This window comes from Ictidomys tridecemlineatus, chromosome 12, assembly GCF_052094955.1.
Source record: "Ictidomys tridecemlineatus isolate mIctTri1 chromosome 12, mIctTri1.hap1, whole genome shotgun sequence".
NCBI lineage: Eukaryota > Metazoa > Chordata > Mammalia > Rodentia > Sciuridae > Ictidomys > Ictidomys tridecemlineatus.
Genome location: NC_135488.1, coordinates 107,927,035 through 108,141,585, shown reverse-complemented (window position 1 = coordinate 108,141,585; position 214,551 = coordinate 107,927,035). Strand labels below are relative to the sequence as shown.

Genomic DNA, 214,551 nt, shown 5'->3' with positions numbered 1-214,551 from the left:
TTATAGAATCGGTCTAGGTGTCTGTCAACAGATGAATGAATAAAGAAAATGTGGTACATATGCGCAGGGTAGTTCTACTCAGCAATAAGGAAAATTGAAATTATGTCACTGTGGCTAAATGGATCATAATTTTAAAAAAAGGGTGGGATAATAATTTAAAAAGGATGGAGATTTCATGAAAATAGAATGTGTTTCAGTAGAGGAGAAGTTCAGGGTCAAGGAGGAAGGCAGAAGGGAGGGATAGGAGAAGAACTGGGAAATAAAGTCAACTGAATTATGCTAAATACATGCATGAATATACCACAATGTATCCCCCTTTTATGCATAATTTAAACACACAATGGAATTTTTTAATTGTAGGGCCAAACCGTGAACACCTGTTACTTTAGAATTATTCTCTATGATGACTTTTATTTTTGCTTTTTGGTACTGAAATATGTATTCTGTTTTCCCAGAGATTTCCAAGTACAGACTTGTAATTGTTTTCCTCCAGCATCCAATACTCCCTTTGCAGAGCGTCATCTACCTGTGTCAGTTTTCTTCCTAGTGATTATGTTGCTCCTTGCTCAACCTCTGCAGTGGCTCCCTACTACTTACAAACAAAACCTCACCCCCTGTATAAACTCACCGGTGACTCAGACCCATGTGCTTTTACATCCTCATCTTCTCACCTCACATCACTCCTTGCACATTGCCCTCCACCCCAGTGTTCTCAAATCTAAGTGTGCTTTAGAGTCACCTGTGTGGCTTGCTCAAGGCCACCCTTCTGGCCCCGTGCAGTGCCCCATGCTCTGAGTCTATGAGACTGCCGTGAGTCCTGGATAATTTGCATTTCTAACAAAGGTCCTGTTGACCCCGATGCTGCTTGTCTGGGGATAACACTTTAAGAACCATTGCTGTGATCACACAGACCTCTAGTTCTTTAGGGATATATCTGGTGTCCTTGGACACCTGGGCATTTTCTCATGCTCTTTCCTGGGGCTCCTACTGTTGGTAGAGGTTCTCTGTTCTTTAGAAAGCTCCTGTTGACCTCTCAGGCACATCAGGAGCAAGCACTGACTCCTGTTTACATCCTCAGCATGGTGCTTATCTTCTAGTTTGGTATTTGTACCATTATGTGTCATGCTGGAGCTAATTGTGCGTTTGCCCTCTCATTCAAATGCTAAACCCATGAGGGCAGGGCCATATTTCAATAATCTCTGAATTCTCAAAAGGATTGAGTTTCATCCTGGCAGCCCCAGTAATTACACATCCTTTTATTTATTTTTTTTCCCTTTCTCTGATTATTGTAGCTCCCAGGGGAGACAGCAACCTTGTGGGTAGTTTCCACCCCTCCTTCAGTAATAGAAGGATTTTCACCATTTAAGTGCCTGAACTAATGGATTCCACAGGCCAAGTTACAGAGAGACTCACAAAGGTTAGAGAGAGATCAGCCTACATGCTCAGGTTGTAGGTTTCCAAGCAGCCTGGATCAGAAAGAGGCTGAACCCCATTGCAGTAAGTCAAGTTGTCGCAGGGAACACTCCAAAGTCAACTCCAGTGTAATGAGGTGTTTGAATTATTTTTAAAAGAAATAGTGCCAGAAGCTATTTCTTCTCTATGGATAGTCCCTTCTTATACTAAATGTGCAGGAAAGAACCAAGGGAATTAGTAATGAAGCCAGAGTAAGTACACAGTCTGGAGAAAGTTTTGTTGAAAGTAAATTTTGGAGAATGTAATACAATCAATCTCCTTAAATACCCTGTCAGTTTCCAAAGAGCACAGAGTGAACCCGGTTCTCCCACATGACTCCCTGCTCCCTGTGAGCTAAGAAGGTGCTTCTTAGTCTCTCTCCTGACCTGGCGTCTCTGTCCCTGCCTCCCTCTTGAACCCCAAGTCTTGTTGCTGGTCTTCCTTACTCTTTATGCCTCACACTCTCCGTAAATGATCCCAGCGGACCCCTTGACTCCCTCTGTCATCTTGCTACTGATGGGTGCATCCAGGTTAGGTCTTCCTCCAGAGCCTCAGGTCCTTGGAGTCAACCATTTTTATAAAATTTCCCTTTGCTGTCACACAGGTATCTCAGTGTGCACTCATATTAACACATCATTTTCCTGGTTCTGGGGCCATTTGCAGGGTGTCTAAGTATGAAGAACATGGAATTGGGATAGCCACTTTGTGAAGAGTTCAATCACTTCTACCAAAACTGAACTGTATATGACCCCAAAATTCTACTCCTTGGTAGCCAGCCGACAGAAAGGCGGACATGTATTCACCAAAGAATATTACAAGAAAATGTGTATATCCACGTTATTGGTAATATTCCCAAGTTGAATGCTAGCCCTAGGGTGTACTAACTATAGAATGCATACATAAATCGGTTTATTTATATGATAAAATTCCATACAGCAACAATGATATGCAAACTATGTGGAATCACACAAACAGAACACTGGGGAAAAAAAAAACATGAGCTAGATAAAGAAGAATACACATAGTTTCCATTTATACAAAGTTCAGATGTAGGGCTGGGGATGTGGCTCAAGCGGTAGCGCGCTCGCCTGGCATGCGTGCGGCCCGGGTTCGATCCTCAGCACCACATACAGACAAAGATGTTGTGTCCGCTGAAAACTAAGAAAATAAATAAATATTAAAATTAAAAAAAAAAACAACACAAAGTTCAGATGCAAATAAGATGAAGCTCGTGTCAGGAGAGAGAATCCCACCCAGATGTTGTGATGGGAAGGAAGCCCAGGGACTGCTGGGGCAGGAATACTCTTTTCCTCCATCCAATTGCTGATGCACGTAATAGTGTTCAGTTTGAGCTGCACATTTCAGAGCTTGGCACTTTTCTCCATGTAGCTTATACTTCAATAAAAATGATCAGGGCTGGGGATGTGGCTCAAGCGGTAGCGCGCTCGCCTGGCATGCGTGCGGCCCGGTTCGATCCTCAGCACCACATACCAACAAAGATGTTGTGTCTGCCGAGAACTAAAAAATAAATATTAAAAAAATTCTCTCTCTCTCTCCTCTCTCACTCTCTCTTTAAAAAAAAAAAAAAGATGCTGTGTCCGCCAAAAATTAAAAAATAAATATTAAAAAAGTTCTCTCTCTCTCCCTCTTTCTCATTCTCTCTCACTCTTTCTTTAAAAAAAAAAAAATGATCAGAAATAGAAAATGAACACGAGCCAGACTCTTTCTCCAGCCATTGTTCAAGCATTTCAATGACTCCCTGCTGCTTATCAAATTAAATAAATACTTCTTAGTTGGAAATATGTATAATTTCACAATCTAGTCCTCAAATGGCCTTTTCACCCTTATCTCAAAATTAAAAAGCATACAAGCTCAATCGAACTCCCTGTCACTCTCTGTACCATCCTAAAGTCCATTTCGCAGGTTTACAGGCGTGCTCTTCCTGGGCTCTTGGTGATGACCTCCTAATCAAGAATAATACCCGATTCCAATGTCACCTCTTCCTAGAGACTTCCAAGGCTCCTCCAGGGAAAATAAATTCCAACAGGATGTGTTCCTACGGTGACCTTCACCACATAGCATTGCATTTCCTTGTTATCCACCTCCCTCGCTGGGAAGCAGTGTAGTACAGTGGAAAAAGCAAGAATTCAGGAGTCTTGGATTCGATTTTCCCCTCCATGCATTTCTATCAGTGAAGCCTTAAAGTAGGTAAGCTCTCTGAGTTGCAGGCTCTTCTGTGAAATGGGGAGAGTAATATTTACCAAATGAAGTTGTTGCAAGGATGAGAAATGTGCACACTCTCTAGTACTGGACAGGCACCATATGCTTAAATTATTTATCCCCTCTTCTTGTATCCTGCCCCATAGAGAAGGCCTCCCTCAGTGAAGGCACTCAGTAGAAATTTGTTTAGTGAGTAAATGAAAAAATCAGGAGCCCGGGGCTCTTCAGGGCATACCTTCCTCATAGCTCCTTCTCGCGTTCACCCTCTTGCAAGGGGGAAATGTGCAAGGTAAATCATCCTTAATGTCCACATTCAGAAAAGCTCAGCTTACGCTTTTAGTTCTCTTTTTTTTTTTTTTAAAGAGAGTGAGAGAGGAGAGAGAGATATATATAGAGAATTTTTTTTAATATTTATTTTTTAGTTCTCGGCGGACACAACATCTTTGTTGGTATGTGGTGCTGAGGATCGAACCCGGGCCGCACGCATGCCAGGCGAGCGCACTACCGCTTGAGCCACATCCCCAGCCCCTTAGTTCTCTTTTTCTAATGCAGAGGAAAAGTTTTCATCAAGGGCCGTTAAAGTCAGAAGACTTCTCATTTTGATGATTTTAGTTTTATAGTTGGTTATATAATCAGGTCCTATAAATTCTATGGCTATGTTCTTTGACTTTCAAGGTTACATTGGCTATTCTGGTGTTTTGTTTCATAAAAATCTTTAATCATCTTATCGATTTCTACTAAAAATCTTCTTGAATCTTCATAGGGATTATATTGACCATGTAGTCCAATTGAGAGAGAATTTAGTTTTTAAGTGTATGAACATTATCCATTTATTTAGGTCTTTTTTTATTTCTTTGAGCAACATTTTTGTAGTTTTCAATATAAGAGTCTCCCATAATTTCACTGGATTTAGTCCAGGTTCTTGAATTTTTAAAAATGTTGTGGTAAATTAAATTCTATAGCTTTAATTTCTGGTTATTGCTGGTGCTTAGACATTTTTACTAAAACCTTGCTATGCGAACTTATTAGTTTTATTATATTATGATAAATATAAATATATACAAGACTGTGATATTTTCTATTAACAAAGTGACATTACCTGTGAATATGGCTTTATTTCTTCTGTTCTAAATAATGTATCTTTTATACTTTTTTTTTCTTGTCTCATTTCAGGAACTAGGACTCCTTGTACAATGTTGATTAGAAGTGGTGAGTGGACATTTTGCCTCCTTTAACTTAGAGGTATAGTGGCACCCCTCCTCCACAGGGAAAAAATACACACACACACACACATTTTAGTATAATAGGAAACATTTACTCCGTGTTTATTGTATGCTGTTTCACCTTCAGAACCTTCTTCTGATCATTACCATCTCACTATTGCAGATGAGATGATGGCTCAGGCCAAGGCTGTTTTAAAGGCTGCCAGCATCTGGGAGACAGCCAAGTCCAGGGCCTGCGTTCCTGCTGATGGGCTGCATTGCTTTCCTGCGACTGTTTGCTTTGAGGTGATCAGGAATGAAATCCAGAGCACAAACAAAAGTACTTTTTTTTTTCCTGAGATGATTAAGGAAAATGTTTCTAAGATATTAATAGTTAAATTGAAGGAAAAACATCTCTTCTTTGACATCATAGACGCATTTATCTACATCTGGTATTCGGTTTTCCTCCCCAAAATTATCATGCATATTAGTTCTTACTTTTAAAGATATTTCAAAAAATTAATAAAGCCTAAGCTCTGGGATCCCTCATCTGAACAGACTCCTTGCAAAATCCTGTGTACATGGGAGATCTTTCCATCTTCTTTAGGTTTTCTATTTCTCTCTTTAATGTTCTGTAGTTTTTATTGTAGAGATCTTTCACCTCTTTTGTTAGGTTGATTCCCAAGTATTTTATTTTTCTGAGGCTATTGTGAATAAGGTAGTTTTCCTAATTTCTCCACAGAAAACCTTACTTCAGCTTTTCCAGAAATCCAGACCATAATTGATCTTAGGACCATCAGCAAAAAAATCTCTACAAAAGAGTTCCATGTAGTTAAGCTTCCCATTTCTTGTCGCTCAATCCTACTTGACCACGGAAAGAGTGCTGACCTGGAGTGCTGGTCACCGTCTTTACTAGTTTTCACAATTATTATGGTGTTTGAAAGTGCTCTGTTTTTCTTAACTGGCAATTGTAGAGCTGAGGCAGGAGCCATTCCAAAGAGTCCACTCTGTGACAAGAGTCCAGGCGATCATAGCAAACGTGCTATATTATCCTGACAGGACCTACCATGCACCCTAGGGTGTACCTAGCAGAATGTGAGTGAAACAGGCTCAGAGCAGATTGTACCCAGGGGAACTCAAGTCAGAAAAACACAAGAGAGTGCAACGTAGTTCCCCTGAGTTTGATGGTTCACATGACCAGCTGAAGAGGGTTGGGAAACTTAACAGGCCTGCGTGAATACACTCAGGGACTAAGCCTTGGCAGTGGAACCTGTGAGACCTGTGGAGGGTTGACTCTCTTGCCCTGTGGGTAGAACTCTTGGGAATCTCCTGAGCTCTCTGACTCCCAGCATAGATTGGTGCCTGCCTGGCCCTAGCATGTGTTGATCTAATGGGTATGTTGATCTACTCTCCCCAGAGCAATAAGCATCCAGCCAGTTCTTTAAGGCCTGTTGAGACCTAAGCCTCGGTTTCAAAACTTCCCTCATAGAACTCTGCTGCAGCCCTGTGCTGGGAGTGCATCCACGAAATTCTAGCCCTTCCCAGTCCATTCTATCTCATGCTGGTGAGAAGGGAAGCTGAGAACTGTTTCAATAAGCTTCACTTTTAGGCCACTCCAGCAGGCAGCTTGTTGAGCAACACAAAAAAGAGGGAGGGGTTCACAACTCCCAGCCCTTGAGTGCTTTTTTTCTCTCAACCCTAGAAGAAATAGAAAGACGGACAGTTGGGCATCGGCAGCGACCATACATCCTCATCCACTCTTTTGATCATCTCAGTGGAGTCAACTCTTTCTTTTTTCATTAAGAATATTTTAAAATTTATTTATATGTTCTTACTATGCTGATTGGTGCATGGAAATATATACATATTCACATTTTTTTTTCATTTTTAGCACACTTATGATAGTTACTTTTTTCTTGCCTTTTGAGAATTAGAGTTTTTGATTTATTTTTGTTTTGTTTTAGTTTTGTTTGTTGGTTGGTTTCTCTTATTTCTCCTGCTCTCATTTATTTTCCTGCTAACAGCCAAATTTTCTTATTTCTTTTTTCTCCCTCTTTAGTTTTTTCTATTTTCTCTCCTCTCCTTATTTATAACCATCACTTGTTACACCTCTTTGGCATGCTCTGTTCAGATTTTGAACATTATAAACACATCATTCCACTTCCCTGTCACATTTTTCTTTTCTCTTAAGTGTACTTTTACAATATTTTAGAATTGTTTGGTTTTTATAACTCCTGCCCCCACCAGTCATGTTGTTGTAGTTATTAGTACTGTGGATGACATCGTGGACACCTTCTGTTTACTTGGAAACCAGATCTAGTTCATGACTATTGTTTTTGCTGCTGGCAATAGCTGACCCCCCTTATTCTTATTTCTGCGTTAATTACTGTTGTGGATGTCACAGTAGGCACTGGGTATTTACTTTAACTTTGTGTGTTGTTTGCTTTGGTTGTTGCTATTGTTTATTTCCTTCTTTTCTGTGAGGTGCTGGGAATTTACAGGTACACTACAAGTCTATGGGTGGAGACTCTCGCTGAACTAATCCCAGCCAAATGACAGTTCAGCTTGCTTCATAGACAAACTCACCATGCTCAAACATTAGTTATACTTTAATACAAAGAACAGAAGAAACAAAACCCCCAAACTAATGACAAGGCCCAAGTAGGAAGAGTTGGTTGGGAGGAACCTCAGGTCTTACTCATGGACATTCACTCCTATAGCAAAACAGAATTAGCATAAAGGTGGTGGATACTATATCTATGTGGAGTTTCAATCTAGAAAAATCTAGGACACTTTTGCAAGAGAGGGTTGTGCCTTTAAAAGACCCACATGTAAGAGTGGAAGAGAAATCTTTCAAAACAGATGCATCAAAATTAATGTAAGAATATAATAAACATGAAAAAAACAAGGTGACACAGTATCTCCTAAAGCTCATAATTTATTAGCAACTGACTCCAAAGATCTTTAAGTGGATGAAATATCAGATAAAGAATTCAAAAGAATAATTATAAAAATGATCAATGAATTTCAAGATAACACAGAAAAATAACTGAATAAATTAAGGAAGTCAGTATAGGTTACGAATGAGAAACTTAGTAAGGAGATAGATTGAAAAAAACCAAACAAAAATCTTGGAAATGAATTTGACACAATAAATCAAATAAAATATTCAGTTGTAAGTCTCTCTATTAGAATAGACCATGCTGAAGACAGAATCTCATGATTGGAAAATGAAGTGGTCAGCCTTAAACATTCAGACAGTATTAAAAAAAATAAAATAGGGGCTGGGGATGTGGCTCAAGTGGTAGCGTGCTCGCCTGGCATGCGTGCGGCCCGGGTTTGATCCTCAGCACCACATACCAACAAAGATGTTGTGTCCGCCGAGAACTAAAAAATAAATATTAAAAAAACCGTAGGTGAGTTTATCTCATTGCCTTTAAAAAAATAAAATAAAATAAAATAAAATAAATAACTATGAGCAGAATATACAAGAACTATGGGATAACATCAAGAGACTAATTTAAGAATCATTGGATTTGAAGTGGGTTGTAAGATGCAGGCTCATGGCATGGATAATTTCATCAGGGAAATAATAATAGAAAAATTTCCAAACTTTAGGAATGAGATGAACATCTAGATACAGGATTTATTCAGAACCCCAGATAGACAAGATAAAAAAAAAAAAAGAACCACCCCACCGCACATAATTAAAATGTCTAACATACAGAAGAGGATAGAATTTTAAAGCTTTAAGAGAAAATTATTAATTCACACTTAGAGGCCAGCCAATCAGAATTACATCCAATTTCTAAACACAAACTCTAAAATTTAGGAGAGCTTGGAATGATGTGTTCCAAGCCCATTTTGAGACTTGAAAGAAAATAATTGTCAACCAAGATTGGTATATCCAGCAAAGCTATCCTTCAGAAAAAGAGGAAATAAAAACTTTCCAAGATAAGTAGAAAACAAAAGGATTCATGAGCACTAGCCTGGTACTGAAGAAAATATTTAAAGAAATACTGGACTCAAAAAAAATTATGATTATATTTATATTTAAATTTATACAAACTTGTGTTATTTGATCTTTTTTTCCCAATACCTGTTCACTTTTTCTACCATCTTTTGGAATAATTGAGCATACCATATGACTCCATTTTTCTTTCTTTTCTTGCACTATTTGCAGTATTTTCTCCCTCTCTCCATCCCTTTTCCTCCTCCCCTGGGCCCCTTCCTCCTCCATTTCTTCTGTCTCTTTTTTTCTTCTTTATTTCTATTGTTTCTTAGGAGTCCTACGTCTTTTACTTTTCACAGTCTATAAGCAATGCTATAGTTCAGGTGGAGCACAAGATCCTTAAAAGCTACACGGGCATGCCCTCTCTTGAACATGACATTTTAATTTTAGGTAAATTCCATATTACATTATTGTTACTTTTATTTTAAATACTTTATTATATTTGAAAGAGTTTCAAGAAAGAATAGGTTGCATTTTCTCACATATTTCCCATTTCTACCACTTTCCTTTTCTTTTTGTTCACAAACATTTTCTTGTTTCATTTTTCTTATGTGCTCATCTCTGATTTCTTGAAAATATGGAATACATTTGTAATAGCTTCTACAGTTAATCCCACTGACATTATTTACTGATGCTACACTATTGCCTTCTTAATTTAAAGAAAGGAGGTTGGCATTTAAATGACAGGTCCTACTGTAGTGTGTTTTGCGTCTCCAGCTTCCCTATCTCCCTTCTGCATTCTCCAGCTCTGAGTTCTGCATTCCTTCCACTTCATCTGGGAGGTGAGAGGTAAATCACAAGTTTATGGTGACTGTGTTGTCCTACTTACATGCTACCATTTTTAAAGTTAGATCAGAAATTTAATGCATGTTTAAGATCCATTTAGTTTTCTACATATTCATGACAACAACATTTAAACAGATACAGAATTGGTTTGCTGTCCATATGATTGAATCTCATTCATTGTCCATTAGATCTCAGTGTGAATTCCCGAACTGGATGATTTAATTACTGCTGGCTGAATACTGTGATGGTGCAGCCTTATTTTAAACTATTTGCAAGTGATTCATTTTCCAATACAAAGTTGAGTTTTAAAAGGAAGGTTATTTACTCGCCTCAGGGACTCACTTTGGACATGATTTTAAATATTTAAATAAGTTGAGGTAAAATCGACAATGCAAAATTCACCTTAGGGAAGTGTAGTTCAGTGGTTTTTAATATGATCACAAGTTTATTCAACCGCCATCATTGTCTAATTCTAGAATATTTTCATTACCCACCAAAGAAATTGTGTACCCATTAGTGATTTACACACTACCCCTTATTTATCATCTAGCAACCATTACTTATTTTCTGTCTCCATATTTTGGACATATTTTGGGGTGGGATTTATATTTTGGGGTATTTGCATATTTTGGGAATTTCATATAGATAAAATTATACAAAACATTTTATCTTGTATGTTGCTACTTTCCCCTGGCATAATGTTTTCAAGGTTCATCCATATTATAGCACATATCCGTATTTCATTCCTTTGAATGACCATGTAATATTCCTTTGAATGAATATACACATTTTGTTTACCCATTCATTAGCAGATGATCAGTTATTCCTACTTTTTGGCTAGTATGAATAATGATGCTATGAACATTCCAAATATTTGTGTGGACATGTGCTTTGCATTTCTCTTGATTATATACACCGACATAGTTACCACATACAACAACTCTAAGGTTAACTTATGAGGGAATACTGAATGGTTTTGCAGAATGTCTGCACTATTTTACATTTCTACCATTGGTGTGTGAATGTTTGAAATCCCCACACTTGTTTATTATCTGCCATATTTTCCCCAAGATTATGACCATCTTAATGATTGTGAATTGATTCTTGTTGCATATTCATTGTCATTTTGATGGCCATTTCCTTAATGACTAATCACATTGAACATCTTTTCATGGCTTGTTGGTCATTTGTATACCTATATGCAGATATGTATTTTAATATATGTATTTATGTATGCATAAATGTGTATTTCAGTGTGTAATATTCATGTGTGTGTGGATGTAGGGCAGTGCTTGGCATACTGGTAAGCTCTCTGTATAAATTGCTAGTGAAGAATCAAAGAGTCAAAGCAAAGATGAAGCATGTTAAATTGTACAACTTTTATTATGTGAGTGGAGAAAGCTGATTAGCACCTTGGTAGAAACAAAATACTTCTCAGTAGTAATATATAAAAGGTATTTCTCACATTATGTTATACGGATTGAGTCTCCCGCAGCATCTTCAGTCCACAAATAAGAACCTCTTGATATTTTGGTTATGGAACTCTTTTGTAAGGGTCCCCAAAAGATGTACTTTGGAAAACAGTGCCCTGCAACTGAGTGTTGATTCCACATCTCCCTTTCATCTCTTAGAGATTCAAACTCTTTCAGCATCTCTTGATATCATCATTTTCTGGTACCTCTGAAGATGTGGGTAAACTACTATGCAAAATAAGAACACTCAAATGAAAATCAATTTACTCAAATTTAAAGTATTTGAAAGAAAAATCAGCAATCAGGAGACTTGAATTTAAGACTTCCAAAAAATAAATTTAAAAAGTTATAATACTATATTAATTTGAAAATGCATTCATTTAGAGAAAATGAGGAATTCTATAGTTATTTAACACTTTATTAAATATCACTTTTTTCAATAAGTTATTTTCTACAAATTTAGCAAAGTTTAACTTTTTAACATTATGTTAATGCAAACTCATTATTGGTCTACACAAAAGTCAAGAAAAATTAGTAAATTTGGGAACTAATGATTTAAATTCACTTCTAGAGCAAAAGATACTTCTTGGTTGATTTAATAAAACCAAAAGCTTCTATTAAATATAGTAAAACTACACATGGGTGTGTGGGCTGATCTCAGAACTTATTCAAATGCCTAAAGTGCTTCAAAAAACACATGGTATTGAAATTTTAGTAATGTTTTCATTTACTCAAGGGCATTAATGTTCTTACAGAGGCAGAATGTGTTATTGAAAAAAATATATTATTATCTTAGATGCTAAACAAATTAAAAGAATACACATGTGTACATGTGTCTCTTTTCTTTCCCGATGCAGATGTTTGAACTTTGGTTATAATTGAGAATGTCTCAACTATATAGGGGGAAGGATTTCTGGAGACCCTGGGTCCCTCACTTTCTCAAACAGGGAAAGCCATTTTCTGAGAGACAAGGTGATAGAACATGGAAAAGTTAAGAACCAAGAGTCAATTTGGGTCTTAGTGAGCTGACCTCCCAATGGTAAGCTTGAAATTTTAGTTTTCTGGTCTTCAAAACTTTTTATTAAAATGCATAACAGGGCTATCTTAAGGATTAAGTGAAAAAAATATGAGTGGAAAGCATGTGTAGCAGTTACACAAAGCAGACTTTTATTTTATTTAAGTAAATTTTTCCCTTTCTGGTCTATCCATAAAAGTAATTTAAGGATTCGAGTCATTTTGAAAAAGGTTTGTTGAATGTTTGCTTTCTGCCACATATTGTTCTAGGATTGAGGACACAGCAGTAAATACAATTGGATCTTTATAGACATACCACATGAGTGTGGTTTAAAAAATTAGGAGGATTTATAGAGAAATCAGTACTATAGGACTTTACCTGTCCTCGAGCTGGTTAAAGTTAGGAGCCAGAGAAAATCCAGAATGGAATAAAGAAATGAACTTAGAGAAGCAAAAAAAAAAAAAAAAGTTCTTTTTAATCTAGAAAAACTATATGAGAAATATCCTTTTTAGAATTTTTCGATGATATTGTAACTGCTAAAATTGCAAGCATGCTGAGTAAATCAGGAACAAAAACCCAAACCAAACCAAATCAAGTATATAAGGCTCTACATCTTAGGATATAGAAAGCCACAGGAAAGTGCTGTTCTCATTTTAATAAAACAAATTAGGGAAGTGTGTAACAACATTTAATATATCTATATCTATCCCCCATATGTATATATATCAGTTGAAGACACAAAGAAATCTAAATAAATTAAATTCCAGAACAAGTCCTTCCTAAGAGAGAATAGACCCTCAACTGTCCACAGTCCTGAAAGAGTTCTGAGAAGATTAAAAATGAGGATGAACTGGGGGTTAATATCGAATTATGTTATATTCTTATATTGATAAATCACAAAAAATACAATATAATTTGTGTATAATTATAATGAACCAATGAAAAATACTGTACATAAATAGAAGGAAGAACAGAAAAGTAAAAGAAGAATAGGTAGAGGGAGGAGGGGAAGGAAAGGGGTAGAATTGAGGAATGAATGGAACCAGTTATACTAGGTACATGTATGAATATGTCACAATGAACTCTATTATGTATAATAACAATGCACTAATAAAAACATTAAAAATACATTTTCTTGCAGGGTTAAGGATAACCCATCTCAAATTTTAACAAAATTTTAGTCTATTGGCAGACATGAGAGATTAATAACCAAAGGAACTGCAGGCATGGAATGACATTGAATTCACCTGCCAAGTATTTCCAATGCGTCTTCACTGAGTGCTCAGAAGCACTGTGCCAATAGTTTGGGGCAGGTGGGAACACTGAGAGAGATCACCCATGAGGTACACAATGTCTCCTTGAGGTACAACAGAGTGCTCTCCAGGGGGAAGGACCACAAGAAAAGCTAAGAGAAGCTTATCAGAGGCACCAAAGGCTGGAGAAAGTACATGACATCTAAAAGAAACACAGGACACTTCCAGCCTTCCTAGAGTGCAGTGAAGCTGCCCTCAAAAGGCTTGGGCAGGCCTTCAGGGCAAAATAAACTCCTAAGCCACAAAACCCAAGAGGCTAGATTGGAGAGCAAAGAGAACCCCCCAAAAGCTCATAAATCTGGCAGACAAGCTATAAAACAAAGAGTTTTCTCAGTTTGGAAACTGTCAACTCAGTAGTAACTCATAAGGAATTCCAGAATTGTACAGTTTCAGAGCATAAATCTTGCTGAAGGGAGAGTTCTAAGCCACTAGAATTCAACTTAAGCCTGTAGGGAGTGAACTAAATAAAGCTAAAGCTGCAACAAAGCTTAGATTTTCACTTTAAAAGATTGTTAGAAGGAAATATGTGCTCTTTTCTGGAGGCAAATTCCTTTGTTTCAGTCTTTACTATAAAAAAAAATGCCTGTCATATAATGAAAAATTACAAGACACGTGAAGAAGCAATAAAATGTGGCCCATTGACAAGAGAAGAAACAGTCAATTAAAGCAAAATCAGCAATTACCCAGATGATTAAATGTTAGGCTGTCTTGAAGGTATTTGGTATAAAAATACTAAAGGGTCCAGTACAGCTCCTTCAGTGCTAAGTGACTAAGAGCTAAATAACTACAGAATAATCAAACAAACAAATAAACGAATAAAACACTTTTAAAACCAAATGGAACTCTCAGGAATGAGAAATATTATAATATTATATATAAATATTATAAACAAAAGATTCATTAGGTGACTTCAAGAGCAAAATCGACACAGCAGAGTAAAGAAACCAATGAATCTGAAGACAGATTAATGTAAACAAAACAAAATAAGAGTCAAAGATAAAAATTAAACAAACAGCCAACCAATGCCCCCAAACAAACAAAAGAACACAACATCTGAAATCTGTGAGGCAATACGAAAGGTTCTAGCACCATGCCATGGAGTTTCGGGAGCAGAGGGAAAAGAATAGTACAGAAGACATATTGAAAAACAAAGTGACAAAGATCATCTCAAAACTGATGAAGGACATTGATCCACAGATTCAAAACGTCAACCCCAACCCTGATAAATACAAAGAAAAGTATACCAAGACATCGTATGAAAACATGTGAAATCAAAAGTAAAGAAAAAAAATCCCCAATGAAGACAAAGCTATAAAAAAAGAACCATGAGATGAACAATATCAGAAACAGCAGAGAAAAAGATCAAAGGAACAATAATTTTGTCAGAAGAAAAAGTTGTCAATTTAGAAATCTTTTTTTTACCCCCGGGGGGGTACCAGGGATTGAACTCAGGGATACTCCACCACTGAACCACAATCCCGACCCTATTTTAAATTTTATTTAGAGACAGGGTCTCAGTCTCACTGATTTCCTTACCACCCCACTGTTGCTGAGGCAGGCTTTGGACTCTTGATCCTCCTGCCTCAGGCTCCTGAGCTGCTGGGATTACAGGAGCACACCACTGTGCCTAGCTTCAATTTAGAATTCTATATATAATGAAAATATCCTTCAAAAGTAAAGACGCGTGAGCTTTTTTATTTATACAAGGTCTAAAAGAATTAACCTTAAATAAAAAAAAAAAAGGTAAAAATTTTCTCAGACTGATGGATAAACAAACCAGGTAAAACTCTAGATCTAAAGGAAAGAATAAATAGTATGGAAAAGGCAAATATCTAAGCAAATATGAAAGTCGTCTTTTTTGCTAGCATTTTGAAATGCTTTAATGGCTATCGGCATTTAAGATATTAATAGTAATATGTTAGAGCCTAGCATATGCAGAGAAAATATGTAAGACAATAAGAACACAAAACAAAGGCTGAGTGGAAGCACATAGTTGTAAGGTTCATTTGAAAGTATGATTTTACTTGAAGGTTAACCGCAAAGCTTAAGTATCTATGTTGTAATATCTAAAGCAACTGATGAAATAAATCAACAAGACATGTACCTAAAAAAAATCAATAAAGACTTGTGCTTCTGGCCAAAATGGAGTAATGAGATAGGATTTCCTTGCACATTTGAAGCAACAAAAAAGAAAAAAAATCTGGGAAAGTGTATAGAACAACAGTAAGCCTACAATGAGCATCAGGCCATGCAGGAGAGTGATCACTAAGACCCAGCAAACAAACAATGGAGCCCCACAATTGCTCAGCTTGAAAAACAGAGAGAAGTTCAGTCTGTGGTGTGGGAGGATGGTCTCTGGAGGGCATTTATCTCCCTGAGGAGGCAGGACAGTTCTGGGGGTCTGGAGACACCTATGCAGCTGGTAGACCTCCAAAAAGGAAAAGATCTAAATAGACACAGTGCTCTGGAGGACTTCAGAGGTGCAGGCAGATTATTAGGTGCCTGTGAGGAAACTATGAGTGGCAAAAGAAGAATCAACCAAAAAAAAAAAAAAAAAAAAGGCAAGGAGAATTATCCTAAGAATTTGCAAAGGGATGGAAAGAGTTCTTGTTCCCACCAGCCAGAGTAGAAAACCTCAGGGTTTCCAGAGCATTGGGGAGAATATCAGATGTGTGTGTCTTAGTCATGGGACCAAATTGGCCCTAGACAGAATGCTGCTCTGTCTCTGACTAACAAAGTTAAAAGCAAGACTTGATAGATCAAATTGTTGCCAGATAATTACATCTCAAAATGAAGCTCAAGAATATTTTTAAAATTAATGAATAGCCAGTACCAAACAAGGTCAAATTCCCAATGTTTTTCACCCAATTAAAATTTGCCAAACTTTGAAAGATGTGAGAAGCTGTGACACATAATGTTGGGAAAAAGCGATCGATAGAAGTAAGACCTTGAAATAACATATGTAATAAAATCTGTAGTCAATGAACTTTAAAAAGTTAGTGTGAAAGCAAATAACCTGATTAAAACAGTGGGCTAAGGATTTGAATAGACATTTCTCCAAAGCAGAAACACATGTATGTATTATGAAAGGAGAGGTGCTTCATTGGATCAAAGCAATTTATGATTAGCATATTTGCTTCATCCTAATTTCTTTCTTCCATACTGATGTTATTGGGCATCTTTATTTTCTTATTGTGGAAAGGCCTCTTCAACCTTCTAGAAAAGAAGTGGGACGTAAATAAATAGAGAACACTGTGTGACATGTTTATCAACTAATAATTTAGTAATGCTTGAAAAATTTAAAGAGGTAGAAAACTGAATCTATTTTAGGATTAGGGGACAGAGGAGAGAATAGAGAGGAGAGACTAATGACTCAGAAGAGAGTGTAGTTGATGGAGGCAGGCTGAGAAGCTGGGGTCATGTCTGGTTCTACTAATAGTTACGTGAATTATGGCAAACCATTTAATTTTTCTGAGCTTCATGTTTACTAATGATACCCACCTCACAGGCCCGTCAGAATCAAATGAGATAATGAAGGGAAAGTGCTTCACTGTCTACAAATACCACTGGCATGCAATTGACTAATGTATTTTGCTTGTAGCTCAGGGAGGGGTACAGCAGGAAGATCAGCAGCTCCTCCAGCCCTGTTTCTACCTTCTTGGCTGTGATTTCAAGATTCCAGGCCTGTTCCTAGGACTGAGTGTTAAATTCATAGGGTTCGAGAATGGCCTTTAGTGGAGGCAGCAAGTCTCTGGTCTCCACCCAGCCAGAGCCCCAGGGTTGAGCTTCCACAGGCTAAGTGTACCTTTTGCCTTAAGAGGGGATCCCGCCATTTGCTTTTGCCATCTTGCTCCCAAGTAAAATTTTGGTCAAAGATTTCATGACCCAGAATTCCTGCTTGAGTTCCCCATCCTCAGAATAGTTTTTCTTGTAGAGTCAATCAGTTGATGGCCATCTGTCTTTATTTCTAAACTCCTACCTGCCAGTCCTCACTAGTCTACCCATGTGAAGGTAGGAGATGAAGGATCTTGAGTGAATGACCCTAAAATAAAAGAAATCTGAATTGAAGTCTATTTTTAAAAGATATTCAGTTTTGTTTTCTTCAAATATGCAAACTACCTGGAGTAAGATGAATAGCAATGTCCTTAAGGACCTTGCTTTGGTGAATAGACAAGGAAAATCCATAATTAGCATACCGATTGTGGTTAAAAACAATTAAGTGGCTTAAGTGCCTGCTCCCCCTCCTTCATTTTGTTTACATTATTAATTTAACTGACACTTCAAAGAATACAAGGTGAGCATCAAACCTTTAATTTAAATTACGTTGTTCAGCGTTCACAAATTAAACTTTAAGATGTATCCTTTATTCTAATAGTGTCCCATACTTTTATTCTAGCAAGTGAAAAGTTGCTTTAGTATATAATGATCCCAGTTTGTCCTTCCAATAACCTTAGGAGGTGAACTGGAAAGTTTTCTTATCTCTATTTTACAAATGAGGAAATGCAGCCTGAAGATTTAGGTTACTTATCTAAGGCCACACGAAATTGAGAGAAAGACAAAGGGCTGGGGCCTGAGAAGGCGGAGAAGGAGGAGATGAAATGAAAGGAGATGGAGAGTTGGAGCTCAGGCATTTCATCTGTTGTTTTCTGCTTCGTCAGAGATTTTTTTCCTTGTCCACAACGCACAATGGAACCAAAGCAAAACCAATATTGGGTATGGAAGGTGAGTAATTTTGTTCATTCTTTTATTTTTATTCCCAAAGACTGCTTTCATGCCTGGACCATAATAAATCTCAGTAGAGTGCTTACCACAGGGATGAAAAGGGGGAGTGGAGGGAAGCTATCTTGCCTTTCTCGCATTGTCCCTGCGGATGGTCGTTTCTCTGCACCCCATAAACCCTCACCATCTTCTTCTTCTGACGACTTGGGTTCTTATGTTAATGCCCTGGTCCTCTCTCTCACTCTCCACGATTTCTCCTCCTCCTCCTTTACCATTCCCCCACATTTTCTCTTTCATTTTTGTACAGTGAGAAACCAAAGATTGAGCAGCATGACGGAGATACAGAGGTGCAGCGTCCTGCAGAACAACGGCCCAGGCCTGGCTCCAGTGGAGATGAGACACATCAGGTGTATTTCAGGCTGGAATCCATTTTCCATATAAAAAGTCTACTGCTATAAGCATATTTGGGGGCTTAAACTTTCCAGATTATTAATTTCATTCTATGCTTCATAGTTTGTATTACTCTTCTGTATAAGGACCTGTCCAAAGAGTATCAGGTTATAACCCAACAACATGTTAGATTTCTTTTTTTGCTGACTAAATAAAATTTCTTTAAAAGACCTTCATTAAAGTTATCAAGAGGCAGCTTTGGACTCAAGGTAAGAATTCTGTAACAGTCCCTGCTGAATTTCAGGTCTTGGCTTTATGCTTTGTAACTGGCTTTTATGCTTCTAATTCTTCAGTCTGCACTTCCCTCCATCCCTAGCCCAAGAATGATTCCCCCCCCCCCCACAAATTGGATTTTGTGAATCTTTTACTTAAAAATCAATTGGTCCTTTGTCAACAATTGGTTGAAACTCTTTTTCTTGCTGTTCAAGGTCTTCTGTGACTTAACCAGGCTGATGTCTTTAGGCCTGACTACAACTCCTCCCCTCACTCCACATCCCATCTTTCTTGGACCTTCCTCTGACCTTGCCATTTTCCCTTTCTGTACCTTACCTGTTGGTGGGGATGAGACAGAGATAATTGAGGAATGTTTCCCAAGTCCTAAATCCATCTTCTCATGAATCTGCCACGTATTTCACCAGTTAAAATTAATTCCTGTTTCTTTAGTGTGTTACCAAATTATGGCTTGGCATATCCTGTCTCCTATTGTAATTATTTTTTTATGGGTTTATCTCCCTCCTGGCCCTTGTCTTTATATCTTATTTACTACCCTTTCAGGAAGCTGAGCTCAGTGCTTGGCACATACTTGCTCTTATAGTCAGGAGACTTTGGTTTGAGGCATATGACCTTGGGTGTCTTTCACCCTCTGCAAAGTTTATTTTCATTTGAAGAATTGAGAATAGGGATGTGCTTACTTTATAGGGCTGTCAGAGAATTGAGGTAGTTGGTTGTGAATAGACTTTCTAGCCTGCAGAATAGGCTGTGGAGGAATTCCTGCTCTGGAGATGAGGAGGTTGGGAGGCTAAAAAGAACAATAGAACCTTCCCATACTTTACAACAATGAATTGAAGGATTTATTGTTTCCCACATTTTCTCTTTGTTTGACCAAAATTAAATTTTGTGTTTGGTACATATGTACGTCTGTGATACTCCATCTTGGACTCTTAATTTTTCTCACAATATGAATCTTTTTGATACTCTTGTGAAGGAAATGAATTCCTTTTACAAAATTATATTTTTGAATGCATAAAACAAAGCAATAAGATGACCAAGAATAATCATGTTGAAATATAGTTCTACCTATAGATGCCCTGAGGACTTATAACTGCAGTTAAAAATTCTGAGAATGCCTTAAAAGCTTAAAATCTGAAAGTAAACTTGAGAGTCCCAAATTCCTACATTCTTATTTTATAGATGGGGAAAATGCAATCTCAGTGGCAGTTCCTCCAACACATAGATAGTTTGCATTCTGTAGAAATTCACAAGAACTTAATACTTCTGTTTACTATAATTCTAGCCACACACACACACACACACACACACACAAATAAACCTTGGAATTATTTGTACTTTGCCTCTCTTTTCTAGCTGGGGTGAATGCTCTTTGGAGAGAAATTTACTGACTGGTCATTTCAATTCAAGATGGATATCAAAATGGAGACTTCCTAAATATCTAGTACTCCCCTCCAAAGTACATTTGCCCCATCAAGGTTATCCTAGTATTAATTATTCATAGGAGAGCACTGACAAATTCTAATTGCAAATAAGTGCCATTGCTTTCGATTGCATAATTTATGATTCCATTTGTTAAACTAAGACAATGGGAGTTGATGAAAGGCATTAAGTGACCCTAAATTAAAGGTAATTTGAGTTCAAAGTCTTGTCTTCATGTGAGTGGACTTGAACTTGTCAGCTTTCCCAAGACCCTCTCCCACTCTGGGGATGTAGGCACCCAGGTGAGCTGTGTTCCATCCAGTCTTGTGTCTGGCTGGAGATGCTTCAGTTTGGGCTTCCTGGAGATGTGCTGTGCAGCCCATGGTGAGATGGCCTCTTGCCCATCTCTCTCCAGGGCTCCGGGCCCAGATTCCGGGACTTGGCCGAATATGGTCTGGCTGGACAGCTTTTTCTGCATTGTGCTCTGACAGTTTGCTGAAGGGATTTGGACAAGATGGCAAAACTGGCACTGGGGAAATTCACTGGAAATGATTTTCTTGAAAATGAGGCAAATGTTTTACTTTCCATGGGTCAGATACTCCCACAGGTCAGCTTCTCACAGAGGTTAAGTGCAGCCTCTGAAAATGCTCACTGCTCTTGTTGTTCTTACTCTGTAACTCAAGACAAAGATTGAACTAAAGATGAATTTTTGCATAATAAATTTTAAGATCAATATGTTAAATAAAGAGTGGGTTTGGGGGAAGGTAATTTATGGTGTATTTGGTGATTCAAGATAGACATTGTGAGAATTCATTGCAAGAGTTTGACTTCCCTTTCTTTGAAGAAACAGAGTGGTTACTAGGAAATCTTTGGACCTTGAATATTGGAGATTTGTTCTCCAAAGATGAAATTTCATCCATGCAAAAGGAAATAGTCCAGAAGTAATGGACTTTGAGATAACTGCATTTGTATAATGTTCTATGATTAATTGATGAGCAAGATGATAGGTTCATTGACTTCTGATTGTATGTTGTGTACTGGTCACTTGTGGGACAAACAGCCAACCCAGACTGTCCACCATCTTGCCAGGCGTCAGGGAACTGATAGCTATGCAGGGAGTCTGTTTTCTGCTAGGTCAGGGGCTGGGTTTAGCTGTTGTCTGACACCCAGACCAGGCCAGGAAGCATCATCTACCAGGAAGCTGGGAGATACCAGTAAGGCCAGCACACCCAGAATTCTCTACATCAGAGGAACCAGAGGAGGCGGCAGACCCTGGCAAAGGGAAGGTTTTCTGCAAAGGAGCACCCAAGGTCTGGCCCTCTCTGTGCAACTGCAGGGATACCTTCTTCTCTGCTGCCTAGTGAGAGCAAATGGACTCACGAGAAAGGTACTCTTGTGAGAAGAATTTCTTGAGACAGATTTATGAAGGCGGAGCATCTCTCTCCAGATCTGAGGGCAGTGTCCTGGGGTCAGGCTGGGCTGGCCTCTCTCTGGCCTGATGCCCACAATGCTGGTCTGAAACCCATGTCTACACCTGCTGCTCAAAAGTCTTGTTTCAGTCTTATTACTTGGTGTGAATCTCTGGGGGTGCTGACATGAGCTAGTAGGGTCCCAGTTTCCATCTGCTCAATTTCAGTGCAGCATAAATCTGACTGTTCTTTGAAATGGTGGGCTGGAGAGTCTCCACTCATGGCTGGTCAGGGTGCAGCTTGGTCTCATGTCTTCTGACTTTCAAATTTAGAGCTTTAAAAGGAGAAGGTGGGAGAGCATGGAGTGGATGGAGCCTGAGCTGTTTGGGAGTGGGGGCTTCACAAGGATAGGGCATGGACTGAGATTGGCAGGAAGAGAAGATGGCATACGTGCTTGAGAGGGTGTAAGTGAGACAGTGTCTCAGCTCTACCGCTGCTAGCTTGACAGGCAAAAATGAGCTGCCTGTCCTCTCTGAGCGTTTGTTTCCTCATCAGAGCAAGGGACCCCAGGGAATGCATGTGTAGGGGAGCTGTGGTAGACATCAGGTAAGTGCTGATTTGGTGAGTGGCCAAAATTGACTCTTCAGTGGGTGTTTGGTCCCATTCCTTTTCTATGAAGAACTGTTCCTCTGGAAGTTTTAGTAGCTCCTGGCATTTGGAAGGCATGCAAGAGGGATGCTAAAGATGGCAGTGAGATTTGTTTGCATGGGCTTGGGATCCAGGATGTGGCCTTGTGACCTTGATTCCTTCCTGTCACGTGTCTCGGCTTTGGCTCTGTGGCTGAGGATTGAGTGTAATGTTTTCTGAGCCTGCACATTATGATGGTTGCTGTCCCAGCCCTTCCACTGGGTTACTTTATCTGTGATGCCTACCCCACTTTTGTTCTGTTTTCTCTCATTGTGTCTTTCCTCTCTAATGAGGGTCACAACTGAGAAATATCTGAAGTTCTTTAAGATTAAGCCTGCACTGGCCAGTCGGTAGATTTTAGAGCCTTGCAAGAGGCCTCCAATTCTGGCTTTAGGTATCAGGGAATAATAGGAAAATACATTAGGAGGCAGGTGGGGAAAGAAGGGAGCACTGGAACTATTCTCAGGTTTGTAATGTTAGTAAGGTGGCCTTCAGCATTAACTTTTGAACCAGTTGGTATAGAAAGAGAGATATTGGCTCTGCTCTGTAATTTTTTTTTTAGGTTATTTGGGGCCAAAGGGATCAGTAGATAAGTCCTCCTGCTTGTTTGAGAATGGGGAAAAGATGCAGATGGTCAGAGTCTAAGGTACAGTGATAGAACAAGAAGAGGGAGACTGGAGAATTAGATGCTGGGAAGGCTTGTGGAGAGTATGCTTGGACTTGATTCTGTAGTTAATAGTTATTCATATGGTGCTTATAAGCAGAAAAATTATATATAATTAAATTACTGTTCTAGAAATATTCCTCTGGATGCTTAGATAGAGAATGGATTGAGTGAGTGAGCCTGGAGGCGGAAAGGCCAATTAAGAGACTGTGGATTATGGACATGATGATGGTTTGGAGATGGAGAGGAAGGGCAGATGGAGAGACATATCTGCTATCGAAATGACAGGAAGGTTGGCTTGGTGTGCCATTAGTTTTATCAAATTTTTGAGTAAGATAATGGAGTGTGGCCCTTAAACAGAGGCCAGAGTTGGAATCCTAGAGGAGGTTTAATTTGGCTGGAGGGACAGCTACTAATGAAGTGGGTGGTGGCCTGTGGGACTGGGCGAACCCTGTGCCATCACAGGTGGAAGGCTTACACCTTCTACTCTAACTCCATGAGCCCAGAAAGGGGAATAACTTGTTCAAGGTGATTTGGAAAGTTCATTAGAAATAATTAACAATTAGTAAAATTAATTTTTAAAAAGTAAAAAAATTAAAGATAATTATGGCTATCCTGGGAGACACTCCTGACAACCTTCTCAGCAGAATGGGAAACACTTTGAAGATGTGCAGATTCTCAGTGGGGCTTCCCAAAAGTCCCCTTCACTATCTCTGGGCTAGGGTTTGTCTCACTGCTCCATCTTTGAAGTATCCCTGCTTTTTACCTCCAGACTAGCAGTGGCCAAGGTGGCCCAGGGGATGGAGCTGAGGAGGTAATCCTGTCAGGGAGTGAATGGCACTGTAACACTGTAATGTGTGTGTGTGTGTGTGTGTGTGTGTGTGTTTGTGTGTGTTTGTGTGTGTTTGTGGTGTGTGTGTGTGTGTTTGTAGTGTGTGTATATGTGTGTGTGTTTGTGGTGTATGTGTGTGTGTGTGTGTGTGGTGTGTGGTGTGTGGTGTGTTTGTATGTGTGTTTGTGGTGTGTGTGTATTTGTGGTGTGTGTGTGTGTGTGTGTTTATGGTATGTGTGTGTTTGTGGTATGCGTGTATATGTGTGTGTGTGTATGTGTTGTTGCTGACACTAGATAGCCCTCCTTATCTGAGCATTACTTTGCCATCCTGCTATAAACTTGATGAGAAATTAGAATAAAGTAAAGCCAACATTAGTAGAAGGGAAGAAATAATGAAGATCAGAGTAGAAACAAACAAAATAGATAATAAAAATATTCAAAAGATCAATGAAACAAAATTTTGGCTAGATTAAGGACAAAGACTCAAATAAAATCAGAGGTAATCATAGGTAGACAAAGAGAAATAACAACCAATGTCACAGAAGCACAAAGGATTATGTGTCTATTATATGAACAACTATGTGCTAACAAATTGCAAAACCTGGAAGAAGTAGATAAAATTCCTGGACACATATAGCCTATCCAAAGTGAGTCATGAGGAGGTTGGGTTCCTTTTCCAAAGCCACAGGTATGATTCTCAAAGGCTAATGCTTAGGAAAACAAAGACTATTTTTTAAATTTCTTTTTGAAGCTTGCAGTCATGAATTGGGTTAATTCTAGTTTGTCCTGCTCAACTCTGGCGTGAAATGAGTGAGTCATCTTCATGACAAGTGATTTTCTCTCTTAGGAGGGGATCTTTGTGGAAGATTCATAGCCCTGGCTCCCAGTGCCCTCTCCTGGGTCTTGGAGCGCTACAGGCCCACCTCTTCTTTCCTACACTGCCCAGAAGTCCTTGGGAATACTAGCTGGCGAATATCCAGGCCCTTCATCTGGAGGCAGTTCAAGGGGAGACTGCACTAGCAGTACGGGCTCTCAAACTTTCACTGTGGCCTTGACTGAGGCTCTTCCTTCCTATCACTTGGACCTTTTCTGTCTTGTCCTCCCGCTCTGGGACCCACCAACCCTGCTGCTCTCTTGTTTCACCATTTTCTCCCTTTTTCCTGCCCACCCCATTGATTGGCCCAGTGGGGCTCATCCGATTTGGGCGGTGGATGCAGAGGGCCCCATTCTTCATGACGATGTTTCTGTGGATTTTGCCTTGCCCAAAGTCCTCAGAGGCTTGTGGAAAGCAGTCAGGAGAGTTCTTCTTTGGGTCTCTGCTACAGCTCTTCCAGAGCTGCTTCATGGGTTTCTGCAGCACCATACAAGCAAGTCATCAATAAGGAGGACAGCTGCCATCTAGTGAGTGCCCAGTGTGTGACTTCACTGAAGCAGCTTTCTGCACGTGATCTACTTTAACCATCACAGTAGCCAAGTGAGATGAATATCTCTAACCCCACCTGACAAGAGAGGAAGCTGCAGCTTCGAGAGGTGAAATGACCCTACGTCTCACAGCTAGTGTGGTGGAGGTGAGACTCGAACTAAGAGTATGAAAGTCTGGCTCTTTCTACTGTGCCAAAATAGCCATCTGATTGAATAAGAGAGAGGGGTTTACGACACTGGGGCAACACTAGCCTGATTCAAATTCCTCCAGGCTGCTCTGTCTTTGTACAGGAAATCTGTGTGCTTAGGGGACGGACACTGGGTCAATTCACAGAATGGACAGGACTTAACCTGGCAACGTTGTTGTAACGTATGAGCAGCTTGAGTAATATAATCAGGGATGTGCAGGTCCTAGAACTGGGAAGGCTCAGGTTTTCGACTATTGGAAGCTACTAAAATAAAATGCCTACAGCCTCTCCATGAGGAGATAAAAAGAAGTAATATCAAAACTGCTTTCAGATTCTGTCTTTCCCAAATTCCAAACCCTTCAGACACCTAGGATTACATGCAATTTTAATTAAGAAGGTATCAAAGTCTAATGAGCGTCTAAGAACAATGTGGAGTAAAATCGAGGCGGGGTGATGCGAAAGGGGGAGAGAAGCATCAACCACAGTTAAGTGTGGGATAAACAAATTTCAGTTGTTTTGTTCGAAAAGAAGTGGTGTGAGCTCAATGGGAGGAGACCCAAGTCTGAACCTGTGGACACAATCACAAAGGGAAGGTTATTACAACTGACGAAACTTTTCTGGGATCAGATTGAGAAGAACTAATGGGATCTTGATTTTTTTTTAAGCACATATAAGAAGCATCCTCCTTTTCCGGAGCAGCTGACAATTTTTTTCCCCCCTAGGGATGTCAGAGAGGTAGCCAAGATATGGGAGGCCTGGTATTCCTGGTAGCAATGCATAAAGTGAGAGCCCTGTCCTGAAGAACAGCAGTGGCAGGTGGGCTGGACTGCAAAAATGTCCTTCTACTTCATAAACACTGCACTCCAGACCCCACCAGGGCATCCAGGCAGGGTTCAGTTTAAGGGATTCCCTGGATATTTTTCTTTAAGACTTTGGCCTTACTGGAGCTCAGGGATTTATGTACCAAGCAGATTCCTACATAATATTTGAACTGATCCAACAAAATATTTTAAGGTATAGAAAAGCAAAAGAGTGATGGTGTGGGGCTGGGGATGTGGCTCAAGCGGTAGTGCGCTCGCCTGGCATGCGTGCGGCCTGGGTTCGATCCTCAGCACCACATACAAAACAAAGATGTTGTGTCTGCCGAGAACTAAAAAAAAAAAAAAAAAAAAAAATTAACAACAACAAAAAAAGAGTGATGGTGTCAGGAGAGAATGGTGCTGCACAGCAGGTATAAATATCTACTGCTTTCAAAAGAGGCAAAATAAAACAAGCGAAAGTCAACTACCCCAGGAACAATACAATAAATTCCAGCTTTCGTTAAGCTTAAAATGACTCTCATGCTAAGTTCCAGTTTCTTCTGCTTTCTCTGTAATGGCAAATGCACACTTAGGAACCAGTACATTCCCTGCTACCCATTTAAAAACAAGGGACCCCGCTCATAGGGCGGAACCTGGAACCTGTGACTATGTTATTTATTTGTCAAAAAAGACTCTAAAGATGTGATTATAGTTAAGGACTGAAGAGGGGGACATTATCCAGGATTGTCCACGTGTGCCCAGTATAATCACTTGAGTCCTAAACAATGAGGAACATTTTCAAGTTTCTGAGAACCAGAGAGATAGAAGTAGAAGAGAGACCCTATTTGCCATTGCTGGCTTTGAAGATGGAACCAAGGAACAGGCAGACGCTAGAAAAAGCAAATAAGCTTTTAGAAAAAATGTAAGCCCGCCAATGCCTTGGTATTAGCCTAGTGAGACCCATGTCAGACTACTCAGCTACACAATGGTAAGATAATAAATTTGCATTTTTCTATCTACTGAAGGGGTTGAAATTTGTTGTAATATGTGAATAAACTATGTCTGATTTATCTTTCCAGTCTCAATTTTCTGCAGAGTGATGGGTACATGTATGAGTTCAGTAAAGGTTTTATGAATGGAGGGAGAAGAAAGGAAGGAAAAGAAAGAAATGAAGTAAGGAAGGAAGGAAGAAAGGAGAATTTGAGATTTTGGTCAAGTACATCTCTTAGAAGACTCAATGGCATTCATTTTTTTTTTTTTTTCATCTTAAGGCTTTAAGACGAGCCGAGCACAGTGCCAAGTACTGACGAGGTACAGAGGGATACAAGTCAAGGTCACTTCTTGAGGAGCTTCCAACCCAGTACATGGAGGAAAAGAGAAATAATGAGCCCGAAGCTGTGAGTGCCACACACCTCAAGAGGAAGCTGGAGTGAGGCAAGAGGTCCTTCTTGGAGGGTGGAGGCATTGATCTGGGTCTTGAAGACCAATCAGGGTGATGATGGTGGTGCAAGGACTTTTCAAGCAAGGGACAAAACAGATTTAGGTGGTTAGAAAGGACAGAGATAGATGAAAACAGTGACTTGGGTGGAGTTTAAATGTGGAATGGGAATGAAGCAGGCCACTAATGTGGAATCAATGTAGTGGTTTATGCGCCGTGTCATGGTTACCAGCGCCGGGAATTGAGAAGGAAAGGGCATTTTCCCTACTCTGAAGGAACCAATAGCTTAGTGGGAACATATGAAAGCCAAGGACTTGTCCAGTATCTAGTTCATGTTAGTAGATTTCGGTAAATATTGGTTTGCAGTTAATTAAACACATACAAATTAAACACATACAAATATGTCATCAGGAATATTACTCACAGATGAGGGCACAAATTGCTTTTTTCGGCTGCTGTATTGGTTATTCATTGCTGCGAAGCAAATGGTCTCCAAACTTAGCAACTTAAAACAAAAACCATCTACTGTCTGTTTCTGTGAGGAGGAATCCAAGCATGGCTTAGCTGATGCTCCTGGGTCAGTTCTTTTCCCTTTTTTTTTTTTTTTTTTTCGTGTGTGTGTGTGTGTGTGTGTATATTGGGGATCGAGCCCGGAGGTGCTTTATCATTAAGCTACACCTCAGTCTTTTTTATTTTTTTATTTTGAGATATTTGCTAAGCTGCCGAGGGCCTTGTTAAATTGCAGAGACTGGCTTCAAATTTTTGGTGATCCTTCCCCATCCTTTCAAATTGCTGGGGTTACAGGTGTGCACCACTATGGCCAGCTGAGTCCCATCTTTTCGGAGGCTGCTCAGGGCATTAGCTGAAGATATCATTATTTCCAGGCTCATTGGGGCAGGGGAATCTGCTTGAAGGTCACCCATGCAGCTGGTGGCAGGACTCACTTTCTCAAGGACAGTTTTACTGAAGCCTCCACCCCTTACTGGGGATGGACTAGAGGTTGCCCTCAGCTCCTGTCCACATCAGTTTGTCCAGAGGGCAATGTAGCAGTTGGATTCTCTTAGAGAGTTTGAGAGGAAGCCAGAGGGAAAGAACAAGGTAGAAACCACAGTCTTTTGTATCTTAAATCTTGGAAGTGACACTCCTTCACCTTTGCTATATCCTGTTAGGTATAAGCCACCAGGTCCAGCCCACATTAGAGAGAAGGACAGTACAAAGGCGTGCATACCAGAGGAAGCAGAGGCTGCCTATCACAGTTGGGGGATCAGTTGGTCCCTTTTCCCTCCATACTGCAGAGGGAAGGACTACTATGAAGACCCCCACGCAAAGGACATAGACATAGCCCACCCACATTCCTCCAGAGACGACCAGCTCTACCACAGTTTGTGTGACCTACCTCACATTTAGGGAGGTACCAACCAGAGTCCATTTTGCCCTGGCAGAAAAAAATGTTTCTAACATTTCAGATTAGGGACTTCCTAGGAATCAGTAATCAAGACCAGAAATAAAAGGAGAGGTAGACACAATAAGGGTGAGGCCTAGGGAAGAATAGAGGTGCCTTGGAATAGGCAGAGGGGAGTGAAAGGAGGGGAGGGGGCATGGGGGTAGAAAATATACTAGAATGAATCGGACATTATTACCCTAGGTGCATACGTGACTACACAACCGGTGTGATTCAAGTACAACCAGATGAATGAGAAGTTATACTCCATTTAGGTATGAGGTGTCAAAATGCATTCTACCGTCATATATAACTAATTAGAACAAATTTAAAAAGGGAAGGTAGAAATCTTTCATTTAAATGTGAAAGAATATTGCTAAAGAATAGGGGAAACTTGTGTTTCAATTCAATATGGTAGATATTGCTTTAAGAGGTTAAACTCTGAGTCCATTTCCTCATCTATGAAATGGGTAGTGTGGTCATTTAATATGCTTTGTGGTTCATCCAGGAGATTCTGAACACACTTCCCACGACAGAGAAATTTCCCTAATTTCCAGGAAACCATTATCAGCTTCCTCTGTAGTTCTGGTAGGGACCTTTGATGTAGGTCTGCCAGTCAGAGGGCTGGTGAGAAATGTTTGAGTTTATTTATTTATTTTGCCAAATATATATTTTTATTGTGGTATAGTATGCACAGCCTAAAGGTTACCATCTAAACCACTCGAAGTGTACAGTTTAATGAAGTGCACTGGCATTGCTGTGTAGCCATCATCACTCTCCACCAACAGAACTAAATAATAACACTTTTTAAACAACAGCTTGGTGATTTTGAGGCAGAGAATTCCCAGCTTATTTGTGAAACACTGATGTCGTGCGAGCATTGAGTGTTTGCTACCATGATGGGAAAAATAGGACACGTGAAATGCGATTCCTGGATTCATGCAGTTTCTCTTTGATAGAGAACCAAATAATAATACATGTGGAATAAAGAATAAGCTCAGACAGAATAAAAATAATTGATACACATAAGTAGATGAATCATTCTACCTATATGCACACCCATTGTATGGACAGGGAGCTTCCAGTAGAAGACAAGAGAATAAATATGATTGAGAATAAAGGCTGTGGTCTTGAATTGGACTGGACAGAAGTATATGGTATTTCTAGGCATAAAGATAATGAAGGCAGGATTCCAGGCAAAGGAAATACTACAATTAGGTAAGAACCACTAACTCATTTCTTCAGAGATTGTAAACTAGTTGATGTAAGTCGGACTTTATGCTTACTTCAAATGTATTCCCCATGTGGAAGTAAGGAGGAATTAAAATCCATTAGTCTTTTGGCAAGGAGCAAATGTATAAATAGGCACAATAGAATCAAAGAGATTTTGGCCACATGGTTGTAGTGAAACCTCCGATCACTTCATTTAAATAACGACTAGGAGAGTTCTCATTTGCTCAGTGTTCTTCCTTGCAGCGAAACATCACAATTTCTTCTGCTAGAGTTCAAATTACCTGCATCTGGTGTTCTCAAGATCACAGACCACAGTTTAGAGTTTAAACCTTCAGTCCTCCTCCAGGTGTGGGACGGTCTCAAGTAGCTTCTCTGTAATTCCCCCCGTGGCTCTCTCCCCTCTTGCCTCTTCACAGACAGAGCCTTTTGAAAAAGCTGTCACGCAAATCAGTTTGTTTTCCCATCTATTGCCTTAGGATTCAGATTTCACAATTCTGTAAATCATCATCTCCTTCCTCTTTTTCTGCGTTCTTGTGGTTGACATTGTTTTACAAATCTATTTACTTCTGAGATTGTTATCTTGGAGCTGGGGGTCCACCTGTGGTTTGAGTGGGGCCCTCTAAAATTCGGGTGTTGCCCATGTGGTAGTTTCACGAGCTGAACGGGCCACGAGGTCTTGCTCAGGTGGAAAGGATAGAGGACGCGAGGGCCACGAGGTCTTGCTCTATGGAAAGGATTGAGGGCCCGAGGGCCACGAGGTCTTGCTCTGGTGGAAAGGATAGAGGACGTGAGGGCCACGAGGTCTTGCTCAGGTGGAAAGGATAGAGGACCTGAGGGCCATGAGGCTTGCTCTATGGAAAGGATTGAGGGCCCGAGGGCCACGAGGTCTTGCTCAGGTGGAAAGGATAGAGGACCTGAGGGCCACGAGGCTTGCTCTATGGAAAGGATTGAGGGCCCCAGGGCCACGAGGTCTTGCTCAGGTGGAAAGGATTGAGGACCCGAGGGCCACGAGGCTTGCTCTGTGGAAAGGATTGAGGCTCTGATAAAAGGGGCCAGATGGAGCGTTGGCTTCTTTGCTGTTCCACCCTTGTGCTGTCTTCGCTGGAGAGTGTGGCAACAGGTGCCATCTTGGGAGCAGAGCAGCCCTCCCCCGTCAACTGAGCCGGTAAGAGTTTTAACCCTGGACTTAGCCTCCAGATCTGTGAAAAATGCATTTGTCATGTATAAATTACTCGGCCTCCAGTATTCTGTTACGCTGTAGACTTTCTTATTTATCAGGTCCCGACTGTGGATCGGCTCTCCCCTGCAGGCTCACACCAGGTGAGTGGCACCCTGTTGGCACTGTGCTCCTGCCCAACTGAGGGCTGTTCTTGTGTTGGGGGGCCACTGTGCCAAGTTAATGCCTGTTGGGGGAGGAGGTAGGGTTGGGAAATCGGGTACTGCTCCAATGGTGATCTGATCCGATAGCCATGCTCACCAAAGAAATGGCGAGGAAGGTTTTCCAAGATGGAGTTGGTCTGCTTCCAGTGCCAGAGTGTCTGGTGATGTGGGGGGAGCTGGGCCATGGCCTTGTGCTGTGGATAGGTAGCGGCTGAGTGACCTGCGTGGGAGCGGCGCAGTCTGGAGCTCTGCAGAAGTGCTGGTGCTGGGAGGTGTTTGTTAAGCCGCTTGTGAGCCGCTAGAACTGCGGGCTTTGGGTCCGGAGTCTGGAGACTTACTCAGCCCAGGGGCTCTGATTTCTGTGCTGATAGACGCAGCGCTGGTGATTTCTGCGAAAATCCGCTGTATAGGGGGCTTCTCACACTCTGAGATGTTGTATTCCGTCTAGGTGAGACCTTGTGGAGGAGCTGCCTGTCTGCTTTTTTGGTTTCATGCCACAGAGCAGCCAGAAACGGGACTTCTCTATTCCTCCATCTTCCTGCCGTGTCACCACCATTTCTAGAACATTATCTGAGATGTTTGAATTTAAAGTGCACTCATGAGCAACAAGACGGGAGGAGCAGTGGATTTTCTGGGGATTGTGGTGGCAGAGGCTTTGGCTGGGGGAGACTCCTCCTTCTGACCCCAGCCCAGCATGAACAATGTAGTTCATATGTATTATGACGTGTTTGTGTGCCTGTGGCCAGGGTTGCCACTGGAGTGCGGTTTGGGTTTTGTTCCTAGGTGCCAAACTCTGACCTGACATTCTGGCCTGGAGGCTCAGTGAGCTACCTTACCTTGTCTATCATAAATTGAATTTCACTTCTGCTTAAACTGCCTAAAATATATAATGTTTTAGCCACTGACAACGTTGACTAAACTACTGCCTCAGAATATTACGAGGATAAAAAATCACGTGTATATAGTATCTAATACAGTGCTTTATATGTAGTTAGCTCTAACCAAGTAGTAGCTCATAATAGTTACTGGTCCCTTGTGTCAATGTCTCTTGGGTACATGATGAACAGAAGTCAAATCTCAACTGCATGTTTTCAGACCAGAGATCTCAGTCCTGGATGATTTGCCCCACAAGGAGGCATTGGGTAATGTTAGGGAGGATTTTGGGTTGTCACAACTAGGGGAAGGGTGCTGTTGGCGTCTTGGGGACCGGATGCACAGGACAGTCTGCACAGCAAAGAATTATCCAGTCCCCTATCAACAGTGCTGACGCCGAGAAACCCTGCTGTAGACTCAGAAGTCAGATGACATCTGGCCACTATTCTCCACCCTGTCAATCAGAACCTACTAGGTTCTTCCAGAATGGTTTCCAACATGGAAAACCCTGAGACGAGAATGCCAGAGTGCACGTTCAACTGCACAAATCCATGTCCATGGAGAGCTCTTCCAGGGCTATATGACAACAGGATAGGGAATGGTCCAAGTTTTCATAAATGTCTTCCTAAGGTCCAGGATTAAGCAATTAGGAAAAAAAAATAGAAGGAAGAAATATCTCAACTTCTGATAGGTCGGACTTCTTTTTCTTTGATTTTGATGGTGCTCTTTCAGTTTGTGGATTTTTTCTGTCGGGGAATCTTGGTATTTCTCTCATAGACCATAAATCTTATTTCCACGTATAGCAATAGAAAGTCTCTGCAGTTATGCACTTTTATTAGTACACAAAAAATTGAAACATAAAACACTGAATAGGCTATTTTTTTTTTAACCATAGATTGCAACTGAAAGCATTGCCGTGTAGTTCAACTTTACAATGACTATCTCATTGCAAATAGAAAATGTGTCCGAGAGGAGACGATGGTAATATAGTACCAGTAGTGACTGTGGGATCCTCATTAAGGTTCTTTACTTCCCTGGGCTTCAGCTTCCCTTCTGTAAGCTGGAGGGGGGGACCTAGATAAAACCCTCGAAGTCTTCCAAAGTTCTGGGATTCTCAGGGGCAGCCTAGCTCCAGGAATCTCGGGGCCCTCCAAGTGGGAGGCAGTCTCCTGAGTTTGTTGGGGCATGCCAGGTACAGATCCAACTTCAGGGCCTTGTCTAAACAGAAGCCAAGATCACTTCCACCTGGCAGGGTGCTCCTGTGAAGGTCATGTGGAAAAAGGTCGTTTTTTAGTTCAAGTGATCAGCTGTGATGAAGAGTTTCTGGGAAATAGAGCTTGGCCCTGCACCCAGGTTTGACCTTCCCAGGTTCTGCCTTCAACTAAGGCTCTCGCTTCCCAGCCTTGTTCTTAAGGTTATAGGTTACAACCTCCTTGGGAGGAGGAACAGTGTCTGATTCGTATCTGTGTGCTCTGTGTAAGGTCCTGTGTAGGTGTGTTATATACACAAATATTTTTACTTTCCTGAGTAACATGTACATTCTATATATCTGCATTTTTCTTTTAATAAAAATTAATTGAAGCATAAAAGTGCACACAAATCAGTGGATGATCAAAGGCAGTGTTGACAATCCTCTTCAGGAGGAGCAGCTTCTGCACCAGAGAAGTGAAGTTTCCCAGGACTCTTTCCCATGATTCTTCTGTAAGACACCCACCTCCACTCTGACTTTCAACACTGTGGTTAATTTTGCTTGTTTCTTGAATCTTATGTAAATGAAATAAAACTGTGTGTTCTATTTGCACAACTTTTTTGTGAGTTTTGTTAATGCATCTAACAATAGGTTCCATTTTTCATTGTTGATGACTTTTATATTATGCATACAGCCAACATTTCTGTTGAGCATTTGGGTTTTTCAGTTTTGTACTGTATGCTGCTGTGAACGCTCTTGTATATACACTTTCATGAACATAAATTTCTATTGGGCATGTGCCTAGACATATTAACTATGTCATAGGATCTGATAAGTTTTCACCTTTAGTACACCTAAAACAGATGATTGACTTTTACTCAGCTGTGCACGGTATTGGTATTGTCTCTTTAAACATTTTATTTTAAATTAATTCATAATAATTGCACACATTCATGGGGTACAGATGTTTTGATACTTGTATACATGGTGTAATGATCAAATCGGGGTAATCAGTGTATCCATTACCTCAAACACTTACCATTTCTCTGATCATATTCAAAAATCCTTCAAGTTATGTTGAAATATACAAAGCATTATTAACAATAGTTACCTTATTGTGCAACAGAACATCAGAACTTATTCCTATCTAAATCAACTTTTTTCGATACCACATATGGGATTATACATGTGGTGTTTCTCTTTATCTGTCCTATTTCACAACACAAATATCCTCCAGGTTCATCTATATTGTCACAAATGACAGGATTTCATTTTTCATGGCTAAATAGTATAACATTGTGTGTGTTCATGTATGCACCAGGGTGTGTGCATATATGCGCGCACATGCTCAGGCTAGCCTTGACTTGCTGTTCTGTTTCCCAAGTATGTTTATTTTTTGAGAAATTTCACACTTGTAGTCTCTGGTATAGTGGTATATAGACTTCTTTCCTTTTTTTTTTTTTTAATTTATGGGGGTTGTTGGTCTCTATAATCACTTTAATAACTGCAGTGGGGTGTCTTACTGCAGTCTTCATTTGCATTTTCCTACTAATTAATAATGTTGAATACCATTTGCTATTCTAATTACTTGAATATATTTCAAAGTAAAATGTCTGGCTAAAACCATTTTGATTTTGAAAAAACTATTAACTTTGTCTTTTTGATAAGGGATCTTTATATATCTTGAATATATCTCCTAGGTTAACTCACTATATATTGCAAACATTTTCTACTCTTGGACTTAATGACTTTAAGTTTAATTAAAGTCCAAATCATCTGTTTTACTTCCAAGTTTTATTGATTTTTATGTCCTTTTAAGGAAAGCTTTGCCCAAATCATCTATAAAGGTATCATCCCATGTAGTGTTTCAATACATTATTATTTTGTCTTTCAAATATCAACCTACAATCATAGAAATATCAATTTTCACAAAACTTCTGGGATTTTTATTTGAATTAGTTGAAGTCTACTTATTATCCTAGGGAGAATTGGTATCTTCACAACATTGGATCTTCCAATGTTACTTTTCTTTAGCTAGTCTTTATACCATAGTCTCAGTGTAGATACATCCTTGGGTATTTAAAATTTTATTATAATTTTTAAGTGAATTTTATAATTGTTAACATACAGAAATACATAACATATCTAATATTTTTAATAGTTTGATTCTTTTAGATTTTTCACGTAGAAAATCAGACGGTGAACAGTGACAGACTTGTATCATCCTGACTCTTACGCCTTTTATGTCTTTTGCTTGCCTGGTTGCTGATGCTAGGATTATCAAATACACTGCTGAATGGAAGTGATAAAAGTGGAGTTCTTATCATTCCTAATCTCCGGAGAAAACCTTCAGTACTCTCTACTCAAAATCATAATGTCGATAGTTTTTTGAAAATGTTTTTGACTAATTTAAGAAAGTGCTCTTTGTTTTCTAGTTTTCAGAGTCTTTATAATTATTTGCTATAACTTAGTTTCCCTTTATTTCAATTTCTTATTAGTTTTTTTTATAACAAGGTTATTCTGGTCTCCATGAAATCAGTTTGGAACTATTTATTCCCTCTTGCTAGTCTCTGAAAGAATGTGAGATTGTTTTCATTTAGTTCATTGCTCATCCTTAAATGTTTGGGAAAAAAAGCAAATCACCAGCAAAACCCACTTGTCTTGAAATTTTCTTTGAGGACTTTTAAAAGAAATGGTTTTAATTATAGATTCAATTTTAAGTAGGTATATATCACTGATCTATTTTTATATCCATGTATTCGAGGAAAACACTCTACCAACTGAGCTATATCCTCAGCCCCCAGTAAGCTGTGTTTTTAAAAGAATTTCCAAATTTATTTTTATATAACTTTTTGATCTTCTTATTCTCTTACTATATCCTACAAACTGTAATTTGTGTCCTTATTTATTTCCTTTCTGTTAATTTGTATTTTTTTATTGATAATTTTTGCTGAGAGTTTGTCAATTGTATTAGTATTTTGGAGAAAATCATCTTTGGGTTTTATAAGTTATATATATTTTGGTATTATATCTTACTAATTTCTGTTATTTTTTTATTCTATGATCTTTTGATTTTAAGTGCTTAAATCATTTTTTTAGTTTAGTGTCAATATATACAATTAAAACTATAAATTTTGGCACACCCTCAACCTTCATGTATTCCGATTTTCATTATAACTCAAGGTAATTTTTGTATTTTTTGTGATTTCTTTTTGACCCATGAGTTGCTTAGAAGTGTTAAATTTTTCAAAACTTAGAAATTTTCTTTCTACATTCTCTTTTTGATTTCTACCTCAATTTAATTGTAGGAACAAAACACACTGAAAGATTTTAATCTTGGAAATTATTGGTGGTGCTTTCGTGACTTAACATGGTTGGTTTTTAGTTAATGTTCCATCAACATTTGAAACTGAACTGCAGGTACTGGGGACAGAGCTCTAAATATGTGAATTAGTTATATTTATTAGTTACATTGCTCAGATGGTCTATTTTCTTTTATTCTTTGCCTGCCAAAGTTCTTAACCACCAGTTCTTAAAACCCATTTTTTTATTTGAATCACTATCATTTTGTTTAAAACATTATTGCTTCATTTGTTTAAACCACTATCATATTGGGGATGTGTGTGTGTTTCTTTTTTGTGCAGTTGCACCTAATCTCACTTGATGCTAGAATGAAGAGCACAGAAAATGTGGTCCCTGGTGTTACCAGCGTTTGGGACTTTGTCTTTGATACCAGGGTGAGATCTTCCCAGGTTCCATGTGATCCCAGCCTCTATTAAGCCACCGTAGAAGCTGAAATGTACATTACTGTCACCTTTCCTTTGGAAACCTTGGTTTTCACAGAATTTTTTTCCCATCTATTTTGAGAATATAATTATTTGTAAAGGGAAGGTTAAATTGAAGGGAGAAGAGAAAAAATGGTGAAAGTTGTTATTGATTATTTTTCTCCAGATCACAGGCTAGAGCTCACTGTCTAGTAAAGGATAATGTTCCTGATTTGTGAATTGGCTTATTTGAACAGTCCTAGGGAGCTACAAACCTAAATCCACTTAGCTATCATTTTAACACATCACTGTTATTGACAGAAAATAGTTACAGGTATGTGATGTCTATTTCCAAGTATTTTACATCTAAGTACAGGAGATAATAATGTTCCCCCAAATTGAGACCATCTGGCTGTTAATGTAAAATTTATACAAAATGTTGGTATATTCCCTGTTTCACCACAGTATTTTATTAGATATTAATATGTAATCTGGAAGACAAGGACATGAGGAAGTTTATAGGAAAAATAGTAATAACTGAAGGAGCTGGCCGAAGATTATTTATGTCTTGTAATAATGGAAACCATTATTGCTATTAAATTACTTGGGAGGAAAAAACTGTTCTGCAGAGCTGAGTCCTTCATTCCCCTCCAGTGGTATCATACTGTGGTGGACAGAGCAGTGCACTGTCTGCCACCCACCTGCTCTGTGACCTTGGGCAGAGCAGTCCCCCAACTTGGTGCCACTCTGCGCTTATCTGTAAAAAGCCAGTGGCTGCTGTAACCCAAAGATCAGGGCAGATTAGCCGAGATAGGAAAGATGTGGAGAGCCCCTGGGATTTAAATGTGTGGGCATTTGGAAAACATTTCCCCAGCTTTCTGTCTCATCTCTGGTTTAGTTATCAGACACTTAAAAATGTCTCACCGTTTTTTCTCCCTACACTGAGGATTGAACCCAGGGTCTTGTGAATCCGATGACATTTTTAACCTACTTTACCATATTTCAATCAAATTGTAGACTCCCAGAAAAGAGATTTGTTTGCTCCCATGTCAAAGTGAAGGATGTTGGGCTGCTCTCAAGTGGTCACTGGAATGGTCCCCACTCAAATTCTTGTGGCCCTGGCCTAGCGCGACTCTCTGCAGAGCCAACTATGCACTCTGCTATTTTCTGATGTAACTGGTACCACACATGCCCTTGTTCCCACGCCGCCCCCTTCTGCTGGGTAAGTGCCTGGGATCCAGGGGTCCAAGAAGGTGCTCGAATGGCACAAGAGCACATGGGTGCCAATCTGACATGGCACGAGAGCGTGATTGTCCACGGCTGGAAGTGACAGAGGAATTCTGAAGGCCATGGTGGGTGTTAACAGCTTCCCAAGAACAGTGAAGGAGCCCTTGTCGCAGGAAGAATGGTCTGGGGAGGTGACTTTCAGGAGAGAAGGGATTCTAAGAATGTATGGTAGGAAACCCATGTAGCTCCTGAGGGTGAGGACCAGGGAAGCAGGGCTTTTGGGAAGGGAATTGGAGGACTCTGACTCCCTGCTTGTACCCTCATGGGAACCGGTACTTACACAGAAGTAGGTACCGCCTTTATAGATCTAGCGCCTGAATCGGTGCTTCCTCTCCATGCTGAGTCCTGTGATCATCCTGGGGGACCTCTCCGTCCATGTGAGTAAGGCAATTTGTACCTTGTCTTTACACTTCCTCCACCTCCTGCACTCGGCGACCTCATCTCTCTTTTGTACACATTCCTCAGTGTCACTTGGAACCACTCCATGTTAGGGATCCACTCAGTCTCCTGTCCTCCCGGGGATCTGACCAGCTCTTTCTCTCAGCACCTATTTTTCTGATTCTCGGAGGCTTCCAGCTCCTTGATCCTCTCATTTCATCCCAGTCCATCAGCTTCCTGTTGTCTTGTTATCTGTGCAGTCTGTCCTGAACTGTTGAATTCTATCGCCAGGATCCTCAATTTGTGATGTCTTATTTTATTGCCCCATCTGAAAAACCCCTTTAGTGTCTACAGAATTTCCCTCTATTTACATCAAAAGTGGTATCCCTCAGATATCTATTTCCTACCCACAATCTTTATCAAGATTGTCAATCTATTTCTTCCTCCTCTCATCTCATTCTGCCTAAGAGGATGACTCTGTAGTCTTGAGTGGAAAATGTCTACTCTTATTTTTTGCTTTATCAGTTTAAAGAAAAAAAGGAAGTGGAGGAACATTCTTGATTCCAAATGCACCTGTAGCTACCACCTTGTTCATTTGAATTTGAAATTGAACTTTGCTCACTGGTAGCACTTCCACGATGATTTATGCCAGGCTCTGGGCAAGGTGTTGGGAGTGAGAGCTGAGGATGACACAGCACTGTTCCCCAAGTAGCTTGTAGCTTCAGGAGTGCAGCAGGGTAGAGCGGAGCCTTGCAACGGGAACCAGTTCAGTGTGCCAGAGTAGGATGCAGATGTTGACCCTTGGGGACAGTTCAGTGCTGCAGGGCAATCGGGGCAATGGAGGGAATGTGTACAGCCTTGACTAAGGCTGAGTAAGGTTCTGTAGGCCAAGCAAGCGTATTCACATTTTATGTCCTTACCTGAAAGAGGTGGGCATCCTGTGCACACACTTCCTAGACATAGGGAAGAGTGTGGTTTCGGCTCTTCATAGAATCCTTCCCTCCAGCTCAGGTAAACTTCCCATTGGGCTCCACAGGTTGGGAGGGAGGGATGTGCACATGCCTGGGAGTGGAGAAGAGAAAGGTGGGGGAAGGAGCACCAGCTGACTGGCAGGGCTTGGACACTGACGCCAGAGCAGCTGCATCCTTTCAGCCTCTGGTTGGAGAGAATACAACTCTGCAGTCTGGCTTTCTAGATGGAGATAGGATATTCCTGGAAACTAACCAGGGTGGGCTGCATATGGCTGGCCCTGACCTCCATTAAATTTGAAGAAAAAGCATTCTTCTGCTCCCGAGGAGCCTTACCTTCCTTTCCTCTTGTGTTCCTCATCTTCTGTCTGGAAGGACTGATCAGAGCAGTGGCTGAGCGGGGCAAGGAATGTCGGGCAGGGAGCCTGGGGGGCCTCACAACCTGTCGGGTGCACTGCCTGCATCCTCAGTGAGGTCCTCTGGGCATCCCTCTGGACGTAAGTCCAGAAAAGTCTGTGGGTGAATTTTAAGAGACCATTCTTGAGCTTAAAGTGAGAATCCTGGTCTGATTCTGGCACTTCCCACTTGGTTGTGCTCTAAGGTGTCTATCAAGTCACTGCTGCACCCTGGTCCTCTGGGCTTGGTTTCCCTTTGAAACATTCAGAGATCCCGTTGGGAAAAGCCCCTCCCTGCTCCCACCGCATCCCAGGGCTTCTCCCTCTATCATTGCTGGAGCGCTCACTTTCTTCCAGGCTCTGAGAATTTGCAGCTGGGACCCACAGACTGTTTACACAGACCTGCAACGAAAGGATAAGGAGTTGGCTAATTCAGGGCATTGTTTTGTTTATTTGCTTGTTTAGGGCAGGAGTAAGGACTGGCATTTTTTTCTTGGCGATAAATGAAATTTTGTAAAACTCTATCTTGCAGGATACTGGTTGGTTGGGGAAACAGTACTTAAACTGTGTAGGAAAAATTTCTACAGACTATTAAGATTATACCTCTGGAAGAAAATTAAAAGTTTGCTGCATTCTGTGTTTAAAATATGACACATTAGAGATAATTTTATGGCTGTTCCTAAGACCCAACCAGAAGAATGTTTTCCTTTGTAATTCTCACTGAAAGCAAACTGCCTCCTTAGGTAAGAAAAAGCAATTGGGCCATTTCTGATTAGATTCTCCTCTTCTGCCAGAGCCTTGAAAAAGAATCCAGTGGCAGATAGATGCAGTAGGAGCAGGTGGTGTTGTGGGGAAGATTTAAGTCTCCATCTGCATGTGTGACATGAGGGGCGCAAGTGGACCTCTGATGGCTTCACTTGGGAAATCGGCAGCCTGACATATGGCAGTGCAGAAGCCACCTTGTTGCCATCCAGGGAGTCGTTACTGCCTCCACCTTCTGTACATGGAGAGTGCTGAGATCATCCAGGTGCCCCCAATGTGGGGACCAGGCTTGCAGGACAAAAAGGTGGCCCACTGATGTCTCTTCTGACCTTTCCCTTTTGTACATATTATCCAATTACTTTGACTCCCAAGAACATCTTTTTTTTGTTATTAAATTGAGCATCTAGTGCTGAGATTACTAATCTATAAGGATAGGCAGGAGGATTTGCACTAGCTGGTCCTTAGATCCTCAAACTAATAGCAAAGTCATATTGCTAGATAAACTGCAGGGTACACCAAAGCCACTTTTGGTTTTTTTTTGCTCCCTGGTGAGAGGAATATGTAAGCTGGCCATGCCAATGAAAGCCTATCTCAGTACTATGCCAGTGATGAATAGTGATGGTGACAATGTGGCTTGAAGCGGATATAAAAAGTTGATTAAACTTTAGATTTGTGTGGTATTTAGATTCCTTGTTTAAGCCTTTTGAAACTTGACAGATACCCTGCTGGACTAAGTCCAGCTCATCAGATACCTGTGACAATGTCATAGGTATCTGCCTGATATCACAGGAATCATAGGATCCTGGTAAAGTATAAAGACTAATTCTCACTACTCTGAGAAACATTCTAATTACTTCTAGAGATAAAATAGTATATTGCTGTCACTGTTTCTGTTGTGGCCATATCTTGGTTGTTGGAAAGAATGAGGAAATCATTTGACATTCAGTCATTACCTGAGCTTGGAAAGCATATGGTAGACCTACATATAGACAGTCAATGTTTTTATTTTTTTTCTCTCAAAAATAACATTATTTTGAAATTAATTACATGTGTAATTATTGGTTAACTGCTTCAACCTATCAAAGTTTCAGCTTAGTTTTGTTTACTAAAGACTTCTGGAAAATGATGGTGATAAGGGAGACATAATGATATGTATTTACATACCTAATGCTCTACAGCTTATGCACATATTCCTTTACCTGACCTAACTTGCCAATATCCTGTGAAATAGTTGATAGCCACTCTATTTTTTATATGAGGCTATCGGGGAGGCAAAGGGTTAACACAGCCAGCAGAATCTGGACAAAAATTTAAATTTCTTATGCTCTTTCAGCCTCATTGCCATTAGGAGACTTTGGCTGCAGTTCAAGAGAAGCCACTCTGTAGCTGGGAGGCTGTAAGAAAATTGCTTTGCCTCATTGGTCTTGGTTTCCTAATCTATGGAATCCAGTAATCAATACTTGTCTGAACAGATTTGGATTCACAGAAGACTAAGAAAGTATAAAGTGGAAAAAGCAGTAGGTATTCTCTAGTCTTCCTCTTTCCTAGCCAGAAGTGTGTGAAGTACAGAGCCCTCCCATGGCAAAGGTTCTTATATCTGCTGCCATTTTCTATAGTCATCAATAATCACTGTTTTCAGCAATCTCTGACCTTGATTCCTGAGACAGAATAGTGTTTAGACTCTTTGGCATTTGGGATAGCTTTATTAAAATGACCTCTTTTCCCTAAGGGTTGATTTCTGTGTTTTAGATCTACCTCTGAACTCATTTCTCTGCACCATGACCTCACTCTTCAGGCAGATTCCTGACTTTTGTATGATCATAAGTTTTTGCCTGGGTATTTGATCCTACACCCCACCAGTAGGCCTGTTATCACTATTCCCACCCTCACAAACACCTGGTTATGCAGACGGATTTTGGCAGCATAGCCTATGGTATTCATAAATTTCAGACTTTGTACTTAATAAGTGCAAAGAGATGGGGTTTTCTCAAATTGTTCTTTCTGCTTGGGGAAAACCCAGGAATCCCAAATATAAGAGTTTTCAGTTGGGTCCTTTTTGAATAGCTCCATCTATCCACTGTCTCCAGTGGTCCCAGCACGCAGTCAGAACACATGGAGCAAATGACTTCCCTTCCTAGAGGTGAATGAGGGAGTCCATGGGAGGTGCCACAGAGAGCAGGAGAAGGCCAATAAATGAATTGTGGGGAAACTGACTCATAAACCGTGTTAGTCAGCTTTCTGAGATTGACAAATACCTGAGACTATCAACTTATAAGGTTTATTTTGGCTCAAAGTTTTGGGTTTCAGTCCATAATTACCTGACCCTGCTGCATAGCACAGCAAGATCAAGTGGTAGAACAAAATTGCTCACCTCATGATCAAGAAGCATAAAAGAAGAGGAAGGGGCTTGAGTCCCTTTCAAGGGCATGCCTCCAGTGACTAGAAGATCTCCCACCCAGCCTGACCTCTTGAACTTTCTACCACCTGCAAAAGCACCTCACTGGGGACCAAATCTGAATCACATGGACTCTTGGGAACATTCTAGATCCAAAACGGCATAAACCTCCCAGTGAGAATGGCTTTCCTTCCCAATGGCTATTTTGGAATCTGTTTCTATGTAATGAGAAGATAGTCCAATAAGTGTCATCTTAAGTCACAGAATGACATCTACTTGTAGAGTAAACAAGTTGACTAAGTGTTTTCAAGAAAGGGGCCAGGCTGGAGCTGAGACACTCGTACTTATGTGTAGAAATCCAGAAGAAAGCTCTATTGGTGACTTTGCAATAAACTTGACTTTTCTTGGTGTAATGAAAAGTTGTGTCCTGGGTAACTTGCTCTGAAGAAATGCTAACGTTATGCCCATGCTAAAACGTGAACTGAACTAAGGTGGAATCCTTTCCAACCTTGAACCTTTGTACCTGCAAGAGCCCAAGTACCTGTTAATCGTTCAGATTAGTGGAGCAGAGAATTGGATGTGATTCTGGCAATTTAGCCTGTCTAGACAGGAGCATTCTGGGAATACAGAGACCTGAATTCTAGTATTTGTGAAAGGATGGGAGTTCTTAATTCTTTTGAGACCAGTTTTTTTTTTATCTATAAAATGGCAGGTGGAGGAGGTTCACATGGAGGATATTTATGGCTTCCCTCTGCTCTAAATGTTTAATTCTGTGTTTCCTTCTTTCCTCTTCCAACAAGAAGCTCTGCTTCTGTATCCCTTCCCCTCTCTCTGCCAAGTAGGCTGGGCAGAATATCTCCCCACTGGGTAAATATTAAATAAACAGATGGTTGGCCAAGTTCACCTGGCATCAAATGTTTTCAGATACAAAAATGTTGCTTCTTTGGGTTCTAAAAAAGATTTTGATACCAGCCAGAGAGTTTGAGAAGAATTTACTCACGATGCTACAGATCATAACTAGATTTGCTGTACATCTAAATTATTTCACTAATCATGGATGTCTGACATTTCGCCTGTAGGTGAAGTTTGCAAGGTTGAGTTGAGATTAGTTTCTTTTCATCCTTAGGGTGAGATGAACTTGAACACTTCATTTCTTTGATCTGCTTAGTTGACCACCTCTGGTCTCCAGTGATCTCTCAGTATGAGGGAGTTCTCGCCTCCTGCAGAGTCTCTGCCCCTGCTAACAAGCAGACGGGACATACAGACTCTTCTGGTAGGTAAGGTCGCAACATGGTTTTGAGAGCTTTACTCCTGATTCTTTTAAACTTCCCACATCTCTCCCATTCTACCTACTTTGCTTCCTCCTGATTTCCTCACACTGGATACATCTCCCTTCCTCCCCACAAGTGCTTCCACAGAGCCGCCTCGCCCCTGCACTCCCTGTCTTTCATTATTCATAATCATGCACACCATCATTTTGATTTATGCACAACAAGGTTTTTCCCTCCGATTTCAGAAAAGGGCACATCCTGGGGCACAGTCCTGGTACTTTCTCCCAGGCCCAACTCTGTTAATGAGAGCAAAGCACTTTGTTGTAGATTGAATTTTGTGTTCCCCAAATGTGTGTATTGAAACTTCATCCCTGATGTGATGGTACTAGGAGGTGGGATCTTTTGCAGAGGATTCAGTCATGAATGCAAAAATCCTTGTGAATGGGACTATTCTTGCTGGAGAGCCCGAGAACCCCCTTGCTCTTCCCATGAGTGAGCGCACAGGGTGAAGTCATGAACCAGGAGTGGGCCCACAGCAGACACTGAATCTACCTGTGCCCTGATCTTAGACTTCTAGCCTCCAGAACTGTGAGAAATGTCTCTGTGGCTTATACACCATCCAGTTTATGGGATTCCTTTATATTAACTCAAACAGAAACTTGGATTCTTTTTGAGTAACTCAAACCCAAAAATCTGAAGAAAGTCCCAAGTTTTTTTTTTTTTCCTTCAAGAAAATCTCTCATGGTGTCTTATATAATGAGTCTCACTCAATAGTCTCAAAATTTAAAAAGGGATTTGTTTGAGAAATTGAGGAAAGGGAACTATATAGCTATTTCCAAAGGTTTCAATCTCTGCCTACTGAGAGTAGTCTCTATTAGCGATATTTTCATTTTGCTCACTGTAGGGATTATTTAGGTTAGACTTTATAGAACCCCTTGAGCTTCTCAGGACTGATTCTCCTTGAATGCAGAGCTCTATGTATGCAAGTGAAATGCTAACATTGGTATCTCTAACTGCAGAACACATGCGAGCCGCCACAATTACCTACCTTAACCATACCTATCCTAGAATTATTTCTGGCCAAAAAGATGGGAAAATCATTCTTGATTCTTATCCACATGAGTAAAACAACCAGCCAGCAAGGTGAAAGCGGCTGAGTCTCTAGTATGTCTGTCTCCCCAAGCTTTTCCCTCTCCCCACATCCCATTTTCCACACCTCCTACCTGGATCCTTCTTTCTTCCTCTCCTTTCTGGCTCAAGTGTGAACTTTTGCTAACAGACATTTGTGTGAGCTAAAACATCGTAGTTAAATGTATTTTAATATCTTGAGACTGTTGCATAACTTTGTAGTGAATTCATCTTCTGAATTGTTTTTGACATCCTCGCGATGTTGGATTCCTTCATTTTTATGGCGGGAGTGATGGTTTGTTGTTAACTTGAGCTTGTTTGACTTGGCTTTCTCTATTTCCTTTCCTCTTTCCATGACCGTCTTTCCTTATTTGGCATTTCTGTGTTTGCTTCATGTTGGTTCCCAGTCCTCCAGCTCTCAGGGCAAAACCGGGTCTAAAAATGAAATTTTGAGTATCTCACAGAAACATTGAGGATATTTCAGACTAAATTACAAAGCCAGTGGCTACCCCAAACCAAAGAAGGATCAGAATTTGGGATCGAAAATACAAAGGTAGTTTTTATAACGAAGAGGGTTGATGCCAATCTGTGTGCTGGCACCAGCAGTGCGGCAGGTGCTGGATTTGCCATGTCCCCCATAAGCAGGTGACAGTCTTCAATTTCAACACGGATATAAACTAAGACACTTTAGTTAAGGTTGTTCTAAGATCAAATTGAGGGTAAGTTGAAGGAAATCAGAGCAATGAGATGGTGTAACATAAACCAGAGAAAGCTGATAATCTACGTCCCTACCTTTTTCACACCCAAAGAAAGTACACCTGTGCGCTGTAAAATGAACTGCATTTGATTTTTTTTCTAGATTTTTCATGAGATCTTAAAGTCTATGAACTTACCAAAGCCAAAATATCTAAGAATTTTGCCTTCTAAACTATAGGAATTTAATGGAGGAAGTCTCTGTTACCTTAAGTCGTTTTTATCTCTGACCAATACCCTGAAATTGTCTGGAATTTTGAGTCAGTAAAACAGTCTCAAGTTATGATACCGAGGATATATGGTAATACATACGGCCACCGAGTCTCTTGGTGGGAAGTAATAGATATTTTTATTCCCCAGTTATAAAACATCCCAACTGTTTGATCGTTGAACATTACTGTTTTCCAAACCCATTATATCACAATGGTAGAATACATACCATTCTTTACTTCTGAGTAACGACTGAGCTACTGGTGTTGAGGAGCTATAAACCATATTTGTCCCTACCTGTCCCCGGAGCTGAGAACTCATCAGCCTAACAGTGGGGAGTTTGGATGAGAAGGGAACAGTGAGAGTGGAGACTTTGTGGCCAAGGGCATGGAATTAAAAATTCTACAGTTTATTTATCTACCGACATAAAATCCTTTCTAGCTACTTATTAGTGTTTTTTAAATCTCATTTATACTTCCTACCCACAACCACCCCCTCTAACATCTCTCTCATACCTAAACAGTTTCCGTTTATAGGGATAAAAGAAAAGTGCTGTTCCTATTGCTTTAGTTCAGTTGTGAATACTGAAACACATTCAACAAGCACCATTTTCCTGTATTTCGTATTTTAACCCAAGGTCCATTTGTGTGTGTGTTCTTGTTTGACAAGCTGGAGTGCTTTCTCCCTGTATCTTATCAATGGTATCGCTTAGACTCTGGAACCAGTGTGCTTTCTTTTAAAAGTGTTACAGGTGCATTTGGGGGGTTGTAAAGGTAGGCCCAAAGGTTTCTCAAAGAATGCTGGAAGAAACAAACTCAAATGAAACTGCACAGGATCACTTGTAGCTGAATCTAAACTCCTAACCGTGTGTGTGTGTGTGTGTGTGTGTGTGTGTGTGTGTGTGTTTCTCTCCTTATCCTGGGTATGTTGCACAGATCCTCTTGAAGTTTCCCTGTGGAGCTATGTCAGTACCAGTGTGGCATCCCCATGGTGACATCCCAGTGTCCTGCCCTGGATCCTAATGGGTGCAGTGCCTTTGTCCTTGTTGAACAACCTGAATTGCCAAATCCAGGGCAGCTCGGCCTTTTCATACAACTCGGTTTGGGGAGTTTTCATTTGATTTCTGTTTCCCTTTCAATCTTCTGTATAGAGATGGGAAGTTTTGTACTAGATCTTTTATATTTCCTTGGATAGACTTCTTTTAGAATTACGACCTGATTTCATAACCAGGTGGACATTGTCATGCTTCTTATCCACCATTTGTTGATTCACAACTCTAGATTTCATTGATCTCCTGGCATAAAATCATTTTTGTGTTAGCTTTCTGTCACTCTAACAAAATACCTGATAAGAAAAAGTTTATTTTGGCTCATGGTTTTAGAAGTTCTGGTCCATAATTGGGTGGATCCATTGTTTTCAGGCTGTTGATAGGGGTGCTGGATGGCAATAAATAAGAACAAGGTAATAAATAATAAACAAGAACAACTTGGAGGGGGAGACATTTATTTTGACTCGAGGTTTCAGAGGATGGTCAGCCAACTCCATTGCTCTGGGTGTGGGTGAGACGGAACATGGCCCCAGGGCCTGGCAGAGGAAAGCTGCTCACTTCTTGGCAGCCAGGAAGGAGAGTGTGGAGCAGGTGAGGAACCAGGGATGGATACTAATACCAAAGGACTTGCTGTTATGTGCTTTTGGGGACACCTCATATCTAAACCATGTGTTAACAATACAAGAAGTTTCCAAGGTGAAATGATTAGATGATGAGAACTTTAACCTAATCCACTGATAGAGTAACTGAGTTGTAAATGTAGACAAGTAGGGTGTGGCTGGAGAAAGTGGGTCACTGGGAGGGGTATGCCTTTGGGGTTTGTATTTTGTCCCTGGTCAACAGAGTACTCCCACTGTTTCCCGATTGTCATGTCTGAGCTACTTTCACCCTCCAAACCCTTTCACCATGATGTCCCACCTCACTTTGGGCCTAGAGATATAAAGTCGGCCATCTATGGAGCGCAACCTCTGAAACCATGAGCCAAATACTTTTCCTCCTCCAGTTCTTGTCAGGACTTGGGGTCATTGTGACAAAAGCTGACTCAAACACACTCCAGTAATCTATTTCCTCCAGCCACATCCCACCTGCCCATAGTTACCACCCACTAATGGGCTAGCAAACAGTAAGGTTCTAAGTCTCTTGCTCTAGGCCTTCCTCACTCAAAACGTGTGTGTTCCTTGTTTAGGGAGAGGTGGGGATCGTACATGCTTCTTGATCAGATAGAGAAGGTTCATCACAAGTTCTTAAGTGGAATCTACTCCCTTCTCTCTTCCCCTCCAGAAGTGTGTGGCTGGGATCTTAAGTAGACATGATCTGTTGGCTCAACGTTTCCCTCCAGGGTGCTGGCCCAAGGTCCAACTTGGGGACAGCAAGAGTTAGAATTCATTTTTTGCCACATAAGTTACATCACCTGAGACAGCTTTTCTCACTAATAAATGGTATTTTGATCTTCATAGACATGGTTCCTTTTCCTTCTCCTAATTCTGAACTTGGGCAAGAAACAGGTATTTCATTTCTTGGGCTACATAAAAGCCAGTGTCTGCTATGCATGGAAAGAATCAATGTTGACGCACTCTAAGGGTGAAAAGTTTCAGATGCAAGTCAGAGCAAGTAACTCATTAGATTCTCAAAAAAAAAAAAAAAAATCTTTGAGCATGATGTTTAAGGAGCTCCGCACAGATCTTGAAACTGGACACTTGGTTCCATTTTCTCATCTTCTTGCCTTGAAATGATCTTGCAGTTCCACTGATGGGGCTCTTCAAAGTCTTGCTGGAGCCACTGCCCATTTCCCCCAGCTAGCTGGCCCTGCCTTTCCAAGCTCAGCCGCCTTTGGCCTCCTGACCCCCTTTAAAGACTGCATCTTCTGAACTTATCAGCTGGAGTGCGAGCTCCTGAGAGCAGTGTAAAATTGCTTAATAATTGCTGTGTGTCCCCTAAACTGCCTAGCATGTAACAATCATGACTGGATCACACATATTTGCACTGTGATTTAGTTTAGCTTAGTCATTCTCCCTCTTGCTCCAGTAAGAGTCCTGTGAGGGATTCATTAGATACATATTTCTGTAGAATAGACAAGTCTCAAGGAAATTGATGTTTTTCTTGATGTCAAAAAACTAGGAGAAAATAGACCCAGTATTCAAATAGATCTTGATTCCTAGTTCACAACTTCTTCCAACTCACAGTGCCATTTCCCTTAGCGTTGCTCAGCTTCCTACATTATAATTCTCTACAGGAGAAATATATTTATTTAGAAACGCAGATTGCCAACTCTGCCAAGCGACCAGCACTGGCTTCATTAAAGAAGGTTCGAATCGTGAGAAAAACGCTAGGGAGTTTTAAAGAGACGACTCTAATTACCTTTAAAACCAGCTCCAGGATGGCTTCTCCTAGCTCCAGCCTCCAGCCACCTAATGCAGTAGCGAGGTTACTGAAGAGGCTAGTGACAGAGAACACACCAGGGAGTGGAAATTTATTGGGGAACAAAATTCCAGGGAAAATCCCATCCAATGAAGGTTAAGGGGGGCAGCATCCCAAGGTCAGGGGCGACGACTGGGTCTTTGGGGCAGTGGCCAGACACGCCTCTGCACAGACAAGCCCTAGGACCTGGAGAAGGGTGGGAAAAGCTCTGACACAGCTGTGCCTAAGTGCCTCTCACCCAGCCAGGGAGGTAACAAATCACGTGCGAGAATGGCCTCCCACATATTCCTTTTTTTGTTTTAAAAAATGGGCAATGATTTACTCTCTCGAGTCTCTGCACTCTCGCTCTGAAGACTCGCCATCCTACAATTACAACACAAAAAAGAATTAACAGCAAAGGTAACGATCCAATAATGTACCAGGCCAAGCATTTTAAGAATATTCCAGGGTTAAATCCATTTAATTCCTTCAATATTTGATTAGCTAAAGAAGGGTCTGAAAAATCGGCTCTTATTTTGAATATCTTGGATATGATGATGGAGTTCCAAAAGATCCAAGCTACTAGTATTCTGCCAAATACTCAACAAATGGTTTTTAATCTCCAAATCCCAGAGAGAAGCACTGTACTTGGCAGCTATAACACACACACATTTATAACTTGCATAGCATTTAAGCCTTTCTTTAAACTTTAAAACCGAAAGTTCATTACCTATATTTATAAGTTGCCTCTAAGGCGTTTAACTTGGTCTCAATCCTTTCATCAGTATTTGATTGCACAGAGCCTTGGAAGTATTTTGGGCTAAATTAAGAAATCTTGCATGTTGAATATTTTGAGACAGTTATCGAAGCTGTGACTGTGGATGCAATGAAAGAAACCAAGGCCATAACTCCCACAATTATAATTCCAATGGTGGCAGAAGACATTTCTGTCCTCTTTGAGCACACTGGCACAAGGTCTCACTAGCTGGGTATGAATTTGCTGTAAGACTTGAAAACCAGCATTAGCGTACTATGGCTCTGAAATATTAGCAGGCAATAAAACAAAGGGCTGATGAAGTACCAGCACTCCTTTTCTCTATTATATCTAGTAATACAATTGGTTAGGTTACATTTGTTACATGTTACATTTGTCATCTATCCATTTAACTTTTACATTTCCAATAATTAAAAACGTGAAGAGATTGAACATAGGCTTGTAAGCCATAGCAAGATCCTTCTTTGAAGCTCTTGCCAACAAATTTTGGTAAAGGCCTGTCTGTAAAATGTAAGAATTGTGAGGCAGCAATTAAGCGCCAAACATCTTTTTGAATACCCCCTCACTAAGTCAAAATATTGCTAACCTGCAGGTGTCGCAGCAGAACTTTTTTATAACTATCTTATCAATTTTTGGAGACCAGTCTAAAATATACCCACTATTTTAGACACCTTATGTTGTACCGGAAAAGTACAACATATCCACCTAGGAAAGGTGCCAATCTCAATTGTAGACTATTAGGACAATGAGGTATTTGTGGAGGTTTTGCAGAAATGACTGGTTTGTTATGGGAAAGTCCCATTTTGATAAGGTTTTAAGTCTCCATAAATAGTAATGATTAATCAGTCTAGGTCTCCCAATCGCTGTCTTCTCAAATAATACTCTGAGCATGTTTATTGTGGGACCAACACAAAGGTAATTTGGCACTGTGGCCAGAATAATTAAATCTAGTCACATGATTGGGAGTAATGAGTATCTGTAAATCCTCCCATCATGAATGAGTCATTAGTAAGAACTGGAATAGATTCTCCAGTCCACACAGCTGGATGTACCAGGGGTGGATCTGGGAAATATGTCCAGTAAGTATGTGCTCTACTCCCTTTTACCTGACATCCCAGCAGGGCAATCACTGTAGCTATCATCATCAATAGGGTCTTATTCCCTCCTAGGAGTCGAATTATTCGAGAAGTGTGTTGTCGGCTGCTTCATGTCTTCCCATGAGATTGGCTTTTTAGCTGGGTCATGCTGGTTCCTCTTCATTCTTCTTCGATATCTCTTCCTTTTGAGTGGAGGCTTCTCTCGGTCGATTTTCAGTCGCTCAAATCTTGGATCTCTCTTCCATGTCTGCTTGCATGTTCAGGCACCTAGATAGGATGGAAAGCACCATCTGGAAAAATACAAGCATGACCTCTGCCCCACATAATCACTGGATCTGGGCCTTTCCATTGACCAGTCTGTCTTTCCACATAACTCTGCCTAAAGGGCCAGTTGTTGCAGAAGACATGTCTCTCAGCTGCAGTGTGACTTTCTGCATCACAATTTTAAAAACTTAAAACAAACAAGGCATCGTTGAGGCTATTTTGGGGAGTCATAAACCTATTCCCCCTTTTAATTTTTGTAACTGCAGCTTAATACATAAATGAACTCGTTCCACAATAGCTTGACCTTGGGGGGTTATAAGGAATTCCTGTTTTATGGTCAATTTGAAACTCTTGGCAAAACTGTTGAAAAGAAGTGCACCAGCTTACGTAAGCTCTGTTTTAATCTGTAAAGGGCATCCTAATACAGAAAAAGCTGCTAGGCAGTGAGAAACTACATGTTGAGTATTTTCCTTTGTACATACATGGCAAAAATAAATCTGGAATGTGTATCAACTATTACATGTACATAACATTGCTTACCAAATTGAGGAATGAGTTACATCAATTTGCCATATTTGATTTGGTTTTAATCCATGGGGATTTACCCCTGATAGCAGAGATGGAGTGTGAATAACATACTTAGGGCAATGACTTACAATTTGATGAGCTTGTTCTCTGGTAATACTAATTTTTTTACATAAGCTAGAAGCATTTTGATGATGCAAGGAATGATTGTGCACAAGCTTCACATATGGAGACATCTGTTGACAAACAGCTACCAATTTATCAATTTTGTCATTTCCTGAAGTTAAAGGTCCTGGAAGATTAGTGTGAGCTCGTATGTGTCCTATGAAAAATGGGTATTTTCACATTTGCACTGCCTTTTGTAGATTATGAAATAATTTAAATAGCTCTTGTGATGAGGTATATCTAATAACTGAAGTTCCAATAATTTTTTTTAACTCTGATTGCATACAAGCTGTCAGAATAAATATTGATAGGCTCACTTGTAAAGTAATTTGACACAATTGAGAGCATGTAACTCTGCTCTTTGGGCAGAAGTATATGAGGTTTTTATTATCTCTGAACATGGCTATAAAAACCTGCTTTACCTGAGCTTGAACCATCTAAACACTGTTAGGGCTTCATCTATGGGCTGGGCATGTACAATCTTTGGAAAAATAAGCAGTGTTATTGATGCAAATTGAATAATTTTATCACAAGGGTAATGACTTTCTGACCAGGAAAATCAGCAAAAGCTATTTGCCATAAACTAGAAGCTTGAAAAAGCCAATTTTGTTGAACAGAAAATGGAATAATTATCAGGTTCAGATCCAATTAATTGTAAAACTTTCATACTACTTTTAATTACTAATTGAGCAATAGTCATGAAAAGGAATTAATGTCTTTTGGGGAATGGGCTAAATGAATCCACTCAATAACTCCCAATCTTTGCTATATGGGTTCTATAGGGGCATGAGCAGTTGGAAATATTAATAAATACACCAGCTCTTGAGGATTAATTCTGTAAGCTGTGCATTTTTAAATTGCACTTTCAACCTTTTTTAAAGCTGCTCTAGCCTCTATTATCAGCTGACGAGAAGTTGAAGGATCTCCTTGTAATATCTGGAATAAAGAACTTAAATCAGAAGTAGTTAGTTTTAAGGATGGCCTCAGCCAACTGATTTCTCCTAGTATTTGAAAATCATTAAGATTATGTAACTCTGACTTTTATTGTAGATTTTGAGGACGGATTATATGTCCTTGAATTATTTAACCCAAATATTGAAAGGGAGGCATCTTTTGTATCTTTTGAGGAGCAATGCACAAACCCATTGCTGTAAGTGAAGCCTCTGAGTAAAAATTTTTGAAAGTACTTCTGGATTAGTATGAGCCAATAATATATCATCCATGAAATGAATAATATATGCATTAGCTCCTATAAGAAATAACTTTCCTATCACTTGACCCACAAATTTTTGACATAAAGTAGGGCTATTATGCATCCTTTGAGGCAAAAACTTCCAGCAATATCTTTTAACAGTTTCTTAAAAATTAATTGGTGGGACACTGAAAGCAAATTTTTCACAATCCTCAGGATGTAAACTTATTGAGAAAAACGATCTTTTAGATCTATTACCATTAAGCTATAATTTAAAAGAATTGCTGTAGGAGAAGGAAGTCTAGGCTGCAATGATCCTATAGGCTGAATTGCATGGCTTATTGCCCTTAAATCCTGTAGTAACCTCCAATTACCTTTTTCTTAATAACAAAAATGAGGGTGTTCCAAGGACTAAGCGTTGATTCTATATGACCAGCCTGAAGTTGTTCCTCAACTAACATGAATTATCTTTAAGTTTTTCCCCTGAGATGGGCCACTGAGAAATCCACGTAAGCTCTTCTGAGAGCCAGATGATCTTTTCTGCTTTTTTTGGATCTGGAAGACACTAAGGGCCCCTAATTAAAAAAAAAAAAAAAAAAAAAAAAAAAATCTGGATTGGAGTATTTACTAATCTCTGTCAAGGAGACTGGTTTGTAAGAAGATACTTTTCCCTGATAATTTTCCTCATTATCTCCAGGAAGAAGCCCTTGATTAATTTCCTCAAATGACCTCACAGAATTTGGAGTTACTTGTAATAATCCTTAGTATGTCTCTTCCCCATAGGTTTACTGGTAAGGACTCTAACACATAAGGTTTAAAAAAATCACTGTTCCCATCAGGATTCTCCCAACGGAGATAATTAGCACTTTGAGCAGGCCGTGAGATTTGTCCAATTCCCTCTAAGTTAGCTGATGGCTATGTGTAAGGGCCAATTTTTAGGCCAGAAGTGACTGGACAGGACCGATATATCTGCTCCAGTGTCCACTAGGCCTTTGAACTTTTTATGATTAATTCTAAGTTCCAGTAGGGGATGCTTCTGCCACACTAATTGAGACCAGTACACTCTGTCTGGCAGTTTGGAAACTGAATTTACTTGTGGGTGTACATCCAAATTACAGGGTAATAAAATCAATTGAGCAATAGTATTCTTTTGGAGTAAGCCGAAGGGCAAAATTTGACTTTAGGGTAACATTTAATTCTCCCTCTAAACAAGAATCTACCACTCCAGGTATCACCTCAATGGCCTCTTTTAAATTGTTATATCCCAAAATTAACCCTATACTTTTTCTAGGGAGTGGCCAGAAAATCCCAGTAGGGATTTGTTGTGGCCCTAATTGAGGATTTAATTCAATTATCATTGATGTTAGTAAAGAAACTGAGATCCAATCTGGTAGAAATGGCGGCTCTCCATGGTTGGCTGTGATGTTAAATTGTGTGACCTTTCTTTGGTTCCCCTGCTTTTCTGGCCCGGGAATGGGCCGACCAGAAGTTTTTTGACTCCCTACTAGGCGGAAGTGAAGGCCAGAATGCGGGCTGATCAGCACCATCTTGGCCTGCCACGTGGCCTTCAACTCGGTAATATCGATTACCAGCAGCAGAGGGAGCCCTGGGCTTAAAATTGCAGACATCACAATTTCCCGCGTAATGGCCATTCTTCCCACAATGAAAACACCTCCCGTGGGGTCTACGTACTAATTTTTAGGGCTGGAGAGTTTGTTTCAAAGCCACTGTGAGTGTAATGGCTTGTAAATGAGCTGGGTCGATATCAGAACACAAACGAATAAACTCTAAAACCATACCCTTCTTTCTATGGGGTCTGAGAACATCTTGACAATATTTATTTGCATTTTCAAATGCCAATTGTTTAACAATAAATTCACAAGCACCTGGATCTCCAATGGAGTGGTTTCTGGTCTGGTAGAGCTGTGCTACAAAATCGGAATAAAGTTCATTGGCACCTTGCTTTAGTCAGAACTAAGCTAGATTGGTCTCTTGGAGGCAATTTGTCGCCAGGCACGCTTACCACATGGGTAATCTGATCATACACCGCAAATTCATAACTTGGCTGTCTTTCCAAATCAATAAATTCACCCGTTCCTAAAAAAAAAAAAAAAAAAAAAAAAACATGTCCATGGGTGTTTGAAGGTACAGCCTCCAATTTTTTTTTTTCCTGCTTGCTCCAAACAAGTCTGTCCAATATGACTGCCAGAGTAAAAAATCCCCCCACTCGGCAAACTCTAGTGATGAAATCCAGTCACTTGGTGGGAGTGGCCAAGAGCAGCTCTGCACAAAAGGTGATTTTGGACCGTAGACCTCGCCAGCGTTTTTTAACTCTTTAATAGTTTTAAATGGAATTACCACATGGACGTGAACACCCTGGTCTTGATCATTAACCTGCTCAAAAACCAGAAAGAGTTGAAAGTCGCTAGTGTCTTCCCCAGCTTCCTGGGCCTTCCTGACTCCCCGCTGGAACAGAGTAAGGAAAGTCGTCGCCAGTCCAGAATATCTGTTAAAATTCGTCCTTTTAACAGAGAGCAGCCGAATTCGAATGGCTGGAGAGGTGCCGTTAAGCACAATCTGCTAAAATTCCCTGGCAAATCCTAGACTTCATTGTCCGACTCCTCTCCCTCAGACTGCGACTTCTCCGTGAACTCTTCCCTGTCGCCATCTTGAATTGGAGCTTGTAAATCTCGTGGAGGGAGAACTCCTTGTCTATGAATCTCCTCTGGATTCTCCTCTCCAGGAGAAGGACCTTCTATCCCCCTGGAGGCCGCCTCTGATTCTCTTCTCTATGGTTTTCCTCCAGATTATTTAGATTTGGTTCAGGCAAGGCTAAGTTTTTTACTTTCGGTCTTGCGCGGAGGTTTTTTGTTGGAATATAATTTTTTAGTTTCTAACTATCTTAGAGGAAAAGAGATTTCCTTAGCCTCAGGCAATTTTTCCATTTGAATAGACTTAATGACTCTCTGAATAGATCTTCAGGGGGCTACAGACTTTGGCCCAGGTAATGAAAAAGACAGATCTCTAATTCAGACCAAACTTCTTGAATATTGTCAATGTTTCCAGGTAACTCATTAGAAAGGCAAATTTTATGTAATTTCCTTTCTAATTTGTCCCATGTATGTAAATTTGGTGAATCTTGATCACAAAACCAAGGGCAAAATTTACCTACAATCTTTAAGAATTGTAGCAGCTGGGTCTTCTTGACCTGCTTTCTTTTCTGATTAATTGTCTCTAAAATAGTCAAATACATGTCTTTATTGGTAGAAGTTGAATTTCCCATCATTATAGTTTTTTTAACTTTGCTCCAAAAACTGCCTGGTACTTCCGTGACCCTAAAAAATTGTCACAAATTCTGCATTTCTATAGCGCGCTTTCTAACTCGACCTAGTCAATTTAACTCTCACCCCACGTTGGGTGCCACTTCTGCCAAGCAACCAGTGCTGGCTTAAAGAAGGTTCGAATTGTCGGCAAAATGCTAGGAGGTTTTAAATTAAAGAGACAAGCCTCTAATTACCTTTAAAATCAGCTCCAGGATGGCTCCTCCTAGCTCCAGCCTCTAGCCACCTAATGCGGTAACGAGGTTTACTGAAGAGGCTAGCATGCGAGAGAACACACCAGGGAGTGGACTTTTATTGGGGAACAAAAACTTCTGGGGAAAATTCCATACAATGAAGGTTAAAGGGGGGGCAGCATCCCAAGGTCAGGGGCGAAGATTGGGTCTTTGGGGCAGTGGCCAGACACGCCTCTGCACAGACAAGCCCTAGGACCTGGAGAAGGGTGGGGAAAGCTCTGACATACCTGTGCCTAAGTGCCTCTCACCCAGCCAGGGAGGTAACACAAATCATGTGCGAGGATGGTCTCCCACAGCCAACGCTTTTTTTTTTTTTTGGATCCCACTCTTTAGGGAGGTGGGAGAAGGCAAGAACAAGAGAGAACTTAATTTTTTTGTGTGTGTAAGGCATTGATGACAATTTCGGTTATGTGTGCTTCCAGAAAAAGGGTGACGAGATTTTGCAGGAGATAGGGAGGCATTAGACATAAATATGGCTAATGAAAAATTCCCTATGGAAAGTTTGGCAGAAGGATGTTTTAAGAAAAACTTGAGATAGAAAAATTAGTCTCTTTATCATTCATTTAGCACATGATCTATTCCCAGCCCCGTGGTTTAGGAAAATCTCCCTATGAACACCTGTCTCAAGAGTTCTATGTCAAGGAAACGAGAGAAAAGTGGTGATGCTCCATTTTGGGTCAGTGAGAAAGAAAAGTTGGAGTGGGGAGGAGCAGAGACACTCAAGAGGTCAAAGGCTCAGATAGACAGGAAAGGGAAACGGACAGCATGGGAATTTTAGCCCTAGGGAATTCAACAGGTATCTTGGGGATGGCATGGAACATCCCCAGGAGGAAGACTGGAGGTTAAAGGTAACTTTATTTAGATCTCCAAAGTCAGGGTGTCTCCAATAGGTGTTTGGATGGACTTTCTGAATGTGTTAGTCATCTCCCCATAACTACACCAGTTCCTGAGATAACCTATAAATAGAAGAGTTTGTGGTGGCTCACTGATTTCACTGTCCACTCCATGATTAATTGGCCCTGTCACTTAGCCAGACATCATGACTGCAATGCTCATGGCCAGGAAGCAAAGAGAATGAGGAAGAGGCTGAAGTACTACAATCCTCTTCAAGAGCAGACCCTTACTGACTCAAAGATGATACTAGGCCCCACCTCCTAAAGGGTCCCAAAAGTACCATTCTGGAGATGAACCTTTTAGCACATTGGCCTTTGGAAGACACTTACGATGTAAAGTATTTAACTGTATGAGGAGCTGTCAGTGACAATAAAGGGAACATGGTGCTTTAGGAAATTAATGTGATCCTTTTAATTCTCTCTTCAAAGCCCTTGTGTATTTTAGGGGAAGGAAAGTGTTAAATGGTTGAAAGCTTTCCTGATGATGCCAGTTGAATCAAACTTGATGGCATTTAAAATGCATGGGCTGCAACTCCAGAGCAGACCTATGGGAGCGGTATGTGCCTCTTAGCACATACCAGGCTTTGATCTACTGTTAAATGTTTCTGGGTCTAAAGGCAATGCGACAATTGCACATTGCAAATGTTTGAAACATCAATGCCTTACACAAAAAACATGCTCTAAGGAGCATGAATGGAAAGGTGGCAGGAGGTAAGTAGATGAGGGCCAGCACACATCTGTGGGATCCAGTGATGGCCAACAGAGCCCAAAATGCATCAATTCTGCAAGAGATTCCACATTTGTCTGTCAATCAGGAGCATTGAATATAGATCCTGCAGCTGCTGGTAAAGGCTTAAGACAGACAGAGATGCAGATCTGTTAATAGCAGTAAGGGTGCTTCTTGGTGCTTCTCTCCTCATCCTCAGAAGTTAATGTGTGGATCCTAGTTATTTATAGGCAAAACAGCTGTATTGAAGGACAGTGTAGTGGAGGCAGAATCATAGATCTGTCAGGGCTGAAGCATGATTCTTTGTCATCACTTAGTGTAACCAGCCCAGAAAGGTCTCACTCCTCTTGAGACTAATGCTGCTGCTGGTTGCATCACTATCATGTGTGTCCACTGTTACACTAACTAGTCACCACTAACTGCCTGGGATAGGTCAGGCCCTGAGCCTAAGCTTTTACACTATTATAGTTTGTCTCATAAATCTTCTACCCTATGAGATAAGCAGTAATTATTCCAATTTTATATGAGAAAACTAAGATTCAAATGATTAAGTGACTCCTTTTCCATCTGAGTAGAGTGTTCAAGAAAACAAATTTGTGTACTATTTCATCAGACATTGTATAATAGCTGAGGGAAAAAGGCCTTTAGCATTAGGCAAACCTGAGTGTGAAGACTGGATCTGCAATTTGCTGGCTGTATGGATGTGAGCAGGTTCCAACTACCCTGAGACTGTTGATCCGTTTGTAAAGATGCTTATTCTAGTCATACTACAGTGCAAGTGATCAAGAAATGCAATCCAAATGAATGGAGTCGGAGAAGATAATGCTAAGTGAAATTAGCCAATCCCAAAACGCCAAATGCCGAATGTTTTCTCTGATATAAGGAGACTGATTCACAGTGGTGTAGGGAGGGGGAGCATGGGAGAAATAGATGAATTCTAGATGGGGCAGAGGGGTGAGATGGGAAGGGAGGGGGTATGGGGTTAAAACTGATGGTGGACTGAGATGGACGTCATTATCCAAAGTACATGTATGAAGACACAATGTGTGAATATACTTTGTATACAACCGAAGATATGAAATTGTGCTCTATATGTGTAATATGAATTGTAATGCATTCTGCTGTCATATATAACAAATTAGAATAAAAAATTGAAAACGTTATCCCTTTTTTAATGAGAATTTTTTTTTCTTTGCTCATGGATCAAAAAGCTTAGCCTATGACTCTATAGGGGTAAAATGATCTTTAAAGTAACGATTTCTTTGAAAGACTCTTGAAGATTTGAGCACAAAGGAGCTCTGGAAGAGCATTCTTTTTCCAAGTTTGATAACTTATCAAGTTGTACCACTGTTTCACCCTTTTAATATTGGCTTTTCTGACCAGTGTTGTTCTATAGCACAGCTGGTTCTGAGTAAAGTTTACAAGAACAACATTAATAGCTACTCTTCCAATTATCTATGGCTGACTAACAAGATACTCCAAATTTAAAGCTTAAAACACAAGTTATTCATTACTTCTCCAGACTGAGTGGTTCTGGTGGTGTCTCCCGGGCTCACTCCTCTAATTCTGGGCACTGAAGGGAATGGATGCATAATCCGAGGTGACCTCACTCACATGTCATTCCACAGTGCTAGCTGTCAGTTTTGTTGCCCTGGGCCTTGTTGGCATGGCCTTTCCTCCTCCAGCATGTCAACAGCTTTCTCACAGCATGGCTTCCTCAAAGCAGAGCTCCAGAGGATGAGCCCCAATCACAGGACTAGTGAGTCTCTAAGTTCATGTATGTTATGGTCCATGGGCCACAGCAAGTCACAGGGCCAAGATTAGTGTACCTGGGAGGGACTTAGACTCTCCTCCTTGATGGTAGACATGGCAAAGAATTGTAGTCATGTTTAATTCATCACATACTTATTCAAAATATGAAGGTATCTGGACAATATAAGAATAAGAATTGAATTTGCAAATTATGGATTTTTTCAAGAGCTTTCAGGCCTTTTCTCATCCTTATTTTGTGCAGGTAAAGCAGCACCGAGTAGCTCCTGGGCTGGTAGACTTGGTCAGCACCTGTCTCCTTCCTCCATCTTCTGGCAGGTTGCTAAGGCATATTACACATCCTCTTTGGAAACTGGCTACTGAACCTCTTTAGTTGGCCATGTTCAGGAGATAACTTTAATACTATAGTTCCCCTTTCCATTCCTCACCTGTGCCCACTAGCCTACTGACCACTGACTAGGACCTGCTTCTAGGGATAGGAAACATCATGGAACTGACTGACTGGCAAATATTACAATAGTAATAATAAATCAAAATTGCAACACATGTAACACATATAATTACTATTTTTCGTTGACCTCATTATGATTTTGGAGACTACCTTTTAACTTTATTTGAATTAATAGAGAAATAAAAGTATCTCTTATAGAAATAACATTATGTTTACTATCATTTAAATGCTTTTTACACTGAAATTATAAACTAGACATCTTTATTTTTGTCAGCTTTTTCACTGCTGCAACTAAAATACCTGACAAGAACAATTAGAGGAGGAAGTTTATTTGGAAGCTCACGTTTTAGAGGTCTCAGTTCATAGAAGCTAGCTCCATTCCTTTGGGCACTAGGTGGGGCAGAACATCATGGAAGAAGAGTGCTGTGGAGGGAAGTAGCTCAGGACACGATCAGGAAGCAGAAGGAGAGACTCCACCCATCAGATATAAAATATGTACCCCAAGGGCACGCCCCCAATGCCCACATCCTCCAGCCATATCCCACCTGCCTTCAGTTACCACTCAAGTTAATTTCCATCAGGGGATTAATTCACTGATTGGGTTAAGAAAGCCTTAACCCAATCACTTCATTTTTAAATTTTCTTGCATTGTCTCACTCTGAGGTTTTGGGGGAATACTTAATGTAAAAACCATAACATCTGTCTATATATTTATATATTGATATACTTAACACATAGTGTATAGCACAAATATCTCAACATTCCATTTGTGTGGTTATGCTAAAACACAGTTAACTAATCTAAAAGTGGTGTCTACTTGTTGCCATATTTTTATTGGAAAAAAAATGTCATAATGAATACTTTTCCACATATAACTTAATATTATTATCTTTCTTGGGATACATTTCTGAAGTAGACTTGCTGGGCTATCGGTTGCACATAACTTATAAAACTAATTTCATCAGCTTGTCCATCAAATCTTTATGAATTGATATTTCTAAGAATTATGTGTAAGAATGAAAAGCACTCCTTCCCTCTGAGATTTCATGTGGTTTTCTTTAAAAACTCAATTATTTCTTTTCTTAGCTTTTAGTTCTCTTGCCTTGGAAAAATTAAGTATTTTCAACTCGGGGGAATCAGCAGAACTCAAACTAAACATCTGAATTGCAAAGAGAAGCTCTCATGAAAATATCCCAGCCCAGGATTCCTTAGAGATAAAAAGGGACAGAAAAGTCAGAAAAGCCACAGAAGCCCAGCATCCAGTGCCCTGTGTTCCAGCAGCCCATTCATGGCAGGTCAGCCATCCCATCCGTACTAGGTCTGCTACAGGATCCTCCCACCCCCATAGAGGCTGGGACATTTTCCAAAGCCCTCCCCCTTTCAAGATGTGCTGGTGAACTAAAGTTTCCCAGCGCAGCCTGTCGTGGGGAAGTTATTTATACTCAGACCTGATCATTGCATTGGACTTCAGGATTGATAGGGCCCTTTTCCTTGGAATTATCTATTTATTCTTTGATAAGATGGACAGAAATATCCATTCCCGGGACTCGCCAAGAACACAAGTTTTCCTTCAACTCAAAATCCCAGACTCCCTCTCCTTTCGTCATTGCTTTCTCCAATGACGTTCCTCCAGGGACACTTTGAACTCTGCAATAGAAAATAGTCCAAGGTATTTTGCCACTTGGCAGTTGCTTCCAAATAGGGTCTCTTATATCTTTGTTATGGTGTCAGTGTCTGATTAATGTCTCAAGTAACTCCACAGAGTATTATTGGAAGGCCTTCCTAGGGCTTTGCACAGGGCCTTATTTCCAGGGATTCTAATACTCTGGGGCTTGGGAGTCTGCAGACTTCTGGGAGTGGAGAACACAGAGCTTCACCTACTTTCCTTCTAGAGCAGGGGTAGCTGCCCTAGTAGCAACCATTGCCGCCTTCCCCCTTCTCAGAGAGCCTTTTAAATTCTGAATGTTGAATTGAATCCTTGTTATAATAATACCTTACTTTTTCATACTAGAATGCAAAAGTTTTATGGCTTTTCATTTATATTATTCACTCATGTCAGAGCAAGAGGTGCCCTTAGAAATAAATCTTCTAGTTCCAATCCCTCATTTGGAAAGGCTGCAGCCCAGAGAAGGGACACGAGTTGCTTCAGCTCGCATATCTTGTTGGTACCAGGCCGTGGAATGAAGCCTAAGCTTTCTTCTGCCTTGGGGTGAGAAGTATTTCTCCACCACCATTTAAAAACTCTCTAGAGAATCAATTTTTTTTGTTCTCCTGAGTTGTCATTGAGCAATCACCACGTCCAACACTTTATAGTCATCATCACATCTGGTCCTCATGACAATTTTATCAATATCATTATCCTTATTTCAAAGGCAAGGAAAATTGATTTGGGAGATGTTAATTGCCTGATATGATGTATTAGTTTTCTGTGGCTGCCATGACAAAGTACTATAAACTTAGCTAATAAATTTGTTTAAGCTTCTAACAATTTTGTAGCTCCTGAGTCTAAAATGGATCTGATGAGGCTAAAGGCAAGGTGTTCACCGCACTGTGCTCCCTCGCTGGAGGTTGCCAACACCATGCCTGTAACTCTGCAGACCTGTTGATGGGATAATAGGTTTCCTGCCTTTTTCACTTCCCACAGTCTGCCAGATTCCTTGCCTTGTGATCTCTTCCTCCAGCTTCAAAGCCAGCAACAACTTTGTAATCCTTATGTGGCATCTCTTGGTCCCTTTGTCTATCATCTGGTCTCTCTCTGGCCATAGCTGGGAAAGGTTCTCTGCTATTAAGAACTCACATAACTAGATAATCTAGGATAATCTGGGATAATCTCCCCATTCTCAAGGTTTGTGATCTTTACTACATTTCCATGTTCCCTTTTGCATGTAAGGTAACGTACACAGGTTAGAGCATTGGGTTTTTTTTGATAATATTGCTATTCTGCCCATCACATCCCACCTTCTGGTCCCCAAATATCTACACCTGTACTTCATGCAAAATTCATTCTTATCCTCAAGTCTCCAAAAGTCTCTTTCCAAAATATGAAAGAAGCTATTAGATCAATGAAATGTAGACCTGTTAACTGTGGCGACAACATAGCTGCCATTTTCCTTTAACTTGGACTGTGTGATTCTCTTACTGATTTGCCTGAGTACCTCAAATCAGATATTGAACTGTGAGCTCTAAAGTCAGGACACAGTTTTGTTGTTCACTTTACTCCAGTGCGTATCACACAGTAAGCATTCAAAAATTTGCTAAATGAGTTGAAGAAAAAGAGCATCTAACGTGTATGAAATCATAAAAATATTTTTCCTGTTCCAACGTCTATGTTCTTAAGGATTTTTAGAGGCCCTAGAAACAGATTATAAACTTTACCAGAGCCCAGATTACCCTTCCACATAACCTACAGGATCTTAATTACTAATAAATGTCTTTTCAGGCATTGCTGCCAGGATTGGATCCTGGCCTGTGAACTCTAAGTGTATATAAAACCATTAAACTTACAGATTTCCTAATATTTGTTTCATTCCACATATTAAGATATATTCTGTGTGTATCATGATTATTCTTGTGGACAGAATGCTTCCTGCATTTTTTTTCTTATGATAACTGAGCCAGGGCAACCTGATGTTTTATTCTTATAAAGGTGTTTTTTTTTTTTTTTTTTTTTTTAAATAGCTTGCTTTAGACTAGCAATAGCCAGGAATGGGATTGGGAATAGGATTAACTCTTGATAGGCACAAGGGATTATATTAGAGATATGCAAATATTCTTTTTTATGGAGGAAATTTTTTAATGTTTATCTCTTAGTTTTATGTGGATACAATCTTTTTTATTTTATGTGGTGATGAGGCTCGAACCCAGTGCCTCACATGTGCTAGGCAAGCCCTCGACCACTGAGCCACAACTCTAGACATGCAAATATTTTAAAGCATCATTTTGGTGATGGTTGCACAACTGAGTTTCTCCCCCCAAAATTATCAAATTGTACCCATGGAAAAGGTACATTTTAATAAGTAAATTATACTTCAATAATTGTAGTAAAATAATTTGCCTATTATCCATTTAGTCTGCATGTCTTCCTTTAAATATTTTCTGCAAAGACATCCTCTGACTGCATCCCTTAAAATAATAAAGCCTGAACTTCTATAGCTTCATCTTGGCCTGTTAATAAGTAGAGCTGAGCAGTCACACTGAATTACTCCAGAACTAAGCATGATTACCCTGTGTGCCTCATACTTTCCAAACAGTTTAAGAACAAGCAGATACTCATTCATAATCCTTACAGAATCCTAATATTTGGTCTTAATTTATCTGAGTAATTATCTTGATATGATTCAAGTCATGCATTTGTTTATGTCCTACAAATCATTTAGATGTGGTAATTCAACCCCCAATCCATCAGTGTACTGCTGAAGAGACAAGTCGGCTCCCCATGACACATAAAATTTAATATGCTGATATATACACAATAGTGAGGAAAACATAGTGCGAAAATGAAATACTTATCAGCTTTTTAGTGTTTGTGGACTTAAATATCAATTACATAAATGCCTTTCTGTACAAATATACACAGCATCAAATACAGATAAGTGTAGGCTTGCAAATATAAACATTCTTTAAAAGGTTATTTGGATTAAAACAACAAAACTTTGTTTTGAGATTGTATAAATAATTCATCTGTGTCAAGAAGGGTTTTATTCCACAGTCAAAGATTTGGACTGGCCATCTTACCCTGAGAGTATTTGGTACAAGTTGAGAATCTGAACTGAGGAGACTTTGACCTTTGACTTCTTATTATTTGGCTCAGTGTTCTGTCCCATGAGAATCATTGGTCTACCTGGTATAGTTGTAAAAGTGCAGATTCCAAATCTGAATTAGCCTATCCAAGGTGACTTTACAGATGCTGAATTAATTTTCTGTGTGTGTGTGTTTGTAATGGCATCTTGCTATGTTGGCCAGTTGGGGCAAACACATTTTGCTAGGAATCTGCATTTTAAATGAATTCTAGAGAGGGCAGAGAGGTGGGAGGGAAAGGGAGGGGGCAGAGGATTAGCAATGATAGACATCATCATCCAAAGTACGTGTATGAAGACACGAATTGGTGTCAACATACTTTATAAACAACCAGAGATATGAAAAATGGTGCTGTGTATGTGTAATAAGAATTGTATTGCATTCCACTGCCATTTAATTTTTTAAAAATCAATAAAAGCTACAAGAGATTACAATGCACAGTGATAACTAAAATACTTGATTTCTGGTCAGAATGCTTCCCTGCAGTTTTTCACTTCGTTTTCTTGTGATAACTGAGCCAGGTGTATCTCAGAAAAAACGCTATCATTTTTTAAAGGTATTTTAAAAATAGTTTGCTTTAGACTATCAACAGCCAATCATGGAGTTGGGAATAGGATTAACTGCTAGTACTTGGAATATTTAGCCTGAACTGTTCAGATTCATTAATAGTCCAAAGAAAAGTGTTTCACGGCAGCTTTCCTCAAGCCTTAACGTGTGTGTGGATCCCCTGGAGTTGTGTTAAGGGGCAGATTCTGACTTTGTGGGTATGGATGGGCTGCTCAAGCTTCCAGCAAGCTCCAATGAGGCTGGTGCTGGACAACACTGTGACTCACTGATGAGGCTTTGAATCACGTCCATGCTATGGTACAGGATCAAGCACCTCCTAGAGAGCAGAGCAGGATGTCTCCGTCAAAACCGTCCCGTGAGTGAAAACGCCTTTTTTAGTTGAGGTGTGAAGAGTAAGTGTACTTCTGGAAACCTGAGCTCTAGGGGTCTGATGGGGAGACCTCTTGGGCTGCAGAGTGGAGTGAAGGAAGGGCTGAGTGTCCCTGTAGAAAAGGCAGTAGAAGGAGAAGCTGAGAACAGTCATCTAGGAGAACTACCTGGTCAGAAATAAGGGACAGAGAAGAGAGAATACTTAGTCATGCTCAGAAAAGAAGTCAAGAGACAGAACTCGGAAGATACCCTGAAAGTTGAGGGTTGGAGTCATGAGATGTCTACAAAACACCTGCAACTTCCCCATGAGTGGAAAGGAAGCCTTAATGGATTCAGTGTGCTCAGTTCAATCCAGATACACAATATTTGTATAACTTTGGCATCATACCTCAGAGTGGTTTTTAAATGATTCATCCTAATTATATAAGCAATAATTCCTTAACTAAAATGTGCTGAAGAATCACCTGGGAATTTGGTAGAACTAAATTCCTATGTCCCACCATCTAAGATTCTGACCCTAGTAATGGTACCTAGGAGTCTATATTCTCATAGTTTTAAAAAAACACAATTTGTTTACATTCACACATTTAGTTCTAAGTTATCTTGATTACAAGATGCTAATCCATTAAATCAAATATGCCTGTAAGCTAATTTGGGAGATAGTCTTCCTTACCATATGAAGTTACACAAAGTTTTGAGTCCCCAAATTGATTAGAACTTGTTGAGGGGAAAAAAACCCAGTACTAGAATCTACTTCTAGATGTATGGAGACCTCCATAATTCAAGGGAGTCGGTCACAGCCCTCATTCATCACAATGTATAGTGCAATTAATTCTGGACACTGAAATAAATTTTCATCTCAGGTAAGGTTTTGTAGTTTATTATTTAAAATTTGTTCTAATAGTTATACCTTACAGTAAAATGCATTTTGACACATTGAACACAAATGGAGCACAACTTCTCATTCCTCTGGCTGTACGTGGTGCAGAGTCACTCCAGTAGTATAATCATACATGTATACAGGGTACCAATGTCCGTCTCATTCCACAGTCCTTCCTACCCCCACAACGTCTCCTCTCCACTCACTCTCCTCTGACCAATCCAAAGTTTCTTCATTCTTTCCTACTGCCTCCCGCCCTCCATGATGGATCAGCATCTGCTTATCAGAAAATATTCAGCCTTTGGGTTTTTGGGGTTTGGCTTATTTAGGTTTTGTACTTTTGACTGACATTTAAGCATCTTCTAATTTAATTCAAAAATTCATCTATTATGACCCAATTCTAAATACTTACATTTTTCTTTCTTAGTTATCAGGACCAATTTATTTCTGAATAAATTGAATTTTAATATTTTTCATTGAATTTTAATACTTTAATAATCTTTCTTTCCATTGTCTGACTAGCAATTTTGATTTTCAAGGTTATTGTCTTTGGCATTGGATGATAATCAAGAAAAAAGACAAACTGGATGGGTGGAGGCATGAATAAGTTCTGTCACCGGGGAAGATGTTATCAACCGTCTTCCAAATGGCTTTCCCCATTCAAGACTCAGACACCCATCAAAGGCATAGATGGACAAGAAGAGGTTACTTGAGTAACTAGTGATGGATTTGGGTTTCAGAACCTGCAAACCAGCAACGGGTTTAGGACCCAAACCAGATTTTTTTATTAAATACTTACTCCGGTCAGGCAAGAACTATGGCATTCACGAGAGGGACACATGGTTCCCCAGAAACTTTGCTTCAAGAATTCCACTTTGAGGAACGGGGCATGGGACATTATGAGTCCCTCTAAAACTTCTGAGCAGCAAGGAGAAATGGTTGTTAAACTGCTTTGAAAATTAGAAATTTCCACTCAACTGCAAGTTATGCTGATTATTATGTCTAAAGGACTCTTCATGTTGGAATTTGACAGGATTATTCACATAGAATTATTTATTGTAAAGAGATATTTACTGTACCCTAAATGTGAGGGGACAATTTTAATGCACTGACATACATAAAATAGGTCGAGAGAAATACATTGAATGGATGAGGAAACCCGTTTAAGGCTAAAGAAACAAATATGAGGTATTTGAATTATCTGCAAATTTTCTGCTCCAGTAGTGTGGCTAATTAAGAGTTGACTGTGGAAGTATTTATTCAGCTCCGCCTTTGAATCTCAAAGATTGTCATAAATCAAGGCTGGCACAGGCTCCTTATGTGAATTACCATTAACTGAGTGAGGCTGATGAGTGTCTTAGTTTGGGCTGCTATAACAAAAAATACTCGCCTGGATCTTTTGAATAATAAACATTCATTCTCGCCATTCCAGAGGCTGGTAAGTTCAAGTTCAAGGTGCTGGCAGATCTTTGGGGAGATCCCTGTTCGTGGTTTACTGTATCCTCATATTAAGGAGAGGGAAAGAGGAGGGGAGACAATATCGCCTTGTATCATATCTCTTATAGCTGCATGGCTTAATCCATAATGACCTGCACATCTGTTCAAATGCCCTTTCATCACAAAGACCTCCTGGAATATTACCTCTTCTTTGAGCTCATGTACTGAATGACGTTCAAACCCCCAGTGCCTCTGAATGAGACTGTTTGGAGAGAGCACCTTTAAGGAGGTAATCGGTTGAAACCATGCTGTTGAGGTGGGTCTAGGCAAGGGGCAATGAGGACACACAGAAAAGACCCCAGGAATGTGGCCACATGGAAAGGACCATGTGAGGGCACAATGAGAAGCCAGCTCTCCATAAGGCAAGGAGCAAAGCATTAGAACAAGCCTTCCCCATTGATAACCAGCCTCCTGAACAGTGAGAAAATTTTCTATTGGCTAAGTCGCCAGTTGGTGGCATTTTGTTATGGCATCCTAAGAGACTAACATGTACATGCTGACCACTGAATCAACAGTATGCCTCCATTCTTTTCCTTCACAGAACTTATTATGTGACATTATATTATAAAATTATTTCTTTTCATTTACTTTATGTCTCCCTACTTCTTTGTAAGTACTATGAAGATGAAGAATATGCCATGTTTATTATAGTGCCCAGGATAGTATCCTGAACACAGCAAGTGTTCAACAAATATTCATTAATAAACTAATGCATGGACTAGGTGGTTAAGATTTCTTAGCTTCCTGGTCTTTCTTAACCTGTCTGTCATCCATTTCTGTGCACCCTTCTTTGACTCCCACAGACCTTCCTGATTTTCTGGGACTCTCTACCCCTAGGTCTTCCCTGAAGAACACTGACATGGGCTTACCCTCTTTGTCCTGGGCACTCATCCTTTCTTGGCTGCTCTGTGAAGCTAATTCGTCTCCTGTGTATTATTTTTCTCCAGCAAAGGAAAGTTGGCCTGAAAAGGAGTTATGCACTTGGTCCTAAGTGCCATGCATCTCTACTCTTGAGACTAAAATCTATCTTTTCAACATTTCTCTGGCACTTGAATTGCCTAGTCTGCCTGATCTTTATCCTGCTGAGAGAGGCTGAGGTGAAGGTTCTCTGACAAATGCAGCTAACATTTGTGCAGTGTAGGAGATACAAGGCACAAAAGAAAGCATTCATTAATAATGTAGCCTGCTTGGCTGAAAACTTGCAATTTTGATGCTTTAAAGACTGCATTCATTTTAGTAGTTGAGGGTCGATGCCATCCTCAGAACAGGTTCATCTTGCAAGACTTGCCAGATTGAGTGTATCTGGATGACTAGGTTTTTACTTACAATGGAAACTTGGGTAGAGATCATGAATTTCTTTCGACTATCCAGGTTGGCATTCAAGGTCCTCCCCAAATTAGTTTTATACCTCATCTACCACTGTTATATGTGAAATTTTGGTTTTGCTTCCAACAGAATAATTCCTGTTTCCTAGGCACTCCCTTGACTTGCCTCTCTGATACCCTTCTCCTGTGAAGTCGGACATTACCTTTTGTTTGATTATAAATTGTACTTCTCCATTCCTCATTTCCATTTTTTATTTTTAATGTATATCCTTTGTGTATTTTAGCACATTTTATCTTTAAAACAAATTTTGTACATTATGTTAATGTATCTGAGTAGTTGAACAGTGTTTTTTTTTTTTTTTTTTTTTTTTTTTTTTTTTTTTTTTAAAAAAGCTGAGTATATACCTAAGTCGTAAGACTTAGGTTATTGTAATTCAGGTCTTTTTTTCTTCAGTAGTTTCATGCCATTATCATCTAACTATCTCAGCAAAATTTTCCAATTCAAATTAGAAGGGCTTCAATTTACAAATCTTTTGAAAGGGTAACATTAATGGAATTCACATCAGAACATCCAGTTAATACAATTAACAAACCAACCACAATTTTGCTATATGGTAGAACTTTCTACTGGTTCTACTGGTTTCAATTCCTTCAGCCTTCTGATTGCAGACTCGACTGACAGCAGAAGTGGTGTTGTAGGTCCACAGTTTTCATGCAGGAACCTCAGTGCCAGATCCCCACAGCCCATCTATTCACCTTGGTTTGGCCACAGAAGGAACATGTATACTTGGCATGCTGACTGATCTCAATTTTCTTCACCATTTTCCGGAGGAAGGCACTGTAGCTACCGACGATTCCGACTTTCTTAGTGCGTTTAAGCCATGTTGCTGTGTCTTAGGCCCAGACCAAAGAGGGTCATTTCTATTTATAAAACACTCCCAAACCTTCAAGGTCATTCTCAGTAGGAAAAAGTAGCAAACACTTAATGATCACTTACCAGGTGCTGGGAACTCTCCTTTGTTTTGTAACATACAATAACTTATTTGGTGCTTATAATGAAGCTGCAAGATAGATATGACCATTATCTCCATTCTATAGATGAGGAAGTAGAAACAGACACCATCTCCACTTCTACAAGAAACTTCTGATCTCTTTTATACAAAATTGCTTCCTTCACTGAGCTTCAGTAGCACATGCTTCTTCCCTTATGCCATATCTTTTTTTTTTTTTTTTTAATTTAGGTATTGTCTGACTCATGCTGCTGGTCTATGAGCTCCTTAAGAGCAAAACTCCTGTCTTAATCTTTCTGCCCATCAAGCACTTGCTGAACATAAGTACTTAAGAAATTTCTACTGCATTGACCTGGATGGACTTCTTGGCCCTGGAAACCCTTGATTTGCTGCTAAGTGTGCTCCCAGGACTTGGATGTTGGTCCATGGAAGTACTGACCTGATTCCAAATAAGCTTTTCGAATGTGATTTCTGGAGGGTGAGGAGTTGGATGTATATTGGGCCAGAAGAGGGCTCTTAAGAACAGACTTATCCAGCAGCTCATGTGTCATTGTCCTTTTTTAGTGATGAAGGAGGCTTGGGATGGTTTTTAGACACGCAGTGAACATGTTAGGGGAATTGGCTCCTCCTGTCTGCTGGGTTCTAGGCTGGACATATAAATACATTATTTCATTTTCTCTTCCAGTATAAGAAAGAGTGTAATTTGAGTTCTTTCCACCTTTTCAAGACTCGCCTTCCTTTCTAGGAAGTGTCTTCTCTTGTCTTTCCTAGCACCAGTATGCTGAGAGGCATTGCCAAGTAGGAATGGCGCATGGTAATTTCTTTGTCAGCCTACCCCATGTTGCTTAGAGGAAGGACTCTCCATTGTGGACCCAGGTCATTTGCAGTGACTTTGCATGAAAGGTGACCTTGTTCAAGGACCAGGGCGTTTCCAGGTTTAGGGTGTATCCTGCTGGGAATAGGGAGGATCCTGCTGCCTCAGGCGTGCCAGCTCCTTGAGTTCCTGTTGAGTTCTTATGGGATTCAGAGTATTTTGGGATACAGAGCCCAGTGGAGGTGTGGATTTTCCCCAGAATGTTCATGTAGAGTGCAGGTGACAGTTCGAGAATATAAAGAGTTGCTGTTTGAATCTACAAGGTGTGTGGTGGCTTGTGATTTTGTGCCTAGCCAGACTGCAGCACCAGTATGTGTGCCATTGACAGCACATGAGGTGCAGATGGCTGTGTGTGGCATTGCACAGTGTTCATACCTTGAACACTGCTGGAAACTCTGGAAGACCAGAGATGGAACCTTATCCTTCATTCACTTGGGTGCACAGTCTGGACAAACAGGCAGTTTTGTGATGGGTGGCTGGTCCTTCCTCACACTCTAGTAGGCATTTGTACAGGCATTATGGTATCGGAACTTGGAACAGTTAAAGAAGCCAGGGTGCACCACAAATTTCTGGATGATGAGTGAAGAGAATTTCAGGGAAGAGTTTTGGAGAGCCTAATATCTCATCATAGTGGCCACACTGAATATCTTCCATAAATACAGACCAAGGCTTTAGAATGTCAAGGAACTTGCTCAAGTTGCCTAAGGAATTGGAGAGTCAAGGTTAAAGAGTCTCTTAAAAGCACCTCTGCTCTTCATGCTTATCACACTTAATTGTTAAGCAATTATGGAACTAAAAACCATTCCTGGGCTCACCGACAGTGCTAGCTAGTTGAGCACTGAGTTCTACCTTCTAAATGGTTCTTTCTACAGCATACCTTTGAATCAGGCTCCTAGTTTCTTCAGTCCTTGGTTTTGTCAATATGCAAAGTGATGTAAAATTAAACCGATTCTTATCTCGAACTGGTCCTGGGTAATGTTTTTGTAGCTGCCAGAGGAGCTTCCCCAAAGGCATTTTTAATGTTATATTAGTTTATCATTGTTCTTTTTCTTCGGTCCCATATTCTAGGCTTTCCATTCCCAAGAACAATCACTGTGGCTGTTATTATTCTGATGTAGAAGGTAGCAGAATGTTCCATCCTCTCAGAGATGGAATTCCCATTAGGCTCTGGGAACAGCGATCATGGGTTTTGCCCTTCTCTGAGAGCTTCTCTGAGGCAAATATGAGATCTTGGTTTTTGGACGGGCTGTGTTTATAGTCAGACGTTGTGGCTATTGAGACACAATGTTCCATGGTGATTGATAGGAACCTGGGTAACTGCAATTATGCTAAATGAAAAGGAAATGAAAATCCTGAAAAGCTCGTGAGCACAATTTGATATTGTATTTTGTTTCAAAGTGCCTTCATATCATTACGTGAAACAATAAAACCTGTTGTATGGCCTAGTTTGAACCCCCCCCTCGTTTTTATTATAACCATCCTCGGAGGTATTTCAGAGCTGCTTTTGATGTTCCTGATCCATGTGTCACCTTGTTTAATTCTTCCATCTGTAAAATGAGACTGGAGATTTTATGATGTGCAAATAAGAGCTATGAAGCATGGAAATATAAAAGCATGGTGGTTGGAGGACTTTTCTATCTACACTAAAATACCAGCAAGCACAACTCTGAAATAATTCCTTTGTGTGCTAGAAGCAGAGTATTATTTGTAATCGTAGATGGTAATACATTAACAGAGAAGCCTGAATTGGCTGTTATTACCCAACAAAGGAGTGGAGAAATAAAGAGAACTTGGGCTTCCAGGCTAGTTGACTAATTTCTCATGGTGGTAAACCCATTAAAGGAAAGGAGTTCTGTGGTCCTGATCCTGTGGGGTTCCAGAATTCCTCTAAGTCACTGTAGAAACTTACTGAACTCGGCAGAGACGGAGGACCTTCTGCAGAGAAAATCAGAAGTGGCTTAGTCCATTTCTTCCTGAATTCGGGGAGAAGTGCCCTGGGAAGGGCCAGAGCTAGTCTAGGAACTGGCCGGCAGGTTTCCTCTGTCAACATCTCACTTCAGTAAGCTCTTGGTGGCCTGAAATGGCTCCTTAGTTTCTGAGGGGCTGGTGTCCAGTGTGTTCTGAGGGTTGGGAGACAGTATTATTAATCTCGGTTCCGCAGCCCATAATTGGTGGGTTGTCGCACATCTGGTGTGCATTTTTCTACTTGTACAGCCAGGGTATTGGACTAGGAAATCTCCGAAGGCCCCTTTGACTACTATAGGTTATGATCTTTTGACCTAAATCTCCTTTGTGACACCCCGAACAGTTCAACATTTAATAACAGAATTGTCACTTCCATCAGATCTGAAAATCCACCTGCTTGTGTTCCATCTTTCCCCCTGTGTTCCTGTTGCAGTAAAAATCTCCCTTATACACTCTAATTTTAGTCTACTTTCCACACTCCAGAATCAATGCCTCCACTTCTGTTCCATAGCCGAAACCCCCACATTTTTGTAAAACTTAGATTATACAGAAGATGTATATTCTCCAGCTCTTTCTCCTTCAGTGAATCCTTTTGTTATGGTTTGGATATGAGGTGTTCCCCGAGAGCTCACTCCACCTGTTTACAGTGACTGCCCAGGTAATCCACGAGAGGATGAACTCACTGATAGGATATATCTCCCCAGATCTAATCATCTCACCTCTGAAAACTCCTGCATGGTGTCACCCATGAGCTTCAGAAGGATCCCTTGTATCTAAGCCATACAGTCCACGCTGGGTGCCCCAAAGCTCATACTCATTTCACAATTCAAAGTACATTTAATAAATTTCCAAAAGTCTCCATACCCTAACAGTTCCAGAACTTCCCAAAGGTCTGAATCTAAAGTCTCTAAGACGCCAGGAAAATTCATAGATGTCTTCCCTTGGAAAGAATAAAAGTCACATATATCCGGTATAAAATGGCAGAGTGAACATTTCATTCCACAAGGGAGAAATGGAAGCATAGAAAAAAGGGATGGAACCAAAACAAAACCAAAATCCAGCTGGGCAAACAAGTACAGCTTCTGGGGTACAAGGCGACTTGATGTTCTCTCCAAAGGGCTTTGCTTCTCTCCAAAGCTCTGCCCCATGGCCTTGCAGTCCACATGACCTCTCCTGGTTTGGGATCTATTCGTCTTTCCTCAGCATACATTCCTTGTTACTGGCACCTCTAAATCCCGGGGGTCTCCACTGCATCTTTGGCTTCTTTCTTTTCCATGAAATCATCACCAAGGGGCAGCCCACGGGAACTCTGATTCCGCTGTACTTACCTGGCCTCCCAGGCCTTCCTTTGAAATCTTGGGGGGGGGGTTCCTGGAAACTTCCAAGTCCAGTATCCTGTTTTTCTGAGGAGCCAGCACCACGTGCTTGACGCCAAGGCCTGCTGCCATCTGAAATGGTAGTCAGAGGCTGCTGCAGCAGTCTCAGAAGGCCTAAGTGCTGTGCAGCTTCAGAGTAAAACAACTTCCCAGCCTTGACCTCCACCTTGGCCACCTCCCATCCCCACACTCCCTGCAGTCAGGGTGCCCCAGTGATGTCGTCTTAAAGGAATTTTTACTTTTACACTTTTAGCCTGGGATGAGTGTGGTTTACTAATTCCTGAGAAGCCCTCAAGGCATCCTCCCTGTTTTTTCTCAAAGTATGTATTGTCCCTTTTTTTTTTTTTTTTTTTTTTTTTTTTTAGAGAGTGAGAGAGAGAGAGAGAATTTTTAATATTTATTTTTTAGTTCTCGGCGGTTTGAGGCTGTAATCCCTTTAACAACCACTCCTCGAAACTTCCTTAGCCTCAGGTTTCATAATTTTCTGGCCAAACTGCAAGTTTTTTTTTTTAAATCTCTTTTCTGCTCCTGATGATCACAATAAACTTGGCTAAAAATTGCTAGCAGCGTCCATGCCACTGCCTGAATTTTGAGGCTGTTTCCTTAAAATTTCCTCTGAAAGCTTAGTCCATTACCTTTAAATTCAGCCTCATAGAAGTCTCAGAATGTGGACAAAATGTAGATGACTTCTTGCCAGAACATGATGTGAATGGCCTCTAGTCCAATTTCCAACCTCTGAAAACTCATGAGCTCAGTCTTTACTATCCACATCCCCATTTGACATTCTGGCCTTCTCAACTCCCCCCAGAATTGCTTATTGAGTGCCACTTAACTCTAAAGTTTTTCCAACTTGCATCTCCAATTGTTTTTCAAACTTTCTTTCCCCACAAATTGGTCCTAAAGATTTGAGGCACATGGTCAGGTTGGTCAAAATGACCCCACCTCTCAGTAACAATTTCTGTTTGAGTCAGTTTCTGCACTGCGGTGACCAATATAACAGACAAGAACACATATAGGAAGAAATTTTACTTTAGCTCATGGTTTCAGAGGTTCAGTATGTGGCCGGACATCTCTAGCTCTGGGTTCAAGATGCAGTAGAACATTATGGCAGGGGTATGGCAGGGGAAAGAAGCTCAGGACATGGCAAGCAGGAAGCAAAGAGAAAGCTCTGTTAAACAGGAGCAGAATATAAACCCCAAAGTAGTACCCTCAGTGACCTACTTCCTTCAGCCATACTTGTCTACAGTTCTCAGTTTAGCCATCAATGGAAACTTCCACCAAGATTTCAAAGGGTTAATCCCCTGAATTTTGATTCAATTTCACACCTCTCATAATCTAATCATTTCTCCTCTAAAAATTTTGGCATTGTCGCACACATGAGCTTTTGGGAAATACCTCATATCTAAACCACAACAACCCTTGAAGTAGAAATATTGGAACCTCCAGTCCCTTCTATCTTTGCTTCTGAGTCAGAATCGGCCTCTCTGTCACCTGGTCTGCCACCATGATGTACTTTCTCACCATGGAGACAAAGGCAACAGGATCAAGCTACCATGGACTAAAACCTCTCAAATCCAGAGCCAAAATAATCTTTACCCCCTTTAAATGTGCTGAGACACTTTGTTACAGGGATGGAAATCTGGCTAAGCACCACTGACGGTGAATGGCCTCTAGTCCAATTTCCAACCTCTGAAAACTCATGAGCTCTAGTCCATCAGCTAAACCCTCATTGAGGGCCCCCTCCCACCACCTCATCTCAATTTCTGTGAAGTATCTTAGTAGTCAGAAGGGCTTATGAGGTGACCATCTCCAACTTGGTCTCATTTCTGCAGCCAGAGTTCGGAGGATGCCTGTGCGGCAAGGCTGAGTGAAGAGAGCAGGGACGTGCTGTGTGGGTGGCAACCTCGAGTAGACTGCTGCAGATTCCCTTCCTCCCAGAGCAGGTGCAGGCTCCTCTCTTCCTGAGTGCTTATTTGGCAAGGGGGTTTTAATTAGTGCAAAGAGACAGGACCTCATTAACCCCGGGCAAGGACTCTGTTCCAGAATGAGGAGAGAGCCAGCATGTGTGCCCAGAAAATGCTAGACCTATCGGGGAACTGCCAAGTTTTAGGACTGAAAGGCACCTAGCCACTTACCAAATCCAAACAAAAGTGGGTCACATCATTCTGATTAGTATGAAAACAGTATTTTTATTATTTGTGAAAACTGCTTATGTAGCCAGGCCCATATGTTGGAATGTGTGTCCCTGTTTTCCTGGTGCTATTACAAGACATACTGCAGAACAGCAGCCTCACATCTTAGTGTACAGAAGAGTCGCACACAGAACCTGTTAAAACAGTCCTGGGTCTGCCGAGAAATCCTACCTTTGATAATCCAGGGTGGGTTGAGGAAATCTTCATTTTTTTTAAAGTTGTAATTATTATTTTAAGCTGTAATATAATACACAAAAAATAAAATTTACCATCCTAAGCACCTTTAAGTGTGCCATTCCATGGCATGAAGTACATTTTCATTGTTATGAAACCACGACCACTATTCCTTCTTCAGAATCCCTTTAATCTTGCAGAACTGAACCTTTGACACTAACTTCCCGTCTCCTTCTCCCTAACTCCTGGGGACCACTACTTTATTTATCTTTAAACTTGTTTTATTAAGTTCATTTTTAATTGGTGCATTATAATTGTACATAATAGTAACCTTGGTTGTTACATATTCTTACGTGTGCCAAACATGACTTGTTCAATTTCATTCTATATCTGTATCTATAAATTTGACTAGTCTAGGTACCTCATGTAAGTGCTGTTATACAGTATTTGCCTTTTGTCTTATTTCCCTGAATGTCTTCAAGGATCACCTCTATTGTAGCATTTTCTTTTATAAGCTGAGTAATATTCCCTTCTATGCATAGTCCACATTTTGTTTATCTTTTCACCTGTCAGTGGTTCTTGAGTTACTTCTCTTTGGTTATTGTAAATAACACGGCTATGAACATAGGTGTACAGATGCTTCTTATTTACAACTCAATAAACCCATAAACTGAAAATACTGCAAGTTGAAAATCCATTTAATACACAACCTAGCAAACATCATAGCTTAGTCTGTGCTACTTTAACCATGCTTAGAACACTGACATTTAGCCCACAGACAACATCATAGAATAGTATTTTATAACAGGTTGACTGTCTCATGCAAGTTATTGAATCCTGTACAGAAAGTGAAAATGTAATGGGTTTATGAGTAGTTCTCACACCATATTAAAGTTGAAAAATTGTAAGTCAAGCTATCTTGAGTTGGGAAGCATTTGTATATGAATTTCTTGGAATATGAACATAAATCTGAATATATATATATATATACACATGTGTATGTGTGTGTATGTATATATTAAAAATATGTATATATGTATATATATATATATTTTAAAAATCTTAAAAACAAGGTTCCCAGATGACTCTGGTGCTGATGATTCTTGGCCCACACTTGGAGATTCTGGCATGGTGGGAAGGGCCAGCTAAATGTGCATGCAAATTCTGGCCCTTGTCCTACTTCCTGCTCTGAGTCCCCAGGCAGTGGTCTCAGTAGGCATTCTTCAAAGAACCTGTTTGAACCAGAGCATTTAATATTACTTCTCAAAGAGAAGGTGCCAGGACCTAAATTGCAACTGGGGGCTAAGCTTTCCAAGGCAATATTTGTCAGAGTTGTGAAAAGGACATTGCTTGCAGAATCAAGGCTGTTCCCCTAAGGAAACAAATATGATATTACCAATCAAAGGTGCTCTTAGTCTGTGCCTGACATAGGTAGCCACTTTCACATATATTCTCTTACTGATCCCTACGACAGCCCTGTAAGTAGGACATTTATTACTAATTCTTTCATGTTCTAGAGGGAAAATTGAAACCTGAAGGTGTATGACTTACATCATGTTACAAAACTGGCCTGGACCAGACTCCTGACTCGGCTTTCCCTCCCCTGCATCAGAACGTAATTGAAATTGGAAACAATGCACCTTTGAACCTTCCTGCTCAGGAATTCTGGAGCTGGAGAAAGTATGTGAACTGGCTCTTTTGTGGGAGGTCCTGCAGGTGAAGAAAGTGTGGCATTGGGCAGACCTGGTCAAGGCAGAGCTGAGGGCTGCTGATGGCCACATAACTCGGGTAGGAAGACTCTGGGGCTGCTCAAAGCAGAAACTGGGGGCAAGACGAGAAACATAACAGCTCGTCCTACCCAAGGGAGAGAGTGAAGGCTGTCCTGGGTGGGCAGGATCTCTCTGGTTCAGCCGAAGAGTCTTAGCCAGTATGTGTTTGGCCAGGGGTCTACACTGCCTGCCATAGGCTGGTTCAAGGCAGGGGTACTGGTGGTAGAGGATATGAAGGTTGCAAGCTGCAGCTACTACGGCATTTGTTCTAATTTGGTGCCTTTCTCCAGCCACCTAGTTTTCTGACTTCTGTCCTGTCTAGACAGAGGGAAGACATTCTGCTTATATGCTCTGGTTGGGAGATAGCAGCCTGTTCTGGGGCAACCAGAGAATAGCAGGAAGAATTGATGGCCGAAAGGCCCCTCTTACATCAATGAAAAACCCCTCTGCTTTAGTGGGAGCATCTTTTAGCCTGGGTGTCTAAGCATGAAGACCTCAAACCCCTTGTGAAGTATGAGGACACAGGTGAACAAAGTCCATAGAACCACCACATGACCCAGCCACACCACTCTTTGGCATTTATCCTAAAGCATTTAAGCCAGCACACTATAGTGATAGCTACGAACCCATAAAACAGCACAATTCACAGTAGCCAAGTCATGGAACCAGACTACCTAGGCATCCATGAGTCTATGAATGGATGAAGAAAGTGTGGTGTATATGCACAATGGGATTTGCCTCAGCCATAAAGAATGAAATTATGCCATTTGAAGGAAAATAGATAGAATGGGAGCATTATGTAAAGTGAAATAAGCCAAGTTCAGAAACTTGAGGGTCCTGTGTTTTTGATCATATGTGGAAGCTAGAATGAAAAAATGTGGGAAGACCTTAGAGTTCCTACTAAGGACCAGGGGAAGAGGGAAGGGTAGGGAAAGGAGTTCTTGGGAATGAAATTCACCAAATTATGTTCTATGCATGAAGTAGCAACAAATCTCACCATGATGTATAAATATAATACACCAGTTTTTTTTAAAGCAAAAGAGCAAATAAAACCAAACAAGATGAGCTAAATGTAAATGACCAGAGTTCATGGGCTGAAGGTAGGAGGCAGGTCTTGCCAACCTCCCCTGCACACAAGCTACACTGGTAATTTGGCAAAGGAAGAGAAAGCAGCTGTTCTCAACAAGAACCCTCTTCCAGGTCTCATAGCTTGTGGCTAAGAGGAGGTGGGACAGCCCTGGGGGGAAGGACCCTGTTGGTGGGGGAGCTTTTCTGTCTTCCCAGAGGTGCCTTCCTTCCACGAGTGCTTCTCAGGGCTGCCAGATGCAGGGAGGGAGTCTTCTCTGACCAGTCACCCTCCAACAGCATGTAAAGAAGTCTTGGCTATATTTTTAGAAGTTATCTTAAAAAAAAAAATTGGGATTCAGAAACTGGGGCTTACTCTACTCATAAGATGTGCAAGCTTAGTTAGGGGCCCACCTTCCTAAATAAAATTCCATGAAGAACTTCAAAGCTCAGACCCTCCCTAAGGACCTAAGTGTTGCTCTGACTCCTACGGCCCCTTCAGGGACCATATAGAAGACAGAGGACCCGTGCAGGCAGAAGGCCCTCCCTCTGGTCCTTGCTAGCACTTTGCGGTGGGTTAGGACTCTCAAAAGACCACACTGAAGCAAAAGGACAACGTCAGTGAGACAGATAAAATTGGCAAAATACATACAGCAAAATAAATCTCACAGGGCCTTGAACCAGCCTAGGGCAGGCAGGTGTAGGCCCTGGCCAAACACATCTCTCATATCCTACCATCTTTCTGAGCCAGATAGGTTCCAGGCTCCTGCTCAGAACAGCTGGCCTCTCTCCCAGAACTCAAAAGGCCACAGATGGCCCTCTCAAGGGCCTTGATGCATCCTGGTTGTGGATGGAGGGAACAGAAGGTTCTAGACTCTGTGGCCTTCATTCCCACCCCTGTCCTCACTGGCCTTGACCTCAGCTATTGTCAGATGCTTTAGCTGTGTTGCCTCATCCCTGAGGCAACGTATGCAGAGTCAACGTGTCCTATCCCTACAGTGACCGCGAGGCTAGCTACACTATCAGTACACACGGACTGTGAGGGCGAGGTCTTTCAGACAGTGTCCCCACACGAGGACATTTTATCAATGCAGACTAAGAACAGACCAGGCTGACTTCACCTGAAAGTGTTTCTTGTTGCCTTAAAACACTAGGTAAACACATTATGTAATGTGTAAACACACTATAACGAGTGACCTAGTTAGAGCTGTTTAAAACGGGCTTTGCGTAAGTATGGGTTACAATAATACTCTTATTTTTAGTAGGAATGGGAGATGAATGCCTTCTTGCAGATCAGGGTCACATTCTCTTGCCTTCATCAAGGAGGGCAGAACAATTAGTCAGTTCCCGGGGCAGGAGACTCCAGGTTCTCAGCATACAGCCGACCTGCGTCCCTGTGCACAGCCCAGCCAGGGCAAGGGCCTTGATAAACACTTCATTAGGTTCGCTCCCAATAGTGCACTGGTGCTTAATGCTAAATAGAAGTGCGGGGGCTGGAAAATGAGCCAAGTGCAGTCAGAAGTCTAGGTTCTATTTCTTTCTCTTCAGGTAACCTTGAGGAAAACATTCATCCCTTTGAGCCCCAAATCTGCCGATGGTGTTTTTAAAAAAAGTCTCCTGAATCACACTGTTTTGTAGGTACAAATATTTCCTAGGAAATACTTTAAAAATCTTTCACACCAAAATGTTAGTGACTCATCGATTCTCCACTCCTGTTTCTAAAGGAATCAGAAGTACCATGATCTCCCAGAGTTTCTGAATTTGGGTGCCAGGCTTGGCATTTTATAGGCACAACCTCATTGAATGCTCGAAATAAAGCTGTATAGCGGTAGTTCTCAGCCTTTAGTGTGCATAACAATTACCTTCAGGGCCTGTGACTACAGATTGTTGGGACCCAGGCCCAGAGTTTCTTATTCAGAAGGTCTGGGTGGGGCCGAGAGTTTGCATTTCCAACAAGTTACCAAGTGTTTCTGCTCCTGCTGCTGGCGACTTGGGAACCACACCTGGAGAACCAGGGCTATGAGGTCTGCATACTTTTATCTCAATCTTAGAAACGAGAACTCTGGGACATTGAGAAATTAATAACCTTGTTGGAAATCACTAAATGGCAGAATAAGGATTGGTAGCTAGGTTTAACTGGGCTCCAGAGATCTTCCTTAACCAGTGAGCAACATGGCCTCAGAAAAGGCTGAATTGCAAGAGCAGAGCCAGGAGGTTAAATAGACCTTGCCCATTTGTGCTACTAAGTTCTATGGAAACTTCCAGAGATCTATGGAATCTTCCAGAGAGAGATCACTGCCCTCTTCCAGCACTCACCCAGGGACCCTTGGCTTCATTTGAGTCTATCCAACAACAAAAAATCAGTTTGTGGGGTAAGTTTTATTTAAAGGGAAACAGTGCCAGAGACTGGAGCTGAGAATTCCTGACCTTAAATGATCGTCGGGCCATTTATTAACTGACTGGGGACTAGTTACTTTATGTGATCATGCTTCAGTTTCCCCATCTATAAAACTGGCTTAGTGAGGGTTGTCGGAGGATTAAATTGGACTATAGGCAGAGCGTGAAGGGTCGGTATGTCCTGATGTGCTGATGGTAGGGACAGCAATGAATTTTAATAGAGACGAGAGTTTGCAGGATTGATCTGGACAGATGGCTGATCAGGGGGATGAGTAAGGAATGTGAAGGGGAGGAAAGCTGACTGATGGGGATGGGATAGAGAAGGAAGACCAGGAAAATGTAACTAAATGAAATTTAGGTGAGAGGAGGTTAATGGCAGAGAACCTGACACTGATAATGAACTGAGACCAGGGCATTTGTCGAACCAAGTCTTTTGCGGTCCTTGGTGGATGCAATGTCTAACAAGATTGAAATGCTACCATTGGTTTCCAGGAACCTGATTCTAAGATAGTTGGCAACATGGTGTGGCTGAAGACCAAATCCAGCAGCTCTATCCCTCACTGATCACTGGGTGAAGGTGCAGGGCACTTGGCTCTCTCATTTCTTGGACATGTGGTCAGAGTTGACATATCCAGGAAAAGGGTCCACCTTTAAGTGAGAGGTTAAATCTTTTTAAAAAACTTTTTTTTGTTGTTGATGGACCTTTATTTTTATGTGGTGCTGAGAATCAAACCCAGTGCCTCACATATGCCAGGCAAGTACTCTGCCAAAGAGTCACAACCCCAGCCTGAGAGATTAAATTTTTGCTCTGCTTTTGACTAGCTGATACTTCCAAAAGTTCCTTAACATCTTTTTTTTTCCATTTTAAAAAATCTTTTTATATATACATGAAAGTAGAGTGTATTTGGACCTATTATACATATGTGGAGTATAACTTATTCTAACTAGGATCCCATTCTTGTGGTTGTACATGATGTGGAGTTACACTGGTCCTGTATTCATATATAAGGATAGGACATTTATGTCCAATTCATTCTACCGTATTTCCTATTCCTATCCCCAATCCATTCCCTTCATTCCCCTTTGTCTAACCCAGAGAACTTCTATTTTTCCCTTGTACCCTCCCTTGTTGAGGGTTAGTATCCACATATCAGAAAGAACATTTGGTTTCTTTAATGTCTTTGAGCTACAGGCTGCTGCTCCTCATTATATAGTCACAGCAATACCTGTCCTACAAGGTTGGTGAGAGGCTTCCAATAAAGAATGAATGTGGAGAATGTTACAGTCCCTGGGTGTCTCGGGCCTCTAGACATAGTCCTTAGTCTGTCTTCTTCATGATTTTTCACACAGTTCTGTGCAGAAGGTTGAGGCAAATAATGTATCTTCATTGGTCAGGGGAGGAAGCTGAGGCTTGGTAAATGTTACAGGATTTGTTCCATGACACACAGACACAAGATGACATTTCTCAAATTCTCTGTGGCTTTGTCCTTTACCTGTGGTGAGCCCTAAGTAGAAATAATATTTCACTTCCTAGACCAGTGCTAATTCACTGGCACTTATTTGTGGAGTAAAGAATTCGAGGGTGCATGGGATTACAGAATACATTCTGGATTGATGAGTCATGTTGTCCAGGGATTGGAACAGGGCAGTAGTGACTCCTGTCATCTTTGCCCTACGTAAATACTTTCCTCTAAGCCTGTGGGTTAGGCAGAGGTATCCTCCCAAATCCTTGCAGTCTATGAATGTTTTGTTAAACAGCAAAAGTAATTTTGCACATGTAATTAAGGTTGCAGACATCAAAAACGGGAGATTATTCTAGGTTTTTCATGTGGACTCGGTCGAATCACTTGAGCCTTTAAATGCAAGTTTTCTCAGGCTGGAGTCGGAGATAAGGCAAAAGGAGGAGTTGGAAAAATTGAAGCATGTCCTTGATGGCTTTGAAGATGAAAGGGGTCAATGAAACTTTTCTGTCAAAACCAGGTAATAAATAGTTCTTGGCTTTGCAAGACACACAGTCTCTGTGATGACTCCTCTGCTGTGCATTGCAGGGCAGCCACAGATAGGAAGCAAATGAATGAGTTTGCCTGGATTCCAGTAAAATCGTATCTACAAAACAGATGGCAGACTGGATTTGGCCTGCAGGCTGTAGTTTCCAGACCTTGACACTTCTCAGAGAAGTGTGTTAATTTGTAGACTGGCCCTTTCTTGCCATTTGTCTGTTCTCGTGATTGGAGTTAGAGGTCCTTGGCGGGAAAATCAGAGTTTTAAAGTGCCATTTTTTGGAGCACCTTACATTGAGTATGTATCAACGTGATTTATGAATGCTGATCTTGACTTCAGCCACCTGTCTGCACGAGTGTTTTCAGGTTTCTCCATGGTAAAGGATTCTTCTCTTTTCCAAATGTGTGCTTTGGAAGGAAGCCCCCAGACTCGACATGCACTTAGAGTAACAAGTTATGCTTTCCTCCCTTTATGATTATTACTTACATAGTTTATTTGGAGTTCTTTAGGATATATGACTTGTCTTTTCTCCTCTTTCATTAATTTATTCAATCATGTGTTTTATCAGTATGGAATCATGGGTATTTATTTGACACTAGGAGACATAATTCAATAGTATTTATTTTATTCAAATTGTTCTCTTTTTGATCAGCGTTTAGACTTTGTAAATATACTAGATCTGAAATGGTTTTTATTTTCTTTTGCTCAATTAGTAGAGACTAAAGGTCTCCACATTTTCTTGAGCAATTTGTGTTTATGCTTGTTCATGTCTTTTTTCATGTTTTTTTCTTACTTGAAGCAGTTATTTCTATAACCTGAATATTAACTAGGTTCTATCTTCTAGTTCGATGCTTGTATAACGAATTCCTTTGCAGTATTGTGTGAGTACAAGTTAATATTTTTAATTTTGGGTAAGTTTATTGAATATATTTCCTTCATATGTAGTTTAAAAAGATCCTTTCCCATCGTAAGATTATGACACAATTCTCTGGCATTGTCTTCTCAATATTTTACATTTAGGAATTTAGTTTGTAATTGACTTGAGGTACAGTGAAAGAATGATCAGATTTCAATTATTCCGGGTAGATAACCAAACACTGCAGAATGTATTATTGAACTAATTCTCATATATCCACTGATCTGGAATCCGGTCATGAAACAAACTTGTGGCCGTTTATTTTATTCCTGAACTTGTACCAGTTCTCTAGCCTCGCTACCTGGTACATCAAGGCAGGTCACCTGAGATCTGCAGGTCCTCTTAGTTATCAGTCTTCACTCCTCCATTCATTTTATAGTTGTTTTTTTCAACATAAGATCTGTGTGTCCACAAAGATCACATGTGGATTTTCATTGCTAGTATCTTGAATCCTTACATATAATTGGGAAGAATGAGCAAACTTACAATACTGAATCATCTTTTCTAAGTCCACTATGGATCCTTTCTAATTATCTGTTCTAGTTTTTTTTTTATCCCCAACAGTCTTTCAAATAACCTTTTATAATATGTTCTCCATCAGCATCTTCCATATTTTTTATTAGATTTATTCCTAGATTCTCAGGGTTTTCTTGTCTTTTTTAAAGAATGCTTTTTTTTTTAAAAAAAAGTTACAGGTTCTAGATGTTTATTACTGGCATGTAATAATGTAACTAATTTTAGACTGATTTTATATTCAGCAAGCTTCCTAAAGTCTCTAAGTGATTCTAATAATGAATCCATAGATTATCTCGTGTTTTCCACCTAGAAAATCTTATTACCTACAAATGTTTTGTCTCTTTTCTCCAATTTTTACTTTTTTCTTTCGTTGACTTTGGGCCTAAGACGTCGGTGCAATGTTGAATAGAAGAGTTCAGAGTTTTTTCCTTGACTTGCTCCTGTTAATTCCATCCGAGTTCTGAAGGGAAAGAGTTTTTTCCTTTAAGGCCCCTGCTAATGGAGTCCCTCCTTGTTAGATCTTAGGAAATGTGATTTGGAAATGTGGACTTAGGAAAGGTGGGTTTACAAAGTAACTGGTAGAGCACAGTAACCAAGAATGCATTTGCTTCTGAAGTCATGGCAGGTTTATCCTATTGAATTAAAATATGGGTTTAAATTTGAATAACTGGAAAATGTCTTTAAAGAGAATAATATTGAAAATAGCAATTCTACTGTACAGGGCATAATACTTCATAATACATACATAGCAAAACCCTCAAGGTCCCTAAAATGGAAACATTGCATGTTCCCCCCTCACAGGACTCCTGGGAGTAGCTGTGATGCAACTGTGGTGTGGTTCAAAGCCCAGCACATCTGCTTAGTTTCTTAAATTATTGGGAGAAGACTGAGTCAAGAGAATGCCGGTGTTAAAGGTCTCGCCTAATCCCTCGTTCTGTGGTGGACCCACTTTCTCCATAAAATTCACAGTTAAAACTACAGGCATAGAGGGTTCCAAAGTGCCCTTTGCAGGTGAGCATCCAGGTCTATGATGCTGAGCCTGGCCGCTCCTTATGTGCACCTCTGCAATATGACAAATGTCAAATGTCCCCATGTTTCCTAATGACACAGCATTTCCTAATGCTGCCCACTTCTTGGATGTTATCAATTTACACCTAGAGCAGTGCATCTGAGTTATCGCTAGTCACAACGAGGTAAGATCAGGAAGTGACAGCAAGTATCTAGCTGACATTGTCTTTACATTTGTACTCTATTTACCAAAAGTATCAGTCCACAATGAAAATTAGATATTTAAAATAAAACAAGAAACAACAAAAAAGGCCAAAAACCCTACTCCTATACTTCAGAGAGTGCCCCTGACATTCAGCTTGTTCGTTCAGAGGAAGGGGAAAGAGAAAGACAATCGATTGATCTCACTGTGCACTCTGCCTGACGTACTCTTTGAAGTCTCGACTTCAACTCACTTTCATAGATTCTTTCTCTGACTACCTCCCTTTGACTTTTCCTTTCATTTCTGCTCCTCTGTATCTACACTTTTAGTTGCTATGTTTCATTCCACTTTGTATTATGCACCTGTGCCTTCACCTAAACTAACCATCACGGAGCCTAAATTACTGGTCATCAACTTAAACTATATTCTGTCTTTTCAGATTCCCTGTATGACATATGACAACTAATATTTGTAGAATCTATATCTATTTATCACCCAACTAATTTTGAGTTCTGAATCTGCCAGGCACTATTTAAAGAGCTTGCAAACCAGCGGTGATCAGGACCCATTTGGTTTCTGTTTTCCTGCAGCTTGCATTCTAGTGTGTAGGAATGAATGAATTAGAAAATCAGGAGCATTTGGGTGGGGGGGAAGTCTCCAGGAGTAGCTAATGCATCCCTGTAGCTTTATCATCTCAAAACAGCTTTCCCTTGGCTTTGGCAGGATGAATCAACCAAGGACTGCCAGTCTGGCTTCTAAATAATCAGACTGTGCCTCAAAGTGCTTCACAAATAGGCACCTGCCCCAGGATCATTCACTTCAGGCCCCTCATTCTATGAGTCCAGTCCTGATGCAAGAAATACCACCTCATCATCTTGTCACGTTGACAATGCTGCTTGGGGAAGCCCTTATCATTGCGTCTCAGCTCTGCTGTGGGAACTTTGAGATTGCGCTGTAGAAAACAATCATTTAAAAACTGAAGTGTGAAAATCGAGAGAAACAATGGCTTACTCCTGGAATCGGGGCCTCTGTTTGGAATTGAGTCCTGTCACTGCCTAGGTTAAAGCCCAGGATGCCTAAAATAGTTATTATTTCAAAATGTTTTGAAATGGTGGACTGAATTTGTCCAAGTAATAGCTTCTGTGGTTTTTAGATATTATTTTGAGGAGTTTCACTCTTAACTGGAATGAAATCTTCTGGGAAAGCCAAATCTGCAAGCCAGACTAGTTATATTAGTTCAAAAATGTCACTCAAGCACCTACCAAATGCCAGGCACGGTGCAAGGTACTTTGTCAACAATAGGGGGAAAAAAAAGTTTACATCCAAATATGAGATAACAACAATGACAGCAAAAGCCACGTGCTATGCAGAAAAACCCAGGTGGGAAATGGGGGTGGACACAACACCAAGTGTGATGTGATGTTGAGTGGGTAGGAAAGGCCTCTGTAATAAGTTAACGTTAAAAATGGCCTTGAGTGAGAGACTTTCTGGGTGTCGGGGAGATGAGTAAGTGCAAAGTGCCAGGCAGGTGTGTGCATGCGGAGTTTCAGGAATGGCAGCCATCCATGGGGATGCAGCAGAGTGAGCCAGGCCACGGGAGTCTGTACAGGTCATGAGGAGTAGGAAGGATGGTGAATCGAGGATTTTAGGGTTTTTAAAAGCTATTAAAGAACTTTGAGTGCAGGAGTGGTACGATTTGACCTACATTTTAAGTTGTGCCTCAGGAAATGCTCAGACTGTGTGTCTGTAGTCCCTGAAAGGAAATGCAGGGAAGCTGGGACCTGTGATGATAAAAGTATCTATTCTGCATTGCTGTTCCTTCTTCAGTGAATTAAGAAGCAGAGTAATCACAGCCGAGTTCTACAAGACTGTAAAAGAATTAATACCAATACTCCTCAAATTATTCCATGAAATGGAAAAGGAGGGTACACTTCTAAACTCACTCTTGAAGCTAGAATCATCTTAATACCATAGCCAGATAAAGACTCATCAAGGAAAGAAAACCTCAGACCAATATCCCTGATAAACATACATACAAAATTTCTCAATAAAATTCTGACAAATCACATACAAAAACATACTAAAAGATTGTGCACCATGATTGAGTGGGGTTCATCTCGGGGATGCCAGGTTAGTTTAACACATGGAAATCAATAAATGTAATTCACCACATCAATAGACACAAAGATAAGAATCATATGATCATATCAATAGATGCAGAGAAAGCATTTGACAAAACATAGCACCCTTTCATGTTCAAAACACTAGAAAATCTAGGGATAATAGCTTTTATAATGAGATTATATATTCCTATCTATGCTAAACCCAAGACCCATATCATTCTAAATGGAGGAAAATTGGAAGCATTCCCTCTAAGAAATGGAACAAGACAGGCATACCCTCTTTCACCACTTCTATATAACATAGTCCTTGAAACTTTAGCGGGGGCAATCAGATAGATGAAAGAAATTAAAGGGATACAAATAGGAAAAGAAGAACTCAAACTATCATTACTGGCCAATGGCATGATCCTCTACTTCGAGGGTCCAAGAAATTCCAACAAAAACTTCTAGAATTAATAAATGAATTCAGCAAAGTAGCAGGCTATAAAATCAAATCCATTTCTACACATCACTGATGAACCCTCTGAAGGAGAAATTGGGAAAACCACCTTATTTGTGCTCAATTTGTGTACAATGAATCGAAGAGCATTCTGCTATCATGATTACTTTTTTTTTCCTAATCAGTTAATCAGGCAAAATGAGAATGGGATAGTTGAGAGGTGTGAGAAGAGGGCAAGGTACTGAATTGCTTTTGAGCAGTGAGGGAGAGTGAGTGGACTTGGAATATGGGAGGCATTGCCAGGGAGCACAAACTGCTGGTCGTAAGTTGATCGTTTGTGAAACTGAAGCTCAAGGGAGACTGGTCAGAGTTGTGCATTTTTCTCCAGTTACAGTTCAGGTGGGTTGACACATTTCCCCTCCATCAATCATAGTATGGAAGAATGCCTTGTCTCCCCCCCCCCCTCAACCCCAGTAGGAGTCCAGTGGAGTTGAAAAGGAGAAGGGAAGGGAGAGATGACAGTAATGTACCCTGGGGTCCAAACTAGGTGCAGATGGGAAGGAGATCTGAGCAAGGGGAAAGGACAAAAGACCTGAGGTCCTGATGGGGGTCACAGAATTGAGATGATAGTCTGTAGAGAGTACTAGAGAAAGTGAGGGACAAAGACCTGCAGATGAGCCAGAGAGAAACGGTCCAAAATTAAATGTGGGAAGGAGTTCCTTGATTTCAGAGCTAACAAGGATGAGCATACAGCCACAGGGAGGGCGGAGGGAGTACAAGACTCCAGCACTCCATCAGACGATATGAGTGGCATGCTTGGAAGAGACTGTGGCATAAACTCTGGATTTATTTCTGCCACTGTTGGTATTTGACCCATTTCTCTGCAGTGTCTACTCCACCTCCCTCTGCAATTCAAACAGCTTGTAAGATGATCCATTTGCAGCCGTAAAGTTGTTTGTTGACGCTGTGTGCACTTCAGTTCAAGCTGCTCCTGACTCTGCCATGCCTTTGGCTGGAGGCAGGACATCACTGTTGGAACTTAGGCATTCCTTTGGATGTCCAGGGCCATGAGGATTATGGCAGCCATTGACAGTTTGCAATGCAGTTTCATAGCTGTCAGCCCCATGACACTCTCGGAGCCAGGCTGCCACACATGGCTGAGCAGTTTGTCCACTGCTCAGTGCCAGGAGACACCATCCGCATTATGAGACGCCCCCTAGCGCTCTGCCATCACTGCTTTCAACCGCCATATGGTGATGAACCTGCTAAGGAGGCCTGGTGAGATTAGGGTTATTATTCTCATTTTAAAAATAAGGAAATTGGGGCTTAAGACTTTTTTTAAAATCTAAAAATACAAAGAAAACAATTTTACAATGAAGTCCGTGACTGCTTCTCATAGTCTGTGTATTTTGTCAGTTGCCAGGAAATTACCCTGGAGAGAAGCGAACAATCAATTTCAAACTGTTTGCCTTTATTGCATCTTCTTCTCCGCCCCCACATTGAGAAATGGAAAATCCAATAACTAATAAAGAGCGCAGTAAAGTCCTTTCCCTTTGTCCAGAGGATTTAATCGCTGGGGTGAGCTCCACGGATATTTGCGCAGTGGAGGAGGTGTGAGTCAGCAAACTGGTGCTTCCTTGCACCAAAGCTCCTTGGAACCTCCTGCAGGGGCTTTGAGTGGCAGGCAGCACTGACCTAGGAAGAGCTGTCTGATACCCCAGGGGCTCAGCCACTGTCTCAGATCAGGGCCACCTGCCATGCTTACTAAGTTCCTGGGTATGGCTTGAGGCACCCATTGGTGCAATGCTGTTGAACTTGCAGTCTGTTCATGGCTGTGGGGCTATACCTGTGTTAGCCAAAACTTAATGGGATGTACACTGAGACTCGGGCAATCACCAGCTGTCTGCTTTCTAAGGGAACCACTATTTGCAGAACCCTTGACTTTAATGTCCCTCCTCTCCTCTCACGGTTGGGCTGCCTTTGAGTGGGGTCCACTAGGGCTTGGCAGGAGGGAATTATCTCTTATCTTCCCTGGCATCTGGCCTGCAAAAGGGCCCCTCCTCAGCCCCTATAGTGTCTTAAAACACAGGAGCAATTCTAACCTCTGTCAAAAACTAACTGCTTGAAGAAAAAATTTCTTAGCAGAGCTTCAAAGCTCTCCATAATTCATTATCCGATCGAGCTCCTTCCCACCAGCCTCGTCTCTCCCACTCGATACAAACTCCCGCTGCACCAGACGGTGCGTGACACGGCTTTCCTGCCTCTGCCCTCTCTGCTGCCTCTTCCGCTCATGGGTCCCACTTCCCTTGCTTTTCTAAGGTAGCTCTTGCTCTCTTGCTTAATGTGGTTGGCACCAGCTGCTGCTTCCTTTTCGTGTAGATTCTTATCCAACTGAGAAAATGTCTCTTTTATAAATATTTCATTCAACTGCATATGAGAGTCAACTGCAATGCGCTTTTAAATCAGACTTCTCTTAGATGCAACCGAGGGTCAGGTTCTGTGTTCAAATCTCCCGGTAGACTGCACACTTCTGGAGGACAAGAGACACTATACATCATGGACTCTTCCATGAGAGTCAGGCCAGGCCTGGTACAGGGCTTGCCCCATTAAATTGAATTTAAAAGCCATCTGAACATATTACTTCCTTGATGACAAGTGAGGCAAGTTGTGTATGTTTATAAATTGTCTGTCGCCAGGAGACACTGAGGCAAGCATTTTTGGCTTTGCTTTCAGCTCTGAAGCTGAGGGTAGCTGGATGCTGGTGAAATCCTCTCTGGCAAAGACTGGCAAGTAACCAAATCTAGCAGCTCAGGCGGGAGGTCTCATCAACTTTACGTCTTAGTCTGGCTTTGTTCCCAAGAGTGTCCAAGGACTGCTGCCCCTGGGAATCCCAGCGATTCAGAACATGGCCCCCAATTCAGAAGAAAGATGACAGTAGAGAGGGGAGCCAGATAATACCAGCTTGAGGGACGAGTGTGTGCTGCAGGTTGGGCGTGGTTCATGTGACCCCAGGGGATAGACAAGGACAGGACAGTCTGTGCCATGGAAGGTACCAGGTGGCCACATGCTCAGAGCTCATTTAGGTAATCATTTCTGATACAACGCAGATCTCTGATAATTATGTGTGCAGCTTTTCCCTTCAAAACAATGGTGAAACCAACCTGGTGTCAGGTCCTCTAGACTCGGTGCTCTAGTCCCCCTGCCTGGCAGCTGTCAGGATTCTCCGTCCCCTCTCTCTTTTCCAGGCAGATTCTATTAATAAAGAGGGGTTCTGAGGGAGCTCACCTGGGAGAGTTTGCATTTTGACTGAGTAAGCTAAACAAATGGCACATAAGGGACTGGATGCTAAGCAGCAGCCATCGGCAAAGGGACAACGGGGAGCAGACTATGGCATTTCCCCTGCCCTTGAAATTGTAGCAGAGATTGGCCTCTTCCTTCACCTATATGTACTCGGGCATCTGTCTATCACAGTTCCTGACAGATTGGAAAGGTTTGATAGATGTTTGTTGAATTTAACCACTAAATTTTGTGAAAATAATTCTGAACACATTTAGGAAACATCTACTATAAATACTATCAAAGTTAAAAAGACAGTAGGAAAAAAAATGATCTCTGGCTTAACTACTAGACCAACTGACAAGTCAAGATAGGTAGAGAGGAAGAGATAATGACAGAAGACATAGAGAAAAGTTTCTTGACCTTGGCAATGATTTCTTGGACGTGATACCCAAAGCACAGGCAGTAAGAGCCAAAATAGATGAGTGGGGTTATATCAAACTAAAAAGCTTCTGTACAACTAAGTGAAAAAGTTTTTTAAAAAATGAAATAGCATACAGAGGAAGAAAACAATTGCAAACCACATATTGTATAAAGTGTTAATTTTATGTAAAGTATACAGTGATCTAGTCCATATATCTAAAACACTTCTTATCTTTCAAATCTCAACTCAAAATCTCTTCTTCCAGGTGAGCCTTCACTCACCCCATTTAAAGTACTCCCTAACGTCTCCTGGCCTTGTATCTGCTTTCATAATGTCCACCTCTGTGTGAAATCAACAAACTTATTCCTATAGCTCCTTGCCTGTAACTGGCACAATGAATTTGAACACAAGGTCACTCAGAGCAAACGCTTCATCTTCCCTTGATTACAGAGCTAAGAGCAGGCCAGGGCCTAGTAGACGCAACTTTCGCATTTGTTACACAAAAGAACCCATGAACTTTCATAGCCAACCAAATTCTCCCCATATTTGAGAACATGGTTGCTTCACGGGGTTACGGGAGTGAGGCTAAGATCAATTCCAGACCGAAAGCAGCTCTCATTTCAGGAGACTGTAAGATTTAAAGCGAGAATGAGCTCTGAGTAGCTGAGCTGTGATCTAGTCCAGAACAGCATTATTGGAATAACTAATGACTATGAGCAAGACTGGGAACGAGACAAACCTAAAAACGTTTACAATTTTTTAAAACTAATGTCAACAGCGAGTTCAACCCATAGACAGAACATAGGTGGTCTAGATTTCCCCTCTGCTTGAGATGCATTTCTTTATCCATCTATCTAGGCACATGAACTAAGACCCAGAAACGTGCCAATGCTGTGCTTCGTTCAGTCTCAAAGCGTTTACAAAACTGTTCTGCAGATGTTATTTCAAGTGACTTTTAAACATGGTTCCCTAAACATGCATCCTTGGAAATAAGTAAATATTCTATAAATATTTATCCTTGGAAATTGATAAATAAGTATTCTATAGATAAACATGACTGCAAAGCAATCTTCAGGGACAGGACTTGCTTCTTGGGTAAAGCCATCTTAAGACTCGGCTCCTGTGCAAAGAACCCTAACGCCAATCTTGGAACTCCTTCCCTACAAGTTCTTTAAGCTTACACACATGGCATCTGGATCACTCAGGTTCAAGGGTTTGCCTGCAGAAACAGTTAATTTTTAGGTTTCACTTCATTTTGCCCTGTATGGATGTCTCTGCCGGGCCATGCTTTGTGCAGTGTCCCGGATTACGGAAGGAACACCAGCCTTGTCAAAGTTGCTATGCTTAAAATCTTGACACCACCATTTACTACTGGTGAGTCTTTGCACACATTATGGAAACTCTCTGAAATGGGCTGTCTTCACTTGCAAAACTGGCATAACGATAATCTAACAGGATCTTTGTGAGAAATAAATGTGAAGAAATGTGTGAGGTTCCTGTGACATAGTAGCTGTTGAAAGAATGTTATTGTTCTATTCTTTAGCCATTTTATTGAGGTTTAATTAAATTTAAAAAGCTGTAAATATTTAATGTGTACAACTTCACGAGTTTGGAGATAAGCATACATGTGTAAAATCATCTCCAAAGTCTATATACATCTGCCAACTCTAAATTCTTCCTCCACCCTCTTTATTAACTAATTATTATTTGTGATTTAAACACATGTGCATGTGAGTGAGCTCAAAAAGGGATGTAGTTCAGTGGTGAAGTACTTGCCCGACAGGCATGAGGCACTGAATACTATTCCCCCATACCACAAAAACAAAAAATGAAAAACCCCTTACTTAATAAGATTTCTGCTCTTAGCAAAATTTTAAACATACAATGCAGTATTTTCTATATAAGCACTACGTTTTACAGTAGATCTACTGAACTTATTTATTCATCTTGTATAACTGAAACTCTTTGACAAGTACATTGTTTCCATCTTGCCCCAGTCCCTGGCAATGGACATTATAATTCCTGATATTTTGAGTTCTACTTTTATATTCCACATATAACTGAAATCATGTGGTATTTTTTCTGTGTCTGGCTTGTTTTATCTAATACAATATCTTCCCCTTTCATACAGTTGCCTCTGGTAGACTTTCTTTAATGACAGGATAATATATTGTGCGTATAAGCCACATTTCCTATTCATCAGAGGGTGAAAGCATCCATCAATAAATATTTACACAGCTTCTGTGCCTTGACTATTGTCAATAATGCTGCCATGAATATGGGAGTACAGATATCTCAATATCCAGTTTCAATTACTTTGGGTATGTTCCCAGATGTGGGACTGTTTGGTCCTGTGGTAGTTCCATTTTTTTGTTTGAGGACCCTCCATACTGTTTCCCATCCTGGTTGCACTAAGACACCTTCCTCCTGGCAGTGGGCAATTGTTCCCTTTTCATCCTTGCCAACACTGGCCTGTTGTTTTCTTAACAGTTAGTTTAATAGGTGTGAAGTGATACCTCATTACGGTTCTGATTTGTATCTCCCTGACAATTATGGATGTTGAGCTTCTTTTCATTAGCCATTTGTATATTTTCTTTAGAGAAATGTCTATTCAGTTCCTTTACCCAGATTAAAAATCTGATTATTTGATGTTTTGCTATTCTTTGAGTTCCTTATTCCCTATGATCTCAGGATGGAGGAAGCCAAGATGCTTCTTAATTCTCATTTCTCAGGATCCTGTAGTGTTGCAGCCAAGTCTTGCTACCTCCAACAGCTTGTAGACAGAGGAGCTTGCTGGAAAAGTTGCTCCTGTTATCTCAGGCCATTTGCAGGCCTGGCTTTATACGTGCACTGAGGCTTTCACACTAGGATTTATGTGGCACAAAATGCTATGGAACCTGTTTGGTACCCAAGCAGGAGCAACCTGGAAGTAGGGAGTTAGCACTCTGCAATGGTTTGAATGTTGGTCCTCTCCAACTCATGTTGCAATTGGTTGTCACTGTGGTGGTGTTCGGGGGAGATAGGCCCTTCAGGAAGTTATCAGGCTTGAGGACTCTGTCCTTGTGGGTGGGACTTATACCATTATCTCAAGACAAATTGCCCCCCTACCCTTTGCCTCTTTGCCATTCTGCTTTCTGCCATGAGATGACACTGCAAGAAGGCCCTTGCTAGTTGCCAGCACATCAATCTTAGACTTCTCAGCTTCTGGGAATATCAGAAAGTAGATTTCTATTTATTTTCAATTGCCTCATCTCATATGTTCCATGAGTAGGAGACTGACACGTTCCATGGAGTAAGTGCTAGTGGATCCAGTAAACACCTTTTTCTCACTTTGTTCCCCTGGATTCTGTTCAGAGCTGCAGTAGGGTCCGAGGTTGAACACTCAAGGTTTGAGTGCTGCCTTTCATTTGTTCTCCTTCCTTTGCCACATGGCTGTTCCCTCTTTTCTGCTCCCTGGAATTGCACTCTCCAATAAACTGCAGGTGCATGCCCCAGGCTCCACTGTCCAAGACGACCTTCGCCCCAACTTGCTCCTGCCATATCCGAGCCTCCTATGCCTCCATGCTCCTCCCTCGCCACCAAGTTGGTTCTTTTTCAAGGTGGACTGAGAAGCTGCTAATGGCTTGCCAGGCCTGATACACCCTTTCAACCCCATGCTGCTCTGAATCCTAAACTCTACTCTCAGAACTGATATGTGGTGTTTGTTGAAATCAGGAAGTAAGACTGCATCAGAGGGCGAAAGGCAGTGATGAGATCATACCTGCTAACCCAGCCCAGGACTTTATGGAACCCTAAGCACCGGGCAACATTCCTAGCTTTGTGGGGAAGAAGGCAGAAATGAACAGCTATTCAACACCTGTGGAATTCATTCGTTCCTTCATAAGTTCATGGCTCGCCTTCCTCTGCTGTCTCCCACACGCTAGCTGGGTGCATTTTAGGATGCCCAACTGAGTGAGAAAGCCCTGCTCACAAAGGGTTGGGATATCATAAATGGACAGTCTTATTGAAGCTTCATAGTTGTGCTTTGTAATTTGTTAAATGCTATCTTATCTATCATTTAACTGAAACCTGGCAGCCAACTTTGGATGGCAGAATTATCTCCATTCCATGGTGAGAAAACTAAGGCTTAGTGAGATTAAGTGGCTTCCCAGAGATATCACATCGAGTTAGGTATGAATTCAGGTCTCCTGCCTCTAAGTCCCCAGTTCTTCCTAACTCACTTAACTGACCTTTGACTACAGAGATTGACGGGCATCCCCAGAACGAACTTGTCCTCTAGTCATGTGCGTGTCACTCAGATCGGCCCTACTCAGTTAGTGCAGCTTGTGTTACAGGATAGCCTGCAGCAGAAAGTGTTTCATGGTATCCTCACTTGTCACATGGTCCAGGTAGAAATAAAATGACAAAAATATAAATAATTAAATGTCAGAAATGTAAACTAAGCATTCAAAAATCTCTACACCTGATTTAAAAAAAAAAAGCCTTTGCAAAGTTGAAATTGAGCACTGGGGACCCAGTCTCAAAATTAAAGAAAAATTGAACGTATAACATTCTCTGGCATGGGGCATGGGAATACAGTACTCTGGTAGAGCATTTCAGAAGGCTGTGTGTGGTCCTGTCTTGCCTAAAGGAAAGTTTTGGAGCTCCAACTGAGTAGGCCGATCTGTTAAATGATAAATTAGTCCCAATATTTAAAAAGAGAGTAAGCAAGTATTCACGAACTAACCAAATATAATTTTTAAATATTATTAAAAACAGAAATATAATTCAAATATAGAAGCCAAAGCATTTGCTAGATACAGAGCTCAATGGTGTTAGAATATTAGTTTCAAGTAAAAAAAAAAAATGGGATTGAATCGCCACAGCAAAGTTTACTCAGGGACAAAATTTAGTTTTCAAATGGGAGTTAATTCACCATCCCAGGGAACTGTTGCTCTTATTTACAAAATCAGGTCTCCCTTATTAAAGCCAGAGTGCTCTTCCAGGACAATAATGAAGAATAATGCAGCTTTTCATTGCCTCTGGGGTATGTCTGTGCACAGATGGCCCTGAAAATAAAACAGTATTTTGGACTGATTTCAGTGTTTTGTTTTTCTTCCTCCTCCTCCGTCTCCTCCTCCGTCTCCTCCTCCGTCTCCTCCTCCGTCTCCTCCTCCGTCTCCTCCTCCGTCTCCTCCTCCGTCTCCTCCTCCGTCTCCTCCTCCGTCTCCTCCTCCGTCTCCTCCTCCGTCTCCTCCTCCGTCTCCTCCTCCTCCGTCTCCTCCTCCTCCGTCTCCTCCTCCTCCTCCTCCGTCTCCTCCTCCTCCTCCTCCGTCTCCTCCTCCTCCTCCGTCTCCTCCTCCTCCTCCTCCGTCTCCTCCTCCTCCTCCTCCGTCTCCTCCTCCTCCTCCTCCGTCTCCTCCTCCTCCTCCTCCTCCTCCTCCTCCGTCTCCTCCTCCTCCTCCTCCTCCTCCTCCTCCTCCTCCTCCTCCTCCTCCTCCTCCTCCTCCTCCTCCTCCTCCGTCTCCTCCGTCTCCTCCGTCTCCTCCTCCTCCTCCTCCTCCTCCGTCTCCTCCTCCTCCTCCTCCTCCGTCTCCTCCTCCTCCTCCTCCTCCTCCTCCTCCGTCTCCTCCGTCTCCTCCTCCTCCTCCTCCTCCGTCTCCTCCGTCTCCTCCTCCTCCTCCTCCTCCGTCTCCTCCTCCTCCGTCTCCTCCTCCGTCTCCTCCTCCGTCTCCTCCTCCTCCTCCTCCTCCTCCTCCTCCTCCTCCTCCTCCGTCTCCTCCTCCTCCGTCTCCTCCTCCTCCGTCTCCTCCTCCTCCGTCTCCTCCTCCTCCTCCTCCTCCTCCTCCTCCTCCTCCTCCGTCTCCTCCTCCTCCTCCTCCTCCTCCTCCTCCTCCTCCGTCTCCTCCTCCTCCTCCTCCTCCTCCTCCTCCGTCTCCTCCTCCTCCATCTCCATCTTTTCCTCCTCCTCCTCCTTTTTTCCTTAACTGAACTCCTATGAATGGCTATAACACCTGCCATGTTGTATAGTTTCCAAAGAGTCCTCAAGATGAATGGGTAGATGCACCCTGGTGCACACATTCTTTATATTTATATCGACAACCTATAAATACATGTTTATGCAAATCAACCAACTAGTTATGTATTGTGACAATCTCTAGAAATAAATCCTGGGCTCTGCATGGATTTAACTTCATTGCTGTTAAATCTTTCTGAGGTATGGCCTGTAGTGGCTCAACTGATACTCAGTGTTTTCTGCAGCTCAAATGCCAGAATTTTTGCATCTTCTGTAGCCTGGGGCAGCACAGAGGCTGCATAATCCACTGTTTATAACTTTTCCCTCAGAAAGCAGGGACCAGAGTGGTTCTAAAGAATGTCCCTGGTAAAACATTAACTTTTCTAGCTAAATGTTATTTCTCTGTGGGGGCTTTTATCCTGGAGGAATCCAAAATACACTGGAGGCAGAGTACTAATGGGCAGCGGTGGAGATAAATTTTTTCCATCATCTTCTATAGTAAGTGGGTGAAAATTTTTGTTTCACTTTCCAAAATCTTTAATGACTTCTACTATCTTAAAGAGTAAAAGTCCTAACCTGAAAGCCAAGTCTCCCTCCATCTGTAGCAGTCATGCAATGGATGTTTATCTAGGAGAATTGTGCTATGGGTCAGTATCCTTGGCCTCAATAGACCTGGCAATCTATAGGAGACAGAAAATTGCACAGCTAAGCATTTAATTACAGCTGTAGTGTCATGAGGGAGAAATCCAGGGTGTTGTGCGAACTTCTAATTGATGATCTAGCCAGCACGGAGTCGTGATGGACCTTGAAAATGCCATGTGAAGAAATTTTGTCTAGATCAAAGGAGAAATCAAAAGTCACTATGGGATTTAAATCAGGGAGATAACATGATTAACTTTGTCTTTGAACATATTACTCTGGTTGCAATTTAAAAGTGAACAGAAGTGGAGATCTGAGGCCAAGAAACCAGCCAGGGATCTGCTATAGTGGTCCAGATGGAAATGGTGGAGGATTGTGGATAAATGTGATGGTGATGAAGAAGGAATAAAGCTTGGAATAAAGCTGAGTAGTAGTATAATTAACTGAGCCTTTACCTTTCAATCTGGTACTCTGTTACAATCTCCCCCTCATTTATTTAAATTGTATAATTTGCCTTTATTGGCTCTTATAAAGATAAAAGAGGAATGACCTCCACTTTGTCGGAGGAATAATGCCAATTTCGGGCATATGATTTAGCATTTGGTCTTAAATACACTGGCCATTAATTTTTCCCTATCTCTGATATCCCAAAGTCCCCCTAGAAACTGATCTGTCCACAGAAGTGGGTGCTGGTTCAGGGAAATGAGAATGAATCTTTGGACAATTGTATTTGATTCTTTTATGCCCAACTATCCTTATAGAAGTTAAACCAAACAATTTTTGTTTAAAAAAAAAATCTATATGCACTACAAATCATTTAAATTCCATTCATTTATGATTTGGGCCAGTTAATGCAGGAGCTAGGTTAAGTTGGCATTTGCAAAAGGATTTGATAGGTATCGAAAAAGGGGGCTTCCTAAGCAAACTTATACTGTAAACAGGATTATATGGGCCCAAACACCACTGGTAGATACCAGTAGTTCAGCTTTTTTACCCTTTCTGTGTCCAGGAAAGTAAACTTCATATGATAAGGTCTCAGTATTTTCACCCATATAACTTGTAGCCTAACAGTGTCAGGATGTGTGAAGGTGAAATGAGATGACCTGTGTGATGCACTTTGCAGTTTCAGGTGTCTCATAAACATCCCCAAGATGTTAGCGGCTATTACTTGGGAAAAGCCATACTTGTTGAAACAACCAAAAAAAGCACATGCAAATCATTTTGTATTTCTGAAAACTGGCACATACAAGATACAAGCTGTCATTAGACTTGTGGCTTGAAGCCCTTGGAGATAGCAATTCATTAAGAGTTCTAAACTGCAGGCTTCAAGTGATTCCTCTTTCCTCCATACTTGTCATCAATTATACTTACAAAATGACTCCATCTCCTGACACAAGGGTTTCTTTTGCACTTAAATTGGTGCCTCTCTTGTCCCTGTTTTAGGCCAGCCACCTCATGGGCAAGGTAAAAGGGGGATGGATTTTGAAGGCCTAGAACACAATCTGGTTCTCCTACTCACTAGCTTGTAACCTTAGGCAAATGCATTGTCTTCCACATTCCGTTCTTCAAATATTTCATTTGTAGAAAAAAATGTGAATGGAGTTGTTCTATTTTTCCCATTCAGGTTGTTTTGAGAAAGATCTACATGTGCTCCAAAGTCCAATGTAGGCATAATGGAATATTATTGATGTTTTCATATCTTTGGTTTCCTATAATTATTTGGCAACCTCTTTCCCTTAGCTTGGAGAAAAAGGAGATTTTGCTCCTTACTTTATTTATTGCCCATTATTTCTCTTATTTAGGAATTGCTCTGATTGTCATCAAGGCCATGAATCTCCAATGTTTTGGAAATCCAGTGCAGTGATGCCATTCAGTCAGAAGAGCCCCCTCTGAGGGCTGGGTCACTGGATCTGGATAAGATAAGGGGAAGGAGGATGGTTCAGGTCTGAACAATTCTGAGCCACAGCTTGGTTAGGGTACTGAGGGTCTTCCTTCTTTACCTGTCCTTTTAAGGAGTATATAACTATCCCTGGAAAAAGCAGACTTTTGAGTCAGAAAAGTTTGAATTTTTGTCCCACATCCACAACACGCTACTTGTGGGACATTAGCTGTTTTTCTTTTAGCTCTGTGCTCTTCAGTGACCTCTTCTGAAAATGGAAATAGGAAATAGCTCCTCCTTACTGGCTCAGTCACCTTGGCATATCCAACTGAGGTTGCCTCAGGGCCTTTGCCAACACTCTTCTTTCTGCCTGGGTCATATTCGTTCCTGCTCTGACCATGATTGGTTTTGTTTTGTCCTCCAGCATTGCTTAAAATATCAGTTTTCAAGAGAAAGTCTTGTCTTCATGTTTTATCAATTCAGTCCCCACTGCATTGCATGGGTTTATTGTGTCTGTTATTTCTTTTCTGTAAATTCTATAGTTCTATTTTGTTCTTGGTGTGTATTCAATGCCAACACAATGCCTACCATATAGTAGGACATTAATAACAATGAATGATCAATAAATGGGACTATGAGTGAACAAAATAATTCTCATATGGATTAAATAGAATAACAAATTAAAACATATTTTAAAAGTGCTTGACACATATTAAACCCCCCGAAAAGTCAATTTCTTTAGTGTGATAAACATTTGTTTGGGCAGTGATTAATAGTAAATAGTGTAAAGTACTTTATGATAATGGTGGGAAATCGGGACTGATTGATTGATATAATTTTCTCCAAGAACAGCTAACATGGTCCTGAAGGAAAAGGAAGTAGCTATGTTAATCAATTCAATTCTTGTTCTTTGCCTTGGTCTTTTAAATCAGACAAAACGAATTATTTGAGAAAGCTCAGCTCTGGTGCCCGAGTTTCTCTATGTTCAGGTTTATATTTCACTCTTGACAAAACATTATTTCCCACTTCTATGAAAATAAGACCAAGTTTTCTTAAGCATTTCCTAGGTGTGAAAAATGTCACTTATACAAATATTAGCTTAGGCCTCCAAAATATGTAACTAATTCTATTTCTTCTGGGATCATCAGTCCTACAGAAACTATGAATGATTTAAAAGAATGTTTTCACTAAACTTATATTTATTTCTATTGATTTTTAAGAACAGAACATTCAGACAATTTAAATTCAATTTTGTACAACTTAGAAGGTTATCACACTTGACAGAATGAATGCAAATCACTTTATCAAACATTTATTGAGCACCTGCAACATGCCAGGTCCTGTGACCAAAGATAAGCAAGAAACTGTGAACACTAGCTAGAAACCCAAAATTCACTAAGAAAGACAAGCCCATAGATACCTATTACATAAGACAGGGTAAGTGCCAAACAAGTCCTGTGGTATGCTATAACGTAGCACAGAGGCTGAAAATGGACTTTCTGTGTAGCTTTGCAAAGCAGGACCAAAAAAAGTCATTCTGATGAAATTTCTTGGGGAAAAATAACTTTTAATTACAAAGATAATTTTCTTAATGGGTAGATGAGGTCAAATAATAATTTTATCTCATTAACTCCCCAGCCCCCATTCATATTTACTAGTTAAGAGATTTGGGTTGAAAGTGCTTAAACCAGTTTAAGAAAAATAGAACTGACGGCTAACGTAAGCAAAAACTCCATTGGTGGATCTGGGTCAAGCCTTGCCTGAGACGTGATTGACTTCCATCGATTGACTTGAACTCCTGCTGTTTTGGTCCCAATCACGGGGAAGCTCTTGTTCTATGATCAATGATGGCTCCTTCAGTCCCAGGACCTGCATTTCCCTTTTCTAGCTTCAAGGCCAGGAAAAAGGCAAAGTGTCTCTTCTCAAGAGTCCCAGGAAAGATTTCATGGTGATTTCTGACTTTCGGTGTTTTATTTCCAAGTAAATCATCATAACCAAGGGAATGCCACATGCCGATTGGTGCTGGCCAATAACAATCTCTCTCTAGAATGGGAAATGGGTAAAATTCTACCCACATCAAATGGGCTGGGAATAGGAAAAATTCAGATGCAGTTTACCAAAAGAAGGGTAAAGGAGTTTGGATGGCAAATACTAGGCTACATGTAACTCAGAAGACTAATTGGGAGAAGAATGGATAAGAAGTAATGATTGGAGCAGGAATGGAGGATATTATGCAAAGAGGAAAGAAGTCAGACATAGGAAGACAAATATCTGTGATCTCTTGTAAATGTAGAGTCTCAAAAAGTCAAGTTTGTAGAAATAAGAGTAGAATGGTAGTTTGCAGAGATGAAGAGGGAAGGTAGATGAGAATGGGGAAAATTTGTTCAAGGGCACAGATTTCAATCAGACAAGAGGAATAAGTTTTTGAGAACTATTACACACATGGTGACTATGGTTAGAAATTTTGAAATAAACATTACATCATTATTAAGAAAGCAGATTTTAAATGTTCATACCACAAAATGATAAGTATGTGAGGTGATGATTGTTAGCTTGATTTAATCATTTAATATGCATGTGTATAGAATTACATATATTCATAAATTCGAAACTTGAAAAGAACATAGTGGTGATGATTTTTCCAGATTATTTAAGTTAAAATATGATCAGTGTACTTTGCTGTTGCTCTTCATCTTTGGCTTTAAAAAATAATCCATTTTATCCAATGTCAATTTATTAGATATTTGCAGAGGCCTCCCATACCCTAGAACAATGTTGGACATATGGGTATAGTCCATACTCTCAAAAGTTTACTGTTACCTGAAATAAGCAGGAAAGACAGAATCAGAAATCTGATGTTTCTACTTCCTTTTTTAAAAAAGCATCCAGGCAATATAAATTCCATATTGTTGAAGAATTGCAAAAGAGGTTTAATAAGCTAATGGGGAGACTAATATTGGACAGCATGAAGAGTCCAATGATATACATGTCCCAATAGAACCAAGACAACATCTGTCTTCAGTCCAGCTTCCAAAGTGATCTACTTAAAATATGGATGGAGCCAGACATTTGCTTAGGTGGTCCATTCTGCATTCCTAAGTGTGGTGCCCAGCCAAGGTCTCATTCTCTATCACCTCCTTGATGCTCTTGATATTTTACGTTGGTGAGCTTCTCAAGTCCCACATATGAATTCATGCCTCTATATCATATGTGCTATTTCTTCTGTTTTCTCTCTACCTCCAGTTGCAAATTGAGTGTCACTTCTTCTGTGAAGACTTCTGTTTGTCCTAGTCAGGTTTAGAAGTTTCCGTCTTTTATATTCCATAGCATTGTGTAAAGTTCATATCTCTGAGTATTCATTCATTCATTGCATGGTAGTAGGTTTTTCTTTGTCCATCTCGCATCCTTTGAGACTATGAGCACTTTGGAAAGAAGCAGTGCCATATTTTTTGTATTTTCTGGACTAGCTTGGAGAATGGCACACAGATATTTGTTGAGTTACATGAACAAGGATAGCCTATGGACTGTCACCACAAAGTAGTCCTTCTTCTCCAGCAGAAATCTATTTTCACAGTCCTTCATCTAGGAAATGTGTTTAAATGATTTTTCTTTTTTCCAAGTGGCTTAACCATTTAAAAAGACAAAGTGGGCCATCAATCTGACTCAGTTTAAGAAGCACCAAGGTAGAATAGGAATAAAACTAGAAGGGCCTGAGAAAATCTGGGTTTCTGTCCCACCTCCACAGCTAACATGCTCTGTGATCTTCCAGTTCATCTCCAGGCACTTAGTTTTCTCATCTGTAAAATGGGGCCTGAGTAGTTGCTCATTTGAGAAAGATCACTCAGATCTAGATAGAATCGCCCACAGTCGACAGAATCAAACCTAGGATCTGCCTTGGACCCTTCTGAGCATTCAACCTTTACAGAGGAACGGATGTGAGGAACTCGAAGTTGATCTATCTCAACTCGCCCACCCTCTAGATTCAGGAATCCATTGGTCAGCCCTCCTCGGAGGTAGTGACTGATCTCTGACAGGTCCATCTGGTGGTAGGCCTTTTACTTCCTGTAGTGCTCCTCATTCTATTGCTGGACAGCACGCACATTAGAAATGCTCTACCTTGAGCTAAAATCTGCTTTCTGTGACTTTGCTCCTTGTTCTTGATCCGCTCTCAGGAGTCACAAGAGTTAAGTCAATTCCATTTGTGCCTATGATGGCCCTTCAATCATGGTGAGACAACTCTCATAGCTCTCCTGAGCCTCATCTTGTTCAGATTAGACAGCCTAAGCTCCTTCAAGCATGTCTCACCTGTTCTGGATACTGATGGCCTCATTCTCACCACTGTCCTTACAACACGCTTCATTGCACCTGGAAGGCCCCTCTGGAAGAGTTGAATGCTCAGAAGGGTCCAAGGCAGATCCTGGGAAGCCATAGCTTTCCTTGTGCTAGTCATTGAACTTTTTCCCTCCCTGCCTAATGCTTCTACAATTTTAGGTTCAGCCTCAAACTCTTGTTGGCTCAAGTTGTGCATGTGGTCAATCAATATTTGAAATATTTCACAGAGGTTTTTACAGTTTTTATTTTGAACTGTCAGTTCTAGATTCCCTTCTTGTACTTACTTACGCAATCACTTTTTAACCCTATGTGGTCTCCACTAAGCTACATGGCTCTCAGTCCTTCAATACCACAACCCTCCCAAGAGTCACTTTGCAGAGTAGTGACCACAGGTCATGATCCTTGGCTGAGGTATTGAGCAGGATCATCCTGCACACCCACTTGACAGTTTTTACTCTCTGGTCTCGTCTTCCTGGCTAGCTGACTAGTGGCCTACCAGGTTCCTTTCTTAGTTGCCTCCCTTTGCTTCACAGCACTGGACTCTCTCTAACATTTCTTTCTTGGGTACCTAGATCAACAAGAACAAATGACTTACCGCCAGCCTCGGCCTGCAAAGCTCAGGGAAGCCTCTTTTTCTCTATAACAAGGAAGTGAACTAAGTTCCATTCTGTTAGTTTTATTAACTCTTATTGGTTAAAATATTTTTGAAATTAATTTTGATTTCAGTATAGTCGAATATGGGGGATGGAAGGAGGCAGGGTAAAGGAAATAATAAACTGTGGGAATCATCTTGGAGTTTTGCTAAGATGGAGGTTGATTATGGATTCCGGAATGGAGTAGGTACTCAATACATGCTAATTAAAGACAATTTACGGGATGGCGGCTCTTTAACAGATAAGGGAAGTGAATTACAAATAACAGATGAATGAGACTAGAACCCTTTAAGGACCAAAAACATCAGAGGAGGAGGCTGTTTCTAATTCAAGAGAACTTGGGCAAAGACTCAGAAGAAAAATGCGTTTGCTTAGAGGTGAGAGGATAACAAGTGGCAAGTTTGATTTGCAATGCAAAACTGTTAGTGTAAGCTTTGCAAGAAAGAATTATATCAAGAATTTTAGAATCTTCTTTGATGTGATCTGACTCCCTGAGTTTTATATCAAACGCACTGGCGTGACTGAAATGTCTAAGATGGTACCACTTGGTTGGATAATCCTGGGTGGAGTCCAGCTTTTCTTTACCTCCACAGCCCAGACCCCTCTAAGCTGCCTAAAGCTGAATTGGTATACTCGGTGGGTCCTTCCACCAGAAGACTGCCTTAAATTCTCCACAGTGGGATGTGTTGAATGTCAAGCTTATATAGTCGGGGAATGTGGCTTGCAATAGTCACAATGCTGCAGTCTGGGTTATAGGTATTGGAGAATACCAGGAATTGTTGTTCCCAAGATTGCCAGACTCTCACTTGTATTGTTTTAACTTATACACAGATAGACATTTCATTATTTTCTAATTTTAAATTTGGCCAGTCTATCTCCTTTGCTTTATTTTCTCACGAGAATTTGCTGTGTGCTCACTAGAGTCTGGATACTGCCCTTGGCCCTGGAATAATCAGGATGAATCAAATAGAATCTCATAACAATCATAATGCATAGTAAATATTGCAGAAGAGCATACCAGGTAACGAACTGAAACCATTCATGGAGGTCAAATACGGTGCTAAAGTCTCAATTAGAGGCAGGAATCATGCAAGGGCAGAGTTTCGAATTGTGAGCATGAATGTGATTGAGAGATTCAGGCAGCCATAGAACTGTATCCCAAATGCTGTCTCTCCTGTCTCTTCTGGAATGTGCCATTACTAAGTATGCCATTTCTCAAAAGCACCTCACTCCTGGGCTTTGGAACAAATACATGGTTCTTGAATATAATGTGTCTCCAAGAATTATTTCCTACCTTGTCAGCAACAAAAAAGTAATAATTCCATACCTCAAAGAATGAGTTTAAGATTGCATAGTGACAGAAGATTTAAAAGAAAATCTCCACCCCAATGGATAGAAACTCTACAATAAAAACTATATTTAGATAGCAAAATCATTTAGGAGCAAGTTGTCGAATATTAAATGATGCTGAGAAAAGACACGTTTGTCATATTCTTTGAAGTCTGAAAAATACAGTTTCATATACTTTATGGAGCTTAAACCATTTGAATAAAAATGAAATACCTCTTGGCTAGAAACACTATAGCTGTGGTCTGCTTTCATTTCCTCAGGACTATAACTGAGATGGAAAAGGAGGAGATTCAGGAGGCAAAATTTTCTTTTTTGGTCTGTCTCCTGCTGGGACAGATGCTGAGAGAAAAACAGAACTTGCTGCAAAGTTTTGCTTGAGGAAAAGAAGGCAAAGCATCAAGTGTGTGACGAGAATTTTCCTCCTGGAGACTAAGCTAAATTTTTTTTTTTGTAATCTCCCCACCCCCAAACTGAGCAAGTACCCTCTGAAGGGCAGGACTTAAATTATACAGGTTTTTAGGAGTAACATTGATTTGGCTTAAGTCTGTTTGGTATAGCTTAAAAATGTTGCTCTGCTAGGATTTTTAATGATGAAATCGCTGAAATATGCTTGCAATATCAGGAGATTACTTGGTACATGGATTGGGCATGATTCTAAAACTTTATTTTTGCCAGTTTTTATGCCCCAAAGACTCAGTCATTTGTGCTGTAGTCTTATATCATATTACACAAAGTATTTAGAAAACTCTAGTAGTTTGAGCCTTAATTTTAACAAGAATGTGGAACTTTTAATATAATGGCCACTATTTAGTTTTTTTGTTCTAGTTTTTTGCTTCATGTATTACAAAAAAAAATAATGAATCCAAAGATTCTCAGAAAAGCTTTAAAAGCTTTTAAAGAGGAAAACAAACAAAAATGACTTAGACTTCAAATTTAAAAGGTCAAAAGAAGTAGGTTTGGAGAAAATATTTATCCATATTGAGTGTATTGTTGTTTCCATCTGGAGAAATATATTGAGAAATGCTTAAAATCTTTTCTGGGAATTGCATTTAATTCTTGATGCACTCTTGGCCTTCAGTTTTCTTCTACGGTTGTGCCCCTGACTCATTTTTGAGACCTCGAAGCTGTTTGCAGATTAGGCTCTAGTAAGGATAGACCATGAGAATGTTCTTACACCCCTGCTGATCAACAGCACCAGGTCTCCGTCTTAACCACTGATATAAACCAGCCCTGCACCTGACGTGGAAGACAGTAGTGGATATGAGGAGGAGGTTGGAGAAACCAGGTTCTAATCCCAGTTCTACACCAAACGCACTCAGATGGTCCACCTGGAGGACTCTGAGGGTCCCTCCTACCTTTCCTTGTTCTCAGCAGTGGTCACATCTGGCTGCCTCTGCCCAATCCTACTGTTTACTCCAATGCTGACCCTGCCGTTCTGTTCTTCTAAACCAATTTCGTCCTTATTTTGTGCTGGGCCTCCACGTCCTCTTTAGTGTGGTCCATTAGCAGAACTTCCCTCCCATCCTGGACCCCTCCCTGCACCCTGTAGGAAGGGTCGCCATCGTCGACCTTTGCCTGCCTCCCGTGGCTCCGTTCCTGCTCCTTCCACCCCAGGCCATTACGGGAGCTCTTATTCTCAGCTCCCTGGCTTCTCTCTGGCCTCTTCCTCAGGGCTCTACTTCACGTTCACAATTACAGTTATCATGTGCTGATGGCCAGGGGTCCAAATTTTCTATCTCCAGTTCCAACTCCCTCTCAACTGCCGTGTATTTGCATGAGGCTGTTCCATCATCTCTCTCTCTCTCTCTCTCTCTCTCTCTCACACACACACACACACACATACACACACACACACACACACAGCAGAGCCCCAACTAAATTTACCACCTAATTTTCCAAATTGGGTTTTCTAGGATGGCAGCCTCTGGGACAGGAGTCCCCCGTGTTTATCCTTGGCTAGCAAGGCAATAAACCAGTTTCCTTTCCCTCAAACTGTGTCATCACTATTGGATGGGCACTGGGGACAAGGACTGAGGTTTCGGTAGCAAGTGCGGGACCCCAGGTGGAACCCGAGAGCAGCCCTGGCTGGTGCATCTTTCGGCCGGCCTGGGTCTCCAAGCAACCCCACTTCCATCTTGAGGATGTGGGGTGCTGGGGAACTTGTTGAAAACCAAGATAGTGAGTTTGCCTCCTGTCAAACCAGAGGAGCTATTCCTGTGAGTAAAGGGAGCGACTGAGGGACCATCCCAGCAGCTGGCCAAGCTCCTTCTACATCTGGGAGCTCCCACCTTCTCTCCCTGAACGGCACAGGTGGCTCCATCATGGTCCACTTTGAGTAAAAGGAACTCGGTTAAGTCATAACACCCTTGGCCATCTGGCAAGTCCCCTGGGGTGCAAGCAGAGACCCTTGAGGCCGCACATTTGGATCCTCTTTGTGGGAACACTTAATCCCTCTGTGGTGACATTTGGGGCACTGCTGGTGGAGGAGTCATGGTTAAGTGGGGCTTGGGAACCCAGGGATATCGACTCCCTTCTGGGCTCTTCTAGGTTCTCATCTGTTTGCTGGCCTTGAGTTTGGGAATTCCTTCTGGTTGTCTGTTTTGCTTGTCTCAGTTATTGCCTCTTTTAAGACATGGCCGGCACTGCGTTGGTCCAAACTGGCTTTTCTCTTTGTCTTCCCGTTTCACTCACAGCACCGCCATGAACCACATACACATTTTTGCATCCTTTCTGCTTCTTCCTTGAGTAGTTTTCACGATGTCCATCTTTTCTGTTATAATATGTTTTGTAGATTCCCCCACCTCTCTTATTTAACTTGCTTTCCTGTCAAAAGAATTTATTAATCTTTGAGCTAAACAAGTCATGCCATCACTTTCTAATCAACTGGAGAGTAAATACAATATTTGAAATATTGACTTATGTATTAATTCAAATATTCATTCTTCTACAACTTTATTTGCTTTTGGCTTATGCTCTATAGAATGGCAACTGGTTACTTTGTGTTGACAAATTTTGCCTAAAAAGTATTGCAATAATAGAAATACCATGAGAATAACTTACTCTCCTCAATGTTGCTGTTGAGATTTAAATTAATATTGATATAACATAGATATTTTGTGTATCTTGTACCCATACAATATATAAACATTTACATACTGTGTATTTCAAAAATTGTATTGTGTCTTCTATACCAGATTTTAAAATATTCATATTTAAATCCTTCCTCTATGCTTAATAGAAAAGTCTTTCTGAGTTGTATTATTTGATTATATTTAAAGAACTTAAACCTATGTAAAGGTGCTAGATATTAAACTATATTGTTAAAAAAAGCTAAAATATCACTGACTTACTAACATTTTTAAAATCTTTACATTTTTAAAAAATTATCACTATTTCAATTTTTTCAGGCTTTTGGAAGTTACAATACTAGTATAATGAATTCTTGGATAACATCCTCTACTCTGAATCCCCAGATATTAACATTTTGACACTCTTGTTCTCTCTTCACACTCACACACTGTATTTTTCAGAAACATTTAAGAGTAGGCTGCACATATGACGCCTTTTTATCCTTGAAGGCTTCAGTGTTTCATAAAAAATAACTGTCTCACACAGCCACAGTGCTGTGTGATCAAAATCATCTCTGCTTTTTTAAAAAAATTAAATACATGCACAGGATGAAAACAGAAACACTGAAATGCTCAGAATGAAAACACCCTGCACCACTCCAGTTCTACTTCCAGGAACTGGAGATGTTGACCGTCAATTCTCTTTTCCATCTATCTGGTGATTTCATCCCTAATTCCAAATAATGTACTTATATCGCCATTTCTTGGGCGGGTCATTCATCTTCAGTAAATATTCATAGACGCCTTTCTAGACGCCTGGCTGTGAATGGCCTTTTTAGTTTTTCTCATTAGTTTCCTATTTTTCTTCTTTGTTTTTAAAGAGAAGATAACATGCTTTCTTCACTATTTGATTAAAACCATATACAATGGTAATCATTCCCCCTGTAGCTTATTCCTCCAATATCTTAACTCTTTGAACACATAAATTCACGGGAGTCTGGGGATTTCCCCATAATGATTTGAGCAATTTGAACTCAGTTCAATTTCTTAGTCCTACTGCAGAACTGTCACCTTGAGGTTTATTTTTCCATTGGTATATGGGTGAGTGACACAATCTGAGGGTCCAGCATCTTCCTCAAAATTTTTTTTTTTGACTTTGTTATGTTAGAAAAATCTCAGGTGGCTTTTTCAGGAAGGGTACATTGAAAATAAGCTCACTGCTATTTTGATATTTGCATGTCTAAACAACCTTATCTGGCTCTTGCACTTCATTTGGAACCCTGGGTTCTGGGGCATTTCCCCTGAGAGCTGTGACGTTGCTCTACTATCTTCTGTCCTGAGAATTTCTGGCGGGACATTTAGTCAGGCATTCATTCCTCTGTGATTCACTTTTTCTGGATGCACTTAGGAGCCTCTGATTATGACTGGTATCTGGAAGTTCAACAAAGATGTGCTCGGTGGGGGGCTTTTAAAACTGCAATCTAGTGGGGCACTGCGGTGCACACCTGTAATCCAGTGGCTCAGGAGGCTGAGTCGGGAGGATCACAAGTTCAAAAGCAGCCTCAGCAACTTAGTGAGGCCCTAGGCAACTTACTGAGGCCCTGTCTCAAAAAAATATTAAAAAAATTGGCCAGGAATGTGGCTCAGTGGTTAATTACCTCTGGTATCAATCCTTGGTACCAAAACAAAAACTACAGTCTTCTCGATCTTTGTTTTATTTATTTATTTTTGGTCTGGGGATTGAACCCAGGGGTGCTTAACTACTGAACCACATCCCCAAACCTTTTTTCACATTTTATTAGAGACAGGGTCTCACTAAGTTGCTGAGGCTGGCTTTGAACTCAAGATCCTCCTGCCTCAGCCTCCCAAGCCACTGGGATTACAGGAATATGCCGCTGAGCCTAGCTTTTGGTCTTGGTTGTGATTATTTGTGTATCCCTCTTTCCTTTATTCTAGAGATAATAAAGCAAGAATTGGAAAAAAAATTAACCTTTTATTAATCAGTTTGGGCATTATGATGGCTTGTGCTGGGCTCATCTAGTTAAAATGGAATTACTTTGCTCAGACCGCTTTTCCCTTGTAGGTTGTGGATTAGATTGGGTCAAAAGTAGTCACTGAGACTTGGAAGGCTGATGTGAAGCAGTGGCTGTTGGGGGCCACAGCCGAGTTGGGATGAGGGGGGTGATGCATGGCATTTTGCCAGAAGGGAATTGTTGGGAGGCGAGCCATTAAGATGATAATTAAGTTAGGCTGTGTATAATTGCTGTGACTGGGTGATGCTGGATTGAAACAGGCTGTGTACAGGGCGGCTCCTGCCTCCCCCCCCCCCCCCCCGCACCCACTACTTGGGAGTTCTCGCGGGGATTCTGGGAGAGGTGGTTGGTGAAGTTGCGGTGGAGGGAGTTCTGGTTGGTGTGTGGTGTTCCTGGAGTGCATGTGAAGTGCTGGTGGAGTTCGGGCAATAAAGTAGTTCCTGTTTGAACCTACAAGCGCCTCATGGCGGCTCGGTTACTTTGTGCCCAGCCAGACTGCGGCATGTGGCCACTGCTCTCTGGTGTGGCATGGTGACGGACTCCAAGGGACAGCAGGCTCCAGACCATCCTTGCTGTCTTCTGCCGTGTGTCAGCACTTTCCCTTGATGGTGGGTCCTGTCAACCACAGCTGTCCTGAGCTCACCGCCAGCCAGACCAACCCACGGCTGTGGGGCTGGGGAGCTGCCCAGAGCCCCCTCCCAGGGCCTGCCTTTGCAGTCCACAGGTGAGCGCAGTGAGCTCCTCAGATGGACAGGTGGGTGGCTGCTTCAAATGGTCCTTCCAGCTCTTCCCTCAACTCTGTAAATACTCAACACCTACGTCGACTCTGGAATCCCATAACTCGGGATAAAACTTGGCTTGCTATCCTCACTAAATCCTGAGAAGACTATAACTTTATAAATCTTCTCTATCACTTAACTTCTTCTCAAACTTAATTTTTTTTCCTTCTGCCTATTTTCTGGAAGATTTTTTTTATTGGTTGTTCAAAACATTACAAAGCTCTTGACATATCGTATTTCATACATTAGATTCAAGTGGGTTATGAACTCCCATTTTTACCCCAAATACAGATTGCAGAATCACATCGGTTACACATCCACATTTTTACATAATGCCATATTAGTGACTGTTGTATTCTACCTTTCCTATCCTCTACTATCCCCCCTCCCCTCCCCTCCCCTCTTCTCTCTCTACCCCATCTACTGTAATTCATTTCTCTCGTTTTCCCATTCCCCTCACAACCTCTTATATGTAATTTTGTATAACAATGAGGGTCTCCTTCCATTTCCATGCAATTTCCCTTTTCTCTCCCTTTCCCTCCCACCTCATGTCTCTGTTTAATGTTAATCTCTTCATCCTGCTCTTCCTCCCTGCTCTGTTCTTAGTTGCTCTCATTATATCAAAGAAGACATTTGGCATTTGTTTTTTAGGGATTGGCTAGCTTCACTAAGCATAATCTGCTCTAGTGCCATCCATTTCCCTGCAAATGCCATGATTTTGTCATTTTTTAGTGCTGTGTAATACTCCATGGTGTATAAATGCCACATTTTTATCCATTCATCTATTGAAGGGCATCTGGGTTGGTTCCACACTCTTGCTATTGTGAATTGTGCTGCTATGAACATCAATGTGGCAGTGTCCCTGTAGTACGCTCTTTTAAGGTCTTCAGGGAATAGTCCGAGAAGGGCAATAGCTGGGTCAAATGGTGGTTCCATTTCCAGCTTTCCCAGGAATCTCCATACTGCTTTCCAAATTGGCTGCACCAATTTGCAGTCCCACCAGCAATGAACAAGAGTACCCTTTTCCCCACATCCTCGCCAGCACTTGTTGTTGACTTCATAATGGCTGCCAATCTTACTGGAGTGAGATGGTATCTTAGGGTGGTTTTGATTTGCATTTCTGACTGCTAGAGATGGTGAGCATTTTTTCATGCACTTGTTGATTGATTGTATGTCCTCCTCTGAGAAGTGTCTGTTCAGGTCCTTGGCCCATTTGTTGATTGGGTTATTTGTTATCTTATTGTCTAATTTTTTGAGTTCTTTGTATACTCTGGATATTAGGGCTCTATCTAAAGTGTGAGGAGTAAAAATTTGTTCCCAGGATGTAGGCTCCCTATTTACCTCTTATTGTTTCTCTTGCTGAGAAAAAACTTTAGTTTAAGTAAGTTCCATTTGTTGATTCTTGTTATTAACTCTTGTGCTATGGGTGTCCTATTAAGGAATTTGGAGCCTGACCCCACAATATGTAGATCAGAGCCAACTTTTTCTTCCATCAGACGCAGAGTCTCTGATTTGATATCAAGCTCCTTGATCCATTTTGAGTTAACTTTTGTGCATGGCGAGAGGAGGGGATTCAATTTCATTTTGTTGCATATGGATTTCCAATTTTCCCAACACCATTTGTTGAAGATGCTATCCTTTCTCCATTGCATGCTTTTAGCACCTTTATCAAATACAAGATAGTTGTAACTTTGGATTAGTCTCTGTGTCCTCTATTCTGTACCATTGGTCCACCAGCCTGTTTTGGTACCAGTACCATGCTGTTTTTGTTACTATTGCTCTGTAGTATAGTTTGAAGTCTGGTATCGCTATACCGCCTGATTCACACTTGCTTAGAATTGCTTTTGCTATTCTGGGTCTTTTATTTTTCCATATGAATTTCATGATTGCTTTCGCTATTTCTACAAGAAATGCCTTTGGGATTTTGATTGGCATTGCATTAAACCTATAGAGAACTTTTGGTAATGTCACCATTTTGATGTTAGTTCTGCCTATCCATGAACAGGTATATTTTTCCATCTTCTAAGATCTTCTACTTCTCTCTTTAGTTTTCTGTAGTTTTCATTGTATAAATCTTTCACCTCTTTTGTTTGGTTGATTCCCAAGTATTTTATTTTTTTTGAGGATATCGTGAATGGAGTGTTTTGCTTCATTTCTGTTTCAGAAGTTTTGTCGCTGATATACAGAAATGCCTTTGATTTATGCATGTTGATTTTATATCCTGCCACTTTGCTGAAGTCATTTATTAGTTCTAGTAGTTTTTTTGTAGACCCTTTTGGGTCTTCTAGTTATAGAATCATGTCATACGCAAATAGTGATAATTTAAGTTCTTTTCCTATTTTTATGCCTTTAATTTCTTTCGTCTAATTGCTCTGGCCAGTGTTTCCAGAACTATATTGAATAGAAGTGGTGATAGAGGGCATCCCTGTCTTGTTCCAGATTTTAGAGGGAATGCCTTCAATTTTTCTCTATTCAGAATGATGCTAGCCTGAGGCTTGGCATAGATAGCTTTTACAATGTCGAGGAAAATTCCTGTTATCCCTAGTTTTTCTAATGTTTTGAACATAAAGGGATGCTGTACTTCATCAAATGCTTTTTCTGCGTCTATTGAGATGATCATATGGTTCTTAAAGTCTATTGATGTGGTGAATAACATTGATTTCCATATATTGAACCATCCTTGCATTCCAGGGATGAATCCTACTTGATCATGGTGCACAATTTTTTTGATGTGTCTTTGTATCTGATTCACCAGAATTTTATTGAGGATTTTTCATCTGGGTTCATTAGAGATATTGGTCTGTAGTTTTCTTTCTTTGAGGTGTCTTTGTCTGGTTTCGGAATCAGGGTGATGTTGGCCTCATAGAATGAATTTGGAAGAGCTCCCTCTTTTTCTATTTCCTGAAATAACTTGAAAAGTATTGGTATTAATTCTTCTTTAAAGGTTTTGTAAAACTCCGCTGTATACCCATCCGGTCCTGGGCTTTTCTTGGTTGGTAGTCTTTTGATTGCTTCTTCTATTTCATCCATTGATATTGGTCTGTTCAAATTGTGTATATCCTCCTGACTTGATCTGGGCAAATCATATGACTTAAGAAATTTATCGATGTCTTCACTATCTTCTATTTTATTGGAATATAGGTTTTCAAAATAATATCTAATTGTCTTCTGTATTTCTGTAGCATCTGTTGTGATATTGCCTATTTCATCCCATATGTTAGCAATTTGAGTTCTTTCTTCTTCTCTCCCTTAGCATGGCTAAGGGTCTGTCGATCTTATTTTTCGAAGAACCAATTTTTAGTTTTGTCAATTTTTCCAATAGTTTCTTTTGTTTCAATTTCATTGATTTCTGCTCTGATTTTAATTATTTCTTGCCTTCTGCTACATTTGCTGTTGTTTTGCTCTTCCTTTTATAGGGCTTTGAGATGAAGTGTGAGCTCATTTATTTGTTTTTTTCCTTTTTTTGAGGAATGACCTCCAGGCGATGAATTTCCCTCTTAAAACTGCTTTCATTGTGTCCCATAGATTCTGATATGTTGTGTCTGTATCTTCATTTATCTCTAAGAATTTCCTCTTTTATGTCTTCTGTAACCCATTGATCATTCAGTAGCATATTGTTCATTTTCCATGTGATGTAGGATTTTTCCTTCTTTTATCATTGATTTCCAGTTTCATTCCATTATGATGAGATAAAATTCATGGTATTATCTCCACCCCTTTATATTTACTGAGGGTTGCCCTATGGCATAATATATGGTCTATTTTTGAGAAGGATCCATGTGCTGCTGAGAAAAAAGTATATCCATTTGATGATTGATATATTCTATATATGTCAGTTAAGTCTAGGTTATTGATCGTGATATTGAGTTCTATAGTTTCTTCAACTTTTGTTTGGAGGATCTGTCCAATGGTGAGAGAGGTGTGTTGAAGTTGCCCATAATTATTGTGTTGTGGTCTATTTGATTCTTGAACCTGAGAATTTGTTTTATGAACGTCGCAGCACCATTATTTGGTGCATAAATATTGATAATTGTTATGTCTTGTTGGTGAATGGTTCCTTTTAACAGTATATAATGTCCTTCCTTATCCCTTCTGATAAACTTAGTCTTGAAGTCGATTTTATTCGATGTGAGGATGGCCACCCCTGCTTGCTTACGAGGACCGTGTGCGTGGTATATTCCCAACCTTTAACCTTCAGCCTGTGTATGTCTTTTCCAATCAGATGTGTCTCTTGGAGGCAACATATTGTTGGATTTGTTTTTTTAATCCATGTTACCAGCCTATGTAGCTTTATTGGAGAATTTAAGCCATTAACGTTTAGAGTTACTATTGATATATGGTTTGTACTGCCAGCCATGATTATTTCTTTTTTTTAAATTTAGTTTGTTTCTCTAAATTAAATGATTAGCTTTCCCCCAGCCCTCTGTCATTACCACAGCTCTTCCCACTGATGGTTTTGGTTGTTTTTCATTTCTTCCTCGTGTAGTGTTTTGCTCAGGACGCTTTGTAATGCTGGTTTTCTGGCTGCAAATACTTCTAGCTTTTGTTTATCATGAAAGATTTTTATTTTGTTGTTGTACCTGAAGCTTAATTTTGCTGGATACAGAATTCTTGGTTGGCATCCATTGTCTTTCAGTGTTTGAAATACTTTGTTCCAGGATCTTCTCGCTTTCAGCGTCTGTCGTCGCTGGTTTCAATGAAGCTATCTCCTCTACCACGTTCTGGTGACGTCAGTTCTCTGCCATGGTGGTATCCCATGCAAATGGTGACAGTTCTTTCCCTTTGCCGGGTGACCAATGCAACTGGTGGGTCCTGACTGTCTCTCTCAAGCCCTGTTTTAATCCTGTGGCCACTGCCTATGAAGGCTCGGTTAGCATTTACCTCCATAAGCTCAGAAAGGCCGACCAGTTGTTTCAGCAGGATCATTAGTGCTGAGTCACAGCAGTTTGGCTGTGAGAAGCAGGCGAACGGGAGCTTGAATGCCTGGAAGATTTTTTTTGACTTGGTCCTATTTCTGAGATTTCTTTTTTCTTTTGCTGTGTTGTCTTTATATATTATCCCATAATCTTTTCTAGAATTTCTTTGGCTCATATTATTTAAGGCAGTCTTTAAAAACTATCTCCTTATAATCATAAGCGGATATTTTTCTAGGAAGCTGGACTTCTCCATTTTGTTGATGGGTCTCTTTTTCTCTTCAGATATCTTTGCTCCTATTGGAATATTTTTTATTTGTATGCTGGGGCATTTCTGGAAAATGTGGAGACAAATGCTGATGCCACCTGGGATGGATGGACCTCTCCATCCTCTGTTTGGCCTATGGTTTCTTTTTCATCTTATCAACCCTGCAATTGAGTTTCTCAGATTTGTGCCCCTTCTTTCAGTGGTATTTTTTTTAACTTGTATGTTAACTTTTTGTTACTATGACAAAATATCTGAGAAAACAACCTAAAGAAGGAAAAAATTATTCTGACCCACAATTCTAGAAGTTTTAGACCATGGCTGGCTGATTCCACTGCTCTGGGCCTGCCATGAGGGTAGAACCTTATGGCTGAAGGGCCTGGTGAAGTGGAGCTTCTCACCACATAGTGGTCAAGAAGATGAGTGTGACAGAAAAGGGGGCACAAGGGAAGGACCAGAGACAAAATCCACATGACTAGGGCCTGCCCCCAATGACCTACTTCCTCCAACTCGGCCTCACTCCTAAAGTCTTTCCCATTCAGTGAACCTCCCTCAGTGAAATGATCCATGGATAAGGTCAGAGCACTTAAGCTTCAATCACTTCCCCAAATCTCCATTTCTGAACATTGCTGCACTGGGGAGTAATCCTTTAACCCATGAGCCTTCGGGAGACAGTCCAGATCCCAATAACACCCACTTTAAACTTCTAATGTTGCTTCAGCCATTAAAGTGTTCTTCAAAAATTCTGAGGTTCTCAGTTGTCTTTAAAGTCATTGCCAAACTTCTAAGGCACTCAAGGCCTTTGGAGATCTGCTTAGAATCTCCCTTTCCTTAATTATATATCCCCTTCTATTCCTGATCATCAGATAAGGGGCTGGGCAATAATCCCTGATTATGGAAATTTGCACTTCTAAGCCCTGATGCATGCTTCATTTTCCCCCAGTTTTTAATGCCCTACCTATTAAAACTTGACCCTTTGACGACATCTACTCAAATACTGCTTTCCCATCAGTCTTTTGGATCGTTCTCTCCATTTTAAGTCACTATCATGCTTTATTGAGAGCATTTTATGGACAGATATCATCCTGTCTGATATAACAACTATTTGCTATTTTTTCTCCAATGTCAAAATGAAATTTTCCATGAAGTAAGGATGCTGCTCTGACCCCTCTCTATTCTCTCTCCAAAGCACCATGCATGGGACATAATAGGTATTCAGTGAACACATAATTACTCAATAGATTAATGCATAGGTAATATTTGCATTTTCAGACATCTCTGCTCCCAGTTTCCTATGAAATGATAATAATACCTGCTCTATATTACTGGCATCTTCTTTTTGGAAGGAAAAGCTATGAGGTCATGAAAACATTTGTGTACATTCTCTGTAATTTTGTAGTCATGTGTATATTTCCAGGCAGTAATTATGTTTCTCATTTTATCTTTGTATGCATATAGAATTTGAATTGAAATAACTCATCTAACAATGTTCCCTGACGAGGCATTCTGCTTTGGGTGTGCCCTGCATCCTTCAGGAGTTACCATAAATCTCTGAGGTCTCATTCTAATTCTAAAGGAGAGAGCTACTGGTTCTCTGGAAACAGTTATCTCGGGCACAGTATGACTCACTTGTTTTTTAAAAGTATTTTTGCTAGAAAGCATAGTCTTATAAAAAGTGAGCAGATTTTGCTATATTCTTAAGTGAGGTGCCAAATGAGGACTCTTGCAATCAACATAGTAAAATCAAATAAAGCATATTCTTGGGCAAAGTGGCAAATGTGCTATTCTTCCAAATTACTATAGCAAAAAACCATTGTTAACAACTTGGTTTGAATTTTCCATCTTGAATCTTTATATTGATGCATCTTCTCAGTCGTTTTTGCAAACGCATTCACTGCTCATGTATAAGGCATCAGCGTCAGAGCAATGACTATGGCCCAGACCCTGCCCTTAGGGAGCACCTAGTCCGTAAAGGAACACAGACCAATCCAGAGGCCTTCAGAGGAGCATAAGTGCTATGCCTGGAGGAAGCATGGGTCAGGGGGTGGGGGACTAAACTGCCAGGAAGGAGTGACACTCTACATTACTATTAGAATAGAAGTTTTGATCAAAGCTCTAGTTGTTGTCCTTGGAATTATAGCTACTTTCTTACCTATTATTATGAGCATCTGTGACTATTTTTATTAGATTCCTGTGTGGATAAAGGTTAAGTCTGTATTTTGCGTAAGATGGTATTTCAGTCTCCTACCATGTAACCTCAGTCTCAGGAATATTGTAGATCTTAAAAGGGATGTGTGTCAGTCACCTAGACATGTAATACATCCAGTCTCCACTCTTACAAAGACTGCATAATTGCTCTAGGGTAGATGTGGCATTTTAAAAATCTGCCCCACATAATTGTTATGTGCTGTTAAAGTTGCAAATAGAATTTGTGATAGAATTGCATCTTCAGCTAGGGTTTGAAATGTCCCTATTGAAAGCGCCTTTAGGAATCATCCAGTGAAAATTCTGTTTCATAGAGGAGACTGAGGATTAGATTGTGGCCCCTGTTTCTTATTAGTTACTTGTTTTACAGATTGATTTCTGTCCGATTCCCATAATAGATGTGTTAAAGTCCTAACCTCCTGTGCCTCAAGATGTGACCTCATTTGGAAACGGAGTCATTGCAGATATAACTAGTTAAGACAGTGGGCCTCTGACCCAATATGATAGGTGTCCTTATAAAAAAGGTTGGACAGAGACATGAGCACAAGATTAATACCAAGTGAGATCTGAGTTATGCTAAGGAAATACCAGAAGCTTGGAGAGAAACTTGGCACAAATCCTTCCTTAGGAACTTTGGGGGAGAGCATGGCCCTTTTTACCCTGGTTTTAGACTTCTATCTAAACAGTTGACAATTTCTGTGGTTTAGGCACTCGGTTTGTGGTACTTTATTGGCGTTACTTTATCACTGTAACACGGTATGTCTAACATGAACTCGGCCCTACCCTCGTTAACGTGGCTATTCAGGTTGCTACAAGTGTACGTGCACCAACTCGGCCATGGCCAAGGCCTTCTGGTGATCAATTTTGACTTGGTGCTGATGCACCAGGGGCAAAAGATGCTTTGATCTCTTGCGTATTTAGAAGTGCATTTTGCTGTCACTTGTAAAGCACATCTCAAAAAACAGATGAATTGTTAATATGAAATCTATATTGATTTGATGTGAGCCTTTGTGTTTGTGCACGTGTGAGCAGGTGTTGGGAATCGGTGCATGCACACAGGCCTGTTTATGAGCATGAGGAGATGAGGTAGACATCGGTCTGGTTTTCCCCTCAGATGAGAGTAGCACTAGCTGTAGGGAAGGACTGGGCTGTCAGGTGTGGCTGTCCTTGATTGGGACGTTTCTTTCTTTGCATCTCTTGTTTGGTCAACCTCCCTTATTTCCATTTTTGTATTGCATCAAATACTTCCAGTACCCCTGGACTTGGGAGGAAGACACTGGAGGATCATTTTTCTCCCAGTTCCCCTAGGAGGGGGCTGGGATGTGTGTAGAATGGTTTTCTAAGAGTTCTAGAAGCTCCATTGTTTAAAATGCTCTTTCTCTGTTTGCTTGTTGATATCATAATAATATTATAACTGTGCAGCTCTGATTATGGAAGAGATCTAGAGATTATTGTGACCAAAGTCAGAGCTGGAAAATGAGCTCTGGAAGGAAAAGTGATCTTCTCATGTCCTGAACTGAATGAATGGAGACCCTGGGCTTAAAATTCTCCACCTGGAACATTTCCACACACACAACAGTTATCGACTAAGCTGTAGGATTTCAAACAAGTCTTCAAATGACTGAGTCTTTATCCTCCTTTGTAAAGTGAAGACCTTATTATTTAGGTGGCTCAGCTGAATTTTTAGGTAATCTGTTAAAACAGTGACTCCATCCTGGTCCCTAGAAAAGGGCTCAGCATCTGAGTGATGGGGACAGATGAGGCTGGGGCACCTGGAGCAGGCACTGAGCCTACACAACCCAACAATACAAACCACTCTTGCCTCACAACCATCTCTTGAAGTGTATGCTTATCAGCTTCTAAAATTATGCACAGCCTAAGTTGCATCAGCAGAAAGGGAAAAAGAGCAGTGTAGCAAAAACTCATCACATTTCTAGCTGCCAATCTATCCTTCAAGTTTGTTTTGTAATTTTTTTTTTTAGTCTCACAAGGATGGGTATAGGATAGGGTTGGGACTTTCTTCTTGCAAATATTTCGGGGATTGGAGAGCTTGAGGAGGAAGGAGAAGGAGGGGAAAGATAGTGGCAGGTGAACTTGGAAGTCAGCCTAAGTTCTGGGAAAAGAAGTGACTCTAGGTAATTGGGATAGGGAAGGGGTTGGGGGGTGGGGCGTTAAGGAGGCCTGGACAGTGGTGGTTTCTCTGAAAGTAAGGGATAGGGAGGAGGCATCTCGGTCAATTTTGGGATTCCTGTGTTGGGAAGCCAGAGCTTGCAGGATTCATTTCTAGCTACCCCTTTTCTCATACAAAAATTAGAAAGGGGGAAATGAGAGAAAATATCACCTTGCAAGCTCCATGTTAGGCTCTCATCTTACACGTGGTCTCCTTTGTCTTTACAGCATGACTCTGTTCTCCGTGTTTTAGGGCAAAAAACCAGACTTGAGAGTACAGAGGGTGCCACACCTGCCTTCCCACGTACACCTGCCCAGATGTTAAGAGGCGTTCTTTGCCATGTTATGACATGAAGGTCGATTATACTCTTCCTAGACTTGATGGAAGTGAAAATAGCAATCTCAACTGCTTGTTATTTTACCAGAGAGGAATTAATCACTAACAGAAGAGACACTTGTTTCTGGATGTGGTGGGCTGACCTCTGGCATCAAATGACCTGTAAGTCCTAGTTGCCGTAAGCAGGAATGCTGCTTACATGGCAAAAGGGGAGTCTGCAGATGTGGTTAATCCCAGATGTTAGATGAGGTGAATATTCTGGATAATTCAAATGTAATTATAGGGTCCCCCTAAGAGGGAGGCAGAGAGGAATTTGAGAACCAAAGCTTGATGCTTACCCTGTGGCTCCAGATATAGAGCAAAGAAGGACCTGCAGTCCAACTCACGCAAGGACTGCAGCTGTGGAAGTTGGAAAAGGCATAGAATCCATCTTACCCCGACGCTCCCTGAAGGTGGAGGAGCAGCTGTCTAGTTGGATGGCTATGGACAATCCCCGACTGCTCTCATTCTTAGTTTTTCTGGGTGGCAAATTCAAAATAATAAAGCCCAAGTTTGTCTCCGTCCATGGTTTGTCGGGCCCAGTGGTCCCCCTGGTTGCTAGCAAGCCGGGAGGGGTCAGTGAAGGCTCTGATGTCTGCGTGTGAGTGGCAGGGAAAACTCGGGTCGGCCTGAATCTCCAAAGCTGCTTAACATCATGAGGAGTTGCTAAAGGGGGAGTTAAGATGAAGTGTCAACCAGGGGGAAAGGCTTGTAGGGGACAGTCCCTCCCTATCTTACAAGGGAAACACTGCCCATTGTTTTTTTTCCTTCTTACAAAGACTGACTTGGTGGGGTAAAGGATGGGAAGGAGGTGCCAAACCTGACCTCATGAGCAGCAGCATGGCCATGCGATGCCCTTGGACTTCCTGTTCATGATCCTGTGTCAGCGGAGGTGGGATTCGAACCCTGAGTTACCTCCCTCCAGGTGGCCTTTCTCTTCTGCTGTTCTGTGTGGCTCCACACAGAAAGGGACACACACACAGAGCTGGAGCACAAGTTCCCTACATCTCAACTGAAAGCCCTTTCTACCTTCTACCTCTTTTGAAAAAGAAAAGAAATGAAAGAAAAGAAGAAAAAGAAAAACATTATTTGCATGTTACCTTGCTTATCTGTATCAGTACATTATTTCATTCAGTCTAACAGCGATGCCCTCAATTGTTGGCATCCAACAAATACTCGAGTGTCTTGAAAGGAAAAACTTGAGCCTCTCTAAAGATAGATTTTTAAAGCATCCGAGAGAGACAACGGTGATGTGAATCGGTGAGTGCCCTTTTGTGCAGAGGGCTTTGCTTCCGTCTCCTGTAAGGCTTTGAGCTCGGGTTTTATTTTCAACCTGCCACAGGAAAACACCGAGGTTTAGTGGGGCTAGGGAACTGTCCACAGCCCCCTGATTTGGACGGTGGTTCAGCTTCCAGGAAGCACCAGAATTGCCTGGAAGGCTTGTTAAAACACAGGTAGGTGGCTCCCTCCCCTGGAGATCTTGATTCTATGTTTGGGATGAGGCCAAAGAATCTGCGTGGCTAGCAAATTCCCAGGTCCTGTTGCTGCTTGTTTGGGCACCGTGCTTTCAGAACTTCTGAGCTTGAGCGTTTTAAGAAGGATGTGAAACCAGAGCCGTTGGAATCCTAATATTGCTGTCTCGGGTTTCCCTTTCTGGAACCAGCTTCAGGTTTTCATGAAGCCTGGCTTCTCTTGGGCAAAACTGCACATGAGCAGCACTCCCTGGGGGTAAGGCTGTCCTGACCACCCTGGACGAGATTCCCAGCCCCTCAACAGGGTCTGACTGTAGCCAAGAGAGCAGAGTGACAATGACCGAGTTCCACTGAAAAGTACAACAGCTACCAAGAATTGGAGACCCTCTCCATTCCTAAACTCCCCATTTATTTATTGTAAATAAAACAGGTTTCCGTTCACTTTTAACTCTGCCCTCCCATAAAATTTATTGTTTACCATAATCAAATGGAATTACAGAAACTTTGAGATCACAACCTTATTTCCATAGATGATCATTAGGTACATAGAGTTTAAAAGCTGGGCTTTCTTGGAGGTGTTAGGGTCAGGCAAACGTCAGAGGAAGAGACCAAGAGACTTGTCTCATGCAAAAGCAGAGGGTTTATTGGTGGGGGGAACCAGCATGCTGGGGCTCAGAGCTCTCCTGAGAGAAACTGGAGCCCCGAGTACAGCTTAAGCAGAGTTTTTATACAGTGTTTAAACAGGGAAGTTCATATGGCAGTTAGGGTGCGAGAGTGGGATTGTTACAAAATAACCATTACAGAATTATCATGCGTTTTGTTAGGGGGTGTTGGGTCAGGGTACATTTTGACATAAGTAACTGTTTTTAACATAAGTTTCGGGTTCCAGGAAGTCAGAACTTAAACTTACAGAAAAGCAAAACTTAACAGGAGAGAAAAACTTAAATTTAACCTTTACAGAGGCAAGTCCAACCCCGTTTAATTTTGACATCACTGCATGGTGATGGGTGTCATTTGGGTTTATATCTGATTCAACATCTCTTTTATTCACTTCTCGATCTGTTATCAACATGATACAGGGTCATTGTCTAAAATCTGGAGAATACAATGACTTAAGATGAAGAATATTTTTCATAATTTGAATACACACAGCAACTCCTTTTTCCTCTTTATATAATTTCCTTTAGACTTCCTTTTATGACCTTTTATTTAAACACACACACAGTTTCACATAAACACGTCAATGGCATGACACCATATGCACATCATTTTATTGTTTTTAGCACGGTGTTTTTTGGGAACTCTGCCAGCCTCTCCTCCTCCTCTCATTTCTGCTTCTCTATTTCCACTCTTCCCCCAGGCAATCAACTTAGACAAATGTGTGTGTGGGAGGGTCTCCTCCAGCCCCGTGTAACTGTGCACCACACAGTTTAGTCTGCTCCCATGCATGTTAGCAGTATTTCATTGCATCCACGTGTTGTGATTTGCTGAGCTGTTACTCTGCTCTAGGATGTTTTTGTTTGCTCAGTTTTCACTGTTGATAAAGCTCTTCCCATAAACATCTGTGCATCTTTAAGCATGTCTTTTAGATAGAATCTCCAAAGTGAAATTCCTGGGTTAACTGCATGAGCATTTCTAAGAGTCTTCACCATGGACATGTTAGTTTTCAGAAAGGTTTTAAAAATTTGTGGTCCCACCAGAAGAGGTGAGAGGACAAGTGCATTTAGAAGTAGGACTTTAGATTCATTGGACTGAGATGTTTGAAAGAGTTGCTCCTATGGCCAAGCTCCAGGCTCCATTCCTTGCCTGCCAAGCAAGGACATCACCAACATGACAATTTCATTGGACAATCCTGGGACCAGGTTGCATTTTTTTCCCCTTTGTCACTGGGAATGGAACCCAGAGCCTCACACATGCTAGGCAAGCATTGTCCTCTCAAGCTATACCCCCATACTACAAAGTTTTCATGAGACTACCCTCCATTTTCTACTCATTTTCGAGTTGCCTACTGTGTCATCTGTTTCTTAGACATATTTTGAATCCAGCAACAATTTGTTGCCAACAATCTATCTGGGCTTCATTCTACTTGGTTTCTTGCATCTTTTGAACTACCGCTTCTAAGTCAGCAGCCCTCAACTTCAGGGGATTTGCAGTTGAGTGTCTCCTGGAGACATGCACGCCCAACAGTATGGTGGAAAGACTTGCCCTGCAAGGACTGTAATGTGTGCTACAGAGATCAGGTGCAGTAAAACAGTTCAGAGAAGGACAGCTTGTGGTCTGCCATTAATAGGAAGAAATTTGTGACAGAAATTTGAACTGGTCTTATGGGAGGGAGAAAGGATTTGTAGCTGTGGATGGAGAGGGTGCCCCAGGATCTTGGATGGGAAATGGCTGCAAACATCTATAGATATGATGTCAGGGACTATCTACAGTAAAAGCTAGAACCTGGTGAGAAATCAGAGGAAGGAAAGACCAGCCACACTAAAAGTCCAACACAGACTAAAGCCACGAACATGAGGTGGCCCAGTTCTCTGCACAGTTGGGTACATTTTAAAAAAATCTGGAGTTCCACACAGTAGTGGCAGATATGGTGGCTGCTTGGTGTTCTCTGGACACTGGGTTTTCAGGTAAGAATGGAAGAACAGTGGGGTGAGGACTTCCAGGTCTTGGTACAGAAGTGTTAGAACTGATATGTCACTGGTCCTAGGCTGAACAGGTAGACAGGTGGAAAAGGTGAGTGTTGATGGATTTGGAGAAAAGAAGACATTTAGGAAAGTGCTGCCCAATACAAACATGGTATAACTCACAAATGCAAAGGCACGAAACAATAGTTACCCCTTATCTGCAGTTTCACTCTATGAATTTAGTTACCCATGATCAACTGCGGCTAGTATGGTACATTAAGATATATGGGGGGGAGACTCTCTATATATAAAACTTTTAGTATAACATTCTATTTTCTTAGTTATTTATATAGACGTTATCACAGGTATGTGTATAGGAAAAAATAGACATACACACACACACCCTTACATCTAAATCCTATATAGGAGTGTGTATATATAAGGTTTGGTACTATCTGTAGCTTCAGGCACTGGGGATTTAGAGTATCCCCTATGAAGAAATGGGAACAACTACATTTTCAAATTTTCTGCAACACTTCAAAGGAGATAGGGTTCAATAATTTCAATAGAATGTTTTATTTAACCAGTATATAAAATATTCCAGTTTTAATGTGTGGTTGATGTAAGTTGGTTAATCAGATCTTTTCTATCCTGAGTTTTCCCACACAGAAGCTGGTGTTTTTTATACCCAGGGCACATCTCATTTCAACTGGTCAGGTGTTAAGTTCTCGGTGGCCACATGTGGTGAGTGGCTGCTGCATCGCATGGTGTGTTCCTAGAGATGATGCTGATACTGGAGAGGTGAAGTGAGAAGAAAGTGGGTTAGATAGACTGAGAGTCTGTGACTGGAAACTGGGGGAATTTAGGGTCAGAGGCCAAGTGCCTGGCTGTTGACCTTGCAACAGGCTGAGTGTGGGTCTGGAAGTGAATGAAGATTCTTGGACCTGAGCAGGCTGAGCCACACGGCAGCCAAGGTTCTGACACAAGTATTGGAAAAGCGAGGAAGCCTGGGGCCTGGCACTTACAGGAGCTGAGATGGAAGCCCCTGGTAAGCATGGAGGAGGATTTATGCCAGGCGTCAGAAGATCTACCATCCGTGGGCAAACTGAGCCCACTGTTTTTCTAAAGTTTAGCAAAACATGCTATTCCCGTCCTGTGGCGCGTTGTCTATAACAGCTTTTGCTATAGGAACAGAGTTGAGTAGTTGGGACCAAGATCACATGCTTCTGAAAACCCCAAATAGTCAAGTTACCATTTGTCATGCCTTGGTCTGAATGAGTCCAGGGAAATGCTGAAAATGGGTCTGGCTGTAGGGATTTTGCCTTGAATTTATGACTATTTCAGTCTTCAGAAGGCAGCCACACTGTTAAAACACAACTCCCCGGAGATCTTAAGAATGACTCACTTCCGGCACTGCAGTGTCTTTCCCAGTAGGTCCTCCAGTCTCTGCAGATGCTGATACCCATAGGGGCTGCCAACGTGCTCTATAAATGCAATCATGATGCTGCTATTTGTACAGCTTGACACAGTGACTCCCAAACCCTGTGGAACGTTTCCACTAGGGAATGTTGCTTATTTCCATCTAGAATCGAGGAAAGTTTCACTCACTTGTCCTTGTATTTTACATGCAATTAAAGTCTACTATGGGAAATTTTGTTTTATTGATAACATGTGATGCATTGCAAGAAAGATCTCCTTTGGAAGAGACAAAATCCTACTATTACTTACATAACTTCTCTCAGTAGGATGTTGTGCATTAGAGTAGACAGGACAGTGAACTGGGAAACATTAGACCCAGGACTTATTTTTAGCTTTGCTTCAATTTTTGTGCCTTTAGATTCTAATTCACATTTATAACAACAATGACAATAAAGTACTATGTGTTGAGCAATAATAATAGTTACTGTTTTCTAAGCATCAGCAGAGCTTGGTGACTATGGACTCTGATGGCCTGAGTTTGAATCCTGACACGTTTTTCATCTAGCTCATGACCTCTCATCTCTGGAAATTTTATTTCATTGAAAATCTCTGAGCCTTCTTTTCCTTATTTATAAAATGAGGATACACTACCACATCAAATGAATTAATACTTATGATGTACTTGGAACACTGCCTGGCACATAGGACGTGCTATTTTAGAGTTTGTCAATAAATAATAAAATAAAATACCAGGTCCTTAAAATCTACCACAATTCCCACAGTTTCTTATACGCTGGTAGGCTTAATCCTTTATGTATGCCAACTTTTAACATGAATGATGATGTTGTAAGGAAATTCCCAGTGTTCTGAATTCAAATGCATGCGGAGAGGTTTGACAGTTCAATATCATACAGCTAACAAACAAAGGAGCCAAAATGACTCCCAATCTTCTGATGCCAAGTCTTTGCCAGAAGCTATAGTTTGGACATGAGGTGTCTCCTGAAAAGTTCCTGTGTTAGGAATGTGCAAAGGTGAAGAGAATAGTTTATGAGAACTGCAACCTCATAAATAACCACCTGATGGATTAATAATATGGACTACCAGGTGGTAACCCTAGGCAGGTGCAGTGTGGCTAGAGGAAGTCGGTCACTGGGTATGGCCTTGTGCTGTATCTTGTGCCCATCTTCTCTCGTTCTCTCTGCTTCCTTGTTGCCTTAAACTGAACGGCTTTCCTCCGGCACATTCTTTTACAATGCTGTTCCGCCTCACTTCAGGCCCAGAGCAACGGGGCTGGCTGACCATAGGCTGAGGCCTCTGAACCACAAGCACCAAATAAACTTTTCCTTCTCTAAGTTTTTCTCGTCAGATATTTTTTGGTTGCAGCAAAGAAAAGCTGGCTAATGCATCATATCTGAAGCCCTGGGTAGAATCATGATTGCCAAATGTGAATTTTTGGGGGTGGGGTAACCAGGGATTGAACTCGGGGACACTTGACCATTGATTCATATCCCCAGCCCTATTTCATATTTTATTTAGAGACAGGCTCTCACTGAGATGCTTAGCACCTTACTTGTGCTGAGGCTGACTTTGAACTCGCCGTCCTCCCACCTCAGTCTCCAGAGGTGCTGGGATTATAGGCATGTGCCACTGCACCTGGTAATTTATTGGATTTAATGTGGACCCTTCCTTTGGCTACATGACTTTCTATGGAGCCTTATACACATATCCCAGTGGTTCCCTTCTTTAGGTGCCTCATTTAGATGAGAAATTATACTAACTACCCATACAAGGGGTGGAGTAAATATCAATTTTAGCCTGTTCTGGTTCCGTTTTCTCATCTCTGGAAATTTTATTTTGGGTTCTTTCCTACCTAGTTCGTATGATTTGGATGCAGTTGATGCCACCAGCCTGGCTCAGGTTTGGGACATTTGACCTGCCCCTGATCTATTAAGAATATAACGTCACCTGGTTGGAGGAATTGCTTCAGAATGAGTCTATGCAAATATTTTTGGATGAGGATCTTTTCTATAAAAATCTTAATTCACATTTTATTCAAAAGTTAATGAGCTCATGTCAGACAGAATGACTTATGAAATTTTAGGATTATGAGTAGACAAGAGGTACTTGGGGATTTTGTCACTGTCCCTCAGTACAGGTGGAGATTCTTCATCATGCCAGGCACCATGCGTATCTGTTCAAGTCCAGGAGCTAGCTCTTCAAGTTCTTTGTCAAGTGTGCCATTCCAGGCCGATTTCATATCTTGTAACCTTGAGAGAGTTAGTAATGTGGTGTTAGTCACCATGCTGCAGCTGTTCGGAAGCTTCTTGTGTTGAAGTAATTTAGAATTTCTTATCTCTAGTTCTAACACTATTTATTGAAGGCTGGTTCCACCATTACTCATGATGCTGTGTCATCCATCCCTTGTGCTCTTCCTGAGCCCTGGCTTTCAGCCACTCTCTCAAAGGTTGTTACTGTGTGCTGTTGATCAATGCAAGTGTCTCCCAGAAAATAAAAAGTAACATGAATAATCATCTGATTTCAGGTCATGTTAGATTTGCTGTTTGGAATTTTATAACTAAATGCGTGATGATACAGCTTCCAACCATGTCTTCGTTACTCCCTTTCTAGACTATGATATCTTTCCATGTTGTCCTTACCCTTGCCTTCCACATACCACTACCACTGGAAAGGACAGGTGAGAGGACTGCGGGAAGAACAGGAAAGGAATCTATTCATTCAAGGAATTACTGCTGTCTCTCATTCAACCTGACTTGAGGGGCCAACCAGGAGAGCACAATGTGACTACATTGATCAGAGGCAAGAAGGGATGTTGATTAAAGGGCCAGTTGGCGTTGTGGAACAACAGTCTAGAAAACCTACAGAAACGAACAAATGTGTGACCACCCACAGGACTGCCTGCAACGTGGTATGGAGCCTGTCCAGGGAATGGGGTATTCCTGATACCAGGTTCAGGAAGCACAGGGTTAGGAGAAGGGTAAGTGGTGCTCACTGCAATCCCCACTTATCTTGAATGTTGTGGGTGACGGGGCATGGCAGTAGAAGTGCAGCTGTGTGTAAGTTATTGTACCAGCTGTGACTGGTACAGTCACATGTGTCTCCAGCCAAAGGCTGGGCCATTGATAAGTTAACATCCTGAAATTATCCCTCATTGTACGTGAGTGAGAGCCCTCTAAAATCAGGGTACTGGGATTACGTTGGCAGCTGGATCTCATGAAAGAAGTATTGCACCTGCTGGTGAAATAATCTGCCAGTCAAGTCTGATCCCCTCAATCAGAGCCAGGTCATAGGGTTCCAGTGAGACCTCATAGGCTCAAGTCTTGGTGCTCCTGAGGGCATCTGGTTGTCCTCAACATGAAGTTGAGCAGGGTCACCAGATGTTTTCTGTATAGGGCCAAGAGTTTAGTCTCTTAGGTCAATATTGCTATGACAATTATTCAACACTGTCAATGTAGAACTGAAAGAGCCATAGACAATAGTAAATAGAGGAGTGTGGCTGTATTCCCCCCCCCAAAAAAAAATTTACAAGTAGATGTTGGTGCTTGGCCTCTACCACATAGTTATCCAGCTCTTGGAGAATGCTTTGAAGAGGATACATGGGATTTAGTACTACTAGGTTTATGATAGAAACAAAGGATAAAGAGAACAGAAAGAAAAAAACAACACTTTTCATAAGGTGTAGAACATAGAAAAGTGTATACAAGATAGAAAACGGCATAGAACACACGAGAAGAAAAGGATGTGGAAAGGGCAAGTACCTTGATGTGGTTGGAGCAGAGAAAACACTATAGGGAATGGCTAAAGGGGTTGCTGGGGCAGAGGTTTTCTTTGGAGGATTAAATGAGAAAATAGACGTGAAAAGTTTTGCAAACTATGCAATTATCAGCATACTGGTTACTGATTTAAAGACCTCAAATACTGTGCTAATGCAGTTCTATTTTTATTTTTTTCCCCTATAGGTCTTGGAGAACCACCTTAGGTATTTTTTTGGCCTGGAGTTAGATGGTTGGATTTGTTTTAGAAAGGTCACCTCATATTGAGTGGAAGGCTGTCTAGAGGGGCTGAGGTAAGGGGGAGGCTGATGCAGGGGCTGTTAAAGGAAGAGGGATGAAAAGTGGTGATAACCTGCACCAGAGTAGGGGTCACGGAGCTGGAAAGAGGGTGAAAGTTAAAGAGATGAGCAAGCAAGTTGGAAGCATTTGATCGATTTTGGCTGTGGGCAAAGAGGAGGTGAGAGATGTTTCACTGAGGAAAGTTCTTACACAGTCTTTTAGGTGGATTCTAATGCTACGTGTTAAGAGGAAAACTCAGCCTGTGCGCAGCTGTTCCCTGGGCCCTGATCTGCAATTGTGCACACACCTGGAACACAGGGAACTGAGTGGAGTTTGGGGTTGACTGTAGCAGATCCCTAGTAAGACAGCAGGTAGAGACAGCAAGTATGAGATGAGGCTGGCCTTTCTGATAACGATTTCCTATCCTGGTTTGCTAGCTGGTCAGAGGAGAGGTCTCCAACCAGGCTACACTAATTTTATGCAGTTCAACATTTCTGGCTCTCACTGGACAGGGCCTTTTTCCTTTTTAAGACCCTGGTAAGGGTGTTTATGTTGGTCAAGACAAGGTATACAAATTATAATTCCACCATCTATTGACTCCCTTTGTGATGTGGTGGCAGTGGGATTAGATCTAGATGGAGACGGACTGGCCAGCTTTCTCCTTTCCGGATCACATAGGTCCTCTTCCACTAGCTGTAGCATGGGGGTGAAGGGCCAGTGGCCTGGGTTCTAATCTCATTCTGTTAAGCACCTTCAGCAAGTGGTTGCATTCCTTGTCTTCAGTTCTCTTGAGTGCAAAGTCGCCTTCTTTCATAGACTTATCATGAGGCCTAAATGAGTAACGTGTGAAGCACTTGAAATCACGCCTGGCACTTACAAGCACTGTGTAAGTACATAGCAGGCACTACAGCAGCTGGAGAGGCTTCAGACTGGCCATGACTTGCCTTTTCCTTCCGCTGTCTCTTTGCTGGGTGGTCACTGGTATCCACCTAACATTTGGTCAGTGGAGTACAGCCAAGAGAAGAGACGTTGGAAGCCTGCGGGTGATGGGGGGTGATATTTGGATCTCTAATTCTCCATGTTGACGGGATTAGTTTTGTTATTTCTGCAGAATCGGTACAGTCTTTCAAGCGACTTTTGACACTTTTTACTATTTCAAGAAGTTGATAAATTTCATTTAAACAAAGAGAAGGGATGCAGTGAGTCGGCTCAGGGCTGGAATGGAGGCACAAGGCAAGCGGAGGTTCTGTTGTTACTTTTAGGGTTGGTGGGCTTCCCAAGCAGGAGTGGAGAGATTTCAAAACAAATGAGGGGTGAAAATGCAGCCCTGGTTTAGTGTGTTCTGAAATCCTTTCTTTTGAGATAAAGACCAGAGCCTGGTTTGAAAGGCAGTATGGATAGTCTCCCTAGACTTGAAGAATAGCTTGAGCTGTTCCTAATAGTGGGGTGTGTGTTCCCATGCACACTCTATAACTTTTAAAAAATATTCCATGTAATCCAGGCACCAAATAAACTGACATGTCACTCAAGCCCCTAACATCTGATTTTGGTCTTATCCAAAACAAATGAAGAGAAATTTTGTTCAGGAAGGGGAGGCTTGATGACCTCTGTAGGGGTGTGGGGATCTTATAGATGGGGAGACACCCTTTCAGGTGGGGAACTGGGTGTAGGGAATCAACCCAAAAGCAGCCCTCTGTGAGACCAGGACTGTGCTCTGTGGTGTGGAGGACTCGGAAGAAGATGAGAGAGGAGGCTTTGTACACCCTGTGCAGCTAGAAGGCACAATTAATAACCATGAGCATTTTGGGAATAAGACAGCAAGTAATAATCTAGTCTTGGGGAAAAGGATGTACGAGAATCTTGGAAAAGTGGTGAGGCATTAGAGAAGGAGGCATTACATCCTGAGGAATGTAAAGTTGAAGGTGAGCTGGGAGTACACTCTGCAAAGTTTTAGGATTTATTATCATCTAAATTAACTGAGCAGGAGAAAAAAAAATGCATTTTTCTGTTTCCTCTGCACAATTGCAGGCCACCTGATGCCACCCATTGGTTGAAACTGGGACTGTAAATATCTCCAGGTAAAGCTGACTGTTGAGGGTTTTAGACACCAATGGAGACCATGAAAATCTCTAATACCTAAGCTAAAGTTTGCACCAATTTCATATTAACATTTGCAGTTGGAAAAAAGGGAAATATTTGTCAACATTGCATCTGCAGATTTAAAGAACCTAACATGTTTTATTGAACAGAGATACAGATGTGTATGAAGCAGCTGCAATGCATTTTTCTTTCCTAGATCTAAGACAGAATACTACTAGTGAAGTGTTTGGAGGATATGGTAACTTGTTATCTGAGCAAAATTTTAGGCTAATTGCATTTTACCTCTCCTGCCTTTCAACAACAATCTGTTCTGGTTATACAAAAGGAATGAACTGAAAGACTATTGACTGCAGATCGACTGACTTGAGAATGTATATACATATATTAATTTTTCAATTTTTTAGTATTGGTTTTTTATTTAGCTGTTAGCCTTTAGTTACTTAAAACAAAAACATCCTTGGCTGTAGTAGAACATCGAAAAATCTGACATCTTTAAAAGGATTTTGTGTGCCTTTGCGTGGGTGTGTGTTAAGTGTTATACCAAAAATTGGTCTTATCATCATATTATTTTAGTTAGGGGTTTGTAAAATCCCATTGCAAATCTTAAGACACCTCTGTCATATTTAAAAACCTCTGAGAAATCTAGCTTTGAGTAGACATTTATTATTATTCAACAAAGACAACTAACGAACCTCTCTCTCTCCACATCCAATTGCTTAATTTTTCCTTCCTTCTTCCACTCTGAACCTACTTAGCAAAAATGAGGCCTTGCAACTGCATGGAAACTGAAGCATAGATTTTGAGTGGCTGAAGACGTTTAAAATTTATATTTTCAATACACTGATGAATAACGTTATTGAAATTCTGACCTAGTAGAGGCAAGTGGACAAAATACACACTGCAAAATCTATATGTGAGGTTATCTCATGAATTATTCTATTTGAGAATCAGCTTAAAAATAAATTTCAAAACCAAACTGATGCTGATATTCAAAAAGAGCAAATACACTATAGAAGAGAAAACCAGTAGAAGGAACTGATCAAGATTTGGGCAGGTGCGTGGACATACGCCTGAACTCCCACTGGTATCTATAATTCACTCCTCTTTCTCCCTGTCGATATCAGCATATCAATATTATGGACTCCATTTTTTTTTCTTGTGTTTATATTTCCCTGGAAAACGGACCTTAAGTTTTTTTTTTTTTTTTTTTTTTATAGTTGAGCGTTAAATTCCTCCAGTGCCAAGAAATTTTCCCATGGCCATGCCTGAATGTTTTAAAATTATTGTTTAGTATTTTTGTATTTCCATATTACTCAATAATTCCTCAATTATACCTGTGTAATTTGGTGAGCACATTTTTACTTCTGGACAGGTGAGAGTGCATAAGGAGTCGGTCAAACCTGGCACCAAATCTCGGGTTTCATGAAGGAGATGTCTCAGATTCATCAGGACAAACTCATTCTCTGGACATCAGCTTCCCCAGAAACAGGGAGGGAAAGGGTTCCCTCCTCGCAGAGCTTCTGCAGGATTATGTTTTTAAAATGCTTGTCGGAGAGGGTCAATGGTAGTTGAATGAAGAAATTGATAATTCTTGCTTGATAAATGATATCAACTCAGTTCATTTAAATTTTATTTAGGAAATGTGGCCGAGAGATTGTCTCAGGACTTTGTCCACATCTCAGAATATCTGCAGTGACCTCTTCTTGTTCTAGCGGTATGGGTCTTTGTTTCATCCTCTCCTCTGACAGCAGGCCTTCTCTGGGCAAGGATGTGACTTCACCGTCATGGTATCCTTTACACTGTAGCTTCCCAATGCATGGGCTGCCAAACCCTGTTCCCAAAATAAGCTCCTTAAAGGAAAAATGTTCCATGATCTAATAAGTTTGGGAAATGCTGTGTGCATACTATGCTTCTAAGTGCTTTTTGACTTGAATCAACTCATCAAATGTCTGACAAGCCCTGTAATAAAGAAGTAAAAATTCTGTTTAACTTGGTGTTTCTCAAACTTATTTCACTGAGGAGTTCCACCTTTGCTTTTTAATAGCATCTATGCACATTTAGTGTGACGGTTTTCTTAAGGTGACCAGTGCAATATATGTAGAGAGGAGGATCACAAATATGTTATGCATTACTTTATGTTTTGATATAAAACACAACAGATGAAATGTAATATAAAGTTTAATGATATGCAGTCCTTTTCAGATGCACCTGGTTATTGTTCATTCAGCATTTACTTATTCAACAAGTGTATGTCTCTATGTATTCTATTACATGTGATAAAGAAAATCAGAATTATAATTTTAAATTTACTAAGAGCCCTTGAGAAAAATCTCATTCCTAACAGCTATTTAAATCTGTCCACAGTAAATAGATCTGATTTTTTTTTTCTCATTAATTCAAGAACCTTTAGGCTTCTGGAAAGAGAATTGAATTTCGAATGCCAAATGTGCCACCTTAAATTGAAATGTTAATTAAGACAATAGCAGCAATTGCAAAAAGCAATGGCAACTTTTGTCTTTTAAAATGAATTGTGTTGGATGAATCTCACTTTGAAAAGTGAGATTCTCTTTGGTGATTCATAAAACTATTAAAAAAGCCAAAGTATTCAACTCTGATCTCATAAATGTTAGCATAGCATCTGTTGTGATGCTTCCTCCTCTTATGGGAACAGTAACAGATAAAGGTATTCCCAGAAACTAGTATTTCAGAAAGCAGAAATATAGCATGTTCTGAGCCCCCAAATGCCTTTAGACATCTCAATAATGGATTGTTCCTAAAGGTAGGACACTTCTCTTGGCTTTATCATTTGCTCACTGGAAATAGAACTGACCCATTGTTGAGGGCCCAGGAAGAGTTTTCTTTTTCCTCCGAGGCTAGGTGGTCCAGCACTGCGGCTCTCACTGCAGCATTTCTCTCTGCTGCCTATGGGTTGCCGTCTTTTCCCCGCCTACAGAACCTACACTGGCCTCTAATCTGAAGATAAGGGAGACACTTTGTTAAATAGGCAGCATTTTTAGCAGACACTTATAATTCCACAAATTTATGTAAGAATCTGGAAGCTGGTCTCATATCTATTATTGTCAATTTTACTAGCACATTAAGTTAATGCAGTACCAAAACATTATCTCTTGCTAAGTTTGCGGGTCCATAAAACATTTCACAGATTTTGATAGCTTTTTTCCCCCACTTCTGATTCATAAAACTAGAACTTGATTCAGTCTATAAACAGCTAATTAATATTAGCTTGTATCAAGCTCTGGGACAGTTGCACACTTTTTTTTTTTTTTTTTTTTTTTTTTTTTTTGGAGAATGACTAATTGGTAAAGAAGCAAGACATGCTACCAATTTCTTAAGTAACTGGAATTTGGAGTCAGGGCTCAAGATAATAGCTTTGTTGTTGGTGAGCTGGATTGAAGAGCAGATGTTGGGTCTGCATCCCTGCCCAGCTTCTGCCTCAGTCACACCTCAGCTGAACCTCCCTCTCGGCTCCTGTGCACAGCAGGCCTGTCTCCTGCGTAAGTGGTAACTGGGTGATTTATGTGATTTATCTATTACATAAAAATTAATCAATTAATCAATCAATTAATTAATTAGTCAATTAATTAATTAATCAATTAATGGGCAGCTGCAGTGGGTCCGGCATAGCATTTGCCCTCACATATAACATTTCTACCTTTCAAATCCTATAAATTATTTTTTAAAGAGGAGGAAATGAAGCCTAAGGGAGAGGTCTTGCCTGAGTTCTGACAATGAATCAAAGGTAGCTTTGGTATTAAATGCAATTTTGCATGTCTCCAACCCTTAGATCTTAGTTCTCAGAATGGTCTAAGTTCCAAAAGTGTAGGTGTCTCCACTGCAGCCCCCTGTGCATGGGCTGTATCCATCCCCACCTTCCATGTCTCCCCTTCTGCTCTTCAGTTGACCTCTGTGCATAATCCTTGACGCGATGCAGCAACAGCTTGTTATTTTTAGAAAAACATGTATTCTAGGAGTTTTTCTCAGCACAGCTCTGACTATCCAGGGAGCTCACTGTCCCTCATTGCATTATGCAGGTATATGGGGGGAAAACACTATGGCATTGAGGAAAAAACACTACAAAAACAACCACTAACCAAACAGAACAGATTGCAGAAGATGCATCAAGGCCAAGGCATCTGGATCACCTTGGTGTACAGGGTTCTTAGAAGTGAAGAGAGAGGGAGTATTTCTTTCCTTGTCATTATTAACTTATCCGCTGAGTTCTCTGATTCTGCTGGAAGTACCCGTCTCATTTGCAGCTACGATTGCTATCTTCTAATTGCCTCCTTTTCTCTCCTGTTTTCGGGATCTGAAGACATGTTCCAGATGCCCCTGTGCTGGTGTCCAACTCTTGATTAGCACTCCCTCTAGTGGCAGTTTGGCGAATCCCCTGTAGTTACCCTCCATGATGTCTGGCTGTGGTCAACATCATAGAAGAGTTTTCACTTAATTCTTATATAGCCTTTACTTCTATAATTTTAATGACCACACAATAGCTATAAAGTTGGTCTTATATGATTTACTTTCCAATTACTTTCTTTGTTAGTATTAAAATCATTCCCAAGTGGATATATTAATGCATGTCTTTAAAACATTGCTGGGGAAAGTCTCAATAGTTGAATCTTGAGGACAGAGGGCATATCTCCTTACATCAGGTCCAATTCTTCTTCAAAGGACTTTAAATGGGTACAACAGAACCTCACTATCACTGGATCTCTTATTTACATTTTTATGTGTGAATTGTCACCTCACTTTGAGTGGTATTTCTCTGGCAATGAAGTTGAACACTTTTTGTATTTGCCATTTGCACTTCCTCATATATGGGTTGTTAATATAATTTTCTGGTTTTTCCATGAGAATCTATAGGTTTTGTATCAAGTGAATGAGCCTGCCCAGGCAGAGGGATTTATTTTTGTAAAATTCAGTACTAACATTTCCTTGGTCAAACTCACCTGTCATATATCTCACCACCCAACCTCGTCTGTCATTCATATAGAATGACAGATTCAATAACAGAATATATATCTTACCATGTGCTACATGTCTGTCTTCTCTATAGGAAAACTAAGTTTTTAAGAAAAATGTGAAGTGACTTGAGACCTATAGTAAATACTAAAAAATGTTGTGAGAAGATGAAATATTCCTGAGTATCTCCCACATTGGTCAGAGACTCCTGAACACCTGTGAGCAAATTTTTTACTGTCGAAGTGGAGGTGATTCTCTGGTGCCAGTTTTGCAATGAGGGGAGAGAACTTGAAATTTCTATGGACGAGTTGGGGAATCCTCTCCATCAATGTCTGGAATAGCATCTGAGAACACTGTAATAGAGTCTCATCACACATTGTTTTGCCCCTGAATGAAGCACAAAATGAATCAGAATATTCACCTTCAGGGATGGGGAGGCTTAAGTTGATACTGCAGGGGATAGCTTAGGGCCAGGGACAATTCTTTTTCCACCTGATGTCATTCCCAGGTGAATTGACTTATACCAGCTCTGGGGCCCCCAAGACCATTTTGGTGGGTTGAGTCAGTGCCCTGGGGGGGAGTGAGAAGATAGTCTTATGGCTAATGCTTGACTTCTAAACCTAATGGGGAGCAAAGGGTAAATCAAACCCTTTAATTCATCTTAGTTTCTGTATGTGTCGATTAGGTTTCCATGGAGGTCAAAATAAAAAAGTATGTCTTTACCTGGAGAAGGGAAGTAACTGGATGATTTTTTTTTTTTTTTTTTTTTTTGTGTGTGTGTGTGTGTGCAACCTTGGGTAGCACACAGCTCCTGGACTTGAAGGGCACTTAGAAAATGTTAGGTAAGCGAGTGGATGCTAGGAAGAATTCTCAGTGCAGATATGTTCCCCAGTTAACTGTTAGGATTTCTGTTTGTGATCGGTTATACCAAAGTCATAAATTCTTAAAGCCAGCAACACTTTGCTTTTATTTCTGGCTTTCAAATTTAGGTAGTTATCCAGTCAAAGATCTGATAGGTACACAATCTCTGTTGGGTGGATTTTTTAAATCATAATTTTGTATCTGATTATTTACTTTTCTGCAGTTAATTTTAGTGTGTGGCCATAGCAATCACTTTTCCCGAGCAAAACGATTGTTTCTTCATTGTCTTCATGCATGTTGTGTTGTGAAATAGATCACAAGTTGAATGTTTTAGCCAAGTTCCATGAAACTGTTTTCTTTTTGTTAAAACTTCGGTTACCTCTAAGTTTTTAATGGGCAACTATGATTCAAGTGGATCCAACTGCAATTTTTTTTTTGGGGGGGGGAGGAGCTTCCTCTTTATGTCACATGGTTCTGAGGCCCTGGCCTCCTCTGGCTTTGGGATCAGCAACTGTTTTTGATACTATTGGGTAAAAGGTGTCACTTTCCCTTTGGGGTTGCTAGGCATGTAGAAAGCAAAATTAGTGTTGACCCCTTGACTTTGCCCTGCCTCAGGGGATCCTTCTGAGAAGGACGATAACACATGGAAAGCTAAAGGAACAGATTTCTGAGATGGCACATGACACTTAGATCCAGCAATGCATGAATCTTTTCTTAGACTTTCTGTTTAAGGGTCAATATTTTTCTTTAGGGATACAACTTGAGCTTGATTTTTCACATACCCCAACCCAAACCAATTCCTCTTCAATGACATTTTGATAGACTTTATTTTCCCGTTTTTGCAATTATGCTCAATGATGAGCAGGAGTGACAATACTCTGGCCAGTTGTCCATCTAACGATGTCTCAAAATTCACATGGCCAGGGTGGGATTCCCAGTTTTCATCCTAAACGGATTCTGTCTTCTAGCATCCCCTGCCTCAGTAAATGACATCTGTATTCACCTAGGACTCAAGAAAAACAGGGCCACTCTTTATTTTTCATTATTATTCCTTATATAATTTACCAGCAAAACCTTGCCTGCACACCTCCAGAGCTTGTCTCGAGTCCCTCTTCCCTGCCAGCCAGCTCAACCCCTGCATGCCCTCCTGCAAACGCCTTCTTCCTGCTGCCACAATGTGATCCACATAGTCCTCACAGGGGTCTCTTAACACGTTGATCAAAGCAAGTACCCTACCCTGCCCAGAACATTCCAATGGCCTCCCTTTGTCCTGAAAATAGGATCAAACATTTTTTTACTGCATTAAAAAAAAAAAAAATTTAGGATCAAACTTTTTTAAGAGAATTTTTTTTAAAGAGAATTTTTTAATATTGTTTTTAGTTTTCGGCGGACACATCTTTGTGGTGCTGAGGATTGAACCCGGGCTGCACGCATGCCAGGCGAGCACACTACCGCTTGAGCCACATCCCCAGCCCCAGGGATCAAACTTTTAACAACATCTAGAATGTCTGACCTGCGACACCTGTTATGTCTCCATAGATACACTGCACCACTTCCTCTCCTGCCAGTTGTGACCATGCTAGGACATGTAAAGTCAAATGTTTGTGTCCTACAGTTACATGTTCCTTCAATCTATGTCCCATTTGATGTCAGATTTGCTGGAAACGACGAGAGCAACATTGATTTGCATGAACTTTAATGGATCACTAACGTCCCCTACCTGCTTCATTTCAGTGAGTGATTATGACAACCACAGTGGGCATGGATGTGTCATTACCCTGGTTCAGGGAAGCACAATAAAGCTGACGCAGTTCTAACTTACAAATGGTAATGATTCATAAACGGCCAGTGCCGAGACTAGAACTGCATTCTCTTGTGCCCTAGATCATTGATTTTTGCTTCTGTTACTTTCTGGCAATAATTAGAGTGGGGCCTGAAAGACACTCTCCCTGTAGACTTTTATTAGAATAGAAAAATCCCAAAACATTAAATAAGGAATTTCTTTCAAAAGCTGCATGAACCGGGTATATGAAGACGGTGTTCCTGAACACAGACACTGCCTTGCCTGTGTAGGCAGAAGAGGCCTGCTTTCTGCACTTGGGGACACACACTAAAGGTATTTAGTACCAACAAATATGTACACAGAAGGCTTCAATAAAGGATTGGGTAAAAACCAGAAAAACTCGGTCACATTTCTTATTACAAAAAACACAAAACTTTGCAATAGGCTTTTCAGGAATGCTCTTGCGCAAGGAGTGAGGGGGCTAGTTGGCAGCATGTCCTCATCTATTTCTGCACATCTGGAGACGGTCACCTCAAGGTGCCAGGCTCATTGCAGCAGAGCTGAAAGGAGAGGCAGACGGGGAAGGGGAGGTGTTCCCTGGCTGCCCCTCCCATGTCACTTGTCCTCCTGCAATGGCCTGCCCACTTCCAAAGCGGATTCTGCATTTGTTGGCTTTTATTTGGGAAAATGTGCCTGTGTAAAAACCTGCCAGACCAAGTGCACGTTCATGAGCAAACCGTCTGCACTGGGCACTTAGAAAACCAAATTGTTGACCAGACGCTGATGAAACTGCGCCATAAATAAATTCTTAGCACTCAATGGACTTGCTTTTCCTTCATCACTGAAAAGCCCCGAAGAAATGAAGGTAGGGTGACATCACAGACATCAACTTCACCGTGGCCACAGGCTTAATCTTTGGAGACTGTGATGCACGAAAAGGGGGGGCTTGTGAAGGATATGCTAGCAGGCTGTAAACTCGAACCTGGCTTCTGGGGAGTGGGAAGAGAAAGCCCATCCATTCTTTTGGCTGCAGAGGACAGTAGAGGGTCCGAGTCAGGGCTCAGGCAGCAGACAGAAGGAGTAGGAGGCTGCCAGGGACCTTGGAAGAGTCTTAGCAGGAAAGGGCATGAGTCTTGTCAGATCATCATTCATTGATCCTCAGGCCTGATTTGTTCCTCAGTATTTGTTTCCTCAGAAGGCAGGAAAGCTGGACAGGATGCTCTAGTGGGCAGGGATCTCACAGGTTACCCAAGTGATGCAGGCCAAGCCAGTGCTGATGGAGGTGACATAGGGCTTGGGTGTCCCTTGACCTTGTGTATTCTAGCATTACTCCAGCCAGATTCCAAAATAGGAGGGGAGACTGCATGGAAACACTAACACTGTACAATGTGGGCTTGAACTCTGACTCCATCCCTGAGCTTTGACAGACCACTTCAAGTCTCTGAACTTCCTCTGCCTCTAATCTGAAAAACTTTTGTTTCAGAAGGTTTGCCAAGTATTCATTAAATATTGACTGAGTACCTACTATGTGCCAGATGCCCTCTCCTGAATGACAGGAGCCAACTTTGGTATGGGGTTTGCAGACTAGTGAGAGTTGAATTATTAACCACCGATGTCTGTTGACTGTATTATGAAATCATAAAGCTACTGCACCTGGAGCTGCCAGATCGTGTACTGCACAACTCTAGGGGGAGCCATTCATGCTGTAGTACATGTGGATTATGTTCTGTGAAGTTGTACCATGAGAAAACTGCTTAGCAGTGCATGGAAGCCCAGTCTAAGAGCTTGGAAAGAAAGGAAATGGCTCCATTAGGCGATATGACAATAGTAACTTACACCAGTGAGTTGGAAAATATTTCTGTAAGAAAGTGCTACTCAAGATGATATGCAAAATAACTAGTAGTCTAAAGGCTAGTACCGACCCAGACATATTAAAGAATCTACAGTGATTTCTTTCTCCTAAAAGCACATCTCTTGGGTCTTAATCATCTGATCTGAGGTGCATTGGGTAGATTCCCGATCGAGGTCATTTCCATAAGTAGGAAGGGGCTGAACCAGGAGTGAGGTTAACAGAGGAAAAACTCACACAAACAGAATAAATCCAAACTGTTGATATAAGAATGGATTCTGGGCCATGGTTGAGGTCAAGTTGGATCCTGGTAGCTTATTTAGTCAGCTTTTTTGATACTGTGACCAAAAGACCTGACAAGAACAACTTTAAGGAGGAAAAGTTTATTTGGGGGCTCAGGGTTTCCGAGGTCTCAGTTCATAGACAGTCTGCTCCATTCCTAAGGTTCAAGGTGAGGCAGAACATCATGGTGGAAGAGTGTGGCAGAGGGAAGCAGCTCATATGGTGACCAGGAAGCAGAGAGAGGGATGGGGGCGACTCCACTTGCCTGGAAAAAAGTGTATACCCACCTCCTCCAGCCACACACCCCACCTGCCTTCAGTTACCACTCAGTTAATACCATCAGGGGATTAATTCACTAATTTGTTAAGGCTCTGATAATGCAGTAATTTCTCCCCTAAACCTTCTTGGGTTGTCTTACATAGGAGTTTTTTTGGGGGCACCTCATATTTAAACTACAACAGCTCTAGGTTGGGGTAGAGGATCTGGATAGGAGAAAAAACACAGCAAGGCAAGGTGGCCAATGACATTTCCAGGTCTCTCATTCCTGATGTTGCTCTAGCCCAGGCTGTGGGGAGCAAATTCATGGAATGGATCTTGATCCACGGACTACCTGCTTTTCTCCGCTAATGTCTCTGTAGGCCTTGGAGCATGAGACAGTGGCCAAGGCCAGAGCATGTGAAGGGGAGGGAGGACCACAATTGGGGCAGTGCTTATGGTGGGAATTGAGCCTCAAGGAGCATACTCTTAGGCCTATGCCGCAGTCCTTCTGCAGCAAAATAACTGGGGGTGGCGAGCAACTTGTGTTCTTTGATACAGCAGGAGTGGGAGCCGTTTATTGTAGGACAGGAGGGGTATATATACATTCCACACAGCTTATCTTAATTAACATAAACTAGATATAGCAGTCAACCAATAAGAAATTTCCACATTTAATGGCTTGATGGAGTTACTTCATAAACCACTCCCTCTAGCAAAATGCCAGGCGCCATCCAGACTTGTTGACAGACTGTAACAGGCCTATGCTGAAATACCCCTTTTCCGTGGCTGGTGTTGAGTCCTTTCATAGGGAGAGACTCATCTTCTCTGACACATCTGTGGGTTATAGGCATGCTCAGCTTCTCACCTTCCCAGAGTAGATTTTTATATTTTGAAATCAGGCCTTTGTTCCTACCATGGCTTTGGTTTTCACCCTGGTCAGATCCCACTACTGGCCCTTCCAGATTCACTCTGCACCCCTCTGCACTCTGCTCTCCAAGGGGGAGGCTGACCTGCAGGGTCTCTTTTAATAGTTCTCTATTAAAACCAAATCCTGCTCTTTGGTTTCCAGATTTGTTTGGCCCAGGGGTTGATCCCTGCAGGAGATTAGAGATCAGAGCATACATACCTGTCTTCCACCCTGGAATGTCACCTCAGGCTGACTATGCCTTTCAACCAGGGTCACTTTTCCAGATGTCCCTTCTAGTGGTTCCTTTCCAGGTGTCCAACTCTATGTGGCCCCTTCTTTTAGGGTTTTGGTAACTGCTCATTCTTCCCAGCCTAGAGGTAATAATAGGGCAGTTTTCCTCAGCCCTGGGTTGCTACATTCTCCCCTGGGTTAGTGTGTTGTCTCTTGTCCCTTTGCAATAAATTCCCTGAAATTACCAAACAGAGAGCTATTTGCCTCCCGCTGGGAGCCTGGCTGATAAAAATGTCCATCCCCTTCCTTCCTTCATGATGCACTTTGACATATTGAAGGTAATAACTCAAATGCTACCTGCTTTTCCTGCTTCCTACCCCCAACCTCACCACTGCACAGAATTGTTTGTCCCATCTGATTTCCCGAGAAATACTCTTCTCCACTGTGGCTCTCATCAGGCTTATGGGAGTTATCTGTGGCATGTCTGGTTTTCACCCCAGCTGTGAGCTCCTGAAATCTGACATGTATCATATACACATTCTTGTCCCTGGGGTTTCACTTACGGCCTGATTTTTTTTTTTTTTTTTGTGTGTGTGTGTGTGTGTGTGTGTGTGTGTGTGACTGCAGAGGTCTATCGGGGGAGCTGGTAAAAGGTCACTGACTTCTTATAAGATGCCTTATCTTCTTCCTAGAGTTGGGGCTTGTGATATTTAATTTACACAGGGCCAAGTGTGTTGGTTTTCAGTTCTGTTGAGAATTTTGGCATAATGATATCCAGGGAATGAAGGAGTCAGAGATGGGAGCTTGTTTTGAGACTTGAAAAATTCTGTCCAGTTTGCAAATGATTGACAAACTCCTTCGAGTCTTGTCCTAATAGTCTCTGGGGATTGACATTCTACTATGTACTAGGAACTTCATTCACCCTGGAAGCCCATGACTTTCTAATCAGAATTTTGGAACGTTTAGAAAGATCTTTGGAGGAAACATGTGCAGAGACAAAATCCAGTTACTCTTGTTTTGAACCTCACATCTAACACTTGTTCTCTGAGACCTCCCAGGGTCGGGCACTCATACCAATTCAACAAGTGACAGAAGTTCCTCTCCTTCCTTATTTTTCTTTCCTTCCTGGCAACAGATGTTTGCAGCCTAAAATATCAAGGTTTTATAGTAAATAAAAATCTTCATGCTCAGGATTTTCTCATAAGCAAAGACGTAGGAAGCCAAGTATGACTCAGACTAAGCCTGTAAATAGTGAATTAATAAAATACTTACCTTGGTTATCATTCAAGATTTGCACCACTCTATAGTATCCAAGATGGCTAGTGAGGGGCTGACGACCTCCAAGTTTCCTGGTTACCACCTCATTCTGACCCACTTGAAGAATGAAGGCCTGGTGACAGCCCATGTCCTGGGGTATGCCAATGCTGTCGGGGGGACTTGGAGTCATCCATCCAATAATAAGTCTCAGAGCCTCCCAAACAGAGAAGCGGGTATCTGCCGTCTCTTTTCACCTATGGGAGTACAACAAATGTCTTCATTTATTCTCTATGGTGCTTCTTTGTAAATTCCACTCATCTTTCTTCTTTGGACTTTTTGATTAAAAATGCTGTCAGCACAGCAATTTGGTGTCCAAGGGAAGATGCCATTTGAGAGACATTTTTCTTTTTTTTTTTTTTTTTCCTGTTTGGTAGTTGGGGTAGAAGATCCTTTTAGGTTTGAAAACCTTTCTAGCATTTTTTTTCCCACTGCGAATGTCAAGTGAAGTCCGATGGAATGTGTTAACCTTTCTTTCCAGTGTGACTTCCTCTTCATTGCTCTGGCTCCCTGTACAGGCTTTGGATTCCCAAGGCACAAAATTGTGGCCACAGCTGGGTGTTTGAGATGCAGAATAGGAGGAACTCGGGAGACGGGCACCTTGTCCTCCGTGTCCATGCATGTGGTGGCTGTAGCAATTGAAAAATGACCCGGCGAAAGCCATTTCAGGAGGGCTACCTCTCCAGGGTCTCAACTACTTACCATAGTAAAAAAACATTCAGTTCTAGCCCACTGAGATTGTCCTCTGAGGACCATGAACTTTCTTAAGAAATTATAGTTGGTGTGAACATCAACACCTTACGTGGTGGCTATCTGCCTGTGGGCTTCGGTGGAAAGGTGCTAGGCGTGGGGAGCATGGGCTTCTGGAACACGGCACCTGTTGTTTTGTATTCAAGGACAGCAGTGTAGTGCCTGGTGAAGAAGGGAAACAGCAGCTTCTGATGGACAGAGGAGTGAGGAGCAGAGTGACCCGTGGTGTAGCTGGGCAGCTTTTGATCCATTGCTTCTCCCTTACCTTGGCTTCCCCACCTATGAAAGGAATCATACCTGAAGAGCTCCAAGAACTCTTCCTGCATTGAAAGTGTTTCAGCCAACAACAACAAAAAAAAAAACCACATACATAAAAATCAACCCTCTCAGAGAAAAAGGACCCATGGTTCCTGACGGTGCCATAAGACCAGTTCCCTGAGGCTACAGAACATCAGCTGGTATTGCGAATGGAAGTCGGATAAGCTCTAAAGCAATGCATTTCACAGTGGAGAGTTTGTGGCTGATTGAACAGAGATCAAATATGCAAGGTTAAAGATAATTTCCACTAAGGGAATCTATATCACTGTGACACTCAACAGAATTCTTTTCAACAATTCTAGTTTATAAAGTACTTTGGAATGTTAAACTTCTAGGGGAAAATAGTGATGATCATAACTACGGAGTTAGAACAAAACTGGGAACAAAAACCCTGGGATCATTCATGAAATTGTCATAGTTGGTGACAGAGGTCAGTGATGGAAATGGTATGTTGCGTGTGTATTCCATGTAAGTACTGAACAAATGAAATATTTCATACTAACAAGTGATTTACCTGGAAACATAAAGGACCACATTCTGTCACTTGTTTCCTAACCAAGCCCAATTTTCAATGTGAAGAACCCAATTGTTCAGATGGGGATTCTGGAAGCTGTGATACCAGGTTACTTGACAATGTTTGTATTCTATTTCACTTAAAATTCAACTTGGAATTTCCACTTGAATCTTTGTTGACATTTGTGGAGCTTGGAAAAAGGAGAAAATTCACTAGTATTTAATTTTCCAGATTTAGGCAGAGACATGAATTTAAGTTCTGTTGCAAATTAGTTGATCAGTCTATTGAGAAAAAAGACTGGCAGAACCCCTTAATGAAATAAATCACTAATTAGGAACTTTGCAGAGACTACACTGGATAGAAACTAATATAAGACAAAGTCATAAAAATACTTTGTTCAGGGATAGAAGTTAGCATTCCAGGAGAGAGGAAGTTGGTAGATAAGGCAAAGAAGGGCTTAGGAAGAAATTGAAGCTCAGGACAGAATGTTAATCACAGAGGAACAGGAAGCCTAGGGCAGAAAACTAGCCTTTCTGTGCATTGATTTGGAGCAGAATAAAGAATATGACCAAAATTTCAGAACACATGAACTGTTTGCATTTTACTCCACAGCAAATGCCACTATGCTTTCCTGACTCTCTGCACCCTCCTGCCTGCCTCCAGTATTGATCCCAGGCTGCAAAAGCGGGCTGAAATGAAACCAACTCATTTCAGCCTCTGAGAATGTGAGGTCAGGGAACCCAACTGGTCTTTGGTATTCTACATGTAGGCAAATTCTACCTGCAAATGATTCTTGTTTCAATGGATTTGTGAATTTCTGAGCACTCTCTGGGAAGGGATGGGACAAGTCAATGGTAAGTAGGAGTCAGTTTGCTGCTTCTGGAAGAGTCAGCTGCTCTGTGTTGATTCTAGTGGATATGTCGTCTTTCACATCCCCCAATATGAAGCTGTGGTCTGTGGTTGCACCCTCCAACAATGGACTGCCACTTTGAAGCTTGCCAGCCATGGCCTATTTTATGTTGGAAAATGTAGAAAATATAGAATCTCCAGCACATCTCTGAGCGTCTACAGCAGTTAAATCCATTTTAACTTTTAGTGAAATAATTGCTTTGGATGAGAGGAAGTTATAGTTCTCAGATCAGTAAGTTGAACTACTGTCCATCTGTTAATTTCAAACTTAATGATTTCTTTTGGGAAATGAAGAAAAAACAAAAATTAAAAAAAATCAGAATGAATTTTATGTGCTGCCAACTATAAAAGATACCATTTGAATTTATGAATAATGAATAGTAGGGCTTTCACTTGGATACACTTTTCTTGACTGTTACCAAACTTCTCTATGAAACAAAGAGCCATTAACTTATATGCTGTGCACCTCTGAGGACACATTGAAAAATGTCAGGAACATGAGATGGTGTCAAATAATTTTTAGTGTGGAAGGAGTCTTCTAATTCATTACTTTTTAGGTTTCTTACCCTTATAAAAGTCTCCAAATCTAGAGAAACACTGAAAATCTTTCCATGGGGGATGTACTGATTCCACATGGGCAATGGATTTCCCTATGTCATTTCTCATGATGAAATTCTACTCAGTGTTGGAAGGGAGAGGGGTGGAGTAGGAAGCCAGAGAGCACCAAACTGGTTCTGCCAATGCCATTTAGCAGTTGTCAGATCTTCACCAAGACTTCAAGTCTTCTCTCCTCAACAGCAATATCATAAAACCTACTTAACAGAATTGCTTTGAGAATTGAACCATTGAGTGCAAAGGTACACCATAAAGTATAAGGACATTATGAGTTTTAAGTGTAACTTTTTTACATATTTACTGTGTCTATATTAAAGCTCGGTAAAGATGTAAACATGTTCTCTGGACCTAAGGTATTATTGACTGGAATGTCCTCCTAGTATTCACATGTTGAAATTCCAAATGTGATGGTATTAGGAGGTGGGGCCTTTGGAAGGTAATGAGGTCATGAACGTGGATCTCTTATGAATGAGATTAGTGTCCTTCTAGAAGAGTCCCCACAAAGCACTCTTAATTCTTTTCTGCCATGTGTTGCTACAATAAGAAATTGCCAGTCTGAAGCTCGGTAAAGGGCCCCCGTCATGACCTGACGGTGTGGACACCTTGACCTCAGATATCCAGCCTCCAGAACTGTGGAAAAGATATTTCTGTTGCTTAGAAGCCACCCAGGCTACAGTACTTGGTTACAGCTGACCAAGACATAGAGTGACTGGGTCCATCAGGATGCTGCTTTGATGAAACGGCTTTCAGGAGAGAGAATGCACTTCATATAGGAATAGAGATGCTTCCTCACTTCAAAATTGCACCAGATGACCAAAACTGGGGCATCACCCACCACACCCTCCCTCCCTTGGATGAATGACAGAGCGGGATGGTATGTGCTATGTGAAAGAACCCAGGCCAGGACCAGGGACAGTGACCATTCCTTCACTACCATTTGCCAGGAGATGGAAGACGGGTCCTCACCATGACTCGACTCCTGGGTCAGGCCTTCGTGTGTCTCAGAACTTAGGGAGCATGACCCAAACCTCCCAAGGGAAATCCTCTGGCAGAGGCAGAATCCGTCCTTTAGATCCAGCCTGTAAGTGCAGATTTGTAAACAAGAGTGTCTTTACATTTGAAATTCTGAGAAGCATTAAAAAAAAAAAAAACCTCGATTGTATATAATTGCTCTTTTTATTTGGGAGAGGGACCTTCTCGAAGACTGAATGCCGTTCATCTAGAGTTCTTCGATAGTGTCGTTTTCCCTGGGAGTGCAACCTACCTCTTACTCTACAATGTATCATTAGACAGAAAAAAAAAAGATGCCCCTTGTGATTGTCTTTTCCCCAAGTGTTTCCTGGGAGAAAGGAAATTGAAACAATCTGCAAGAAATTGAAAATTCAAAGAATTTCCAGGATAAGAATAGAAAGAACTTAGGTTTTTCAGTTGGCAGGGGAAAAAAAATCACCAAGCTCTCTTGAGGAGCCTAATCTGTGGCTCCCCTTCCTTCCAAAGACATTTGTTCATTGAATCACAATGTGCCAAGAGTACACTTCAAGGACTCTCTTGAAAGGGGCTGAGCGCATTTCAAAAGCAAACTAAATTTTCTGGTTTCTGTCTTATACATTATCATTAGAGCTGGAGAATGAGGGGGAAGCAGGATTCCTAGTTGCTAAATGAAATGTTGCTAAATCCATGTAGTAAAAGATGTCAAAGAAATTTATAGAGGAGAAAGTGAAAATGGGAATTGCAATCATTGTGACCAGGAACAGTATTTTGTGTTGATTGTCCCCATCGTTCTCAAAGGAATTTTAAAAAAAATTTATATAAAGTTTTGAGACTGAAGGCAAGACTTATAGAATCACTTAGGAATGACCTGTGCTCCATCCAGTCCAAGGTCACCTTTGAAGGGTGGTCATATGTGTGAACATACCCAGTAGCTTCATCTCCATCCCCTGGTAGATAGCTTTAAAGCTAGCTTGTTATAAGCCAAAATGTATATCGGTAACTTCCATTCATTTTCTCCCAAATTCAACCAATATACAACCTTTTCTTGCAAATTAAAGCCTTTCAAGATGACAAAGATATCCTTTATCCTTCATCAGTCTTTGAAGGAATCTGAAGGAAATTACATTTTCCTCCATGCTTTAGGCATGTTGGGTATGTTTGCAGAAGTTGAAATGTCTGCTGCATCCTACGGATGAGACATCCAACCTTTACGGTGCTCTGATGTGAAGCATGCTGTTAGAACTGGACAAATTAGTGCATTTTCAATCAACAAAGTGAAACATCTGAGCTGCAGATACAAGACAATTCTTTTCTCCTGAATCATTGCTTTCTTGGGGAAATAAATGTAATTTTAGTTCTCTGCTGTGTCTCTGGGGTCTATTAATGGAATAGTGATGCACGTAACAACCCTAGAATCCAACTCCACATTTTCTTTGATGTCCGTCATCTCTGGTCAATATTGAGCTATACTTTTGCTTCCTAGTTTCAAGTGAAAATGACATTGTAGCTGTCGATGAGGCCATGGACTGGCTTGGTTTAATCAGTAATAAATAAGTACCCAAGGTCTGACCAGCTGTTAGTCTTCTAGATTCTGAGAAAAAAAAAATTATACTCCTTAAAACTGTCCTTAAAAATACACTGGTTGGGCAGCTGGGATCAGGAATTCAAGGTCAGTATCATTCAATTGCAGAGCATCAGCCTCAGGACTGCTCTGCTTTGCCCCACTTTGAAGCTGGTTGTCTGCCTGTGATACCTGTGCAGAAGTCCTAGTGGTTTACACATCATGCTGCTTGGTTTGTGCACTGGGTTTTCATTATAATACTTTATTTCCTGGTGAGATCAAACTCCTGTTGAAGTGATGAGTGGTTGGGATTATTTTTTCACATTCAGATACTTCATTTTTAAAAAGTGAACCTATTTTCTAAAAAGAACAAAACCAAATTTCAAATGCAGAACATAATCCCTTGATATTAAAGTTCAAATTGGGAAAGAAAGCCAATGTCTTAAAAAACCAACTTTATTGAGTTATAAATTATAAACCCATATATACTATGCACCCATTTTAATGTTTTTAAAACATGTACACCCATATAACTAACCACTGCCTCATTGAAGAAATAGAACTGCCCATCATGTTAGAAAGTTCCCCTGTGTCCTTTGAGTTAATCCCTATGTCTCCACTCCTTGGACCCAGGAAAACACTAATCTGTCCATCAATGTAGATTAGATCTGTTTTTTTTTCTAAAGTTTTGTATAAATAGAATCATGGAGTACGCATTCTCTAATGTCTGTCTTTCTTTCAGCATGGAGATCTCGGGAGTTATGTGTACAAATAGGTTCTTTTCATTGCCTCATGGTATTTCACTGTATGGATGTATGCAAATTTGTCTCCCTATCCATTGATGGGAACTAGGCTTTTGAAAGTTTTGCTACTGATGCCATAAAAATCAACATATAAATTTCTGAGTATACAGATGTTTTTATTTCTCTTCAGTAAACTCCTGGAAATGGAATTACTGTGTTATGGTAAATGTTATCTTTAACTTTACAGGAAACTATCAAACTATAATTCTAATGTCACTGTAGTATTCTATTTTGCCACTGAGAGTGTATCAAAGTTTTGACTTGACATCATTGCCAACACTGATCTGGTTAACCCTTCTGTTTTTAGCAGTGAAATGGGATATAGAGGCTTTTCATATTTTCTATGTATAAGTATTTTGCATATTTTTGTGAAGTATCAATGTGTATTTGTCCGTTCTTTCTGTTGCATATTTGTCTTAAATTCAAGTTGTGATTTTATAATGGGTACAATGTTTTTATTATATATAACTATAGATGTAGAGAGAAATAGACACGAAGGTAGAGACATAGATGATATATACGAGATGCATATGATACATTAATAAACATACATTTATATATAACTATATATAAACAAATATGTTTTTAAAGATTTTTTTAGTTGTAGATGGACACAATCTTCATTTTTTATGTGGTGCTGAGGATCAAACCCAGTGCCTCACATGTACAAGGAAAGCACTCTACCACTGAGCCACAACCCAGCCCAACAAAGTTTTTTATATGTACGTTTGTGTGTGTATGTATATATAGAGGGACAGACACACAGAGTTGATTAAAAAAAAATTATAAAAAGACCATCCTTTCCTTATTGAACTCTTGTGACATTATTGCTGAAATTCAATTGAGCATATGTGCATGTTTCATCGTCTATACTTACACCAGCTACAGTCTTGTGACTACCGTGGTTTATTTGAAATTGGGCAGTGTTTATTATGAATTTCAAAGACTTTGCATTTTCATACAGATTTTAGAATGAACTTCCCATTTTATTTTCCAAAAACTGTTAAAATTTTGCTTGGAATTATATTGGAAATAGATAAATTTGAGTAGAATTGAGAGAATACTCAATGATAGCTCTTTTGATCCATCAATGTAAATTAGAAATACTTTATAGTTTTAAGAGTGAATGTCATATGTATTTTGTTAAAATTATTCCTAAACCTTTTGTGGTTTTGATTCTATTACAAATAAGATTTTTAAAACACTTAATTTTATAGTTATTCATTTAAATTAGCCCAATAAAATATTGTATTTTAATCTCCTTTTAATTTTATCAATTTTGGTGTATAAGTTCAGAAAGGATATTTATGTACATAAAGGAATAGAAATGTATTTTTTTCTGGAGAGTTTAACTTTTAATATTGATAATGACTTTCATTTTATCTCAAAGATTTTATGTTCACAATTTATTATTTTGGTTTACTTTAAAATAAATACCAATACGATTATCATTACAATTTTTACAAATCTGATCTTGTTACATAATTTATTTTATTGATACTAAAAGTTTGAGGTTGTTTATTGTTAGTAAGACATAAAATTTGTATCAAATAACATAGGCATTTAAAAATTTATTCATTACTTAAAGAAATAATGATATTTCAAAATTGGCTTAGAATTCTGTTACCTTCCTAAATTCAAGCATAAGTTTCAGGAGCCTTTTACTCACAGGTTCTTTAGGATTTTTCATATTTATTAGTCATTGCATTTGCATGTTAATGCAGTTTTACTTTTTCCTTTTGAAATACCTTGCTTTTTTACTTCTTTCTCTTCCCTTTATGTACTGATTAAGACCTCAAGTACAATTTTAAATCCAAAAGCTATGAGATCAATCTTATTGGTATTTTTTTGAAAGGCAGATTTTCAGGAGATAAATTATCTCAGATTTTCTGTGTCTGAAAGTCTTTATTTTTCCTTTTAGAATGGAAATTTCACTGTGAATACAATTTTAGGATAAGAGTTATTTTGTTTTCTTTAAAAGATTTTCAAGATGCCAATCCATTATCCCCCAGTTTGCATAGTGTTTGTTCAGCAATCTGTATCTTATCTTTCGTTTCCTGCATGTAGTGTGTTTTTTATTTTTTTACCCTGGCTGCTTTAAAGATTTCTTTTTAATACATGGATTTCATCGATTTGATTATGATATTCCTTTTTTTTTTTGGTATTTATCATACTTGCGTAGGTTGAGATTCTTGGTTCTATGTGCTTTAAGGTTTCAGCAGATTTGGGAAATATTTGGCTATTATTTAAGCATTTTTTTTCTGTGCCCTTTTCCTGGTACTTTAATTATATCAATGATAGAGCATTTGGTATTATGACATATCAACAAATATTTTTTCCCAGATTTTTTTTCTTTATAGATTACTTTTAGATAGTTTTTATGGTTATGTTTTCAAGTTCACTGTTATTTCTTTTCCTATGTTTAAAACTTTGTTAATCTCATCTAGTTATATATTTATATATCATATATGAATCATATACAAATTTAACCCTAGACAGTCCATTTTTGTTTTTAATATTTTCCATTGCTTTTCACATTATTCTAATATTTCCTCAATTTCCAAAATTCCAGTTTATGGACTAATTGCCTCTTGATTAGAAGTCATTCTCTTTTTCTTACCCTTTCTCCTCCCTCCCGCCCCCCTCTTTTTTGTTTTGGCTTTTAGTCACATTCTCTAATTTTTAAATGAATTTTGGATTAGAAAAATGCCACATTGCAGAGTGAGTGACATATTTTTGTTGTTTCCTGTAAGTGGTATTGGATTTTGATCTTGTCAGAAGGCAAGTTACTTGATAAGGCGTCTTCTAAAACTTGATTGCAACAAGCCTAGATGGCACATTTATTTTAGGAGAAAGATGGCTTTCCTGTTAAGGGATGCTGTTGTGGGTATGTCCTGAAAGTCCCAATTATTCAGTGAGGACTTCCTTCCTGCTTGGTTGAAGGTAGTTTGTCTTACCCCCTGGGCCCCTGCCTAGTTTACAGCTGTCTAGCCAGCTGTCTTTGGTTTGGGGCTGAAAGACTCAAGGAGAGTCTAATCAGATTTCCAGGGTGTGTTTTTGTGGTGGAATCAACTCCTGAGCTCTTCCTCACACCTGTCAACTGCCTCATCTTCCTTGAACCTTATCTCTGCTTCCCAACTCAGAACGATTAGCTAGGTGTCCCTCTCTCTGCACTGTGGGCCAGAATATGCTTGCTGCTAGGCAGACATCTGGACAGCTGTTTAGATTCATCTTGCTTTTTTCTATATTCAGAAAGCAAACTATGGCTCGGTTGGAGTCTAAATGACATTCTGGCCTATGTAACTAGAAAACTGAAACATTTGTAAATATGTGTACGTGTGGGCATATGTACACACACACACACGTATATACATACGTACGTACATGTGCTGTAACCCCATGCATGTATTCTAAGGGGTTCTCTGTATGCATGAAACCATGGATAGTACCAAATTCTGTATATACTATGTTTTCTTCTCATGTGTACATACCTACAATAAAGTTTAATTGACAAAAATAAGTAATAATGAAATAGAAAATAACATTAACAATATGCTACAGTAAAATATATGTGAATCTGATCTCTCAAAATATCTTATTGTACAGTATTTTCAAGCTGTGGTTTATTATGGGTAACTGAAATCACAGAAAGTGAAACCCCAGATAAAGGTGTAAATATTCACATGCGTGTGTGTGTGTGTGTGTGTATGTGTGAGTGTGTGAGAGAGAATAATTATTTGCAGGTATTGAAAAATAGCAAAATACTATAATCCCATGAAATATGAAAATAAATAATACTCTTTTTTGTATATCTTGATACGTTCCCAGAACACTGTCTTATGATTTTCTGTTCATACCCATCCAATCTGTAGAGAGTGAGTAAAAACAAGATTTCTTTCCTTTGCTTCCAATTTATTTCAACTGTCAAGTGCTCAAATTGTTTTTGTGGTCAGTATTTAACATTTGACACATTCAGTAGACTAATAGTTAAAGTTCAGGTTTTTAAAACTTGAAGATAAAAGATTCCCATTGTGTTTAAAGTTTAGTGTGGAATAGTATAGTTGGGATAAGTCATTGATGTCAAAATGAAAGATTCTCTGGGCTAGATATTAGATTTCTCATTCTTCTCAGAGTGCCTTTGGTGATTTCATCCATTCTTCTGTCTTTAAATTTGTCATAATGTATAAGTGAGCATGACTTTTTAATTCAGAAGGACAGTAATTTTTTCAAAAGTTCTACTGAAAGTCTAAAATAAAATAATGTTTATTGGAAAGTTACCGGTTTTCTGAGAGTGCTATTTTTTCTTTCTGTGTTCTTGGCAGTTAGCTTTTATTGATTCCATGTACCTGGTAAACATTTGGAATGAGAAGGATAATACATCAAAAACCTCTGAAGAAGTAAAGAAAATTAAGACTCTATGGGCACACCAGAGCCTCTTGGTTTACACCAGAGGTTGAGGAAGAAAACTTGCAGTGATAAGAGCATGTGAGTTTTTTTTTTTTTTAAACACTTTAGCAGTGTGTGGCTAATATAAGTAGGGAACTCAGCAACTCTCTAGATCTCTGCCATTGTCCTAACCCAAAGAAAAGGATATCCTGTTGGATGAGTAACTAGGTATCAAGTGGGAAGACGGTTGGATAACTTGCTGGTTTTCTAAATATCCAATGCTCTTTCAAATCCATAGTCCAATGCCATTTCCATTTCAAAGACCACACAGTGTTTTCCTGGAATGTCCCCTACTCTGTGTACCAGGAAAACTTTAGTCATCATTCAAACATAATTCAAATGCTTGTCTGGAGAATTCTTTCTTTACAAAGCAAACACACTTGCCACTTTTCTGTTTTCTATACTATGTTTTTGCTATGTTTTCAATACAGTAGTAATCCTTACAATATGTGGTTATTGTTTTTCACACTGATCTTCACTCTGCTTTGATTTCCTCAAAAACAGGGTCATATGATACATATCTCTTTAATCCTGAAGGTCTATCATAATGCAGATACTAATGCTTGGGCATCCATATAAGCTTTCTTATATATATAATTATTATTCAAAAGTATGTTACTTCCTTCTATTCCTTGCCACTAAGGCAAATAGTTAAATAGTTACCAGGGTGTTTTTCTCTCAGCTTATGATATTTGGGATCATAGAGCTGTTTCTCTGTTTTGCATTAAGAAGAAAGAATAATTAGTCCCAAATTGCTTTCTGTTTGTATTAGATTACACATTTACATTTGAAATATAATCAATTCAATTACTGAGACTAAATACATAGCATTTATCCAGCCAGTCACAGTAACCATTCCCATGATCTAGAAAACACAGATAATGTGACACTCTTTTAGATTTTCTTTTGGTTCAATTTGCAGTATCCTAAAATAACCATGGGACTCTTAACTCGTTGCATTTACACAGACCCTTGCACTTTATGTAGCCCCTTCAGACTACATTTTAGATTCATTGAAGATGCTTTCTTGCAGGTAGTGTGTGCTTTGCACCTGTTATACAGAGAATAATAGCAGGCTCTTGTCCTCTAGAGGTAATGTTGTATAAAATACCATTTCATAGCTTCTAAAACACATGAACACACACTCATAGAAACACAAAATCTCAGCCTACAGGGAAATAAGTTCCCTCTACATCTGACATCTATTGACTTTGACTATCTAATCATAATCTCGATAAGGATGCTGTGGGCCCCTGTGTCTGTTGGGGGTGTATTCAGAAATGAGTGACCAATATCCCCAAACTGGAGGCTTACATTGGGTATATATTTCTTTCTTTCCTAAGTCAATATCCAAAACCAGGATAGTGATTCTACAGTCATAGGGGAGGCAGATTTTTTTCCATAGAATGTCTAGATTATGGCCTGCACATCACCAAGGTTTATAATAAAAGTTTGAGCTTGGAGGAGAAAGGAAGATACCCTCTTTTAAGGAGGCTCATGGATGTCTCATGTGATCCTTTCACTTTGGTAGAAAACCAGCAGTCTGCACCATAGTGGGCACTACATTGTCGTTATCATGGAGCTTTGCAGTGAAGAACTGCAGCTCAGTAGTAGTGTGGTGATGCATGGAGTTAGACCCGAATCCTAGCTAAAACATTTACTGAAGATCAGACTTGGTATCAATCATCCACTTTGTGCATGCTCACCTTCTCAAAATAAGATAATTATCCTTCAGATGAGAGGCAGTTTTTAACTCAAATGACAGAACACATGTGAAGCAATTGCAAACTGTTGAGTCCCTTGCTCTATGAGGGACTCATGATCATCATTATGCAAACCAAGCTCATGTAATATGAATTTAAAATGAGGGTTAATGTTTACAAAAGCCAGAAGACTGAAGATTTTTCAAGAACTTGCAGCTCCACAGTCATTTCCTTTACCAAGTATAGGTGTTGGATTCTACCCTTAACTCTAGACCTTTGCTATGTTGTACTGCTTCCCCAAGACAGATCAAGTTATGCATCTTCCTGAGCATGCTTCTTAGAATAAAAGAGCCCAGTCCAGCTTCATTAGAGTTTGATCTTTTTTTCTGGATTAAAGCAAACCCAAGTATTTATTTGCTGTGCCTTGTCCGGTCTGGAATTTTTGCTCTGCCTTGTCTGGTGTTATATGTGAAGGGCAGGTCAAGGAAAGGAAGGTTATGGGCTGTCTACAGCAGCTGGCATCATTAGGGTTTTAATACACTCTTAATAGTGGCTTTATAACTCAGTTTGTAGCTGGCTGTTGTCTCCTACATGTCACTAATTATATGTATCACTCAGATTCACCATGGATACAATGGGTCAGTGAATGTTGTAGTACTTTGAAGGAGATAAAGCACTGTTTAAATGCTTCTCATGAAATGGCATTGGTCCTATTAGTATTCAGACCTTGATTCTTAAAATATCATTTTGGTTCACCAGGTTGAAAACTAGTTTTGTGTGGGACAGGGGGTGGTAAATGTAAGCCTTTAGGACAGACTGTTGGAAGAATTCTTGTGTTTAGTCCTGAATAGGACTTTAAAGTTCTTTGATACACTGAATTTTCAGAGAAAGGAAGTAACGTGAGCACGACAGAACAGGGACAAAGTGCCCCAGTTTATAAGATGATATAAAGAACTTCCGTATGGCTTGTTTTTGCTCTTTAGAATTCATGAGATGATAGGAGAAAACTAAGATAAAACATAAATTCAGAGGACTAAGTTCATGGGCAAAAACAATAAAAACATCTCACTTGGTGAATACCTTTCAAGCAAAATTGAATCTAGGGTCAGCTCATGAGCAGGCCTTTCAACCTCCAGACACTGTCTCATGAGGGCTGTGCACTTGGTACACGAGAGTGATGTGTTGTGCACTTAGTACAAGAGAGCAACCGACTGTGCACTTAGTACGAGAGTGTGATGGGCTGATCAGCTAAAGGAATTTTTAAGTGAGCTGAGTCACTTCATTTTTAGGTAATGATCATCTTTTTGATTACTTGGGCAAGCCCAAAGAAAGAGGGGACTAGCCTGACTCTTCATCTGTATCGGGGTTCCAGGCCCTGGGTTTGGAATCGGTGGCCCATTCCTGCCCTTCTAGTTGAGAGGTTGAAATCCTCAGGCACAGAGCTCCTTTCTCTGGGCGTATTTACTACAAAGGTTCTGGTTGGCTTGGTTGTGATTGGGCTTTATGGTTTGTATTAACCCTGGCTGGGTTTTAGGAGCATTATAATTTTTCATTTCTGAGCTGAGGTCTGGTTGGGGACAGTGATTCAGTCAATACAAAATGGTATTGGGTCCATTGCAAAGTCTAAGCACAGACTAATTATGCTGGAACTGAGGCAGAGGCCCAGAGCCCTCCAGAAGGTTCTGGGGTCAGTCTAATGTGCCTGTGGGAGAGACTGCATCCATACAGCCACCTCAATGGAGACCCTGGACAGAGGGGAAAGATTTCTGGGGAGACTAGTGCAAACTTGGGCTCCACCACGGGCCCCTCTATTGCTTTTCAGATTGGAGCCTGGTACTGTCTGTACCCCCAGATTGGTAAAAATAAGTCAGAATACAGCCTACCCCAAAGACAGGTCCTACAAAGAATTGCAGTTGTTTCTGTTTATCAGCCCCTACTCATTGGGCAGTAATGCAGCAGAAATAATAGTAATAGAAAAAAACACATGCAATAATAAAAAGAATCATTCATTAAATGACTATGATTTTCAGATATTTTACAAACATTGTCTTATCTAAACTTCACACAATCCTCTAGGGAAGGAATTTTCAATTCATTTCACAAATGTAGACACTGAACTTCAGAACAGTGAACCAAGCTGCTACTAAGGAGGAGATTATGTACTTAAAGTATCTCTCTGTGATCCTGAGATCTGTATCTTTTCTACAACATGACTTTTTTTTCACATTTCTTTATATTTTACAAAACAGATTCACTTCTACAAACTCTTTAATTTTTGTAACCTAGTTTTTGCTTATGATCCTTACTTTATACATTAGAAAACTGCTCACATTTATATTCCCAGGAGGTGACAGAATTGGGATTTAAATTCAGGTCTCCTTGGTATTAGAAAATAAAAGGTAGATTTTTGAGTACCCTGACATGGTAATGGCCTGTGATTCCAGGAATACATTCCTGGGGGACAAGGACCCATAGGGAGTCGGGGAAAGCAGAAGGAAAGTGTACATTATTATTTAGCTTAGATTTGGCATGAACAACCAGTGCAGAGACTTCTGACAAATTCATCTGAACTATGAGTGACACTCTTCCTTAGGTCTTTGGGCCTCAGTCTAAGGCTGCCCATGAGGCCGACTGCTCCATTTTTGCTTACTGAGCTCAGTGCGCACCATGAATTTTACCCTAATGTGGTTCTTTGACTGGAAGGCCCAGCAAAATGGAATCAAACATCTGTAATCCGGCTCTGACTTTCAATGCACCTTGACCTGGGATCCTGAGTCTAGATTTTCCCAGGATGGAAAAGGGAACAGAAGAAGAAAGCAGGAAAATGGGATTTTTCTTTCCATTTATTTGTATCTGGAAAATCTTATGTTGCCTTTCCAACTTCGAATTCCCCCAAACTGTTGGATTTGGGCTTTTGTTCTTCTAATTAGCCCTGTTCCTACTTCTCAGACTATCAAGACTTTTCTCTTGCTGCCTGCTGTAGGGCTTTTGTCAAACAAAAATTCCAGGGATCTAAGTTCCTCCCACCCACTGCCTTATATGTTGATCTTTTTGTTTCTTTGAGGGCCACAAGTGTCTGCAGATCACAAATAAATGACAAAAAAAAAAAAAATGATCCGTCCACTCACACATTCATTTTGTCCTAAAGTATAAATGCAAAATTCAGTGACTTCTAGGTGTCTGATTTTGTTAGTGTAAGAGTGACGTGATGAATCTTGGTGGAATCGAATTAAGAACATTACAGGGGAAACAACTTGGTGAGGAATTAATCTCAATATTGGGATCAATATTGGAGCAGCAGTAGGGAGTAATTACACAATTTGCATGTGAGCAATGCAATTCAGCTGAGATAGACCCCAGCCTCTGCTTGGATCCATGTTGATGCCAAATGCAAATAAAGTCACTGGCCATCAGGTTTGGTTGTAATTCAACTCTGCTAAACCAGACATGTGGAAAATGAATATCTAAACAGGACATTAAGCAGGCATTTGCTGTTCAGTGGGTGTTAATGAGGAAGCAGATGAATTCTGGGATGGGAGTCAGGATCTCAGAATTTTCAGCTTGCATTGGCCATGAAGTGACCTTGGGAGCTGGGGCTTATTTCCCTTTCTGCTGTCTCAGTTGAGATGAGTAGAGGGTAGCTCTTAGATGCTGTATTCCAGCATTTTGTGGTATAGAGGTTACTTGAGAAGGGAAAAAGCAGCAGATTGTCTGAAAAACCCTTTTCCTCTTGTGTCTACAAGTTCAATTCCTGATCCTTTTCCAAGCTTTAGCTCGAGAAGCACCTCCTCTACGAAGCATATCTGGATTCCTCTGCTAATGAGACTCCTCTTTCTTTTCAATCCCCAGCGCTTCAAAGTGGGCTGTTTGTGTCACCTAACACTTTGTACCTTACATTATCATTCGTTCCCATATCCCGGTATTGACTGAGCTTGCCCGAATCCTTAATAGCAGCATAGACATTTAATCCATTTCTGTCCACTTATGTTCTCTAGCAGAGTGGGTGGCACAGAGCGGATATTTACTGTCCCCCCTGTGGCATGATGATGAAGTTTATCAGTGTGTGTCTGGCTGACTAGATAAATGAATCTACAAATAAAAAATAGATTAATAAGAAAGGAGAAAAGTGACAATGGTTTGATTAATACAGTGTTTGTAAACTTAACATTCTCTAATAGCCTTCTTTCTTTTTGTAGTCCCCCAAAACATGAAAATCTCATTTTGAACAATTTCAAGCACCTTGTGGCTATTTCTTCTCAAAGGAGGCCATGGAAGGATTTAAAGCTGATTTACCAATAACTCATTATGTTGGTTCAGTAGCAACCTCAGTGTTGACTTTGGTTGCATTTTATAATGACTATTCTATGTAGTCATGTGTGGTCTCATCATGATTTTATTTGGGAGGTCCAGAAATCCTCTCTACTATAGCAATATATCAGCCTGAAATTCCTTGCAGTGAGACTTAACTTTCAAGCTAAAGTCAACTATGCTTTTCTCATGGTCCCTGGATTGTGGGGGGGGGGGTATATGCAGTTCTGCATGCTGACTGTAGAATTGTAAGCCAAGAAAATTTCAGACTTAACAGTGGTCTCAATCATACTTGGAGTTAGAATAGACATACAGGGATAATGGCAGTATACATTTTCTCATGTCTTGACAGTGTACTCCTTTTTAGCACTGAATAATATTCCACAATCTGTGTCAGTTTGTTTACCTGTTCATTTAGTGAAAGACATATTGGTTGCTTTCAAGTTTTGGCAGTTATGAATAAAGATGCTATAAACCCCTGTGTGGAAGATTTTTTTTTTGTGTGTGGAAATAAGTTTTCAATTCACTTGGATAAAGATGGTAGGGTTATGTTGAGTTGTAGAAGAAAATAACATTCTGTCTTCTAAAGGCTATGCTATTTTGCAATGCAGCAGCAACGAATGAGAGTTCCTGCTGCTCCACATCCTCATCCACATTTGGTGTTAGGGTCACAAATTTTGGGGACTTTAATAGGTATGTAGTAGCAAATCATTGTTACCTACTTTCTAATTCTTGTTTCATGATGTGGGGCACATTTCATATGATATCTGTACATCTTTTTTGGTGAGGTGTCTGTACATTTTTTTTAATCCATTTCTAAAAATTGAGTTATTTTCTTATGGAGTTTGAAGTTTTGAGTAACAGTTCTTTATTAGATATATCTCTTGCAAATATTTTCTAGCTTGTGGCTTGTCTTCTCTTAATAGGGTCATTAATAGAACAGAAATTTTTCATTTAAATGAAGGCCAGCTTATCTTTCATGGATCAGATCTTTGATGCTTTATCTAAAAAGTCATTGCCATACTCGGGTCATCTGGATTTTCTTCTGTGTAATCCCATAGGAATTTTAGAGTTTTGTGTTTTACATTTGTGTCTATGATCTATTCTAAGTTTTTCTAAAGTGTGCAAAGCCTGTGACCAGTTTTCTTTTTTTGCATAAGGATGTCTAATTGTTCCAGTATCATGTATTGAAAAGCTTATCATTTCTTCATTCTGTGGCCTTTGATCTTTTGCCAAAGATCCAAAGATTGGTTGACTATATTCATGTGTATCTATTTCTGGCTGTCTATTCAATCTCGCTGAGTGTTTCATTTTTAGTCTTTCAGTAATACCATGCTGTCTTGATTGCTTTAGTTACAAAGTAAGTCTTGGAAGTTGGATAGTATCAATCCTGTGAGTTTTTCTTCATTCAAGGCTGTATTGGCTATTCTGGGTCTCTTGATGAACATACAAGCCAAGCTTTAGAATCAGTTTGTTGGTATCCACAAAATAACTTGATGAGATTGTGATTGCAATTGCATTGAATCTATAGTTTAAATGGGAAGAACTGATATCTTACTGGTGTTGTCTTCCTAGCTATGAACATCAAATATCTTTCTATTGATATAGTTCTTTGAGTTCTTTCACCAGAATTTTGGAATTTTCCTCATATAAATCTCACACATGTTGCATTATGTATATACCTAAGTATCACTTTAAATTTCAAATTGTGTTTTGTATATTAACACTGCATCCTAAGACTTTGCTATAATTGCTTATTAATTCCAGGTGTTATTTTGGTTATTTTCTGGGATTTTCTATGTAGACCATCATGTGAATAAAAGCAGTTTTATTTCTTCCTTCCTAATCTATATTATACTTCTGGTTTCATTTTCTTATTTCACTGTATCAGACAGGATTTCTAGTATGATGCTAAACACAAGTGCCTTGTTCATGATCTTGGTAGGAAGTTTCTAGTTTCTCACCATTAAGTACCATCTTACTGCAGGGTTTTTTTCTTGCCTCTTTTGTGTATTTTGATATTCTCTGTCAATTGAGGAAGCTTCGTTCTAGTTTGCTAAGCAGTTTGTACTCATCAATGGGTGTTGCATTTTGTCAATTTTTTAAATATTTTTTGATATCTATTGATAAGATTATGTGATTTTTCTTCTTTAGTCTATTGTAGGTTGTATTATCTGACTTTCTAATGGTGACCCAACCTTGTACACCTTGAATAAATCCCTCTTAGTCATCGTGTATAATTCTTTTTTTCTTTTATATTGTTGGATTTAGGTTGCTGATATTTTGCTAATTTTTCATCTCACCTTTTTTTTGAAATACTTTTAGATGTTAGATGGACACGGCACCTTTATTTTATTTGGTGCTGAGGATCAAACCCAGTGCTCCACATGTGCTAGGCAAGCTCTCTGAGCTACAACTCCAACCCCCTGACTACTTATTTTATCAGTCATCTTGTAATTCAGATTAAGCCAACATATATTCTATTTAATCCAAAGAAAATATCACAACATAGTTTCTTATATAGCAGGTACAGGGTGATGGAAAATAAAATTGATATTCATCAATATTACTTAATTTAATTTTCATAAGTAATGTAGAAATAAGAGTTGGCATTTACATTATTCCCATTGGAAAATGATTTTCCTGTCAATCTTCAATGCATTTTTTCTGTATACAATATTACTGTGGAAAATAATTTAACTTGGCTCTAATACCCTTCAATGAAGTAACAGTCAACCAAGATTTCTACTTTGTTACAAACTCTTTCCACCGTGTGTGACATGTAAGGCAGTTTTTCCCCCTTGTTTTTGTTTTTTGTCTGATGAATTCCCTTCATCTTTGGAAATCATCCTGAAAAAGGAAGAAAATTTATAATTCTTTAAACCATAGATATAAGGCTTTGCACGTATTTAATCTTCTGGAAGTTTGGGTCATCTGTGTAGCATCAGGACTTCCTAAAAGAAAGATGCATAAAAATGTCTTTTCACCCCAGCCGGCTTTCCCATTTAGAGTCCAGAATTTGTAATCTGTGACAATCACTAATCTAGTCACAAATGTCGCTTTTCATGTAGCATCTTTGATTTATCTTTTCTTCTGGTTGGACCTTCGGGAATATTTTATTGAAGAATGAGTCCTGGGTACCAACTAGTCTCCATCACGTAGGTGGCCTAGGGTCCTTTCATAAGGCAAGCTGTCTCTTGGGATTTCCTCCTTAGTTACAAACAGACATTCACACCACAGTGGGGCCATGGTATCCAGCCAAGTTTTTGTAGGTTACTCCTTTCCTATCTTAGGTCATATGCCATTCCCCTTGGTCACTACTCAGAGCCCTGTTCTGTATGAATAGATTTCCCAGAATAATAGGCAACAACAATCCATCTGCCCCAAGTCTGGATTTCCTTCTGCTATTTCCAGCATACCTAGTAAGGGAAGAATGGAAATTATGACCACTTTTCGTCCCACATTCTAATGTCATATGAGCTCAATGGATGCCCTCAACAGGACTGGCATCTGTAACATGTTTCTCCTTAGTTTAGGTACTCTTGGTCTTCCTGTTATTTTGCTTCCAAGTTATCGCAGATATTATAAATCTCTCTACTGCAGGATGCATTGTGAACACTAGTTCTTTGTAGTTCTGAAGAAAAATTGTATCAAAGAATCTGACGAAGAAGCAATCAGTATTTTGAAAACTAGCTTATTAATAATTTCTAACGAGGTTCTTCTGGGCTTGATGAATTCTGATAAGCTCAGACACTCTGTATTTGAATAACTGCATAAACAGACCTGATTGATGATGACCACTTACTAATCTCAGTGTGGCAGATCCATGCAACCTCAAGAACACCTCAATGCCACTGTTGAAGTAGTCCAGGATACTTCTAAAGCTAGACCGTCCATTGTTATGAGCAATTCGTGCAGCTGCACAAACACACCTCAGATCTATTTGTTTCTTTAGTCTACTTGCATTTCACTGGAACATGATTTCATTCTTACACTGCTGTAGTTTATGGTCATAATAATAATCCTTGTGTAATACTGAAATTTAAAGGGCTTCAGCAGCACCCTGGCTTAGGGAAGTCATCAGGCTTAGTGGAAACAGCATTGACCTTAGCACCAGAAACTATCTCAAAGTCATGTAGTCACAAGTAATAAAGTTGGTCTGTTCCTCCTCTCTCCTTCCATCTCTCTGCATTCTCTTTGGCAAATTGATGCACATATAACCTATTGAATTAAAGCTAATTTTAGTTCCAGAGCCATTAGGAAATAAGATCCTGCAGGAATTTTAAGTAATTTCATTTCAGCTGATTAAGATATTTAGATATAATGCATCACATTTTATGCTTGAAAACAATGTCAAAATCAAAAGCACACTAAGTACACTGTGTCCTATGAGCTAGAAAATTGATGGTGATGTCTATTTAAAACTTCTGATAACTCAGTGAAAAATTCCTTGAGATTTTCTAATTCCTTAGTCAGGAGGGAAAGGTCAGAAGCCCCCAGACACCTATAGGATGGAATTCTAGCTATCAGAGACCTCTTTGCACATTTGCATTTTTATGATTTATTTATAACTTTGTAAACTTTTTCTTAACTCTTCTTGCTTCCATTTTAGTCTCATTGAGTTCGTTTTAGTCTCAATGACATTTATTCCCTACATTTCAAAAATTACCTACCCATATACACAGAATTAATTACTAGCCAAACTCATGCGACGGGTAATAAAGACACCCTCAGGAAAAAAGAGTTAATATCTTTTACACTGAAACAATATGTCTAGAGATCTGAAATCAGGCACCTTTTGTATCTCTGAACAGCTAACATTTTGTAAGCACTTGCTATATGCTAGATATTCTACAGGTGCTGAACAGTGGCTCTTTCAGTTCATCTTGATAATTATCTTAAGAATAAGCACTGCGATTAACTGTTTTTAATGTTTTAAAAATATTAAGTGGCTTGCCTGAGATAACGTATCTAGGAAGTTTTGGAATTGGGCATTGGGCCAGACGAATAGACGGCCCTGACTTACAACCATTCCCTACCACATGGAAGTACAATGATGTGCAATCATTTAGGGAAGAATACTGGTCACTATCTTTGAGATCACAGGAGACATCACCTGCTCTTGACCAGAAGGCTGCGAAGCTGGTGGAACAGTGTTTGGTATTCAATTAATCAGATGACAGCACTATTCCCCGATTGCTGGCCATGAAGGAGGAGGCAAGGAAGAATGTCCCAACTCTGCCACTCTGGGTGGCACTGGAAATCAAGGGAAGGGTATGTATGGTCAGAGCCTCCCTCCCTCATCTTAAAGTCTGTTCTCCTTAAAACATTTTGTCACTAGAGAATAGTGTGGTGAACAGGGTCCGTGCTGTCATAAAGACCCGAGTTCAAATCTCTGCTTCATAACTTGCTGGTTTTATCATTAAAGCCTCTGAATTTTAATTTTATTGTCTATAAAGTGAAAATACTCATTCTTCAGAAACATTATAATAAAAGAACAACAATAAATGGGTTAGATATGACACAATGGCTCATCTATAGGGTGGGCTGCTCAGTCAGTGTGGGGTCTCCCTTTTTAATCTTTGCTCCCTGGAAAGACCTTGGTGTCCCTCTTTTGTTCTTTGATACAGTCTAACTCCAAGCCAGATTTCCCTTCTGAAAGAGATAGCTGAGCACTAAGCCTGACCTTTCACTGGCTTCTTCCCTTCAAGGAATTTCAAAATGTCAGATTTTATTAAGGATGTTTACTTGGGGCATGTTTAGAGCTGCAAAATCTAACACAGAGAGGGTGACTTTTCTGCTTATTATTCAAGGCACGGGCTTCCACTCTGTGGGATGGGGAGAGTTGAGTTGCAAGATGTCCCAAAGGAAACAAAACCCAACTGCTCTGCCAAAACCGTGGAAATGCAGAGATAACCTCGGGTTATCTCGAACTCTGCTGTGAAGTTTCTGCTTCCCTGGCAAGAGATACCAATGCTGAGCTTTACTCTGAAAAAGTGCACTGAATTTACAGTATTTCAAAAGGCCTCCTTCCCATCAGGAAGTAAGCAGTCTTGGTTGTAATCAATAAGTGCAATTATAGAATCAGGCACTGGGACCCCATTCCTCAGGCTACTCACCAAAAAGCATTCTCAGATCATTGTCAGCCATCAGGAAAATATTTAATCATTCTAGTTAGCTAAATGTTTATTTAATCTTTAATTCTTGTCCTTTGCCAAAAGACCCACCTCAACATCCCAGTGAGGAACATCAGATGCAACTTCATGCAACTAAAATAATTCTATTCAATTTAGTTTTTATCCCTCTCCTCTACTGCCTCCTCCTACTCACATTCCACTTTCTCTTTCTTCCTTTTTTTCTCTTTTTTGAGCATTAAAGATTAAGTGTGGTTAAAATTATTTTTTACTTCTGTTCAGACTTCATATATTTGATGGGATTAAATAAACTGTATTTAAATATTTAAATTTCAAAACTGGCTTAGTTTTGTATGGTAAATTTTTGTTCTTAAAAAATTAGGTTCCTTTACTATGGAAATCGATATGGAGGTTTCTCAAGACAATGCATGAAATTACTCTGACCCAGCTACATCTCTCCTTGGTATTCTGACGAATTTAAGTCATCACACTACAGTAATGCATGCACCCCCATGTTTATAGCTACACAATTTACAATAGCAAACTATGGAACCAGCCTAGCTGTCTATCAGTGGATGAGTGGATAAAGACAATGTGGTATATATGCAATGAGTTTTATTCAGACATAAAGAAAAATGAAATTATGTCATTTGTAGGAAAATGGATGGAAATAGAGACTATTTTGTTAAGTGAAATAAATCAAGCTCAGAAGGTCAATGGTCATATGTTTTCTCTTATGAGGAAGCTAGAGAGGAAAAATAAGAATAAAATAAAAAGGTGGGAGTAGTCCTCATGAAAATCAAAGGGGGTATCAGTAGAGAAAAGGGACCAAGGGGTAGGAGGTGGGAAGGGAAGAGGAGAGTGCTGGGGATGATATTGGCCATATTTTATGGTTGTGTTGTGTGCATGAATAAATACGTAACAACAAATGCCATTATTGTGTACAAATATAATGTACTAATAAAAATGTGGGGAAAATACTATATTTATTCAATCTTTCATTCTATGGATATTCACTGAACATCTTCTAGGTTTGGGTCTGGAGATGAAAATGTGTCCATCATATGGTTTCTCCTCTGAAAGGGCTTAGTTATATAGGAAGTAAAAAAAAAAATGCAACTAAAATTAATAGAACAGAACAACAAACAAAAATGTAAAAACATCTACAGGGAGTGAGGTTTTCTTTTGCAGGTTCAACTGACCCTGAATATTGACTGAGAGTAGTGAAACCAACACTTTGTGGTTGAAATACACAGAGGAACACTAATTAGAATCATCCCCAGTTAAAGCTGTTTACCTTATCTGGAACCCCAGATGCATAAAAGGTTGTGTTGGGAAAAGAGACAGAAAAGGTATATCATGTGCTGATAGATATGAAATGTTGGGAACAAAAGGATAAACACATTCACACTGCCACCCCCATTACTTATGGGTCTGTTCTTCAAACTGATGTCTCTTTGGGGTGCCGAGTTCAGTGTGATCCACTGCAGCAACTGTGCAGTAATGCTCAGTGTTAAGATATAGCTCAGGGTAGGGTGGTTAAGAGTAGAAAGAGAAATAGCAGTAGGCATGACCTGGGAGGAAAGCCAGAGGACAGCAGATCTTGCCCTTTCACACCCATGTGGTACCCTCATTCCCAGCCCCGTTCCTGCAGTTGGTACCCATTATGCTAAAAATGGGTCAATCTTGTGATGGGAAGAAAAGCAGTGGTTAGGAAGAGAAGTACACAGTGAACTTAGAATTTTTTTCTTCTGTAAGAAAACTCCAAAAGACCAATATTTTTATTGTTAGGACACAGACTCCTTATTGATCTGAAGTGAAAAATGCTGGGAACATCTTATCTTTTGAAAGGTGCTCCACATTCAAGGTGCAGAAACACATCACCCAGTTTAAAAAAAGGCTATTAATATACTATTAATACTGATCAAATACACCAGAGCCCAAATGGGTAAAAATTCAATGCATTCTAGTGAGATCACCATTTTCACAAATCATGGAATGTTGAGGCATTTATTTCTTTTAAAGAATTCTATATAAAGTTCACATATGCACGGGAAACACAGTAAGTCCAATAAATTGGATTTAAATTGGTTAGCATTATCAACAAAGAACAGATTTGAAAAGTCAATTAATGGTGAGCATATGTACAAGAGAACAACTGTCAATTAGATGCTATAAGTTATTTTTTGTTTACTAAAGAGAAATTATAGTAAAATCTATCCCTAATTATGAATATATTAATAGCCATCAAAAATCTATGTATACCCATGAATAAATTAAACCTGCCCTTTACTTAGAAAGTTATTTGACTTACAATTTTTAAAAATTTACACTGGCTTTTTTTTCTATTGCTACTCAACTCAAGGAAATAAAACTCATAAATAAATTCATTCTCATTGTTTATGTAGATGAATAAGTTGGCTTGACACATGTCAATCTGCTCTGGAAGGCTGATGGAAAGGTTAGCATTTCCCTCACTAGGTGAAGAATCAGTGGCTGCATGATTAAATTTTTTTTTTGTATAGGAAAACCATTGAATGAGGTTTCTTTCAGACATCAGTAAAAAGATACTGGACCTATCATTTTTTTAATATGTTTAGTTTTGGATGGATACAATACCATTATAAAATTTAAATTTAAAAATTTATTTTAATGTGGTGCTGTGGATTGAACTCTGTGCCTTCCACATGTACAAGGATCAAACCCAGTGCAAGGTGAGCACTCTACCACTGAGCTATAAACCCAGCCCTATCATATTTTTTTGAAGAATCAAATAAACTATTTGCTAACAGGAATAAATATGCCTTATGATTGAGAGTAAAATCACTATATTCAATTAATGTTCATGTGAAGTCATTCCCTTGAGTTAAATATTGTATCAAGTGCATTGTCTTACAAGGAGAGGAGCTGGTTGCAGGTGAGTAGGGAGGTGTGGCAGCCTCCTCGGGGTTAGGATGGGGAGAGGTCAGCCTGGTGGAGAGCCAGCTGGACTGCAGATGAAGGTGGATGTTGGCAAGATGGAATCGAGCCCAGGAAATCTTGAATATAGCACTACCTGCAGGGGCTGGAAATTCCCTATGTCCCTTTGTCATTCAGCAGGCAGTAAAGCCAGGCTGAGAAGCAAAATAAATCTGTGCATAGGGCATGTGCTCACAGGTCTGAAACTGAGGACCCTCTGCTAGTTCTAAGGGTGGAACCTGAGTCCTCCACCTCCTGTATTCCCCTTCCTTCTTCACCAGTCATGCTTTAGACATGGGGATCAGGGTGAAAGGAGATAAGTTTAATCTAGTTCCAGATCAAATTGACTTTTGGTGAATTTTGAATGGCAGCTTCCATATCTTGCCTTGCAAAATAGGAAAGGATTTGTCTTCTCTAGGAGAAGATGAAACGAACCAAACTAACCAATGACCTTCTCCCCTAACTTTGGTATTCTTTAAACTCCATTGGTTTTCAGAGCAGTGTTATAACTTTTTAAAATTATGAGATGTAAGAAAACTAAGAAAATGAACTGACAATTAAGATTCTCTCTGGTTTCAGCCCTCAAATCCACCTGCTGCCTTCAGTTGCAAAGCCTGAAGGGCATGGTTCTTGCTACCTACAGGCAGGTGCTTCCCCCGCCCCCTGGTGGCAGGCTATGGAACTTGCACTCCACACTTCTTCCTTCCTGTGCGTGCGTGCGTGCGTGTGTGTGTGTGTGTGTGTAATTCCCTCATCTAGTTTCATCTTGCTTTTGTCTTTATTCATTTAATGCACTTTATAGGTGGTCCAGAAGTAGAAATAAATGTTTGAATTCAATTTGCTATGTTTAATTTTAAATTGCTATTTTAGTGGTTTTATCTAAGCTGCCAGGGAACTCTAGGGCTGTTTAATTATCTTTGTTAAATTATGAATATATAAAATTAATATATATATTAATTAAATATACATTATATAAAACATATCATATAAAATGTGTATATATGTGTGTAAATATACATATATATATACACATATACATATACATAGATATATATACATATACATATATATCTATCTCAGGATGAATGTAAAGCTCAAGGTCACACCCAGGTGAAAGATGTCTTTGATATATTCTTGCTATTTGTCTTCTCTAGGAGAAGATGAAACAAACCAAACCAACCCATGATCTTCTGCACCGTTTCCATATGGCCTCCTTGTGGAGTCCTCCTTCCCCTGACTCTCATCCTCTCCCCACTTTATTTCTCTTTCTCTCTCCTCTTTATACCAGCATTTTAAAGCATTTTCAGTGAAAGTGTTTTTAGGGTCTCTAATCTGCCACTACTCTTAATCTGACCCTACTGTTAGGGTCTCTACTGTCTGGAAACTAGCCTTTTGGGTTCTTCTTTAGTAATAAACCTTGGCAGTGTGACTACCAGGTATTGGTTCATGCTGAGGTTCCGCCGTTCAGCACAGCCAAGCCAGCGCCCACCCTGCACCTTGGGATGTGGAAACTAAGGCCCACGCCTTCTTGGTGACAACAGAGTGTACTTCTCCCACAAGATCTGGATGCAGTCTTTAAAGGTCAGCTGATTTTAGACTCAGAGCTTTGGGGTTTGGCAAATATAGAATTAATTCTTAATATCCCATGTTTTATTGTGTAAATTTTCTCACTTTATTTCACTCTTCTGAACCTTTAATATCTACAAGATGGGAACTATCATGCCTGTCTTGTTCACTTGCAATTGAAAATGCCCACACTACAGTGACCAGCACAGAGCAGTCACTCAAATGGTGATATTACAAGTATGATGCTCTCATCTGTCCATCTGTCCATGGATGTGTCTCCAAGTAGGTATGATCTGGACATATTTGAGTGGCAGGTCATGTAATGAAGGGACTTGTCCATAATTTCTTGCTTTTCAGGAAATAGTCTGGATCCATGTTTTGAGGTTGATTTTTATGGCCTGAGGAAGAATTGTACTTCATAATCCTTAGCTTCTCATGAAACCTCAGAGAAGGAATTTCTACAGTATTTTTGGAATGGACCTTAAGGCCTTCTGAGTTTAAGTTGCACCTGGATCGTGGGTCGTTTTGTACCTGTTGTAGCCTCATCATTGGATTATGAGGCCTCAAACAGATGACAATTGACAATAGGGTTTTCCATGTGGCTTAATATTATCCCATTTGGAAAAATGGTTATGGAAATGAGGACCCTTTCTACATTTCTAGTACACTTACTATCCTTAAGTCCTGAGCTGCAGTGATGTGGATAAATAATTTAGTGGTATAATAACTCCTTTCATACTAAAAAATCTTCAATGATTTTCCAAGGCTATCTCGATGCCATGGATCCACCTTGATGTGACCAAGGAAGTAGCATGCTGTACCTGTCAGTGAATGTGGCCAGTCTCCATGGTGGTCGCCATGCTTTACAGAGCCAGGAAACCTGTATTAAGCATAAAGAGTTAATTTGGTAATACTTTCCTCAGGAAATTTCTTTTTCATCTCTCATTTTAAATAAAAATGATTTTTAGCCAATCAAATGCATTTCTATGTAGAGAGAACATTTATGGAAAACAGTAAGGTGATAATGCTTTTCTGTGCTGCTTGAGTGTACACTCATCTTTTGGTCTTAGAGGTTGAAATATTACTTGTGAGTTAATCTGTGGGTAATTTCCTTTTCTTTGTCATTTAATTGGGTTAATATCTTCTTCTCTCAGCCCCTTATCAACTCACACTTATTAAAAAAAAAAAAAACTACCACCAGGCCTGGTGGTATATACCTGGAAATTCTAGTGGCTCTGGAAGCTGAGGTAGTATGATCTCAAGGTTGAGGCTGGCCTCAGCAACTTGGAAAGGTCTTAAGCAACTTAGCAAGGCCCTCTTTCAAAATAAAGAATAAAAAAGGGTTGGGGATGTGGTTCAGCTGTTAAGTGCCCCTGAGTTCAATCTTGAGTACCAAAACATCATCACCACCAATTACAAATTAATGGCCTGTCACCTAGTGTATGTCAAATGCTGGGAATAGGAATGGATCAGAACTTGTCTCCTTTCTGAAGGAAGTTCTCGAGAATGGTAAGGGTAGCTGGGTGCAATGGTGCACTCCTGCAGTTCCAGCAACTTGTGAGGCCAAGGCAGGAGGATTGCAGGTTCATAGCCAGCCTCAGTAAGCTGCTGAGGCCCTAAGCAAATTAGCGAGACCCAGACTCAAAATAAAATATAAAAAAGGGCTGGGATATGGCTTAGTGGTTAAGTGTCCCTGGATTCAATCCCTGGTACCAAAAAAAAATAAATAAATAAAATTGGCAGGGAAGATGAATGAGAACCTCAGAGCGGGAAGAGAATAAACAAATATCTAGGCCTTCATAGGGTGGTAGTAGTTGGAAGTAATCTTAAAGAATTGCTAGAACAAAGGCAAGGGAATGTTAGTTCAAGAAGAAGAAATGATAGAAACAAAATGAAAGGGGAATAAGAGGTTCATGAGTTTAGGGACTACAATGCACTGGGTCGGCTTTGTTAGAATCGGGGGAATACAACTCAAAATTAATCCAATAATGGACAGCTCTAAACAAGTTTAGCATTTGTCTTTTATCCCTTATGCAGTTAGGAGCCAGTAGCAAAGTGACACGATCAGCGTTTTGGAAAGATTTTTTAACAGTACGGTCCATGGTTAGGACTATTTTCAAAGAATTTAAATAAGATTTAAAAAGTATAGAAGGCTGCCCTTGTGTTGGTTATAAATATTAACATCAATGCTCTGGAGGGAAGAGAGACTAGGGAGAGAGAACTTCTCCCTGGCAAGGGCTGGGGCACCCTGGGAGCTCCCACAGAGCTGGAAGATCACATGGGCTCTGCTGCCTGTGGTGCAGCTCATGGTGCCTGATGGAGACTCCTGGGTCATGTGCAAGGGCGATTCTCAAGCTGACATTTATAACATGACACAGATGGATGGTCAAAACAGAGGAACCCTAGAAGTAAACTAGTAGAGAAGACCAGGCCCAACGTATGTCAGAGGGAATCACAGTCATCAGTGTAAGAAACAGATCAGAACCAACAGAAACACGAGGAAGTTTGGAAAATTCCAAAGGGGAGAGCCCGGTGGAAGAACTTTAAAATTATTATTACTTATCCCCAAATATGTTTCTTGAGCAGTAGTTCAAACAGGCTAGGTCCAAATAGAGCAGATGAGAGATGATTAGGGAATAAAACACCATGGGCCTGGGGAGGGACAGGGAAGGGAAGAGAAATCCCAGAGATGTCTGAGACTGACCAATTGACCAATTGGATGAAAGTGGGGAAGTAAGGTATTTATGAACCTGAACAACTTGGACAAACAAAGTAGACTAGATTTAGGAAGCTGGTGATAAGTTCAACTTGAAGACACTATCAAACTGGGCTTGTAGCATATTGGGTGTTGGGGGAAAGTTTTATGCCAAGGATATAGATGTGAGGGTTTCATTTACTCTGAGACCACAGTCTGATTCTCCCTCTGTATTAACCATGTACTAAGCTCCCCAGTTCTGCTATGGGCTGTGTTGAAATAGGTTCACTCATGGGGCTAAAGGAGGGAACAGGACATGGAGAGTCAAACCTGAGCAGTTGCCTGCAGACATGGGTACAATTCCCACTGAAGCGGCTGTTCTGTGAGGTGAAGCAGGCTCTAGTAATATTTCTTACTGTTTGTAAGGAAATGGAGAAATTCTTCCTATGGCCTCCTGCGTTTGGGGAGGATTCTATCAGTCTTCTGATCTGCCCTCTGTAGGACCACTAAGAAACATCTCAACCTCCTATCAGAGAAACATGTCAGAATGTTTTGTCGCCTTTGAGATCATGAGCATGTAAGTGAGCTGGGATGTGAATGGAAGCTTTTGCCTGCCCAGGTTTGGTGGGCTCCACCAAGCACAGTCTCCAGTTCTGTTGCCTCACCTGGAGAAGATGCAGGGATTTCAAATTGCATCTAGATTCTCCTGGGGTGATTGCGGGGGGGGGGGCTGGTTTTCTCTTGCTTTACCTAAAAGCCATGTATTTTATTTGGAAGAATACTTATGTTCTTCAGTAGACAACTGCCAACATATCTGTCTGATCGGTTGGTTGAAAGGTACCTGTTCACAATGGCAGGGCTAGAAGAGTCTTGGCAATGAGGTTTCTTTGTGACAACTTTCTTTTAAACATTCCAAGGTGCTTGATCTTCAGCCAGCCTCTCCCTTGTCTCTTTTACAAACTCCCATGAGTGTCTTTCTTTCTTCCTTGAGGCCACACCCAACTTTCTTTCAGAACTGTGGGTCAACTCTTGGTTTTCTAAGCTTTCCATGTGATTTTTCATTTTGTAGCTGGAGATGATTTTCATCCCATTGAAGTGCTACCACTCTTGCAAAGCACTATTTTCCCACTGTAATGTGTCGATTTGTGCTCAATTATTTTCCCTACTGGACACAAGTTCCATGTCCAACTAATCTTTGTGTTATCAAGTTCCATTTTCCACATAATAGAAACTTCATAAACATTTTCTGGGTCAATGTAAGGATCCTCTGAATGAAGTTTGTAACTGAATAGCTGTGAGGTTAGAGATTGTGTAAGTACCTGAAAGGACCATCTGCATTTTGGATATGTCTAGAGTTGTGATATGAAGTTTGGTACTAACTAGCCGTATATCACCGTGACATTTTAAATTAAGACAAAATAATTAAAAACTTTAGTTTCTTGGTGTCACTATCCACATTTGAGGTTCTTGGTGGCCACATGTGTCTAGTTGCTATGATAATGGATAGCAAGGCCAAAGATAGCTCCTTCATTACAGAGAGCTCTGCTGGTCTAGGGTGTGAGAATTCCAAGTTTCCAAATCTTCATTCCTGAGCTAACAAATCTTTGTTTTCGTCTGCCTTGATCTCTGCATTTGCTTTTCCTGCCCAACCTTGTCTGAGATACTGGTTTTTTATTCTCCCCAGATATGTTAATATCCTGGATAAGGAAAAGCTCACACTGGTTGTATGGATCTACTAAATTTATCTGGTTAGATAAGAATTTGTGTGTAAACAGTTTTGCTGAGGAACAATTTATGTACCATAAAATTTATCCATTTTGACCGTAATTCAGAGAATTTGAGTAAATTTACAGAAGTATACAGCCTTCACCACAATTTAACTTCAGAACATTTTTATCAACCCCCCAAAACTTCCCTTGGCTCTTTTGCAGTCATTCTTCATTGGCATCCCTGTCCATGACAACCCTGATCTACTTTTTCTGTAGATTGTTTTTCTGGACATTTTATATTATATAAATGACATTGGGCGGCATGTGCTTTGCGTTTGGCTTCTTGAAATTGGCGTGGTATTTTCTGATATTAATGTTGCAATGTGTAGCAGGACTTTATTCCTTTTGTATTTGTTCCTTTTAGTTATATATGACAGTAGAATATGCATACATAGAGTACAACTTCCTGTTTTTCTGGCTATGCATGATGTGGAATTACATGGGTCTTGTGTTACGTTCGATTCATTCTGCTATCTTTCCTATTCCCATTTCCCACTCTTCCCTTCATCCCCCTTTGTCTAATCCACAGTATTTCTAATCTCCTTATACTCTCCTTACTGTGATTTAGCATCTGCGTATCAGAGACAACATTTGGCTATTGGTTTTGGGGATTAGCTTATTTCACTTAGCATGGTATTTACCAGTTCCATCCATTTTACCAGCAAGTGCCCTCATTTCATTTCTCTGTTTGGCTGAGTAATATTTCCTTATGTATATATACCACATTTTCTTTATCCATTCATCTGTTGAAGGGTTTATTTATTTTTATAGATAAATAGTATTTATTGTTTTAATATACTTCATTTTACCCATTTATGTATAGATGGACAATTGTGTTGTTTTCTACTTTTTGGTCAGGATGAAGAAGCCTGCAATAACTGCTTGAGTAACATGACTTTGTGTAGACACATTTTAAATTATCCTGGGTATATTCTTAAGAGTAGAACTGCTGGACTATGGTGTGGTAAGTCTGTAGTTAGCATTTTAAGAAACCGATAAGCTCTTTTCCAAAGTTGCTGTACTACTTTTGAATTTCTACCAGTAAGGTGTGATGTTCCAGTTTTCTTTACATACTTCCGTATTCTCCTACAAACTTGCCAATACTAGTTACTGTCTTCTTGATTACCTTTATAACAATGATGTCTCATTGGTTTAGTTTGAATTTTTCTAAAGATGAATGATGTTGGGTATCCTTTGTGCCTATTGGCCAATTTGTATGTCTTCTTTGATTACATACTATTCAAATATTTTGCCAATTGTAAATTCTGGTCTTTTGTCTTCTTAATATTGACTTGTGAGAGTTTCTTACACATTCTGGATAAAAATGTTTTTTCAGATTATCACTGGCAATTATTTTTCTCCTAATCTGTGTATGGCATTTTAGCTTTCTAAAGAGTCTGTTCTGAAGTTTTGAAGTTCTTAACTTTGATAAAATCCAGTTTATATCAAATTTACTTTTGATCTTGGAATAGAAAATTATGTGGCTTTTATGGTAAAACTGGGTAGACCATCAAGACACATAAATTGATCTTTTTTCTCATTTTAAATGCATTTTACTTAAACAAAATTGTTCAATAAAAGTAAAACTTACTGTCTTCGTTGGGAATACCAATTTCATTAATACTTAAGAAACAAACAATCCCAGGTGTATCACATTCTTTGAGTAAGGTTTTTCTTTTCTACATTTCTATCTTGATATTTCTGGGTATGTTTGCTCAGTACATATACTTATAAAGGAAGTACACTGCCTTTATAAGTCTCACAAGTTGGACAATATTAGCACATGTTCCTTTGTCCCCAAATTTACTGTTTTCTTTGATTATCCCCTCCTGTGTTATAGACAGAAAGAAATAGAAACAACAAAAATGATATATTATTTAAAGCACTTTGAATATTTTGTGTTAATTAGCCAGTAGCCTCAACTTCTTGGGACTTAGGTGACCTGGGATTACTTCATATCAACATTTCTAAGACTTTATGTGGAGCCAAATGATAAAGTTATCAGATCACTTTAGTTATTTAGTTAATATATTACTGCTTACTTGTCATGTATATGCACTGTGATATGTACTTACGTAAAATTGTACATTAAATTCAATTAATTGTTAAGTAGAGGACAAAGAATCCAGAGCTTGGAAGTGTCAAGTAATTGGAGAGCTCTTCAAGTGTGCATAAGAGATTTTGTTGATTTTTAAAACCTACATTCTTCAATGCCATTTGTTCTTAACCTATAGCAGTTGGCCACAGAGCTGCATATTTCATGCCTTAATCTATTTGGAGCCTTAAAAAAATTTGCTTATCCCATAATAGGTTTTTCTTAATATATTGTTAATATCCAAGTGTTTCTTTGGGATATAAAAATTCAAATCAGTATTCCAAGGGTACTAGAACATTTTGGGAAAAAAATAAAAAGCATTTTCCATATCACTTAAAAAAATACTAAGATGTTTTGTGATGATCATTGTAAAATAATTGCATAATATTACAAAGTAATTGAATGATACAATCTTGAAATGTTAGTCTCATCCTGGAATTTTTAAAAACCATTGTGTGAATTTGTTGCAATGAGAGTGAAGAAAAATAGATGCTAACAGCATTAATAGGCTTATTTTTAGAATCTTTAATAGATTAATGCTGATGGCCTCATCAATCTGTTGGAGTGTCCTTGGCATTTATGGTTTTCACTGATGGGTGATATTTATAACTGTCTTAACAAGCAATCCTAGCCAGGCCTGTTTTCACGTCATAAGTACTGGGAATTATTCATGTGGAAAATGATGTAAGAACTGAAGCATAATTTCAAATGTACAAATTAAAATTTATTTTTCATGCATGTCTCATCATTTTATCTTTAATATAAATTTTAAAAACTGTGGCAAAATCTTGAAATACGACAGAGAAATGCCTGCCTTTTAAAGACCACCCATAAAAGGAGATCAGGATTTAACTTTTTAATCTGAAAGCCTTTCCTCAAATAAGTCTCTTTCAATGGTTTCTTCTTGCGGAGTGCAATGGTCCATTTTGTCTTCCTTTGCCATTTCTTCCTGTCGCCGTCAGCACGGTGAGTTATGATAAGTACTTTGCAGGAGTCTATGTCTTAATTCAAATAATGGTTTAAACTTCTACAGTGATCCATGAGCCTTCCCTCAGGAAAACAAGGCAAAATAGGAAGGAGAATATAGATACAATTCAAGCTAAACCTCTGAAAACAACAAATCGGGTTTTGCTGGAAAAGGAGATTTCCTTTTTAATAGTTAGATTTTTTTTTTCTTCTAAACACACATTCCTTATCTCAAAACTCCTTTTATAATTATGGATGGCCAAAAAAGTTTATAATTCTCCTCAATTAGAGCTGACCATCAAAAGTTTGAGAAACTGGAATAAATAAAACAAATATTACAAAAAACTTTGTTGGCTTTGAAGGCTACCTCTCAAATCCTGTTGAGTATTAAATCTCTGAATCCTTGGGCTGATGATTCCCCTTGCTGTATAGAGGAGGATGTTTCATATTTGACCAGCTGGGTTTCTTATTGAATCTATTCATGGTAGCATGAATAAGCACTTAATTTAATAGAAATAAATTTTTGGCCTAATGAATATAAAACTATGCTTTAGAATGTATTTTGGCCAATGGAACTGTCTTCCTAAAATTAATTATAATAGATTATTATTCCCCTCATTCCCATACCTACCTTGGTAGTCATTAGTGATATTTTCTAAATTTTCCAGTTCTCCATTCAAGGTACGATTGCTCTTCTTGGCCTTTTTGTCTGTATTTGGCCTTGTAATTACTTCTGGTCAATGACATATGAGCAGGAATAATGTATGTCCTATTTGGGCTGAAGTTTTACTTGGGTAGTGCAAGACCTTCGAAAGCTCACCTTTTCCCCTAGCTTAATGACCAGCAGTGTTTGAAAGTAACTTTTTTAGACAGAGCTTTCAATGAGCAAAAGCCTTCCTGTCATACCATATGTACATTAAGTCTTCTTTGCAAAACACTAAAATTTTGGGCTTGTTTGTTACTATATCATAACCAACCCTATCTTGACTGGTTGTTTTCTTTACTCTCTCACCACTTACCAAATAAGATTCAGTGCATTACAAGATGAGCTATACACTCTCAGGTATTCAAGACCCTCTTAAATACGGATTCATTCTACTTTTTATTCTCTTAAATTGACTCATGAGTCTTGCTTTCCAGTAGATTTAGACTTTGTATCTTCCCTGTCAGACTCTAAGATTGTTTTTCTTAAGGGTCTCATTGTGTTCAGCAGTATGTGAATTTTCCCGGTGTCTCGTGGATGTTGTCATCATTTGTCACTTTTTTTTGGAGTATGTATGCTTTATTAATTTTCACCAGGTACTATCATATTCTCAGTTATTAGGTGAATTTATTCAAATGATAGGGAAAAATTAAGGTCACTTTCAGAAGAGAATACTCTTAATGAATGTCTGTTTTAGGATATTCAGCCATGTTTCTTTATTTATCCTTAGACATTTTTATTTTATATATCCTTAGCATTTGTCACTTTTATTCAACGTACTTTGTGTGGCTGTGAAACTCATAGAAATTAGCTTGGTTTCTAGTTTACAGGAAGTTACTCAATGGCTATTTGTCATCTTGAATTCTTTCTCACTTAAAGATAAAACTTTGTAAAAGCAGTAGGTTTTAATTTTTCTCAATTCTTGCCTCAATCAAAAGTGATTAATAATTCATGGATATCAGTTTATTATTATTATTAACTCTAGTTTCTTTCTGATTATATTTTTCTTGCTATTTAGTCCATCAACCCAAGCATCCGTCCATCTATCCTTTCATCCAACCATACATCATTCATTACTATTTTCTAAATAATCTATTGGAAATAATATGAAAGTTGCATAATTTCATGTTCAGATTCCTCAGGACCCAAAAGCATAGTTCACTGCCACATTTTGACTAACTCCCAATTGTACACACAAGAAAAAAATAAAGCATTTATGCTTTGTGTTCTTCTGGAGTTTTAATATGCTATAATTTAACATAATATATGCATATGTAATATTAATTGATAAATTAACTTCATCATTAGCTATTGACTTCCTGATGTGGTTTTATCCATTACAACTATTTGAGTTATATCTCCCCATTCCCATATACTAACAACAAAATATTTTTAGTTCTTCAGTTAACTTTGTACTTGAATATCCTTAAATTTCTGCTTCTTGTTTAATCAATTGCTGACAGTATGTCTTGATTGCCTACTTGGTGAAATGAGAGGAGCCCTTCATTTCTTCTCTGCTTATACCAATCTTATCTTCACCTTTACTTTTAAATTTTCGACCTTTGCATACTTCTTTGAGACCTTAATTAATTCTTCTGTGCTTTGTTCTGGGGCATCATCGAAAAGTATAAAATCGATGAAGTGCTTTTATCTTATTGACTCAGTAAAAGTATTCACTACACAGCCTGAGTACAATGACTTAATTTGCTTTTTGCATAGCAATTTTTTTCTCCTTGTTATTTCTAATTGCCTTAAAAAAGTGTTCAATATCGTCTGCCTTTATGTCAGTATTGCATTTTGCAATCATCTCAGTAAAATTCTGATCTAGGAGCTCCTTGCTTGGGAGGAGGTCTCGCTTCCTGCCCCAGGCTTCTCTGGCTCCACCCTGGGCCTTCCTTCAAATCCTTGCTCTCCGGGATTGGATCTGAACCTTGTTCTTCTCTTTGTCAATGGCTTATCCCCTCATTTTCCCATACATATTTAAGCAAAATCCTAACGAAAACTCTGAGAGGAGAATTTTCTCAACCAGTTTGTCTCTGAAAACATTTTTGTTCTGAACTTGCTGTCCGTTCATACATGGTATGGGATGAAATTCTAAGTCAAAAGTCATTTTCCTTGAAGGGTGGGGAGGTATTGCTGGTGCCCAAGAAGATAAGAGCACTATGATCTCTCTCTCTTATGTGAGCTTTTTTTATTTCTTTACCCTTCCCTACCTCCCATCCCATGCAACATTTTAGGATCTTCCAATTTTGGTGTTCTGAACTTTATAAGCATATTTATGTGTGAATTTTTTTTAAAAAAATTCATGGGTAATAATTAGTGGGCTCCTGTCATTTATTCTATCTGTGCAAATTCTATCGTATTGATATTTGTCCATTTCTTTCCATCCCTTTTTCTGTTTCATTTCTCAAATATTGGCACTCTTGAGTTCAACTTCTTGTATTGTTCTCTTTGTTCATTGGGAAATTTCTTGCCTTTACATATACATGCTTCCATGGAGTGCTTCTCACTTGGCAAACAGTTTATGTTTTAAATTAAATTCTGTTTTTCTTCTTTTTGCTCATTGCTTTTTTATTATAGCAATTTGTCATCGCTTTCTCATTCTATGGATACAGAGGCTTTTGAAATGTTATGTGTGATGGATGCTTTAATGTGCCAAACGGATCTCCTCCAGGAGGGAGGCCCTCACTCTGCCAAACCCTGCTGCTCAGAGTGCTGTTTGCTGGGTCCCTCCTTGGGAATTTGATGAGAGCCCTCCTGTTTGACCTGAATCCAATAACTGATCAATATGGGTAGGGTGGGCCTGGCCTGGGAAGTATTAAGAGCTGGCCTCTTGCTTGGATTCTAGAATCCAGCTGCTGAGCTGCCCCTGGGGTTCCTGAGGGGTATCTTGCCACTGCATTTTCTTGGTCAACTGCTTCCTCCCCCAGTCTGTTCCATACTCCTTTCCTCCTTTCATTTTGGGGCACATAAATCCTTCTTTCAGAGTCTTTCCCCTGGAGCCTCCCCTAAGACATTAGATGAGGCCACTCATTTGACGATGACTTTTTTTTTTTTTTTTGCTTTTGTCTCTTAATGATTTTTTTCTTTTGTCTTTAGGTGAACCTCTGGCTGTACTTTATGTTTACAGGGTAGAGGAAGCTGGGTTAGAATGCAAGCACCTCCTCAGAACCATGCTTGCCCGTTCTTTCCAGTCCTCTTTTGCTCTCCTGATGATTGGCGTGTCCACATCATCCCTAGGTGTCTGCTCTGGAGGGACCCCAGTCTCTGCTGACATGTTCTCTGCAGGTGCTCCGCATCTCTGTATCTGGACTTGGTGCTGCTTCTCTTTACCTTGTAACTGAGCTCAACCTATTTTCTATTTTCCAGAAACGCATTAGCATACCCTTCTCTCACTTATTCAGTTGTTGAGTGGTATCTTTTTATTCCTTTGCCTTGTGTTAGTGTGATCCCTAGAGGAACAGCATGTCTGTAACTCTCACTTAAACCTGGAGTCTTCTCTTGAATTTTATTTGGCTTTTAGTAGGATAGTTAGGTTAGTGGTCGACCAGTGAGTTGGATTTCAAATTTTTAAGATAGTATGAAGATCTCAAACTTTCCCCAAATCCACAGTGGGAAAGCTACCAGATGTAAACAAATGTATTTGGTGATCATCTTGATGGGGATTCAAGACCAAATGCAATTATAGTACTTATTGTGTTTCTGATAATTAGATAGTCAAATAATGACGGTGTCCCTTTTAAAAGATGCTAAGGATAATGAAAACAAAACTAAAAACAAAATAAAAAATATTGTGTGAACTTGAATAACAGTTGAGGTAGAAAAAATAAGAGGCAATTTTACCAAAACTGGCAGTGGTAGCTAATAATAGCTCGTATGGAGCTATTACAGAGTGCTGCACTGTGCTGGGCTGTCTGCAATGCTTTTTAGGTATTAACTAGTTAATATTCATAACAAACTTACAGAACTATTTGCTTCTCTGGGTTGCAAGTGAGGGCGCAGAGGCACTTGTCTAAGGGAGAGAATTAGAAATAGTGAAGCTAAGATTCAGATCCAGGAGGTCTGTACAGATACTGAGCATTGAGCCATTTGGCTGCACTGTTTCTCCAGATGGAGGAGGCACAGCAGAGGACAGAAGCCAGACACCTAAGGGAGGTGGAAATGATGCTCTGAACATTTTTTTTTCTATAAAGGGGAGGGGCTTTTGAAATTTTTGCCCAGTTATTGGTAATCTTTTGGGAAAACTATTCCCATAATTAGCCAAAGTACTTAAATTAATGGTCACATCAAATAAAGCTGATCTGACTAGGTATAAAAAAGATTTTATTGACTGTCTTTAAATAATTTTGATGATTACACATTAAATACTCTAACAAGTATGTTAAAAGATTTTGCCAGTTTTTTTTTTCTTCACATCTTGCCTTTTCAAAAACTGAGTTGTAACTAAATATCTAAGTAAAAATATTACATAACAGTTTGCCAAAAAGTAGTGTGAAATGCCAAATATTGGTAAAGGTGTGGAAATGGGGAAATTCACATACACTGTTAGTGAGTGTAAGTTGAAACTACTTTCAGAAAATCATTTGACATTTCCTAGTAATTAATGGTATGCTCCATTTCCTACAATCAAAATATTCTACATTTAGGTAAAGACATTGGAGAAACTCTTGCATATAGCCCCAGAAAACCTGCAGGAGAACATTCCTAACACCTTAGAAACAGTTCAGTGGCACATCAGAAATAGCATGGAAAAAGCAATCGTGGTACAGTCAGAAAATGGGTGAGAAAAAAGTATAAATATGCATTTTATATAGATCCTGACTGTGTGATGTATTTCATAACAGAATATTTTTTAAAGCATAACACAATATTTTTAATTGGCTTTTAGAAGAATAATGGCTAAGATTTATAGGAAAACTTAATGAAATCTTACTTAATTAATAGAACATTGCTTAAAGTAATATTGCACAATTCCCTAAATCACTTCATACATAAAGTGCAAGCAGGCTTTGTACTAAAGACTTGAGGAATAAAAAATTACTAAGCTAATTAGCGACTCCTTTCTAAAATGAAACGTAATCAATACCACTATCTGCATATCTGAGTTAAAAATCCTTACGATGCTTTATTCCTTAGAATAGATGCTGAAAACATAAATAGAAGTAAGCCAGGCAAAGGAAAGTGTGAAGTCCATTTCTGAGATAGAAAGCAGGTGGAGAGAACTCTTCCAGTAGGAACCATGGTCCTCCTTACCCAGCATACTGCTGTGGCTGCTTGAACCTAGGATGGCCCACTACAAGGTGAGTTCGCTAAGCCCCTGGATGTTTAAATAATAATAAATATCACTTGCATTTTTAAACTGAGGTTGTTCATTTATCATTTACTCATTAACCAATCCGGAGCACCCACTATGAGCTAGCTGTTGCGCTGAGGAAATACTAGTGGACGGTAGAGAAACAGTCTCTGCAGTTCCGAAACTTACTGTTGAGAAGAGGACACACCAAGAAATGAGCCCGACTATCTGCACTTTTCTCCTGATGCTTTGAAATGAAGACTTATTCCTTAGAGCCATTTTTACATTGACTATATATCCAGCATTCAAAAATGGCTTCAGGGATATTAACTCAATGAGAATGTGTATAAATGGATCAGTTGTGATGGGTGTGAGATACACTATAAGAAAGTTCTTTGGTTTGAAGGACGTCGTAGGAAGAATGAATCCACGAAATAGTTATTTATCATATGTACCTGGTCATTTATGTGAGTCACTAAAAATAATAGCAAAGCTAGTCGGGCAGATTCAATACTCAGACATTTGACAGTTTTCAAATTCCTGACTCTCATCATCATTTCGTCTCTGCTTTAACAGTGAAGCTTATTGACCTATCCTTGGAGTTCCCAGCTCAGAGCCAGTTATCAGACCCATTTTAGTGTGCAAGCATTGGTACAATGCTTTTTCTCTGATGCTTACTATTAAATTATTTCCAACTCACTGCAATGGTTCACTCTTTTTTGCCAGTGTTTGTCAAATGAATTGACTGCACATCATTAGCAGAGAGTTATGCCTCTGTTTTCTTTTCTATAATCCTCTGAAACTAGATGTGATCATCCTGGTTTTTGAGATGCGGAAAAGATTAGTAGAGATCCACTAATTTTTTCCCCTATTATTTATCAACCCCCAAATGATAAAGAATTAAATTCTATTTGTTTTTCCAAGAGGCTACACTGGCTCTTACAAAAACTTATCTTTTTGTTTTAAACTGTGTATTTTGCCTCAAGGAGCATACCCGGATGCCTGTCTTTTCTCCCCTTTTCTGATTTCTGAGTCTTTGCAATCACAACTCAAAGTTGGTTTGTCCATGGTGATGACATAGGTCTCCAATATGTGGTCCAATTTTCTTTCTACATCTCATCCTGTTGATGGTTCTCAAGTTCTCCTTTGAGTTTTAGCAATGGAATCACTGATCAGAGTGGATGTTTACTTCATTTCTCATTTTGTGAAATGCCTAGGGACTGCAGAACTGTTTTAGTTCATTTCCACATTGTGAAATTCCAGACAAATAAATATATATTAATCCAAGCGATGGAGGAGAACATCAAGAAGGCTTTTGTAGACGGGTTACACTAGCCCCAAGTGAAAGGAGCAACAAGGTGGAAGGGAGTATGACCTGCCAGAGCTAGTCCTATTCATGGACATATTCTAGGCTTCCCATTCAGTGTCCTATAATAAGCACTTACTGGGAGCAGTCATGCATGCGTCAGTGGTATTGATTCCTTCATTCCCTTATTCATTCTGCAAATATTTATTGAACTTTAACCAGTATTATTCTAGGCATAGAGGTTATTACAGTGAACCCTGAGGACAAGATTGTATCTTTAAGGTTTAGAAGAATACTGGTAGAAGACAGACAGAAAATAAGTAGATGCATACATAAATAATGTTAATTTTGATATTAAAAACAATGAAGAAAATAAAGCAGATAATGGGCTATGATTATTGGGAGGGGTGGCAAGTGACTACTATCATGGAGCCTAACAATCTGCCTCAAAACCTTGGGTACAAAGTAGTCAAGTTGTTGTAGGCTGTTCTAGCAACTTGCTTCTCATCAGCTGAATTACAGGAATCTTTTAAACTTTATTTTAGCAATAGAATCCTTACTTGCCATTCACATTATACTGTTATATAACTGGAATCTTTACTTTTCTGAGTCAGCATTGGATCATTTGGATCTTTTTTTTTTTCCAAAGTCAGCTACCTAATTCATTTGTACCAAATTATGCCAGTTGCTAAGAGAACCAGTTTTAATGAGGCCCTTTTCAGTTTCCACATTTGTTAGCTCTCTTTCAGAATTATAGGCTTATTCATGGACTGTTACCATTAATTATGTTTAAATGAGCTAAGTTGTAATACCCTGTCACATGCCATTTTTCTTTGAGGCATTTAGAAGTTATCAAAGTTCTGGCTCTAGTGAAAATTCCATGCATACAGAAATAGTATCAGTGCTCATGTATCAAAAAAAAAATCGTAAAGGATCTATTCTATCAGAATCCCATGGAAGTTCCCACGAGGATCTGTGTGTGCAGTCTTTGGCGGAGAGTTAGTGGCCGGATGTTAGATGTCACCATGTACACAACTTTGGTACTGTTTCCCTAGAATGACTTTCCTAGTTTCCTAGAGTGAATCTGTCTGAGCCTACAGGCTCAACTCTTAGTGAAAAATCTTCAGTGGGAACATCCAGGCCTGCATTGTGACCCATGGCTAAAGCAGAGATTCCTTTGCAAGCTGGTCTGTAGGAGAATGAGGGTAAAAAAAAAAAATCATTCAAATATACCCCAAGGAAAAGGAAGCAGACAACACAGGCCACCAAGGACTTGGCCCACCCAAAATCTCACCTCTTTACTGCCAGGTCAATTATTTCTTTGGGGATCATCAGAACACTAGAATATAGAACCTGTGCATTCTCTTCCTCTACTCTCAACTTCTGTGGGTATTTTCTGTCACAAAGTATAATTCCCTTTTCCTACAGGGGTATAATTCCCCGCTTTGTGGATTTCCTAAAGCCAAAGTAACAACCCTAAACATTCCTATTTAAATAAGAAAAAATTTAATAATTTTAATAAAAAATATATACCTGTTATAATGGAATTATTATGTTGGTGATCCTAAATCACAACTGCAGCTGCTGTATCCTAAAACCCCCATGCCCCACTTTTGTCTTAGCTATACTGTCTGTCTGATGTCCAAGGAGCAGCTAAGATGGACGCAGTCAGGGCTGACAGCCACTTAAAGAAAGGACACAGTCCAATCAGCGTTTTCAGTTCTAGGTCTCCAAGCAAAGTATGTAAGATTACATTTCTGTAGAAGAGAAGCCTGTCAATCAAACTGCTATGGCTCCTCCAGTGACTGGTAAGTAAAAGTAGATATTCAAAGCTGTTTGGTCTTCAGCAGGTGAGGAAACTCCAGGATTGGTTACCGAGATGGGAACTTTATTTGGAATAATGGGATGAACTAGGAAGATACACAGAGGTAGAATATGCATGTGTGGTCTAAGAAACTGAGTTTCAAGAAACAATTTATCATTGTTATCACAAAGGTCCTCTTACGAAAATGAAGGATATTGTATCCCTGCCATCCTGGCTCTTTGGCAAGTGGTGAGTGCGTATTTTTTTGCGGGCTGTGTCTGTGTACGTGTTTGGGTTAAGGTTATGGATGGTCCTGTGGATTGTCACTCTAAAACTGTCAGAAAACCAGCTTCTGACAATTTGTGTCAACTTCTTTGATTTTTAAATAGAGATTGACTCAGAAGGATTTTTTTCTCTCTTACATACCCTATATGCAATGCCTACATGCTTCTCTCAGTAGATTAGTGGATGGATAGACAGGCATACCTTATGTTCTAGTAATAACCTGTGCATCTCTATAGTATCTGCAAATATATGCCTTTTCCAGGTCTCAAGAGCCATATTTAATGAATGGTCAACAAATAAAAGAAGAAAAAATGTTACACATCTGTAGCACTTAGAGAAATACAAATTAAAACTACCCTGACATTTCACTCACTCTAGTCAGAACGGCAACTCTCAAGAATATAATTACAATAAATGTTAGAAAGGATGTGGGGAAAAGGGTAAATTACTGGTAGAATTGAAAATTAGCACAACCACTCTGGAAAGTAGTATGAAGATTCTTCAGAAAACTCGGAATGGAACCACCATTTGATCCAGTTATACCAATCCTCAGTATATATCCAAAGGAGTTAGAATCAGCATACTACAGGGATGTAGCCACATCAATGTTTATAGCAGCTCAATTCATAACAGCTAAGCTATGGAACCAACCTAAATAAGCCCATCGCAAAATACCAAAGGTCAAATGTTCTCTTTGATATACGGATGCAAACATTCAAAAAAGAGGGAGGGAAATATAGAAGTTCATTGGATTAGATAAAGGAAAAATGAAAGAAAGGGAGGAGGAAGGGAATAAAAAGGAAGTGGAATGAATCTGACATAACTTTCCTATATACATGTTTGAATACACCACAGTGAATCTCTACATCATGTGCGTCCACAAGACTGGGATCCTAACTAGAATAAGAAATACTCCATGTTTGTATTAATGTGTCAAATAGACTCTATTGTCATGAGTAACTAAAGGACAAAAAAAAAATTCCTTCCTGCAGGTCCTTCATGTTAACTATGTGACACTGGACAATTATCCTCATTTTTTTTTCCCCATTGGTAAAATGGTAATAGTAGTGTTTGTCAAAGGGATGTTGTAAGAACCGAAAGAGATTATTCACATGAAGTGTTTAGAAGACTTTCTGGCCTGTAGGAAGTACAACACATTATTATTCTAACTTCACAGGCTCTTTAGAAACGGCGTGTCCTTGGTTAGACACTAAGTTGTTACATGATATCAGCACATGGTGATGGTAGTGACAGTGCATGTTTATTGTTTGTGATGTTAAGACTCTAATGTCTCCTGATTTACTATTTTTGGGAAAAAGTTATGTTCCTGCTCATAGTACATAGAAACTAAATTAATGATGTATTAAATATGAAAATATAAAATGCCCAAAGAACCAGGAGAAAATTTCAGGGAATGTGTGTACACCATTGGAGATGCATTTTCACAAATACGATGAGGCTGAAATATATAAAGGAAAAGTCTGTCTGTTGGACTCCATGATGAAAGAGAAAAGTAGCCTTTATAGGACAGAAGGTGTGTTACAAAATGAAAGACAAGTTTCAAACAGGGAAAATTTCATGAAATGACAGAATAGACAAAGGGATTATACCCGTAGTGTTGAAAAATTACAGATGAACGGAAAATGGCCAAACAGAAAATGGTCAAAAGGTATGAATAAAAAATTTTGTATTAAAAAAAACAAAGTTGAACAAAATCAACAATCAGAAGAAAGGATATTTAAAAGCTAGTGTTTTTCTTACTAGGTTAGCAAAGACTAAAAAGGCCAATAGCAAATTTTAACCTGAATATGGAAAAATTGGAAATTGCCATATGGATAATTAAACTATAATGGATTAAAGGTTTCTACAGGGGAATTTGGCAATATATTTTAAAATTAAAACAATCATGCTTTTTGATTCAAAAAATTATTTTTAGGAAGTTTTATAAAAATACAAAATTTGGCATAGGTATGGATATAGTAATAATAATCACTGCTATGTTGGCTTTTAGTAATAGAAAATTCCAACCATTCCACACAATTTCTGCATTGCTTTCCATCCTGAACATGAGAAGCTAGGCCAAGGGTATACAGGGATCCCTCTTGAAAAGAGAGTGTCTTTCCCTGATACTGGATGCAGTAATGCAGCCTCTGGCCCTGAAGGGGACGTGTGAGCCTCAAAGTTCAAAGGAGATTTTGAGGCCCATGATGCTCCAAAGCAACATTTCTCAGTATGGGCTTCCCGTTAGTCTCATGTGCATAAATAGGGGGATCACTGGAATTACCTTGGAGGTTGGCTCCCACATCAAAGTAGTTTGTAAGACTTAAGCAAGACTCAAAGTCTTGCCTCCAATCTCTCCTACCATGTTAGGATGCTTTTTTTCCTCAGGCTGTTCCCCACCAAATCTACTTCCCACGTACACACACCCCCCACATGTTCATGGAAGCCTTTCATCTCGGATGGTTTTTGAATTAGCTTCTTAGATAAAAATTTTACTCTCTTCTGTTACTTCTCAGGAGTTGCTACTGCAGAGATCTAGTAGTTCTTGCTTGCTCACCATCTTGGCAAGAATTATAAGTCCTTGCCTTTATCTTTAAGAGTATAATTAAAAATTCAGAATTCTTATGTTAATTTCCTTTTCTCTTGCCCTTTTGAGGGTTTTGTATTTTCTGAATTTAATGTTTATTTCACATTTTATAGAAAGCTTATTTTTTAAAAAAAAATAGGATAGCTAAATCAATAATTAAGGAAAAGGCATCCCTATCCCAAGCCAGATGACTTGTGAAGCTTGGTCATTTCCCCTGAGGAGCTGGTTGGAAACCTCGTGGCTGCTTCCTGAGCTCCGTTCAATTCGGGGTGAATGAGATCAGCTTTGTGCACTGACGAGCTTTGCAGACTTCCCAAGGGGTGAAATGCTGAAATGACCTGTCCACGGTAGAGCCAGTCAGTAGTGGAGCTCATCATGGATCTCTCTGACGTTCTTCCCTCTTACAAGGGGTAATTTCTCTGTGGTTCTGGTTCTGATTCTGCAAACCTTTCATTGCCCTGGTTCTGATGGGAATATGTGAGACCTGACCTTCATCTTCATCTGAGCTGTTGGGGCCCACTGATGTCCACAGCAATCCTGCTCAGTGCTGCTGCTGCCTTATCACAACCACGTTGGTGAATATGCTGTTCCTCAGGCCTCACTTCTATGTATTCCTGGTTTTATTCTTGGTATGAGTTGGTGTCAGGCATTTTTTTTTAAAGGTCCTTAGTAATGAATAGCCCTTCTCATAGCACAGCGTGGGCCAAGTCTTGAGGCAGGAGGCACCTGGTAAGTAAGGGGAACCACCACTCCTCCTTACTTCCAAATAAAGCAGCCAAGGTCCTCTTCATACTCTCCAAAGGGGTCACACACTGCTGACACCCATCAGTACATGCAGCTGAAGTTGTGGGGCTGATGCATAAGTGAATCTGTACTGGTGTGAACAGATGTGTGTAAACTCCACTAGGGCAAAACAGTTCTGGAAGGACCTGATCATCGCTTTAAAGGTTTTCAGTCAGGCGACACCAGCCGCCAGGAAAGGCGGTGATTTATTTTGCGGAGTTGCACTGTCAGCCTTTTTATCAGCATAAAAAGCAGTTAGACCAAATCCACAAATTGACGTGGCAGAGGCAAATGGTGCAGAAAATCAGAATGGGAAACAAGGAGGCTTTAGTTGTTGGGAGAAATGAAGAGAACAAAATAACTTGCCCTTTGGGGAGGAAGTGACAACACTGTTTCTCTAACCCTTTCTCCATGGTTCTGTTAAGAGAAAACAGAGTTCTGGTCTTATGCTTCTAACGTGTAGAACAGCAGTCATAGCCATGAATTGCTATGCTTTTACACTTTTTTTCCCCACTTACATTTAAAATGGGGATGAAGTGAACTAGGTATTTCCAAAAAAAAAAAAAAAAAAAAATCTATTCCTATTCAAAAATACAATATGCATTTGATGCATATATCCCTATAAAATTGAATCTCCATTTATATCTAAATTTAGAGTCTGAAGGGTTTCTACAAACCATTACCAGCATCTGTGAGAATGGAGACTCTGCGTCTCCTAGGAGGGAATGACAGAGTCAGGCCGTTGCATGGGATCTGGGGCTGCCACCAAAGTGTTCAGGAGACCCAAATGCAAACACAGCCACCAGAGTGTTGAGGACTCTTACTGCTGGACAGTGAAGGACCTAATGGTGGAGGGCCTCAGGGACAAGTGTAACCCCAGAAAAACCAATGCTCTCTGAAGACCTGGTGGAAGCCTCCAGGGCATGAACAAGCTAGAAAACAGATAACAACAGAGCACAGGCCAATAGGAGTTGAGGCATTGCTGAATGCAGTGCAGTTGGAGGGGCCCTTTCTGCTACTGTGGCCATCATAGCAAAAATGAATTCTGTCGCCCTGGAAAACCAGGCATGTGGTCAGGTACAAAACCTCTTATTTCAGAACTCGCTTAATCTCCTGGACAGCAGAGTCAACAGATAAAATAGGATTGTGACATGAGAAATTAGGGAACACATCTTCAGTTTTCCATAAATCTCTTAACACCTCCACGGAGACTGACCCTCCTTGGCTTCCTTGAAGCAGCCGGGTTACATCATTCAAGGGCTGGCAACGCAGGACAGAAGGTCTCCTGGCTCCATGAGCTCATCTAGGAGATCTCGGCAATAATGTCAAAAACTACCTGGAAGTTAGTAATTCCAGAATAACCTGGCTGACAATTTGGATGTGGAAAAAAAAAATGTAAAGGGCTTTCATGTTTTTTTTCTTTCCTGCATTTCACCCCTTCTCCTGGGATGGTACCTGGATCCATTTACATCAGCCCAGCTGTGTGGCTGTGGATGGTCCTGGCGACTCTGAGGACAGACGGCCTATCTGAAACCCAGCCTGCTGCTTTCTTGCCAGGTAATCCCGAGCGAGTTACTTAACCACTCTGAACTTCAGTTTTCCCTTATTTAAGTTAAATGATGGCAATATGAGTACCTATAGAATGTGGTGAGGATTAAATAAAAGTCCCTTGTAATAGCGCCTAACACATAGTTAACATGAAGTAAAGGTTAACTACCAAAGGTGTAAAATGCTGTCCGAAGTTAAAGAGTGACTTAACTCGGGCTATTAATGGGGCTGGGGAGACGGACACAAAATCAAGGGCATAATCAACAGGAAACACTGTCTCCTCAGGTTGCATGGCAGCTGTGAAACCCCATAATGACCCCCTGTTCTTTAGTGTTTCCAGCTTTCTTACCTGTGCATCCCTAAGACCTACTTTTCTATATGTAACTGGGGATATCGATTGCTAAGTCACCTTCACTGCTGACCTTCAGCAGGATCTCGAACATTACAAGAGACCTCTGTTCTTTGCAGGTGCCTTCTGTGGTGTTGGGATGCCCTCCCTCTGGGCACTGATTTAGTTGATCTGGCCTGCCAGACAGCAGGTGTGTGCCTGGTGGTCTTTGGCTGAGGAGGCTTTGGCACATGCCTGTTGTCATAGTAGGTACAAGGTGGTCAGGGACCTGGGCAGATAAACACAATGAGCACAGGCTAATAGGAGTTGAAGCATTGTGCATATTCCAGAAGCATATTACTCATTCATCACCTACATAAGTTTAGAATAGATTCGTGGGTGGGAAGAGGAAACATGAATATTTGAGATCCAGTTTTCTTGTTATTTTGCAAAATTTATGCCTTCACAAATGAGAAAGCAGTCACTTATGGTCTGATAATGAGAGTGTAAGTTAAATGGAGAAAATAAACCCTTACAGGGAGAATGGGAACTGCTGAAAAGGTCTTCATTTTTCAAAAGAAATTTGAGGGGAGGGGATTGGAGGAGAGAAATTATATCAAACCAAGTGTGTTTGTAGAACTTCTTCCCTGGGCTCAGTGAGAGAGACAGGGGTGGAGTAAAAGCCCTGGTTTCTGTCCCTGGGGCCGGCCTCATAGAATAGCTGGAGACAAAGTTCCAAAACATAGAAAACCTCAGTGACTAATAAAACATCTAGGTGCCTAACTACCGATATGCTGATTATCGTGATCTTTGCACGAGGATTTTTGGCACTTTTTCCCCAAGAGTAGTATTGAAAATCCATTCAGAAAAATCAGTGTTGGAATCTTCATGGAGCAAGTTTGCATATCAATCTAAAGAAAGATTGAGGGAGTAAGGAGGGAGAATCTAATCCCCCATTTGTGTGCCCTTTCACCTTTCAGAAAAATACAATGTGCTACATTTAGATACAAGTGCCATAGAGACACCAAAAGGGTTGGGGAAAGTTTTGGGGACAGATAGGCCCTAAAATGATCCATGGAAAAGAGTGTGAAGGAAGAAAGCTATGAGGGTGGTCATGAGACGGTGCCTTCTCCAATAAGCAGTCGCACGGGTGGACCTGGAGGACATTGTGTGATGAGAAACAAGCTAGGAACTGAAAAACAAATACTGATGACCCTACTTGTACATGGACCCAACAAAAGTTGATTATGTAGAAGTCGAAGGTAGAAGAGTGGTTACCGAGGGCTAGTAACTGGAGGAGGAGAGGGGAAGATGGGATGGAGAGGGCTTGGTCACTGATCCCCAGTTACAATTAGATAAGAGAAATAAATTCTTGTTCTACCGCACAGTAGGGAGACAGTAGATCATGATGATGAACTATATATTTCAAAAAATCTAGAATTTTGAAAGTTCTCACCACAAAGAAACCATAAATGATTGAGGTGATGGATGTGCCAATTAGCCTAGTTTGATCAGTATACACTATATAGTACATTATCAGACTAAATATCAAAACATTGCATGATACTTCAAAGACACATACAATTTTTATGTGTCAATTTTAAAAAGTGGGGAAACAACATCAACAAAATTTTGGGAAACTTTAAAATCACAGTGCCCATAGGACGAAAAAAATGTTAATCATTGTTGGTGAAGCAGTTAGAAATGACTGATTGCTGCCAGGTCTCTATATACATTGTATCATTTGCTTTGTGGACAAATGCAAGTGTCAGTTGAGAGGGTAAGTGCCTGGAACGTTAAAGGGAACTTAAAGGTCTAAGAAAACCCAGGCCTACCTTCATTTCTGCATCTAAAACAGAGTTCCAATGTAATTTATTTTTTTGGGGGGGGACTTACATTTTTAAAATTATTCTAATTTGTTATACATGATGGCAGAATACAATTCATATCATATTACACATATAGAGCACAATTTCCCAAGTCACTGATTGTACACCGTCTGTGTCTTCGTACATGTACTTAGGGTAATGATGTCTAACTCATTCCACCATCAATCCTACCCCTTGCCCCCTCCTTTCCCTCTCTCCCCTTTGCCTTATCTAAAGTTCCTCCATTCCTCCTCTGCTCCTCCCCCATCATTATTATGAGTCAGCATCCTCATATCAAAGAAAACATTCATTCTTTGGTTTTTTGGGACTGGCTAACTTAGCATTATACTGTCCAACTCTATCAATTTACCTGCAAATGCCATGATTTATTCTCTTTTAATGCTGAGTTGTGTGTGTGTAAGTTTATCAATTCATCTACTGAAGGGCATCTGGGTTGGTTCCACAATTCAGCTATTGTGAATTGTGCTCCTATAATCATTGATATGGCTATGTCCCTGTAGTATGCTGTTTTTAAGTCCTTTGAGTATATATATAGATCAAGGAGTTAGAAAGCTGGGTCAAATGGTGGTTCCAAGTTTTCCAAGGAATCTCCATACTGCTTTCCAGATTGGCTGCACCAATTTGCAGTCCCATAGCAATGTATAGGTGTGCCTTTCCCCCCCACATCCTTGCCAACACTTATTGTTTGTATTCCTGATAGATGTCATTATGACTGGAGTGAGATGAAATCTTAATTTTGATTTACATTTCTCTAATTACTAGAGATGTTGAACATTTTTTCATGTTTGTTGATTGGTTATATATTCACCTCTGAGAAGTGTCTGTTCAGTTCCTTGGCCCATTTATTGGGTTATTTGATTTTTTGGTGTTAAGGTTTTTGAGTGTTTTATATATCCTAGAGATTAGTGCTGTATCTGATGTGCATGTGGTAAAGATTTGTTCCCATTCTGTTGGCTCTCTTCACCTCACTGATTGTTTCTTTTGCTGAGAAGAAGCTTTTTAGTTTGAATCTATCCCATTTATTGATTCTTGGTTTTAATTCTTGAACTATAGGAGTCTTATTAAGGAAGTTGGGGCCTAATCTGACATGAAGGAGATTTGGGCCTACTTTTTCTTCTAATAGACAGTGTCTCTGGTTTAATTCCTAGGTCCTTGATCTACTTTGTTGAGTTTTGTGTATGGTAAGAAATAGAGGCTTAATTTCATATTGTTACATATGGACTTCCAATTTTCCCAGCTCCATTTGTTGAAGAGGCTATCTTCAATGTACATTTTTGGCACCTTTGTCTAATAACTGTAGCTATGTGGGTTAGTCTCTGTGTCCTCTATTCTGTACCATAGGTCTACAAGTCTATTTTGGTGCCATGGTATTTTTGTTACTATTGCTCTGTAGTATAGTTTAAAGTCTGGAATAGTAATGCCACCAGCTTCACTCTTCTTGCTAAGGATTGCTTTGGTTATCTGAGTCTCTTATTTTTACAGATGAATTTCATGACTGCCTTTTCTATTTCTATCAGAATGTCATTGAAATTTTGGGATTTCATTGTGGTTTTTTTTATAATGTATATATTTTGTATCTTCTATCCAATAGGACAGCTTTAGGAGCACTCGAAGCATGGCTAATGTGACCAAGGAACTGAACTTTAACTTTGATTAATTCAAATTTAAATTTTCAGAGGTGTGCATGGCTAATGGCTACCATAGTGAACCCACTGACTTCTGAATCCTAGGGCAGAATGTGACTTTGACATATTAATGGCATTTTTATCATTGAAAGAAGTATCCAAGAATGGTTGTCTTTAGAAATCATACCTACCCTCTTCCTTAGGAATCAAAGACTATGTGAGCTGTCAAAGTTAGAGCTTCCCTGGACAAAATTTCTAGCCTCTGACTACAACTAATATAATCCTAGGTGAAGAACATTTAAGACACAACAAAAACAACAAACAAAAAGATAAAACAAAACCAACCAAAAAGAAATAAAATACACTCTAGAAACGGTGGTTCGAGTTGCTTGGATGGTATCAGTTGCTAGAGGTGATCATTGGGGTACTTATTTCTGATTTTCATGAAATCCTAACGTGTTTTTAGGAATGGAAAAATTTATTACACATTGTGTTTTCATACTATTGATTGAAATGATGTTTATTCATTTGAGGAATATTAACCGCCTCAAAAGCTTCAATAAGTTCTGATGTTTTGTGTCAAAGGGAACACACTACTTTATCCTCACTAGGAAGTGCCTTGTTTAGAGGCAGTTAAATTGGGACGTATATTGGTGACCAGTCAGAGGTACAACCTGGCAGGAATGCAGCAGGAAGCCTATGACTTGTAGGCAAACAGTTGAGACTGGCCAGTCTTGGAAACCCCTCCTCCTCTTTCCCTATTTTCTCCGAAGGTGTGAGCTAATGTTTTGCAATCTTGCTCTTTTCTCTGTAAATGTTAGACTGAATTTTAATTTCAGTAAGATATACCTGAATAAAAATAAGAGCAGTAGGAACCCACCATTTGACTTCCTACCAGGCTTGATTTTTTTTTTTTTTTTTTTTTTAAGCCAGATGGCAGTAAACACTATATCCCTGGGATTGGAAATACTTTCTTAGCTGGTGAATGACTCACTTTTGGTTTTATTTTTTTCTGGAAAGCTCTTCTTTAGTAAATATCAAAGATGCCTTATGCAAAAAAACCTGATCCATTATTCATCATGATCTCCCTTTTCTGAGAAGAACAAGGCAGTCTTCTCTGGCCACAGAAGGCACTTAGCAGAACATCCTTAAGGGCTCTACAGTATTGATAAATACAGCAATCCAAATCATTTCTTGATTGCAAAGTACATTAATAAAAGTCAAAAATTAGCTTTGTATTTGCAAACAGGCTTTAGTAGGAATTTCTGTGTTGTGTCCTAAAAGCAAGGGCAACTCTGCAGTGCCAGTTTCGGATTTTTTTTTCCCCCTTAAGGCTGTCCAGGTTTATGCAGAGAATGAAGGGCTATGTTAGAGACAGCTGACCCTGAGAAATCCATAATCTAATTGGAACAGCAGTCTATATCAAGGCTCCTCATTCCACTTCCATGCTTTGCATTGTGACTTATTTTACTGGATTTGTCTTACTGATTTTTTTTTTCTGAATTAGATTTATCAGAGATGTGTTTCAATTTAAAAAAGGCGGGGGGGTATGAAGTCAAATAATTCTTGAGCTTTAAAAGAACCTTAATTTATTAATTTTAACTTATTTACATTTCTAAAATCAATGTTCTCCTTAGCAACACATTTATTTATTTATTTAACTTCATGTCAGTGGTGATAATTGTGGCTTCTTGAATTTAACAAGTACCTTTTCTGCTCTTTTCCCCTTCCACCTATCCTGACCTCCTTTTTCTTTCTTTCCCCCTCCCCCATTCCTTCTAACAATAGGTTTTCCCTTAATAGAGCTAAAATTTTAGACTATTAATTTAGAAAATTAATCTTCTTTTTATTTTTTCTATTTTTCATTGTTATTTCCTGAATATTCTCTTTGAACTAATAACAATTTATGGAATATTTTAATATTCCTTAGTCCTTAGATTTTTTTAATATACAATTTGTTTCATGGCATGGTTAAAATGTGGTGCCTTTAACATCTTTCAGTTTATTGAAGTCTGTTTTCTAGTTATTATTCAATCAATTTTTATAAATATTCCATGGATACTTGAAAGGAATGCATATTTTTGGTAAAGTAGAGCATTCAATAGGTATCTATTGATTAAATCTTATTATGTACTTCAACTTATTGATAGCCACAACATGGTCCATGAGTAGCATATAAAATTCTTCCTCACAGCATGAATTTTAGCTCATTTCTTAACATTTTAAAGATACTTGATGTATTTCAAAACTTCTCACATAGTTGTTTATGACCCATATTTTTGTTGTGAATGGAACCATCAATTAGGACTAATTTATTGTCTCTGCTCTGTTTAAGATCTTAAATTTTATTGAAGCTTTTTTAATGTTACCTCTGCTGTTTTTATTGTATCTGTGTTGCACATTGGTACTCATATTTTAGCTTTCTTAAATATTATGTCTCAGAGTACATTTTAAACTGTGAGATATTTGATTTTTAACGTAATTTAAACTCTTAAGTTCTTGTACTTACTGGCATGTTTGATTTTGCTTGAATCATCCTGCCCTTACTTTTTGATTTTTAGTTTTCCTTCCTGAGTTTTGCTTTTCTTGATAATTTTCTTTGTGTATTTTTTTAATAATTAAGATGGCAGAGTAATATTTCAAATTGAAAACATTGTGATTTTCAAAAAGATAATTGAGTTCTTCTCTTTTTACAAAAGAAGGGTATAAGTGAATAGAAAATGAATCGCTTCCTATCTTGGTAAAAGAAGGCAGTACTGCTTGATGCTCTGCCTCCCTTTTCTTTGATTTCAGGTGCTTATAATTTTGGATCCAGGTGCTGTTTACAAAATAAATAAGTCGGTATATGTTGATGACTATTGCATGTAGTAAGCACACACACCCCCACACACCATCCCCGACTTGTGCAGTCCTTGCAGAACAGAGCAGGTCGATGGAGATAACGAGGAAGCTGACCTGACAATATGGTCTTAATAATCCACGGGGAACATCTTGACTCTTTCATGACTTCTAAATATTGTTGATAAAACATGACTTAACTCTCTTGTCTTTGGCTATAAATGTGCAGGGAAAACTAATATTTAGTAGATGGTGATCTAAAAAATGTCTTTAGCCATATCTAATTCACATACCATAGAATTCACTGTTTTTAAAGAGTGAGATGGTGTGGTGTTCAGTATAATCAGAGCCGTGCAGATGCCATCAAGGCTTGATCTCAGAGCATCTTGGCACTGTGAAAAGAAACCTGTTCCTGTTAGCAGTCATTTCTCATTTGTTCCTGACTCCAACCTCTGACAATAACCTTTCTTTGTGTGTGTGGAGGGGGTGGGGGGATTTGCCTATACTGGATATTTCATAAAATTTTCCTTGTACAACATGTGATCTTTTGTAATAGGGTTTATTCCTTTAGCAAAAGTTTTCAAGGTTCAAAGTAACACCATGTATCACTTCTATATTCCTTTTTAAAGGTCAAACAATATTTCATCTTATAGCTATAACACTTTTTTAAATCTTATAGCTATACCACTTTTTTAAACCTATTCGTCCATTGTTGGACAAACTTTAAATGACCTAATAATTAGTGACCAGATAATTGACCAAATCTTTCTTCAAATTACTATTTTTATTTTATTTTTCCAAGATCAGACACTAAACTCGGGGGAATTTGAGCTATACTTTCATGTAGAGCCCTGAAAACAGAGAATTGCTGTTTTACCTTTAAATTATATATCTGATATATACATCTTTTTAAAATTGTTAATACTATCCTGGCACGGTGGCACACATCTGTAATCCCAGTGGCTCCGGAGGCTGGGACAGGAGGATCACAAGTATACAAAGCCAGCTTCAGCAATGGCAAGTTGCTTAGCAACTCAGTGAGATCCTATCTCAAAGTAAAATACAAAATAGGGCTGGGGATGTGGCTCAGTGGTCAAGTGCCCCTGAGTTCAATACCTGGTACCAAAATAAAATAAAAAGGTTAATACTAAGGAAGTGTTGTAAGGGAATTCCAGATGAAACTGGGAAGACGCTCCTTCCCTAGGTAAGTGCTTGTTAAATTTGCTTAGTAAAGGCTCAAGAATATAAATACATTAGATATTTTCTCTTTTCAAGATGCATCAACATATCCTAGAGATTTGAAAGTGCATCCAGGGATCATAATACATTCTGTCCTTGGTGACAGGCACTGGCAAAGTCCTTATGAAATAGTTATGTGTGTTGTGCCTTGATAGATAATTCACTTGCTCTCGTTCTGTACTGTTGGTTACTGTGCCATTGATTCTTATCAACAAGTGGTTTGACTTCTCTCTTGCTCATCTGAGCCTCTGTCATGAGCTACAGAAGAAAAACAGAATCTTCAATGATGAGGGACAGTTTCAGAGTCCTGTAGAAAGAAGGATGCCTGGTACAGGAACAGGTGGTGCAGGTACAGGTTGCAAACAGACACTGCTGGGACCATTGCCACATATCACAGGGGACACGCAAGAGACTTCATGACACAGCTGACGGTTGACAAAAGATCCATCAGGGTGAAAAGAATCTAGAATACAAACTGTGGATTTTTATCCTATAATATGGTATTGTTTTATGGAAATATGAGAAAACCCTTTAGTTTTTCTTTTGATCTCTAATATTCCATTTGGTAGACAACAGAAATAAAAACTTTAAAAAGTGACTTTGTGTTCTTCCTGTCTCTGAAGAATTCAGTTTTACCAGGTCTCTTTACTTCCAGTGCCACCATAGTTATTTTCAAAAGTTCAATAAAACCTTTATTTTGTGATGAAGGATATATCTGGTGTTATTTGAGACTAAATCATATTCCATTCAGTACAACAAGCCCACCACTGAGGAATAAGACAGTACTTCCTGTGTATGAACAGTGCACACAGGATGTCAAAATACATTCTACTGTCATGTATAACTAAAAAAGAACAAAACTTTTTTTGAAAAAGTTTTCTCCTGATTGAATCATCATCTTTGAAATAAAATTTGAAGGTTAAATATCATAAAGGGTGCATGCAGAGTCCTTGTGGGCCTCTATTCAGATACCTGTTCTGCAGTTGACAGCATTTCAGTCTTTCAACTACAAAGGAAGGTCACTTTCTGGCAGGCCAAACATGTTACAAGACTTGGAGACCTCAAGAAAAGAGCCATCCCACTATGTTTATGGGTAATGCAGGTGAAATAGGATGGAAATGAATTTCTCAGGTTTGGATTCTTAGCCTTGGAAGAGAAGTGCCAATAATATAGGCATTTAAAAGTCCACTCATCATGAAACCTCCAGCTAGAAGTTAATTTTCTGCCCTTAATAGTCCCTCAGCACAACATAAACCTGAGGTTTGTAATCTGGGTGCTTATGTGCTATCCCACTTTGTGTTGCACCCAGGTAAATTCATCAGACCCACCCATGGTGAGGCCAGCATTTTGGTGATCAAGCATGACCATTAGAGATAACTTACAGTCACTAAGGTTAAGAGAACTTATCCAGAACTTGGAAGTAAGTAAAAGTTGACTCCATGTCCTTTCAAAATCCTGGAGGATGGTCTAACAGACCTGCCCAAAAGCTGTTTAATATTCTTGGGGTATAATCCTTTATTGACTTCCTATATGAGATTGACTGACTAGGGATGTGGTTTTATATAGTTACACATTAGATTGAAGCTTTTGGTCCTGTAGAGATGAAAATATTTCGTTCATTTGGTAAAATAAACCTGAGCATTGAAGTTTTATTGCTCTGTGGACACTAGATAATTGTGTTTCTAACCTAGCAATCAGTGTCCAGCATTACTCCTTTCACAAACATTATTCATATGCAGTTTCTTGAATTCTGTCATGAACTAGGTTTATCTTGGCAAATCCCTTGTGAGTTAGTTGACCTGTTTTTATTCTACATTATTATGAAAGATGAGTTTTTAACTTTTGGAAAAAAAACATACTTTGATACTATTTATTTAGCTTCACTACACACAGTCTAAGAAGAGTTTTTCATTTAAGTTTTCATGGCGTTTCTCTTTTATCCTTACATGAATGACTTTTTTTATGATATAGGTTGGCAATAATTTGTCTTCTAATCTGTCAATCAGGAGAAAACTCTCAACCATACTTTTCTATTTAAAAGGAGCATAGATTTCTCTTGGTCTCTTCCATCCACTTTCATGCTCAGAAGCCCCTGAACAGCTTTAAGTCTTGACTGAATAAAGATACAAAGTTTGTAGCCAAGTTCTAGTGTTTGGTCACGGCCTGTGTTGCGCAGCTCAGCTACACTGCCTATAAGGCCTGGTTTTCTTACTTGAGAAAGAAAATTTATTTTCCAAATCTAACCACTCATCAGAATTCCTTGAAGATCTTTAAAGTCATTTTCAAGATTTCCTCCCATTTTTCTTCAGTTAGAATCTCTGGCGGTGGGGCTTGGGGTTCAAATGTCTTGCTGGTGAAGGGACCCCTACTTAGGAATAACTACATTCACCTGTGACAATCTGTAACTTTGCTTTAACCTTCAGCCAGAATATATATCAGAATTCACCTAGAGCACTTTGCTGGCCAGGGCCATACCCAGCATGCTTTGTTCTGTCCTAAACTTTCTTGCACAATCTGCAAGTAGATGTGGATGCTAATTGACCAGGGGAGGAAGAGCACACTCAGTTTTGAAAAACTGCAGTAAGAGACCAGTTACCCGATTCTCAGTTTTATATAGAGGTGGGCAAATGGGGAGAGGCTGTAGTTATCTACACACATACTTCTGGCCTGGCGAACTGGGCTATTTTGGAACAGGGGGTTTGGTAATCAGCTCTTCTGTGGCCTATCCAGCAAGACTATATGTAACCTGCTTTCCTCCCTGAGGACGGTGACTCTGACTGGATTTCTTTCACCTGTATATGCCTGGCACCCCGCAGACCTCCCTGGGTGTATGGTGGTGCCTGAATGCTTGGCTCTGGTGAATGGCTGCCTGCTGTCTTTATCTACAGTGGAGGTTTATCTCCAGTGGAGGTTTTAATGAGAAATTGGGAGAGACCCTATATGAGAGTCCATAAAATGACAGGCCACTTCAACTCAGAAGCTTGGGAATTATCTCCTCAAAAATTAAGAACACTCACTTGGAGTATGTACTTGAGACAGAGCAGAGCTAGCAAGAAAACTACACCTTTTATCTGTCGTCAAAATTAAACTTTATCTTGTGTTGTGATACATTAGATTTCCAACATCAACATTATTTTCATAAATTTTATCTTACAACTTTTTTATTTTACACCATGTTATAAACAAAAACATAATGCCAAATTGGTTCTAACCCCTGACACACTTTTTGTGGAAACTTAAATGTGGTTTAACACCATGGAGAGAGATTCTTTAGGGTCAGACAGGATAATCAGCAACAGTAATAAAGTAAAGGGAAGAAAGCAAAGTAGTACTTGCCTTGATGTTGGCAAGTCAAGTTCCCCAAAATGTTCTACTAAAAAATACACCATCCCTTTTTCTTAAAGGGTGAAGCTTGTTGGTTTGGATTTAAAGTTATAGTTTGGATTCTGGTTCATTTCTTTTGCTTCAGTGGCCTCTTTGCAAATAAAATTTTTAATAGAAATCTGCATGTCTTCTAAATGTGAGTAGGAACGGGATATGTAGAAATCCTGGTTAAGAGTAGGTGGACTTTAGACTTCTATCTTCTTTTCCCTTGCTCTTTCGATGACTCTTATGACATTGAAATAAGAATGATGTCCCGTGTGTATTTCATGATGTACATTATCGCAGCTCTTGTTTGAATTTCCATGTTTGTGTATTTTTGCTTTTGATGTGGTAACTTTGGAAGACGGGATACGGAGAAAGCTTAAGTAGCTTTACAATGTTTGTCTTGTTTTCTCCTCAAGTAATCAGAACTTATAAATCCATCCCCATGGAAATGACATAGACCGAGGTTGGGTCCTAGAATAATTCAGGCATATTTCTGTAGCTTACAAGGTAGCTGAGCTCTGGTCACAGGGGCTGGGTGGGGATAAGCCAAGGCCTGGGACCTGGAGGTTGGAGACATGTTCTTCAGGCGTACAGAGAAGTGAGCTGGGAGGGGAAGAGAGGAGTGTCAGTCTTTCCAAGGCTTCTAAAGAGGAATGTTCATTGTTCACCTTCTTCTTACCTCAAATATTCAAATCCTGGTGCCCAAAGAGTGCTGTGTCGTGTGCCGTGTGACATCAGCTCCAGTGTTGCCTCTTTATCTCCAACAACCTCATCCTTCCACATTCCTCACTTCTTACAACTAAAACTCTTCACTCTTCAGTGTGGTGTAGCTCTTGTTAGGGCAGAAATATAACTGAGCTATTTTGTTCATGAATTAAAATCAAATATGCCTTCAGAGAACTTTTTTAAAAAGAACATTTTTCCAAGAGAAGGTTTATTTGCCATTAATGTTTTTTTTTTCTTGAATAGGGCAGGGTAACAAAAGTAAATAAAGCCATGTAGGCCTTGGGAACGATTGAAAAGTGTCTCAACAGAGGTGACCAGGGCTGTGCAAAGCAGTAGACTCCATGGGGCAAATTGTGTCTGTCAGGGAAGTTTCTGAGCAACAGCTGGACTCGTGTTTGTTCATTTTTAAGCAAAAACAATGGCCATCACTAGTTCAGTCATTTGGGTGAGGTGTTTATACATTCATGCAGTAGGAGCTGCCTGTGCTGTACAGAGAAAAGCTGGTCTTTCATGATAGAAGAGATTATGAGGAAGGAGTTAGGAAAATGGAGCTGGGTGTTTCTGGGGAAGTAAAAAAAAAAAAGTGCCCAGCTTTACTTTGTAAACTATTTGCAAGTTATAAGGAATATTCTGTGCTCATTTCTATTTTCAACTGAATTTGAACCAGATTACCTTGATGTTGAGGCTTTTTCCAATGTTTTTTCTTTTGTGCTTATTTTTAAGAATATTTTTATTGAAATATTTTTTTCCCCAGAATTACTTGTTGTTGCAAAGCAGTTTCCAAGTGTGGCCCATCAGAAGATTAAAGACACACACCATGGAATCTGAACTACCCATGTATAATCAGGAGAGGACCCAGGTGTACCTCTCAGAGGTGAAGTTACTATGGCAGGAATGGGGACAGGACCTGAGTTCCCACTGGGGAGTGTGGTAAGATGTACGTCTTGCCATGGCTGCCAGGATCACTGCTGTGGGTCTGGCCTCCAGCAAGAAGCCCACAGTAGACATCCTACTATGAGAGGATTTCCTCCTGGACTCCAAGTGCCCTGGTTCTATCTGCACAAAGTCTTCAAACTCAGATAAAAATTAATTGATCAAAAAATTTATTATGTCTATTCCAGCCCTGACTCCTGAAAGTGCCAAGAATCAAATTCAGAGATTTAAGTGAGATTAGGACTTCTATAGACTTAATGCCGAATTGTTGCGCTGAATTTTCAAATCGCTGTTAGAGACCAGTTCAGTCATTTTTCTAATAGTTTTCCTTCCATGCCAAGCAAAACAAATGCAATCCACAGGGGATCACGATAGCAGAACTGAGTGAGTTTGACTTTCAGATGATGGGCAATTTGGTTGGAGTGTTAAGACGAACCAAATTGGGAAGAGGGGGCATGCTTTGCATTCTGATTCTATCCCACGTTTATTTTAGAGTTCCTTCTTTGCTCAGTGGTTTTCTCAATTGTGTGTAAGATGAAGTAATAAAACTGCTTGCCTCACTCACTGCATGTGTATGTGTGTTGCAGAAAAATGTTCCATTACAGTTGGGATTATAGCTGGTCTAAGCAGACTAAATGTTTCCTCACATATGTATCTGGCTGCTGTTCTACTAATGTGCATGGGAAGCTCAGCTCTTTCTCCCAGGCCTGGTGGTGGAGATGGGTGGACCTGCTTCTAGACTTTAAGAATGAGCCGCCCAAGCTGCACAGTGCTGACCAAGTGTAGGGATTCTGACTGTGGAAGTGTTCCTCTGGTGCAAAAATTTCCGGGGGGAGGGGACAGGGTAACAGCCACCCTGTTTCCCACCCTTAGAATGCCCTGTAATCTCTTAGGATCTAATAATATAGCTAATATGTGTGCAATGTCTAGCTGGTATGCAATGCCCTGAGAAGCCTCTGTGTTAAAGCCTCATCAAGCTTCGACCTTGATTGCAGACACATAGCTCCTAGGAATAAAAGAGCTTGTTTGCTAGATAACTACAATGTTTCACCAAGCTCTGGTGCTCCTGGATGTGCCTGCCTAACAGTAACTTCAGACAATGGACTTTTTTGAGAGCCCACAAAGCTCCTAACATTACATATTGTTACTGTAAAATGTAACTGCAGATTAAGCAACCTACTGACACTCTAAACAGTAATGTGGTTATGGTACTAATGACCTAAGGTAACCTATTGGTATGAATGAATGTGGCCACTTGGACAGGGGCCACTCTGCCACCTTCCCTGCCTCTGCACCTTGTCTCTGATTATTCAATCCTTGCAACCAAGCATCTCTCTATACTCAGGTCATCTCAAGAGTCTCCTCTTGTGTGTCTGTAGCCCAGCTTGGGCTTCCTCACAGGGTGTGGCCTCATGTCAACTGGACTTCTTTCACAGAGATGGAAGGCTTTCCGAGGGGTTATTCCATCTAGCAAGGTGAAGTTTGTGTTACTTTTTATGACTCAGTTGCACAAACCACTCAGTATTCAGTTACAAGAAAGTCACAGGCACCCAGATTGAAAGAGAATAGGATTTGACTCCATCTTTTGGTGGAAGAGATGGAAAGTTTCTAGAAAAATATGCAAGATTAGAGGTACTGTGGAAGCCACTTTTGGAAAGTGCAATCTGCCAGTCATTGCCACCTGAGGGAGTCTTCTGCGATCAGTCCCCTGTGCCTCCATCTGGATGTGCTCAATTTGTACTGTCCTTCCTGAGACCTTGTCCCCTGAGATGCAGTTTTCTCTTGAGGCTGAGAGAGGACAGAGAAAAGCAGAAATGAGAAGAAAGCACAAGTGTGACAAAGTAGAATGAGTTTCTCATCTTTCCTGGGTCCCCTGAAGATGATATGAAGCCTATGGTCTTAGGAGAAGCAACCAGATTTGTCATCCGGTCACATACCACAGTGTTTTATTACCTTTTTTTTATTCCCAAGAATTTGGTAGTTTTATTTAATTGCTCCTGACTCATCTGTGTTGCAGAGAATCACACCAAGACCAGAGTTCCTTCTGGGATAGAAGGTCAATGACCCTCTTCTGGGGCCAACATATGAGCTACATCTATGATTGACAGGACCCTGAGGGACAGAGGGACACTCCATTCATTCATTCAGTTATGCAGTCCACAAATTTTCATAAAATGCTGACTACAGA

At 40.0% G+C, this 214,551-nt stretch overlaps 2 long non-coding RNA genes and 1 pseudogene across 2 annotated transcripts; 2 read left to right on the top strand and 1 right to left on the bottom strand.

Moving 5' to 3' along the window:
* Nucleotides 1-4,840: 4,840 nt before the first annotated feature.
* On the top strand, nucleotides 4,841-5,423 carry LOC144369621 (uncharacterized). The gene is made up of 2 exons (XR_013429412.1): nucleotides 4,841-4,881; nucleotides 5,059-5,423. It is a non-coding gene; the product is annotated as an uncharacterized LOC144369621 (long non-coding RNA).
* Nucleotides 5,424-24,577: 19,154 nt separating this feature from the next.
* On the top strand, nucleotides 24,578-212,878 carry LOC144369620 (uncharacterized). Its single transcript, XR_013429411.1, has 3 exons — nucleotides 24,578-25,451; nucleotides 27,565-27,690; nucleotides 212,185-212,878. It is a non-coding gene; the product is annotated as an uncharacterized LOC144369620 (long non-coding RNA).
* Nucleotides 72,079-73,032, bottom strand: LOC106144779 (large ribosomal subunit protein eL43 pseudogene; annotated as a pseudogene).
* Nucleotides 212,879-214,551: the final 1,673 nt, after the last annotated feature.